This window comes from Calonectris borealis, chromosome W (genome assembly GCF_964195595.1).
Source record: "Calonectris borealis chromosome W, bCalBor7.hap1.2, whole genome shotgun sequence".
NCBI lineage: Eukaryota > Metazoa > Chordata > Aves > Procellariiformes > Procellariidae > Calonectris > Calonectris borealis.
The window spans coordinates 6466810-6755167 of record NC_134351.1 but is presented as its reverse complement, the minus strand read 5'-3'; the positions used below and the strand labels follow the sequence as shown (position 1 = coordinate 6755167).

The 288358-nt window shown below is 37.6% G+C and overlaps 1 protein-coding gene across 1 annotated transcript; it reads right to left on the bottom strand.

The window, feature by feature from the left end:
• Positions 1-59583: 59583 nt before the first annotated feature.
• Positions 59584-234185, bottom strand: LOC142074680 (GTP-binding protein Rit2). Its single transcript, XM_075135462.1, has 5 exons — positions 233861-234185; positions 181834-181890; positions 161109-161182; positions 141391-141582; positions 59584-59811 (listed from the first exon to the last, which is right to left on the bottom strand). The coding sequence occupies exons 1-5, from the start codon at positions 233961-233963 to the stop codon at positions 59584-59586; spliced, it is 654 nt and encodes a 217-aa protein (XP_074991563.1). The 5' UTR covers positions 233964-234185.
• Positions 234186-288358: the final 54173 nt, after the last annotated feature.

The following is a 288358-nucleotide window of genomic DNA, read 5'->3' as shown; positions in this document are numbered from 1 at the left end:
AGCTGCAGTATGAAAATCTGGTTAGTAGATGATTCTCTGTGTGATGAGCAGAAGTGCAATCACTTCTCTTGAGCAACGTTATTGCTAGTGTAATGTGAAAGTGGCATATGCAGCATTTATCCCTCTGAGGTCCAATAACTGACTCGTTCTGTATCCGACCAATTTGCAGTTTGGGTAACTACAGACTGGCCCAAAGAAGTATTTCTAAACCTTCCACCACAAACTGTAAGTAGCTGTCTCTTAAACGTAGCTACACAAAGGATTAGGAGGACAGGAGATACGGTGTGTAAAAAAAAAAGGTGAAAATGAGGATTTAAAAAAAGCTGTGGTTTAAAAAAAAGCTCTTTATATTTACCAGGTGAGATCTCTTTGTATTGTTTCCTGCAGCGATTGTAGATTGGATGCTCATCTTTCCATCAACCATGGGAGGGAGGATCTCCAGGGAGGAAGAAGCTTTCTGGCAGTGCGAAGCCTTGTTCTCTCACAGCACCTCTTCTATCACCTGAACACCCCTAACGTGGTTCTGTAGACACAAGAGCTTAGAGAGAGATCGATATATCTGCAAATATCCAGGGACAGAACTGATTTTACTGAAAATGTAGCTTCTAAGGGCATATTCAGTTATCTATGAATATAATTTTTTTTAAATTACAAATTGGGGGTTTCATATGCTGATATTTGGGGCCCACAGGGCAATTTAATAGCTGACAGAGATCCCCAGTCAAAAGATACGGCAAAAACTAGTGACAGGGATAACATTAACATTCCCAGCTTCTCCCATCCTCACAGACACAGAGATATATTGATGTGGGGCCAGGAAAAGAAATATGTTGCAGCCTATGGAAACAATCAACGACTATATATTTTGCACATGTTTTATAACATATGCCACACAGCATTTGTCACAGGTCCCTTGTACTGTAGACAGAGCACAAAGTAAAGGAAAAGGAAAATATATTAACTTTCAAGTCGTTATTTTCATGTAAATGTCTGGTCTCAGCCCAAGTCCCAATCAGATAAAACCCACCAAATTCTCCATTGATCAAAGTCTCTCCAAGAGGCAGTGTTATATTCAACATTGATCTTCCATTGATTTAGTGTTATTTAAACAAGGCTAAATTTAAGCTAGCATTTTCAGACAGATAATCAAGAACAGAACCAAGTTTATTGGGCCTTTTAATAAATTACGGTGAATTGAGGAACTCTCTTAACCAAAGTCAGCTATATTCTTGTTAAAAATAAGCTCAGAAACGATGTCAAACTAGACACCTGTTAAGGTGTTCCAAACACACTTTGAACAATGTAGCTCTTTTTCAATGTTGAAATCTTTGTTTATATTTTTATGAAGGCATTTGTTTTTGCCTTCAAGAAACCATGAGAGAAAAAAATGGATGTAGTACCATATACATGGAAAAATTGTGGAGTTAGACATCTCTTCTCCTTTACCTCCTCCATAAATATAAAGCATCAGATAATAGAAACCAATTCATGTGATGTATTGTAAGTCAGGTGCTATTAGAGTCAAAGGTGTTATCTGCCTTAGTAAATAGTTGCAATAATCTATAGCCTAATACACTCTAAACCATGGTAATAGATAAGAATAAAGCCAAGAATACCTCTTACAAATAGTCTCTACTGTTTATTTGAGTTTTCAGGGAGCAGCATGGAAAGATTTTCCTACCCCATCACAACCCAAGGAGTGATTTACATTTGATGCTATAATAAATAACTACTTAAAAAAAGATAAAGAAGTAACAGTCTGGAGAAGTCAGAGTCTCTCAGAACTGTTTCCCTAATAACTCATCCTTTATGATACTAATAAACCAAAAATAAGGGGGAAGGGAATGACAAAGTTTGTTTCCTTTTCCACCCATTAAATTTGAGGGAAGAGGAACAATACATATAGACTCAGTTTCTAAATCAGATATCCAGAGAGACCAATACCAATAGTTAGCGAATATTGGAATTGGGACTTCGTGTTTCAGTAGCCCTGTGGAAGCTTCTTCCGATGTTGTATTGGCACCCCAAGTATTTACCCTACATATCCAACATACTGACAAGTAAGCAAAGCACCAACAATGATCCACCTTGCAGAAGAGTACAGCTGCTAGTGCAGCACACTCCAACTAATTCTGATTTTTACAGCCAAAGCCTTCCCCTGTCTGTAACCTGAACTGTTTCCATTTATTGATAGATGGCGATCTAGTTTACTAAGCATTTATAATAGATACTGCTTTGCACAAAACCCAAAACTGTGTCAGATATATAAAACAAGTCTTTAAACACCTAATGATGTGTCTGGTTGTATCAGAGACAGCCTAGTAATACTAAAACATTTAGGAATCTCTGATCCAAAAAAGCAGTCTTCAGAAACAAATTGCATAGGACCAAACTCAAAGGTTTCTTGTACATTTTATTTATACTTTGTTTTATTTATGCTTTTTTCCCCCTAGCTTCATTTCTTATGTCTTCTCTAGTCCATTCAGTAAATTTCTGTATTTATATTTCAGTTCTTCAGTGTGTAGATCTTGTAGTATGTGCTTTCCTGAAATTTAGGCAATTTTCATCAGTGGTTTCTCAGTTGTAACAACTTGAAAATTAACATGTTGAGCAGTTCTAGTACGTTGCTCAGCTGTGATCTGCTTTTTATTAGTGCACTTCGATTGTCTTTAATATATTTCTAGATGTTTTGTACTCTCTTCTCTTACTGGTAATTCTTATATCTTTCATATAGCTGAAGTTAGGCTCACAAGCTAGCTATGTCCTGCATGCTCCATTATTCTCTTTGAAGTGTGCCTCATAAGTGCTTAATGTAACATTACTGAGGATACCTATGAGCAAAATAGCAAGAGGTTAATATATTAAAGTATGGTGGGACTTATTTGGGGGGTCACAGACATGGCTACAGAAAGGAAAGGCTACATTTGGATTGAATTCAGTGAAAAGAAGATGTCCCTGTCCACGGCAGAGGGGGTGGACTAGGTGACCTTTAAAGATCCCTTCCAACCCAAACTATTCTATGATTCTACGAAAAGAGAGGATAAAATTGCAGCAGATGATTTTTTTTTCTTTTATTTGTAAGTCCAAGTGACAGAAAAGAGCATTCTCACTACAGTTCTGTTCCATGATACTTCACAGAATTATTAAGGCTCAGGGATGCAGAACACCTCTGAGCATAGTATCTTTCATCCTACCTTTATGCAAGATAGAAAGCAGATTCTGCTGAGGTTTTGACATATTCACATCACTTCGTATAATGATTGTAAAAACATCACTTTTAATTATCGATTTAAATATGCCTTTTTTTTTTCCTCAAGTAGGGACAAGTGGCTATGACAAGAAAAGCCAAAATACTATGGAAAATGCCAGTCAAGGCACTTTGTGATAGGAATAGGAAAAACTCCGTCATTATTTCTACTTAGCTTTCCAACTCAAGTTTCCAAATCCAAAAAAATCAGGCAATTCAGCTGAAAATCCACATTGCTACAGAGATATGTGAGGGGATCTGGAAGATTCTTCCTTGCTAATTGGCCAGTGATGCTGTTGACCACTCATATATGTTTGTTGATAGTGGCCTTACTCTCTTTTGATGTACAGTCTCATGAAACCACATTTGGACTAACTTTGGTGAGTATTGCGTTTGGACTTCTCAACAAGCGTGACTGTGTTTAGTATCTATAAGACTTTCTTCTGAAGCTGAGCCAGTAAGTGAATACTTGCAGTGTCATGATGTGATTTATATATCATTTTTTCTAAGGTTTTAAAGTGATAGCTGTTTGTTTTCAGTTACATTTGATTCTGATAATGGTTGTTTAAACTTTATTGCTGTTAAGTAACAACAAAAGTGATGTCTTAGTGCTACAAAAGCACCCCAAACCTGTGTGAAGTGCTATGAAGCACGGTTTGAGCAGCATGCTCTGGAGAGACCCAGCTCTGAGCAGAGCCACACTTCACTAATCAGCCTGGAGCCATTTAAAACATCCATTATGGGATGCAATACCAGTAACTCAAGATATTTAACCAAAAATGACAAAAAAATATTGTTTAATCTTCACAAAAGAGAGAGGGAATTAGTTGCTATACAATTTTTCTATGATCAGGTACTTCCCAAAAAGTTGAAACACTGCCACCTTCTTTCCCTTTCCAGTTTTCGCTATTTTTCCTCTCTCCCTTTTGGAATGGGGGGTGTTTCTTTCTTTCTTTCTTTTTGTTTTGTTTTGCTTTTAACCTCGAAGCCCTCCAACCCACTCCCAGTCAACAGACAGCACAGACTTTTGGATGCCCACAGGTAAACTGCAGAATGAATCAAGCCTGAATTTTCAGGTCATGTTGTACATGACTGCCTATCCTTCTGCCAGCCCTTGTAAATGCTTAACAAAGAGCCTTATAAGGACTAAATAGGCAGTTGAAATATTCATACACTTCATGGCTATTATTCTCTTACAGTCAAACTACACAGGAATTGCCTATTTCCTGTGTTTCTGGTTCAAAGTCAAAAAAAAAAGGAGAGGAAATAAATGGCCAAACTGCTCATACCCATCATACCAAACCCATCACTGAATTCGTCCCAGCAGCAGAAGCTGCAAGGGTAACGTAGAAATGAAAGCCACCATCATCTTTCCACTTATTTTTCCTTCCTTACATTTTCAGAAAGCCTTATCAGTTCATTTTGATTTATATTTGGCAATGGTTACTAAACCTTTACAGAAAAATCAGTTTATATAGGAAGCAATCACACAGTTTACCAGCATTTCATCTAGCAGGGCAAGCTGAGACATTGAGACGGCCAGCACTTACTGAATGCGGTGGAGATGCAGTGGTGGGCCAAGAAACCAAAAAGACCAGTGAATACAGCGAGCAGAAGGAATGCTGAATCTACCACACAGGTCACGCGAGGCAACTAATCTTGTCAAAAACCTTCTTTGCAATTATTAAGATGAGCTCTGGTTTTGACTGCTGATTTCTCTAATGACATTCACCCTGCATTACCAAAATAGGGAGGCCAACATAAACACTAAACCCAAATCCGTATGTAATCCCCTAAATAATCACAATTTGCATTTCAGTCTTTTTAAGAGGTTTCAATTCACTGGTTTGAGTGGATTAAGTCTTTGTTGCGTTGCAGAGTGTGGGCTGCTGTAGTCTGCTCTTTCTGGCTACTTCCACAGCATTGCACAAGTGAAATGTCACAAGGATTCTTGATGCTTGCTTTTCCTGGCTGTTTGCAAATGTTTAATGGAGTCGGATTCACTTATGATTTCTGACTGCAGTTTATTAGCTTTGCCAGGGAGATGAAAATGCAAGGCAAATTCATTTGAGCAGATGTGAATGTTTTTTAAAACAAAATGTCAGTTGTCTTTTTTTGCCCCCCCTTACTGGTCCAAAACCATAGATTTCCAGGAAATCTTTAGGGAACCCCAGGGAAATTAGAGTAAAATATTTATAACAGAGTTAGAATAATTGGTTGATTTGGAAATAACTGGAAAGGTATGCCTGCTATTTTTACCCTATGACCTGGAATATCCTTACTGTGACAACCATTTCATATTCAGCAAAGATGCAGTCTTAGCAGATGATGAAATATGCAGTCAGTGGCCATATCTAAGTATTTTATGTTAATGTGCCACTGGGCTGATTTTCTCTTTTTTTGCTAAAGACTTCTACCCTGATTTTTCATATAAATTATGTACATAAAAAAGAATGAAATTGCTTGAGTAGCTTTTCTGAAAAACTTTTTAAAATAAATTGTTTTTGTTGTTAGTGACCTTCTCTGTTTTCCTATTTCTGATTTTGGTATTGGAGGTGAAATGTTGCATTTTTAAATGTTTTATTCTTGTCTTCATTAGCATCTGCTGTGCAGTGATAGTGTGTCAGCTGCTTTAGAGAAAGGCTTGACGCATGTGGCCTTGCTTGAAAAACTTGTAAAGTTGATAGCCAAAATGAACAGCTGTTATGTGAACACAAGAAATAACATCGGAGTTAAGGAGTCACAGATTGGTAGCTTCTCTCTGTCTTTACTTTAAGGAGAAAAAAAATAGGTCTACTCATAGTTTCTAGACGTTCTTTTAAGGATTGGATTGAGGAAGAAAGGACATCATTGAAATTATTCATAATCAATGATTAAATCAAAATCTAGTTAAAATGGCCTGAGTCGTCACAGGAAAAATTTTAAAGTTTATTGTTCCAGCTTAGGTCGTATCACATTCATACAACTGATACAGGTGATCCCAGCAGACTATTTACCTTACCACCCTGAATAATCCTCTTTCTTTGCAGTAGTATTGTTGTTCCTGTATCTTGGAAAAAGCCTCAAAATTAAAAAAGAAGTAAAAGCTCTCTTGGATTTGACATAGAATAATTACTTTTAATAACCAATGTAAATCATCACAGATTCTTGATTCAATATAGTGACTTCTGATTTACTTTGTGTGACTGATGGGAGAAACAGGCCAATTGCACTTGCACTTTAAAAGGCCAGTGGTTTCATTTTCATAAGTAAAATAGAGGGATTCCTAGGAAGCAGCTGTATTTCTTTATTTGTGGGTGTTACTGGGGAGGCACAAGAAACTATACAAATGTTGCAGGGTAAACCAGCCTGATGGATTGCTAGTGTAGAGTGCCCTTAATGTGAGATGTTCAGCTTTGCATCTCCCCTGCTCATATGTTACCACTAACTTGGTTTTATGCTTCATTATTAATCTGTAAACTGTCTGCAAAACAACAGGAGACGAATGTCCAGGCTGAAATGGGCGGGGGTAGTCATTGATCAAACTGCTCAAGACAGTTCCCATCGATTTCTTGAAGATATGCATCCCTACATGTCTGCAATAATACGGGAATGGGTTTTGCAATACAAAAAAATAAAAATGAAATCCCATGTGTTTGGATTTTGCTTAGAAGGTAGAAGATTTTATAACATTATATGTGTATGTTGTGGTTTGTTTTATTGGTTACACTGACATCGGTAAGTTCTGGGGACCAGATTGCTGAGAGCTTTTTAATTGTGGGTAAAAAAAGCCTGAACAGAATAGTGACCATAGTTTTTGTAGGTGAAGAATTCAGATGATTGTTTTTATGTCTCTGAAAAGAAGCTTCCAAAGACAAGCATTTTATTGTAATGATGCAAATAGACTGACTCAATGATTTGGATAAATAGGCTATATAACCTATCAACCTCTATGTCTATGAAGATTTGTACATTATATTGCTAGACCATGACACAAATAGGTGTGGTTTTCTCCTGACAACATGTTCTCTTCATCAGGGAAGAAAAATCTCCAAAATGTAAGAATTTCGCTGGGAAATTCTCCAACTGTTATCTTTACTAAAAAAAAAAAAAAGAAACAATACAAAAGAAAAAAAAAAATGACCCTGCACAATTTAGCTGGAAACTTCTGAAGGGAAATTACTTCTTTCTGGTCCTTCTGCATTCCGCCTTCAGGAATTAGACTGAACTTTCTAACAGGATATTGGCTGAAATCTGGAAATATAAATTAACAAATAGAAGGAATTGAAAAGCACTATGCAATGACCTAAAAAGATATTGAATTCGGCTTAAAAGATGTCCAGGTTGGTTTCAGTAGAGAGAGATGTATATTTATATATATACATAGACACACACACACATAGTCATAATATGATGAATTATTGAGAATTAGCACTAGAGATTAATTTTGGTGAAAAAAACATTGAATCAGATGAATTAATTTTGTGATACTGGTCATTTCTGTCTCTTGGTAATATCTAATTGGGGATTTTATACAAAGCTGCAACAGGAAAAGTTAAATATTTCTCATCAAACTTTTATGACTTGCCTTGTTATATGCTGCACCTTCAAATTCTGAGGAATGAGGAATATTAATAGCTGGCAGAGATGGTAACTTGTGCTTTTGCAATGTTCCTTCAGTCCACTCCAGATCAAACATGAACACATTATATTTTTTTATGAGGAATTCACAATTATGCTTTTTCACTCTGTCTACCATCTGAACCAAAGTTAATTTAGGTAGAAGAATATGGAAAGCTATGTAGTAATTTCCTAGCATGGATGAAAATTTGCATCTTTTCTATACAAGGACCAATTGTCATTAATCATATAAACATAGTGAGGAAAATTGGTTGTGTTGATGTTATGATGCCACTTCCATCTTCCATTTCTTCCTCTTCAGCAGCTCTGTTAATTCAAAATTTACTGGAAATAAAGATTTCAGCTTTGCCTTGCAGCATTGATCTGAAGCACAGTTGAACCGCTTATTAAAACATACAGTCTTCTGAGCCAAAGAAATAATCAAAATTCCAATTAATGCTGCTGCAGCATTACACTATTGTCATAGTAACAGTGGCATGAAAGTTTACATCAAAATCCTTGTTAGGAAGTGCCAGTCTAAAAGCAATCAAATCCCTGGGAAAGCATTCAGAAGTTCAAAAGAAACTAATGAAAGAGGCCTTTAGGATGTAATTTCATTGACAGTTATTCTTAGTTAATAGAGGCAACCCAACTAGGGTCTTCTGTTACAAGGAAGCTCAGTGGTTAAAACAAATGTATTAGAGCAACAGTGCTAAGATTAACAGAAACAAAGAGGCACTGGGCAGAAACACCAAAGCACAGATTTGTGCTTGTAAAAGGTAAATCCATGAAATAGTAACAGCATCAGGAAGATTCTGGAAAAGATGCTATACGGACTGAAAAAATGGGTAGGTAACTTGGGTTCAAAGGGCATAGAAGAGAGGACTTCCAGGCTCTTAGAGATTGACCAAGTGTTTTAAATGCTTAGGTGAATGCTCCTTAGCTTGTGACCTGTGTATAATATGCTGCCTGAAAGACCATCTGATCCGCCTTGAGAGCACAGAGGGAGGAAAAATACCAACACAAAATAAAACAAACTAGGTGAGCATATTCTGATGTCGGTCAGCATGCTAGCTTTTATGTGATTTCCATCGTAAAGTTAAGGAATGTGTACTATATGCTTTTTCCTATTGTATGTTTTGTGGGGGGTTTTGGTGGGGAAGTGGATTGTTGTTGATTACAGTTTGAAAGCAGCTGAAATCCCACAAGAAAAGCCGTTCTTCCACAGCGTTCCAGGAAAAGATAGAGGCATTGTCATAAAGATGGATATTCTCATGAGAGGAGTTCTGCTTGTGCGAAGGGAAGAAAAAAATCCACACAGGATCAGAAAGTCATTCCAATATCTCCTAAGCTCACTAGGCTGCCAGATTCAAACTGAGATACAAGTCTTGACTTGCAATCTAACAGAAAACTTAGCCCTCATTTTGAATCAAATTCAGACTCAGTGGTCAAATTTGGATAATTAAAATCATCATTGGTCACATCCCCAATATGTGCAATGCAGTTCTGTCAAACCAAAAGCAGACAAAAAAGAATAACAGATGTGAAATAGCATCTAAAAGCAGAAAAGAGAAGAGACGTGAGTCTTGGGAGGAAAGGGGGGTATAAGAGATCCGTGCATATTCAGGTAACGTTCTTTTGATCTTCTCTCACTCCTGTATTTCATGTTCATCATTAATGCCTGCACAAAGGGGAGGAAGGATGGAAAATCAGGTAATTAGTTACACATGTACTTTGATCAGTATTGCATTTTCCTTTTTCAAGTTGTTTGCCAAAGTGCTAACAGATGAGAGGGAGGGTTTCATTTATGGCAATTGTTCAGTCAAGCACATTCTCGGGAATGTTTCCATAATTTCTAAATTTAATCCTGTACTTCTCTAACGATAACTTAAAGGTCATTTGGATTTGATTTTATTTCCACATCATCAAAGCTTTCTTCCTGGTAGAATTTCTGTATTTCCATGTCGATCTCAAAACACTGTACACAGGTATTTAACTAGCACAATTTTGCAGATGATAAGCACAAAGCCTGGAGAGATAAATAAATGGTGAGTAACTTGAAAAGTCAGAATTAGATTTAGAAATCTCCTGTTTAGTGCTCAGATGTTGACCTTCCACAGAGGGGAAAAACTTCCCCTGCTCCTTCCTGGTAGTAGCCGGTGCCATACATGGTCCCTTGTGAAGTGGCATAATGCCTGTCATGCAGATAGGGTCCCCATCACCATCTTCAGCTTATCACATCCTCCCTTTACTACTAAACATAAGAGAGAGGGAAAAGAAAAGAATTGGAAAATACTTCTGTAAAAGAGGCAGGGTCTTCTATCTCATGTATTCTGCTGGAGCAAGCCATTTTTAGGCTAGTGTTGACATTGAAATAGGGATATAATCTAAAGAGGGGCATGGCTGTACCCATTCAGTTCCCATCTGGAAGAGGAAGGGGAGCGATACACCATCAAATCCCACGAGCGTGCATAGCTCTGTTTTTGTCCTTCCCCAGTGCTGCAGACAGGAGCTGATCGGCTTGTGAGATGTGATACGGGTCCTTTCGCTCGCGTCCTGGCTGGAGGCAGCATTTGAAAACAGGGTTGTGTGTTAACTATGACAATTCTCTATAGGAACTTTTACTGGAACTTTAAAAACGTGCCCTGTAATAGCCTTAGACAGCAGTCAGCACGGGTCTGGCTTTATGATCCTTTTCTTCTCCATCATAGAGTCCCAGGACACCTGTCCATAGAGCTCCCCACATCCACTATAACTAATGAGGTTGTGGAGCACAACCGAACAGCATAGGTCACTCACTACCAACAGTATGACAAGTGTTGGTCCTGTATAAATTACCTTGTAGACATGTTTTGTAGAATATTTCATTATTTTGCGTGGCAGCTTCAATAGCAGCAGAATGGGACACAACTCCCATTAGTAGTGTACAATATATTTTCTTGTCAGTTAATCTTGAAAGCTGGCTACCGTTCCTCAAAAAGGCTGGATCTTTCATTTCCTTCTAATAAATACTTCACACTAAACGCATTATTGCTAGAGAGATGTCAGTAATCGAATGCTTATCATCATATTCTCCTTGTGGCCTATGACAAAAATATTTTCTGTAGTGGATGCAAAAGGAAAGTAAGAGAGGTGATGGGAGTAAAATAAAGAAAGGAGATCAAACGAAGTGTTAGACGAAGAGTCGCCTGAACAGCCAGATCTCCCGTAGACAACACAAAGACTGGAAGGCTCCGAGAACTGAAAGAAAACAGAGAGTATGTTTCAGTGGCAAAAAAAAAAAAGGTCTGAAAAGCAGAAGTATGTAAAGTATTAATATCTGCTTGAATATTTTGTGAATCTTCTTTGGTGCTTACTCTGTTCTATGTACTTTATAACCTATCTGAGTGTGTGTAAAGTGTGAGTATTTAATCCTGGCCTACTTATGCACTTTAAAAGACAGTTATTGGAAACCTGGCTCTGCTAAAATTGTTGCTATGAATTTTTTGGTAGCATAAATGTATAGGCCAGAGCAATAACCCACTATTTCTTTTGCATCATTATCTTTTGCAGCTCCTTACAAAGAATTAGCCATTTTAGACATGTTGCATATGTTTCAGTTTCATATTGCATGCAGAAAAAAAGAACAGCAGCAGCTTGCATCATATTTATTCCAAGCAATTATGATGCAGCTGCCGTATGAGTACTGAGAACACAGACTCATCAAAAATTGAAGCAAATGAAGGAAAATACAAAGGACTCCCACAAAAATGATTGTAAGGAGGTGGTGAGTGGAGGAGTGAGAAGGGACAGGCTTAGGATGTTTGTTTGCTTTTTGCTTAAAACATTTTGAAGATCAGAGATTCAGGTAGGTTTCTAAAGAAATGTGTCTGCAGATCATTTACTCTACAAAGCAAGATTTCAGCTAATAACTTCTTATTGATTGAATCCTGTTTTTCCACTTATCCTCCAGGACGGAGCAGGTTTATAACCTTCTTAGCTGCAAACTCTCAAAGGCTCCAGAGAGCTAACTCTCCCTCAGTTATGGCGAAGTTACAAAAGTAATCAACTTAATCCTTTCACAAGCCAAACCCTGTGCCTTCCAGATCTCTAGCGTGTCCATCCATCCCAGCACATATCCCCATCCCTTCCAGTTAATGTGTGGAATAAACCCCGGTGGTTCAGAGGGAGGATGTTGCCGTGTTTGAGTCTCAACTCTTCTACAGGCTGAGAAAATCACTTAGCCTTTCTATGCCTCTTTGCCCCTGATGATGGAGATAAAATCTATCATTACTTCTACTCTTTTTCTTGCCCATATCATGTTTATATAAGTTCTCAGGCTGAGCTTCTTATCAGTGATAAAATGGTATTTTGTAAATGGGGCCAATTCCAGTGTCAGAGGTCCTGGATGAACTGTTGTATTAATGAGGGAGTGAGGTGAACAGGGATATTTGGCACATACCAGGCCTCAGAAATTCAGAAGCTGCTTAACTGGAGAGTTTTTAAGTATTTTTTGAGCCCTTAAAGCTCATTGATACATTTAAGGAAAATAAAAGTGAAAATTCAATCTGCTGTAACGTATCTGCCTGTCTATCTGTGTGCTGGTTTTACATTACCCTCCTATCACAGTATCCGAACAGTTTTCACGAAAAAAAATCAGTAACAGTGGTGTCATCTCCCCCTGCCCGCCCTGGCTTTTCTCCTTTTCACTCCTTCTCTTAGGCTGGGTCCCAGTTTGTCACCTCCGTGCTGTGAACGCCAGCGCTGCCCGTCAGCTGGCTCGGCTGAGGAAGGGAAGCCATTTCACTTGAAATCAAGAGGCTCAGCAAGTGCCATTTATCCTTTTTATCGCAACCACCGTGTACCTTGCTGAGATGCAAAAGTCTGACTTCCCCGCGCACGTGGCGGTTTTGGTGGATGGGAAATGTATCCCCGCTGGCGCAGGAGGTCTGCGTCCTACCAGGGGGACGTGTCCTCGCCTCCTCGGGGAGAGGACCAACAACTAACATCTACATCCGTGGCTTTGCACCGCTCCAGGGAGGGGTTTGTCTGCTCGGTTTGACTTCAGTCACCTGTTGAGCCTAAGCAGTCTGAAGTTCTTGTTGTTTTTTTTTTTCTTTATTTTTTTCTTTTTTCCTTTCTCTCTCTTTTTTTTTTTTTTTGCCAAGCTCTCCTGACTTTTGCATTCTCTCTGTGTGTGATGAGGGCGGTTGTGTGAGTTGCTCAGAGAATAATTATCCTTGCTGAGACCTGAGGAGGCAATTCATCATGTCAGACTAACAATGGCTGCAGATAGCACAAGGAAGCCTACATAACTAAGCCTTGAAAACTAAGCACAGAGTGCACTGAATTTCCCTGGTGAGTATAGAATTTGGGGTCATTATCTCACATTTTTGCTGAATATCAGTGGATGTATTTTGAGGCTAACAGATGCATCACTTTGGCTTTATTTCCATCTGCCAGGCAAACAGAGGATTTATGGCTATTTCACAGAGCCCACCAAGCAATGCTATGAATAGTATCAAATAGGTTTTTTGCTAAATTCTGCTTGCCTTGGGGGTATGTGTAATTATCTCTTCTGATATATTGCATATTGAGTTGTATTTATTTTTATTGTGATGTGCAATGGTATGTTCCTGTTCCATTTATTGGCATCTTGCAGGTTGATGGCAATTTTGTATAATTTTGTTATTTGTTCCAGAGGAAGGCTACAGTCTTCTCTGAGTGTTCGGACCTGGGCAAAAAAACTTCATTTACAGTTCTTGTAGTGATGGGCTCTTTTCTCCTTTCAAACTTGGTGTACAGCAGGAATGCCCACACCAGCAGCACGCTTATTCTTCTTTATTTCAAGGCCCCAATTTCAAAGTCTGCTGAACTCAGGGGGGGTATTTTCTATAAGCTGAAAGAGCTTTGTTTAGGGCTGCATGGAATATAGGTTTGAATTAGTTCAGTATGTCTGATAGCACTGGAAGGAAGGTAAGCCAAGCCCTGCTAGGGATCTCCTTTTTTAAAGCCATCTAGGATATACATACATACATATACGTACGTATCCAGTGATGTTTGTGAGTGTATGTGTGTTTTTTAATTCTTTTTTTATCAAAGCTTTGATAATTTTGTGGAGAAAAGCAGATTTTGAAGAAGTTTTCAGCCAGATTTTCTGGGAGTAAATTCTCCTTTGTCAATAACGAGCAAGGATGGGTAAATCAACTTGGAAATGTTAAAAGATAAACTGTTGTGAGATAAATCAGACTTTTTTTTTCAATTTGACTTCACTTTGATATGAAAAGGAGTTTTGAAATTAAAAAAATATGATGAAAGATATTTGTCATTTTCTGATTATTAATTTGAGATTGGACCTTTAAAATAAAGCTGTTAACTCACAAGAATCTTGTCTCAGATGTCCTCATAAGCTACTGGTAGAAGTCAGGCCTTTTCTGTATGTTTCTGTATGAATATTTTCACTTCTTCCACAGGAGGGAGACAGAAAAGGCAAAGAAAATTTTCAAAACTTTAGTGTGAAAAAATTTAAAAGCCAGATTTTGAACAAAGTTGTTTTTTTTTTTTTTGTTCTCAAATGAAAACTATATAAACACAGCTGGAAATAAAGCCATTCTCAAAACGTGTGTTACAATGGCCCAAGTAAGTTCAATAGGGGAAAGCTAAAACACAAAGTCGATTTAAGATTGAAAAAAGAATACCTGTGCACTCAGGGTGGTCTGCATGTGAATGAGAACTGTGCCAGAGCAGTATCCTCAGACAAGTGTAATGACAGAAGAGGGAATTTCTCTAACCAGCCTCTGTGTGCATCGGTATCCACCTGGTGAGTCATTCTCTAAGGGCTGGATTGCAGCAAAGATTATCTGCCCCTGAAAGAGAGAGAAGACATGTCACAGCTCTCTCACAAGAAGACATGTCATAGCTCTCTCACAAGAAGACATGTCATAGCTCTCTCACACTCCTCTACAGGGTATGAAGAAGAAAGGTGAGGACTTGCCTCCTTGCTGCCTCGCGCAGGGTGCTGACCATAAATCACTGAACCACAGAGAAAAAAGAAAGAGTGTTACCTTAGAGAGGGACCTCCGAAGCAGAGCTTTGTATTTGCACCTTGTTTTAAGACTGCACCTAACGCCGCCGCCAAGTTTCTCACTATTATCACCTACAGAGCTTGTCGGGTCAAGACATCACGATGTCAGGGAGCAGACCGTGTGACAGCCTTCGTTTTGGCTTGGTTAAAGTGTGAGCCTTCAAAAGTCTGTAATTTTCCAAAGCTTGATATGTAGATTCACACAGTTTTGCAGCTCCTTTACTTCTTGCTGAACTGGGAGGCTTTACGTCGGCTGGTCAGAAATCATTTATCTGGAATTCACACTGGTTTTCATCTTTTGCAAGGCTTTTTTATTGTTGCTTGGTGAGTTTGAGATTGGACTATGAGTCTTCATAAAATAAAATCAGACCTAGTCAGATACTAGAACCCTTGTTCTTTGGAAATTTAGAAAGCACGCAAAAAGTTGTATTAGATTTCCTTACAATAGGCTTATTAGAACACAACAGGTGACGGATTCCTCATGAAATTCCACAAGTTGTTTAGAAAATGAAAGCTGTGGTAATATCCCCTGTCAAGATGTTAAAACCTGTCTGAGGCTGTACTAATTACAGGACTAATGAAGGATTAGGCTTTCTGGAGCGCTGCAAGCTTCAAAGCCCGGTGTACTTTTCTGAGTGGCTCCCGATTTCCAAGCCACCCTGCAGAGTTACCTATGGGCCAAGCAGGGCCAACCAAAAGCCATCTGACTCCAGATACTCTTGCATGGCGAGCAACAAATTCCCCCAGACCTTTCTAATTTTTGCCAAAATTATTTCTGATGGAGTAAACAATGCTCATTTTTATGCAAAAGAGTTGGGTTCAAAAGTGGAAAACCAGTGGATAGCCTCAGTCATAGGTTAGGATATAGGGAGACGTATGTACCATATACTATCGGTGCCTGCTGTGAACGGACAGTCTTTGCTCAGTGAAGCAGCGGGTCTGAAATGTGTTGAACACATGATTTGGGATTTTGTTTACAGTGAGAGAGAGGGGAAGGAAGTGGCAGAATATATACAACTTGATACTAACCTGGAATGAAATTCTAAGAAAATTACATTTTTCAAATAAAATAAACTACATGGCTGCAATACTTCAAAACCCTTCTCCATTCTGTGACTTCTGAAATTGCCAGCATGGTGTGAAAACCATGGTGATTTCTGTGATGTTTCTACCTAGCTGTGATGCAGAAAATGCATCTTCAATCTTTCTTTGCTGTTTTCAGATCCCCAGTTTCGAGAAGTTAATGGTCTGTTGTAATTCTGTTATGAACTCAGCTGAATCACCACACTTTGAAAATTCACAAGGCTGGATTACATTTTTCAGTTTCCCCCAACAGATGGTAATTTTGGAAAGTCAGGATGATGCCGCACTAGTATATTAAAAACAGAGTTGAAGCACTTGTTTCTCAAGTCATACTCTGAAGTCCTGGTTATAGTCTAGTCCCTATCAATGTCCCATACAGAAGAAAAGGCTGTTTCTTTTGATGCATAAGATATTTTATTGTAGTTGAGAATTTCTTAACTTCAGAGAGAACCGCCCCTCCTTCCTTTCCCAGTCCAGGGAATTACAAGAATCCCTCCCACAATCATTTGCAGGCATAATGAATTTTATGACTCTGTGTATTGAGGATTTGCTGCTAGACTGCTAGAATAATACCACATAGCAAGATGCTTTGGAGGATTTTACGATTCTGGGAATATTTTATTAACATTTTCACTTCAGTGAAGTGAAACCCAATTTTAGGATAACGAAACAAAACTCCCTCAAAGAACAGGTTTTTTATCCTATACTATCTTCTACATCTATGTCACAACTCAACCAGCTTTCAGCCTCCAAATGTTGACTTGAAACACATAAATGTTATAAGAGGTTTTGCACTCTACTAAAATGAGAGTTCATTGCTGAAGATCTGGCTGTTCAAGTGTGTCGGCCCAACAGTCGTGATCAGAGACCTAACACTTCACCTAGCACCTAGGAATAAAAATCATCCCAGGCTGTACTCCTGAGTGCAGCTGTTTCCTGTTCATGTTTTATTCACTTGGAAGTCCCTCCAGCAACAAATTGCTCTATTTTTTACAATCCAGGAGTGATAGTCCTTAGGAACAGTGCTCGTCCCTATCCTGTCTCCACCACCTCTCCTACGTGCCATCGCTACCCACCTGTAAATACTGAAAATGAATGCAGTAGGTGATATTCACTCAAAAACAACTTACGATGTAACCAAGTGAGGCGTGGTTATTGCTGTTTAACAGCTGGAGAAGTTGGGACAGTGAGAGGTTCGGTGGTGTCGGAGTGACCCATGGGTCGGAGTGGGAGTGCGTACCCAGAGTAATGACGAATCCCAATATGGGCATGGTCATTCTCCTTTTAGTCAAACAAATATTAATTTTAACTATCTTCTTTTATCATATAACATTACAGTCTACAGAAATTATTTACACTACAACACAAAGATCAATTCAAAACAGCATACAAACTTAGCACTTCTAATACAGAGCTTAACTTAGCACTTCTAATACAAATCTTAACTTACTAAACCTATTTTCTTAACACTTCCAATACAGAGCTTAACTTAACACTTTTAATACAGAGATACAAACTTAACACTTCTAATACAGAGACCTTTCCTGTTCTTCATTACAGAGTCCATTTTCCTTCAAAACCTTGTTACCTTCAAAATACGTTGAAACATTTCAAGTTGGAGCTTCTGTGACTGAGATGCCAACTGCCCCATAACTAATGTATAAAGTTCATATAACTTCCCTGTGGCTGCTCACCTGAATTGTCCTCCGTCCAGCTCAACAGGGGTACACCACTGGATATTTCTAATTCCTTTCTTCAAGACCTTCTTTCTTCAGGCTTTCCTCTTTCAGTCCCTGTTCGGGCGCCATTTGTGGTGTAAGATAGCACAGACCCTCACATATCTATGCGCAGCAATACTGGAGCCTCTATCATAACAGGGCAGTCCCACAGTCTGTCTCTGTCTCTGTCTCTGTCTCTGTCTCTGTCTCTGTCTCTGTCTCTGTCTCTGTCTCTGTCTCTGTCTCTGTCTCTGTCTCTGTCTCTGTCTCTGTTGCTTCACCCCTCTGACTCTCCCCGTTGCCTCTCTCAAATCTTCCTTCCGGCAACGACCACATGTCTGCTCACAACTCCCTTCACCTGTTTTGGCTCTTGAATCAGCTGGTGCTCATTAGGCCACACCTCAGGGTAACCACAAGCAGCATTCCTAACTGAGAGCTTTTTCATTTTGATGTTTACAGTTTCCTTACAGAAGGGACAACTAAGCCAGGTGTTCAGGTCTTTTCTCAAGCATATGTCCGCATCTGCTGGTTCTCAGCGCACAGGCCAAAGTCCTATCTGATCTTAGCTGAAGCTCCCGATTCCGCAATTCTTCTCCACACGGTGGTTTATCTAAAGCTGCAGAGGTAGTGGCAGAGAAGAGAAATGTCAGACTCACAAACCCAAGTCTTACATACAGGCAGTCCTTCCTCAAGATTGTAAGAGTCACACTTAATTGATGAGCTGATTTAGGATGGAGCAGAGTTTGCCATCAATTACAGAGCAACATTATTGTGTCTAACTTTGCTAAGCCCCTGAATGAACCAAAGGTCTGGCAGGGCCAAAGGGGTCCCAGTCAATTCTGCTAACTGTGTAATTCTTAAACAGAGCTGAATTCTCCTAAACTGTATTTATGCTAAATTTCATGGCACCTGATGACCTCAATTAAAACCTTTCAGAGGAAATCAGAAGTGCCAGCAAGGTCCTGCAAGATGAATGTCTATGGCTTTCTCCTGCTAACTGCTGATATAAACTTGGCGATTTTAAAGAAGATTTTATAGTGATGCTGCTGCTGTTTTTATCGAAGGTGTCAGAATGCCGGTAGTGATAATGTCTCACTGAATGAGCAGCTTGCTTCCTCTGGTCCCTTTCCTAAAGCACATAATAGACATCATTAGCATCCAGATAAATCTCCCTTTATGGTACATTTGGTCGCAGAAGAGAATAAAGTTGTGTTTTCCTAAAGCTCCCAAGATTATTTCTATTATGATCACGGACAAAAGCACAAACTTTTGTAACTTTACTGGTCTTTATTGGACAAGCCAGTAATTACCCAGAAGAAAAGAATTTCTCAAGAATGCACCTAACTTGACAAACAAGATGAAAGCCTGCATACCACTGGCTTTAAAATATATAACGTAACCTGTAGGGTACAGAAAACTGTACAGGGCAAATTCAAGGTACAAGCATGAGCACCAAACCCCACACATAATTCTCATACAACTGAATAAATGTACCTACAAGGGTTGGAAAATAAAAGGCCGGATGCTTAGTGTTCCTGACTATCACCTTCTTGAAAAGATAAATGCATGCATCTGCTGTTCTTCTGGTGACTTAGAGATTTCAGCTTAAACTTTTTTAATGAATAAATAATCAAGCCCTGCCAAGGAGTTTGGAAATTTCCTTTTTTAAAAATTTGAATAGGAAGTCACACTGAAATGACCGTAGAAGTGGTTATTTCATTTGCTTCAAATTCAAGTCAGGACTTCTTGAAGGTTCAAAAATGTTTTCATTATTTTAATTGCAAAAAACGATATTTGAACATTTCTTAATGCTTGTGATAAGCAGAATCTTGGTAAAATATCCACCGTGGCAGGAACATTTTCAGCAATGATGGAATTAAAAAATGCAATTCTGAGGAGAATGTATTTTTAATGGCATGTTTGTTGCAATGTTTAGGACTTGAAAATTAATTGTCTAATTAGGATGAAGTTTAGGCATATTTTTAACTGCACTGACCCATAACATGAATATATTTTGATTGAACATAGGATTTGCTTGAACAATTTTAAATCCCCACAATCACAAGTATGCAGCAACCGCAGTCTCAAATTGTTCACTTAATGTTAATCACAGCCGTTGTAACGTGGAGCCAACTGGCTCTAAGGGACATGACCTTATCACAGTGGACAGATGGCAAAAAATTTTCAAGCCGTGTTAAACCTTTTTCTTCAACACTTTTTTGTTCTTAACATATTTATTGCCGCACCATATATCAGTGTTACAGCTTCTGTTCAGGTGAATACGATCAGTTGGCAGTAATAGGTTCAGCTCTGGGAACCTTTCAGCCATTGCTTTTTGAGCTGTTTCTGTAAACTCACCGTCTGGAAGAAACAAGGAAAAGAAACAAGAAAGGGAGGGAGAGAGGCTTTTGGAAACCCTTCAGCTTGGCTTAATTCCCATGCAGAGAGGAGAATAAATTAATGTAGACACCATGTTTTCCTGGCTCGGATGTCATATTTTCTCGTGATTGGAAAGATCAGTGGCAGCACAGGATGCATGGAAGAGAGAGGGGGAAGCAGAAAATGCGAGAGGAAAAATAGATTTGAAAATGTTAAACTCGGCTCTAGCAGTATCTGTTAAACGTCTCCTGCATTTGTAAGAGAGCTGTGTTTCCCCGCATTAGCGCTGAGCCTCTGCTGCTCCACTGATGTCTGTCATCCTAGTGAAAGAACCGAATATGGTTTGAAGACACAGTAGGAAATACGCCTTAATAAATGCATTTGTAATTGTATTGCATGACTTTATGAATGCTCTATGTAACTGTGCAAGCTATGAACGTATTTCATGTGTGTCAGATTTTCTATTCCCTTGCTTTTTCCACGTTTGTCTTCTGTTCTTGAAGAAGAGATTAATATGGATACCTTTCTTATTATATTTTTAGGGTGAAGAATTATCCCTTCCTAGCTCCAATTCAGCAAGGCCAGGAAAGCCTTTCTAGGTTCAATAGCACTCTTCTCTTCCACAAGCAAATATCCTCATGATACGACAAAAGATTTTTTAAAGGGACTTCATGTTTTCTCTGTGCCAAAACCAAGCTCAGCTACAACTACTCTTATTTCCTATTTGGTAAATATCTGAGGTGACCTGGTATACATTAGACATATGTTCCGCATGAGAAATGTGAATATCAGTAGGAAAAATAAGAGCATCCCACCCAGAGAGTCATCACTCAGAGGCCCTAAGAGCAGATTTATTGGGACGAGGATGGAAGGAAGGTGCGAGAATTGCCTCTCTCAGCAGCGAGGAGCACTCATCCCTGGTAAGTAGCATCCCTGCAAAGTCGTGCCGTCGCAGATGCATCAAACTGCGAGTGCACAGCACGTGTTCCGGGCTGAGAGGCTCCCAGTGATTAAGTTGTATGTTCAATTAAACCTAATGCCCCAATAACTTTGAAAAATGCAAAGGGCCCATGGATGCAGGAAGGAACAAAATCCTCAGGCTCCTTTTACCGGCCAATAAACCTACTATAAATGCTTGTGAATGGAGGCCCAGATCTTTATATATGGCTGCAGAGTAACATTTCCATTAGCTTTAGTGGTGACAAGCTGGATTCTGTTGGTTTCAGATTAGATCATGAAAACTTTAGATAGTGCTCCTGTGGCACTTGGGGAAGGAGGCGGGGGGAGCAGTTGTTCTTGGTTATGTTTCGGGAGTCAGGGACCAACTTTTAATCTTGGTTTAACCATTTTTTAGTTTCTTAAGGCCTTTCAAAAATAGACAGGGAAAAAGTTAAAAAAAAAGTCAAAATTAATGCCAGTATGGTCTACTACTTAGAAAGCATTACTCCAGCTCTCTCACTGAGGGTTCCTGACGAACTCACCAGGCTGACTCTGTAAAACAGGTGAGATTTTCTCACCTAACTTTAGCCCTCTAAAAATTAAGAAAACTGACAGTGTGGCTGACTACAGAGGGAACCCAAGCACCTGTTTCAAACTGAAAAATAATTAGGCAGATCCACCTACGGAGTATATTAGCTGTAAAGAGAAGCTCACATAAAGAACTTAGATCAGTTTAAGATGTTTATGTTTAGCAGACTTGAACCTCACCCAAAGAGACGTGCAAGGTCTTCTTATCTTTCCGGCAAGTAACTCCCTCTGCCCCTTCCCTGCCCCAAATCCTCTGCTTACGCAGCTCATCACAAAGCGACCCGTCAACCCACGATAGCTCTGGTAACGTAGGGGTGCCAATACAGGTATTTTCATTGTTTGTTGTTTTCTCATGCTCTACCCTGTCTCTTTTTTTTTTCTCTCTGTTTCTCCTGTGTTAGGTTTAGAAGGCAAATTGTAGGGAACAGGCCCTGTCCTTTCATTGTATTAGCAAAGACTTTCCGGGAAATCTGAGCCTACATTTGAATAAAGGCTCGACTACCCTGCTGTATTTATTACTGCTGCTGGTTGTTTGTTTGTTTGTTTTCCTCAGATGAGTCATCTTTGGGTACGGAAAGTAGGAATCATTCATCATCCCTGATAAAACACAGCAAGTGAATGAAAATAACATTCAGACAGACAGCAGACCAAACCCGGAGCTTTTGCAGAGAGGTTTCCTTTTCGATGAGAAATCAGTGACCTGGGATGTGGAGGCAAGGGGAGGAGGAGACTGATTTCTCACGGCAGGCTTTGGGATGTGGTGTGACAGTTATTAGCCAGAAAACACAGCTGAATGCAAAGTGGCAAGGCAGACTGGGGAACTGCGCTGCTGCCGCACCAAAACTGAAGGAAAAGGTGCTGGTGAGTGAACTGGAAAGATGAAATGTGTACTTGCCTGGAATCGATAATAAAGCACACTGCATTCGGTTTGGCAGCAGACACCAAGAGCTTATCAAAAACAACATATTCTCATGTAGCGGAAGGCAGTACAGTAACTACGTGATTGTTGAGCAGACCATGTAAAAATGTATAAAAACTTTCTTATTGAACTTAAGTCAGCAGGAGACAGAGATCCTCGCTGGCCTTGTGGGAAGAGGGGAGACTGATAGAGTCATCTTGGCTTATACAGAGTAGAGCACGCGGCAAAAGGGAATTTCACAGAGAAGCATTTTCTCTTTTTTTTTTTAAAAAAGAGATTTTGACAGCTAAGTGCAAAGTGGCACTTATTCTGAAAAGTGTCAACTGTCCAAATAGTTTTTATAAAAAATAAAGCCAATAGGAGTCTCCAGAAATTATAGAATGGAACTTTTACCGTAACTTTTAAACCAAGAAATAATTTCAAACATGTATATCATGTCAGGATTTCATGCTTAAAACTGTAAGTGGATGAAAATCTTCCTAGCCCATTTGAAGGTCCTAAATGACATCACAAAGTCATCCACAACTTCTATATCTTGTCTTAAACTATGGCTAAGGTTAAAAAGCAGTTATTCTTCCTACGACTTTTTGTGATTTCGTAGAAGGGAGTGAAATAGAAAACAAAAATGGAAAAATTAATTTCTCCTTGCTGAAACCAGATGTACAAAGCAGCTAAATTCCTTTGGCCTTGCTAAACAGAAACAAGTGGCTGCTATTGAAAAAGAGCAAAAAATTCAAGAATTCAATCCTAAGAGCAGCGTGGTTGTTGGAGGCCCATTTGCTACAAATTAATTTGACTTTGACCCTAGCCAGAGAGAGATGTAAACCAAGCTAAATATTAGCATATACATGTATACGCCTTATAAATAAATATGCCCAATTTACTCACTCAACCCACAGCGCCACGAACTCCTTACCAAATGCACTGACCTGCCAATACAGAACAGCACTAATTACAAAGTGGTGATTGTCTGTGATTTCATGACATGATTAATGAGCTTGGTTTTCCACTGTGTGATTATTGATTGAAACTCTGTCCGGTAATTTTTTACGGATTTAGTACTCCAGCTGCTTAAACTTAGACAAAGATACATACAAGATATGGAAAAACTTTTTGCACATTAAAGTCAAAGTCTTGCTGTTTAGCTCACGGACAAGTAATTACATGGCTGATATTGAGCACAGTGAGGTGTTTGTTGCAACAGAGTGGCCTGCAAGAGCCATTTGCTGCTGAACGCTTCCAAAAGATAAGAAAGATCCTTCAAATCCTTCAAACCGGCTATGCAGTTACTGAAGATTTACAGGATATGGTTTTCATCTTTTGCAAAACAAGGGTTTGCAATAGAGATGAAATTGGATTGGACCAGCAGTTGCCTCGGTCAGGCATACAAGCTGAACTAAAAAAGAGAAAAAGAAAGATTCTTCCCCGATAAGCTAAGCCAGATGGTTGGCAATCCAGACTCATGTCAGAGTGGAAATATATGGCTGATTTGTCTGTGCATTTTTTGATTTATTAAGTAAAATTGCCAGTGGAATAAAGACAAGTGAGAAATGGCAATATGAAAACACGAATTCTATAAATATAAAAAAAGGTGCATATCAGAGAAGATAGTTCAGTTGTACTGGCACCACACACAGCCCAGAGGAAGAGATGCTGTAAATTGTCACGAAAAAATATGTTAAAAAATGGATATGCAGCTGACTTTAAAAAAAAAAAAAATCACATTGATGCCTCAAAAAGACAAAGAAGCCTTGCCAGTGAGATTTCTACAGGAAGCGCGAAGCTGAAAAAGAGGTGGCAAAGAGATAAAGGATGCTGCAGATGTTGTAAACAGTGAACTGGGTAGAAAGAGACAAGAGAAGGGCATCAGAGAATTGAACAGAATAAAAAATGTAGGTGTAGAGGAAAGAAACATTAGGAAAGCATTGTGTTCAGTGTGTCGTTAAGAGTTTGATCAGCTCTCAGGAAACGAGTTCACTTTGATGCAGCCCACACCACTACTTGTATAATGGGTAAAAGAATTAAGAAAAAAAATGATAGATGTTCAATCAACAAGAGTTATATAAAGGGTACCTGTCGTGGTTTAACCTGGCAGGCAGCCAAATACCACGCAGCCGCTCACTCACTCCCCCCACCCCCAGCAGGACGGGGAGAGAATCGGAAGGGTAAGAGTGAGAAAAACTCGTGGGTTGAGATAAAGACAGTTTAATAGAACGGAAAAAAAAAGGGAAAATAATAATGATAATGATAATGATAAAATATACAAAACGAGTGATGCACAATGCAATTGCTCACCACCCGCGCTGACCGATAACCAAGTAGCGATCGCCACTTCCTGGATCACGCCTACCCTTCATATACTGAGCATGACGTCACATGGTATGGAATACCCCATTAGCCAGCTGGGCTGGCTGTCCTGATTATGTTCCCTCCCATCTTGTGTACCTAGCTCAGTCAGTAGGCACGGGAGCTGTCCTTGGACTAGGAGGGCACTTAGCAACAACTGAAAACATCAGTGTGTTATCAACATTCTCCTCCTACTAAATCCAAAACACAGCACTAGGAAGAAATTTAACCCTATCCCAGCCGAAACCAGGACAGTACCGCATTTGAGTTGATGGTAAATGGAGAGAGAAGATGTATGAGCTGTAAAAAGGAGGATGTTTAAAGAAAGAATCAGCAGTCGCGTTTTGCTAGTCAACAAAGACCGGTTCAAGGCCTAAGGGAGACATTTTGGACTGGACACTGATAGAAACCATCTTATTTCCTATCAAGAGAAAAACACTGAATAGTAGAAAAGGTGAGTAATGCACATTGCAGAGTCTCTTGGAGGGATGTGATAGAATAAATAGCAGGAACAACCGAGTACGGGATACCAGAACATGACAGTGATGTTGATCATATCCTTGAAAAAAACATGTCTGTATAGAACTGCACTTCCATAATGACCCAGAGCCAGCACGAAAGGGAGAGGAAAATGGTCTTTTTATGACAGTCTCTATCTTTCGCATGGGGGGTCCTAACAAGCAAAAAGCTGGTGTGACTGGTTTCTATGCTACCTCCCAATAGGTGAAAAAAGTGCTTTGGGAAAAAAAGAAAAAGATACATAAAAGAAGTTGCCGTAGCCAAATGCTCCTCAGCTCTCTCCAGCTGATATGTAGCATTTTGATCTGGGCTCTAGCGGAGGACCCAGCGGCATTAATCTACTTCTGATAGCTTCTCCCTTTAAGTGTGGAAGCAAATTATACATACTGGTAAGTAGTGGTAGTATTTTTCCCTATTATATATAGTTTCATGGCCATCTTGATAAAACTATCCCCTGCATTTAACACTGCACTAACACAATCTCCCTACCAAAAGGTCACCATGTTTAATTGTCTTATTTGCAATTATAACTGTAAAAATCCAATACAAAATATGTATTTGCAAATAAAATGCTTCAGCTTAACAGTTACACTTAGCACAAGGACCAATTCTTTACTCATGAAATAATGCAGATGGATCATAGTCAAAGGTACGGTGGTAAACTCTCTTGTTCAGTGGCCTTTTCCCACTAAAACAAAATCATTATTCTTTAGCATACTCTCATTTATACCAGATGTTTACATCTACAGTGAGTGTTAATTTCTCTCATTTTTTCAACTTGTTAATTTTTCTCTTTTGTTTTCAGCATCTCTACATTTTCCCTTTACTCCCTCTGCCATCAAATTAAATTACATACTTATGCCATAGTTTGTCTGATTTGCAAGAAAGAATGAACTTGGGAAGAAGATGCAGAAATGCTTATTATTAAACAAGTCTGCAGGAGGTAGAAGTTGGTCTGTGAATAATGGACCTGATGAAACTAATGGGTTTGTGTCCTTTGTCTCCTTTGTCACTTTTCTGGTAATAACCCTGAGTCCTTCCGCTGTTTCCAGTGATTCCGAGTTTCCCATTTCCATCCGTACTCCTAAACCTCTTCATAAGTGAGTACCATCCAGTTCCTCTCGTGTCCCCAAAATCTTCTCATCAATTATGCACAACTCTTCCCCAGCCCCCTCTTTGGCTCTGTGTAACACCCTTTGTACATAACTCTCTATAATTTCTCTTCACAATGCCTAAGCTCTTCCCCTTTCCTCTGTCTATGTATTGTTTGGTTTATGCCTGCGGAAGAGTTAGAATATAGTGCAGGCAAATATATATCTGTTGATTGCCCATCTGCTATTAGCATCCAAATTTAAATGGGTAAGAGCTGAGTTCTTTCTACCTTTTCTTCAGTAGTAGCATTCGAAATTTTCCTTCCTTCACCTAGGTGTATAGGAACTTGGTATCTTTCAAAATTCAGCCTTTCTCTCAAATGTCATTGAGTCAGACAAGAAGATTAAAGGTTATTAGAGGAAGTTAAATTTACTGACAGCTGGACAGGCAGAATGAGACCATGACTGCGGGAATTCTTTTCCTTTAGGAAACCAGGCTAAAAAGCTGTCACCTCAAGAATACAAGGCCTGACTCTTCTGGGCTGCTAAAGGATTCTTCCACAGATGAAGCACATTGTCATGATGGTGCAGTGCTGATACAAAACTGGGAGGAGTGGTTGATACTCCAGATGGTTGCGTTTCCTTTCAGAGAGGCCTTGACAGGCTGGAGAAATGGACCCACGGGGATCTTGTGAAGTTGTCGTGGTTTAAGCTGGCAGGCAGCCAAATACCACGCAGCCGCTTGCTCACTCCCTGCCCCCGCCCAGTGGGACGGGGAGAGAATTGGAAGGGTAAGAGTGAGAAAAAACTCGTGGATTGAGATAAAGACAGTTTAATAGAACAGAAAAGGGGGGGGGGGGGAATAATAGAATATACAAAATGAGTGATGCACAATGCAATTGCTCACCACCCGCGCTGACCGATAACCAAGTAGCGATCGCTACTTCCTGGATCACGCCTACCGTTCATATACTGAGCATGATGTCACATGGTATGGAATACCCCGTTGGCCAGCTGGGCCAGCTGTCCTGGCTATGCTCCCTCCTCCCAGCCTCTGCTTGGTAGCATGGAAGCTGTCCTTGACAGGGCACTTAGCCACAACTGAAAACATCAGTGTGTTATCAATATTCTTCTATATTAAATCCAAAACACAGCACTAGGAAGAAATTTACCTCTATCCCAGCTGAAACCAGGACAGAAGTTTAACAAAGGGAATTGCCAAGACCTGCACCTGGAGATGACTCTCCTTTGCAGAAAAGGACTTGAGGGTCCTGGTGGGCAGCAAGTTGAACAGGAGCCATCAATGTTTCCTTGTAGCAAACAATCTCCAACAGCCTCCTGGGCTATATTAGGACCATAAGAAAAAAAAAAATATTGCTGTAGATTCTATGGAGCTGCCAAGAAAACTGGAAAATATCGAGGGACTTACATTCCCAAGATCTCTAAACATCAAAAGCGAACTTGGGAATAAGGGTCCTTCCCAGTGAGAAAATTAGTTCAAGAGAGCTAGAATATATACTTTATGTTCACAGTTTTTCTGATACACCTAGCGTATTTCTGAAGAAGTCTGCTCCTAGAGAGAAAAATAATAAAGAAATCATTTCGGCTTTTAATGAAATTTTCCCTTCAGTGGTACATTTGTGCTCTCAAATATTTTAAATAAGCAATTTTGTTTTTTTTCTCATGCTGCCTTGCACACTTAGGAAAAGCTCAATGTAATGAATATTTGCTGAGACACTTCATTAACCTTCTTGAAACTGTCTTAAAACTCATCCTGATGTAGAAAACTGAGAAGATTTCAACAGCTGCATGCTGAGTTGACTGCTATAACTGTCTCGAACAGCCGACAGTAACGCCTACCAGTGGTGTCCTTTTGCTCAGTGGCTGGCATTTAAGCTTTTGGGGCACATTACTCTCTTTTTCCACACTTTAGGCAACAGTAATTATAATGATCATCATCATCATAAGCATAATAATAGATTTTCTGCAACTCTGCATTGTATAATTTTAAGTATACTATTTGAAGGCACTCCCATTAACTTCCAAGAAGGTTACAGTCAAAAAATGCTAATATTGGTAAGAATGGACCCCTCTAATTGCTCTCCACGCTCCACTGTGCTTCCCCAGACCTACTTTTCTTTTCACATTAGAGTTACCAGGGTCTTTCATCTTCCTGCCATGTGGGCAGTGGCATATTTGTTACGTGATTTCTTTCTGGCATTTTTTTCTCCCTTGTTAGCTCCTGGGGTGTTCCTGCAATTGTCAGAGACACAAGTTATGAAGCTTTTCTGATGTCAGGTTAAAGCAATGTCCTTAAGGTTAAAAGCATTATTGGATTGTAGCATGAGGGGTAAAAACTCCTGTTTCCCCTGATCTGTTTCATTTAATTAGAGATTCTTGGGAAACCTCTCAATGTGTCATTCGACATTTAAAGGCTAGAAAGGAAAGGGTGCATTGGTCTTGTAAAAAAGTCACTGACTCTTGGTCTCCACATGGAATACACCAGTGGAAAGGTTGGTAGTGATTACTGGTTGCTCCACAGGATATTAAGACTGATGATTGAAGTCTGAGAGTATGACAACCCTAACATTTACCTTTTGATGTATAGAGATGAGGCCACAGTGAGGCTGTAACTAACTGCATGACCTGAGGGTGGAACAGGGAAACATGGAAGTCTTGTAAAAGACCCTAAAGTCCCCATGCCTCCAAAGCTAAGAAAGCAGAAGAGCCTGCTGTTTTCATGCAAGGCATTTGTGCACTACCTGTAGGCAGAAGAGTTTTTGTACACCTTTATATTAGACAGGATATGTATATTATCCTTTTTTTTTAAATTATTTTCTCTTCCTTACTTTTAGTCAGGCCGTGTGGTTTTAAATCACTGCTGGAAAGGCATAGATTTAGAGTAGGAGGGTCACAAGCAATGACCACAACTTAGGCTTTTTCTGCTTCTCTGTGGTATCCTTCAGTCTGAGGAAGGTGCAATAAAAAGATTGCAGCATTCCCTGCTCTGGTGAGCTTTTAGTTTTTTTTTCCATAAATGAAGAGCTTTGATATAGACTTTTGCATTGCTGAGAAAAGTTGTGGCTCCTCTGTCACTTCAGGGAGCAGAACTAGGAGACTGAACCCCTGAGAAAGAGGCAGGGAGGGAAGGAACTTTCCCTGAGGGGAAGTGAGTGAAATCAGAAGTCCAGACATCATAAATTTCAGTGCCTGCTGTTTTATAGCTATTAGTGATTTTTTTTTGTTTGTTTCTATCACAAGCTCCATTATAAGCAAATTCTCCTTGCTGCTCCTTTTAAGAGATAAGTACCACGTTTCAGCTTCATGGTGAGAAGACATTAAGTCATTCCAGTGAGACCTGGATGGTCTCACAGCTGGCTAATAAAACAGAGTTACTGCTCAATCATTTTATCATTCAGGCTTTTGGCTGGCTTGATGCAAATTGGATGCTTCAGTAGGCCACATGGCCACATGGCATACCCATATGCAGGTAAATGATAGATGGGGACTTTTATCATTAAAGTGTCTCATGCGTATGCTTAGATGGCAAAGGTCTGACATCCGAAGTTTGTCCCCCACAAATAATGTTTGGATGTTTTTTGTCAGGAAATGCTTCATCCAAATTTGCTTCTAAATTTAGGAAGTGGAAGAAAAGGAGGTGAAGGAAAAAAGAAGACAGTAAGTAATGTTACACTGCTCTCCATCCAACAGGTCGGTGAGCCTTCTCCTTACAGAGCATGGGTCCCGCGGATGGATTTTGACCTTTGTGATTTTGTCGCACTGAGAATAATGTCTAGAAATTGTGTTACCATAATATTTTAAATCTAAAGACCATGAAGTTTATCAGCAAGCTCTTAGAAACAAAAACAAAACAAAAAAAATACCCAAAGAAAAAAAAAAACCACAAACAAGAAAAACCCAACCAGCTTTGAATATCCAGGTTTTGGATGTCTAACTTGAAACATCATTACTAGGCATCATTTTTTAACATTGGATGTCCCTGCCTGCATTCTGATACAGGCAAAAACTTAATGGCTACAGGAAAAACTACAATGCCAGGTTAACAAGTTATAGATACAGAAACTTACAACCATCTGGTTTAACCCCCCTGTATTAATAAGGACTATAGACTTTCCCTGAATTGTCTCCTGGGTGAATTAGAATTTAATTTTTAGGGAGAAAAATGAACCAATAGAAAACAAACCCACATCCAATCTCCATTAAAATTGTTGGTGATGGGATCTGAGGAACTAAATCAGTGTGCAAGTGAGGCTAGCAGTAGAAAAGGTCAATCTTTTGCATATATTCCTCAGAATAAATAAGAAAGAAAAATGCAACGCCTTACTAATATAGAGATGGTATAGTATACCTTGCACAGAACAGAGAGTACCGTATCTGAGAAAAAGGAAGAAGTTCCATTTTTTACAACAGGCCATAGACCTGGTAGCTTGCCCTCAGAGATTTAAGAAATAAGGGTACAGAAAGAAGCCTTGTTATAATATTTAATATCAGATTTGAACCAAGTTGAACTAGCTGGGTATCTTTTGCTGAGAAGATAATTGATTTCCTCCAGGGAATATGTTAGATCTCATTTGTTTGGACTTCAGTAAAACATTTGATACGGTGCACATAGGAAATGCCAGTGATATTTGAGAAGAAAGGGATGAATATTATAATTGCATGATGGATAAGGAGCTGGCCACCTAGGCACCCCTTAGCGTTTTGAAAGCTGAATTGTGTTACTGGAGAGTTATTAATGGTGTTTCTCCAAGACTAGTCAGGACAGGGATTGCTGTTTTTTTTTTATTTTTATAAATGACTTTTGTATAAAATCAATCAAATTAACAATACCTGACTACGTTTAGTAAAACAGAGGTACACTGTACAATTACTTTCTAGTAACATATAACTGTAACCTCTGGATATTATATCTTTTTTTAAGAGTAAAACTAGTTTTTTAATAAGCACTAATTAACTCATTAATAACAATTAATTCTCTAAGGAAATAATTTAATGAAATTCCTACTGATCTTAAATATAGCCTTTACCGCCTGTGGGTCCTGGGTCACGAAAAATGTACCCTACAGCATACCAGGAAGGGAAAAGAGAGGTTTATGCAAAAGGACAATGATAAGCTGAAAACAAATAATAATAAATAAATATGTTCAGGCTGAAAATTAGAATGTTTCTAGCAATAAAACCAGTGAGATTCAGGAAACAGTTGTCCATTTAGGATAACAAGAACAGAACATATCCCATTTAAGAGGGGGGTTGGATTGTGAAAGGGATTATATGAGATGGCTGCTGGAAATTATTTTTAATGCCTCTGTGCCTTGCAATGGCTAAATTCTAAAATGTGTCTAAAGAGGCTTATTTCTAGAGGACTTTTACTCACTGATTTACATCATGAGAAGTTCCCCACAGTAATTAACCTGCCCCAGCCACTGCTGGAAATGAATTTCCACAGAGCCATCCTATGCCTGATGGGATCTCTGTTCTTCTGCTATGTGCTGGTCAGCCTTTGGCAAGCCATCAACTTTGAGTACTTTCAGTGGAGGCAAGACAAAGGCACATGTTTTTATTTTCTTTTGAGTTTAGAAAGGTTTAGAGATTGTAGGTGAGTTTCACTCTCAAGTCAAGGTAGCTTTACTGCCTCTGAAACATGGTTTAATTATTCAAATGTTTGGCTTAAACAAAACCCAACTTTAGGCTTGGTGCTAATATATGTATCAACATAAATTATTACCTGCTTATTTCCTTACCGCTTGTTTGCAACAGTAATTCAAATTACTATAGTCAAAATTATTTCAATAAATATAACAAATTATGGATGTAATTATTACAGCGTGTATTTCAGAACGCAGCTTTATTTACAAAGGACACAGAATTGATTAAAACAGCTTGAATTATGCTAACTACAACACTGAACTCTCTTTACAAAACCATCTGAGAAGCACAGTAATTTGAGTTCAAGGGAGAGGCAGTATTACAAGAAGGCTAATGATAATCGTGTTTAAGGTCATTGGCAACTAAAGTACTTACTGTACAGGAGCCTTCTGTCAGAGACAATTATAGCGAAGGGCCTTTGAATGGGGTCGAAACACTCGGAGTGTGTTTCTGTGACGGCTTTGTTCTTACAATATTTATTCTGTTTCTAGTTTATCTGTAGCACGGTATTAAATTTAGAGTGTCACGAGCCAAGTGGTTCATGCAAAACTAAATTGACAGAATGCAATGATGTTGTAGTTACACCGCAGCCTTTCTAATAATGGCAATGCCTTGTTAGATCAAAAGCATCCCCCAGGATCTAGGAGGCAGCGCCAGCAGTCCTATTCACACGGATTATGAAAGTACTGCTGGCTGCACAAGGCTGTTGGAAATAAAGAAAAATCTTCTAGGATCACATTCTTTTGTAGCTGGTCTTCAGTCCACAATTTTATTTGTTGCACATCTATTTTATTGCATTTTACTTTTGTTTGTCTGGAAAAGGAGGAAGTAGATGAGCAATTAACTTCACATACTCTGCTGTATCTAAACTTCTCCCAGTTTGTAATTTGTTCAGCCTCACCACAAAACTTGACGGTATTGTGAATATCGCAGAAGGAAAACTGAGTCATGCAACACATCAAGTAACTTGAGTGTTGTCTCCTAAATGGTTGCAGAGTGTCGACTCTCCAGCATCGTGGCTTGGGGACCTAACCTATCCCAAATAATACTGGTCTCAGTGGCCTCAGCACTCCGAAGAGGCAAAGGAATTGAAGTAACTCCAGTGTATGTGGCAAAAGCTTGTTTCACACAATCATAGAATCATAGAATCATAGAATCTATGATTCTATGATTCTATGAACTCCAGTGTATGTGGCAAAAGCTTGTTTCACACAAACAGGAGGTGTAACCAGTCACTTGGGTCGGCACCATCAGATTTTGAGTGACACACATTACACATGTGCCCGGTGATGGGGGCAGGTTCAGCATTGCCTTCCTCCCTATTTGTTCCCATGGGTTGGTGATGGACAATCAAACTATATCTTAAAGCTCATGGGAAATCTTTCACAAGTACTAAACTTTGGAGATTATTTTTTATAATATTAGTTGTCTATCAATATATTATAACATTATTATTTGTCTGTTAAAATCAAAAGCAGAGCCAGAAAAGTGTTTTCATGGGCACCTCATTAGATGGCGGCTTGTCTTTTTCTGTTTTTACAGCAGCCTTTTTGCAAACTTCAGTCTTTGCTATTTTCTTGAGAAAAATTAACTCCCCTGGGTCCTGTCCTCTATGAGAATTAGTTAGAATTGAAAGGAAAGATTAAAAAAACAATCTATCATTTTGACAACAGTTTTTTAATTAACGTCTGGATTTATGGATTAAAAACCCCTTAATATTTTAATGAAAAAATAAGGAAACTCAAAATAATGTTGATTCATCTTCAAATAGGTTTAGGATTAAATTTTAAACAAACAATGGAGTTGGTCAGATATTTGAAAATGCTGTTATCTTAATTTTTTCAAGTGTTCTGTGCAACCTAATGTAGTTTGAATTCCTTATGCTTATATCACATTTATGGGCCAGGCTGTCTTATCAAATAATAATTTTCATTATTTTACCCTTTTAGAGAAGTGAGGAAAGTAACAGTAGGTTAGGCATTATGTTTCCTTGAGCATGCACTTCCCCACAGACTGTACCCCCAGAGACGTGGGAAGACAGGAACCAACAAAGACACCATTTCCAGAATGCAATGCAAAATATTATTAGATTTGCCACCTTCAGTCTTCAGTCAGATTATTGGGTGTTTATTTGAAATAAGGCAAGCTGAGTTAGCAAAATGATATTTTTTCATCATGGATATTTTCAGTGGAACAAACAGCTTCATGAAAAAAATAATTTTCCATCAAAAAAACAGAGTGACAGGCATTTTGTTACAGAACTTAATGCGAACACTTACTACTTTACAGCAAACATTGATCCTTTTAAGCATATGGATATGGTGGATTATTCTGCTTATTTCATTTTAAGTGACAGACAAGAAAAGCAAAATCTAAAGCACATACATTACAGTGTGCATTAAGCACAGACATATCAAAAATCAGCCACTCCTACTTTAGCAAATTCATACAGAATGCCAGGCAAAAAAATGGGGTTTTTTTCTAATGTACATAGGAGAAAAAAATCAGCTAGATTTGCTGTTCCCTGGTGAATGAACATGATTTCCCTGTGTTTAAGTCTGAATACTTTTTATACTTCTTAGGCATTAACATGGGCCCATTTACACAGTTTTGAACAGATGTCAGACTTAAAAATAATACACACGGCCACGGGTCGATTCTTCCATTGAGTGATCCATTTCCTTCTCCGATGGGGGAAAAGTGAGGGGGAAAAAGAGGAAAAGAGAAGGCAAGGAAAACCTGATCCTTTAGTGCTTGGTCATAAAAGGCTGAGCTGCGAGGGCAGAGCCATTCGAGGAGGTTTCGCTGCAAGTTTTTGGGCAGCTCTGGGATGCACACGCAACTACTGGCATTTGGTTTCACCCTTAATGGTACCATCTCCTCAGCACTGACTGAGGGACATTAAATATTCATGAGTTTCTTAAAGGCTTTTGGAAAGAAAGTGCTAGAAAGGAGCATTAACATGCTGATCTTTTTACTAGCCTGTGTCAGCGAGGGGGTATTAAATAATTAAGTCAATTTAAGCCGTTTTTTGCACAGAAGGAGGTTAAGATTAGCAGCCCCCGCGTGCTGGGAGGTGCCGCCTTTTCCACTGCTGGTGCTTTTTAGGTCTAGGAAAACAAAAACAGAATAAAAGGGCCAGGTGGATTCCCAATAAAAAATGCACTAAAGCACTATTTGTTCCATGTTGTAGCCCCTGTGTTAGATTAGGAGCGCCTTTTTACGGCTCCAGATGGAAATGTGACCTCATAAAAACCTCTTCGTACACAATATGTTCTCTAACCTCTGCCTATGAAAAGACTCATGCAAAAATTAAACAATCGTGTAGAAATGACTCAGTTTGCTTGTGAAAATACAGATTCTCGAAGGGCTATCCTCCCAATTCCTGCCTCCTGGCACTCTGTTATATTTTCCTTTCTGTGCTGAGCCTCAGAGAGTTGAGGCAGATGTCTCTCATCGGCTGAACATCACTGAAGGTGAATCTCCATGAGGGTACGTTACCTTGGGGGATTTGAATCAACAGAACAAGGGTAATATTAACTGAGTCAAAATGGGCAAAACATGCATATCTAAGTCGTGAGAACACGATTTAGAGGGAGGTTTACTCATACACACACAGACACACACACAAAAAGGTCAGAACTACAGGCTGTAAACCACCAGGCACCTTTGGGGAATATATTTTCCAGTTTGAAATTTTGACTCCAGAATGGAATTGAGCTAAAAAATGCCAAAGATTGGAAGAATTTTCAAACCTTATCTCATATGGAGATCTGAGTTTAATTTCCATCTCTAATTAGCATTTAACTGTTTGTACAAACTGGGAACGTTTCAGCTGGGAGAGTTAGAAACCTCTTTCTTCTGCAGCGCGTATCTAGGAGTTGATACCGCACATAAGAAGGTTCAAGGCTTTGATCTGTAAAAGGCAGAAAAGAAATGTAAAATAGCTCTCTGACATAGCAGGTGACGGTTGGGCTATTAGCTGTTACGGGTAGATTCAGGTCTCTCACCCTCATTTTTCATAGCAAATTTGACAGCTCTTGAAACAGTCCTGAGACAGACTGGGGGGGGGGAGGGAATTATTGGATGGGAAATGCATTTCCACACAACTCTTCCAAATGGTGTTCGGTACTTCCTATCTCAGAACAGAAAGCCTTTCAAATCAATTAACACATTTTTTCTCAAATACATTTTTAATACTTGCTTTTTTTATACCCATCTCATTAATTTCCACCATATTAAACTCAGAACACAACACAAAACTTTACTTACAGGGACTGACTCTAACTTGATTTACACCAGAGCGGAGGGAGAAAACAAAACCAAAAAAAAAGTCACTATAATAAATGCAATGTTAGCTATAAAAAATGAAACAAAATGCATGTTTTAAGCAAGATCAAAGACGATCAAAGCCAAGTTTGTGATGTGGCTACAGAATCAGTCTTTTTGTAACCAGGCTGCTTGCTGGAGAGATTGTGTCTATGGGTGCTATTTTAATGTTTTCTAAATGTGGGATTATGTCTATACCAGCCACAGGAGCACAGGTACATATTAATAGAGAGTCCTTTTTACACAGCTTATGATTTTTATGCAGCATCGTTTCCTTCCGCTTTCTTTTTCATTAATATTTAAGGAGAAAGTCACTTCACTATGATATTCAGATTCCAGTGAGATCATTCCTAAAATATTTAAAGTGAATAATGTAAGTTTCCAGAAATAGTGATACATATAACCTCAGTCTCCTGACCCCATAGTACCTGCCGGTGGAGAAATATACTGGAGGCATTTTAAAGATCCGCATACCAGACTGACCCCATTTTTTATATCAAGAAAGAGAGACAAACAAGGACAAAGCCATCAGAAGGTTGTCTGATGTATTCTTCTGGCCACAGTGAAGGTCTTTACAATCTTTTTCTGAGAGAGCATCTGCTAAGAAAGAAATCCTCGCCGTGACATTGGGCTAGAAATATAATCTCTCTGTCCTTTGGTTTTGCATCAGAAGTTGGTGATAATAACTAGATCATGTTGGGAAATGTGGATTTATTTATTTTGCTTAGAACAAGAAGAAAATAATAAACTTTTTTTGAGATTACTTGTTCTGGATGATCTACAAAGAAATTTTGAAATACAGCTTTTCTTTATCAGAAAACCTCCTTTCCCTGCTTCTTCCCCTGAAGAGAGAGAAAAGAAAATAAAGAGAATATTTTATGTGCCAGTGGTGCTTTTTGGTGCTCTCTTACTTTTCTTTCTTACATGGGCTTTCACCACAAGTTTCCCCACATACTTTTTACCTGATCATGGTGAAAACCCAGATATTAGAGCAAGAAACGAAAGTTTCAGAGATGAGTCACCATCCATCCGAGATGGTCTAAAGTCATGGAGCAGAGCTCGTTCCCTCTGGAGTATGCAAACTCTCAAACAGCTTCCTGAAATCTGAGCCTCACAAACTCTCCTAATGGGGAATATAGACCACTGCCTCGCGTCCTTTCTGGTCTGTGTGAAAGAAAGACATGATATCTGACTGCAGAAACTGTATAGAGGATAAACAAATAACCTGCTTTAAAACTACCTTTACAAGTGAAAAAGGAAATAATACATTTTGGGATTTTTTTCTTCGCCTGGGGCTAACCAGAGAGTTGTTGACTAAAACCTGTTTAGTGCTATAGTGTGTTCAGAGAATCAAGTGGTTGAAGACAAGAAATTAATTTCCTCTATCCCTCTCCTTATCACTCTTTCCCCCCTTTCGGATCCTGGATTCTTCTGGTCGCTGGGCTCTGGCTCAGTTTTACCAGCTGCAGGTGTGAGACAGTATGAAACCTTTAACGAACATATCCTTGTCTGGTGACGATACGGAGTATTTTGCACTCAGCAACATCTCATTTGGCTGAATAAATAAAAACCTCTAAACAAACATCCTTTCCAAAGGCAAAGTGCTACTTGTATTTTGGACTCAGCACTTACTGCACTTGTAAATATGCATCAGCATGGCTTGTGGTATATATGATTAGATGTTACACGGGGAGTTTCATTGTTTTATAGTTACTGCAGCAACAGCAGTGGAGCACAAAGTACATGAAATTTAGATAATTGTGGATGGAAACCAAGTAATTTTAGTTACAGCTATTCCCTTATCCATACGTGAATCTATGTTATTTTCTTACTTTGTTTGCAACACTAACTTTAAGGAGAGCATAGCTGGGAGTCTGCGCTACTTTCCCCTTCCACTCTTGTTTGAACATGCAAGTATATTCCATTGATTCAAAAATATGGGTCACTCTTCTCATGCAATATGAAGCTGACAAACGACCAGATACATACATAAATCCTTTAAATGACTAAGGAAAGCTCATTTAAAACTCTCAACTGACATCCTCATTACTGCTGTTCAACAACACAAGGCTATTCATGCAATCTGGCTCACATACCATTGTTTGAAAACCATCAAAACCACAGACAGCCGCACGCTGAGATACAATAAATGTCAAGTCTATAGTGCATATTTGCTAGAATTGTTTAATGCTGGCACAGTGTGCGTGCCAAAGAACGCATAATCAAACAGGCAGCGCTCTTCATTGTGGCCATCCCATTGGGGTTTGAAAATTGCTCAAATTCAACCCAGTAGCAGAAAATGACAAAGTGGAGACACGTTAGGACTTTGGATAGAAGCTACGTAGCAGAAAGCAAATAAACATACTATTATGTCAGAAGGTTTTTGATCCATCGTTACAAAAACTCACCATTGTATGTCCATGACATCAACTTCTAATAAGCAGGGCTGAAGCAAAGTCTTTCAAATTTCAAGTTTAAAAGAACAGGTGGAGGTCAGGCAAAAATATAAATTATTGTCACAAGTCCCCCAAGGTGCCTTGGTCAGGATTTTGTGGATCATTTCAATGATTAAGACCCACTGGCAGTTGGTACTGGATAGTACAAGCAGATCTACTTGGGTTTTGCACACAGTTTGGCATCTCTGGTTCGTTTGTCCAGGACGTATTAATGATTAGTCCCAGAACATCTCAGCCCATCCACATCTGGGATAAGAAGAGAGTGACATTCATTACACTCCTCTTCTTTCTAAGACTGTCCTTTTTGTAATATAGTCAATTAAAAATTGAAAAATCAGGCATTTGTTTATCCAGTTGGTGCAAAATCTGAGACAGAGGAGAAAGGAGCACAGGAGCATGCTTTCCTAAACAGCAGTGTTGGCCGGTGGGCTCTAGAAGTTTTTAGGATCCCTGGAAGAGGAGGAACAGGTAGGGAGCAAGCATGGGAATTTTTCAGCAGCACGTCCTTACGCCTGGGCTATTTTTTTCTCTACCTGAAAATCCTGACTGGATGTAAATGGAGATTCTGCTATTTGGCTAGATTTTTCCCTGGGAGGAAAAATTTCTTCGGTAAGGCTGGCAGATATGCAGGAATCTGGGACATATGCACAGCATGTGTGAAATTCTCTGCACATTCACAGTTAGCCTGACACATCTGGGAAATGTCAGACTTGCAGACCAAATGATCTGCGCATCACGGATGTCTTGGGTTGACTGAACACAAAGAGAAGATGTAGGTAGTAAGTGTCCCGCAACTGCAAACCACTGGACTCGCTGGGCATCCCATGAATGAGCACACGTTTCTTCCTGGGATTAAAAATGGCACTTGTGAGCCAAGAGAAATTTGGAGACACCGTGCGCAGTCCCCAGCAGGGCCATACCTGACCAAGACCCTGATTCAGCACAAATTCGACTTCATCCAGTCCTTCCCAGTTCTCCCTCTCATTCAGCCTATTTCTTCTTGTGTGATGTCAGAAACATGAACTGGAAATTTCCATTGGCATTCAGAGTCTCCAAAAAGTTGTTATTTTGAAGACCGTTTTTCTATTACAGTAGCAAAGTGACCTCAAAGGATTTGGCCCAAGCTCCCTCTGACAGCAATATTACATAGGCATGGGACTGCAATTGGAGAAGCTACTATTAGTATAAACCAGCAAAGCAATTAACAAAAAGTAGATTTCTTTCAGTGGGTAATTTTTTTTTTTATTTAATGAAGAAAATAACTAGCTATCCCCTTAAAACTGATAGGAAAATGGAAGTAATAGGAAGTAAATTTACTTTTTCTGGGTTGTTCACCTAGACAGAAGTAGGTCAGAAGCTAGAATCACAGTGTCTTGAGCAGTGTTTCTCAGCCTTTTAAAGCTAAGAGTCTTCTAGCTCCCCAAAAAATTAAGAAGCCCACTAACCATCCCAGGAACACTGCCAAACTTTATTTTCCATTATTTGCAGCTGAATAAGAGCTATGTTAACCTTTGACTTGTAATTTTATTGTTTGCTTTCATTTTCCTCTATATGGTTTATTTCCTTCCTACCTTAAAAAAAAAGGCTATTACAATTATTTCACAGACCAATTTCTATCTTACATAATTAGCCCACAGAGAGGGACAGACAGACACCATCCTAGTTAAACTCCATCAGAGATGTATAACTGTGAATGACAGAACAAATAGGACTTGGACATACAACTGCAAAATACAGTAAACCAATTACTAAACTGCAGAAATAATAGGAAGGGATTTTCTCTCTCATGTGGAGCAGCGGCTCTCCAGGAATAATCAACACACACATCTTGTTGCAAACGTGGATATTCATTCTTTGCATAAAGAACTACTGGGGGGTAAACAGAAAAACAAAAAAAAAAGAGAGAGAGAGAGCACACATGTAATAGTTTGAAGCCTTTCAGATAATTCAGAATATACTGGAACACAAGTATAAATTGCTATGGAGGGGAGAAATTAAAGTAAAGTGCCTGTTCACCCATGTGTAAACCTAAGGTTAATAATTCATACTTGCTCCACAGAGTTGTTGCAGCGAGATGTGATTAATTAATGTTTATAAAATACTTCACAATCCTTGGGTTTCCAGAGCTACACTATATACAAATCCAAGTGACGATGGACATGACATTTAGTAATTTACTACTGCTGCTCTTTGTGTATGATCTCAAGAAACTTTTGAAATTTTAATCTCAAAATGAAATGTTAGTACATTATCCGATTTTGGCATCTTTACATATGATTTCATCACAGTTAGGAGGGCACCAGAAAAATTGATGTAATTCCAAAAAACTGAAATGACTCATGTTAACACTGCGGTCCTAAAGCATGACAAATCTCTATACAGGCCTGTGATAGGATATTAACAGTATGACAGCATAATGAAGTTCTTTGTTCACTACCCTGTATTCTACATCATTACACTTCATAACTGATGAGACCCAGGACTAGAAGTCAAACATGTTTGTGAGCTTCAGCTACGGACCTCCAAAGGAAAATATATGACAGGGTGAGGTATTTTCATTGATTTGTTCTTTTTTTTCTGTTTTTTTTTTTAATTTTTACTTTATGTATCATAGGCTAAAATAGGAGCTCATAATGCACCAGCAACATGCTAAATTTTTTTGAAATAGTTTATGACATCTGTAGTGTTATCATCTTGGAAGAAAAGACTTTGAATAAACTAGATACTAAAAATAGTAAGAGGAGTTCTCATTGACTGGATTTCCTAAGAAAAACAAGGCTGGTGTGGCACAGCATGAGTGCACACGTGTTCATGTGTTTGTTGGTTTACTTGCTGCTCTTATAACTTATAAATCAATTTGACAAATTTTAACCACATTTGACAAAAGATTGGGCACGATTAGATACATGAACTTTTAACAAGATTCATCAGAATACATGGGCAGGGAGAAGAGATAAAACCTGCCAGTATTCCAGCTGAGGTTCAGGACACAGTGTGAGCTTTGCTTTTCATCGACACCAGAAACTGCACACAAGGAACAACCCTAAAAAATTATCTGTATGCAAGAAAATTTTTAATTCATGCATTCATTTTTGGAATGTAAGAAATTAAGAAATTAATTGCCAATATCAAATAATGCCAGAAAGTAAAACTACAAGAGAGCAAGACTCCTTAGTTCTGATCATTCCTCATAGATAGCTGGTTTGTTTTGCTTCTTAAATTGATGTGGTTTTGTTTCCTTAGAGGATCAAGGCATTAGTTTTCTATGTGACAAAATGTAGGTACTTGCAGACAAAGAACAGAAGTCAAGAAGGATCCAGAACAAAGGAATTTGAGGTGAATTCTATACCAATAAATTGAGTGTGGATGAGAATGTTCCAGGACATGGAGGTCAACAGGAACCAAATACCCCATGTCTATGCCAGGAAATGGATCAAACTTTACAGGGAGGCTGCATGTTTGTGGTTCCCAGGGAAAGGCCCTTCAACTATTCTAATTACAAAATGATGTCCAAGAATTATTTAGGCAAAGCGCTGGTTGGAACAAGCTGGTAAGTGCTCTGTCAGATTAGCAGCATAAAAGATCATGTTCCAGTGCCTATGAATATTTCCCAGCTCATCTCAATTTCTGCTACAGACAAAGACATAGCATATTAAAATATTTTAAACTTAATCTGACATTGATCTATCTCGATGGCCATTTGCTTGCTTTTGATTGTTTTTGTTAGCTTTAATGAAAAAGAGCGAAATGGAAGGATGGAAAAACCCCCGCAGGTGTTAGGAAATCACAAAAGGTTTTGACATTCCTGCCACCACCATGACAATCCTTCATGGGACGTGTGATTGCATTTCCTTCCCCTCCTTTGAAGCCTGGGTTTGCCAGTGGGAAAAAAATAACTATCATGGATTATGAGCAGACACACTCGGAATATAAACTCGATGTGAAGGGAGCTGGACTGCCCTCCTGAAAATAAAATGTAAATCAAAGACTTTTGCACATTCTCCAAAATCTTAGGAATCCAGTGTTTGCAATATGCTAGCAGAGTGGTCTTAGCAATGCTGTTGAAAACACTGGGTAGTAATAGTTTAAAGTATTCCCAAAGGTGGTGTAAAGTGCGCCAGGATTGTGCAGAACTAATATTTGACTCAGCTTTATTATGTGATGTCTCAGACACAGATCCCTTGCTGGCATTTAATCAAGGTTATTGAACATTTTGGACCAAACAAAATGAAGCTGAAATTTGGAAGTCCTAAGAGATCTGATTCCATATAATTATTTGTATCAACATTGAAGAGAATAAAATATGTATTAGGGTGTTTTTGGATTATAACATCATAGTCTGCTTGGATAAGGTGATGAGAAAGCTGAATTTGCTCTGCATTTTTCGATTTATTGTTAATTACTACGATGTTTTGCTCTAATAAATCGTATTCACACTCAGAATTTTCAAATGGATGCCAATTTTCTACAATAATTTATCAGAAAATGTGCAGAACTGCTGCATGGAGCAAAATGATAAAACTATTTAGAAAAGATTTATTGCACGGCTCGTGGTGTAGCATCTATGACTTAAGATCATTAGTATTTTGCCTTCCTGCTCCCAGATCTGACAATACGCGAGGGCAGATTTAGCAGTGGATATTAAACAACTAAGGATTATAGACCACATAGATCATTTGTGAAAGGCTGTTTTCCATGAAAAAACACTGCTGAAACCCAGCTCTTTTCCTCCCAAAACTCTCTTGCATATTCTCACATTTAAGCGCTTACTGTAACCGAGGTGCACAGACAGACAGACACACACATACGGGTGCACAACTGAACCCTATCATGCAAAAACCCGTGCTGAAATTGTTCCTTAACCACCTGATGTGGCTTGAGGCAGGATTTCTAAGTGATGTTTTATTACCACCCTCAGCCCCCCCAAAAGACAGATAAAGAAATAATTACAACCACATGAAGAAGTTAAAGAAATAATGATAATGACGACATTGATAATGGTGAAGTCCTGATGCTCTCGCTCAGGATTCACTCATGTTTTAGTCAGAAGAGGAAAAATAACAAGAAAACTAGAGGACAGAACTGGTAAATTTAGAAAGAAAGGGTGAATTGCGGTAAGATTTTAGGCTGAAATACAGAAGAAATTGCTGGTTTTCTGTGCAGGAGACTGCACAGCTTTCTGACCTTTACAAGCAAAAAGCTCAGATGAGACACACCTGCCCCACATTGCAGCAGGATGTGAAAACATGCCAAGATCCCAGTGAATCTTCCTCAATATATTTCCTGTGCTTAATTTCCTTAATATATTCCCTATTTTCTGTGCTCCCAGAAATGAAACCTGTGATTCTTTAAACAATTTTTTTATTCCTTTAAAGCTGTCAGCCCTGTCCAGTGTCTGCTTGCGGCCAATCTCTGCCGCTTCAAAGACAGGTGATAAATAGATAACTTCAAAATACACCCAGTCAACTGAGTGCTTTATAAAGTGCAGTCGCATAAAGCAGTTGCCTTGATTCCTTTCATACTGATGTCAATAGCAAATCACCTATTTACTTTAGTGAAAACAGAATTAAACCACTTATCAAACCCTTATTATAGGAGCACAAAATATTTAGCCAACATCATCTACTACCAAGTGCTTGGTGTAGCATGTTGGCTGAGCCGCAGGAAATATACTAATGAAATTATTGTCATTTGGGAAACGGCCCACTCTCTGGAAGCTTGCCTGGATGATTTGATCCGAATCCAACATAACTTGGAAATTTTTTTTTTTTAAACTGAAACATAGAGTAATGCAATGTGTTAACTAACACTATCTTCATAAAAACCTGCTGCTGTGCTAAGATGTTCCAGGCTGTGCAAGAATTTTCATTTTAAAGAGTGTAGAAAAAGCAATCATTTTTGGCCCTTTTACCTGAAATTATCATAGTAATGAAAGTCCCAGTTTCTCAGTTGAGAGTTGAAGTGTAGCCTTTGTGCCCAGCAAGATTTAAGCCTTTGTATTACAGTGGGTTTGTCTCACCATATGTTTAGAATATCACAAAAACCAGAATCACCTTGGCAACATTATTTCTACTGCTCCAATGAGATAATAGTTTTATGTAACTGTTAGTACTGGTCAGTCCTTTAATTGCAGCAGAGACCTGATAAAAATGAAGCACGGTTTTACAGCAGGCAGCAGCGTACTTACAAAGAACTCCTAATCTTCATCTGCAGATCTAATTGTTTATGGTGTTCTTTTTAGGAGGATGCTCATCCAGATAATGCATTTTGAAACTTTGACAGAAACTGTGCAATAGAAATAAAACGGTCCAAATCAAGACACGTGAATTGGACGGGAACAATATTCTGCTTCTAACATGAAATGTAGAAATCTAAATTCATGCACCAAAATCCCTGCCCGACTCCTTAGTCGCGTGCTACATTTTAATAACTTTCATAGTTGTCTCAACATGGTGTATGCCCAGACTTCTAAGACAACGAACATCTGGAGCCACCTCAGGTGCATAAACGTGGGCCTATGGATGGATGAACTCTACCTCACAGCCCCTGAATCCTGAATTCAGAGTGATCTTCGCTTACTATCCTAGTCTGCTTTTCTCAGTACATTTCAAGAAAGAATGAATATTTTAGGTGCTTAAATACAGAAGACGACACAAGCCTAAGACAGGTGTTTAACTCAGAGTTTTAAGTAGACCACTAAATCGCAAAATAAGCAGGATCTCATACACTCCCCTTGAACGCTGCTTTCTGCTGACTAACTCAATTATTTATCAGGGCTGGCCTTTAAAACCCATTGTTCATCTCCCAGCACTGCTTACGCTTTGATTAAAGAATTTAGAAACCCACTTTGGGCACCTGATTTAGCAGACTGGGAATAAAACCTTCTGACACGTGAGGTCCGGTTTGATCTTCAGCCTTCCATCATATGTGCTGAGGACAGATCTGACATGAGGTGTTCATGGATGTAGGCGTGCATGTGTGCTTTTTTCTAAGTTATTCATTTCCATCACCTGGCAGGACTTGTAGAAATTGTGTGCCCACATAGCTCTTTTTTTTTTTTTCTTTTTTTTCCTTTTTTTTTTTTTTAAACTAGGGTGGATGAGATATTATGGAAAATAATCAGAAAAAAAAAAGAATTTAAGCAGATTTTTCTATAATAAATTTCTTTTTTTGTGATAAAACAAAAATATTTCATAAAATCATATCAAATGTGGTCTTAAAATTTAAATCCAAACCTCATGTTGTAATTTAGGTTCTCATATTTTTTAACAATACTACAAATGCCATCAAGTAATGTAGAAATATATTAATGTCATTTTGGAAAAAAAAACACAATACTGTAAATAGCAGGCTCCTACAGATATTTTCAAGTGGGATTAAACAAAGTTTCTATAGATATCCTCCTTCTCTTAGTGCTTAACAAAATATTTTGTGCTGTCAGAGACAACATCATGGGATGGGGGGGCCTTGTCTGATATGGTGCAGAAGTGCACCTCTTTGGAAATAATAGGAGTTCCCGCGAATTTTATGTTATCTTTCTCATTGTAGCTGACTCCATCCATCCTGTTGAACGTTCCTCCAAATATCTAAAAGAAAGATTTTATTACAGCTTGAGTCATTTGAATGCCCCCATACATGTTTTGAACAAAAGCTATGTAAAGATTTTGGACATTTTGGACAACTTCAGCTTTATAATTTCTTTTTTGCCTTCAATGTATGAAGCTGAAAATGCACCTATGGCACTGGAAGATTCATTATAAACGCAATTATACTCCAGATTTGATAGTTGAAAGGTGGTGTGTAGAATAGCGATGGTACATAACAAAAGTGATGCTGTCTTCTTGGACAATGGCATAAAAATCTTGGAAGGATCAAGGATGGAAAGAGTTTCATAATAAGCTTCCACCATTCTCTTGCATTTCAAATTGTCATTTTACCATATTTTAAGCCAAATTTCTAACAAGCCTAATTAGAAGAGATAATTATTTGCAAAAAAAACCTTCATAATTTCTTCATTGTCTTTAAAGTTTAAACACATTTGCCAAGCACAGAATTAGTTAGGGTCCAAGGCTGCATTTCTAAGACAGTTGGAGGCAATCAAGTTAAAACTGCTGCAGCCCTGCCCTCCTCCTTGCGCTGCCAGATTTTGAGTGCTAAGCTGGCAGAAAATTCATCATTTTGCTGCTCTTGTTTTGCTGAGTGACATTTCTGCTCCACAGGTTTAACTGATGTGGTCCGGTTCACAAAGGGGGTCACTGAATATTAGTTCTGCACAAAGCAAGAGGCAATACCATTGCTTTAAGCCCTACCTGGTCATGTAGGAACATGGGGAATGTCACTGCCATAAAGAAAGGCTGTCTGGACAAAGTCCTTGTAAATATGAAGACAGATTCTGCTGATTCCCTGACAACCACCAACCAGCTCAGATTTTAAAAAAGGAAAAAAAAAAGAGAAAGGAAAAAAAAAAAAAGGAACAAAGGAAAAGAAAAAAGTTTCTTTCAAAGCCCTTAATTCTGATATGGTAGGGTTTTTTTTAAAGTTTTCCATCAAAGCTACCTTCAAGGAAACAAGAAAACAATTCTTCAGTGTTTAATATGTAAAACTTGAACTGGAAACAAGGCAAACATACAAAGCATGACATTTAATAATCAAAATTAATATTTTCTGTCAAGAAGTTACAGATTTCTAGTTACTGTATTAATTTTATATATAAATAACCTGACATGTTTGTAATTTTTATATATGATCTGCAAAACTTATTTATGTTCTTACATTCATATATGTCAAATAGCAGAAATAATGTGCTCTAGGGCTATGTTTAAACAGAGGAAAAGCCTCACTGAACACGGGATAACCACGGGAAGCCTTCAGGAAACCTATTTACTGCTCTTAAAAATAATTTTAAAATCCTTTCTTTTTTCACAAAGGGTTTTCTAATTGAAATGGTTCTTAAGTCATCAAGAGTTGATTAAACCCGAATATTCCAAAATAATTCTTATTTTGCCAAAAAAAAATCTTCTTGCTGTGTTATGATACTGTTATGCATTTGTATTGTGTACGTGTTTATGAGATTTTTGGGGGTGTGGGGGCAACAGCAGAGAGCATCCTTATTGAAATGACTTGGGAAGTCATTAGTTATTAGACTATTTGCTTGTCCTCCAAGAAAAGTGATTTGTTCAATGAATTTCCTGATAATTTTATAAGACTGTGAAAAAGCCCTAGAAAATACGGTTTAGAGAAGATTTCAGAAATATCCCTGAAGTTTAGATTATACAACCCACACAGGTAATTCTTCATTTTTAATTTCTATGCTCAAATGAGGAAACTAGGACTAAGGTAAAATAAACGTACCTGGAGAAAAGCATGTAGAGTGCCCAGAGCCGATGTGGAACAGGACATCCTGCTTAAAAGTTCATGATCCATTCAAGTAAATGAATAACTGTTTTAAACATTTTTCTCCACTGGAGATGGTCTTTTTTCAAAAAAATGAGCTTGCTCAATGCATTGCTTCTTCTAGACACCGTAGCACTCGTTTTCACTGCAAACTCAAAGGTTACTCATATTTCTTCCTGATGGCCCATAGAAGCTGAACTTCTATCACATCTCAGAGCAGCTGCCACAATTCTCTCAAACTTGTTTTCATATTTACAAGGCAACAAAACACATACAGACATCTCTGACATAGCCTAGTGACTTGAAAATATGCCAGTAATAATTTTGTTGGCTACACTGGTCCCATCCTACTTTGCTCTTTCACATACACAGCTCAAAATTGGTTCAAGCAGCTGCTGAGAGAAATAGCTTGCTCCTCTTGCAGAGGAGAATTACAGGTTCTTCATTAGTGATTACTTTAAAGGGCAATCTTGTCCTTTCTATGGGAGAAGAGTATGTGGCCCAGAGTCACAGTGAGGTGAATATATATGGACCTATCTGTAAAATGTATGTATCATGCACATCTCAGACTACTCAGAGTACCTGGCTCTGTATTCCTTCAGGGCAAACCCAACTCCCCAGAAACAATGCCCTGGCACCATCTGGACATTAGCATGTGTCAGGAATCATCCCATACAAGTAACTCGCAATGAGACACCTTCTTATGGTGTTTGTTTGTGTTTGTGTTTGGTTGTGTTTGTCTCCCATATTCGCATGAACAGCTACCTGCCCAAGGAGTCCTCGTGCCGTTGGGATGTCCCAGGGTGCCCTGCAGGGCTTCCAACCACTGCTGCAGAAAAACTGGGGTGTCTTCTTCGTGCCATGTCTGTCAGGTCTGTGTGGGTGCTGCAAATGTCTTTGGGTTTCTCAAGAAGCAAGAAAAGCCCACATTTAGCTCATGAAATCAAGCCCTAGCAGTTTAAATGCTGTTTTCTACCGATAAGGTCCAGAGAAAGTCTGTGAACTTTTATGACACATTTAAAATATCCTTTCTAGCACAGAAAAGGCAAATCATTCGTGTTTCTCCAGGTTTCTCAGGAAGGTCTTGTGCAACTTAGCCTGGAGTCACCCTCTTACCTCAAAGAGTTAAACAGAGTCTTCTCAAATGGTGGGGGGTGTGAGAGACCGAACTGTAGAACGCTCCTCTCGAAGACTGCTTCTCTGAGCGAAGAATCCTCTGAACACGATAGGAACGGCCACGGCCGCGGAGACCTCCGGAGCGCCGGGGCTGTGCTGTGTCGCGATAGACCCAGCGCTGGCTGGAGTCGCGAGGAGCGCGCGCGCCGCCTGCTAGCCGCGTGACGAGCGAGGCCGGAGCCGCGTGACGCGCATGCGCAGGAATGTAGCGACGTGCAGGTACGTGCCGTTGCCATGGAAACTGCAGCCCTTGAGCGGCGGTAAAAGGGGCTGCCGCGACAAGGCCCGGTGCGATCGCCCACCGCCGAAACTGGAACCTCGGGAGATTGGGATCCCGGAGCGGTTGCCCACCCCCGGAACGCCGCGGATCCGTGGTGTGGCTGTTCCTGCAACTCTGTCCCGGCTGCTTGCTTCATTTCCATCTTTCTTCTGGTCTATCCTATTTCTATTAAATTTTACTTCTGATAATAAAAGTTGTTTAGGACATGTAAATGGTAGCGTTTGACCTCGTTTGTGTCTTAATCTCGCTCTTGGGATCGTATTGAAACCTCCCCTGACGTTGGATCAGGATGGGGTAATTCTTGAAGAATTCACAAAACCTCTACTTTTAAATTTTGGAGTCCTAGCCTTTGGATGTTGTGGATGCAGAAGTTTACAGGCCCAAAAAGGGTTTCTAGAACAAGTTCATGAAAAGAGAAATTGACTGAGGATCACTGACTTTACACAAATAATTTCTGACTCAGGAAGTTTCTGATGAATGATGTTTGAGAGAGCATATGTAACTTATCTTAATATGTTTTAATCCTTTTCCTGGGGTTCTGCTTTGGCCTCAGTAGGAGATGGGTATTTGGTTTGCTGCAGTATAGAACATACATTCTTCTGTATTACAAATCTCTAATTAAAATAAAGCAATATGAAGTATACCAAAACGAGAATCTACTGAGAATGTTTCCTCCTATAAGAAGAGGGAAACCCGTGATAGGTGTTAGTCCTGTTACCTAAGTCATTGCAAGTGCTTAAACGCAGAAACCTGATCAAATAATATCCCACAAAAAATACTACGAATTGATCAGAATGAATTAGATCCCTATCCCTTTCAACTTTTTATTTTCTAACGATAAATGCATTTTATTTCTAGGTAAGTAATACTCATACTTCTTTCAAATCCAGTCATTGTTTTGTAGTCAGCAGCACAGCAGCCCCCTGTAGAAGTATGAAAGCTGGAGAGAGAAATGATCTATTAAGCTGGAACAGTTCTTAGTAGGCAAGACACAGTGCTTTATCTTGTCTAAATATAGGTGATCTAAATGTAAAGGCCTTTACCAGTTCCCTTGGAAGCCTTGCCTACTGCCAAATGTGTCTCACCAGCTGGAAGTTAGCCAAGTATTGAACTTCTATTTACTGCTTTCTATTACTACTGATTAATATACACACCCAAAGTTGTCCCAGCAGACTCCTCTCTCTCTCTGGCCCACTTTTATTACACAGATTAGAAATCTCTAAGATAAGTCATATGCAAGTACTCCACCAAGTGCCAATAGTCCGCTCATCCTCGCTGTGAATTATTACAAGTCCAAGCCGATGCACTTGTTTAGTACTTCTTTTAGGTAAATATAGCCACATAAAAGTTACACATTTAATTTAAACTTATTTTCCTGGCTTTCTCCACAGTGAAAGTAAGAGTATTCCGATCTGTATGTTTAGTAAAACAGCAACTGAAAGATACCAAGTGAGGCACACAGATGCTGTGGGTATTAGCAGTAATGCTATCAGGAATTTTCCTCCAGCGGCACAAAAATGTGGAGAAAAAAATACTTTTTTTTTTCCCCCCACCCTAGTTTTTACTTCAGATACAGGCTGCAAGATAGATGGGGGCAGATGAAATTCTGGAGTTTGAACACAGTGTGTGTTTGTATGATTATACATGTATATCGCTGAGATTATTTAGGATGTAAAGAGTATATATTTTCCAGTGAGAAAGGAGTCATATAGTGCTTGCCCTGCTTTACAAGATGAAAAGAATACATATAGCTCCAAAATGGTAAAAAGCATTTTATTTAACTCTAGCATTTTGACTTTTTTTGCAGGAAAAAATGTGTCAAGAAGAGCTGTCGTTCCCCTGCTGTTTGATCAGCACAGCTGAGGGAGGCTTGGGGAAGCTCATCTGCCTTGAGATGCCTTCCCAGTGGTGGTGGTGCTCCTGCTCCTGGCCGCCCCAGGGAGAAAGGACCAGCTGCAGCCCAAAGGGTTGTGATGGGTGAAACGAAGAATTCCTCCTCCAGGGTCCAGCCTCTGCCCCCTAAGTGAGACCCGCAGGTGACTGTGGGCCCAGCATCAGGTTTGTAAGGCAGAGCCTGAGGTGTAGCACTCAGCGTCAACGCAACTCTACTGATGAACCATATGTCAACGAATGAATATCTGGGGATGCAGTTTCTATATGGTATCTGGAAGGTGTTGTCCAAGGAGGACAGTCTGCTTCAGTATGGGGCTGAAGATCAGCACAGACACTTGTGTATCAGTGAAATTATTGACACTGATTTATGTCTGCAGTATACTGACGGCTTTTAACAGTGGTCTTCAAAACTGTTCTTAATTTACAAAATCTGACACAAGGTGGGCAGTCTGCAAACCAGTCAGACCTCCTTATCCATTAAAAGTGAAGGTCCTTTTGTGTCGCAGTATGTCTTTTCCTCTGCTGTCTATTTGAATCATTGTGATTCCCTATAAGGATTTTTATCACTCAGCGGCAAGTGGATCGAAAAGTCTCTGTCAGGTGAAAGAACTGATATGGTACTGACTGTTCTCAAATTTCTCGGCAGTCCCTGGAGGTCTCTCTTGGCTCAGAAGTTTTATCACAGCAATATTTTACAGCTTCTATAACTTAAGTCTTTCTGAAGTTTATTGTTGACAGGTATAGCATATTCTCCTAGGTTTTGTGGTTTCATCTATTTTTCTTCTCATCTTTCATCCACATCATGGTAATCAACTCCGCACAGGTTGAAGAACTCTTCAAAGTACTCCTTTGAACATCTGCCTCCTTAAAGACATCCCTGCTGTATTCTCCGATAACTTGGATCTCATCCAGTTTTGCTAGATAAAGACTTAGGAGTATTTGGTGAACACCTTATTAACTAAACAGGAGAGCAGAAACGGGTTCCTACATTTTTCATTAACATCTGGTCTGAGAACAGTGGGAGGGAAAAAGCCAGCAGCGAATGATCTGCACGCACTGGTTGCAAACTGGTAGCTGCTCTCCCAGATGAAACCACGTGTTTGAAGTACCATTTAAAATCTTCAGCAGGGAGCTATCATACCATCTTTTATGTTAGTTATGAAGCATGTAAATGAGGGTTTTGCTACTATCCTTCCAAAATACAGAGCTGAGCATCCTACTTTTTCCCCAACTGTTCAGTTGAAACCAGCTGCTTTCAGTTTCTGAAAGTATGGGGAGTTTTCAGTTTTCAGTACGGGGAGCCGACAGACACCACAGAGAGAGAAGTATTCTCATCAGTATCCAAAGAAGCTTCAGTGAAGGGGTAACGTATTCCATAGTCACATGTCGTCAGATTCTCATTAGAAACCTGATGCATACTGCAGGGAAGGAAATCCAAACTTCCCATTGACTTCACTGAGTTTAGATATTGTTTCTTCCCGTTTAATTTTCCATTCTGTGCTGTGTTCTTGTTTTTTTTTTTTCATTAAAATGTGTTCCCAAACTATCTTGCATATTTACAGCAGTAGTAATTTCTCTGACCTCTTCCCTTCGTTTTCTATTCAACCAAATTACATCATCCACAGGATGAAGCAAATCATCATCGATTTGTATTGCTCTTAGTATCACCCGTCTCATCTTAATATCCTCCATCAAACTCCTATGGTGTATGCACTTGAATCAAATCTCTGGAGCTTGTCTTTTACCTTTTGTCATTATATCTGCTCTTACTCCCTTTCTAGAAGGCATTAAGACACATCCAGATTGCAGAATGGTGTAAGGCATTCCAAGTTCACTTGATTTTCATACATTTACTCATACTGTATTCTCCTCTACCGCCTCTGCCTATCCTTCCCGTTACTAATAGTCTGTTTATTCTGTCTTCCTTAAATTGTCTTTTGCTTTGGGTTATGACTTTTGTAAGTTTTCAGGGACAGAAACCTCATCTTCGTCTGTGTGATTGAAGTATATTCATCATCATGAGATAAAGTGTAATTCTTTTCAGGATACGGATGTGAATCAACTCTAAGATTTTCCACTGCCTTCAGGAGAGCTGCCCACTTACACTGACTGAATACCTTAAGTGTTCAAACTTATTCATTCAATGTCCTAGATAAAGAGGCATCTGTGATTAGTCAGCAGTGTCTAGCAGTGGAGGCAAAGTCAATTTGCAGGAACTGTCAGCTTCTTATTCAGAAAGCTGAGTGAATTTGCAAAACTTTATCATTAAAAATATTACTCATTCTCCTCAGTATGAACATTAAATTAATGGTAAATTTATGAAGAAGGCAGAAGATGCAATGTCTTTAGTTTGTTAAAAGCACCCAAGACCGTCTTTTACATTGCTGAGACTGATGCAATAGAACAAGTGAAATAAAAATGAAAAAGAGTGAGTTTGTCTGGATGGAGCTCAGGATGGAGAGGTTAGCCTTGATGTTTTGGGGTTGCAGAGAAACTAACGGAAGGAACTGCCTAGGAATCTTTGTCAGGCTACAATGTTGGAAGGGGCTGAATGAAGTTACAACCATCATTTACGAAACAAATCTTGAATCTACAACCTCTCTATCCTGATTCATTCTTTCCAGGACCAGGAATTCCAAACTGTCTTGCTTGCAGAATGCAGCAAGAGCAGGCAAATATAAAACTTTTGTCCACTGAATTTCATAGATGTGAAATAGACTGCCTTCCCCTTCTGTTAATTATACTGAAACTATAAGGGTAAAATGATATTGTTTTCTTTTATACAAATAAAGGTAATGTAATATTAATATAAAATACTTGCTTTACTTTACCCTCCAAACATTGTTCTTTAACTGGAATTCTGTTTCAACTGCAGCCATGAAAAATAATGGCTTTTGAGCTTGGTCGTGTAGTTGTTGAAACAGTTGTGAGTCTAAAAGCACTGAAAAAAAATGGTGCATGACAAAGTGCAAGAATGGGAAAATCTCATTGTCACATTAATTATCTATTGACAGAAGATATACAGTAGGTGATGCAATGGCTTTGGATGTTCTTGTCTTTATTACCTCTTGGGGGAAAAGTTCAGATCATGAAATGAGTTTGGTGCTCTTGAGCGGACATTTGTCCTCATCACAAAACAACCTCATAATTCAGCTCGATGTAACAAAATTGGAGAGCTCAAATTGAGAAGGCTTAGAACCAGGAGCATCAGGGAGTGATAAATCAGGCTAGAGGTGCAGGGCAATGCCGCTTGGGGTGACTTTCACAGCATCTGTGAGACAATGCCATCCCCATTACAAATCATTTTGCCAGGCAGACATCCTAAGGAGCTCCACATACTTGAAGGGACAGATCAAGATAGAAGCAGTGCTAAAAAGGAGGCTGATCAGACCTGGTCTAAGACACTATTCTGTTCAGCTGCCATTCAATTTTATGAGAACAGAGATTTTAATACTGTATTAAAGTCACATTCTGTAATTTTGCCTTTCCTCTGCTACTTTTCAGGGGCTTTTTCCGATACATAAACAATGAGCAGTGTGCATAATGCACACTTGTATAAATAAGAGTCCCTGAGGGGGATGTCTAAATATGGCTAACTACTGTAAGTATACTTAATTGAATTATATTAGCATAATTGTCTACAATTGTTAGACATCCATCTTTCAATTGCTAGTACAAATTCAGGCAAACGCTGTTTGCATTCCTATAGCTAACTATAAACTTCATGTGATTTATATGAAATGAATTGATGGTCTTCAGTTTAATTTTTAACAGTCAACATCATTATCTCAGTATCACTTTCTGAGGTGGCTGCAGCAAGTAGCTTTGCTTACTATCTCTGCAAGAAGGCCCACTGGCAGCTATTTTGCTATTACAAATATCACAGTCTGGCCCACAGAGAGTAACATTCAACTTGGGAGAAGATGTTGACACAGTTGTAGAGTGTAAATCATCACTATGAGACACTAAACTCTGCTGAGGTCCATCTTTTGCTTGTTGCATATGTTTTTTTCTATCTGTCATGATACAGGGAGGGCTCAAATATCTAAGAAAGGCTAAGAATGAGAGACATATAGAAACTGTATATATTATTGTTTATATAGATTTTTTATATATATAGTGTGTATATATATTATATAATATATATACTGGACAAAATGAGGAGAATTCCTTCTTTTCATTCCAGCAACTCCGTCTCAAAATATACATTTTTTTTGTGTGTAAATAAATTACTTTCAATCATTTGTAAAGACATCAGACCATTAACGTAGTTCATGAACTGACAATTTGATGGAACACAGAAGGTTTCTGTGCTTAAGTCCTAAGGCCTGTATGCAAAACCCATGAAAAAGGAAAACTTAAGTACTGCAATATTCCACCTTGACTTACAGCCTTTCCCAGATTATTTCTCAACTAGGTACCACATGTGATCTGCCATAACTGGGAAGAAGGGTAATTAACTGCCATATATTATATATTTGCAAGAGACACCATGGATACATTTGCAAAGTGTTATTATTTTATTTTATTTATTAGCTGACTTTAATTATAATCCTGAAGGAAGCTGAATTACAGTCCAACTGCAACACAGTCTGACAGTAGAGTAAGTTATAGCTGCCACCTTCATGGGACTGTAGGCAACACAGCAAAATAAAATGATCAGTTTCCTTCTTCAAATCTTCCAGACATGATTAGATGAGAGACTAGTCAGAGATGGAAAAGTCTTTAGATACAGAGCTGCTGTTTTTTTAATTCTGTCAGCTAGGCTTGACAGCTAAATACAATCTTCTGTGATGGAATCGTAATTATTAATTAGGTAAAGCAGCTGCACCCAGCCTCTTGTGCAGTTATGACTTATGTTATCTTCACTGACTCTAACCTCCATCAGCTCTGCTCAATTAACTGAGGTTAAGCAGTATAGATTATTGAGGAATTGGGTGATGGTAAATCAGAATGACTTTCCCATTTTAAAAATAAGGGATGGTCAGGTGTTTCAAAGACAAGATTCAATGCCAAGCATTTACAGCACCATTCTCTGCCATAGATATTGGATGGACAAATCATTAAAGATGGGGTTTATCAGACCTAAATTTAGCCATCAAAAAGTTAGGCTTGGAGACCAAGCTGCTCTTTATGGAGCAACATATAGTGACCGGAAAGAGGCAACCATTTCAGGGGTTGAGTCATTTTATGCTAACCATCCAAGCTGGACAGGACAAATTACCAATCAGAAGAACCTCTCTTTCCTTATTAACCAAAGAGGGACTCTTAAAGACTAGATGTCATGCTGAAGTTTTATTATATGATCCAAGTGGAGAAGATAAATACATATTCAGATGCCTGAAGTTGTTCATGGAGGATGTAGCAGAAGATCCTCAGAGGGTATGATGTCTCATTCTTCTTGAAGAGACTAACCTTGTACCAAATACCTTTCAAAATGTTGCATGTATGGGCTGGTTGTGGAGACACTCAGAACCTGGATTTTTCATGGGCTTGGTACACCTGAAAATATGACTATGTAAGCTGTGCTTGTGCTAGTAATTTGAACATACGCAGGCAGGCACCCGAGCACATCTATATACGGTTTAATTGTTAAAATGATCCTTAGCTTGGTTTCAGACCATGTCAGGCTAGCACTTTTGTAACCAGTTGCTGAGCATGGTGCAGAGTCTAGCATAGTGCAGGGACCACTTCCAACAGCAGCTTGTGTGTGGTAACCCTGCTGTGAAGGCTAAGAGAGTTTAATAGTATGGAAAGATGTTGCTCCATGCCAGATGACCTTGATGTCAGAGAATGGGCATGTTTAATTTACGAATCCATTTAAGGCTTAATCTTAGATTGTATCTATGCCGCCTTCTACAACCTTTTCTGTATTGCAAACTGACCAGAAACAAGGTACCCCTAAAACTATGAAGCCAAGCCAGTGTTGATATAATATGTCCCTCAGCAGGGTGGGTGAAATGACATAATAACCAATACTAAATCATTTTCAATTGACTCGAAGCTTAGGCATCTGCCTGAAAAAGTCCAATGAGCATCCCTCAAGGTTTCTCAGAATGCTAATTTCTATGGTCTCTTACACGTGGAACGACTGTTTCATCCTCCTCTATGCAGTGTGCGCTATTGGAACAGTCACAGATGTTTCCCCTTGTTATTTATTGTCTCATAGCTGCCATCTGTTCAGTGCAGCCTCCTGTTGTCTCTCCATCAATACTTAGCTCATAAACTCTTTGGACAAGCACATCTCTTTGTCTCTGGAATGCTTGACCTAAAATCTCTGTGGCAATACAGGTAAAATAATAATAGTAATTACAATAGTATAAATGCAGACTTCAGCATTTGGAGGCAGGAAACAGAAAATTCACCTTGAATGCATGTATGTGTTTAAATTCCTCTGAAATAATCTTTCTGAAATAGAAATTTAGCCACATATTATCTAACTATATACAGTAAAGTAGTAGTTTTGATGGGGAATTTTTGACAAGTCAAAAACTATCACTGGATTTTCTTGAAAGGAAGAGGAAGTGGAGAACAAACCACCAAATTTTAATGAACTGGAATTCTTCATGAAACCATAACCTTTTCAAATTTAACAGAGCAAAACAAATCAACTGCCCCCCAGATCATCCAAAATATAATTAGTTCAAACCCTGCAAAATAGTCAGAAAAGTGAAAAAATGAACATGTACTAACGAACATACATATTTTTCTAATGATATCAGTTATCACTCCAAGACAGACACAAATGACACCGACTATTAGTATGGTTTCATGGAAATCACAATCTTTATTTTTTGACAAAATGTATACATGTTTTAATTGTAAAATTTATAAATAAAAGTCAATAGTAAAAGAAGTCTGGGGAAGAAAAAAAGTTGATGAGACTGTACTTTACTTCACACCAGCTTTAAAAAGGAATATTTAAAAGACCTGTCCAACTGATCGATCAGCTGATTCACTTGGATGGTCAAGGACTGTGAAAGATGGTGACTGACCTGATGCAATTCTCTAGCAAGTCGAGGGCTGAATTCTACATCGCAGATGTTATTACACAGTGGGACAGAGCTGCACTGCTCTAGGGAGGGCTCTGGGAAGCGTCAGACGGACTGTGCCTTTGTGCGCTCCTTGGTGGGACGCAGGAGCGTGGTCAATGAATTGTATGTCTGTAGGACACCGCACCTCTGGTAGCGTGTCCTGGTGAGTAATGAGCAGCAAGAGAGAGCAGAAGCCCTGCAGCCTCCGGATGGCTGGTGCATGACTTGTGCTATGCTTGCCGACCCTTCCTGCTAAATGGAAAGGACACAATGAGGATGGGGTTCTATAGGGTCAAAATCTGGAGCCTCCAAGCATTCCCTTTGGGCCTGGTTCACACACACACATTCACACAGACACGCGCACGTGGGCTGAGCACAGTCTAACCCTAAACCTACATGTGAATGCCAAGCTGAAGGTCAAATCCTAAAGTCCTTAAACAGGCAAAATGTCCATTGAAATCAATGTTATTCATTCCTGGGATGGTGAAATGATCCATGCATGTAGAGAGGAGGCAATAAGTGCACCCTTGCCCTAGAGCTGGTGGAAGCTGGTTCTGCCTTGGATGCTGGCTTAACTCCTAGCATTTGAAGACCAGCCAGGGACCATAGGGAAAAAAACACAGTATTTTCTCCACTCAGATTTGCAGAGAAGGGATGAGAGGGTATGATAAGTGACTTTATCTATAATACAGAGGAGCCATAGGGCAACCATGAATTGGGCCTTCAAGGAGCTACTTCTGCATGAGGGCTGAAAGGAAGGAACTCCAGGACCTGGTCTGGAAGATGCTGTGTCAATGCTGCCTTTTTGAACTGTTACAGGTTACTGTGGTCAGCTCCTGATGGGTGGCTCATGGGGAATCACCATCAGGTTGTACTTTCCTTTTTTTTCTTCAGGGATCCTTTCAGCTTTCGCCACAGACTATCCTTCCTCTTCATCTTCTTCTCTACCATGGGCAGTGAGGACTCTTTTCTTCGGATTTCCCTCACTAGTCCATGAAAGACATCATCGATGTAGAAGCGGAGAGCAGCTGAAGTCTCAAAAAAGGAGCAGGAGTATTCTCTGGCTAAGCTCATTCCTTCTTCAGTCGAGACCTAGAAGGAAAAGAAAAGTCCATAAATATTGCCTAATGCACAGAGCACGAATCAACACAAGAACATTACAGTATATGTAATCTGACTTTTTGGATACTGCAAATCACCGACCTTTAATTTTACAGGAAAGTATTCTAACAGTACCCCACAGAGAAGATTCAAAGTGAAAGGGTCAGACTGAATCCATGAGATGTTTGAACCGAGCGATATTCCTGTGCTCAGGTATATTATTTCCCTAATTCTGATGCATCAATTTTTCCATGCATTTCCTCTCTTTAGTGCAGTAATCCCGTACAGTTTGATAGTGCTGGTACCTTTATCCCACAGACTGGAACAGATGGCCAAAAAGACTTACATAGAATTAAGGTCCTAGAAAATCCCTGTTCAGCATTAACCTAATCCTGGAGGCAACTTGACTCTTTAAGCACACCAGCTTTCATACCTTAAGATTTTTCAGTCACATTAATTTCTGAGCACGCCTTTAAGTGTTTTGGTCTTGGCAGGCCTGTAATCCTATCACTTAGCTCATGCCTGAGCTGTACAAAGATCCAAAATCTATTTGTTTTTCAGCTCATCTTCCCTAAGTGGCCTCATGTACTTACTGTTCTCAGAGAGCATGGACGAAATGTGTCTTTGTATTTTGAGGAACTGTAAGGGGAGGAATCACCATGAATCTAGAGGGAATCAAGGGAGCTCTTTTTTAATTTGCCTGAATTTTGAAACAGGGATCTTATCCCTAAACTTTCCATATTGGCTACCTCTTGGCATTTGACCTGCCAGCCTGCTAAATGGAAGGGTGCTCAGCATGCTGATTAACGTGTGGTTTAAATAGAATTTAAATGCTTATCAGAAGAAGTACCACTGCCTACCATTTAAGGTATTTTTTGCACTTTGGGAGCTCATCTAGTAACGTAGTAAGTCTGCAGCAAAACAAGGAGCAAACCCTCTGAGCTTCTAAATGTTAAGCTAGCTTTCCAGCTGGTAGACTAGCCTTTCTTTTCAGTATTTGAACACAAAACTGAATGAATGAACTGTATGAATGAAATGTATGGTGTATATTCAAATTCTAGGTCAGAAATACCAGCCTTTGTTTTTATTTGTATTTGGATATCATGATTTATTCAAGTAACTTTCCAACCATCTGGATAAAAAGGCAAAAAAAGTACTGAGAGAGCCTTGTGAAAGGCTACATAATAGGCTATGAAAAATCTCAATTGCTACTGTCTACCACAACACTAGTCTTGGGGTTTTTTTTCTTATTTCTACCTTCATGCACCCAAAGGTGCCATTTATATTTATTAGGGAAATAAACCCTGATGTTTCAAGATACAAACAAACTCTTTCATACCTACCGTGAGGAAAATGTCCTTTATGATAAAATTATGACATCACCATGCATTTTTTGCACCTATCTGTAAAGCTGGACACAGTGAGAAACAGGATTTTGGATGAAACAGAAAATCAGTTCCTTCCAGCCTGGAGGTAAATCTGCACTGAACCTGTACCCACAAAACACAGACCACAGAATTCCTCTCCGTCACCTTTGCATTGAGTCACAAACTTTGTAACATTAGTAGGATCACTCCTCTATGTCACAGGTATAATCTTAATTTAATTAAGAATATTCTAAGGGTAAGCAGGGAGGTTGTATGCCAACCTGAATAATACTCACTGACACAATGAAAGATTGTTACCGCTTTCCAACTGTTATAATTGCCAACCTTTAGCAAAAGGAGATGGGTAGCAATATGGTCCTTGTTTTTCTCTGGGCAGCTGTGTAAGCAAAATGCGTGATTCAATATGTCTATTGGGCACCATTGAGAAATTGATTGTCTGGATAGAAGACTATTTTGGTCTATTTTGGACTTTATAATCATTTTTTTCCTTGCTATGCCTTGCTTGAGCTGTAGGAGGTTTTTTTTGTTTTATTTTGTTAAAGACTGCAGTTCTGAGCAAACGATTACACAGAGCTGCAGTTTCAGTGAAGATTTTATACATTCATTACCTAAAAGGAAAAAAAAGGCACATAAATTGAAACATCCTTATGTTAGAGAATGGTAAGGCTGTAAATATAATTAGGATGCAAGCACAGCAATACTCAAATATAAAAAATTGCCCTTCCCCTTGCTTTCTGGTTTTCTAGTCTTTGCCCATCTAATACTTCCTTCATTCCACTCTTTTTTTTTTCTTTTTTTTTGTCTTTTCTAGGATCAAAACTATGCTTTCTCCCACCTGCAAGGAATAACAACTGCGGGGAAGACATGCTATGCTCCGTAATGAAACAAGACTGCTAAGAGCTGTGAGAACTGGAGAATACTCAGGAGAAATAAATTGTGCAGAAAAACTTCCTCCCAGTCTCTGTGTGGCTGGAGGCTTGTAACTTAGCCAAATTTGGCTGGATTTCTATAAAAAGCAACAAAAGTTTGGTTTTGGACTCCAGTTTCCTACCAAATTACAGAGACATCATGAAAGTTATTAATGGCAATGGTTCATTTCAAAGCATGGCATTTTTCTTAAATTTTGCCCTCAGGAACTGATTAACTGCTTTGGTGCAATTTTATGAACTAATTCAGCATGAGGAGGACACCTGGCACAAACAATTTCAGGAAGTTTAGTTGAAGTTTTTCAGCTTCAAGGCTGAAAACAGATTTCTCTGAAATGCAATGCTGTCATAATTACCACTACTGCTTCGAGCACCAATGAAAATACAGCTATAGTAATTTAATTAATCTGTTTGCTGAAGACACTGTAAATATAGAGAGATGTCTAGAGGAAAAATAGACATTTTTCTTTCGGTTCATAATTCGGTCAAGAGGCTAGACACCTATGGAATGAGAAACAAGGGATAAAGCCTTTGATGAGGTCACTGACGCCCACATAATTCCAGGGATTTACCTTGTTCCCATCTTATTGCCAGGAGAGAAACTATATCATAGAAATCCATCCCAGATCTGCACAGCTCAGGGACTTGTTGACAAATTGCAGCTTCCGCGGGTCTGTATCAGCGGAAGATATGATCTGTCAGCGTGACACGGACAGACGGGTCAGGGAGCGAGGTCATTCTATCGAATATATATCTGGGAAGCAGAGCTTTATATCTCATCTTTAGAGTAACCCTCTGTGATTGAATCTGGCATTGTTTCCCAGAATATAATTCTGGTTATATTGATTCCAATTTAGCTTGTTTCTTTGCTGGTAAACCTTAAGAAGGGAATGAAGGAGGAAGACTGGTGTAGTGAAAATAATGAAAAATGAAGTTTAGGAGCTGGCAGAAGCTTCCTGAGTTTGATCCAAACTTTAAAAACTGAGATTGTCTGGGCCAGATTTGGATCAGGACTTACAGAAGCAGAGCATGAAGCTTGCAGTATAACCAAAGAGCAAGATCCCCCATAAAATGGGCGACGAAGCCTCATGAACGTGATGCGTGAGCCCCAGGAAAACGGTCTGTTCACGTCTTCCTTGCAAAGCGCACGGTTCTGAGTGCCCATTTGGGCACATGCGAGTTGAGGGGGAAGATATACCAGTTACAACAGCACGTGGACTGCGGACAGCACATGGGACTGTAGGCTGAATTTGGGAGTTTTTCACCTCTGGATAGTTCAGGGCAGCTGGACCGCAGCACAGCTTCCTACAGAAGTATTCACTGGCTACAAACCGCATTTTATAACATTAAGATTCTGTTTGTGGCTTTTGCAAACATCCCTTGGAAAATTACAAGTGAGATTAAATGCAACGCTGACAGCCTGTGAAAGCCGTGATGGATGAGCTGCCATCTTTAAGACAGCCACTTCCCCACTAAGGTCAGCTCCTGCACAACCAAAAGGAGAGCACAAAGCCACCCGGGCTGGATGGTGGGTGGGGAGGCAATGGCAATCATTGGCCCCGATAGGCAGAACATAAAAATATCTGGATCTGAGAAGGAAAATGCAAAGGAACTAAACAGATCAATAATCTACCTCTGCCCTTGGACTGTCATTAGCTGGCAAATCCCCATCGGGATCAGACTGTTTTATGTTCAGCTTTGTCTCTCCCTTAGTCAAGGCAGCAACAGAAGCATCCCAAAGTAGATTTCATTGACCGAGATCGTATTAGCAGAGTCAACATCACCTTGGGTGAGCCAGTGGTGGCCTTCATGCAGGAAAGCAATGCATTTCCACTTGTGCATCTCATCTCTGCAACAGCATGGTCTACTTGAAATGGCTTTTGCAGCTTTCCCTTCTGTGATTTAGACCTCCAGGTTGCCATGGAGAGGTCTGGAGGCTGCAGATGGAGTGCTAAGGGTTGCAAGATTCTCCTAAATTTTTGTTACAGACTTCCACTCTGGCAATCCTCATTAACTTTGCAATGGGAAACAGCATGATAATTATAGATCCAAAAGCTTCGTTCTGTGAATTTTTTTTGCTGAAGACATGAGGTCTTGATCGCTAATCAGAGGCAGAAGGGGACACATGTTGCTCAAAAGAGTGCTCATCTAAATCCCACTGAAGCTAATAGGAGGAATTCCAGTGGTTTTTGATCAAGCTCTGTATTTTTGACAGGCAATAATTTATGTGAGCTGTAAACAAAAGATACCTGTTTAAGAACATAGGGGGAGGGCTGCAGCATCTTGAGCAGCCTTGTTTGTACCACAGCAAATAATAAGAGGAAAAGCCATGAGTGCTCTGAATGATGTCTAGGAAAGATCCACATCTCTTCCCTTCTTCTCTGGTGGATTTTTTTCTGTTTCCCGACAGGCCCCATTGCAGAAAACAAGCACCCAGATGCCAGGTTGTGTATTAGCACCTGAATATTAGTTTAGAGACAGGCAGGCAATCCAGAAGATTCCACACAAACGTTCACATCCCTTCCCATCACAGTCCATTCTCTCAGCATATCAGAACAAACATCATAAGCTTTTGGTACAGGTGCAAACCTATAATATGCCACAGGAAAAAGCTGGAGAGATCAAAGGCATTGACCATTTCCTAGGTCTCCAATAAGCAAATTTGCCAAGAGAAAAAGAGAAAAATCATCTCATGGGTCTAGAAAGTGAATGCCATCCTGGACAACAAAAAGCAAAAAAGGGGTATTGCCTATCTGACATGAATGATAATTTTATTAATCCCAGCACTGACCGCTGAGTTTATGCCAAAGCACTCCTGCACACCACCTGCGAGATTTCTCATGAATGATGAACAACAACCAGGACTGACCAATTTTCACTAGTCTCAGTTCATCACTCTGTGTCTAAGGTACCAGGAAGAAATTGGGTGGTCCCTGGCCACCCAGCACTGACAAGTGTCAGGGACCTACCCGGGAATCTGGAGAGGGACAAGCTCTGTATTTTTATAGATGGGTCTGGGTCCAGCGAAGGCTGAGCTGAGCGTTCCTACATTGCCACCTGCCTTTCCTAGAGCCAAAAGCTTTCACTGTAAGCATTTGATTCCTGTTTTGAGAAACATGAAACCCAATCCACTAACCCAAAAACAGATCTATTATACCTATGTCATTTTTGACAGTTATTCATTTTTTCCTTGGACAAGTGTTGTATCAACAGGCATGGTGGCAGAGACTTTCTACAGGCTGGTATAAGGATCTTTCCAAGTGTGAAATGCTATTGTTCAGGTCAAAGCTCAAATACTTGGGTATTACAGCAGTGGCTGCGGTTGAAAACCTGAGCAGAACCAGATAAAACAGAAAAATCAATCTTTGTGTCTTTTTAAGACAAGCAGCACTGTTGTTATTTGTTCACATAATATTTGTCATATAATATTTCTTAAAAAGGAGAAAAAAAAATGTTCCCAGCCCTTTTACCCTTCTCTTTCTTCAGATATTTACATTTATAAACTGCCTATCTTATTCTTGCCACCGTGCAATGACATCCCTGAAAGGAGGGGAAAAAAACAAGATCAAGTGGAAATCAATTCAGGCTGAAAGAAATGTTGAAGACTAGGCTTTACGAGTAACCAGTGTTTCCTCTCTATGGCCAGACATTCAATATGACTATGTTTCAAGTCTAAACAAATGCACAGTAAAATGCAAAAGTAAAACGAAAATCCTTGGTGTTAAAATCTCCAGTTTCCATCTCCCTCAACACAAACATTCTGTTTTGTTTCAGAATTTTAAATGAATTTTAAAGTGAATTACTTTTTTAAATTATAGTGTTGAAACTTTTCCTTCTGCAAACATAAACATTTTAACCTTTATGTATGATCACATTTGCAAATGTATACACTGCAGTTACCAATTTGATTTGGCCAAGATTCCACTAGAATTCACAACTAGCTTCTGCAGACACAAACCAGCATTTTCCATTCAACCAAACGTGCGCCTTATTTTTTTCCTCAATCCATAGGGAAGCAGACACCTCTTTTCAGTAACCTGAGCAGTAAATGAGTAACATGCTGCAGAAACGCGAGAGGAGAATTTTGTGTCAACACCATTACTCTTAAATTCATTTGGAAGTCTTCAGAAGTAATTAGTTGAAGAAACCTCACTCCAACTTCATGGCAGGCAATTCTGCAGGCTCAGCTTTGCGGGCTTTCTAGATTACAAGGCTAGATGAGATAAAAACTACCATACAATTAATCATTATTGTGAGGGTATTGCAATTAGTTCTGTTCCTCTTTCTCCCTCCCCAGAGTTACATGAGAGCTGGTGTCTTATAAGAGTTTTCCATGTTTTCCTTCCTGCCTTGCCACTCTGTAATACTTTTTACTGGTTTCACACTTAAGAATTATTGGTGACCAGAATGGGGTCATGGGATCAGACAGCGTTAGCAGACTGGGACAAGGAGAAGATGTGGTCTTGCTGTGTGAACTTATGCCCTGACAGACTGGATGTCATGGAAATAGCACATGGCACAGTACTACACATCTCACGTCCTCGGTTGTTCCAACCTCTGAAGACACTTGCATTACAGAGGCTCAGATATTCTTTCCCTTCCCCTCGTAACCTGGCCTTTGCATTTAGACAGGAAGGAAAATGCGGTTTTAGCAATGCAGAAAATAATAGGATTGTGTGGGGCTTCTGTGGTGAGCTTTGTGTCTTATTTCTAGGGGATGGAGGATGGAGAATGTGGGATGGTAAAACTAATTTGCTCATTTTTTAAAGGAAAACTATATAATAGTCGTGAGAAAAATTACATTTCTAGACAAAACCAGAGAGATTCATCTGTCCCAAATTATGCACTTTTCACCTGGTTAGTTATTAAGGCGGGACATAAAACACAGCTTAAACTCTCCGTTCTGAGCCAGGAAGAATCATCCTCTCATTTGATCACAGAGAACTGCAAACTGTTGGGGCCTGGGAAAGTAATCTGATGAAGCATCACCAAACACTTGTTCTTATGCTCTTCACTATTGACCACTGTTAGATTAACTGACGTTTTCTGTGACCTGCTATGGTCATTGCTACACTCTTATGTGAAAACTCTAAGCTATTACTAACTATTTCATTAAATACGTCTCATGCTTTTTCATAAGAAAAAATTCTAGATCCAATGCTAATTCATTCTTGAATAATTTCTGGAGCTTTTTAACACCTTTCATGATGGAGATCACTGCTTAGCACTGATTTCTGCCTAGTCTTTCTCTCCCTTTTGGATTTCCTCTTTCCACACTTTGGATCCACAGTACCCTTGTAATACAGGAGCTATGCCTCCAGGTAATTTCATTCCTACTTTGGGCAAATGTTTTGAGTAAAGAGAAACATTCTCCATGCAGTTGCCTAGTTGCACAGCAAGCAAAACACATGAGGCTCCTAGGTCTATTGTTTCCAACTTGTGATAATGTTACTTCATTATTTCACAGATGTAATGCTAAATAATTAAATCAACTTCTCATTTCATGTAAAAATCACATGGAATCAGGATGCTGTCTGCAGGTTAGACTCTGAAGTTGTTCTTCTCTACTACAGACTGTAGTCTTTTGGCTTTATCTTGTCAAAAGCAAGACTGATGAATGGGTTAAAACATCAGAAAGATGGCCTCAGGATCTGACTGAATTGGATACTCAAAGCCACATGATCTTGCATCAGTCAGCAGTAGCTCTGGGTCTAATTTGAAGAGAATGTGGAAGTGTTAAATCTTTAGCATCAGTCTTCAAGATGAACAAGTACGGGTCAATTGCTCAAAGCATTTTTCAAAGATCTGACAATTTTCTAAATTGTCCATCATCTTTAAAGGTACTTTGATTGCAATGCTCAGCTGAAGACATAGATGGCCATAAGACGATTGCAAAAAGCAGACGTTTCTACATCAGTTCAGCTTGGAACATCCACAGGAGGAGACCAGGTTTTTGTAGGGAAAAAATCTAGGAATTGCAGTTTTAAGTTCACAAGAACGGAAAATATTTTCAATTTTTTGTAAGCAACAACAAAAAAAATCAATTATCATCTGCTAGCAACAGATGGTTATTAAAAAATTTACATGTAAAAGAAGCTGCAAATGTACCTCTTAGACTTTTTTTTAAGCAAATAGAAAGTTAGTAGTGTTGAACTCTTACTTTAACGCTGCAAGTGATTTCTATTGCTTTGTGAGCACAAGTTAACTATCAGTCCAGTACAGCCAGCCCCCATATCTTTTATCTATCTATAGACTGTTGTAGGCTATTTTCATTTATGTGTTAAACATTCAAATTCCACTAGTCAGTTGAATTCTGTTCTTCAGTAGGACTCAGGCACTAAGCAGACTGGCTACTGAGTAAATCCACTTAATACCTGGTAACCTATGCAAATCTCTCTGTCATTATGTTACTTTGAAGATGGGAGTAACACGGCCTCTAACAGCAATATTCTGTCCTGAAAACACTCCACTGACATGAGAAGAAAACAGAGCAGGAGTCAAGGAGGAGGGCAGAGCAGGACACTGCTTTCAGTGGGCTATTTTCCACAGTTATCTGCTGAAAATTGGGAAATGTGATTCAAGAAATTTGAAGGAAATCACAAAGAAATCTGGAGAGCTAAATAGAAAACAAGGAAGAGGCAGAAAAAACTGTATATTTGTTTGTGTGTGTTTGTACATATAGTCACAAAGGAGAACTGTAAATGAAGTAAAACAACCCCACACAACCAAACAAAAATACTGGTGATTCACAGAACTGAAATAATCTTTTGAGCCAAGGTACCCAAAGCTTGTGTTCAGTTAAATGTGTCATTTTTAGACATATGAACAGGCTACTGGAATTAAGCTCTGAAAGTTCCCTTTATGCTTAAGCTGAATATGAGTTTCCAACACTGGAATAAAAAGGTCACAAAAAATACCTGTTCCAAATGCAGTAAATAGTGTTGTGTGTCCTGACACCACATACTGCTTCCCACTACGTGGAATGGAATACACATCTATTCTGGTGTACAGTTTTCACATCTAAACATACTCCCAGACACAGCTTGCAGGCAGACAGAGAACACCGTGCTAAGTTCCTGGCAGTGAAAAGAAAATTGCAACAAATCTCTTCCTTCTCCCTTCATCTCCATGCAATTGTCATCTGCTGGGATTCAGGGATTCTGTCCAGGCTGCTGAAGTGGGTATTCGACAGAAGGGAGGCAGAAGAAGAATTTATAATGGATTTCTAGAGATTTGGACTGCAGTGGAATAATTTAATATTTTCAGAAGTCACTTGTTGAATTAAACAAGTGTTGAAATATATGAGGTATCTAAGTGCATTATGCACAATTTACAGAACAATGTTTCACCTTTCCACCTATTATTTGGGTTTCTTTTCAAAGGAAAAGTTACTCAATGCAATGAGAGGGGGATGATATATCAGAAAATGGAAGTGGTGAGCTGTTGGTTTTTTTTCCTGGAACATGTTTTGAGGGTTTAGTAATTTTGAAGTTTGTTGGGAAGGTTTGTCAATCAATCTCATTACGGGAAATACTTCCACCGTATCTTTATTAAACTAATGACATTGATCTTCCCCATGTCAATATTAGTTCAGGCAAAATATTATACTTTTGCAGAATATGAATTGACTGAAAAAATTCATGGGAGCTTCACTGGAGTCTTCCTTTTCAGCTCCTTTCTAATATGCTGAAAGGAGAGCTCATGGATGAACAAAGAGTCTTTTCTTGGTCACAGGAACACTGAAAGAGAGAGGCCCATGATGTCGGACTCTTAAAACGGGAATGACAGCTGCATAAGGAGCATTCGCTTAGCTCCATCATGTGATGTGATCTGCCAGCGTGGACAATGCGTAATAAAATATTGAGTCTGAAGAACTGCATATGAAGGGGATAACAATGAGAAATGAATGTGCTGAGGGAGAAAAACTAAAAATCTTAAATGGCCAGTGGGTAGGAAGAGCTCTAAGAATGCATTTAGCTAATTAGACATAACAAGCTCTCTTATTGCCTGCTAACCTCGCTTAAATTACCTCATTTTTGCTGCAGGCTAAGAACATGTACTCGGATAGTTTCCGTGGTAACTTGTTCGTACATCTGTGGTTAGCTTGTCCTGTTGGCAAGCTCCCCGTTCGGCAGGCAGTTTCTTTGGATAACCCTTCTGTATTTGCTGCCTGTGGGCCTCGATTTTTACTCAAAAGTAAGCAAAGTAACAGCTAACAGCTGGCAGAATCTTAACTTTGTTGAATATAGTCCCAAACTTTCTCACATACGTCCCCAAGACATCTTGGATGCTTTAGTAACAGAAACTTAAGCAATGATGATGCTCGAGGATTAATCAGTAGGATTTTTTCCTAGAATCTTAATTTTTGACTGAAGCCAAACAGGTTGGCTGGGATGCTAGTTCTTGTTTATTGCCATAAAGGAAAGGATATAACGAAGAGAGAAGAAGAGAGAAGCAGAAGAGTGAAGGTGGAAGGATGGTGGAGGGGAGGAAGACAGATTATATCTTTATTATGCTACTCACGGGTAGAATGAGAAAACAGAATGGCAGAAACTCCTTCCTAGAAGCATCTGTTTAACCTCCTCTATCCATGATGTATCCATCCAATTATGCAGATATTCTTTTGATGTGTAAAAGATGCTGTATTAATACACCCTGGGAGCCCAAATCGTGATTACAGCCGATAAACTTATATTCTTATCCAGAGTAATAGACTTTTCAGTCCACCACTGATAAAGCCGTAGCTCAGTTTACCTAACGGCACGTGGGAATGCGCCTCTACACACATAAACACACAGGCACAACAAATGCTGCTGGGATCAGATCCAATATACCTGGCAGAAACAGTTGGTCTTACAGCAAAACTTGGATGTGGATGCTGAAAAAACACTGCTCTAAAGTGTCCCTTCGGTACTGGGAGACATTCAGCATCAGCTCCTCTGTAGATTAGAGCTGGTTTCTGACATTTATTTATTTCCCGTGTTTCAGTCAGCTAGCTAGTTCAAACCTGCAGTCTGGCCGGATTCTGGAAACGGCACTGAAAAGGTGAAAAGACAGTGTGTGTAGCACGGCTGTCGCAAGCCAGGCTGCCCTCCTGCTTCTTCTCAAGGTTTTCCAGAAATTCTTAGAGGAAAAATCGGTGGGTAGTAACCTGGAGTACAAGCAGCCGGGTGACCCGCTGCTTCTGCATCCTCCCAGACAGAAAAGATTGAAAAGGAAGGACAGGAAATATAACACATAAGTTACGGTAAATACATAAATAATACTATGTGGGAAATAAATAATACCTTAAAACATAAAGAGTATTAAGGGTGGAGGGGGGGAAGAAGGATACAGCTTTTCAGGAGTAACCTAATCTGGCCGATGAAATATTAACAGTATTTTATCACTGATAATCGCGGTGGCTGGTAGGTAAATCTGGGACTGGTGCAGATCGCCACGCGTGCCTGGATGAGCAACACCACGGTTCAGACCGCAGAGTGGAAATGTAACACCTTTACCCAGCCATGCAGGTATAACAGTGACAAAGACAGACAATAACTCATTTGATTTCTCTCAGGAAGTTTGCTCACAATTTCCTAATGGCTGGGTTGTTGGGTTTTTTTTTTCCCCTTAAATACATAAATAAGCCTAGGTTTGGGAGAATAAAATTGCTGATACTAAAAGCAACAGCTGGTGAAAAACAGTAAGTGCTTGAAGCCTTAACAGTTACTGTCACTAGCAATTCAGGACATGTTATCACCCCATTATTTTTTTACACTTAGAAATAAAATGAGTGTTATTAAATGGTTTAGAAAACGACAACTGCCTGTGGTAAAGTTTTGTTGTACTCAATGGAAGGAATATTAATAAGAGGATAGGTATGATATCTTTGAGAAAAAGATGTGGAAAAAGAAATGCAGATCTCATTTCAGAGAGAAGAGGCAGTTACTATGGCTGACACGAATGATTCAAGCTGGAATTAATATATTCTACTAAAAGATGTACAGAAATCAGAGAATAATAGCATGGTTTAGGATGGAAGAGATCTCTGTAATTCATCTAGTCCAAACTACTGCTCGTAATCAGTCCACCCAGAGCACATTACTCATGTCATATTCAGTCAAGTTTTGTACACCTTTGAAGGACATCTCACAGCCTCTCTGGACACTTGTTCCACTGTTTAACCACTCTCATGGTGAAAAAAAACTTCATAATTAATCAGATTTTCTTGTGCTGAAAAACTTTTTTAAGTTCTTCTCATTCTTTCACTGTGCACCTCCAAGAAAAATCTGGCTTTGACTTCATTTTACTGATTATTAGGTGGCTGAAGACAGCAAGATGGTTCCCCTTTGGTTCGTCAGGCTGAACAAATCCACAAGCTCAGATTTCCCAGCCTCTCCTGTTACTTTTTGTGCTCTATCCACAAGACCATCTTGGAGATTTCTGCTGAACTCACTCCAGTATGTCAAGATATTTCTTGTACTGGGGAGCCCAAAACAGACACAATACTCCAGATACATTCCCAGAAGTCCTGAATAAAGGTCCAAGAATCACTTCCTTGGACCTGCTGGCTACACTTTTACTAATACAACCCAGGATGGACCTGGCCACCTTCACTGTAAGGGCACATTGTTGGTTCATGGTCAACTCATCCACCAGGACTTCCATGTCCTCTTCTACAAAGCTATTTTCTCTCCAGTAGTGCCCAACTGGTACTGCTGCATGACGTTGTCCATCCCAGGTGCTTTTGCTGAGTTTCCTGCAGTTCCTGTCAGACCATTTCTCCAGACTGGCAATGTCTCCTCTGTATGTATACCCTACCTGCCACTGTATCAACCACACCACTCAATTAGGTACCACTCATGAAGGTGCCTTCTGTTCCAGCATTCAGTTGTTATTAAAGATACTCAAAATACTGCCTTGCAATTGACCTCTGAGGAATGCTACTAGTAATTCGCTGTTAGCTGGACTTTGTACTGCTCATCACAACCCTTTGAGCTTGGTGCTCCAGCTAATTCCCATCCACCTTGTAGTCTATCCATCCAAACCATATCTCACTTATTTGGCTACAAGGACACCATGAGAGACTGAGTTGAAAGTCTTGTTAAAGTCAAGGTAAACATAATCTGCTTTTCTCATCCACCGAATGAGTCCTCTGAAGGCAATCACAGAAGTCAGTCAGCTTGTCATTGTATGTCAGCATGATTTGCCCTTGGTAAATCCATGCTAGCTGTTCCCAGGCACTTTTTTATCCTTCATGTGCCTGGACGTGGCTTTTTGGACGATTTGTTTCATAAACGAATCCTCCATTTTTTTTCCAGGCAACTAGATTGAAAAGATTTATGGACATAATTGATTTAGCTTTAAACTACTTAGCTCAGGTATTGATATTTAAAAATAGAGACATCAGCACAGGTTGTACAGTCCTATCTAGGAACCTGAATGTACACCCACCAGCTGAGCCCCCTATCACTTCAGCCTCGCTGAAGCTTCTTCCAAGGCTGCTCAAAGAATGTACATGCAGATATAACTGCTGAGTTGAGATAAACATAACAAGAGATAACCCTGTCCCATGTAAGTAAAGACAGGTGGAGTTTTTTGATAATTAAAGATTTTGGGTCACAGCTTGAACTTTGCTGGATTTCTGCCTTGCATCTTTTAGTTTTTGCTTTTGTTTTTCTAACCACTTTTCGTATTTTAAAAGCTTGATTAGATACTTCCTTCCCTTTTTCATTTTCTTACTAGTATTTTATTGGAAAAAAGTGCAAAACCAAAGTAGACCACATATCAAGGAGGGCAGAATACAGCCTCACAGCCTGAGACAATGTAAAAGAGAGTAGAAGTACTCAATTCTCATGCCATGTGGGCAAGAAGGTTCATCAAAAAAAGCAAAATTACTCAATTAAATGGAAAAATTCCTGTTACAACTCGGTTCAGGTTCTAAAGAAAACAGTCTGGTAACAAGCAGTCATCCGTCTCTGAACAGGTGGCATACCTGAGTATACAAAATAAAAAGTGGGGGGAGGAGGGGGGCAGTGAAGGAAGGGAACAGCTTAGACCACAGATGGCTTAAAATGATCCAAGAGAATATTTGTTTTTAATCCAGAATGACTGCACCTTTTCGTATACAGCTCTGGACGTTGAGACCTACCCATGAAAAAGGTGGTTTGCTGTTGCTTTGTTATGTAGATTTGACATTTATGGCAATGGTTACTTTTCTCTGATGTCTCTAGTGAAAGATGAACTGTTTTGATCTATATCCACTATTCAATACTGCTTTCATTCTGGAACATACGCTGAACTTTGCACTCCATAATCTGATGGTGGGGCACACTGCAGACTGCAGAACAGATGTAGCTATGGGAAGAGTAAATAGCTTAAATGAAAATTACACTACAGCTCATCCGCAATAGGATTTAACAGTTTTCAATTTCTTTGGTCTTCTAGGGATTAAGTGTCTGATGTTGACTCACTTTCTTTTGTTACTAGTGTTCTGTGAATTTGTAAGTCATGTAGTCCTGTGAAATCAATAGGGTTACTCATAGAAAATACAAATGTTTAACTCTGCCCATCAGTTGTAATAGTTCTCCTGTCTTGGGTAAGGATCTCTGTCCTTTTAACATTCTTGGGTAGAACCAAAATGGAATTTTGCTGAGCTGAGTGTCAGCAGGTTGAGTGCATCTGGAGAGTGCTAACAGGAGACCATGAGATGTATCTCAGTGGCGTTCCACCTGTGTAAGTGTACCAAGCTCTTGTGCGAGCAAATGGATGGGCAGGAAAGGTTACAGCTGGAGTGGCACATAGCCACAATTAAAACATTAACACTCCAGAATTTATAGCTATTTTTGATGCCCAATTCAAGGATTCAAGTAAAATATGCCAAATATGGCACCTCTTCCCACCTTTTTCTTCCTCTTTGTTAATTAATTTGTAGCTTAATAGATCTAGAGCAACATTTTCACATGTTATAAAAGTTTTTCTGAAAGTGCCCCAGAAATCAGAAGACAACATAAAGAATGAGATGAGTAAAGGATAAATAGAATAATCACTGAAGGGAAGCCTTTTGAAGATAATCCCATTGTTTATAGAACTTAATTCTTTTTTTCTTTTTTTTTTTATTTTTTTGACCTACTAGGACTGGTAGTCGTGGGTATATTTAGTACTCTATTTTAACATTCATTGATACAGTCAAGAAAGGAATGGAGATGCAGTGTTTTATCTGTCAAATCAATTGATACAACTGGAAAAAAGAAAACATAGACAAACTTCAGCTATACAATCTGTTTTTCAGGTCTGAATCAGAAGCTACAAACTTCAAGTTAAAGTTGATTAGAGGCAATTGCTCTGATTTTAACTTAATGAAATCAGTTATTCACACACTGTAGAGAAATAGGTACCCTAGCACCTGTGGAGGATGGTCGGAAGAATAACGTAGGTCTTTAAGAGCTCCTTGTCATTATTTCAGTTCTTCAATGTTTCTGGCAATGACACGATACACCCCAATCAAAAACAGAAGAGAAGAGAAGCTTGTGCCCCATTTCATTCCCACTGAATGTCTGTTCTGAAGACTCTGTACTGTCATGAGATGATCAGTAACCATCACCTAACTTCTAGGCAGAATGTGTTCCTTGCCACTTAATACCCATTAAATGTTATCCCATCATTGTTCTTGATTTTAAATGGCTCTTCCTCACAATTCTTTATGTCCCTTCACTTCTTATCAACGTGTGCACAGTACTTTTATCACCTCTCTACTTTCATTTACCTAGGCTAAAGAAATTAAGCTGTCTTTAATTTCCGCTGATAGGACCGGCCTGATGTGCACTGTCTGCATCTGTTCCAATTTGAATTTGCCATCATCATCCATAAGCAACTACAGCTAATCTTAGCTGAGATTTCACTTGTATCTTCTATAATACCTGCGATGCTTCCATGCCACTGATAAACATAGCACCCCGAATACCTCTTGAAGTGACATTTATTTTATGCACAATTGCATGAGGTTTGTGGTTTATAACCACGCTGTAAGTGGCTGATATATCCAAGACTTTCTCTCCTGCCTCCCAGCCGATGTGTTATAGCAAACAGTCTGTCTATTAGTCCTTAAGGGCATGGCCTTGCACTTTTTACAATTACATTTAATTCCATTTCTATCACTCCTCTGGGTCACACAGCTTTTCCTCTACAATAATCCTGTCTCTTCTAGATAGAAAATGCTCCCACTTTGTGTTATCAGCAAATTGTGTCAGTACACTCCTGCATTTTTATGCCTAGGTCATTAATGAAAATGTTAAAGATCAGCAAATTGAAGGGTAATACCTAATATTCTTAGGGGGTAGATGCAGTTCCAATTGGTGGGGTCAGAACCAAACCCTCCCTTTCTAAAACGTTACTTAAATTAAAGAGTGTGTGTAGTTGTATATGTGTGCAACCCAGCTGTCATAATTTTTTTGCCAGTAAATCACCCATCTCTGTTGGCCCATCTCAACTAACCCATCTGTTACGGTTGTACAGAAAATAGTGGAGAAAAGGTTGATTTATGAAATGCTGGACGATTGTCCCTATTTTTATTAATGTGTGATTATGACTTCCCAGCTACATTGGGTGAAAACAGTCTAATAGCATCGCTTTCCATGTGAAAATACTGAGTTGACAGACACTAAACGCTCCATGGCAAGAAGCCATGAAGCTGTGCTGCTCCAGACACCCCACTCTGCGAATAGCCCTTAGTGCGGCTCCTATCACAACGGGGGGCCCTGGTTTGCGACCCGCGCTGGTCGGCGGTGCAATTTTAATTCCAATAATCCAACGCCTTGAGGCTTCTGTATGAATTAACTGCACAAGCTTGCTTCTAAGTGCCATTTTTTGGAGATGGGGATAGAGCAGATGGGGATTTGTACAGACCAAACTGTTGGAAGCCAGCGATAAGGAGGAAAGAAAAAAAAAAACAGAAAAAAAAAAAAAAAAAAAGAAAAGCCGTGAAAGACAACCCTTTCGTTTGTGTGCTTTGCATTGCCACCTGCCAACCTCAGGCCTTTTGATCTCCTCTCAGTGAACCGTAGAGGCAGCAGTTGGAAAGATCAGATATACGCTCAGGGCAATCTGTCAGAAACTACTTTGTCACATTCCCCAACACTAAAACCCGCAGAAATAAAATCTATGTGTTTAAAACTGTAGCTGCCCCATATATGGGAGAACTACTCTTTTAAAGAAAAAAGCACTGAACACAGCTCCTGCCCTAACATCTTTTTTTTTTTTTTAACATCACTAAAATATTAGCCTTTTTTTTTATCTCCCTTAAGCATCTGTACCTTGTTTGTTTGCCTCTGGCAATAGAGTTGTAATGTCATTCTCAAGAGAGTACACCGAATTCCATTATACAACAAATGAAATAAAAAATAGCAGAATAAACCAACAGATAAATCCAACAATTATTATTTAAATCATTTAAAGATATTATTTGTCTATGTTTTGCCACAGTATCAGCCCTATTTGGGCCACTACTTTGCTATACTTTGTTTTTTCTAAGAGATGAGACAGATAAATGGTGTGTGGGTTTTTTTAAACTAAAAGTGCTGAAGTTTAAAAAAAAAAGGTGTATTTAAGTATGCATAGACTGTCCTCAAATAGACGAAAATTTGTGACTAAATTTCTAACTTTTTTATTCTATAATACTTCTATCTACCGCACAGATTTTGCTGTATAGCATATCTCCTTTCAAGCTCAAAGCACTCTGCAGATATCTAATTAAGTTTTATATCAACCTGTTATATGGTATAATCTTATAATACCTGTCAAATCCAGTGATAAGTATCCAAACTATATTTGGATAAAGGAGTGATAGAAGGAAATAAAATGTTTTTCTACCTATACTGTCATCCTTAACATAATTAATAAGTTATATTAAATTGAATATTCAAGCTTCAATTATAACGACCACACAAAAGCATAGTAAAATGTCATACTTGTTTACCTGTAGAGTTCAGAACAGATTCCCCATTTCTTTATTTAGCCTATGAGGTGGATATCCTATCTACCCTACCATGTACTAAGGGGGCTGTTGGAGTTTTTTCTTTTCATTCAAACCTCATTTCACATGGGTCACACACAGGAATAAGCTTGGCATCTCGTCTGAGTCTGTACAATGAAGCCACCATGTACTGGCAGAATTTGGCAGACTTGGGCAGTTTTTGCTGGAAGGAAGCTAGGCATTATAACGAGGTCAGGACTGAATTGTACTGGCAAGGTTCTATGTTGGGATGTTTTCACAGCATTTCTCCAAACTACTCTTGAGTACAGAAGTTTTGGTGAGTTTCAGTACTTCCATGAGGCCTAAATGTACTCACATCTTTTGAAAGACAAGTTTAAGAACGATTAAGTAATTACCCAGGCAATATAGTCTCTTTGGCAGTCCTCACTATACCATGCTCTCCCACGGTGCTGAGAGATTCATAAACGTACTGACTGAGCAGTCTGCCTAATATAGTCTCAGTAATACAATTTCTTTCATTTTGTGCTAGAAAGTAGTGGGTTGTTAAAATAATTATCAAGTCTAGCCATCCTTCAGGATACCATGGCCTCTGAATAATATAGTTTCAATCAAATTTATGCAAGGTGAATTCAGCTCTGTGAGCATATCACTGAAATTCCTGCTCATTACTGAAGTAAAATTTAACATACATTTTGAGCGTGTTATCTTCCTTTTCCTTTCATCTCCATGTCTTGCCGATACTTTCAGAATTGACTATCTATTTTGGGTATCTCCATTGTTTGGCTTATGATTGGAGAACCACTGACTGGTCCTAATTTTCAAAGGTTAGGTTCTACAGTCTTTTCTAAATAAGAGTTGCTTTCTAAATGTTCCCTGAAAAAATATCCCAAAATCTACCGTACATGGATTTTTTTCTTTCATTTACTCATCAGTGACTTAACTTTACTCTCACTACAATTGTATTACTGACCTATAATAGTTAGAGCGAGACCAATAAGAAGTGCTTTTGAAAATCAAGCCACATATCACAAATACATCATCATCAGAGTCACTTTAAAATCAATGACAGTCATCAGTCACCCAAAGAAAACCTAATCAACCAAACAAAGGTCAAAAAGACACTCACTTCTATCTGGCCAGTTCCATGTGGTGTCATGCATATTGTTAAAAAAAAAAAAGATTAAAATGATAGAGGCAATTAGGTAGCATTATTAAGTCTTTTATCAGAAAAGATTTAATCTTTACCACATTTTCTTTTTATTTTGTGCAGTCTTTGTGATGCATTCTGCAGAAGAGTGTTTTCACTTGCCTATTTCTCCTCCACCCCCCCATCTTTTCAGATATTTAAAGGCATGAGCACAAGAAAAGAAAGAAAAGTAGACTATTTTAGAGGTAATATAGATCATCTCTGGATCTGGTGAGCTCTCTTAACATAGAAACATGTCACCCTCCATTTCCCATTGTAAGTAATTGTGGTTATCAGATAAAGCAGTCATCAAAAAGTGTTTTATGAACCATTGTGCTTATATAAAGTAAGCTGTTGCTTTGTCACTGAAAGAATTTCACAATCATCCATTTTATATAACTAGTCAGAATAAGTTTCTTCACAGTCTGTAGATTTGCTTTCTAAGACTTGCAGATATCTCCTTGAAAGCAAAAGTTTCTGTCCCACAAAGGCAAATGTGGTGAATTTTGACCTCTAGGACTGTGCTTGCAGCAATGGCAATAACGATACCAATAAGTAGCTCTTTCCACTGCCACACCTTGCACAGTTTTGGACTCATTAAGCCTCAGATTGCACCTATTTATTTGTTATGGGTGCCTCTATTCAAAGATTAAGAAATAAAAGTGCCAACAGACATATAATCTGCTTCAGTAATTTTCTCACTACCACAGTCTCTCAAATGCACATAATATGTTGACATAATAATACATAATATAGAGAGACTTTAAGGTACAATTAACTGATCAGACCTCCTCCAGAGTAACACAGACTATAGAGTTTCATTTGTCTCGGTACCTTGTGTTAAAAATCATTTGCAAAGGAAAGTATCCAACCTTGGCAGGAAGGAGACAAGTGAAGGAGAAGCTTCTGCGGTGGCATGCTGCAGTGGTCAAGCACTGCTGAAAATGCTGAGCCTCCTTTCAAACATGAATGGGCTTTAACTGTAATTGAATTTAGCTCCCAGCCATCGCTGCTTCAGTGCTGGCTACAGTAAACATTAGGGTGGATTTTGCCCCCATCTCTATTCCCACTGGGGTATTTAAACTCTGCAATGAAGCCACCTCTCAACCTTCTATTTAATAAGACAAACAGACTGAACTCTTTAAGTCTCTCATAGTAATGTGCATCCTGCAGGCCTCATCCCCGGGATGATATATATTTTATGAAATGAAAAAAGAATTTTTTTTTTTTTTTTGACACATTCTGGTTCAATAGCAGTGTGATAACTGTTCTAGCAAACAAAAAACAGGGACATAGTAGTACTGGACAATTAGACTGAAGACAACTTGATTCTAAAGCAAAGCACAATGTGAAAATGGGTAGATCTTTTATTACAGCAGTATCTAGAGACTGTAGCCAGTGTTGGGCTAGATTTCATACTCCATAATCAGACACAGCTTAGAAATAGGTGGACTTAGTTTACAGAAGCCAAAGAAAAGAAAGGTGAGCTAGAAAAAGACATAAAGAGATAAAAGGTCTTGCTTAACTCACAGAAAAGGTCTAAAAGAGGACTGAGAATAAAAAGTAGCTCTCCTGACTCCTTGTGGATTGCCCCTCCTGCTTCCCTTTTGCTTTAAATTAATTTATGAATGTGTTCTAGAAACACTGATGCCTCAGATCAAGATCTTGTGCTCAGTCACTGTGCTGGTGTATAGACCTTTGGATTTTTCTGGTGGGTATGTCTGATTTTGCTTTGAGAGCTGCAGCATTTGACTGGTCTTGGACATATTTCTTATATGTCTCTGAAGCACAAATGAGGACAGCACAGAAGGAGCAGTGGTGATTGACTCTCCTTTCTCACCAAGGCCAGCATCTTCTCTGCAGCAGTAGCCAGCTGCTATCAGAAGAGGACCTTGAAACCCCACATTAAACAGGCTGGATGCATTAAATCACACATTGTTGGGTGGGGGTTTTTTGTTCTTTTTTTCTATATAATACGTAATATATAGATTGCTCCTGATGCCCATACTGGGACTTTACAGCCTTTAGTCTCCTGCCCAGATTGTGCCCTACTATGAGTGTGGAAAAAAAGCTGGAAGGTAAAAGAGAAATTCACTTTTTCCCAGCAAACGTACTTAGAGTAATACTTGTTTTGTAAACTACCTGTCAACACACTCTCTCTAAGGCTGATTAGAGAGCGGGTGGAGAGGACCTCATGAAATAGCTTGTACTGGAGAGTATCCCCATTACCAAAAACTTTCAAATGACAAGAATGGCAAACTTTTTATTGTTAATGCATGACCACTAAGCTACATCTAGAGACTAACAATGTCAGGCACCCCCTGAGGCAGGGAACAAACTGTATCGACCATTTATTGACTTATGTAGACTGTCTTTTAGGTAAGTGTTTTTTGTATTAGAAATTACTTACCCAGTCTAAATCTATCCCAATAAATAAAATGGACTGGAGACCATTCTCTAATCCTAAATTTATATAGCTAAACTTTCTCTGTACCCCAAAGAAAGGTCCCCTTGCCTAGCAGAAATAGCCTGTAGCCTTACCTCCATCCAAATCACCTGTGGACATCATACTGGGAGCTGCTACTTCCCATGCATCAATACCCCTGAGCGAGCATGCTAACTATTAAACAGCACAAATAACTACAGAGCAGTGCTTGAGCCCACTCCTTGGCCCTAACCATAACTGTCAGAAGAGATCTTGGTCCAATCTCTGTGTCATTATGCTTATCTGAGATAAGCTGTGTCTAACAAAGTGAGGTCACACAAACTTGGCTCCAGAGATACCTGTGGTATGGACCCGCTCACTCTAGGATCTTGCTGTAATTAGCAGACACAGTGTTAAACCACCCTCTGGAGATGCCTCCTCCGATTGTGAAGAGGCTGAAAGACAGGCTGCCTCCCAGCCTCAATTATCTCATTACAAATAGAATGAATTGCTGCCCAGGTGTGATGTGTGCCGTGGAATACCTTAGATTGTTGTGGCAGATATTTGGGCGGATTTTCTTTAGTTTGTTACTATACTTGTTGCTCAGGACTGCTGTCAGGGGAGAGAGGACAAAGGAGAGCTGCAGACACTGGCATGGTACGTTGTGATGTGCAAACTCGCTCGTTAGTCCAGGCAGAGGTCTCTGAGCAGTTCCCAAAGGTGTCTTCCACTCAGGAGACATAGTATTCGTATGATTGTTGCTATTATTATTATTATCACTGTTATTGTTATTACTCGTTTATTCTAGTTAAAAGCAGAGAGGCCGTCACTTTTGTGGACTTAATGTAGACACTACCGTGGACTTTGTTTCTGCCAAGGAAGTTTTTGTTCCTGGTATTTGCAATCATAAAGCACATCCTTGCTTTAAGTCTACAGCATTTTTCCTCACTCCTCTGGGACGCTGTATCAGCTGTTTGCCCTGCTTGATGTAGCCTTCTTACAATGTATTTCTGTCTTATCCTTACCTTCTTACATAAAAACAGGTACTGAAGGCTTAGGGATGTGTATTTTACAGCTATACTAGATTTGATGGGTGCTCTAAGAGATCCATTTAACATACGAGTATGAGCAACTCTAGTACCAACCAATATCCAATAAAACTGATAGAATTATTATTTGTTGCACTTTTACTACGGGAAAATGTTTCACAATGTGCGATATACCCTGATTCATATCCTGTCATTTATCAAGAGACATCTTCCTATTAGACCTTGTTAACCAGAAAATAAACCTTTTTTTTTCCACTTTATGAGGAGTAAAACATGATAAATAATAATGGGAGAAATAACTGTCAAGCAATTCACAAATGATATGTTGTGAAAATCTGGCACCTTAATGGTTTCTCCTAGGAAGACATATGCTACAGCAATACCATGATTCAGAAGGTGCTTTGCTTATTAGGGATAAAATGAACGTGGATGGACAAATATCAGCTTAAAACTCAAGTTCAACTTGAATGAGTCTAATGTCAAACATGGCATTAAAATCTTGTGCTAAGTAGCCAAGAAAAGTTATGCAGAGATGAGTCAGGAGATGGCTGCTGGCAGCATTTAGCTGGATAAAGCAGGCACCTTTGTAGCCTAAAGATTTCTGAATGCTTCAATATGCAGAAGCCTCCCCAGACTCCTCTGTGTGCTACGAAACTGCCTCCCATCTGAGTGCATTCTCACTGGGTAAGTGATGCTTACCCAGTTCCTTAGGGTTTGCACAGTGATTGGGAAGCGATATTAAAAACTTTCCTCAACATCAAAAAAAAAGGATTTGTTTCACCCAAGTTTATAGGAATTTTAACATGTCCATCCCTACTTTTATCTCTAAGAGATATAGTGAGCCAGAGTGGGAACCTTATTCTGGACAACTAATCAAATAATACAAGATTTTTTATTACCTAAATAATGAGAAATAGTGAAGAAAATCATTGTGACATTCTCTAAGAATTCTTCAAACGTTTTCAGTACAAAAATGCAATCTGCTGGCATTTTTCAGACATGCTTACATATACATACTTTCATAAGCATTTACCTTTTGTTTTGGAGAGGAGGAGAGAGGGAGGGAGAGAAAAAAACTGGAAAGCAAGGCAATGAAAAAGTAAATTTGTGAAAAAGTAACGAAACAAAAGCAATTTCGAGCTTGCTGAAATGTTGGAGGTTGTGGTTTGTATCTGTTGATTGGTTCCATAGTATCCAAGTGGAATATAAAAAATAGCTTTTCTTCTATCTTGTTTAGTGGTGATTTTCAAACCACACTGAATATAACTTGAGTTCCCCAAAGCACAAGATGATCCTGACAATTTACTCTTACAAGAAAGCTCTATGACCTGAAAGCGCAACAACAAAATTAGAATCTTATTATAGACTTGGGACCAGTTTGGGGTGTAATGCTATTATACCAATTCTCTTCTCTGCAGGAGAACAGTGAGCTAAGAAAATATTATCTATTGTCTTCAAGACTGCAGTACAGCAGAAAGGAGAAAAAAATCAGCAAAAATATAGCTACAGCTTTGCTAGAAAGTAAGAGTTCATGTAGCTTTCATTACCTGTAGTTTAATATATCGAGTAAAAAATACTTAGATGGTAAAGAAAAAAACCAATTCCAATTTCTGAAACCTCAACATGGTATTAAAATGTTATAATTTTAATTAGGGCAATTACTTTGTTTTCCTCTGCCATTCTGAAGATCTCATTTTCATTTTACATTTGAACTTCCCTATTTATCTTGCATATGAGAGGTTTTTTGTGTGCTTTAGAGTTGGCCACAGATTGAATCTCAGAGATCTTCTGATACAGAATATTTAGATTAAATCTCAGCTAGGGACCTAAAATTGAGAATAACCTTGATTCAGAATACATACTGTATACAAAGGTCTGTTTTCATCCCATGAACTTTAAGCACTTAACTAACTTAATGGCATCATCACCTCTTGCTGCCTGTACAGTTAGCAACAGGTAACAGAAGGTTCACCTAACATCTGAATTGCTCTTTGAATGACCTAAGCTTCCCCTTTAATTCTTCATAAAATTGCTGGAAACTTTGTGAGAAGGTATTTGCATTTTTTTACAAGTAATGTATTCAGCAGTGAGAAGTAGAAAGCTTGAGTCATGAGCCAAAATCAAATGTCTTCATCTAGATCATAAATAGGTGGCTATAAATTTCTCAGGTCATTATCTGAAAAGAGGAATTCCGCTCTGGTTTCTGGAACATATCTAGCTGGACTAATTGGAAGGGAAGGGAAGGGAAGGGAAGGGAAAAACAGAAAACAGAAAAGCTTTTTTAAAGTATAGTGTTGGGGATTCTATACTCTGTAAATATTTTTAATGTCTTTATGTCTACTCAGTATAGAAATTCATATTGCAACACAAGTATATGACTTTTTTTGCCTTTACGGTTCCAATCCTTCTTTTTCCTTTATTACTATCACTCAATATGCTTCATCTAACATCTAGCCTCTAAGAAAACGGGAATAGATCTTGTCATATTTGTGTAAAAAATCTAATATGCTTCTGGGGCTATTTAAATAATGGAAGAAGTTAAAATAATATATGCAACAATCTTGACCTGGATCAGAATATACTAGACTAGAAGTTTACTACATATGTACTTCGCAGTTTTACTGGAGGTTCTTTTTCTAAATGAAACAGGTTTTAAATTTAATTCTAACTTCCAAAAAGTTAGAATCTGTTCTGCTGATCTTGTGGGATGAACATTTATGGTGATGCTGTTCTACATCCATAAATAAGAAAAATATGTCTTTCTTTCCCCTTTGAAGTTAGATTCCTATTGATCTGCTCATATTTATGCTTGTGCCACACACATTCATAGAATAGAATTATACAATAATTTGGATTGGAAAGGACCTTTAAAGGTCATTGTCCTGGTTTCGGCTGGGAGCGAGCGAGTGAGCGGCTGCATGGCATTTGGCTGCCTGACAGGTTAAACCACGACAGTCAACTAGTCCAACTCCCCTGCCATGGGCAGGGAGTTGCTCAGAACCCTGTCCAGCCTGACCTTGAATGTTCCCAGGGATGGGGCATCTACCACCTCTCTGGGCAACCTGTGCCAGTGCTTCACCACCCTCATTGTAAAAAATTTCTTCCTTATATCTAGTCTGAAGCTCCCCTCTTTTAGTTTAAAACCATTCCCCCTTGTCTTGTCGCAACAGGCCCTGCTAAAAAGTTTGTCCCCATCTTTCTTTTAAGCCCGCTTTAAGTACTGAAAGGCTGCAATAAGGTCTCCCCGAAGCCTTCTCTTCTCCAGGCTGAGTAAACCTAACACTGGAACAAGTTGCCCAGAGAAGTTGTGGAGTCTCCATCCTTGGAGGCATTCAAAACTGGACACAACCCTGAGCAACGTGCTCTAGTCGACTCTGCTTTGAACGGGGATGTTGGACTTGATGATCTCCAGAAGTCCCTCCAAGACTCAAGTAGGCTGTGTCTGTGATTCTACAATTCTATGAATAAAATAAAATTCCTTTTTATTAAATTAGTCACCTGTTCAGAAAGGAACACATTTTATAGTAACTCATTGTACTGCTGTGTTTAGAACAATAAATTCCACATACCTAAAATAGTAAGTCATTGCAAGGATAATTCTGCATAATATTATCTTTACTCCGGCTGAGAACAACTTGCTTCAGTTGTATTTGGACACAGAGTAGTCAAATGTTTTTTCCACAGTGGCAACAAGACTCAAGCCTTCTGGACTATAATGGTTCCCATGTTCCGAGGTTTATCTGTGTGGAGATTTTTCGCACCATGTAAATCTGCTTTGAATCTGAAGACAAAAGATAAGTATATGCAGAACCAGAGACCGGTACATATTTGGATGAAGATAGCTGTTCAGGTCTCAAGGTAGACTTGAAAACAAAATCCCAGAGGGCATGCCACTAAAGTGCTGCATCAGAAATTTACAGTCTGATATTATTCATAATCTTTGAAGAATGTAAAATTAGGAATGGGCCACTTGCAAAGAGTAAAGTTAATTTAGTGTGAACAAAGAAATGGATTTTTTGGGTTCACAAGGTAAGAAGAAATCTCCCATTAATCTTGTTAATTTACTGCAATAGTAAGTGTCATGCATCTCGGTTCATTTCTACAGAGATTATGGGGATGTATGGCTTTGACATACCCAGTTTAATTTGCTTGTATAAAACAAAACAGTGGTTCAGATATAAACAGTGAGTTAAACACGGCAGTCGCACAAATACACAAATTACAGAAGGTCACAAGAGCTGAAGAGCTATATCCTGGTTTTCAGCAACATATGTGCAACATCTCAGAGAAAATCCTGGTGACCTCAATTCAAATAACAGGACAAGAATATCTCAAAAAATGTTGTCTCTGAAATTAAAAGGTTTCTGTTCCAAAGCTTTCGCAGGGCTATGATTATTGACGATGTATAACATAACAGTTAATAGCGATGTCCAGCTGCACAATTTGCCTGAGTTTTTTACCCTGTGTGGGCCACTGTACACACAAAGTAAACGAATGGCCCCTGCCCCTGAGAATTTACACAAAATGGTACCTCAAGCAACGAAACAGAAAGTGAAGAAATGAGATTAAGAAAATGTTGTACTAAGTGTACACAAGACACTGACATTTTCAAAGGTCTACTGCATAAGCTTTCCCGTTCCTTTTATTGTCATCGAGTGGAAAAATACTGAGATGAACACAGAAAGTTTATTCAATAAGAATATCTTTGTTATTGCTTTTCTCTTAGATAATCCATTTCCCTGTGTGCATTGTGTGAGTAATGCCACAATTTATCCTGCTCAGGTCAATTCTGAAACCTGTTTTCTCTTATGTATGACTTTTGAGTTCACTCACTAAATCTCTCTTCACCCTTTATTTTACATAAATGAGGGATTTACATTAGCTCAGCACTCTGCAGCACTGTTCGCTAGCAACACCACTTTTCTTGTCATTTGTTTTCCATGAAGCAAAGCAAAACTGTCAGGATATTACAAGAACTGTTTCAAGTCTCATTTTCTAAAATTACCATTGTTTAATGTTTTTAAGTACTTACAAAGTACCTCGTGCTATATGAGCTGGATTTAGAGAAAAAAGATAACTAAAAGTCTGTCAACTATTTTTAGAACTCTCTGAAAAGTATATTTAGTTGTCAAATAGAATAAACCAAAAGAAAAGAACATGTTCCCCTTTTATAAAAAAAAGGTCAAAGTATATTTTGGTCAATAAAGCATGCATCCAAGATGTAGATATTTAGCTGCTAAAACTATATTTTTTTCTTATGATTTCCCTCCCTGTATATTTTCTGTTCACCTAAGAGTTTTAAATGGCTGGTCAGTCTGGCACTATGGTGGCATCTGAGGTTGTATACTCATGGGTGGAGGTGCTTGGTGATGGAGGGTACTAACATAAACGATCTGGTTCGAAGAGTGGATTTCAAGTCCAAACATGCACTTGCACTTCCTTTTGTTGCAAGATTTAATTTGCTGGCACCACATCTCTGCTAATAAGCCCCATTTACTGAACTAAGACACTATTTCAGTGAGCACCGCTTTCATGCCATGAAGATTCAGCCCAAGTAACTTCTCATTAAAATTAATAGTTGTTACCATCCTTCCATCACCTATGTTGTAACTTTCCTGCTGTTCCCTTCTGCAAACGCTTCAAACTTTTATCTCTGCACATACACTCCCAAGCCTTACAGCCCTCCTTTTTCTTATATTGTGCCATTTTTTTCACTCTGTGAAACCACTGGCTCCTTTTTCTAATGTTTTCTACTTACTATTGACTACAACCAGTCGCATTATTCAATGCAATTTAAGTGTTTGATGCACGTAGCCCGTCCTTTATTTCTCTGCTTGCAAACATGTCCCGAGCAGAGTCATCATTTGTCATTGTACACCAGCAATCTGCAGCCATCAATTTGCAAGGTAAGGTTTGTTCCTGAATTGTTTATCTCAGCAGTTACATATTTTGAATTCAAGGAGTGCAATTTCTAACTTGCAGGAAAGAAACTGAGTTCCAGGAGGAAAAGTTTTGGGGCCCTTGGGCTAGCAACCTGGTTCCCAGGTCTCTTTCTGGGATAAAAGGACGTTTTTGCTGTTGCTATTCATATTTCTCCTTAGTCAAAGCAGCTTGACTGAATTAATATTTTTTACACTGAATCTTGTTTGAGACAGAGTATAGGTGATTTTTATTTGAACAGCATCAGGATAATTAACAGTACCTGTTTTTTTAAGTTTCTACTGACTACCTGTACGAAAACAAAACTAAAAATTTCTGAGTTTTAAACATTTTTTTTTTCTTTTTGGCATTAAAAGCATAGCCACCATTAACAATCAACACCTTAAAAGCTTTTAAAGCCTAAACCTGGAATTTAAATACCTAAGCCAGGAATGCATCCACCTGAAGTTCACATCATCATTTAATATGAGCAGCTCATTTGACTGAAATGATTTTAAATTCTGACCACATTGCTATCAAGTAATTTGCTGTAAAGAAAATCTGTTTGGAAAACATGTAGATATGATAAAGAAAAAACTATTTCCAATTGATAGTATCAACTCTCTCAATTCGGTTTTGTCCCCCTTTTTATAGGACACATTGTGAGAGGAAAAGATATAGCAAAACAAACAAACAAATTCAGTACATTAATAAATCATCTGGCAAAAAATAAAGCCTTGTCAAAATGATTGAAATTGCTTTTAAATTTTATTCCAGTAAAACAATTCACAGTATTATTTTGTTGCATGACTAAAGGTCATGAGCAGTTGAAGTCATGAGGTTGCTGCATACCCAAAGCATACATTAATTGCCCTATAAAAGAAACTTTTGTCTCACAGCTTAAATTAAGACTTGTTACCATGAAAATTTTTGAGTCACGTCATTCATGAACTATCGTTTCATGGGATCGTGATGGGATTCTTCTGATCAAATGTTAATCTATTTAATGGGGACCTCAACATCAAAGTCTTACAAGACTCCCTGTCTATTAAGAGGGAGAAATAAGCCCTTCTAGGACTGGTTTCATTCCATCATAAGATAAATGTCTAAAACAATTAAAGAAAAGGATGTATAGTACTGTCCTTTCTTGCCAGTAAACTACCTTAAAAATTCACTCTAGCCTTTTATCCCTCGAAGTTATATGGTACATGATTTGCAACACTTGGTTGTACAGAAATTTTGATATGTAGTCCAATGAGTCAGGATTATTGCTCATACCTATTGCAAGCAGAGGTAAATCATCACCCCACTTTTCTTTTCTTCGTTGTATAGTGCCAGTCCTTTATGGCACTGCATTGAAGTAAAGTTCATAGCCTTGTTTAGGTCCTCTAATTTTTTTTTTTTTCCAGAAATAATAAACTGGAATTTCAGAAATACTAAAAAACTCCCTCCTGTACACAGGGGAGATACACTTCAACACGAAACTTGTGGTGAAAACAAATATATTGATGCACAGATTTGGATCAGACTGTATGCAGAAACAATTTTTTTTTTTCTATATCATACTATAATAAAAATAATGGTAAATAAAAATAACATATATTTCATGTTCACACACATACGCACACCTCTATAAATATATATATTTATTTTTCATCTCTCAATTACTCATGTAGAAAGTACTTAGTAGAACAATCAGATGTGTCTTGACAGGAAGAAAAGCAGATTTTAGTTTTACAATGCTATCAGGCTCCTCTGATGAACTTCTAAAGTAATCTAGGAAAGACATGATCATTAGAGTCTCATTACTTGGCTGGGTAATTGCTGTTCGTATCAGAAACACAAATCACAAGAAAGGCTTATTAAAACAACCTATTAAAAATCTCAGACAGACAGACTGCTCTGCAATATCTGTCACTAAGTCATGTAAACAGTACCAAGGAAATTACAAAATTGGAAAGCCTTGTTAAGGTTATTTTGTTGTCTTTCTGCTTGTAAGAACAGGATTTTTTTTCCTACTATTGTCTGTTTATGAATACCTTATCCCATCTAGTGTGCAGTGAGTCAAAAAATAGAATATCTATCATTTCCTACAGCAGATAATTTCATATACTAATAGACTTCAGTGCTAGGAACTTTATTCTTGCTGTTGAGTCTTTCTTTTTCTCGGTTTCATCCTCTCACTTATTAACTCTTTTTATTCTTATCTATCTGCCTGCTTTATACCGATCATCCATCGCCACAGCTGATCACTGCCCATCACTTGTCCTCTGCTGACCTAACCAGTTCTCCTTCCTTATCCTCCTAATAGGTGCATAGGTAACAACTATAGTTCTGATTCAGCAAAGCAGATAAACACTGCTTAATATTAAGGAGATACACCTTATATTCCTTAATATTAAGGAGATGTTAAGTATTGTGATATTTGACTTAATAGTAAGGAGATACTTTTGTCTGCCCCTCATCATTAAAGTACTAAAGGACTAAAGTCAGTAACCATACAGTGCAACCGACCCTCCCATCCAGTATTGCCCAGAACCACCCCGATACTTTAGTGCGTGAAAAGGAGACCTTGCACTTGTGAAATCAAATTTTTCATTCAACAACCCCGAATAACTGTCCAGAAAATATCAGAGGGATCGTCTCTCCTTTTTTTCCTGCATAGGAATGGTTTAGTGCACCATAGCGACCTTTATAGGCAATGTAATGATTTTGCAGTCAAACTTATAAATATACCATTGTTGACAGCTTTTTAATGTTTCATCAGTTACATACTAAGATGATGTGGAAGGACACATTTGGTAAATATTTGATGAATGTCATCAAGACAAGGGCAGAGTTACATTTCTAAGAACTTTAAAATTAATAAAAGAAAGTTGTTGGGTTTTTTTTTTTTCTGAGCACCAATCTTCTGTTTCCTAAAAGGTCCTAAGGGGTACCCGAGGGAATGTTTACAAAGACAATCACACAGAACTAAACTCATGCTGTTACTTCAGGAAGGGAAACACTGTTAGTTTAATCTCACTGGACACTTTAATGCAATTTAAAATGACTGAGATAATATATTCTCCTAATAATTTCAGGATAAAAGGTTTGCATGGCATTATGTTTATCATAAGCCTAGAGGCAGAATTTTACTAATACACTGTTACTGTCCTGATGAAAAATAGTAAAAGCCAAAAATTTAGAATTTTCTTTGTCATTTAAAATGAACCTTTTTCCTCTACAGCAAAGTATGGCTCTGATATTTAAATAACTGACCTTTTCACTTGCTAGCAGCAGTCATTATTTGTAAATAAAAATAATTTAAAAAATAACTATAACAGATTATAAACCCATCAGTAAAAATAAAAATAAAAAATAAGACTGGATGCGGTTAGTGCAGAATAAGGTTAAGGATCTCAACATGAGATCAACAAAACAAATTAAAAGATACAAATTTTTATCCTTAAGTTATAGCTCATAGTCATGTATCCCATTAGGCTTACGGTCCCCTTTCCCACAGTGTCTGACCATCAATTATGTTTGATTTTATGTATATAATGCAAGTAATTTTACAAAGAACACCTTTGTGTAAAAAATTACCACTAATAAAATTATTATTTCTCATATGTTCACTTTTGCATATAATTATATATATCATATTTTCCATGCCATCTTAATTCTGCCCATCTATCTGTGCAATACTTTGTAAAGTAATTATTTTGAAAGTAATGCTTTCTTAGCTAGACCTGCTAAATTTTTATTAGGCATACTTGAATTAATTTTAATAATGCCTCCACTGGGATACAATCAGTCTTCTTCTAGCGTTACATCCCTACCACTTGTGGGGATGCACAGAATGGGGTTCTCCAGATAACAGTCCAGAAAGATAGTCATCCCTACGTGTCTGATCCTCTCTCCCATCATCCATAAAAAGCAGAGAGATTGGCTACTGACAAGGATCCTAATTTTGTATGAAGAAAGCAAACCTGCCCAGGAAAATGTCACTCCATTCATTTTGACTCCTCTGCTTGCCCTCCTTCAACAGCGAGCAAGCTAAGAACGGGAATGTCACCAACACCATTGACAGAGGTATGCTTTAGGCTTTTGAGGACAGGCAGATTGGTCTCAAGGATTGAGGAAAACAGCGCCAAGGCTGTGGGAAGTTAAAATGTTGGAGGGAGACATATACCTCCTGGAGAATCATCTCTAATAATGAGGAGATACGACGCCAGCTCCAAACTTTTCTTCCTCGGTCCCAGGCTCAGATGAGGATTTAAGGATCTTTGCATTGCCAGTTGGGCCCATGACTAATATGGAAAGACACTTGAAAGGTATCACAGCAAAATAGACCCAAAATGTTAGGAAGGGTGAATGCTGTGTGACACTGTGTGGATCTGCCTTGGGTAGCTTATGAAGAAAGTTCTTTTGAATTGTCTCTGTATCTGGCTGCAGAGAAAAAAATGTTATCTGCAAATTGTTGTTCAGTAGGTAGACATTAAATTTCACCACAAATGGTATTTTGCAATAATTATTTGACTAACTTGAGCAGTTACTGTATATAGTGCCCATGGTTGAAATTAAAAAGAGACAAATTGAAATGAAAAGCTGACTCTTAGCCAAAGCTGAAGGGATGCTGCTGATACCATCTGCTAGTACAGCCCACAGGAACCAGGAAACCACAGAATTAGCTTTATGTGAGGAATTATGTTTCATCTGCTTTTTAGGGAAGATTAACAGGAGCCTGTTGTCCAATTGCAATATTAGTACCCATTTAATATTGCTTCTGATTTTGCTAGGAGTGATTTTAAATCTCTGTTGAGAAGTGTAAATGCTTTATCCAAATGACACAACTTCTGCTGCATTGAAAAACGAGGTGAAATCGTAGTCATAACTGGTTTTCTTCTGCATTTTCCAGATGTGCTACTAATGATCCTGCCCTAGGATACCAAGAATGATTTTTTTTAATTTTTTTTTTTCAGTTCTAAATGCTGCTCTTTCTCTAGTAAGCAGCATCCTTATGTGGGGAGAAGTCTTGAGTATTTTGAAGACCGTTAAATGTGAGAATGAGAGAGTAAAAGTTTTGAGGGTTTTTTTTGTCCTAGTCCAAATTATGTTTTTAGATATGAGGCTCATTATTACATTAAAATATTCAAAACATGAATTTAAATATTTTTTGATAGACTGTGATGAAGTAAACTAAAACCCAAAAGACTTCCAGTATATAAGAAAATCATAGAATCATAGAATTCTTTAGGTTGGAAAAGACCTTGAAGATCATCGAGTCCAACCGTTAACCTAACACTGCCAAGTCCACCACTACACCATGTCCCTAAGCACCACATCTAAACGCCTTTTAAATACCTCCAGGGATGGTGACTCAACCACTTCCCTGGGCAGCCTGTTCCAATACTTGACAACCCTTTCGGTGAAGAAATTTTTCCTAATATCCAATCTAAACCTCCCTTGGTAAAACTTGAGGCCATTTCCTCTCACCCTATTGCTTGTTACTTGGGAGAAGAGACCAACACCCACCTCGCTACAACCTCCTTTCAGGTAGTTGAGAGCAATAAGGTCTCCCCTCAGCCTCCTCTTCTCCAGGCTAAACAGTCCCAGTTCCCTCAGCCGCTCCTCATCAGACTTGTGCTCCAGGCCCTTCACCAGCTTCGTTGCCCTTCTCTGGACACGCTCCAGCACCTCCATGTCCTTCTTGTAGTGAGGGGCCCAAAACTGAACACAGGATTCGAGGTGCGGCCTCACCAGTGCCGAGTACAGGGGCACGATCACCTCCCTGCTCCTGCTGGCCACACTATTTCTGATACAGGCCAGGATGCTGTTGGCCTTCTTGGCCACCTGGGCACACTGCCGGCTCATGTTCAGCCGGCTGTCAACCAGCACCCCCAGATCCTTTTCCTCCGGGCAGCTTTCCAGCCACTCTTCCCCAAGCCTGTAACGTTGCCTGGGGTTGTTGTGGCCGAAGTGCAGGACCCGGCACTTGGCCTTGTTGAACCTCATACAGTTGGCCTCAGCCCATCGATCCAGCCTGTCCAGGTCCCTCTGCAGAGCCTTCCTACCCTCCAGCAGATCAACACTCCCGCCCAGCTTGGTGTCGCCTGGACACTTACTGAGGGAGCACTCGATCCCCTCGTCCAGATCGTTGATAAAGATATTGAACAGGACCGGCCCCAGTACTGAGCCCTGGGGAACACCACTCGTGACCGGCCGCCAACTGCATTTAACTCTGTTGACCACCACTCTCTGGGCCCGGCCGTCCAGCCAGTTTTTTATGGCACAACTCTGAGACTTGGGGGTTCAGATGAGGCCTGTGCCTGCTGCAGACGGAGTAAAGGTATTCTGGGAGGGAATAGAAAACAACCTCCGGTGATCTTGGAGCCCAGCAGAACATGAATATAAAAAGGATGTGATATAAATAGAACAAAAACAGTTCTAACCATACCTGTGAAATGAGAGAAGTGATCGGAAGAGAGTTTTTCACTAGTGTTATTATTGAAGATGTAAAATGAACTGTGCATGGGCAGAACCTTTCCAACTAAATACCTGACGTTGAGCCTGAACCCCATACTGGTGGATTCTCTCTCTGATGGCTCAGTGATCTAAAATGGAGCCTGAATTAGGAGCAAAGTTAGCTATTGTCCTTGGCCTTAACAGCTACAGAAAAGCTTCTACGTAGTTTGACTCTAGAGAAGTGCAGGGAGTGAGGAAGGTTTATAACATTCAACGCTGAGGTTTATGTTTTCCTAACTGTGCTAATATCATGCGGTTACCAAAAAAAGCGACTGACACAAGGTAAAGTGAGAGCTAGGCTTTTTATATCAGTCATTGCCAGGTGCTGGCTTCTCAGCTAAATGTGAGTTCCCGCTAGCTCCACAGCTGATTTTGCTAACTGCAATAGCAGTATGTATGCTCTTTTCTTCCGGAGAGAGGCCCTAAGGCTCATTTTGTTATTCCCTGTGTTGTGCTTTTTTTCTTTTGCTTTTTCTTCAAGATGAAAATCCTTACTTAAAGGTAACTTTACTTCTTTGTGTGTATGTGGGGTGGGAAGGGTTTTAAAAATCACATTTTGGGGCGTTGTCCACCAGGGAATGCTCTGAGTCTTTATGGACTATGGGATAAAGAAGCCACATACCCTCTGTGTTACTGATCTTGAACTGGATGTAGAAACTCCAGTGGTGTTGGTATGGGAGAAAATAGTTTTCAGCAAAGAACACAGTCATGGTTTGTAGAATTACTTTCTGCTTATCTAATAAATTTGCACATAGAAACCCCATCAGGAATTAATGCATTTTCTACACAAGGGCTATATTCCCAGTGCACTATATTTTAGAGCAAAGCAGGACAGGTACTGAATGAGAATATTTTCACTAAAGGAAATGAAGTCTAAAAGAAAGAGTTATGTCAAGAATAGGACAAATTCAGGGCTCCAATAAAGTCAGTTGCCAATTTTTGTAAGTTATGAATTAACCAGCACAGCAGAGTTTTTTCTGCTCATTTTCAGTGTCGAATCTCTAGCAATAAGAGGCAGGCTCCTGATTTTCATGCTGTATGAAGAGGATTACATCTCCGGTAATTACTAACCCCATGATCCATCACTAACAAAAAAATGCACTGCCAGTGATTTTGTATTCACTGCCTGGCATCAGGTCTAGATTTTGCTGTTATCCAGGAAGCATTTTTACTTAACGTACAAACTTTAGGATTAGTATCTTTGTCTTCTTTTATGGACAATAAGTTGTTTTCAGTTTATTTATTAATAGAATTTACACCACAATGACTCACTCCTGCTGAAACAAAGTCTTTGTATTGTAAATTATTTCCAATGTATCCAGTTCCTGGGTTTCCATTAAACAAGAAATGACTCTTGTAAATGAAACTATTTACCATGCCAATTACTAACACTATGATATCTTATTTCAGATTATGTTAATCAGAGAAAATGTAACCTTGAGTTACATCTCTGGTCTGGAAATCTAATTGAAATGGTGGCCAAAAAATTCTTATTTCTCTTCCTTTTGATCCTATTCTAGAAGCTGCATAAAATTATATAACAATCTAAGCATTAAGCAGGGAGATAATAACTGACATTTCAGATCTACTAATACATAGTTATAAATCAGATATTTTTATATCTCAGCAGATTTATTAATCTGAAAAAATTCATTTGGAGCAGTGGGATTTTAATAATGATATTCATATTAAATTACTTTCTGAGGCTAACGTCTTGCGAACGCTACTCTAAATCTTTTTTATTTTTTTTAATAAGTGAGACAGCTACACAGGAACAAAATTTTTTAAAAAATCCTTAAGAACATCGCATAACTACAGTGTTGCCGTTTTTATGAATAAGGTACACCCTTGTTTTGCTAAGGCTGTCTGTACTATTTTAAGCCCATGATACTTCCCATCACACTGTGCAAATGCCAGGTGTGACATATAGATTCAATTTAAGCCAGTGGGACTCTTTTCACTGACTTCAGTGGGGTTAGGATTTCTCCCCATGAATTCAGCTTTCAGTATCTTGTTGTTTTGACTTCATATACAGCCAAAAGCAAGGGTTGATGTACGAGTAACACTTAGCCAGTAGTAGCCCTAGGAAGTACCATAACACTTCTAAATCATAATGTCTTTCCTACTTCTTCTTTGCTTTCAAGGGTTGTAATTTGCTGCTCATCTACAACAATATTAAATTGCTTTACCCTTCCTACATATGCACTTAGCAACTCAAGTTCTTTACATTGAATAGTGGAATCATAGACTAGTTGGAAACGTATTTCCAGCCTATTCCTCATATGAGTCTTTTTGCTATCTGAGAAAGGAATAAATGAGCTGTACTTGCTTTATGTTATACAGACATAAAATAAATTCCTACTATTTTTTAGTGAATGTCATGATAGGAGATGTAGCCTGATCAGTCTCCTCAACAAGGCTAGAAGTGTGAAGTATCCTTTACCATCAAACAAGTATTATACATGACTTAAAAGTGAAAATATTTTATCTTTTATTTTTTGCCAAAACTTCTCAGTGTTTCACCCAGGCTCTTTTCCCCGCCTTTTTCTTTTCTCCAGATATGTTTTACAGGAATAGGGAAAGGATAGGAGAGAATAGTATTTCTAATCAAACTTTGGGCTTAAGGGATCATACTAAATTTCTTAGTTTGTATCTTCTTTAAATGTTATTGCTAAAAGCAGCCAGATTGACATCCCTAGAGCTGAAACTATAGGACCAATAAAATACTCTGACTGGTTTTCAAGCTTTGCTGTATTTTCTCTCTCGTATGTTTCTTGGTCAAATATTCAGTCTATAGGTACTGATTTTAAATACCTATCTGCCTAAGTAATAGTCTTGTGGAATTTTGTAAAAAATACACAGAACAAATGCAAAGTCTTCAAAGCCAAATGAAGAACTGGGCCAAAATATTCAAGGAGCATTCTCCCTTTCTCCTACTGTGCAACAGTTTCCAGAATTTAAGAAAACAAGTTTAACTACCTTGATGCCATTTCCTAAAGGAAAGCAAACAAGACTAATCTTTCATTGGATTTAGAAAAATTGACCAAGAGTGAAAGAAAAGTACATGGAAATTTTTTAAATACTCCTATTTTTGTGGATCTGGTAGTGACTCTTGCTTCTACGGCAAATTAATGAAAAAGCTTAATATGATATGGAAACTGCTTCAAAGGGAGTTGGAATTCTCCCCAAAAGGATTTCTTTTTCCCTGATACACTGTCTAAGATGAAAAATTACCAGTTTCAGGATATCAGGTCTCTAATTTAGTATCTGAATCTAAGGTAGGTAATTAGGATCAATAATACCTGTCATGGCTCACAAACACATTATAATGTCTGTCTCATTTTAATCCTTTTGCATCTGAAACCTTTCCAACCTCGAGGAGTCATGACAGCGTGTAATACATAATCTACATTCATATGTTCTGTTCAATATTGTAACAGCCAAAGCCACGGTGAAGAGAAATATTTTATTCAATTTTGAAGAGAGGAAGCTTATTTTAAAGTTATATTTATTGAATACAATGACCTAAAGAGAAAAGTAGCAAAGGCATAATTTGAAGCCAGTACTGAAGTTACCCAATTTGTGTTCAATAGAGAAGTAGCTGGAAGAGGAGATGATTTTGGAGAATGATGTGGTACTTCAAACATCAGGGAAGTCTCAGAGGCACTGCACTACAAACTGACCTAGTATTCCTCAGGCTGTTTTCAATGGCGTGGTTTTATTACCTGGTTTGGTACCTAGGACAATAAAGTCCTTCAGTGTTTTATGAAGGCGTCGGAATAGCTAAAAAGGAATAAACTTCTTCCTCTTCGTCCCCTGTGTCTGTTCTCTGGGTGTTATAGAAATGATCCTTCCATTGTGGATGAGGGGAAGATAGGCATCTCAGTGTGAATTAAACACCTAACATGATCAGATATTTTAAAAAATATCTTTAGGCTTGCATATGCATTTCTAGATACTTTTAAGTACCTACTATCTTTTGAAAAAACTCTCCGCTGGGAGCCTGAATCTTGCTGTATGACAATTTTTTACAAATGGTGCTGAAGCATTTAGGTCACTTCAGCGTTCTTGCAAATATTAACCATGGCTAAAAAACCAGCCATGGTCCAAGTAAAATAATTCACACCTGAGTCATAACACCTTATTGGGATACAATACTGGAATTCATGACAATGATCACAACATTATAAATGCTATACGACAGTTATCTTATAAATTGGAACATGTTCTTTTCAGGATACATTACAAATTCTCGCTAGGTTTTGTCTTCTCCCTACCTGAATGGGGCAAAAATTATAAGTTATATGACATTGTACCATAAAATAAAACTGCAATAAGGGATGCTGGAAGACAGGAAATTACAGCAAGTTCTCAAGAAAATCCGCTTTGTACATTGGGGTGCTGCACTTTGTTTCTAGTGGATTTTCTTAGTAGCAATGCCTCAGGCCTGATTGATAGATATGTTTAATACTTTGCTCACTTAGGTATGCAGCTGTGTATTGAACGGCAGCTAGCTGATGCCATACTGGATGCAGTACATCTGAAAAAACACTCTTGACATGTTTGACATAAATTAGTCATATAAAAGGCATCATTGCTAAACTGTCTGAACATAAAACAAAGTTCACTTAATATTGCTGAATGAGCTGGTCAGGTAAGAGTCCTCTAGCTGTCCTTATTCCATCAGTAAACACAACTAGAAGAATTATAGGGAGAGACCAGGCAAAATGCAATATGCCTTTCAGCTGAGCAGAACTTAGTGGACCCAATATAGGATCCGATGCTTCATTTTTGAAAGTGCTTGAAATCAATGGCAGTTTTGGCTAAATAGGAGTTATCAGACTCTTTAGCACTTAACTATATGAAACTCACAGTTAAGGCTGAATAGATGTATTTACTAAGCAAAATCTAGATTTTTGGAAGTGTGATCATGACAGTCTGATAGAAAATCCTAAAAGGAACAAGGCTCCATTTCACACCTGCAATAAGAGACAATGTGAAAGGGTGGCTGAATCAGTTCAGCTGGGAAAAAAAGGGGTGGAAGGGGGTGAATATTTTAAAAATACATCACAAATTGAATAATGTCTCTTAAGTTTAGCCACCTGGAAGTTAGGAACCAATTCTCGACTCATTCACTAGCTTCCTTGTATACTCAAGAGAAGAGGTAGATACCCCTTGGCCATAAGCACCACCTGCCTTGAACTTTTACTTTAGGAATGGTTGGATTGCTCTCTGAATATGTTTATCTCTATTGATTACAGAAAGGGTCTGCAAACAACAAATTTGTTTAGCAACTTATTTTTAACCTTTTTAAGTGTAGTGGGATTCATCCCACCTCAAGCATTTTAAAATTGCTTTCTTCATAAGACAGGTGTCTAAGATAATTTAACTAATGAAAGACAATGCAGTGAAACTGCATTTTGCAAATATCCAAAGGGTTGGCCACCACCGTAAGCTGATTTTTTCAAAACCACTTAGAGAGCTGAGACACATTCCACTTTGTAGCTCAGTCCTAATCCTAAGAGAAGTTACTAACTGCTGACCTCAGCCACATTGGCTGATTCTCAGCTCCTTTCAAAAATTGTTACAGCCAGGATGTCAGCTGACATCATATATAAGCACAATAACTGGAAGACATTTTCAGTGTAATAAAATCGGTTTTATTTTATGGAAGACATTTTCTTTTCTTGAGTAGCTCTGTTAGCATGCACTTACTCATCTATGCCCTCTTTCTACCTTTTTTTACCTAAGTTTCTAAAGTTTCTGCTTTTCTTTTTTCTTTAAAGGACTAATATTATCACTTTCATTAGAGCTCATCAAGTCCTGAAACTAAACTTAAGTAGCAGCATTTGACTACTGGGCAAAATGGAAAAGTCTGATTCTACCACGCCACAGTGAACAATGTGTACCTCGGGCCCATGTATTTAACACCAGAAATCATTTTATTTTCTGCAAAATATCCCATCGGCCTGTTTGGTTTGTTTTCACAGAAGACTTATGTAACAGCAGACAAGGCATATTCAGATAGCTAATGAAAAGAGTCATACACCAATTCTGTTTTTTCTTTGACATAGCAAGGCTAACATCAGTTCTCGTCTGGAAAACGTGTAGCTGTGGGCAAAATTTCAAGTTAATGTGCTCTTCGGAGAGGAGTTTTGTTGTTCTTTACCAGCTAAAATTGTCTGTCTGTGTCTGGTTCTGTAGCTACCCTCCCAGGGGATCAGGAAAGTGGCTCCTCATGCCTAGCTGTTTCATGGTAAAGCTATCTGAAGACACATTCACAGGGCAAATCAAATGGTACAGTTCAATCTTAAGGCTAGAATAACTGAGCTATATGAATCTCTAATGAGTCATGGTTTGTTTTCCTTTGTTTTGTACATAGTAGCAGCAGTAAATACCTGAAGTGATTTTCACAGCTTTTATAAGACAAGACGACATTTTGGCCTTCCTCAAGAAACACATTCTCATATGATTTGTCATGTCCAAAAGATTCACAAAAGGCATGACATGGCCTTAAAGGACAAATTAGAAGGAACTCAGTTTGACTGACAAGAGGAAAGCAACTTTTGTCTGCCTGACCCATGTCAAGTATGGACAATGAGCCAATGTAAAGGTCAGTGTGAACGACAGCCATGGGGAATTTCAGACTTCCAAAGATGAAGCAATAAGGCCACAGTTGTGAAGTCTGTAAAGCCTGAAATGAATGAAACACTTTCTGAAACTCATTTTACACTTAGCAGAGACTCAAGTGTCTAACATGTTTCAACACATTTTCTGCAAACTTTTTGACTTTGCATCACTAATGGCATTTTAGGTCAAATTATTTGCTTCATTTTCCTCTATGCAGCAGGCAGATATCTTTTACAATGGATAATTTTAGAAGTGTGCCTCCTAATTTACTGAGATGGATTCAATGTTCCCACAAACATGTCCTAACTGCTTAGTCACTCATTAAACCACCAATATTATTGCTATGAACAGCCTGGAGAAGGAGATAATTAGAATTCCATTTGCTTCAGAAGTTATGTGAACATATTCATAGCATAGAGTTAGATAAAAGGCAATCCAGAGAAGAAAAAAGTATATATTTTATGTAAGAAAAAAAGCAGTCTGAGGGGATTCAAGCAGTTTTGTGTAATGTTTCAGATATGCATGTGCCATGAAATGCAAATGTCCTTCGTATGTGTGGGCATGAAAATTGACTTAAACACAGAAGTCTATAAAGAAGCAAAATACTAACTGACTAGCTTTGCTGACTCCAAAATTGTCTGCTTGAATGTAACCCACGTTTGTTGCAATTTGATGACTGAATAAACTCTATTACTGCTTATCATAACTTCCGTGGCTGTGTCATCTCAAAGACAAACTCAGTGAGGATCAGACCACTGATGTGCTAGGTTCTGTGAAAGTGAATTGGAAGATACGACCTCTCCCTGGAACAGCTCAAGATTCAATTTTAGACATAGCAGACAAGTGTAACAAACAATAGCCCCATCTCACAGTTTCATCTCTAATTATGTGCTTGCAGAGTGCAATAATTCATTGTGGGCCCACACTTCAGTGGTAAATTAATACTCCCACTCCCTGTGCTGGCTCAGCTATTGTGACTATAAGACCAGAATTAAAGTTCTGACCCAGGTTTTCAAACATACTTCCACCCTACTCACACTCCAGTGGCTTCTACAAGAAGGTAAATTCATTATGCATTCTGAAGAGGAGATGCAATCTGAGTTACAGTCTACCAGTGTCCCAAAGGGAAACAAATAAAAACAATCTTTCTGAATGTGTTGCATTTTTACACTAATTATTTCCACTTTAGGTTTTACCCAGAAAAATGTATATCATATTCTTGAAGACTAACATATAGTAACAGTGGAAATAAATATTCCTTAGACAACTGATAAAGTTGAAGGTTCTTAGCAGTTTGTAAACAACTTAAATATTGCATGGCATGTAAAAAGGCACAAAAAAGGAAATTGATTCCAAAACTGAAAATGAGAAAAACAAAATCCCAATAAACTAAATTAACAAAAATCAAGAAGGGCAAGTTTGCACCGGTGACCTTAGCTGACCTCCATTAGAGGGTAATTACTACCCAATCAATAGTCCTTATGCATAACTACGGACACAAATGGTCAATGGAAAGTGATAAAAGAATGGTGATCAATAAACATTACAGTCTGGCATACAATTGTCCAAGAAGTGGGGGAAAATATTTTACTTTTTGACTTTGGAAAGCCAATATACAAACCCAGATTCATCAAAGTTTGGGATTTGGGCAGTTTATACGATATAATACATTACCATTCTTTTTTAAATCCTTCCCATACAACTGAGTTAAATGATCTGGTTACAACATGGCTGCTTAATGATCAGCTTCAGTCCAATTCCATTTGGTTGATATATGGATTGCCAACATTCCTGAAGAACCCCTACAAACCTTGCATGGTGCTTGTGAAAATAAACATGCTCCACTTAGCTCTTTGAGATCAGAATCAAATCAAAATATTGTTTCTTTGCCAGGACAACAGAAAAGAGAGAAGCAAGGCCATAAGTCTGAGAGCTTTTGTTGAGATGTTGAACCTCCCGTTAATGGCGGATATACAATTTCAGGGGCCTAAACCAAAGCGCAATGAAATATGTAATGAAGGGGAGGAAGAAACTCTTCTATTGAATCCAAGCAATCTTGAATCTGGCCCTTGATGAAGACCCAACTGCAAAAAATAATTTAGTATTATTCCCTGATCACTGCTAGAAAATCAGTCATGAGCAGTCCTTCACAGTTGTACTTTATAAGTGTTCCTGATCTGTAATTTTTTAAGTCTAATTTACATTCACTGAGAGACAGCAGTCAGTCAGCTATATAATATAAAACACATTTACCGCAGCTTCACACATACACACTCCTCCTCCTGCAGTCAAAGAACGTTGATGAAAATTATCCCTGGGACTTGGTTTCTACAGATAGCACATGAATTTTTATACAGGCAATGTTTAACTATTCCTTGTGATCCTGGCCAGAATCCACTCCTAAGTGTGTGGTCGGTCAGAATCAAAATTAGAGTAAAAAAGGATTCATGTAAAAGCTCTATGATTTTGGTAATTTAAAAATGGATTAGGAAGTCCTGCCCCACAAAGAGAAAGACAACAGACTTACTGTTGTAGAAATATGGCAATTTGTCTGTTGTATATATCTATCTTAATACATATATATCTTAAATACCTGTCTGATAGATCTTCCTAAAACCAGTTCACGTACACTGTCTTGAAAGGTGCTTGGATGATTTCAAAGTAGAAACACAGCTTTAAATCAAGAGAATGCACACTTCTTGATTCCCTCAAAAATTCATTTTTAGAAGAATTTTACCTATTCTAATATTAACCACAAATAGTACTATAAATCAAATTACAATTCTATTCCTAACACTGCTTTTGGATCTCATCCCTCTGGATGCCCAGAGCATATCACGCTGATTTTTAGTGATACCTATGATTAGCATATTCCTTGTTCAAGTTGGTGAGTGCTGACCCACCAGTGTGGTTCCAAGAACTTTATCAAGATTAGTTGCCTGAATAAGTTCTATGGGATAAGAGTTACAATGTTACAACATCAAACAAAGCAAAATAAAGGTGCCTTCTTCCTCCCATTTTTTTTTTCTACACGTTTTTCACTAAGCAGTAGGATTGTTTAAGATTGTTTGGTCAGAATGGATGAATTTGGATTTCAGAATATGACAACACCTTTGATTGCCGTCCCCCCATACTTTTGCTCTCCTGTGATTAATTTGCTATTATGAATAGTCAGTTTACATCTGGACATGAAGCTCAGAGTGACACCAGTCTCTGAATCATTTTACCCTGGGGTAGTGATATCGTCTGTACCACCATTACCCACATTATCTAAATTGCTTGAACATGTTTATGCACTGCTAATGGATTGTATTGTAAGGAATAATAAATCTGGTTTTAGACCTCATTCCATGATAAATCTGTTAATAGGCTTTATGCATGATTTGTTTGTACCTCTACACAGTGCACAATTGGCATGCAGTATTGTCGGTGACTGATAGTATCTTTATAACATTAGATTTAGATGATTGCGGCCTTTGATTAAAACACATTAAACTTTCTGCCTGTGCTATTCCCTTGTTTGGGTTTGATTAAAGAGATTATGATGTGCTTTCTTGGGTAGGGCTGCATGACTAATTACTGGTGGTTCTCCGAACAACCATATTCATGAAACTGATTGACCACAGTCTATGGACCTCAGTTATGCGACTTTTAGTCAGTAAAATGGAACTTAGTCCTGCAAAGCCAATGAGACTGCTCCCATGAGCAGCTTCAGATAGCTTATCCATTCAATTTACTCTCTCCAGTTAAAAACTGACAAAGGTTTGTGTGAGAGCAACATACGCATTTGATGTCCTTTAAGCAGCTCATCAAAGGATCTGCAACTCTTCAATGAAATATTCCTCTTTGTTTTCTACTCATCCCAAAGGTAAACAGTCTTTCTAGCGCCTGCAAGATTTCTCCAGTGCATGAGCTCAGTTCTGCTGATGGAGAGGACCTGTCCATTCTTCAGATAAAGCCCTTCTTGATTAAGAGGAACAGATTTGCATGAACCATGGCAGTTGGCCTCAGAGCCAGAGAACAGACTATGGGGCCTGTTCTTTCCTGATATGGCTGCGTTCTTTATCCCTCACTGTGGAAGTTCACACTTCCAGCACTGAAGTGCCCTGTTCATTCCCTGGTATTAGATTAGAGCATAGCCTCCACTATATTTATTAATTAAAATTGCATTATATGTGCATATATATATGTATGTATATATATTCTATATACATTCGTCTGTATATTTACTTTTTGTGTGTGTGTTATGTTCGAGTAACAGCTGAGACCCCTTGCAGTTCCTCAGAGAGACAAGGAGGTTATGTCTTTTATGTGGACTTGCAAAGCCGGGTTAAGATGATGTTACCTTCCATCCTCCAAACATTGGTAAATTCTACATAAATAGTAGAGTTCCAGATGTGGGTTTACTAAGAAGCCAATATGGCGTTGATCTTCTCCTCTGTTAGCACTGGCCGGTGTAGTGTGTTTCCATTACACTTCTGTGACTCTGCAACTCCCTAGTATCTTCATTTATACTGGGACTGCAGTTCTCCCTTCTGTCCTGTAACCTGCCTATTAGCAACATGTAATAGATATTTATGACTTATTTGCATATTAAGTTGAGAAACTTAATGTAATGGTCATTATTATCATTACTAGTAGTATCATAGAGAAGGGATTATCTGTAATATGGCAATATCTGTAATGTGTGACATAAGGAAATGTGTGCTCCTTGAACATCTATAAAGTAAAATCAGTCCTTCCTTCTGCACTCCCCACATATTAAATATAATAAGCCTAGCTGCAGATGAATGATAGGGGAAGCTGTCTGCTTTAGCACCTTTCTGCTGTCCCTCCTTCCTAGTTATTGTAATTGGATAATGTTCTGGAAACTATCTTGGTAATAGCAGAAAAGTAGAAGGTGATGGTCCTCTTGACATATGACCTTACCAGAAAATCATCAAATGACAATGTTTCTCCCCAGGAATAATACCACCTGTACTTGTTAACATTTGCAACACGGAGGACCAAATGCATCGCAGAGAAACAACATCCTGGAGGTCAGAACTCAGGCAAGCTAAAGCAATTGCTTTTACAAGCCAAATGTTTTAACTATGCTAAGCACTTCTGCAACCACAGCTTGCAGCGTTACTTGTTCTTTCCTTTAATTTTGCAAGATTGCTGCACAGGGATAACATTGCCTGATCACGACGTGCACTTAAACGGGATCCAACTTTGTTCCTTGCTCTGTTGAAAAGAGTCATCTCTGACTTTGTATGCAAAGAAATATATTGCATTGAATTCCCGTGTACCACCTTCCATGCCCAGGAACAGTCAGTCAATCAAGCCACACAATATTGAAAGAGGTTAAATGTCCTCTGCACACTGTCATAATTCACCAAATATATCAGGTAATAAAATCCTGTGATAACTCACTTTTCATGACAAACCTTGTAATGGGAAGTGAAAATGGGACAAATTCATCTATTCACTTGACATAGATTGTAACTAGAAGGAGAAAAACTAGCCCAGAATTAACCCATTCTTGTAACAATCACACAGCTGAAAACAGATGTTTCTCCTTGGCTGTAGACTTGAGTGTGGTGATTCTTGTTTTATTTACCTTCTTTTCTCTCAAGTACCTCTCTAGCAGCATGACTAGAGAGCAGTAACTACAAATGAATGAAAAGAAACTTTGGAAAGTGTCTAGCTATCTCATGCCTATTTCCATGGAACAGAAGAGCAATCTAGGCTTCCACTGAATTTAGATGCATAATTGAACCACTGCCTAAAAGCTTTTCCCCCTTTAAAGAAACCTGACTTCTTCTTTTAGAATTTTTAACTTACTAAATTCATATATGCTCAGCTGTTACAAATAGATAACTTCTCCCTGTTTTATGGAAACAATATAGGTAGAGAACACATGATACATTTAATGATGAACTGCAAGGTAACAAGAAAATGAAGGGAATTAATTAGTCCCATCTTCAAAAAGATGGTGCCACGGTCCAAATGCCTATAGCCAGATCCTAAGATTAATGCAGTTTTACTTCTTGGGTAGATGATGGGACTCAAAAAGCTGGAAATCAACAGATGAGAGTAATGCAAATTCTCCATATATTTGCAAGAAGCCATGCAAGATACTGTTAAAACAAGGCCAATTCTGAAAGCTCTTCTGTATCCAGTATTTAAAGACTCTCATGAGGGGTCTCAAATGACTAAAGGGGCTTTTGCACCTTGATCTTTATAAATGAGAAGCCTAAATACCTTAGACATCTCAGGAGAATAGAGCGAAATGGTACACAGCATATCACAAAAATATGGGGGTGGAGAGGTGGCTCAACTACATAAAATTCTATGAAAGCAGAATATTAAGACTATGGCGTTGCTGACACATTCTGGAAAACTACATCATGTAATATCAAAGTGACCTCTGCCCATCTTGTCACACCACATCAGCTTGTCTTTTGTTACTATGTCTGTTGACAGCACGTTATGTGATGAAGCATGACATAATATAGAGGACAATATGAAATGAGAAGGTAACCTTTTGTGACACGCATTGTATTAAAACACCAATAATACAAGTAACTGATAACATTTCAATCTCCTCGGAGGATTAGAATGAATGCCTCCCATTGTTATACGGGAACAAGTGTTTACAGATTTGAGTTAAAATGAGTTTTCAAGTAAATAGACCAGTATCCTGTTATTTTGAATGAAAGTGAGATCCTCTTACATTGAGGCTCGTTTTCTCTCACAATATATGTCATTCTGTTCTCTTGTATGGTGTCAGTAGCAAGACCTATTCCCCGGCTAGCCCCTTTTCAGGAACGAATGGAAGTGATTTGGTATTTACTGTGATATATGTATAAGAAACTTCTGAAGGAAAACCAAAGTAAAAAGACTTCCACTCTCCAGAGAGTTGGAGTTCTCAGAGGAGCAGAGCAACCCCCTCCCTTTCGCCATCGAGTTTAACAGGAGTGTCCTTAGCTGGGAAGGAGTATGGATATAAGAGAAAAAAAAAAAAAAGAAGAAAAGAAGATAGTAGAGGGAGCAATACAGAGGAAATGGCAGAAAAAGACTGATGGCAAAACAGCAATAAGGAGAAAGAAAACAATTGAAGATTTACTAATAAGAATGATAAAGAATAACAAAGGAACATTTAATGCAGGTTGAAAACGATGGGGAAATGTGCTTGGAAGCAGACGGTTCAAACAAAGGTACTGATGTGGAAAAAAAAGCTGTAAAAAGAAGAGGAATTGGAAAGTCTGGAATATTCAGAAGAGAAAAAGGACATGCAGCCCAGAGGGAGGCCCTCTGTTAGTATTTCAACCTTTGCTTACTCTTCATTACGTCTCTGTAACAGCAAATACATTATTTTTAATTCCTGTGTTTCTTGACTATGAAACGGAGCGCTGGGATGGAGTATTCTGTCATGAAATATTATATTTATTACTAGATATTTTTCTGGGTCTTCCTGACACAGTCCACCAGAAACTGCTTTTTTTTTTTCTTTTTTTCCTTTATATAACATCTCTTCCAGATATGGCTAACTACCTTTTATTTCTAACCTTACAGTACATACAGTATTATTTAGCGTACTACCTATATTATATTTTTGTTACATTGTCTATTTCTGAGAAGCTCGGAGCCTACATTTTTTCATACTTCTTAACTGGTCCTAAAAAGACATTTCTCAAGATCCTGATCCTTTGCTAAGGCATTGATACAGCTTCTAGGATCCAAACTATCTTTGCATTTGTTGTTTGCACAATTAAGCTTATTTAATGCCAGTGCTGTTAGTGCTTTGAAACTGTTAGTGACAGATATTTATAAAAATATAAGTGGTAGGAACAAGGTGAATGGAGAATGATTTTTCACTTTCAAAAGGCAAACAGAAAAGAACAAAATAAACCAAGATATTTATTATGTAGCAGAACTGAACCTCAAATGTTAAAAAGTTTACATTACCCTAAAAAGAGATTGATGAAATTCCTAGCAGAAAAATTCACTGAGGACTAGTAAACACAAAAATTTCACCTCTGGCTCAAGAAGCTTTTAGGCCAGAAGCTGTTTGAGGCTTAGAGCGTGTCCTGAAAAAAAGGTCATTATCTGTTTTCCTGACCTCCCTGGGCTCTGCTGGTGGGCACTGTCAGAGACCGAAGGCTGGAGGAGCGTGGTCTGCCTCGCAAGGCCACATCATCTGGGCTCTGTCATGGGGAGGAGTGGCTGATGCTGCTTAAAATGAAGACACGTACCTTGCAATGCAGAAACACCCATCATAGATCCTAGGAGTTAGCTCCAGAATTTGAAACAGTATGGCTGCATCAACACAGTTCTGAGCAGAGTCTAATTAAACAAGACTAATTAGTGCTCTGAACAGTGTCTTACAGAATAGACTAAACTGTTTCTGGCCTACAAATTATCTCTGTGTTTCTCATCTGCACAATTTTGTTTATTTTATGTTAGGTCTGGGATCTCTATATTATGCCATGTAGGGATACACACAGTATCCTTGTTATGACATTTGTTTTTCTTATTTTTCTACCAGTGCTTAAAATAAATTAAGAAGGAATTCATTTAAAATTGCATATCTATATATTTTACATTATATGCACACAGAACATTATCTTATATATATTCCTCTTCAGGAAACTTTCCAAGCTGCATTAACTAAAACTGTCATCTTACATATAAAACATTTTTCAGATGTTCTTTCATATTTGCAGCATCAGTCAAATTATTTATGAAAGCAAGAATGGATCCCTTTCATGTCAGAAAAATTGGCATTCATTTCTTTTTAACAGACTGGCTGAGCAACCAAAGTAATCATTTTTAGGAAACGGATTTTTTATAAATTGTTTTCTACTAAGGTTCAGTTTCAGGTGATAGATTTATTCATGTGATATTTTTTCTTTTCCTTTGTTGAAAGATTTCTTTTTATTAATTAATTCATATTTATTTAATAATTAATATGACCTAGTCAGGCATGAGCTAAAAATCATCCCTCCTCCAATTAAGGAATCAGTTATGATTTGGAAATATATTCACCTTTACTTTCTGGATTCTTTAATTCTTCATAAAGGAAATAACATGTTGTTAAACTATAATAAACTCGGCAAAGTCTTTTGACAAGCTATAACTGTAGTTCTATAAGTTTATTTTTTGTTTTGTGAATCAATCTTCTCTAGATGAACAAGAAGTGAAGGTGACAAAAGTATAAATATCAGTTACTGAAAAAAAAGTGCTATTGAGAAGTAGAGCACACTTTTGCTGTGACTTTTCCTTAGAGCAAGGCTCCTTTACTTTATATTTCAAAGCAAGAGGATATGGACTATTATAACCTCTCACTTTGAAGAAAAAAGAAATAGTTCTGAACAGGAGAAGAGGAGAAAAGAACATATTTATTCTGCGTGAATTCTACTCCTCTACTGCCATCATTTTTAAAAAGGTATCCTGAGCTCTGAGGTAGACCTCCACTCCTCCTTGCCCTTAGACTTTTCTTGCAGCTGTGGTTTTCCAACTAAAGAATTGATAGCTCTTAGTGTGCACAAATCCACTCCGATGACTGAGAATTACATTTTTACAAAATACACTGAGTTAAAAGCATCCAGAAGGAAATAAACCCATGCTGAATGAAAGAACTGGAGAACAGCCAATTTATCCAACTTTTAATAATGAAATCGCTGCAATAACATCTGCTGGCCCCAACCCAAGCACAGAGTTTTTATTACCCTCAGACCTTAACACACATGTAATATGCTAAGCTATGTATGTTATTTCAATCCTTATTAAGTTGTTTAACATGCAGTGAAATAAAGAATTATTACATGTATTTTTGAAGTTGTGAGAGAAGGATGGGAAAAAATAAATTACCTACGACTGCTGAGCAGGTGAGATGGTAGAAATTAGAGTATAACATCCCTAAACGTTTAATCAAAATGTCACAAGTTCTCTGAACAGGTTTTTGGCATTAATATTTTTCTGTACTGCTCTTCTTCACCAAAGTCCCTCTACAGTCTCTTCCTCTAAATACAGCAGGAATTGTTCCCTCTGTTTTTCTCTCCCTTCTTTCCTCTATATTACAATAACGAAGCAACACTATTGCTGGCCTCAAGCTGCAAAAGCCAGCTTTTGCTGGGACTGACAGGGTAGGGATATACAGGCCCTGCGATCACAGTGATTTTTGAAAACACAATTTAGTTCCGAGGCTCTAGTTTTGCATCATTAAGAACTGGTGCTTGGGTGGCATTATCTAATCAATGTCCCACTCCAAATTGTAATTAGTGTTATAACTGAAAGATGCAAACTCAAGTCATCGTAAAACTCAATCATCCAAGCTCTCATTTTTGTAAAGATACAAAATAGGTGGTTGTTTTTCTGCTATATGAAGGCTTTGGATGAAACTTTGGTAAAAGACTTTAGGCAGATTCAGTAGCTCATTTTATTCTTTTTAAAAGAGCCATTTGTTTTTGTACTTTTTAAAAATTAAGTGATGATGAAAGCTGTCAGGTAGACAAGCCTGGAATCTGATTTTCCTCTTTCTGTAACTATCCCCCATCAGCAGTCATCCCGCTGAAGTCAGTGGAAGCGCTCCCAAGACTTTCTGAGGGAAGAATCAAGCTCTTCATTTTTTGTGCCAGTATAACATCCAGTGAAATTTCCTCCTGCTGCCTTAGGTCTACCGTGTTTCAGGGCTATAAGGTAGTGAATGGCTGCTATAACTTTGCTGTTTACCCCTCTCTTTGTTTACAAGTCTCTGGCCTTTTAGATTCTCTGAGGACAAGTGTACTTGCAAGGATAATTTCTATACGGCAAAGGACTCTCCCTTAAAACTTTAATGGTATTATCATCCCCTTTCATATTGGTTAATGAAGCATTGTCAAATTCTTTTCTGTGGGATCATAGATTTCAGTGATCTCTAAGTGTCCTATTCTAATTTTTTTTTATTCTTTTTTGATTAACTGGTATGTAATTTCATTTTTTTTAAACCCTCTTTCCTTTGCTATAGTTCCATACAGACACAGGTATTATACCTGTTATGTTATATACAGCTATCAACACACCAAAATGCGTGAGATCTCATCTGATATCACCGTGCGCAGAGGAAATGTTCCCGGTTACTGCAGCAAAAATGTGTTGATTAGAAAAACCTACGTATATTAAAGCCCTTTGAAAGGACATTATAGACTTCAATCTAAACCTGGGATGGTGGAAAAAGCGGATAATCAAAACAGGTTTCAGAGATCAGCCAGACACAGAAACAGCAAACACGAACATGGTATAATTAACTGATTGTTGTAACATATCCGAGCTTGACTGTGAAGCTGTTTACTACCAGACACAGGGTATAATGAAAGTCAGTGGAATTCCTTTCATTTACTTTGATGAGCTTACTGTCAAGTTCATAATATTTACAGTGCTTGAAATTACATGATTCAGTCATAACTATAGCTGGTCAGAATATATGACTTTGTTTCCAAATAAATTTCAAAAGCAATGTTTTTTGGTAAAAGGCTGTTCAGAGAAATCCAATTTATCAAAGTACTATAAATGGAATTCGTTTTACTTTTTGATGTACAATTTTGTAAGTATCAATACTGTGAAAGGAAATGAACAGTTTAAAAAAAGTTAGTTGCAACCTCAATTAATGTAAAAAAAAATCCGGCTCAAGTAGAAATATTCCAAACATACCTGCTTATTGTAATAGGCAGCAAACTATCAAATAAACATATTGGCAGGACGTGGTCCCAGATGAACTATTAACAGCCAAGGGAACATTTGTTATAGGGCTAGATAGCTTTTAAAATGATCTCTGAGCTTTTCACTAATTCCCTGGCGTATATACCACATGAATAGACAATGCTTCTTCCCAACCCAACTGTGTTTTTCTGGCAGTCATTCTCTACAGATGTCCTTTGTCTTAAAACATCTGCAGTTGCAAAGGGATCCAGCCATATGCCTGTGTAGGTGCACGGCTAGCAGGAGCAGTTAATGGGATTTTCAATTTGCTTTTCAATTTTCACTTTTTCCACCTTAGGAATCTAAATAATTGAAAAATTTCGAAACCCCTGTACACAATAATCATTTAATTATTCAAGTCTTTCTACTGTTATCGTTGATACAGTAATTGGAATTTCTTTTGCACTGTATATGCTGATCATATCCCTAAGAGAAGGAAAATCTCTTTATTTCACTTTTTTTCTGTTCTCTTCCATTATTCTTTTTTCAAATGGAAAAATAGTTGGAATCTTCCTGAAGTTTTAGAACAGCTAACCCATACCATTATCCAGAAGGCTAAATCTCCAGCCTATTCTTCCGAAGAAGAGTTATTCAGAAATGTGCGGTAGAAATGCTGTTACTGCCTGCTTTCTGAGGATTAGGGAATGCAGCATCACGGGGTGGGGGTTTTTGCACTAATATGTCTTCTTCAGATGCCAAAGGTTGTCCACATATGGTAAAGAGTGAGAATGAGCAAGATGGTATCCTCTGGGTCAGAGGACAGATTGTCAGTAAACGTTGGTACTTCTTAGGAGGGTGTGTTTCACATCTTTCCAAAGACGCATTTCCCCTTACACTTGACTCCACAGGAGGTCTGGAATATGTAAACAACTCCAGACAAAAAGGTACTCAAAAAGCACATTTGCAATGTGCAATAAGTTATTTTGTAAAACACTGGATGCATACCACAATATTGAGCACCCTGAATTGGCATCTTAATTAGCTATTTGTATTTACGCATAGTCATCTTCCATTAACACGGGAGTCCTGTAACACAGTGATCAATGAAGCAAAAGTTGATTGTAAAATGAGCAAGACATGGAAAAAGGTATCGACCAGAGAGAGAGAGAGAATGTGTTAATTTGATTAACACAGTAATACTAGCAACACTGACTATTAATGGAATGGCATGGAAACATCTGCCCCATGCGATGGACTCCAGGATGTATTTACCATTTTAGCACAAAACCAAGAAACAACGGAGTTGCGCGCCCATGGTCTCTGCCTGATTTAGTCATCTCATTCACTGCTAACCAACCAACACGCCTTGCAAAACCCAGGTGACTACCTCAGCCCAGTGTTGCACCGAGTGCCCGGTTGTGCCAGCTTGAATTCACGCACGCTTAGAGGGCTCTGCCTGGCATTTCAGTGTACAGTGCACATCGCCAGTGTGTTCAGGAAGGATCATTCTATAATTAGAACAAACAGTATTCACAGTGGCCAAGCGAAACAGATAATCTTATTAAAACTAGCTAACTGAACATGAGGAGGTTTTTTTAAAATTAGTTCTTTTGCGAGAAATATTAACTTCATGAGCTGATCAAAGGGATAAAAAAAGCTTTAAAATGAAATCCTATCTATAGGTTTGATTGATAAGAAATGAAATTATACTTGACATTTAAAAATGGAAACAGTATCCAACTGAGGGCTGAATATATTAAAAACACTTAAACCATCATGAGATTCTATTCATTTGTCAAAATTAAAACCTTAATGAAAGACTAAGGAAATCACTTTGCCAGAACTATATGACATGGTCCTGATCTCCCAGTGGAAGGGAAGGCACTTCCTATGCAGATTATGAGTACACAAACAAAACCCTCTAGAGATTTATACCATTAAATGTGGCATGGAAGTAATAAGAATCATGAGATAATATGGCCTGGACACTGGCACAGACCCCTTCCCAGTTGAAGATTTAATCATGACTCTACACAGCTTCTCTTTCTGCAGGTTTTTTGAATGTACAAGTTTTGTATTTTTGACCACAGTTGATTCAGGTTTATCAGACTCTCCTCAGCTCTCCTAAAACTTGGGAACTGTTGATAAAAACTCATGAGACTAAGGTGAACCTTAAATAGAGGTTTTCTGTTTCCCACATCTGGGTCTGCCCAACAATGCTTTATACAGAAAATGAATATCAACCTGTTATAAAAATTCAAGTAAAAAAACCCCAAACAACAACAACAACAAAATAACTATAAAATAATTGTTCATGGTGGAATGAAAGCAGTTACAGAAGTTTGCAAAATTAAGATCCTGAAACAATCGGAAGGAGGAAAAAAACCCTCTTTTCATTTCTCAGGTGATTTGAGCAGAAAACTCAGCTGTGCTTGGAGCAGGGTCAGTTTTGGAGATGAGTTATTATTTTCAAGTATGAAGAACACAACATGAAAGAAAGAACATAAAATAAGGCCAGATACTGTACTGCAACATTCACTGTTTGAGAAAAATTGATGGTAACAAATTATGAATCAACATAACCCACTCTCATCTCTGAATTATTGCTCTGAATTGAGCATGAAACTAAAACCTTTGAGAGGCTTAAACAATCTATCACTTGCTAAGCTTTTGTTAGAAAATTAGCTCATGATATGTAATGATCTTTCCGATACATTTTAATTCCTTTTAACTGTTTAAATAGAATTTGAGTAATAACTTCTTAATGTTCACCACAGAAGGTAACTAAATCTTTAATGGACTCCTGGTGCAACCAGTTTAATATTGTAATTTAATTGAGGTTTATGCAAAAAAGGAAAAAAGGAAAACAGAAAAGACACCTTCCTTCTTTAATATGTAAAATAGCTACAATATTTTGTTTTACAAAACAGAAAAAAATTTTGAAGCCAAATATGTTTTCTCAATCCTCAAATAGTGTAGCTTTAGTCAATTCATTTTGAGAATTTCTTTTTAAAAATATTTTGTTTTCTTATATATACTAATTGAAGTCAGACTATTATTCTTCAAGTGTACAGAACTTTCTCCTTTGTCTCTTTTCCTTAAGCACAGGAAATTTATTTTATTATTATTTATATTTATTATCCTTTGGCCTTCCAGTAAACATTCATTTTAAGATATTTACTAAAACCCCCTTTGAACCAGACCTGCAATTCCATCTTCCATTTAATTCTGAATTCTAGGATGTACGTTGCCCAATTCTTCTGATTTAAGGATATTTTAAGATTTAATTCTAACCCTGACTATGGCAAATTTCACTTCCACTCCATCATCTCCTGCACACATCTTGCAATTGCTCATTTTCAACACATTCTCCTTTAAAACATAAGCAAGGTATTAATTTAACTTTAGGGCCACAATTCAACAGTGTATTGTGTCAACCACAGCCTCTCTGAATGAGTGATCCCACTTCGTCCTTTCACATTCTCTTGTCATTTATCTTGGATCAGTATTTTTTTATTGTCTACTTTGATTTCTTTTTTTTTAAGATCTAACAAAATATGGCTTTTGGCAGTTCTCCCTCTGTCTATTTGTTTCTTGGCCCCTTCTCACTGATTTCAGAAGAGATTCTCATTTCTGAATTAGTTTTTAAATAGAAACATCTCGCCTTCCTTCCCAGCCTCATGCCTCTCACTCATTTTTGAACCTGAAAGAATCCCAAGCTTTCCCCGTGTCTTTTAGCCAGCTAGGTTTATTGTTTAGCTCTCTTGGTATTAAGATAGTTCTGAGAAACCTGGTAAATCCATATGTCAGATAGCAAAGCCTCGCAGAGACTGTATAGATGCAGAAGCATTATGCTTATTTAGCTCTCACTGATGAAGACATGCACCTCATTTCTTAACACTCACCTAACTAGATTTTCAAGAATAAGTCTGGCTACAGCTAAATCCTAACAATTTTGTCTATTCAAGACTTAAGTGATGACCCACTGAGTGTACAATCATCTGTAACAGCTGCCTTTCAAAGGCTTCATGGCCCATCTCATATACTAAATTTAAAAGATCAGACTACCTGTTAAACAAACCTGTGTGATTTCTGATGGGCCATGCACAGTGTTCATTGGGGAAATCAGGGACGGGTTTTTGTAGCTGAAAGTCATGTTCCCACTTCATGCTTATGATGCAGTAAACTTTGGCATGAAGTCATCAAACATCATGCTCTGATAGGTATGCGGCTTTCTTGTACAAGGATTACCTTAGACCTGGTTCCTAGCACACGACATCACCTTGTCAGAGATATTCACAATCTCTGATATTATACTCAAGGTCTTTAATGACCCACATTTATAATAACTGAAACATTATCTGAAGTGCCTGAATAAGGACTATGGTTGATAATTTCACTTCTCAGATGCAATAGGCATTTTTAAGCCACCATTAAGCATCTCTCCAGCAACAACAAAGCTTTATCCAAAGCTTTCTTAAAACCGACTCTAGGAATAGCTTCTTTTAAGGATCTAAGACTGAAATCTCATGTTTCATTCCAAGACCAAGATGGTTTTTCTTTAAACTACTTTTTCTAAGATAAATATACAGTGGAATGAATTTCAAAAATCAAATAAACCAAAACAATGTCAAAACAAAACACTTAGCTGATCATATATCACTCCTCCTATGCTGAGAATGAGCCACATGTGACAGATGGTGAATACTTTGCTTATTGTACTACAGGAAACCACTCAGACAATATATCAGTGAGAGTCATATAAATATGTACTTGGAAAGAAGTGAAATTAAATAGCTTAAGAAATTAAATAAATAAATTGTTATGGAATAACCTATTTCCTATGATTATTGAAGAATGTGTTTAGCTTCAGATTCCTAAAATAGTTATTCTGAGGCTCATCCCAAGGCTCAGAATATATCCTGGTAATAGATCAAACCTTGTGACTGTTTTGCCCCGGTGAAAACTGTGAGATTTTGAGGTCGTCTTCTGAATTAAGCAAAAAAAGAACCTGAATACAGATCAGCCATATTTTATATAGTGATTCTGCGAGGACTATCAGCAGCAAAGGGGATGAGCAGGAGGTTGATACAACACTGACATCTCCATAGCTTTAACTTTTTTGGAAGTGCTGTAAAACACAGTTTTCACTGTGTTTTGATCAGAACGTCTCATTTGATATACACTTTTGGTTGGATATAAACATTAAAAAATGCATTAATTTGAGGTCATTCTAAATAATTTATTCACCTTCAATTTGGACACTGAGTAAAGACACTTAATTGTTATTTGCACAACTACATCACAAACAGTTCAGAGAAGAGCAAATTCTGTTCCTTGGAAGGGAGGTTTTCACTGGCTAAAATCTAATTAGAAGTCCGTGCAAACCTCAGACAGTTCAAGGGTCACTTTAAATATTAACAGATAAACCTAGTGTTTTTTTCTGCTTGACCCACAAGACTTCCTAGTTCTATTATACAACTTCCTTACTGTAGTTTTGAAAGTTTTTCACTGTATTTATGAAGTGCTTGTGATTCCCAAATGTTAAATTCGATATAAGTATGCACTGCTATTATTACCATTATCCACATCTGCGGAACTTTTCCTAAAAACTAGTTATGTCTCCAGATGGTGATTGACTCTGCAAGAAAGTTCTGTAGGAAACAATTAGCGAATAGCATATTCATCACTGTCCTTCTTAAACCAGAGGTGCATCTGGTAGGAAATTAGCCACAAAGGATTACCACTTTATCATGTTATTATTTCTGATTCTATTTAACAGATTGTTTCTGTATACCATTCAGACTCTCCCTAATTTATCTCTGTCCATTACAGATGCTCTTGATTAAACACCTATTGTGCTGTGTTCTTACAATTGCATTGTTCAAACACGCCACACACACAATCCAAAAATACAAACACAAAACCCCACGAGGAATAATATAGCAGTTTCTACCTGTAGACTCTGACAGATGGGCTGCTGTGAATTTCATTTTCACTGGGATTTTATATGGACATATCCTAGCTTTTAAGAATAGTTAAGATAGATGAGATTTTCAACTGTTATAAACCATAATAGTCTTACACGTGAGCTAGTCATCTTGATTGCATTTCCTCTTTATCAGTGAAAAGAACTCAACATTCTCACATATGGTTCATTCAGAGATCCTCTTTAGGATGCCGTTCATCTTGCCGTAGAGCTCTACGATTTAGATTCCCAAAGCTAGGAGAAGTTAGTCCCAACCCTAATGATGTTAAGGGATGTGAATTTAAGATCTGACTCTGTGAGGACAATATAGGGGATATGTCTACTTGGGCAGACCTCAGCTTCCTTCTGTATGCTGCCAGATGCATGTAGTCAGGGAAGAATAAAGATTCACCTGGAATCTAAATACAGATGTTAACAGAGCAGGACATGGTGTCATATAGATGAAACTATACAATTCCCAGGCAAGAGCTTTTGTCTGGCTATCTTGCAACTAGGCAAAGTCAGCTATGTTTCTTTGAAAGCACAGTTAGGCATGTTCTGTTAATTTGCTATCATCCAAAAGAAGGGAGGGGAAATCCTTGCTAATAATAATTTAGTAAATGGTAGAAACACCATTGCTTAATGCACTACATACTCTAGCTGATTACAGCCTTACAGATTATCACTTCTATAGAACATATATGAAACAGAGGTTGGAAGGAGAGAGAAGAAAACCATATAGCAGACCCAGACCCAGACCTCTCTTGTTGAAAAACTGAAGGTCTTCTGTGTCTGTAATAAACCCAAATGTCTTTTTGTCACCAATTTCCTGATGGAAGCTCTGTAATATTAATTTCACTGACCTGAATTGAATTTTATGTGACAAACTACTGGGTTTACTGGGGTGAAAAGCCCTTGATCTGCAATATAGACTGCAGAATTTTCTTTATACTTTTCTTCCTTTGTTTTCTTTCTTAAATGATATGAGAAGTGACTCTCCTGGAGAAAAGCCTGTATTCCTCTGAGCCTATGTTAAACAGGATGTACCTACAAGTCTAATGGAGTCTTTCTTTTAAGGGAATTGCACAGCAATGGAATTGCGTAGCCAGTGTTATTAGTTATTAATCCAGATCTGTTTCTAAATTCCATTTGTGCTGTCTTAAAAAAAAACAGAATCTACATATTATTGAGCAAGAGACACATAGATCTCAATAACTGTCTTTAAAATGTAAACATCCATGCTGTCTGTATTGTGTTAATCAACAAGACAGAGCTGTGAAGGAAACTTGGAAAGAAAAAGAGGAAAAAATCCCTTCTGAATTTTTTTTTCATAGTTCCAGCGAAGTTACACTATCACTCTCACAGTATATGATACAGAATGAAAATAAAATCATCGCTATATACAACAGAAGTTTGCAAAGATTTTGATTCAGACATAGGTCTTAATTGCCATTAAAAATGTAAACAATCAAAACCACTACAAATGTGCAAAGTATAACCATAAAAAGAAGTCTGTTTTCCACAGCCCTATTTAGTATTCCACCCAGTGCCTCAACACACACAATCTAGATGACTGCTTATTATAGTTTTAATGTAACCACTTGGATCATTTGCATTCTAGTGTATTAAATAAGTTTGAAAACAGAGGAGAGAAAAATGATCTGACTTCAGATGTCTAAGATCCTTTTCCCAGCTTCACTAACCTTTATGAAACCCAACTGCAATCTTGCTGTTACAAAGTGCTCTGAGAAGTTTCCTCACCCATACCACCTGCACATTAAAAATCTTCATGAGTTGAATGCAGATATACTAAACCGCTAAGAAGATCTACTACTAATTTTAGACTCTTCAAAGTGCTGGAGAACTTAAAAAACTCATCAGAACATTAGGATTGGTGTATTGCTCTTTGGAATCTGGTTTTACCTGTAACTTACCCATAAGTGAATTGTTACAAGGTTTATTGTTAGATGATTTCACATATGAAATAGCCTCATCTCTATGGACTTGCCTGATGATCTCCGGATTGTGGTTGATGCTGGTTGCTGTCACCAGACCTGATCCTGACCCTGACTTTGTGGTTCCTGTTCCTGGCTTCTTTTCCTTGGATTTGCCTCTTCATCACAGACTTATCTGAGGATCTGGACCCTCAGCCAGCCCTGGTTCCCATCTCTGGATATGCTCTGCTCACCTGACTCGGGTGCTGTGGGACTACCCCGTGTTGGCAAAGCCACTGTCTTGTTACGATGGCTCCTGGCTCCTGGCTCCCCTGCCCTTACAGGGCAGCCAGCCCATCCTGCTCTCCGGCAGTTACACCAGTAACTAGCCCAGTGCTGGTTTTTACACTGAAGTCACTGACGTACGTAATGATCTTTCATTTACTTCAATAACAAGAATTTGTTCATGGGTGAATACTTTCCTTGCTTGTAGAAAACTTATTACCTGGATCCTCATCAGCTTAGAAAATGAGGGGAATTGGCTGGTAATCTCCACTGTGAGGCTTCTCAAAATGAGACATGAGCCTAGCAGGACAGTATCTCCCTAAGTCCCAGCAGTGGGGACATGCATGCCTGCTTCTGCTTCGGCTGCTGCTTAAAAGTCTCTTAATAAGGAAATAAACAAGGAGCAGAACCAGAAACTTGTGAGTGATGCAATCCATTAAGCAGCATGAATTGCAAATTATGATGAGCCAGTATTCTTTGTAATCGTCTCGGAGAAAAATTGATGAACAATTTCTAAAATAAACTGCATTCTTACCTTTATGGAGATTTTGAATAATAAAGAGATTCATGCAAGGAAAAGCTTGTTCACTGATAAATTACAATGAGAAAGAGGGATAAATTTGCTGAAAATTCCACTGTTGATAAAAACTGTTTGAGAATGTTATTTGTTGTGAAAGTTATATATGAAATAAATTTACATACTCAGTCAATTAAACTACAAAGACAGGCTCTGTTAGTTGCTCCTGGGGATGGGGCAGGGACCTCTTGGTCCCTTTCGGAACCATTTCCTTTGGGCAAAATTTCCACCCAGCCAAACTGCTTTGTTTACTAAACCTATATGATTTGCAGAACATATAATGCTTTCAAATATCAGACCCCCTCTACATCTAATATCCCCCAGGATATACTTGTGATCCATATATATTTTTAGTTTTATTTTATTTAATTTCCTCTGCATTGCCTATGTCCTTTCTATTCTCAAAATTATAAGCCAGAAAGAGAACCAAAGTCCAGTATACTTTGCAGACCTGGTTCTCTATATCTGGCTGCCAAGGGTAGGGCAGTTACAGCTTGGTGTAATCCAGATGTTCTCATCTAAAGAGCTGTGTGAAGGAGGCTTCCTACTAATTCCTTTGAATCTTCCAACCCACGATGTTGGCATATGCCAGTGATGAACCAAGTGGCTGACCTTTATGCCTCCTATTAAACATGTGATGTTCCTATAAGATGTATGTAAAGTGTCTAAAAGCCTCTAAGACTAAACCAGTCATACATGTTTTATAATCACCAGAAAGAAAAAGTCAGCATCAGCTAGGTGGTTACCACATCCTAAGAAAAGTTTCTGAAATAGGGCGGATGATTATCTGATTGCACAGAACATCTGTTTCTCCTCTTGAACACCAAGAGAATGGGTGACCAGGTCAGCTTTAGACAACTAATTGTAGCTACCTCAGGTTAGTCAGATGAGGTGAATCCTACCCAGCGAGGGTATACTTCTGACCGTGCCTTTTACGTTGGTGAAGACGTGCTAATGTAACAAACCCCAACCCTTCCCCCACCATTTTTCAGTACGCCTGGAAATTTTCCTAAAGTTCCCAGCTGAGAATAAACTTGCATTCAAACAGCTTGTGCGTGAAGTAAGTTCGCACTCAAGAGTGGTGTCCAATTTGTGCTCAGAATATAACTATATCCATCCACTGCTTCTCTCTGGTAATTACTAATTTCATGGGGATCATTCTTTCAGTCATGTTCTTGCATTACGAGATACATGGAATACAAATTTGTTTAACATTACTTACACCATAAAACCTAGAAAAAATGCAGGGACTTTGTGTCATCGCTTCTCACAATCTAGCAACATTTTTCATTTCCATTTAGAAGCAAAACCTAACTGCTTCTTTGAGGGGTATGTGTTTTTTACTGAAAAACAAATTACCATATTGTTTCATGGAAGCACAATAACAATGTAACAGCTATTATTCATTTATACTAAAACCACTCCAGCCCAAATAATTTCGGTTTCAGCCAATCGTCTCTGTACTATTAGCCATAGGATAATTAGAATACAACCAATCTTAGTATTATAATTACTTGCAGCTTAATTCTCACATTGACCTGATATTGCACACCACTATGGCTCATTACACTTGTTTTATTAACGCAGTGTACCAAAAATTGCGTTAACATTCTTCCTAGCTACAACATAATCTTCTGGTTCACCCCCACACAAAATAGGCTCCATTAAAGGTGAAATAATAATAATAAAAATATCACAGTAAAACTTAAATACTTAGTTAGACTCTGCTTTCCAAGAATCATAACAATTTACATAATTGTTCAGACATTTTTCACTGCATATTCCTAACTGTTCTATTTTGTGTAGAAAATTATATTTATATATGCTTCTGCAACATTCAAAGATACTGTATTGCATGACAGCAGGAATTGAAATAAAATGAGTTCATAAAATCAGTGATGCCAGTGTATTAGCAGTGTGCCCTCAATATTTTGCTGTAATGGTTAGCAAAACTGCATTAATCTTTCTTACTGAAAACTATTTATATATCCCTAATTATCATTAAAATGTTATTTTGTCTTCAGCACAACAAATTAATCTTCTTTTCTATTAAAAAGAAATCATCTGATTTTTTTCCAGGCTTTGCCTGTTAATGATGCTTCTGTGAAGCAAACATAAGAGAAAGCTCAAAGAAAAAGAATTAAAAGAAAAAATGAAAGGAAGAACTAGAAACTCGTTAACTGAAATTGCAGACAAGGTTTATCAGTTTCCACGTTAATGGTCTATTGTTGCTGAAGACTTTTTTAAGTATATCTTTTTCAGTGAAACACCCACAGTTATTTACTGATTCTTAATAAAATTGATTAGAATGCAGGCCACAAAAACAAAATCTGTGGATCAGTCATGGAAAAAGCCACACTACCCACATGTCTGAGTAAAATAGGACTCAGGCAACAGCTGGGTAACAGACCCCCACACAGCCAATCTAAAAGAACATGTTTTAGTTTTTACTGACATCTTCTGATAGTTTCCAGTTCACCATTTAGGCAAGAATTAAGAGACTGAAATAAAGATAACCCTCCAGAAAAGCCTTGCCTACCCTGCAGTGACACCTAATACTTGGGGAAACCTTTTCTTAGGAAAGAAGGCTTCCTTGAGTTGTATGAATGGCATGTCTAGTGATTTTTGTTGAACCAACTTGTATAGATTCCTGAGTTCTTCCAGAATGTATGGGATTCAGAAAACGGGATTACTAGATGCAATTCTCACACGGGATCCAAAATATTAGTGCATTCAAAGGAAGCCAGTTCACTCCTTGAGATGTTTGGAGGAGGAGGGAACATTACAAACAGTGATATTATTGCTGCCAGTTCATGAGTACCTTATTTATATTGACCAGAAGAGCATTCTGCTATAGATACCACAGAAACACTTCATGAAAGACAGACTCTGATCTCAGACTATGCAGTCTCAGAAACAGTATTAAATTCACAGGTCAATAAAATTCAAGGGTACTAAATTAGACTTATTTTTTGGGCCCAAGTCATCAATCTTGATCCAGATTTCCAGCCTTTATTTCAAGAGGCTAAAGGAAAAAACCAGTGAGATATAGTACGTTATAGTACATGACAGTACATCTTGTGAACACCTACAATTATGTATGACTAGCAACTTCAGAAATTCATATTGGATTTCAATAGCCAAATAGATGCTGTAATATATATCTGGAGTTTATCTGATAAAAAGTTTACAGGATGGAAAATATTAGGAAAAGAAACTGCATAAAGAAATAGGTAGTCAGTGTAGAACAAGCATCTCAACTTTGCCTGAATTATTAACATTTATTCAGCAGAAGTAGTCTGCTTTTAAAAATACAGCATTTCACACCAGGATAATGACTCAGATCATACAGACTCTTTCTGAACAATTGAATGCAGTGGTGGTGGTTGCAGATTTGGGAAATGAGAACGAAGTGGCAAGTGCCAGCCATCTCTCATATGTCTCTGTAGTCAAAGGTGCAGCTCAAAGACAATAAAACATTTGCATCTTTTAATTTGGTAACTATGTACAGCCCACTACGCATTATGATACTGAAGATTCAATTCTGCTGACTTTATTCATTATTCCTCCTGACTGAAGGAGCAATAGTGCTGTAGCAAACAACTCGAATCACTTCTGACTTGCTGAAGCTCCATCTTTAAGTAAACTGAAGCTAAAGGAAAGCCCTACATGAATTTTGTCGTCTTTGGAGAAGGACCTCTAGAAAGTAACCATATTAAAAATATAGACTATACAGTTTATTAAGAAGAAAGACAAAGCATAGCAGGACATTGTTCTTCACTTATTTCTAGCTGTGCATGATGCAAGTACTTCAAATTATGGGGAGTGTTGCAAGGTTTTCAATTCAATAATGTTGGCTCTGAAAGTTCAGATCACCTCTTGATATGTAACAGAAACCAAGGATTTTTCCTCAAAGTAAACACAAGCCTAATCTTTTAAGAATGCCCCATCACTAAATATCCAGCTTCAAAAGCAATCTTATCCAGGCTCCTCTTCTTGGGAGAAAGGTGAATGTAAATTTGAAAGCACAGGAAGTATGCTTGATTTTTCCTTCCTGGCACGTCAGGTAATTGGGATAATAGCTCTGTCTATGCACCTAGTGTTTTCCCCACATTGCTATAAACATCTCAGCTCGGTGCTACAGAAAACAAACACTTTTTATGGTTCCCCATATTAGCCCTTAGGTTCCAATTCATCCCTCAGTATCTTAGACAAATGGGGTCACGTAGATCCTTTGCCTTCTATTTGACTAGTCTTAATTATTTATTTTCTGTCATTCAGGTTTATGACTATGCAATAAAAGACAGGTTTAATGGGCCAGTAGTCCAGAATGGGAAATCATCCAGCTAGTGAAGCATTGAGGACATCAAATTAGTGGCACTGCTGATCAGTTTTTTCCCCAGCTTGACATCTGTTTGCAAACACTCACAGCCAAAATTGTTTTGAAAGGCAATGTCAGCCTTAGGCTTTGGAGTTTGCCTCCTCAGATGCATCAGTGAATCTCTCCACCCCTTACTACTTGTTATTTTCTGTTGTGAAATGACACAAAGCATATAATCATGCACAAGGGAGACCACATTATCTGGTGTTTTGATCTGATGAGTAGAAGTCAGGATTCCTGGGCTCTATCTCTGACACCATTCCTGATTCTCTTGTGACTCCTGTCTTATGTGCATATTTAATATGTACATTAAATTAGGGAACAGAACCACACATGTAAGAAAAGTTTCTGGAAACCTTTAGTTTGAATTGAATTAGCTGTCAGCATGTGATGATCCTTTGATTTTCCTTTCCAGAAACTATTCTACTAAATGTGACTACTATGAAGACTCTCCTTGCACTTAAAGAGAAAATAAAAGAATATTAAAAGATGCATATACTTTTGAAAAGCAAGGACTCTTGGGACCACTGTTCTGGACTGCTTTATAGTGCAGATTGAACATCTTTATCCAGTGATTTCTGCTTCAAGGTAACATTTGCTTGGAAAATAAAGTACCTTAGAAAACGAAACAAAGAAGAAAAAATAAAGAGTCCCAGTGGAAACCAAGTACCAACCAGCAGTAATTATAATATAATATCAATGATTATATAATAATCATGTGAACATGATTACTCATGTAAGTACAGTGGTTACTCTATATTAACACTATGTTAATGCTTCTGTACACATTAATGTGTAATATATGAGTGTATGTAAATGTAAATACTTATGTAAATGAATGTTTTCATGAGACCTCTGTGTGTTTGCCCTATCAAGATTAGTTGTTATGGTTCATTTTTTATACATGTTACAGCAGAAGAGCAGTGACGCTAAATAAATCAGCCCGCAGCTCTGTCTTGTCCCCCACGCTATCATCAAAGCAGCCACTTGCTTAGGAACAGGACATGAAAATAGACCAAGCTTCTTCTTCTATATCCTTGCAGCTTCTGGGAATCTAAGGCTCAGGCACATCCTGAGCTAGAAATGTTATGTTTTTCTTTAATATTCCTTGGACGTCTGGTTGAATTACTTTTTTAATCCATCAGAAAAACTTTTACATTTATAATTCCTGCAGCAATGAGTTCCATAGTTTAGTTATGCACTGTGTAGGAAAGCATTTTCATTTGCTTACCATAAACCTGATTAATCAGATTATAATTTAATTCTTCCCCATTCTTGTATTGCGAGGAACAATTAGTAGTCTTTACTTATTCACGTTTTCCATGACGTTTTCTCCCCATGTCAAAATTCTCCCAGTTTCCTCACTGAAATACCAAATTTACTTGATGTAGGCACATATGGAAGCTGTTTAGTACCCCTGATTATCTTTGCCTACCTACTTTTATATTTTTAAATTCTACTATATCACTTTTGAGCAGAATGGAGAAGAGGACACTACCACTTCTCACAGTATTTAAGCAATGCTTAATGACATGTAGCATTTGCTTTGTTCTGCTCTCTTCTTTATTCCCTTGCTAATATTTCAGTTTGCTTTTTGGCTCCTACAGAGCATTGAGCTGACAGAAATCAGTCAACAGTAATTCTAAGGTGACTTTTTTCAGTGGCGATAGCTTGTTTACAGACCTTTGCCATGTATCTATTGTCATGGCTGTTCCTTTACTACTTTCCAGTCTTCAGCACTGAACTTCATCTTATCAACCAGGCTTTAAATGTATTAAGAATTACTCCTAAACCTCATCATGGTTAACTGTCATTTTTACTATTCGGTACAGTTAAATATAATTGAAAATTTCATCTTGTTGACCAGTTACTAATGTATATATTTAAAACTGGAATATCTATATCTACACAGAATTACAATGATAATCTCTGTTCATTGTTGACCATTTATTCCTGCCTTTTGACACTTATTAACATGTGACACGTCTTCCTTTAATTTTATTTTTGTTATTCACATAAACCACTTTGGAAATTTAAGGAAAATATAACAACTGGAACCCTGTTCCTTGTATATTTGTTGACTTAATCAAAGAACTCTAAAATATTTGTTAGGCATGAGTAACCTCTGTGAAAACCATGATGACTTCCGCCTGTAAAAACATATTTATTCATGTACTTGTTATTTCTGTTCTTTCTTATAGTAGCTATCAATTTGCTCAGCAAAACTCAGATTTACTGGTCTGTAGCTCCCTGGATTGCTCTGAATTTGCCATCTTCCATTTCCCTGGTGCTGATTCCATTTTAAGCACAGTTAATAGTTCAGCAATTTTATATTCAAATTCTTTTAGAACTCTTGGGTGAATACCATCTGTTCCTCATGATTTGGTACCATTCATATCATCAGTTAGTTCCAAAACCAGCATTTTTATAAGCTGCCCGAGTACTGAATTTAGGCAGTTTACTAGAGAATCCCTCAAAACTGAAGTCCTAATTCTAAATCTTGGGAAGCTTATGTTCAGACTGCAGACCTTCTGTAACTGCCACTCTTATTCTGATATAAATAATGAACTAAACTTAATGTCATAACCCCATTTTTCAGTTTTAGGTACCCACATTTCTATCATTCAAAGTCACCTCGGCATTCTCCGTCTTTCCTGTGGTTGTTCAGAATACAAATATCACAAAATCCTTTCATTTAGGTACATTATTCATCAAAATAAAACCACAGATACGGAGGCAGGTAAAGGCAGAACATCATTACTGACTTTGTTCAGATCTTAGATAGAATTTCAGTGAGAATCACAGACGGGGGGAAAAAAGGTATGATGTAGGCACTGTTGATACTCTCATCAATATTGAAAAATGGAGATGTTCTAAATTATCCGTCTGTTTTCAATCACTATCTAGACAAATAAAACCATGCATTGAAGAAGTAGAAGGCTTAATACATTTTAACAGATAATGGCTTCACGGAGTTTCTTAGTAATAGCTTACTACTTAATTTCAGGTATCATGGGGGATTTTTTTATTACTGGGTTGTGTTAATTTTCTCTCTAAATATCAGTGGGCGTTTACACAACTGTTTTCTGCCAGAGATTACAATACTATGAAGCTTTCTGCTGCTTCTTTCTGTTTGTACTTTTTGAAGGAAAATTGCCATTCCAACCCCGTTTTGCTTTAATGAAACACACTTCCAAAGAACAACAGACTTTCTAGTCACAAGGTTAAGGAACTTGCTAATTAAAAAAATAAAGAAGATTTCTATACTACTGTGTAAGTTTGGCATAACAGTAAGCTTTTAACTTAAGTGCACAAGAGGAATAAAAACATTCCTATCAGAACTATTCTATAGCTTTTTATGAATTTTTTTATTAATTATCTTCTCTTTCCCGTATGGCCTTTTTACTTGTGCTCCATAAAAAGCAATTTCTCTTTTACAGACGTTCCATATTGAAAATGTCAAGCAATCAGGACAAATATAAAATTATTTTTATGTGCTATGGTTCCAAAATTAGTAAGAGCAGTATTCTTTATTTTTTATGTTAAATTTAAGTGACGTAAATGGTGCTAGGTTGACAGCCCTGGAGAATGAAGCACTCTTCCTGTCCACAGAACAGTGGTACAAAGAGTGGGAGTTTCTCCAGCAACTTCTGAAAGACTAATTACACCTCAAATAGAGAAAGCATTGGCATGGACAAAAATTCAGTTCTTACTACCTTTATATTTTTCACCCCTGTTACTAAGAATGCCAGGAAAGTTTTTCAGAAGAGAGTACAAGGGCACTTTCATCATTGTCCCATCTAGCCATGGCTTCATACTCCAGATTCCACAGAGTTTGAAGGAAAAAATATACTAACTTCCCTGGATTTTTGATAAGTTATATGGACACTATTCATTTAGGAATTATCCTTACACACAAAAGGACTGAAGTATATGCTTTCAGCAAGGAAAAGCAGTAATTAATGAACTGAGACCTATGAGCCCTCCCCATCTTCCGCTTCTTCCTCCTCATAGGCTCAAGTGTTTATCAAATGAGATACAAAACTCTAGCAAGAGCAAAGACATCAGATGTAGCAGTGAAATACTCTTTGTCTCAAAATTCAGAAGTATGACAACATTAAATACTTTTAAAGTCTTACACAGCAATTATTCAGGAGCTCAAGAAAGATTTTCTTTGCAGCCACCCCCATGTCTGAAGTCCTGCCTGATGTTCCCCAAAGGACTTTCAGGCTTCAGTCTCACTGATCACAAAGCATTGCTGACCCATTTATGATCTCTCTAACTCTCCCATTCCTCTTTTTTTTTCTGACATATCTCAGGGGTTCTGACAACTGCAGATACTCAAAATGAAATCAAACTGTTCTCAAGCTCTACCCCCTTCCTGGTTTTGGGAGCGTTATAATCCTGAAAAGGTTAATTGGCATCACCAGTCATCTTGTAGTTCACAGGCAATCATCCGTGAAAACATCTCATTCACTTCAAATGGGAAAGAAAATGGGATGAAAAAGGAATACAACTTTTCCATAAGTAACATTTCTTCAGTGGGGTGCACTGGGAATGTAGCTACACAGGACTGTAGCCCAAATCAAGTCAGATGTCACTAGATCTGATGAATGCTCAATGCATATTTCACTCCAATGAATGCATAGATCATTGCTACTCCCTCTTCCAATCTCCTGCTCTTCCACCTTCTCTTCTGACTCCACCAAACACACAACCACCTGCAATCCCTTCCTAACCTATAACAAATGACCTATTAAAAAACCTATTAAAAAACCTAATCTCTATTTTTAATTAAATAGAGAAAATCCACACAATTTTCTTCATATAATATGTTAAGAAAGACAGCAAAAGAGATCGGGAATGCCACCTGAAGCCCACATTCCTGCACCAGTTCGGAATTCATTAAGAGAAAATGACTTGATAATTCTGAGAATCTGGCCATACCTCCCAGCCTGATCTTGCAGTCAGTGTATGTCTTGTGTTTGACTTCAGTGGAAAATAGACCAGGACTTTGTGGCAATAGCTTGTGTGTGGTTTGAAGAAGTCGTAGGAAGGTTTGACACAATGATAGGAAGGTAACTAGGTTTAGTCTCTAGTTTCAGTGGGCTAGGACTAAGCACATCTGGGGTAATATCACTCAGATTTCAGAGGGGGGAAAAAACCCCAACAAAACATATCTATCATCTCATGCGTTCCTCAGGTTTAAAAATCCAAGAAATCATGAGCTGTAGAAATGAGTAGAGTCTCAGAAACAAAGGCAAATTTTACTTTTTAATAATAACGAAAAAAAAAGATTGTATGAGTCACAGCCAGGAAAAGAATGGAAGAATTGTCCCATGGTTTTGGTAATGACAAACATCATTAAATGTAAAGACACTGTCTTCCCCACCACCTCAGAGGAGATATAAAGCAAATTCAAAATTTCAATGACTATCTATGTCAGGAATACCCAAAGGGTGGCCTGTGGTGCTGATGAATATCCTATACTGAGCACATGGTTGGTGTTAGATTACAATGTTAAAACAGGCAGACGCACATAAGCACCTACAAAACCCCGCACATTTGCATCAGTGCTTGTACCAGACAATTTAAAAAAATTGACAAGACATATTATTTTTCTCCTTAATAACCTTTTTGGATTGTAGTAGGTGGTAAAAATGACATAGGTGGAAACAGAGGGAAAGAACATTCCCTGAGCAACAGAGGAAATAAATGCAGCAATGACAGAAGGCATGTCCATCCTTTTATCTTTTTGAAATAACACCCATCAGGACAAGGTGGATGAAGGTATTAAACTGTATCAACTCCAATACCAATTAATTTCAAATAAACAACATATCATACCCTGAGTCCTAGACTGGGTCTGGGGTTCTGAGCAGTAAAACTGTGTGATTAATATCATTAATAACTGTAACACCAAAACCAGAGTTTTGACATTTTATAGACATTTAGCATCTTCAGTTTCAACTGTAGTAATGTGCTTTAATGTCATTTTATCACAGGTAATTTCCTGGACCTTCTTGAATTAACTATGCTATATCAAACAATTTACTCAGAGATTTAGAAGCTGCCATTATACATAGACTTTATAGTGTAAAATTTGGACACTATGGATGAGAGACTGGAAGTTTCCAGAATGGATATAACACAGAGATTTTTTCCCTTTCATTTTGTTTTTCAGATTCGTTTGTTTGCGTAAGGGTTTTTGGGGTTTGGTGTGGTTTTTTTTTTTGGCTTGTCATGACTGCACAGCTTAAACAACCTCACAGTGTGTGAAGCTAATATGCTGCTATTCTTAGCCAAGTTGTTAGATCTGGATAAAAACAAATCTCTCTAAGTTTCTAATTCATCTGGGAAAAAAAAAAAAAGTGAGTCATTAAGACAAGAATACAAGCAAATCTTCAAAAATCTTCAAAAAACCAAAGATGATTAAACCGATTAATCTTCTTTTCTTTAAATGCTAGGTCATGCTCTTATTTGTGATACCATGATGAGCTGTAATTAAATTCTGGCAAAATTTCTTCTTTCAAGTAATTTGAGCTACTACTGCCAAAAACATACAGGAAACTATCCTTGCTACCAGGAATTCACATTTTTATAGAAACAATGCACTCAGTAAATGTTGCTTCCTATATTAATCTGCTACTTTGCCAAGGGACTTTCATTTTCACAAAGTTGCTCATTACTGTCTCACTTTCAGGACAGCATCTTCGCTCAAGTGCAGATTAACATGAAGAACATGCATTAGTTCCACTCTAATTAAGCATATGCTTAAATAGTTTCCTGAACTGGAATGGTAGTAAATAATACATAAGAGTTAGGCTGAAACGTTGATTTTGCTGATGTAAAAATAGCAGCATGTATATAAAAAGATACCTTCCCATTGCATGCCATTCCCTTTCACGTATATCTGCCCCTGTGGAGAAAATGAGAGGATAAATCTTGAGAGATGGGAGGTCATATTGCTTCAGGCATGGATGGTGGAGAGGCAAAACTGTGCCCCAATTAGTACTGCCTGATGTGGTATGTTCATGTTTCTCCCCTTTCTGCATTAAGAACAGGTTGATGCCTGGCTTGTGCAGAGCGTGTGAGAGGAAGATTCACAGACAGGACAATAAAGATTCCAGCAATTAAACTGAAAATGAATAAAACCAAATTTTGCAACCAGACTTTTAGAGCACTCTCCCTTGAGCAGGGGAGGAACTGGCCTGAGAGTCACACACAGCTCCTTCCTTACGCCTTTCTCTGCTGGTGAAAAATGAACTATGGAAGTCCTTCAGGGATAATTAGCTTCCTCACAAATTTTGCTTTCCAGCACAGGAAGCTGTAGAGGCTACTAACTAAGCCCCAGTCACCCAACAGATGATACCACTGTGGTTTTCTTTGCAGGCTGTACTTCTTTGTGTGGTCACTGTGTAACCAATGGGTTTCCCGCTGAGAAGCTCTGAGGAATGCAACAGCATCCTGAACTTATTCACAAACAAGCCCTACACAAGGCTGTTTTGCAGAAGGCTTGTGTGGGTAGTTTTCCAACAGAACTTGCTTGCTTTAGTTAAGAAGAAAGATCCTGCTGGCATGGCTGCCAAATGAAAAGTGCCTTATTATCACAACAGATAATCTCCCAATTTACAGACCAAACAGACAAATCTTATAGACCAAGTTCACCTTGAGGAGCAATCTACATCAAGAAGAAAAGAGGTGAGAGAGTATCTCTGTAGCTTCACACCTCTCCTCCGAGGCGTTCTCCCACTGGAGTCAAACATGGCCACACCAAGTCAGGATTTGGTACATGAGGAGGATGAAATCTCTGAGGTGGAGGGTGAAGGTAAAGCAGGTAGAGGTAACAAATACTGTGAGCCTTTTAAAATAATATAAAGTGTGTTGCTGTTTAATATCCCTAGCTGTGAAGTGACCTTGCAGCACCATCCCTAGTGTATACCCCTTGCTACGTGTCCTGTGTTGTCCTGCTTTGGCTACAAGCAATTAGTTGCCTCTGTTTTTATCTCTGAATATCCAAGGTTTTCTGTTATAAATGATTTTTATCTGCAGTTCAGCTATTGTTTCTCTGTTGTTTCTTCTCTTATAGAGCAGTTTGTTATCTGCATCTTAGTCCCCTTCAAATGTCTTCTGCTCTGTGTTGAAGGGATTACAGGGCTTACAGGATGGTTCACTAGAGGTTAACACAATTATGAATCGAGAAATGAGCCAACAGTTTCATTACAATTGTCTGTATGTCTGAGTGCATTTACTGCAGCCTGGGTAATATAAAGCTGTTGTTTGGGGGTTTTTGTGGAAATATAAAAGCATTGTAATGACAAAGAGGTAAACTATGTATAAATGAACATTTGCTAGAGACAGTTAAGTTAATAATAATAAAATTTCCTTCCAAGAGACTACAACTGCTAAACTGACTTCTACATATGTGTTGGCATAGAAAAGCACACATTTTTTTTTGGGGGGGGAGGGAGGGCAAACACTAAAAGATTTTATTTAAACAATATAAGGAAGACTTCTTAGGACAGTGAACGGTGTGAAAGAAATGCTGAAAAATCAAAATCAAATAAAAATAAATAGAAATTAGAGGTGTAGAGGAACATGCCAGAATCCAGATATATATTTTGGTAATGTAAGAAAGTGATTATCAAAGGTTTGACAGTTTTCTAAGATAATAAAACATCGTGACAACTTCAGTGGTTTTAGTTCCAAACATTCAGACAACTGTCATAGCTCCATCAAAAGAGCAAAAATGTCTTATATTATTCAGAATTTGAAGAACAAACAAAGAATATGATGTGATGTCATGTGGGAAAGGTAATATGTAGGCAAGCGAATGTAAGTGAAGATGGCAACTCCTTACAAATGTAATTCATTTTCAGCAGGCATTCATGCTACCAAAATGGATCTGTGTGGATGTCCGTGGAAAATGAACAGCCAAGATGACGTCAAGATGGGTAAATGAATTAATCTAAAAATTCATTGCAACTTTCAAATAAATAATTTTGAAGAATTTGCTCTTCTGTGCTATATTCTCCTCTGGCTTTTTTCCATTAAGGATACCACTATGTTTTTTGTAGTCTTTATTTAGGGTAAGCCTGCCTGGATACATCTGAGATATTTTAAGATCACAGCTCTTACTGATCTTTAGAAGGGAGCTCCACCTAAGAATATTTATTAGATTTTATTCATTCAAAAACCAAATGCAAGCTAAGCATGCTTCAAAAGTCTAGTCTATAGTTAGCAGCAACAATAACAAGAGAATAATCAGTAAGTTTAGATTCTCAACTGAAAGGATGTCATAAACAAATTATTTAGTCTTCATCTCACCCACGTATTGCTGTGTAAAGACTAGGAATCTAGTTGTCCATACCTCCCTCTACAGTCAACAGAAATCTGCATGGATTTTATAGAGAATCTGGCCAACTCATTTAGCCTAATCACTTTACCGTGTCTATACTTAACTCAAATGTATAATATTCTCTGTCAGTAAATGCATTTTCCTTGACTTGCAGTTAGAAAGTTCAGAAGAAACAATGAAACCTTTCACTCTTTGTGTAGGACACTGGCCTGATAAACGGGAAACAAGAGTCTTCAGTAGACAGACTCTGCACCCAAATGTCTTTAAGAGAAAATGGAACTACTGATGGTAAAGGACATTTACAAATTTGAGAGCAGTTTTAATCCCAAAAACGAAAGAATTCAGCCTGATGCTAAGGTAAGACATTCAGAATACTGCAATTTCATGACTAATATGAGTAAGAGAGCATCTAGTAAATAATGCTTCATAGCCATGCACTCAAAAATGAAAATAAAATAAAATATAATGTCGTGTTCTGTAAGTATTTTCAGTGTTTCAGCCAGGCACCAGAAGCTATAGACTGACAATGTTTGAAATATACTGAACAGTTATTCATACAAAAGAAACCAAACCAAAACAAAAAGAACATTAGTTGTCTCAGACTCAATAGATATTTCAAGGTTTTAGAAGCCAGCATGAAAAGAGAACTGTCAAAACGAGAAATCTAAAAGTTGGTGCTCACAGTTTCTGATAACCAGTCAACTCATCTTGAGCAAATTCCAGAGTAAAACCTCATCGAAGTGGGAATGTTCTGCGGGCAGCTGGTTCAGATGATGAGAATGTACTAAGCCACTGTAATCCTCGTTTGAGAATTATCTTATGGTATAATAAAATCTTAGAAAGAAAATATTATGAAGCCCTTGTAATTAATTTGCACTCCAAATAAGATATTGTTCCGTGTTAAAGACAGATTTCATATTGGTTTCATATTTCCTACTGAAGGAGGGAGGTTGTAGGGGGAGAGAAAAGGAAGAAAATGCTTTCAAAACCACTGCTCCTACTCATATTTGTGCTTGAAGCCAATAAGACAACTCATGTGTGGAAGGGTAAACAACTGCATAATTCTTTTCAGGACCAAGACTGTACTGGCAAAACTAACAACTTTGATGACAGGCTTCCCAGAGAGGCCGAGCGCTGAATGAAGCGTGAGCTGCCCTCATAACCTTGGACTCAATGGACGTCAACATGTTATCCATGGACTCGACTTGAGCCCACAGCTTATTCCTCTGGGGTCAAACAAAAGTGTACAGGAAAATCTGCTCCATGAAGGCTATGTGATTTCTACAGAGGTAAAATTTCCAGAGAGGTTCTCGCATCTACATTAAAAGTTTTAAAAAACTTCTTTTTAAAAAAAGTTTTAAAATATAGAAAGTGTCTATTCTTTCCAGCTCAGAGCTACAGCTACAGCTACACTGTTCAAAGGAGTTTATGTAGCTAGTTCCCCTCCGCTGAATGTAATATATTGCAATGGTCAGTAGGCAAAGTCTTATGGATAATTTTTTCAAACAACCTTTCAGCAGTGCCACACATCTTTATCATAAAATATTTTAATTAAAAGCTGCAATTTAGCTTTCACATGGCATGAGCTCAAAGAGGATCCGTTGTTTATTGTATTTTTTAAAGATGAATATGTTTTAATTAGGTATTTATGCATTATATATATTTTAAACTTCAGTAAGAACCAGATGTTGATCTGGAGTAAAGTGACAAAGCTTACTTGAAGTAAAAGTATTTATTGCACTACATATCAGCTGGTCCTAAATGTTTCTGAAGCTCTAATGACATTAGAAGACATATACAGCCTATCTTTATTAATCTAATTACTTTAATGCTAGAAAGCACTGAAATTTAAATGGTATCTAATCAAACACTTAGTGTGCTATTTTTTACATCGAACAGCTATGGGATAAAATACATATAATACTTAAATATTTCTTAGAGCAATGGCTAAAAATCAAGGAATGAACACAGATGAATGCTTTAACCATTCACGTTCATTCATTTTCCCAGTGAATCTCAGAACACAAAACAGAAAAATGTCACAAAGGACCAGACGCAGCTGCAGTACAAATGGGTGGAAGGGAATGGAGGTTGGAGGGAGCCTTGCCACCAAATTGAATATGCACATCGAGATAATGAGTTATTATATTTTTTTCCCCACAGTTGTTTCACAGTTGTTCCCCCACATTGTTTCAGAGAAAATGGAAAGCTTTTATTCTTTAGGCTGATGGATGTAATTAAAACTTGTTTTAAGAAGGAGTACAGACAAACCCATTTCTTAAGACATTAAAAATGACAGGCATACTTCAAGACAACAATAATTTCACTGAAGCCATCAGAAAATTAAAACATTATTTAAAAATAATAAGCTTGTTGGTTTTGTTTTTCACTAGTGTTTCTCTTAACACAAAATTTTAATTGCAGATTAGTTTTATTCTTCTAGTCTTGTTGATAGATTTGAGGCGAGTGACATACATCATTCATTGCATTGTGTAGGGGATGACATTTAAAACAAGAGCTTTGCCTGACCGAGCTACTACAGCCTGTCTGATTGTTGCGGAATTGTCATTAAATGGAAATGATGCCCGGGAATGTTGAACTTAATGTTATGTTTCCAAATACCATGAATTACAGTAGCTTTAATACCATCATTACAGTAGCTTTAATGCATTTCATAGGAGAAAAATGTTGTTAAACAAACCAACAACATTAGCCCTGGTGCCCTGGCCAAATTCCAATCTGGTTAATTGCATTCTGACCCCTACTATTTCTCAGTTGTTTGAATTTGGTATGTTTGTGTACCTCACCAGTTGTTCATTGATACGTTAATACCATACATTGTCGGACCATTGCTGTCTGTCACCCAGAGTTAGCTGTCTACCCCTCTTGACCGTCCAAGAGCTTTTAATGAAGCTGTAACTACAGTACATGACCTTGAAAAGATTCCTTTCAATCTACCTTCCTACAGTTCATCAAGTTACTTAAATATTGCTTAACCTAACAGGTAAGCACAGATATAACTTATTTCAGTGTTTGTTAAGCATACAGCACATCATCACTTCCCAGTTCTGAAATAATGAGCTGCCAAAGTCCATTAACATGCGCTTAAAGCTGGGCACAAAGATGACCTCCCACACCTTAGAGCTTTAGTTGAGGTCAGAGAGGCACTCTGAGCAGTATCTCCTAATCACCTCCACTTAACCGTGCTTTGCTTTGAATTGTGGACTGGTCTCTGTGAATGTTACCTGAACTATGGATGAAATTTAAGCGAAGATATGCTCCAGAAGCACAACTCGCCCACCTCAGCACCAGCTAATCATGGAGACAATGGCCCTGGAGTAGAGCTAGTCCAAAGTTAAAAATAAATTCCCAAAATGTGGACTTCAGAATAAACTGTTTTGTTCTACAGTTCTACACCTGTTGGCTCATGCTACTTGCTCATGTAGACGTAGTCATATTCAAGTGCTTTATTCAAAGGAGCAGATCTGCATTGTATTATCTTAGTAGTCTTTGATGTAAGGGTGTCCCATGGCTCAATGTCTGGATTGCAGAATATTTGAGAAAACCCTTCTGACATTGTCATGTTTGCTGACAGTTGTAGAGGGGTTATGGAGGAAAAGATTCTGAAGACCTAAATCCTGTTCATTGAAAGCTTTTAATAAAAATAGGACCACAATTTGGAACTGCCTTGATACACATTCAGGCAGGATCTTCAGTGACAGCCTTGTATAACAGTTTTTTGTGTGTCTGTCACATCTCAAATAATTTCTAATATTATTCCCAAGAACCTCCCCATGCCCTTTAATCTTGAGTGTTGTTTGTGACATCCAATTCAGACATTCACGCACACTAATTTTCCTTTTTGGGAGACCAGACAAGATCATCAAGGAGCATGTAAAACATTTAAATCAGGCATATATTTATATATGCATTGACAGTGATTAAAATATAAATGCCCAATAAAACATAAGATCAGAAAGAGGTACTGCCAAATATAACTCTCCTCCAAGAGTCTTCATATCACTTAGAGAATAGAACATTCCTGAAAACCTCATCTATAGGTAACTGTAGGTTATCAATCATATCCCATTTCTGTTGGGATGCGGTGCAATGTCCTATTCCAACAGAACAACTGAATCCACATCCCTCCCCCATCTGGTATATAAGTACCCCAGAAGCTGCACAGATTGTACTCCATGTTGCACATGGCACCGTTGTTTGAAGTCTCAAGCTGGGTGTTAAACTGCAACTGGATTGTCACCATTAAGGTTTTGTCACAGTATGATTTAAAGAGAAAGCCAATGATCTGGAAACAGATGTGAAGTTTTAAATGTACATCATTAGATCTTCAGGACTAATTTCAAGCTTAACACTGCCTTGGATTTTCTTCAGGTAGAAGAAAGAAGACAAAGAAATGGGGAGAAGAGTGACAAGATAAGTGGAAAAGAGTAGACAGGATCATGTGAGCACAGATGCTAATGAACTGAAAAACACCATTTTATTTAACTGTTACATATGTCTGCACAGAAGTCAGCCATTTCAAAGCAATTGTAGTATGTATAAAGAGCCTTTTAAGATTTCCATATAGGAAAATCTTTTTTTTCCCCTTTTCGAAGTTTCTGCTTAAGATTAAGGATATTTTCCATTCAGTACCAGGTCACAACCAAGCCATTTCTAAGACGGTCTCTCTCTAACTCACTCCCTTGCTCACATACACATCAACACAAACGGCAAGGAGGAAGCAGAGAGGAAGCAAAAGGAAAAGGGTGAGCAAAGATTACTAAAGACTTGGAGAGAGCTGTAGTCAATGCCCTCATAGTCAAAGAAATCTACTGCTCTATGGGTGGTGGTGGCTCAAATCTTGTATACAAATCGAAGTGAATTCAAGTCTTGCATGTTCCCAACTTACCTGAGCACTCTAAAAACACAGCCACTGGCTTTTCAGGCAAAGATAATCGTGTATGCATTTATCTATTTTAACTAGAATTTTTTTCAGTCTGAGTTTGAGAAACCTTTAATTAAATCTAGTACATTTATGAAAAATTCTGTATTTAATGGTTGGAAACTTCCAAAGAAAACAGGTTTTTTGCCATAAAGATCCTGACTGAATCTATTTCCATGCTGGATATATATGTAACTTCCAATGAAAATAGTGGGATTCCTTTCAAAGTAAAAATGAAGAACATATGGATGTGATTGGCAAAGACTACTTTAAGATCCATAATGTATGGATTAAAACTACTGCTAAGTCCTTAATTTATTACCAATCCTAGTGTGTTACTCTTTGATTAAACCTCATCTTGTGCTAATAATTCTCAGTAGTTCTGTACAACATATGCTACAGAAATCCCTGAGGTAGCCAAGGAAAACCAAGCCAAAAACAGCAGAGAAGTTGCTTACCTGTCTGAACTCTTCAAGATCTATTTTGTTTCCCACCAGCACTAAGGGGATGTCATAGGTGTGCCGGACACGATAAATGAGTTCCTTAAACTCAGCAGCTTCTTGAAAGGATTGGCGGTCTGTGATGGAATAGCAGATAATGAAGCCTTCTCCGCCTCGCATGTATTGGTCCCTCATGGCTGTGAATTCTGCCTGTGGAATAGGAAGAACATGCTCAGTAATTTGCAAACAAAATTATCCATCTGTAAATAACGAACTTGCTGAAAACTTCCCCCATTCCCTACATAATTCCACATTGCTTGTTTTCTGTTTTAAATACTACTTGCTGAAACTTGTGCATCCTTCTGGGGTCATCATCCTGGATAATACCCCACTAGGATTTCTTTAGGACCTTTTTTTTTCCTTTTCCCATCAAGGGAACTCTGTCCTCTTAGAATATGAATTTATTACGCCAGTGCCTGCATACAGAAAATAGTGTCTCGTGTTTCTAGAACTTTCTGCAGCACTTTCGGTAAATATAGGTGGCTTACAATTGAATGAATACTAACAGGTGTAAAAGAGCTATATGACTATCTAGGGATGGGAGACAAACTCCTTATTATGCACTCACTTCAAAAGATCAGTGATATCAAAAAGACATTCATTGACTCCCACCAGTTTTGGAATAGTGCCTAGTAAAAGAGGAATATAATCTGCAAAAAGTTCTACTCTTTCAAATGCTCTCAGAGAAGCTGGGGGGTTTAGTTCAGTGCGGGATAATACCATTAAATGAAAATTAACAATATCAAATAGCGTGAGAATTCTCCTCCTGCATTTTCCTCTATTTCTGTATGTATTTATTGTCATACCAACACTTCTGGTTATTGGTATGGTTTTTTAGAAGGATTTAACAACTGCCACAGTGTACAAAAATCAAGATTTAGTTTTCAAAAACTAGTCTCAGGCACTGTGGCTTGAGAATATATTTTAAAGCCAGTTTCTTTTTCGAGTTTGTTTGCTCTTCTTGATCACAGCCCAGAATAACCCAATACCATGGCAACAGTCGGTCAGGATCAGAATCCTCCCGACAGAATCAGTTCTCCCGAGATATTAAGATGCAGGAAGGTCTGATAAAGCAAGGAATACACATATCAACACATATCAACATTGGACCATTTCTATGAGCAGCAGGATGCAATATCAAGTCCTGTATTTTTTACTCTGTTTAGAATTTAGGCTAGGATTTTTAAAACAGTTTAGTTTATATATATATCCTCAGTTCTTGCTGAAAATTGAAGGGAAATGAATTGCTTATGCTCTTTTAAAAGTCTCAGCCTTAAATCTTTCTTAATAGTCACTCATATTGATTGATAATACTTCCTGTGAATAGACTTTCATGTTGACCATTATCATTTATTCATGATGTATCTTTTACCCAAGGGCTTTCTTGTATATCATTCAAAATATTTCACCTGCTACAAGAAAAAGTTCATAGACTAAGCTCCAAAATAGCAGACTAATAGGTAATTTAAGGGTAGGATTCTGCTTTGAGACTTACTCGGAATTTCAAAATGTCTAAACTATCACCACTGGCATCCCGGGAGAGTTTATTAACTACCAAGCTACAGCATAGAGTGGATCGGGCCATATTCTATCCCATCCTCTTGAAACTGGATGTGTAAGAAGTAGGGCACCAGTGGGGAGAAACACAGATGTCAGACAAAAAGGATTCTACATTCTGCTGGTTCTGGCAAGACAATGAATGGAAATATGTCTCTGTTCCCAAGTCTTTGCCTGCCATCTACATTAGATAATCACTCTATTAATAAACAATGCAATACTATACCCAAGGTCTCCAAATTATGGGTAGGGAGTGTTAATGACTAAACACAGAGACCCCCTCTCCCTTACTCACCCACAGATCCCAGGCTTTGCTGCCAGAACAAGGGTCTCTCCGCACACCTCCGTGCCCCTGATTTTCTTCTCTTTGCATCAATCACCTAGAACTGTTCTGCACCATGATTTGTAGGTTAGTCTCCCTTGTAGGAGGAGCTGAACAAGGCCAGGATCCCTTCAGGCTGAGCAGACAATGGAAACCTTATGTGGAGTTAAACTTGTGGATTAAGGCTCCTGAATTTAGCTATGTGTAACTGCAGGCCATTACCTAAACTCCTGTTGTAGATAATGGTACACTAGACCATGCAATCAATGGACTACAGATTGCTTCTGCTGATGAAAAATAATTATCTCTTTAGTTATCTAATTCTCTATTTCTTGTTTATCTATTTTTGTTTTCAGAGTGAGCTGAACATTTATACAACTGAATGGAGCCGCTAGCTCCCATGTAGACACCTAAAAGTAAATATTTTGGTATGGAACCTAAGTCCCAGCCCAGATGACCTGTCTTCCTGGGTTAAAGATTTCGTAAATACACTGTATGATTATTCTGCACAGCCTTTTACAAAGAATGAGCTCTGCTTAGTGAGTTGATCCACCTCTAGGAAGTGCTCAGGACTTTTTACAGTCATTTACAGCCATTTGTGGCAAACCAAGAAGGAATTAGGTCACATATCCCTGTTTAAGTTACTCCAATAAGTGACTTTCTGTAGCATGAGGACTCCCAGGATCACTCCCCAGGCATGCTTAATGACTTTCCTTGACTGCCAGGACACTCTGGGTTCCTAATTTTACACACTGTGAATCATTCCAAAGGGACAAAGTGCTCAGCTTTTAGGCACTGCCATTCTTGAGTTGGAGTCATTTACCTACGCGTTCTGGTTCATGTCTGGGCATAATTATGAGTTTAAGGATATGAATTAATTTACTTCTGCAATTTTTTATGATGACATGTTATTGCTGCTGATATATTAGACTAAACAGCCAAAATACTGTAGTGTCATGTTTGCAGTGATCCATTTTCAGAGGCATTAATTATTCTATGCAAACTAGATTGGGAATATCCACTTGGTTTTCTGTTATTAACTCAGTCATTTCCTTTCTTATTTTTTGATGTTGACTTTCACTTCTCAGCTTTTTCCCCTTGGCATGATTCCTCATTACAGAGTCAAGAAGTCCAAGGTCAAACATAAATAAGCCTTTTCTTGGATTTCAAAAAAGTGATTTTTTTTTTATTCTGTTCACCAAGAACCCCAACATAATAATATATACTAAGAAAAAGAATAAATACAATTTCCAATAAACATACTATAACTCTTGCAATGATGTATGCATATTATATATACAAGACAAAGGACTAAGATGTAATTAAATCTCTTTGTTCATTTTTTAATTCAAGTCCTACTCCAGATTTCACAGTTTACATGTATCTCTACAGTAAGCAGAATCAAAATCCAAGTTCACCTGGGTTTTGTGGATGTTCAGAGGTAGATGGAGATAGACCCAAAGGTTTTACAGTTTTTTCAGTGGTTTTATTTTTATATCTTGCCTGGTTCTCTTATAAAATAAGCAATAATGTACCTGTGCAGCTGGCACACTAATATCTTCTTTAATTGTTTTCTGCTGTAAAAGTAGCTTTTTAAAAAATTATTCAGGAATAGTGCTAGATGTCATTTGTTACTCAATAGGGGGAAAATATGAAACATTCCCAAGTCAGTAAATGCCAAAGGGAAGAGACAGAAGGAAATGACACTTCCTCAAAAGGAAATAAATCTGAGAATTAAAGTGAAGGTTTGTCATGCTTATAGCACTTTGCAGCTTGACATCAGTCTCTAATACTCTCTTGTGTATTATGACTAAGACTTAACTGAAAAGTATGATAAGAAATCTTTTGAAACAAAATCACCATTCTTCTTGGGAGAGATGTTATACTTGAGAACAAGCATCAAGTCTGGATAGAAACAAAATTAAAATTTTCTAAAAGTTGAAAGAAGGCAGCATAACTTTTTCCTTTTCTTTTTCCATTATAATTGAATGCAGAAAAAAAATGATACTAATTCTCATAAGATTATATATGTCCACCTGTTGTTGAAGAAAGTTAGAAATTATTAGATTGCTCCTAAATGGATGTGACATTTGCCTTTTACCAGTTATTGGGCATCTCATATGGTTTTTCAAAGATGACAGAATGGCCTCACAATGACATAGAGCAGCTCCCTCAACATGCTCAGATACATCCCATCCTGTTGTATCAAACTGCATACACCCAGCTTAACTAACTTTTCCCTCATTGATCCCCCTCTACTAAGGGTGGTATATCTCTTCCTCAAACTTTCCTGCAAGGCATAAAGACCTGGGAGGCATAAGAGCACACTTTGCCTGTAAAGGTTGGGATAGAGAAAGTCCTAAGTGTGTTAGTCCTTTCTGTGGTCCTCAACATTAGGCCACTCACTCCTTTCAGTAGCAGTCCCACATTTTTCTTGGTCTTCGTTTAGTTGCCGGTGTACCTGTAGAAACCTATCTCATTGCCTTTTACATCTCTCAAAAGTTCCAACTCCAGCAACACTTTGGCTTTTGTAATCCAATCCATTCATGCCCAAGAAATACTTCCATATTGATCTTGGGAGACTGTCCCTGTTTCCACATTTCATCCTTCTCTATATGCTTGCTTTTTCTATTAGCTTTTAGGAGAACAACTTAGCAAAGAAGAAAATACTTATCCTCTGTTTTCTCTCTGTCATCTTGATTTATCCTCTTTTATCCAATTTTCATAACAAGCAAAAGAAAGCTTTTCATGAAAAGCAATATTTTTAATTAGTTTTAAAATTCATATTGTTTTCATATAAATATGAATAGGGCTTGTATGTTTTCTTTTTTTTCGTTAGAGATTAGAATCCTTTCCAAATAAGATCAATATCTTAATGTCTCCAGAAAATGAAACAAAGCAGCAAAGTCAGATAGACTACACTTAGATACATAGATCCTTATGAAGGATTAGTTTATAGGTTGCTATCAAACATAACAGTCTGGATCTAACGTTCAGCTCAGGACAATCTTATCTTGCTGACTGAAAGAATCTAGGAAGGTATCACCAAGTTCAATGAAGCCAAGCCTGGTTCTTTACGGTTTCCTAAGTATTTTCTCCTGAACAATGCTGGAGAAAGAGTGCTGGGCTAGAAATGCTTTTATCCAACTCAGAATAGAAACTGTTAAGAAGCAACCTCTTCCACATCACCATTTTACACCAGCAGAACTCAAAACTGAAGCCAATTCTCCTAGATCCCCGTGTTACGCATTGCTAATAGATAGCCTTGTCAGCCCCAAAAGGATAAGAGAAAAAGGGAGGGGAAGAGAAGAACTAACAAAAAAAAAAGGACACAGGCAATGAGCAGGGGATCACCATACGTGTCCCTTGTTTTTCAGTGTGTGGTGATGTGTTTGAGGAGGAAACACGGCGCAATGCTTAGAAGTGCAGTCCTTCTCCACACTCCTCAGAAGTGTAGTGCTTAGAAATTTAAAGATGCAGCACCTCAGAAACAAGGGTGTCATGTTTTTCAAACTACACACACACTCCACGCATTTTGATGTCTGTTCTTTTTTTATGATCTTGGCTTGTATCTCTGGAAGAGGTCAGAATCTCCCCAGGGAGGCCAGCCTCACAGTTTGAGAAATGCCACTTTCTATATCTTCTCATCTGATGTTGTGCTTGACTTTAGAACCAGGAATCTGCTAACAGATGTTCTTAATCAAAGCTGTCTCCCCGATTACCACAGGGGTCATTCTTATTATGAAGGGTTTTTTTTTTTTATATTTCGAGTGAACGCTGAGGGAGGAGGGGGTATGTTCTTGGAAACAGGCAGGATATTGTTCATCTATGACAATGAACAAACAAGGGTAAAATGAACAAAAAGGACACAGGAAACTCAGTGGGGAAAAAAAAAAATCTTTCAAATAGTGAGTGAGAGAATCAAAAGTAAAGAGCATACAACAAAAAAGAAATATGTGAAAACGTATTGTTCACTTAAAAAAAAAAATCAGTATTTTTGTTTACAAAAAGGTTGAGAATTTCTTTTATCTCAGGAAAGATTTTGTGAATATGCTCAAAGATTATTTTTTTAGCAGCAAATGTTTTTTTAAAGCTAAAGTGCAACCCTCCCATATCTCTCTGTTAATAAATTCTCTTACACAGAAACACATCACAGTTGACTTCCTTGGGATTACATATCATTCACCTGGCACTGCCTGTCATAAAGTGTACTTTGCTTTTCTTTTACCTCCTGAAATAGATTTACCTAAGGAAAGTACACTGGTGAGAAGTGCTGTGATAATTATTTGGTTTTCACTAATTTTTTAGTCTTTTTTTTTTTCTTGGGGGGGGGGGGAGGGTGGAGGAGAGGGTAAAAGCAAGTAGCTTTTAAAAGGTTATTTGTAAAAGCAAGCAACAAGAAACCTGCAGCAGTTACATTTCAAATGAGAAAGCATCCAGATAGGAAGTTGGGTAGATATTATATCTTATAACCACCATAATACCGCTACTAATCTAGACGCAAAGGATGAGACATGTTTCAGCTGCTTTCTGCCACTGAAGAGGTAGTCACCTATTGTACATTAGTCTGCAATCTCTCCTACAGTCAAGAGAGAGAGATGATCAACTCCAGAGAGTAATTCAACCCGTCCTCACAGAAGTGTTTAAGATACCAGGGATGACTTTCCTTTGTACCTCTCTCACTGCCTCAACAGAGACTAAATACCAATCCCAGCCTCTGAGGTCCACAGTATCAGCCACAGCCCCTGCCCAGTCATCTATCCTTCATGTATTTGGATGATGAGGCTTGTCCTCCTCTTCATTTTAAACTTTTCATTTCGTTTCTACAAGGCTGTTTTATTTCCAATGAAGTTTGAAAGGTCAAAACAAAGTAACATCTAGTGCCTAAAGCCAATGGAGGATTTTTGCCTTCAGAGCACCCAGCAGTGGGAAACGCTCTCCGTCAGCATGGGTTAAGTTAAATTAGGAGATAATAAACAGATACACTTTTTGAATCACAGAAGTCAAAGTTTCAAACCTGCTGCCTTTGCTCACGGGATTCCAGCATACACCAGCTATAGGTTCCCAGCAACGACAGAACAGAAAACAAGTAAGCACTGAACAATATCAGCATCACTTCACACTCTCTTCTTGCTTCCCTCCTATTTCCAGTCATCCTTTGCAAAGAGCAACAACAAAAGGAGTTACACAGCAAAAGACACAGAAAAGTTTGCAGCAGGTGGTACTCAGCCACCTGCGCCAGCCTAAACCATCTGCCACATCACCGGGAGGAAGGAAGGGAGCTGAATAACGGCTCAGATACAGACCAAATGAAATGCAGGGGCTCTGGCTTAAATACTGGAGGACAGGGATTGATTCTTCTCTGCATCAAGTCTTTACACTGTTCTGGTTGTACATCAACCCCTCTCTCATGACTCTTTTTGCCTGCTCTAGTAATGATCCAGGAGCAGTTCAAAATGGGATTAGTATAAATGAGAATTAGCCCATAAGCCTGCAGTGGAAGTGGATTATTATTATAATCAGTCCCTTGATTAATGATCAGTCAGTGTCTCATGCCTTATAATTACAGGAAGGAATCCTTGCTTCTGTTATAAAACAGCTATATCCCTTTCCTTCTGTGAATTTGTACCGGGGACAAAATGTGCATCACCGATGATGGGAACAGTATAAAGATAACATAAAAGATGCAGTCCGCGTTCCTAGCAGACTAATGTCTTTCTGAACTTAATCTGACAGCCTTCCAAGGCAATATTATGAACTCCACATTGTACAAAATCAGTAGCCTTTTCTTAACTCTGGGAATGTATAAGTAAAAAGCTGAGACAGATACCAAAATTAATCCGTAATCTAGAAGACAAACAGCAGCGACAATATCAACCCTGTTGAAATCAGTGCCTATTTACCTGGCTACTCCTCCCCCTGTTTAAGCTAATTTATTTACCTGGAAAGAGAAACAGGCAGGAAGAAGGAGCATATTCATAACAGGTGATCTTTGCTGGAAGAGACCGGTATGATTTTCAGTTTTGTGACAAATAGCAACATTACTTCTTAGCTGCTAATTTCCAGGGTTTTCTGGTGGTCAGTGTACACACTGGAAATGGAGGAGATAAGCTCACCCAGGTAGACTAAATGAGAGGGAGCGCCTCAAAACCTTGCCTATGGGCAAGAAAATGGTCCAAGCTGAGTGATGGATGGTTGGCAATTTAAGAAACAAATTAGACTCGCACTGAATACGAAATGCAAGCACAGTCTTACATTCCTAATTTTCGAAAATTTTGGCTGAAAACTTTCTAAATTAGTTTCCGTCTCCAGCCCTTCCCCCACACTTATGTTCTTCAGCATCAACCTTTTCCCTCTAGAAACAGGTCTTCAGTCCCAGACAGGAGCTGGTATTACACTAGACCCCCGTTCAGGATTCTTTCTGAAGACTAATGTATTTGCTTGGAAAGAGATGGATTCCTTCACGTGGGTTAATACACCTTTAATCTCTGACTACCGGAGAGACTTTATGAACCTCTACAGTCCTGAATATAAAGAATGAATTAATTAAAAATAAAGACTTTCATTTCTTAATCTGTGTTACTATATCAGGTTAATTCATGAGGACATTAGTCTCATCTTCATTTAGATGAGTCTGAGACTTTGAATTGGTATGTCTAAATTTTCACCCTTTCTGAAAATCACTGGTTTGTGAGGTTAGTTGGATTACTGACTTCTTTAAATCATTGTGGGACAAAATCTGTTTTCATCTCTTGTGAATTCATGTCGTTTCCCACGTGTGAGCTTAAAGATTCAGGTCCCCTTCTCTGTTCAGCTATGATACTTCTTCCCATCATATCTGATATTGCTCACAGTCACAGACCATGCAGGATTAAGTCTCATGAAAGGCAGGTGTAGATGTCCCTTCACACCTGGAACGCTGATGGATGACTGGTGCACTGCCCCATTCGCTAACAGCACAACATTTTGTATGCACTTGCTATTCTGTATTCACATACTGTTCGGCATTATGGCTTGCTTATAAAGATTGAACCACATCAGCCTGGTAGAAAAAAATAAGTAAAGAAAAATAACTAAGGAAAAAAAGACAAATGAGAACAACTTCCAATAAAATAACTCAGGACTTCAAAAAATAGCCGCACACACTGACCCTTCTTTCTCACTAAGGAACTACTAAATAACCTGCACTGGCACTCAGACCCTCCCTCCAGAAGCAGCTTCTCTGCATTGATGTTCCCACTCTAATTGCCCTCCTGCCTTCAGGTGATAATATATTTGCCAGTTTGCTGCAACTGTGCTTTTGTTAACTTTATTAATCCTGCTTTTCCAAAGATGGTTTGTCATATGCAGTAATGAAAATATGCAGTCCATCACCTGCGAGATGTTATCTACTTTTCATTCACCCCAAAATATGGATGAAATCACCATATCAGTTCTCCACAATGCCAGTAAAAATGCCTCGGTGCTACACTTCTTAACTCAGAGAACTGTCTTTTTCTTTCATATTAATGCTAATGGTTTCTCTCTTAGGGATAAACACCTTAGTAATTTTCTTCTAAATGCAGGCACTGAAGCAATCTTCATTCTTAACTACCTCTAAAACCCCCAACTGCATTTGGTTTAGCATGCACCATATAATACTTTTCGCCCCTCCTCATTGGTATGCAAGAAAGAATAAAGCTAATTTTCACCTTTTATCACAAATGCATCATAAATGGTAAAGGGAAACAATTAATAGCTTGGTAATTACATTTTAGTAAACAGCAGAGGAAAAAAAAAATAGGCAACAACCCACTAGTGAAGAGGTAATGACTGCAGCTGCAAGCAAGGGCTCGCCAGGGATTCAAACAAGCTCTTGTCAGCTTACATGGGGATTGCAGACTTGCCATCTTCCCCAGCGAGGCTTGTGCAGCCTTGCAGAAGTGGAACAGGAGGCTATGGAGTCAGACACCTCATTGCTCTGATAAATGACTGCAAATTATATCCTGGCTTGCATATAGATTCTTTCATGATGACTTCCATAACAAGTGTGCTTACCTTAAAAATTCCACAACATAGGTATTTCTCTCCCCTCCCTTGTGCCCTACTCATCACCAGAGATACAATTTTAACTAAGAATCTGAAAAGGGAGAAAAAAAAGAAGCAAACAACCTGCAGAGTGTCTTTTTTAGACTTTTGTAGCATTTAATCCATTGTGCACTCATTTCTGCCACTGAAATTTAGCTCAGTGTTTATCTGAGGGATGTACTCCCTGGGGACTACATAAATCGTCACCAATATGAATGCAAAATAGCTGTGTTATAGCTGCACTGATTTTGTATTGCTTACAATATTAAAATCTAGTATGACTCTGTGACACAAAAGGACTGAGTTGTCATGTCCCTGTGGCTTCCAGCATGAAGGACATCCCACCGTTCTTTTTTCTTTGCATTTGCACTAATGTTTCTGGTGCAGCTGAGATGACTAGATAGCATTACGTGCACAGAGATAGTCACTGGATTGACATCTATATAGCCCTGCAACACCGATCTCAGTGACCTTCTGGGGACTTGTGGGAACAAAGACTTAGCTGAAAAAGCAGGAACGTGTGTCACCTCAACAGTAAGCAGTTCACAAAATGTCTCTAATGTACCTTCACCTGCAATGCAGCTATCCCGCACTAAGAGATGTTCAGAGGGACCAATTCTCCTCTAACAATTCGAACAAATGTCCAACTTTTTATGGAGTTGTCGTGGTTTAACCTGGCAGGCAACCAAATACCATGCAGCCGCTCGCTCACTCCTCCCCACCCCGGTGGGATGGGGAGAGAATCGGAATTGTAAGAGTGAGAAAAACTCATGGGTTCAGATAAAGACAGATTAATAGAACAGAAGAGGGATAATAATAATAATAATAATAATAATAATAATAGAATATACAAAATGAGTGCTCCACAATGCAATTGCTCACCACCCGCGCTGACCGATAACCAAGTAGCGATCGCTACTTCCTAGAACATGCCTACTATTCATATACTGAGCATGACGTCACATGGTATGGAATACCCCATTGGCCAGCTGGGCCAGCTGTCCTGGCTATGCTCCCTCCCGATGCTTGTTTTGTTTTGTTTTGTTTTGTTTTTTTAAGCTGAATGTCCTTGACTAGCAGGGTACTTAGCAACAACTGAAAACATCAGTGTGTTATCAACATTCTTCTCATACTAAATCCGAAACACAGCACTAGGAAGAAATTTAACTCTATCCCAGCCAAAACCGGGACAGGAGTTGATCATCACTTCATACATTCAACATACACTGAAGATTTCATCCAGACCCATTACTAGGATACCTAGGCTTTAAAGTAAATGAGGAATAGTTTAACTGAAACTAATTCAGTTCTGTTGGAGTAAATGACACCCACTGGGGTAAATGCTACCAAGTTCCATTTTCAGATCCATAGCATCTGTGTCTGCCTATCAAATGGGGGTATAGTTTTCATTTCTTTAGAAAAAGGCTGTGAGGACAAAGAGAGACCTCCAAAACTGTAGTCATGAGGTATCTATGTTAGTTCAATAGATCCTGAAAGATGCTGAATAGCTTCTGAGATATGCCAAGACTGTCCAACACAAGGACACAACTCATCTGCAATTCTGAAAGTTAGTGGAGTCTGACTTCTTCAGCTTGCTTCAAGATGTTACTCAGGTACTCCACTGTAAGTAAGAGAAGATCAGGTACAGCTGATGCAGCTACTGCTAAGCTTTTGAGTTTTGACTTTTTAAAAGAAAAAATTGCTCCCTGGCATGATTCACATCATCCTGCTGATCTGATAATGATATGGAACTCCCATGGCAACAATTTATTCTCCTCAGCCATTAGGCACAAAATAAAAGCAGGCATAAAAATCTATGCAAGATATGCAAGCTTGCTCCTATGGAAGCAAGAAAAATACATAGCTGAAATACATCCAGTTTAAAAAAGAAAACAGAAAATGTTCCATATTTTCACTAATTATTGTCTTGAATTTCTACTTTGCTCTTCATTTCCTCTTTTAAAAATTTGGATAGATACAATAACATTCCTCATATTATAAAGGAAAGGTGACAAGCAATGAGCAATGGAGTTCAAAATTTACTGACATTTACTTTTTTCTTTTTCTTTTTTTTTTTAATTGGTGGGGGGCAGATGCCACTTCCAGGTTCTGGGGCAAAACTATTGGAACTTCAGCTGTGAAAGATGGCTTTTGTTTTTAGGCTTTTCCAGCCCCCTCCTGTTAGTGTAAAAAGAAAAGAACATCGTTAGAAAGCCTCTTCCAGCCAAATATCTCATGCAGCTTTGCAGTTCAAAGGTTTGGATTCAGACAGGTAAGACTATGTAACTTTTTGCTCTCTTTTGTTTTTGTCTGGAGACATCACCATTGAATGTATTGGTAGAGTATCCAGCAGCTACAGAATAGCATAAAAGACAAATAAGTTTTGTTAAATTATTGTTCTTTGGGACAACCCACTTTTCCTGAGAAGCATTAACACCCTGCTCTGCAAAAAACCCTTCTCTTGGTCATTTGTTACTGTCAGGTCAAATGGCACCAGGCAGTGCTGTTACACATGCCAGTTATCTCAGCATGCAAGCCAAGTTTTTAGTCCTAGAAATACCTTTTTGATGTGAATTTTGTGAAAATTGGTACAAGTAGAAAACAGTTTTCTGTCCACTGGAGTCCCTGGTCTGTGTAGAGCTGCTTGGTACCAAGATTGACAAACCTCTGTAAAATGGAATTCCTAGTGAGATTATCTAGGACAGTCACATATATAGAGAGAAGTAGGACACACTTAGAGCATGTCCAACATCTGCTGGAAGTAACTTCAAAGGACTTCAGTGCCATTCAACAGTGGGAACAAAAAGTATACAATACAGTTTGTAATGTTAGAAGAAAAGGCAAATTTACATAATCATAGTCTTGTGGAGGACCTGAATGAAGTTTACTCATATGGGATGTGCTTATATAGGTGTTTTTCATACAATGTATACCAGACCACAACAACAACAACAACAACAAAAACAAACAAGAAATACTACAAGGAAAGATCTAGAAAGGAGAAAAAAGGATTTTGCTACTTTTATCAGAATTTGTAACAAAGTATTTTCTTCTTTTAAATGTTCATTAAAAAGTCAAAGAGTAAACATTCAGCAGTATCATTGGATATTTATCTATTTTTGGAAGTTATTAGTTAAAGAAAAAGAACAGCGAGAGAGAACGCATTTCAAGAGAAAAAAAAAGAATTTATTGGAAAAGAACAGACAACACTAGAAAGTATTCCTCCACCTGTAATATGGAACCACTAGCATTGACTTTACTGAAGTGAAATGGTAGTGAGGGGTGGGAAATCAGTATCACTACACTCAATAAATCCTGATGTTCACCCCCAATGCCTGCTCCCTGCAACATGTTATTGCACCTGTTTGTCAGAAAGATAAATGCAGAAATACAAACTAATTCATCCTTTATTGCACCATGATTCATTCATTGACAGGTATGGGAAAGGAAGTTGGGAATCTTAGTTGCTAGTTGCCTGTTCTTGCTAAATTAATATACTCTTTTTGACAGTATATGCCTAGATCTTTTCCCACTGAAGCCAAAGAATATTTTGCCCATAATTTGAAGGAAATTGGAGTCAGGTCTGCAATTTCATATATGATTTACTGGAACCTTTTTTTTCACTCAATATCTGTGCCAAATAAATGTTTCTTCAAAATCTGTCCATTCCCAAATAAAATGGCTTGGTCATTTTAGTGAGAGATTTTAGTTCTCCCTAGAAAGTACAGAACAGCTTGTCTTGAGAATCCACCAAATTTTCAGTGCTATGGTTTGATTTTTTCTAAGTATGTCATCATCAGCCTGTGAAACAACATATAAAGAAAATAAAATTAATGTTCTTCACCTAATACACTGTGTTAATGGTTGCTACTTAGTTCACTACCACTGTGCTTTAAAAATAAAATGGATTTCATTTACTCACTACAGTACCTAGCAGAAAGTGCACTAAAATTATTTTCCCCTTAAAAGAACATGCTGTAAAGGCCCATTAAAATATAATTACTGCCAAAAAGGCATTTCACATTTCCTTGAGATAAGCAGCAGTAGTGTAGTTTGAAATTTGACTTCCATTGATTCAGGATTAGAGCAGCATGTTTAGATAATAAGCAGAAGGATCTCAGATAACAGCCTGAGTGAGTCATCTGGCTGTAGTGTTTAGTCTGAGAAAGTGTGTTTATCTGAAGGGCTCTTGGGACTAATATGGTTCCTCTTCAAAGCTTGAAGCAGGGGGCAAAAATCATAGTCCTGGAGGTTGGCAGGATAAACATGTCCTGTGATTTGCTAGCAATTTGAGAGATGGATTTCACTACAGAGCGCACTGTTGTTGTCAGGTTGAAAAGTGTCTGCCTGGAAATGAATTCATGTGCACACAGCTCCAGACAAAGGAAAATCTCCCTGAAATGGCATGCCATTACATTTTAAGGCCAATTTTTCAAGTCTCTGACTCACACCTGGGAAATATACTGGTGTACTAAGTTTATCATAAAAAGCTCACGTTTTAACAAGCAAAAATTGGTGCAATAATCTTGCAACGTACTGTCTCACTGACAGGTACAGAAATCCATTTTTCTGCATATTTGCCTGCTTCATGTCTGAAAACGAGTTTGCCTTTTCTACCTAGGGTCATCTCAGATTGTTTTTTCGGTGAAGGGAATGCTGTCTGATGCTCTTTTAAAGTTCAGCGTGAGGTTTAAACAGGGAGGTTGGGTAATGTGTCATCGGGAGGAGAGCTGTGGCAAGAATAAAAGCTCCTGTGTCAGTCAACAGTTTATAAACACGGAAGGAGAGATAACTGTTGTGTATGCTCCATGAGGAGGAATTCAAACTGGGCTCCAGAACTTACAACATATTTTTAAGTTAGAAGAGAGAGTGAAAAAGCGTAAATGAGTGAACAGAAGGTTTCTATAACCCTGTGTGGAGGATTTTTGTGCACGGTTGGAGCAGTTGGGGGTTGTCAGTCTCTGAGAATAATTGTGAAGGGAACCGAACACAGAATAAAGGACTTGAGGTCTGAATGTCCTTTCATTTGCAGCCACAAGTTTCCTGGCAGTCAAACAGTTTACACCAGTTTAAATCAAATATATGTAAAAGCAGGTGAGGTTTATGACACATTGGACAAGAAAAGGGAAACCTCAGAACTACCTCCTCCCCAACACCTCTCCCAACCTTAAGGGATAGAGAGAGGCACATGGGTGAATTTCAAGGGGAAGTTACTCAAAAAAATGTCCTATGAACATGATTGAACAAGGAAGCTCAAGCTATCTTTCCCAATAATAGTTTGCATTTGCAGATTTCCATTAAGGTTTTATTTACTCCACATGCCAAATTTTAGCTATCCTAGAGGGTTAAAAGCTAACTAAATAAAATCCCTCCTAAAGCTCAATCTCACATTTACTCTGTCTTTTCATTTGCTTTTTGGTTTTGTTTTAATTGAAATGCAGCCGCAAAACCAAAACTTTTGGTTTAAGAGGAGAACTTCTAGTTAAAGGAGAGCCAAAGGCATCATTGATAGCTTCTTCTGGCAGCAAACGTGAGGCTAAGGCTACATGTCTTCTAGATTCAGCTGTGCCATTGAAAAAGAGAACCAACATCAATTTTTTGTTCCTTTTCTTCTCGCTGCACTCCACGTTTTCAAGCCTTATGGTAGGAACTGCTTAAGTAAGTGCTGTTTAAGACAATTTGGCTATAAGCAGTGACTTCAGCAACAGCTGCCCTTGAAACTCTCTGAGTTAGACGTAACCTTATTCTGTCTGAAGTTGATTGCGTTGAGCAAAGACAGGCAGATGTAGCGGGTGGTGAAAAGCAGGGGTAGTGAGTTCAGTGAAGCATAACTACTTACACTAGCCCTACATACATTAAGAATGTGCCTCTTACTGTACCTTCAGTGGAAAAATGATATTGGAAGAGCATTAGAGGACAATTGATGATGTAGAAAATATGTATCCAGAGTTCAAGGAACATCAGTCTGCTACCTGATAGGAGCAATCTGTCATGTTTAATGGTGTCTATGTATACGCATGAGAAGAAGATGACCAATAACTAGATAAGCAATACTAATAGTTTATTTATGTTTCTGGTTTTCACCTTGTTTGAATGTTTTGTAACTTCGGAAAGTTGAGAACCAGAAATGTATTTCTGAAGCACCATCTATGTTTTTGGTGCTCCAAACTGTATCTATCAGTTAAAATATCAAAGCTTTTTATCCAGTTTCAGGTATGAAGTCAGATGTGGATTTTTAACTCTGGACTTGACAATAAAGAACTATATTAATTATTAATAAATATCAATATTTGGTCAGTGTCCAAGTGTTCAATTACTGCATAGGTACAGCAGGGAAAGGAGAAGCATATTTGGTGAAACATATTCTCTAGAACAACAGCAAAATACTTTAAATTCAGTTGGTTTTTCTGTTGGCTGCCTGTGTTTCCCAAATAGGGAAAAATTACAATTTTAGCTCCTTGATCTTCTGAAGTGATTAAAGTCATGATTCAAAGTTGATGATGAAGTATTTATGACTGCGAGGACACCCAGAGAAATGAGATTTCCACTACATGATTTAGAAGCTATAAGACCATCTCTGCTTTAACATGAAACCCAGCGAGGTACCATCAGAGCACACCATCATCAGCATAACTGGGTGCTTTGGATTTTTACCCTGAGTCACCAAAGTCACAGCAGGATTTCAGTTTGAACTTCAGTGAGAGGAACATTAAGCCCTCTTTGAGGAAAGAGGCTATTTTAGCTGTTGACTTCAATGGGAGTTGGATTAGGTCTTGATTTATTCTGGAGCTGTGTAGTGCAGATAGAGAGGCAACAAATTCAAAGACAACTGCAAAGACAAGCAGCTAAATCCAGGATACTTAGAATGGACAGTTTCTGAAAAATAGGAGCCTAGGAAAGTGGGAAGAGCTTCCTAGCATAGATACACTGAGACATGTTTCAGCGACAGTCTCCGCTGTAAGAACAGGGAAATTTAAAGCAGAGATTTTCTTGTATCAGCTCAACTTGGATCATGAATAGGTATGTCCAGGCTGTACGATGTCCTGGGTTGATGTACCTGCAGAGCGTGGTGCTACCGCCACAGCTCTCTGCTTGCTCCAAAATCTCTGCACCACATTTCATTACGTGGTCATTACTTGCCATGGACCTCTAATATTATGGATATTTAGGTCCCTTCTTGAAATGAAATTTAAAACTCTCCAGCCTTTCTCTACTATTTTTCTCACCAACTTTCACTGTTTGCATTATTCTGATTTCTTTTCTTACCTTACAACTCTCAGTTCTGCTAAAATTCATAATATTGGCAATGAATCCCCCACCAATTAAAAATAAGGTTTTGTTCTAGCTATTTTTTATGATCAAAAATAAAAAATCATGTAAAAGTTGTACAGTTTTGTGGGGAATTTTTCCTAAAAAGTGAACATGACTGACAAAAGATAAGCTTTGTTTAAACTGGAAAACATGATATTTTCAGCTACTTAAAAGGCCAGTGCATAGGGATAGTTTTTCCTTTTTCCTGAATCTAAAAAATATTTTCAAAGGGATTGAAGATTGGGCTCAATTTTTTTTTTTTTTCATTTTAAAATAAGTTGACAGAAAATTAAATACTATTTAAAAAATACTTGTTCTAATTAAAAAAAAAAAAGGAAAAATAGAGACTTTGATTTTGGTGGGGGCTTAGGAAGAGAAGGAAACTCTCAATATCTGATTCTATCTTTTTTTCTCAATACTACAAACCTTTATGTTTCTAGTAACAAAAACAAATGGAAAAACTTATAGTAGAAGAAATTATTCCTCTTGGTTTTTACAACATATTACTCCCCAGCTCAAAATAAAAGCACACTATCCAATTTTGTTTTGTTCATCATCCATTCTTTGCTTTGATTTTAAGCTGCTTTATTTCCTTTGTATAATATTTGCAGGTATTAGGATCGGGTAACTCATCTTCTCTGCACAGATCTGTAAGCAGGAGCACAACGCAAGGAGCTCTGTACCTACTGTACCCTCTTGGTTTGCAGAGTTTAACTCCTGCACTCTCTCAGAGTCTCCACAGCAAATTAGGAACACATCTATGAAAATGAATAAATCCTGTATAGCACTTTGGTCCTCTTTCCATTAGCAAAAAGTTGGACACATAAACTCTGATTCATCATTTCTCTTCAGCTCTGGCTAAGAAAGTATTTTATTTTTTAGCATTTTGACTCTACAAAATGGGACTAAAGGGAATTTAGGAGTAGAATGAAGTAGATGTAAACAGTGAACTATATTAGAGGATAACACAGGAGGTCCCTAACACATCAACCCTTACAAGACTAAAAAGCTGAAGGTATAATTTCCCTAACGACTGTGTTCTAACGACGATACAAGGCTGAAGTTACCAGTCTCAGACTTCCTGAGTGAGCAAAGAAGATGTTGCTTCCTCTTCTCCAACAGAAGTACAGATATTTTCAGACATATTGAGTAGCAACTATGATGTTCCTTCTTTCCCCCAGTCAAATCATTGCTGAAGCTATGCTAGGACTATTATGCATAAGAAACTTCTTGGGCCTGTTATAATAATAGGTCAATTAAATTCACAGCTTTGGAGACATGCCTTGAAATTTAGCTTACATTTTCTGGATAATCAAACACTTTCACAGGAGACTCAGCAGCAAGTTACTGGTTAACTGCTGAGACTGTATAATTTTGGGTCAAGGAAGAATAATTCAGGGCATCTTTTGATTCCTGAAACTGGGTTGAGTTCACTTTGAAATTGGCCTATATTTCATTCCCATGTAAAACTCATGCCACAGTCCCCCTGAACTACATTCAACTTTAATAACTTGATGCTATTCTAATTCCTGGCAGCAGACTGCATTTCACACCGTTTGCAGTGCCCAGCTAAGGTGCATTCAGGCATTTGGGAAGCTGAGATCAAGGTTTCTAGGCTTATACTTCCTAAATCTTCTTTTGCTTGTTTGTTTTAAGGATCTACTGTCCTTGTTGACAGACTCATTCCTGTACAAGGTGCACATGCACTATGGAAACTCATGAAACTATCAAGCCTTCAAACAAAACCTGACACATACTTCAGGAAAAGATCAACCAGCTGCAACATTTTGATTAAACAAATAAAAATATTTTGAGGTGGAACAGGGGTGAACTAGGTCAGGTAGAAGGAATTGTTGCATTTAACTCCTTCTTTTGCCTTACTGGATGTGAAAATTAATTCCCTGACTGATGCTCACACATGCATATACACATTATACGTACACTGTGTGTTACTTTTGGCATTAAGATCTTTTCTTTATAGGTGAGCATTTGATGTTTAAATATAATGTGGGGAGGAGAAGAATGGTAACAAAATACTTGATCTATAAGTAGACCAGAAGATTCCTGTAATATACAGAAAAGCAGGAATGATAAACACATAAGACAAACCAACAACAGCATTTATTCATTCCATGATTGTGATAGATGTTTCTGTATACAAGAGAAAAAGAAACAAACAGCTTTTTATCTTCTACTCAATTAAATTTGTCTGTCTCTTCTGGTCAGATTTTGAAGTTCTGCTACACCACTGAAGCACTCCTTTAATCTTCTCCTTTGTTAATTCCTCAATGTTTTTCTGCCACTGCTCCCTTTATGTTTGAATAGGGAAGCTTGTTTCTAGCTCTGTGACCCATATATCTGAGGTTAAAATCTTTGGTTTTATCTCTGATTGAATGTTTCACATTGGGAAACTACTTACCTGTCCAGCAGTGTCTAGAATGTCCAAATAGGCTGGTTCGTCATCAATTCGGACTTGAGTTTTATAGGCATCCTCTGAAAAACACAGTGCAGTACGACTAAGCATAGGAGTGGCTCAGAGAATGGAAAATGAAATAGCTTTGCTAGTTTGGAGTAGGTTTTTCAAAAGCTCTCCAGTCTGACCTAACTTTGCTTTCTTTCAAGTCAAAAAGACACTTTCTGAAATCCTACCATCACTGCAAAGTATTAGCAAAAAGGCGTGATCTAGTCTTTTCTATTACACCACCTCAAAATATTAAAGAAGTAAATTTGCCTCTCTTTAAAAGGATAGCACCGACCATAGGTGTTGTTTAAGTCACAAAGTTTCGTAGGTGTTGTGTTGGTGCTATACAGCAGAGTCGTTTTTACTTACCACAATCACATTTCCACAGAGCTTTTCCAGCAAATAGTTTCAAGCTAAAGATTGTCTAAATTACTGGGATACTCTCCCTGTGGCTGAAGAGGGCTTCTGGCTCAGATATGTCAGAGCAACTAATTAGGACTCTGTATATCTCTGGAGAGAATGCAAATGGATTTTTTAAAATAAATTCTGTAATCAGTGTCCTCACATTCCTCATGGCTGGGGTGGAGGAGGGAAAACCTGTGCTTGGTGGACATGATTTTATCAAGCTAAATTTGGAAGGAGAAAACCAAAAAAAGTGAACTACTATTTCCATAAGCTGTTTTCCTCACATTTAAATTTCACTCTCATCTCAACATTCGTACTTCCGTCCTAAAGTTAAATACAGCTTAGATATCAGGCTATGTTTATAGTGGAAATAGTCTTGGAAATTATCTGTGTTGTTTAATTAAACAATAATGCATAGCAGCCTGAGTGGTTTTGGCGACTGATGTTATGCTTTGGCTGTGCATTGAGGTGTGAAGACAAGACAAGTGCATTTAATGCATCTGAGAAGTGTCATTAATCATCATGAGTGTATGGCTGGCCCTGTGCAAAGACTTAATCCTGCAAGCCCTGGCTGCCAGAGACCCTCAGGACTAGGCTCTCAATGATTACTGGGATAATATTGGGATTATACTATGGGATTATATTGCAGGTAGCTGGAATTCTCAGGACAGTCCAATTTGTACCCTTTATATCTTGCATCATATGATGCTTTATAAAAGCATGTAAAAACCTGGTTTCCACCTACACAAAGGAAACATTAAAGCATTCAGATATGAAGGATTCTATATGGCCCTAATTCAGCCCGCTCCTGCGCAGTCAGTGGCAGGCTATCTTTAATGACATCATCACATACGGTAATTTCTATGACTGTCCTGCTTCTTTTAGGCCTCAGTTCAGCAAATAACTTAGGCGCATGCCTTGCTTTAAACAAATACCTAATCCCATTGATATCAGGAGGACCCAGAGGCTTAAGTACGTGTATAATACATTGCCTTGCTGAGAAAGCCAGAGCACTCCAACCAGCATATGTTTCAGTCAATAGATCTCTTTCTAGGAATTGCTGAATAAGAAACTCCATGCCGAAGGGGGACCGTATAGACTCAAATAGGCTATTTACAGTTTGAGTAATCTATTATGGCACAACAATGATGGGTACAGTAGAATTTTTACCTTTTAACTAAAAATTAAAAAAAAAAAAAGAAAATACATAAAATCAAACGTGGTATTTCCTTCATGTAGATTCTATTAACACTATAATGTATTATTAGTATATTGCCATGCAGGTGAGTGCCGATTTGCATTACATTAATGCATACATAATTAACATATGACTTGCATATATTTAGCTTGCACTCTTGGCTTCGCAGCTGGATACTCTAAAGCCAATATGCCGTGGTCCTATTTCTCTCTTCACTTAGACCAATCTGAGTTTTAATACAGTAGCTTTAAAACAGTTAATGCAGAGAGACATTTGCATAGTTAAATTCAGCTTGGATAAAAATGAAACTAGGAATCTAGATAAATCCTGTCTTATTTGCTAAGGAAATGAATTAGGAGTTCAGAGTTACTAACTAAAAGACCCACTGGCCTCTGAATATAAGTTATAGCTTTCAGTAAGTAAACGTAAGATCTCTACGTCTAATTCCCTGCTGAGCTACACCAGGTGTACCCCGATATCATGCCACTGTAATCAGTGAAGTTTCAACTGCTAAAAGCTGGAGCGAGGTTATGTTTATAACCCTTTTACTTTGCAAAGGTAATACTGAATATACAAACCCATTGTGTTATTTTCATTTATTTCGTTTCCTCAAACTACTGACCTTAAAACACTTCACAAAGGTGTGCCAGAATCACTGTCCCATTTTCATTCTTACTATATGCTAACATCTTCTGTTGGTGGTAGTGAAACATATTCTATTCAGCATTTTCCAAGCACATGAATCTAAATGGTTTTCTAGGCGATTGTATTTGGAACATGCTTTTTACTTGTAGGATTTGCCTTTGCCCCAAGAAATGTAGAGATGAAACAGGAAGGAGATACGAATTTCCTTTGTAATATTCTCTCTCTGCATATATGCAAAAAGCAGGGTAGTACAGATAATTTAGAAAAGCTTAAAAATATCCTCAATTGGGGTGTGATAAGCAGGGGTATTCTCAACCTGTATTTGAATGGAAAATAGATGGGAGATTTATTGCTTAGTTTTCTTATGGCACTCACTTAAGAGGAAGTCCTAAAGCCTACACTTACCGCGGGAATTGCTATCTTGAGCCGACACCCTCATACCAGAGATCAGATCATAGCACCCACTTACGACCTATCAGCTTCTTAATGCTTGAGCACAACCAGTCTTTTGAGAAGCACTATCTTTTCATTTACTCTGTGTATTCACTGATCTCCGGGCTACTAGGACAATAAATTTTTCCAGTGCAGGAGGTAGAAGGAAGATGCATACATTAAAAACCTTGTTTCCCATCTCACGTCCTATAGACCAAGAAGACAAACTAAGAGTGGAAGAGCTGTACCATTTAGTTCTGGTCTACAATTAATACTTTTAAACTGGAATTTCATCTCAGGAAGTAATGAAAATAGAGCTGAGTGAGGGATTACATAGACAAACATCTTTATTTTACTCTGTTGGACTGTGGAGCGGAGGCGTTAACCTGGAAAGAAACAATCTCCGAGAGATCAAGAGTTGGATATGTCTGTATGTTGGACCCAGTTAACATATTTTTGTTTTATTAGTAGCTATAATGCTAAGCAGAAACCCCGGTGTCCTTCCTAAAGGATTTCAGAAGAGACGACTATGTGGCTAGTTTTTTTAGTCCAGGCAACATGGTAGACATTATGGTCATATTAAGGAAACAGAAACCCTGAGATCTGAGAGGAACATGCTGTTAACATGTGGGTAGAGAAGAACAGAAGTGAAGATGTTCCACTGAAATAGCATCTGAGTGTATATAAAACAAAGCAGGAAAGTATTCATCAGCAAACTCACTGTCTAATCTCCTCTCTTTAAAAATTATTCACATTATTACAAATGCTGTCTGGTATATTTACACTATTTACAGTGTTTGAGTACATTACATTTTCCTTCACCTAATTAATTTATAATACTAATATAACGCTCCCTTTAAAGTTAATTGGGAGCTGCTAAGCCACGTGTATCTGGATTTTACATCCTACAGCTCTAAGGACTGATATTTATTAAAAGGCCAAAATCCGGCTGCCATTTCAGTGAAGCATTAAGATAAGGTACAAAAAAGAGACGAGAATAATAATCAGACATCAGACAATAAATCAGACAATAACTATATTTCTTATATTAAGTTCAGCATTAGTCTTTTTCTGTGAGGCTAACAGTAAGGTCCCAGCTTTTGGTTTAGGTAAAATGCAGCAGAAAGATAGGGTATTATAAGAAAAAACTGTGAATGGAGTTCATTGATATTGCTGTGAGATATATCCATGATTCAAACACAGACTGCAAGAATGAGCATTTCGCACCAAAGCGAAAAATTAGATAAAAACTCCTGCATCCTTACAATCTGCATATGTGAATATATGAATATAGGAACTGGGTAGTTAAAATAAATAGCTGGTAAAACTTAATTATTAAAGAAAATTATTCTTTTTTTTTTTTCCATCTAGACTATGGGCTTCTTTAGGAATTTTATTTCCTTCAAACAATAAAAAAAAAATAAAAATAGGTAAAAATTTCAGCTTAAAACATTATACTACTTTGCTTTAATTATACTGACCATTTACTGTTTTCCAGGGTAGGAAACAAAAAAAAACAAAAAAAGCTCCAACTGTTTTCTGAATGGCACCTATTCTTTTTTATTGTTAATTCTTTCTTCCTTTACTGAATATCTTATTTAAACCAAGAAAAACTGTTTTTTTTAAAAACGCACTTTTAAACTTTTTTCTCTTAATTGTTTGATTGTCCTCTGCAGTATTATGAAAGAAAAGGACAAATTCTTCCTTAAGCCTTTTGTTATCTGTCTTTTTGTGTGTAAAATGAATACATCCTCTTTTTTCGGCTTTCCTCTTTTATAGGACATCATTCTGGAGACAGAAGTACAATAATTAATGCAAGGTTGTGTTGTGATCTGTTATCTTAGCACTGGAGAAGCTAGATTCATAAAAAATATATCAAAGCCCTTTTTCAGCTACGAGCAGGTAACTGCTTCATGACAAATAGATTTGGATGGTGTACAATTTAAAGGGGAGTTGGAATGGGTTTTTCATTCGGCATTACAGACATGTTCCAGTTCCTGAAATATAGGTCAGCTGCTTCTTTCCTTCATTTGTTAATTCTGCTTATATTCTTTCTAAATAAATATTCTCTCTTCTTCTCTGTCTTATAGTCTATCAATTGCAGTTAAAACCAATCTGATTCTCACATATATAGACGAGCCAAAATATATTTTATTTGGCTAAGGGGGTGCCAAACCAGCAGAAGGAAGTCCAAGCTTAGTCAGCCACACCTGGAGTTCTGCCTCTCGTTCTCCCTGTGTGCCAAAAAGACATCAGGAGACCCAGCTCTTGGTATGCTTAGATTATCTGCTACATACACATTTTAATCCAGAGATGCTCCTGAATGTAGGATGATCATGAGTTTCTGGCTGGATGAGTGCTGTTTCTATTTACAACAAGGAATTTTTAAATAAAAAGAGAGTGGATGAACAGGGACTTAAACCACTGTTACCAACCACTACACATAAACTCCTATTTGAGATAAAAATATGCATGTCATAGGAATTGCCCATCAAAATACATTGGTCTTACAATTTCCCCTAGCATATAATTATTTTCCTGGAGTATGAGTGTTTTATAATTTGGGTGAACATTGCTATCAGCATTTTGCAGACAAGGACACCAAGTCACAGAGGTTGCGTTCCTATGAGCTATGCACACATGATAAGCAATGAATGGCTTAGAATAGTAGAATTGACAGATTTGATTGCCTTTTATTCTGTAAATACTCATGTAGATAGAAGTACCCTTTAAAATAAGACAAGTAGGAAAACTAGTACTAAACTGGTACCTAGGATACTTAAATATCCCATTTCCAGTTCTGCCTAGTGTTACATAATTCTAGATTATACCAGCAATTAAGAATACTTCAGATTATTCTTTCCAGTGCTGCTGCTTTTTATTTCTCAGCATTGAACTGCGTTTGCCATTATGCTGTCATTTGTTTAGCTTTGTCAGGTCTTTCTTCCAGGTTTTGCTCAGTTTTGTGTTAACAGCACAAGTTGCCTGCTCCCGCCTATAGAAGTGATGGTAACAGACAACATCGTTCTAGGCAGAAGAATCTTGCTAATTTTTTGCTGAACAGAGAAAAAATGACCTTTCCAAACTGGCTTTCCAAACCCACAGATAGAAACTCTTTCTTCAGTCACCACATGCTTCGAACATCTCTGCTGTTTCTATGAAAGAGAAGCAGGTAAGTAATGCAGCATTTAATACAGATAGTACCTCTCTGCTAGCCTTATTCTTGTAAAAAGACTATAGTGTAGGCCTTGAGAAAATTAAAATAATCTGAGAAAAAACAAAGCATTAGTCATGTTAAGTGCTTATTGTAAAAGGAATTCATACATTTATTCATTATACATTCAGTTGCATGATGAGAAACACAGCACTTTCTATCTTTCAGTTTTCATTTTAGCATTCAAATTACCATAAACATATTTTCAGATAAGATATTAAACCAAGGTCTTGGCCACGTACATCTTCAGAAAAGATTCTGTAATGTTGTTTTCAAATGGCCTTGCTAAATTCAAATGCATATTACTGTTGTACATTCCACCTCTCCTTATTAATTTCTATTGAAGATGCAATTCTTCGTTTCCCTTATTTAGCCTTTGTTCAGCATTATGACATGCTCTTAACTAACTACTGTGTTCTGTTTTAGAGGTTCTTATATCTTCAGAGGCACATAAAAACAAATCCTTGAGTGTTCATAAGATAATTCATGATTTCAAGGAGTAAAGATGCAAATAGAAATACAAGGTACTCCTACTTTCTAAGTCTGAAAACAAAAGAGCAGAACAACTCATAACTTCTAGTTGATTTTGTTCTCCTGAAACAAGCAGTGCTAATATCTTCAGTAGAAAGCAGAAGCATAACTAGACTATGCCCAGTTCCTCAAACAAACCTCTGCACTTAATCCTGTTACCATCAACGAAAAGTGGTGCCTAAATACCTGAGGGGGACAGGGCCTAAGTTACCTGTTGAGCATCCAGAATCGTTGCAGCGTAATAAATATTTAAGTTTAGGCCCAGTAAGTCCCATGCAGTCTGACTATTTGTTATTAGTAGTTTTTAACTGAGCCATCTTCATTGCCATACACCCGTCTCACTCCTTTAACTTAGGCTCTGGATGCCATTGACCGTACTCTGTCTGCATCTGGTTACAATAATAAAACTAAAAGCTTCCTCAACCTAATGGGTATTCTGTTTGGTTCTCACCTCACTGCAGTGCTCCTCTTTTAATGCCATTATGTATCTGTCTTAAAACAGCTGCTCTCAAATTAAGTTTCTCCCTCTTGTTGGGCTGCCTAATGTTTCAGATCTGTGCTCTGCAGGGCAAGACTGATAACACACAGCTGCTGGAGGAGCCTGATTGATTTTCAGCTTTGGGTACTTAGATGGCAGTTTTCTCGGTGACCTGAAATGCTCTCAGTGCCTTCTAAATTGGGAAATGGGTTATCTTTCTGTCTTCTTTTTTTTTTTTTTTTTTCCCCCCAGTTGTACGTATAGATATGTACAAGCACCTCTTCTTCAATGTCAGCTCGCAGTTTCATTACTGTGGTACCTTTTCATTCTCTGCTGAAAAGCAGGGCAAGCAAAAGCAACTTAATCTCACTTAGTCTGTGGTAGGCACAAAAAAGAAACGTTATCTGTGCTCTAAAAGGTTTTGTGTGAACAGAAATCTGAGAGAATTGAACTTTGAGTCAGTTAAATCTGGTTTGTCTTCTCCCTTTGGGTCCTCATTATCATGATGTTTGCTAACAAAACAGTTGGAAAAGGAGATAATGGCCTGGGTGGCTTTCAAGAAGAACCAAAATTAAGAGTGATATTGTTGCACAAAGTGTTGCATGGGAGAAGTTTTCATCTACATTTACTCATCAAGAAGGAGACAAAGCACAATGTACAACAGAAAATTCAAGGCAAGATATCCATTTTCAGGTGAAGAAGGTTAAAAATGTAAGACCTAAGTGGCCAGCAAGGCAAACACATCGCTACATTCTCTGGTCGTACAGCACCTTGCACACAGTCAGATCTCTGTCATCAGGGCTCAAAGTTTTTATATGGTGCAAATAAATTATAACGGTATATGTGAACATAACACCTTCAGTCTGCATTCATGGTAGCAAATGCTCCACAGAAATCAATCAAAGCCATCCACCATTTATAACAATAACTGACTACAAGAAACACCTTCTCCACTACTACTTGCCTTCCATACACTGAAGGCTTTCACACTGTTGACTTGGGTGCATCATAGTCCTTTTACTTCACTTCCGACTCAATATTCTGACACAACAAGTCAACAGATCCTTCTGCATCAAGTACTGATATTTATCCATTCCCATGAGGTGCTTCATTATAAGGAGATTAGACATATACACATACGTATGTGGTTTTATGTGTTTGTGCATTAGTATCTATGTACCTACGTATACAGAGAGAGACATGTAAGACAGAGTATCTGAATGTGTAAGAAGAGAGTATCATAAATTAATCCCTATGTGGAGCACCTGCAATGTGTAAAGCTACTTATCTAGTCCTGAAAAAATTCAGGACCAGGAGCAGATTGAAAATTAAACACACAAAAATCTAATACAAATGGCTTCTGCTGTAGAAACATAGGCTATTTTTATACTACTACACTATATATTAATTTTTTACTATTTGCAACATTTTATTTTCTAGTTGCAGATATGTATTTTCCCCCGAAAATGTAATTATTAATAAAAGTAAAATGCATGCTCAGAAGAGCCCATGAAAAACAGAATCGTTAAGAGTTCTGATCAAGTTCTAACTACAATTCATATAACCAAGATGAAGCCTAGAAAACAATGTGCCCCTCTTCCTTCTTTCCCATAAACATATGGATGGAGAAGCTGATTACATTTTTATATTACAACATATTGTGAAATGTAGGATTCCCCTGGATGTAGAATAGTCACCTCCTATAAATGTCATCACCTCAGCTTCTGCAAAGAGGCTGAGATACAGCAGAGATTTGGATAAAAGACTGACAAAGTCTATCTGAATAATTTGGCCTAAGAACTAGGCAGTGACTATCATTCATGATGCAAATGCTGTTAACAAAGCCACCATTTATGATTTTATTCTGCAAGCATGCACAGATGTGACTAAATTTATATAAACAATTATAAAGGATATGACTTCCTGCCCAGAAAACTTACTCAGCTCTTCTTCAAACCTTGTACTACAGTCCTTCAAACAGGTTAAATTTTGCTTATAAAGTGTCCCACCCATATGAATAAGACTATTCAAGTGACAAATATTTTTCTCAGAACCAGCTCTCAAAAAGAAAATATGATTTCTTATAAATGTTAACATTTTTGCAAATCAGGGCTAAAGATAACTCAGGCAAACCTTTGCCATAGCACTTTCTTTTCTGTTAGAAACCACTTGCAATATAGATAATGCTACTAATATTTAATAAAGGCATATCATTACTTTTTCTGCTTCCAGAAAAATGTCATTTACTTCAAAGATGTACATGAACAAAGTGAACAAAGTACTCCTGTTTAATCAAAACATGATAATTAACAGGAGTCCAAGTACCCTTATATTGGGGAACAAGAATAGCAGGTAGCAATTTCACTACTCTTTCAAGTCCAGGATTGTGCTGCTGAGTGGGAGGATCTGACAGCTACGAATTCACTTCTTGTCATTTCAGGGGGAGTAATTAACAAGTTGACTACACCTGCGTGGCTATTAGCCTGGATGGTGCCTTGGATTTAGTAAGGTGTAGATGGCTGCCGGCTTCCATGAAAGAAAGGTTAATGGAGACATTTGTCCTGTGATGAAGAATTTTGAATTGAGCATGATAAATCATCCACCTCTAGGAAACTATAACATGAGTGTCTCTTCCAATTTCAAAAATCATTTAAGGAACATTTGTACAAATCACTTTACACAGGGAATAAGTAAGCAAGTTTTCCACTGGTGACCCTATTTACGGGCTGCAAGTCTCACTTCAGCTCCTTCTTAGTTCATTATCCTAATCATAATTATCATCACTGTATGTGGGTTGTGATACCTATAACAGAACCACTGGGCTAAAGCCACAGGTGTTCACTCCAACTTCAGTCAATAATTCCCAGGACCTTTGAAACTCCTCAGTTGCCACATAACGTGACATTCCACCCTGCTTTAGCCCTAAGAACCTAGGCTTTCTTTACAGTATTTCACATTTGAGAGCATTATTCATGACTAACTTGAGATGCAGATGTTAGGGTGAGATGAATCATGCTCTAGAACTTCAGTACATTTATGTTATGAATTAGAAACCGCAACCTGCATGTGACTTCACTGTGGTTTATAGTTCTGGATAAACATACAAACTCTCCTGCCTCAATGTCACCAGCCAGATGGACACTTTGCTCGCCCTTAAATCCAGTCAGGATCTATAGACTAAGAGCTGAATTCCCCAGATTATTAGAGTGGCTCAATCCAATGAAAGCGTGTATATGAAACGCTACTAAAAACTCTACAGTTGTTAAGAACCTAAGAAGGAGCTGTTGTCCCAATTTTCTGAGAGGTCAGTGTTGGGAGTATCACTGTAGGCCTGAAGGGAAGCCTGAAGAGCTCAGCTCTGAGAATAAGCTCTTGTGTGATAAGAAGAAGCACTCTTCAACTCCTTTTGCCACTTCAGTTTATTAGGTGGATCAGTTAAAGACTTGGTGAATCAAAGCAGTGGGTGAGGATTGTTGGATTGAGTCAAATCAAAACCACTGGTTGCTGAGATAGAGGTCTTCTGCCTGTATGAAGCTGATATGAAAAAAAAAAAAATAGCCTATGTTGTGTAGAACAGACAAAAATATTTTAACAATGGTTTCTATTCTTGGCTTACTCTTTCCTGATTCTGAATGTGATAGATAACATTATGAAAGAATTCTAATACAATGGTTTCATTATTATCATTATTACTAATATTACTGTTATTAAACAATATACCACAGAAATGTTTTGATATTGTCACAGTTATGAGAAAAGGCTTTTTTTCCTTCCTCAATTTTGATCTGGCTAATCAGTGCTTAAGAATAGCAACCACAAGGTCACACTTCTATACAGTTTTTAGTTATTTTTCTTCTCTCTATGTTTAGCAGATATGCAATTAAACTCAGAGGTTTCTAGGTGGAGTAGAAGGGTTATATACTGTGCTTTGATCCTCCATTGACACTTTATTCAGTGGAGAAGAAAGGATGGCCAAGGCAGGAATATATCTTACTTCTAACACAAAGAGAGTTAATGGAGGATAGAAAATAATAAGTATGAACCATTAACAGTTAAGCGGTATTAGAGCTTTTTTGCACGCGAACACGCAACATAGGTCTCTCATGGCAACACACAAGAGAAACACTTTTCTCTCCTGTTCCAGCCATGGTAGGCAGATGTTGGGCAGAGATGTCTGAGGAATAGAGTTGTTCATCTGTTTGCTTGCTTTCAGAAACAAAGGAGAAAGGGAAGTCAGATCACTGGCCAGACTATCAATTAAGGTCATTCAGATTAGGTAAATGCTCCAAATGAGAATATAAAAAGTAGAGCCACAGAAGATCAACAGTCCATCTAATCCATTTTCCTCTTTTGGAGGGTGACCAATAGCCCAGGAAATCCTACAAAGATTTTTGGCATATTCTCTCAGCTTCCAGTTATTTGCACTTCAAGAGCCCTTCTAAACGGGAAGCAGCATCTTTGTTTTTAACAGCCCTTGATGGATTTTTTCCCTCCAATAGTTTACCTAAGTATTTTTTGAATCCATCTACATTTTTGGCACAGATAATTATCCCCATTGTCTTTAAGAACAGAGGTCAACTTAGGAAGGAATTTTGGCTCACAGGCTGATGTCTGAGAGTAATTCTGCATGAGATGGTTGACTCAGTTTTCACATCTTACCTGTCCCAGAAATAAAAGGATCTCTTTTCTCCTCTTTCGTCCCCACTTATACTCCCATTTCCCCATAGGTGGTTCTACACTATCCCTTTTGCCACTTTTTGAGCTTGCTGAATTGTTTTTACTAAAATGATTAAACTCACTAACCTGGTAGACAACTATTCTGTGTCGGGGTGGCTTAGTTTTCTTCTGGACTACTGTTGAATCAGCCTGCAAAATTGTCTAATGAATGCCAGAGAGCCAATAAGGCTGGGAGAAGGGCAGAGATGAAGAGTGGGACTTCCTTCTTTTCCACACGAATGAGTTGTTAGATTTCGGCTCATCCCATCTCGCAAAACTACAACCTATTGCAGAGCCTCCAAAGTCTATTCCTAGTAGGTGATAGTTCATGCATCATTCCTTGTTCGTGATTTAGGGTAAAGAAATTAGACAGCTCTACACTAGGTCTCCTCTGTACACTATTTCCTTCCCTGAGACCTCACCGTGTGCTGCCGAGACTCATAACGGTAGCTGCTGCCTGGTACCACTGTGGCTGAAGTGAATCTGCTAGCATAGCTTCTGCGTTATGTTTTCTAAGGGCATGAGTGATGGACACAGACAGACAACTGCATTTCCAAGACTGATGAGCCTAAATGCTCATCAAGGTGTTCTGATTAACCTCCAACCTTCGAGCAGCTGTTCGGTGAAATGAGAGGGAGCAAATGACAAGTGTAGGAACAGCTCTCAGGGCCACCTACTCCCTAGAAAGACGTAAGACTGCATTTGGGTGTCTGCTATTGTTTCTATCAGAGATATTAGCAAAGGAAAATTACTAGATTAAGCACTGTTTCCCAAGTTTCTGAAAATGCTAAGTGACAGTGAGCTGTCACCTGGTGTAAACAGCCCTGAAATAATTGCATGATGAGTTGCATTTAGAAGAAAACATGAATGTGACAAAGCAGTAGCAGACACTGAGTGTACGTCCAGGATTTTAGATGTGATTCATCTTGACTATGGACAGGGAAATGTAATTGGTTGCTTTGGCTATTTCTTACATGAAGTCTGCAAACTGTTTAGGACTGAATAATTGGCTTATTAAAGCAAAGTCCCAAGAAAAAAAACGTTTAACAGCAGAGCTAGAGACCACGTATCTGAGTAACACAACATATTTAGAATGGGGCCAGACTGTTTCATTAATGAGGAAAATACTGAAGTTCTCAACAGAGGAAGGGGTAAAAAATCAAAGATCATCTTGAGCTGAAAATGCATCTAAGTTAGAGGATATAGCTCAGACTGAAGTGTTGAGAGATGATCCAACTATCATTAATCTGCTCTTTAGAGGGAAACTACCAACTTTACAAATAATCCTTCCCAAGAGAAATGGGATTTTTTTTTTAATCAATTTGTTTTCATCATAGAGAGAAAGATCTGCTATGGTTTTCCAGTCTCCATTCTCCATGGCTTCAAATAATTTCTATTTCCCTCCATGGCAGGATATAATAACAACACTAAGCAGAAGGTATTTTGTTGCCTCACTAACTGAGCAGCTTAGGCACTTTTTGCATTCTTAATTTCTTAGTACTACTCCCTCCTCTTCTATTCATGGGGTTTTTTTAATCTTACAGTGGGAGCACCTACGTTGCTAGACACATGCCAATGTTCTCCTTTCTTTTGCCACCTTAACAAGGATTCTGCATGGCAAGTCTCAATCTGCATTTTCCTCCCTTCACTGCAGGACATCTATCCAGACACTCAAGAGATATCATCATGATCTGTGAAGGCTCTTGTTCTGACAAGCTGTCAGGCAAGGCACTGCAATTCAGATTCAGGCACCTATGTTTAGACAGTTACAAAATATGTGTCTAAATGCAAGGTAGGGATCTACAATCCCCTTACACCTACTGGAAGTATAGACTCTATTCAGTTGCCCACACATGACTCTTGCTATTTGATACGCTCTCAGGAATCTTGTCTGGCTTTCCTTTACCGGACTAGAAGGGCTCTGGTGCCCCATAGGTCCTGTGTCACATCCACAGGGGGCCAGATGATGATGACACAAGTCCTGTGGGAGATCACAGCATTCTGGATCAGGAACCCAAACACAAGCAGGATACTGTAGGACATCTCAAATGGCTCTCGAAGCCTGTGATAAGGGAAATGAACAAAGACCTAAATCTCCACTCCACTCCTATATCTCCCTGAATCCCACAAAACCAGAAGCTAGATACACAGCTCATGTGCAGGCATTTTAATTTATGTGTCTGAATGTAAGACTTAGTCCTAACATAGTAGGCATAATCTCTGTTTGCTCTTCTTCATGCACATAAGTCAAAATGCTTTATACCGAAATATTAACCTCTTAATGTGACGTATGATGCAGATAATACCAACAGATAGAAAAATGAATACTAATAACAAAACACGGGTTTAGGATTATGGTTCAAATGCATACACGTGTAATCTTATATATTCTCCATTTCTCGTTTTAAATTATGATGAATACAGAACACAAACAGGCAATTTAGCTATGTCTACGCAATCAGTCTGACTACCCTTGGAGACAGTCTTTGAAGACAAATTGTACTGGTTCCAGTCTCAGATAAGGCTACTAAATGGGTATGGAGAATGATGAATGAAAGACAGTGGTGACTATTTATTTATCAATCATATTATTTTGTCAAAAACAAAAATTTTGGAGCTCAAATCCAGTTCTGGCTTGTTCAGTCCAATCCAAATGTTTTACCTTCTACGGACAAATGAGAATGAGAATGAAATTAGGGATGGAGTATACACGTCTTAGATAATAGTAGAAATGATCTAGAAACCTTTTGTACCCTAACATTGAATTTGAATAGTACTTTTATGGCAAGATGTCCCTCTCCTGATCTAGCAGATGTGTCCCATCTTTGTCTTCTTTCACTCTGTCATTACTAATGAGTTCGTATTTCCCTTGTTTTGTCCTTTTTCATTTTTGTGCCTTGAAAACAGATATAATATTCTTTACCACACAGATATTTTTTGGTACGCATTATACAACCTTAGAATATTTTCAGTCACATTTTATCTCTTTTCTCAAATTCACCCACGCATTTCCACCATCTTATTAAAGATGAGTTTAAATGTGTTTTATTTGATGCATTGGTGAATGCATTACTTCGTCAGGAAACCTCATGGAAATTCATGTGCTTAATGTTAAAATGCCTCCCATCCCACACCCATTTCAATTAAAGTGTGACATTGACACAGCCTTAATATCCTCAACTGCTCATTTGACACAATCTCATGCAGTGATATCTCACCAAAACAGGAAGCTGCTTTCGCATCTCGTTTGCATTATGTATTCATTTTAAGATTAGTCACATGGCTAATGAACATCTTGGAGGCTGTCCAGTTTGCTACACTATGTCATGCTTCCTTTTCTGCCGCTCTACTTGCATTAACTCTCTTTGATATTGCCAAAGACTGTAGAGTGTAAATTGCTCTTATCCATTTGTTCCAGAAAATGATCACATCCACTGCCACTTGGAAATTGTTCCCATTGTTGATTACAATTAAATATTAAATGTGCGCTGAAATAATTTCATTTTCATGAAGTGCTAACCTCTGAAATTTTGCCCACATACAGCCTAATACTAGAAGAATTTCCTCCTTCCCCTCCCCATTTCCTTACAAAAATAATATGCTTCTGTCTCAAAATTCTGAACCACAACGTTTGTAGCAAGCCTAAAATACAGTCATTATTCCCACTTTATTTTGAAGTGGCAATAAACTCAAAGTGACAGCATTAAAATTAGCACTTCAGATAGCATTTAACTTTTTAATCAATGTTTACTGTATATTTTAAACAAATACTGACACATCTATTTGTGTATTTATGTATACGCACATTTGTTTATGTCTGTATATAATGTCTGCAGTCTGAGTTTCTCAAGATTTTATCGGCTTCTCCAAGCTAAGACAACTAGCTAAAATAAAAGACAGTTTCATACATCAGAAGGGACCATTTATTGTAGTCATTTATTTTGACATTGTATGTCTGATCCACAGTGTACAGATGACTTCTCTGAATAAAATCCTATTGGAACAAAAATGCACCACTTATTTAAAAAAAAAAACAAACCCAAACAGAACAAAAAGTAGCCTCTTCCCCCAAATAAATCCATACTAGTCTTTAAAAAAGTCTTCAACTCAAAAAAGTGTTGGACTATCTATCACCACATCCAGGAAATTCTTCAAAAGTATAGATACACCTTCTATAAATGATAAAAACAGAAGGGAAAACATGTAAATAAGTCTAAATCTATTTGCATAGCTCTTTTAGGATCAAAATTAACACATTTGAAATGTATGTATTTGACATACAAATCTATGAGCACATATATAATGTAGCAACTGAAATATCCTCTCAACAAAAATTCTGCATAATCTCACAGTAGCAGCAGCTTTCTGTGATCAAAAAGATCCCCCGTAATCTTTCAAAAATGTCAGTGGATAACAGAAAAAAAGTTCTAAGTACAAAGCACCATTATATTGGAATTGTATATTTCTACTATATTGCTAGAGTCAGTGTAGAAAGGGAAAACTCTAATGCATTAGTAACATTATCTTGAACCACAATGAAAAGGAATGACAGGGAAAAACTATGTTCCTAGGGACTGTCACGATAAAGGGAAAAATAATGCCTCTGGATTTTTAAAGCTACATGATTATTACTGCACGATGTTTAGGATAAATTCCTAAATGTGTTTTTGGAGGGAAGCAGAAGTGGGAAGGAGAACATTGGCAGCATATTAAAGTGAAAGGACTGCTCTGTATTCTCTGGTCAGTAATAGTAAGCAGTTTTCACCATAGCCTCATGTTGGACGAGACAAAAGAGAAATATATTCTCATCTTTAGATTCCCTTGAAAGCTCACTGTCTTATCAGTTTACAGATGAAGTATAACATAAAAATAAAATAAGGAGAAAAAAAAATCTTCCAAAAATCTTCAAAAGTCAATTTCCCATGGCTATGCTTCTATGGAGCAAGGAATAGGTCAGGACATGAAATGTGATCTTTATACCAAAAGAATCAAACTTCAGAACATTTCGTAGAATTGAAAAGATTTGGGCTTTTATGAAATAAAATATGAAAACCTGTTGGCAGCCATTTATTTTCAAGTCAAAGCAAACACTATTGTAGATTCCTTGTTTCAGCTTTTTTATGTGTTCCTAACTGATCATACAGGAAGGTTTTGTGGATCCTTTGTACGGACTGAATGGTTTGGTTCTGCTTTTCAACTAGAATATCAACCAGATTATACCAGTCCTATGCTCATGTGCTTTGGGAATGGTTTATTGTCCCCTGTCTTCTTTACCTAGATGCAAATGTATTTCACAAGAATCTACAGAGATGAAAAACAGCTGAAATTATTATTCCACTCCCATGTCAATGCTTAAGGTGGACAATGAAATGTTAAAATGGACAAAGTTGTTATAAACATTTAGTAGCCCCAGGGGTCGCTGAAGTCTCTCCTGTAAAACAGAAAGTGATAGACTTCAGGGATTTAAAAGACTATGATGTTATTTAAAAAGGCCCCTCCATTTTACACTCCCTCACCTCCCCATTTCTATTAGGACAGCTCTTAGAAAAAGCCCCATGAAACGCAAGGAAGTACAGCATCAATTCTGTCAGCACTACCTACTGAAATCGTGGCTAAATTCACACAGTGAAGTATCGTGATCACTACTGCCACAATTTCACACCATAGAAAACATAGAGAATGGAGTTGCTAGTGCAAGAAAATTAGGAAAAATATGTAGGTATTTATTAAATTCTTATGTCCATGTAAAGCAAAAGAAACAATAAACCTTATCTTAAAGCTCAGCTGGAGCTTTATAGTAGACTCAACAGGTTGGCTAATACGGAAAATCCATGGACTATCATCCAAACACTTCATAGAACTTTTTTTGTTACTTCCAGAGAATATCACCCTCTCAGTGACACCTACGGAAACTGTTGTTCCTTTAAATGCCCAAAGACAAATAAAACCACAGGTAGGCAGAATATGTTATTTCCAAAGAAGTACACTGAAATCTGAGGTCAGTACGCCCAGAGAAGTTCAGGACAGCTGAACAGTTCCATAAACAGGATACAAATTGCTGCGGAATGAAAGTAGCCAAAAATGTATAACACAAAAGAAAGGCAATATATTGATATCCAGAGAGATCAGTGATCTCACACACAGCTGAAAAGCTATGTTCAATTTTCTGCTTTGCCACTCCGCCGGAGTGAAGGTACATTTTATATGCGGCCTGTTTTTTTCTTTCCTCATCACCTGCTGCTGGATTACTGTGAGAAACAAAACTCTGACTGGACAGATCCCTGTTCTGCCCCAACATGATAACTTCCCCACGACACAAAGCATCTGTTCGTGGCTAGCTTCTTGCGACCTTCGAGGAATAACATCTCCTCTAAGCAGCTCCTGGCATCAGCATAGTCTTGGCCCTGGATATGCTTATTCTGGATCAGCTAATATTTTTTTAGTTAAAAAAATAGTTAAAATATGCCTATCAGTGGATGTACAAAAAAACATGGGATGAATTCTGTGATTTGAGACCAGCGGCTCAAAAGTAGTAAAAGCAATCTCAGCAGTATAAACATTTTCAGTGTACTGAGATTCTTAAATGATTTGTTTGTTATTACAGGTCAGATAAAAAGTTATTCCTTCTATTTAATTTTTGGTTTTGTGTCCAATATTGAGGGGTCATACCACATATTTACTCAAGAGGAAACGTACGTACTTAGCCCAAGATTATACTCTGCTGTTTAGTACATGTTTTAAAGCATGAATAGAAATAAACCTTTCTCAGGATGTCCTCAACATGTTCTGAGAGACAGAAGTGCTGAACAGATAAAAGTGTCGTAATTCCAATTCTGCCTCTAACCAGCTGTGTGAGTTTGAATTCAATATTTCATTTCTCTGTTCCCTATCTCCCTCTCTCTTCTCCTGTTTAGAGTGTTGGTTTTACCGAGTAGAAGCTGTCTCTTAGTCAAGGAGACCTTCATCCTGATTAGGTACTCTAAGTATTCCTGCAGTATGTACTTATAATGCATGACAAGCTTTCCTTCTCTTTATGATTATCTATTATTCATATTGTGGTAGTGTCTAGAGACCAATAAGTTAAGATTATGGCAAGATACAATATATGGATAAATACAGATGGCAGGTGGATAGTTAATAATAAAGATGGGTGTATGTACATAACTTAATTGTGTTAGTAACTACTAATGCTCCTCTTTTCCAATTAGATCTAATGATTATTTTTTTCCTGAGTGCAACAAATGAATTTGTAACAATTCCATAATAGTTTTGCCTTCTTTAGAGTTGACACATCTCATTTTTATTCTGTAATGTTTTTAATAGTTATAAAATTACTAATGGCATGAAGAGTTTATACATCTTTTTTTTTTCCATCATTAAAATACCACAATTTACCAGGAGTTAATATCCAGTAAATGCGGAATACTATAGAAATAATAAATTAAAAGAAATACTACCATTAGCTGCTCTACTTAGCAATGTAGTAATTCTACACAAGTTAAACTTGAGTTTGAAATATTTGAAAATTTCAAAGATAACAAAAAATTGTTTTGGCTGAGGGAGTCGGAAAACCCTTTTTTTTTTTTTTTCCAAAGCAATCTTTGTAAATGTTAATATTTTTAATGCCTCCCACTTATTAGGCCCAGATTCTGCCATCTTCTCCTAGGTATAACTAAATATTACACATGGATAATCCCTATAAATGCAAGGGCTTTTTAGTATAAGTAAAACTAACTAATAAACCACCCTTAAATGAATAAACATTCAGTTCTGCTGATTTCTACTTCGATGTGACATATATTTTTACTACATTCATTGATATTAATGATTATAGTAGTGCCTAAAAGATGCTCAACAACAAGAAAAAACCTAGCTTTTTTACAACCATTCTTGACAGAGTCACAGAATGGTTGAGGTTGTCAGGAACCTTTGGAGGTCATCTGGCCCATACCCCTGTTCAAGCAGGGCTACTTAGAGCAGGTTGCCCAGGACTATCTATACAGTTTTGAGTATCTCCAAGGATGGAAACTCCACAATCTTTCTGGGCAACTTATGCTAATGCTCTCCTGTACTCAGGAGCCCAGAACTGGACATGGTACTCCAGGTGTGGCCTCAACAGTACTGAGTAGAGGGGAAGGATCACCTCCCTCAACCTGCTGTCAACACTCCTCCTAATGCAGTCCAGGATACCATGAGCCCTATTGCTGGCTCATACACAACTTGGTGTCCACCCGGTGTCCAACAGGATGTGAACAGTTGATACCTAATACAACAGGAATCTGGGGCTCTTCAGGTCATTAAATTACCTACTTTTATACTCTGTAAATATCTTCCAAATCTGTACCCAACTTAGAAGGGGGGAAACATTTGAAATGTTTTAATGAGACACAATTTTTGCCACAGCCGTTTTGTATTAAGTGATTTAGAAACAGAAATTCAGTTCAGTCAACCAGAATTCATTCTAGATCTCTCTTCCAGCTCAGACTGTCCCATTGTACTCCAGCCATATAGTCATGCAATGGTCAGCATCTAGAGATGATGACTTTCAGTGTAATGCAGAGGTTACAATGCAGGTAAACCCAATGGTGTTAGTAGAGTATGTGATCCCAGAGCACAACTCCAGTATATTAAATTCAGTAGGCACTTGATCTTTCTAGAGAAGGTCAACTAAGAGTTTAAAAGTGGAAAACAGTACTAAAATAACAAAACTTTAAAAGGCACACTCCAGACTGGAGTCTTTACATTATTTTAGTATTTTGAAAGATTGCTTTCTATCTTGTAAGATTTTCAGTTTCTGTGATTATAATTACACAGCCATTAATAGTTATAGAATATGAAGCCACAAATCTGTTGTTGAAAGAGAGAAAGAGATTTTGTACAAAGCATATCAGGAAGAACTAACTGTGGTATAACCATAACACAATTTAATTTTCAGCACAAAATTAAGGTTTAATCTAAAGTTTACAAACTTGCTTCTATCTAAGTGCTATTTAGGAGCAGCTTCTCATTGTATGGCAATCTTGAATAGGCAGAGAGGTTGAAGAAGAGAATACTCTCTACTCACCTATAGTTGGATCATGATAGTCAGGGAACCGATGACTTATGAACTGCATTGTCATTGCTGGAAAGGAGAAAGACAGAGGGAAGAAGAAAGAATTATATTACTGTCTTTAAATGACAATAGGGAAAAGAACAAGCAGAGAATTCACTCATCCGAGTATCAGCTCAGAAAGTGAGTCAAAAGTCAGTCTTATGTCTAAAGCTGCAAGAATGCATTGGCATCACAGTGATAACTAAGTACTGATAAATGGAAAAAAAAAATTAATTCAACTTCTTTATTTGTCTTAATTTCTTCCTTTGTAAACTGCATTTTGTCAATTGCTGTATTAAAATGTTACATCTTTTTAACACTTGGTAACTACGGTTAACCTGATATTGTCTACAGATGAAAATTGTCATGAAGAAAACATAAAATGTAATTTATAAGGCTGATTCGTAAAAGTTTTTATGATGTTACAAAATGCCACTAACTGCAGTACCTGATCTGATTTCTGGTGCATTTTAGGAATACCTAACTCATTAAACTTGACACAGCAGACAAATGCTTCTGTTAACCACCTAGAGCTTGGTTTCTTCTGAACATTGTTTTATGGTTAATACTACCTGCTTTCAGAAATTTTAGGAAAGTTACACAAGTCTTCAGAAAAATTGCTTTGCATCATTTGGAACAGGTGGCGCTCTGGAAATTAAATTCCAATTTATGTAGAAAGCCAGAAGCATTTATATCCTGTCCAACCATGAGTTTCCAACATGTCGTCTAAAGTTCATGGACTTTGAATAATCGCAAAAGTAGGCTTGCATATTCAATGGTCACAGTCATACCATCAGTTATCAGAACAATATGGGAAGTTATGTTATCTTTGATGTCTTTCTTCAGGAGTTTGAATCTCAGCTCATTTAAAAAGTAAAGGAATCTACCTAACACTGAGAGCTGTGAAAAAAAGACCTTCAAAAGTGAAGTAGGTGAATTCCAATTGAACAGAAGGGTAAAAAAATAGGACCCAACAGATTTTTTTAAAATTCTGCTTGATTTTTAAGTCAATTTCATTATTTTAAATTTTCATGGCTTTTTTAATGCCTGCATTAAAATTCCACTATAGTTCCTATGTGGCCATTTGTTTAAAAAGAAGTACCCTACCTGAATGATAACTATCAGTCACAACAAGTTAAACCAAACATGAGATTCTGCCTTATGTCTTGAACATCTCAGGTACCTTCAATAGCAGAGGTTATGAACGAGAAATGTGACATTTTAAAAATTCTGCGTATAAATACATCAATTTTTAAAAGAGCATTGTTTTAGTTTAATGTTTGTCCTCCTTATATTTTCAAGAATCAGGGGGTTAAGGAGATAGTTTTACAAAATGATACAGACAAAGAGTATTAAACATTTATTACCATGTTAATAAATTATTGCATCTTTAGTGTAGACAAATATAAATGTTAAGAAGCAGCATTATAAATTCATAGTAACTCAGAGAGGGTAACTGTGTAAAAAAAGCTCATTCAGTCTATACATATTATAGAGGAATAAATCTACTTGCAGTGATACTCATGTCTTCTATATTATCTGTTGTCAGATGCATTACTTTTAAGTACTGTGTATGTTTGGACACTTTCATTTCCAGGACACCTGTTTTTTTAATCACAACAGATTTTTAGGCACCTCCATCTGATAACTGTTAGTGGTTTATGAAGAATAAATTGATGCCTAATGTGATCTGCCTAGTTTGCTCTGAGAAGCACAGGCAGCTAGCAGAGATGCTGTTCATATGGTTTATGCCTACACATTTTGAGCTTTCTGAGGGCCCATACCACAAATGAATTCAATTTGTTTCACTACCTGCTGGTTTTTCTTGCCAAGCTTTTTTTTAAAAGCGAACTACTCTGTATCTTATCTAATTCTGTTTCCTTTTGGAGCTATGCCTGCGTCACAAAATCTGTTGTTACAACTGAAACAGAAATTCTCAGAGGATACCCAGAACTAACGGTAAACATTTTTCCTCTCTCCTGAGACAGCCCCAAATCAATACATACCCTCATTACATTCACAGGATCTAAGAGGACTGAAATAATTTGGAAGCATCATAGTGACTTTCAACAGTAACGTGCAAAATGTTAGCCACTGGGACATGTAAAATTTATATCTCCGAGACCACTCTGTGTGTGTGAATATGCATCGTCAAAATTTTCACAGGAACCTAGGCTGCACACAGTGCTTTAGAGGCAGATCTGAAGAGGAACTTACGTCTTGTAATGTCAAGTGCAACAATACTGACCTGTATACACCTGACCCTAGTCTCAGTCCAGAGCTCTACATGAGCTGACTTGGCTATATCTAAAATGAATCCGGAGAGGTACAGAATTTGAGAAAGGTGTTCACTGAAGCACTCTGTATGAAGAAATGAAAACATCATACAGCGAGCTGGCTAGGAAAATGGTGAATAAAAGTCTCTTTTTATATGCTTTTTGTCCCACAACAGCTTCCATGACAGCTCTTCGTCAAGGGCTCCTCCTAACCGCCAGGGTAAGGAACCTCTTTGGCCTCTTTAGTGCTTGTCACCTCTTGCATGGGGGATTAGCACCCTCTCCCAGAAATAGGTTACATGGTTTGGTTTTCTCAGACAGAAGGCATTGAGGTACAGTGTCTGATCTTTTTAATCACTGTATTACAATGTAAAATAAGGAAACTGGGGTATAAAAGGTGGGAATTGCAACCCATCTTCCTCTGTGTGTTCTTTAAAATAAAAATTAGCTTCTTCTGTTAAACCCTACTGAATATTAGTGCAGCAAGCATTTTCAGAGCAGTCATAACAGGCCACTTTTCCTAAGGGAAAGGAACAACTAGCTTTTGGCTTTAAACAACAAACCCCTTACTCCACGAGGATGGAGGACAAGGAATTCTCAAAACATCAGGTCTGATGTACAAAACCAGTTGTGTCCAGATTTACCAGACAATCCAGGTTTGGCTGCTGGACATGCAGAAATGAGTTCTGAATGATGGTCAGAAGTTGGTGGAATGCTTCCCAGACCAAAAAAAGGCTCAATCACTGCTGATATGTAACCATACAACTCAACTGGAGCCTTGGGAATTGGATCTGCTTTTATATATATATATATTATACCCAGCTCTAACATCAAATCCAAAGTAATTTTCCAGAGCAAATTAATTTTGAAAACTAATACCAAAATGGTCTGGGTACTCCATGCTGCTTTATGAAAATATTTTCCTTGATTCCTCCCTTTTTTCCTTATCCATTATCCGTATTTCCATATAAATTAACACTCACACCTAACAAATCCAAACCATCATCAGATATTGTTGTGGCCATTTTCCTTTGGAAATCCAAATAATACTGCTCCAAATTTTTACAGATCTATAAATTAAGCACCTTTAACTCTAATTTATACTACACATAAAGCACTGTATCAAAATGTGCTTTTAAAGCAGGATATTAAAACAGAATAAATAGATAAGACTGATATTTGAATAAATACATATACATGTCAAAGCAGAGTCAGTTAAAAATGGTAAAAAAAAATCAAACAAAACACCTTTTAATCCATAGCAGATATTGTGAAACATTTTGAATTGCAAGTTGCCTGAAAATTTTTAATGAATATTTTATAACACTGTGAAGATCATTCCATTTAAATGGGACATGTACATCACATGGTAACTACTATAAGTAAAAGGATCATTGTTTGAGATGAATAGTATCGTCCTTCTATCCATCTGTGGCTAAGCAAGTGCAGATTACCTCAGTTGAATAAATGTAAGCTTGATATGCATGAGTAACTATGTAACCTTAAAGTTCTCTTGTGTTTTCAAAGTAAAAAAGGGGTTCAGATCCTGCATTTCATTTTTGGTTGTTTCCAATTATGCTTATCCAATGCTCATTAACTATCTAGAATGGTATACATGATATCTATGCTGGCACTGAAATATATATGTTTCTTATGAATAAGAAACTTAGTCCTGTCCGCTGTTTTCAATATAATTCCTACTCTCTTCCTAATAATAATTTATTTACCTCCCAGTAGGAAATGTTATGCTTAGAAAAAGGCTGAGGTTATATTACTTACTCTAAAGCATCCTTTTGATCAGTGTAGCAATACTAAATTTCATGTAAAAGAAGGTATCAACTTCTAAAAATATATGTGTTTGCATGGGCCCACAGGCTAATAGAAAAAATGCTTCAATACCCATGCAGTTGTGCAAGCAGGTAGAGTAGAATCCTGCTGTCCTTCTAATTTGTTCTAACTTTGATTTGTAGCGACAACTTTGAAAGTAGTCCTACACCTATTTTTCAAAGCTGGGTAGTATGTTGCTATTTTACACAATATTCTTTATGGTAATAATATCCCTGATATGAATATTTCATCCTGAGCTCCCTATCCCTCTTTATTCACGCAAGAACTTCCACATATTTATACTCTCCTGGGTGCTGTGTATGACTGTATATTAATCCGTTTCCAAAAGCATCTTTACCCTTATCACAAAATTCTACACTTTAAATAGTCTAACAAACGACCACAGTAGTTGTAACTCAGAGATCTGTGATTCCATATGGTTGATTCACTTTAGTTTAGATCTACTATTCAAGTGGACCTTTAACTTGTATATTTATAAACATTGAGATTTCAAAGATACCAGCATAGAAGACAGGCCTAAAAATAATCTAATATGATAAAGTCAGTGGACTTATAGATTAGTTCATGAAGCTCATGAAAAAAGAAGAAAGCATATAGGTATTATTAGCATAGAGAAGGTAGCAAAGAAGCTAAAGTCTAAAAACAGAACAGTAGATCATATTAACAAAGTATGCACCATAGGAAGCGACTTTGTAACAGAACAGAAAAAGTGATAAATATGCTAACAGTTCAAGAGACATCCTTGCCTGTATCAATCTGTAAAATTAAATAACTTTCTAAAAACATGGCCAGGGCATGTTGAACATACCTGATTTTATTCCTTTGATAAGGTGTTTGTATATAACTAAATATGTAAAAATGTTACAGTGTCAAAGTTAGACTATTTCAGCAACTAAACAAGCTATTATTTTATCTCTGAAATACTGGATAGTTTGAACAGTTCTGGTCTTTCTGATGGTTTCAAACCCACAAGACCCTAGGTATCACCTTCTAAAATGTATGATCTTTTCAAATGTTCATGTCTGAAAACTGGAAAGTTTACTTCTGTTTCATTGGCTTGGAAAAATGACAAACATCCTTATAACTAACTCTTTTGGAGATCATTCCTGAATTTTTAGATTGATTTGTCAAGTATAAAGTCACTTGCAATCATTCTTCTGCCCATTGAGTCTTATCAAATAGATTTTGTAATAACAATGTGCAAACATGTACATGATGAACAGCAAGAAGTGAAGACAGTAGTTTTTCCAAAATCTTATCTGCTCTCTGAATTACATTAACACTCAGAGCAACTTTGAATGGCTGGAGACACCAATAATGTTAGAATATATTATGAAAAAAAAAAAAAAAGAAAAAGTTAGAAAAACTCTAAATATAGTCTGAGGAAGATTTCATGTATGTTCAGTTTCTGCAAGTTTAATAAATCAAGGTTAAAGGCAACCAAGAAAAAGAAAAGCTATTAAAGCTATTAAAGGGAAATTTTACTGTGAAACAAACGGGAGACGCTAGCTATGAACAAATTGAGGCTACAAATTAGAAAATATTTCTAGCCACCAGATGAGGGATTTTCTGAAACAGAATTCAAACATGGATGGAAAAGACAAGAAACTTCTTTGATTTTAAGTTGCTTCTTAAGTGAAAGGATTGCATTGAATCAGTGACACAGAAGGTTTTTTTGGAGAATTTTCCCTTGTATTCTCAATTTCAGGTGGGGAAAACATTAATTTATTGTATGATATTTTAATATAGATAGCATCTATAATCGGGTCTTCAACTAACACCAGTGATGGAAATGAATGTTTGCTTTCCTAAACTACTATGTGCTTTTGATCTCAAACGTTTTATGAAGAGCCTCTTGCTTTCCAGGGCTAAGTTTCCATATGGAAAACATTGCTTTGTAATAACCAGGGATAATTTAAATGACCCTATGTTTATGATATACTTGTGTTGGGGAAAAAAAAAAAAAGAATCTGAGAGAGCTTCATATACAATGTATGCAGTCAAAGCCAGCCCATCTACAGCCTTTGCTGTTTTGAACAAAATGTGTTGGACTTCTAAGTTACTGCACTGTTATCTTTTTTCCTATCCCTTACTAAGTAATCTTAGGAGATAGCAGACATCTTTACCAGATGACAGCTTTCCAGGTCACAAAGGACTATGTGATTTGAGTACATAATTTGTATTTATTTTATCTATGCACAGTATGTTTTAAAATAAATAATTGACAGCAGTAGTCACCTGAACCAAAACAAAAGGAGTCAGAATGATGAAATAATGTTGTTTCATTCAAGTGCTTCGCTTCAGTGTGAACCAAAATTGCCAAACAACAGCTACAATGTCAAAGGTGAAAGAGGTTGGTTGATGTCAGTGGAGAAAAAATCATCCAAACCACCAGTCTTCCATGATGACATGTAGCTAACTTGATTAGATGGAGATCAAACCCTTTATCTAGAGGAGTATGTGAATGACCTGCCTCACACTGAAATCAACAGGATTACCCATTGTACCATTGTTGAGGTAGTGTTGTGTTAGACCTGAGCACTGAACATCCATAATGGCTGAAGGTTATTTCTACCAGAAGGTATATGACAAGAGTCTTGAGGAGTATCTGTTTCAGTCAAAAAGACGAATGAGAAGAAGAGTGATGTCTAATGCAGGGTATTACAGAGATTTAAGAAATTTTAAGAGTACGGGGAAGGTAAATAGAGAATGATTATTTATTCTCTCACCATATGAGGCAATATTATGTAGCAATAAAATATTTTTGCACATTGAGTATAGTTAACTGCATGATTGTCCCATGACATGGTAAATGGCAGACCGTATTGCTGGATTAAAAAATTTGATTTTTTTAAAACTGGTTCTAATAAATTTAAAGATCTCACCCCATGATAAGACACTCTTATCTTCATACTGCTGGAGGATGTGAAGTTTTTCCAGGAGAAATTTTAATATCTTTTGTTTTGTTCATATATTCTTCCCCAAACAACCACTACAGGCTAGATTCACTAGGATACCAGCCCAAAGGCACCTTTGTTCTGATCCAGTACATTTTTACATTGTTATACCCTGTAAGAAATAGGATAAGAGCTTTACTACATCATTTCAGGGAGGAATGCTGCAAAGTCTGTGAGCTGCAATTATTAATTTTTTAGGTGTTACAATGTATTATTTATTGAGCGTTGGCTGTGAAATGAAGGCAAGTTAAATTTTATTTCTCTGGGTTAAATTCATTCTGGTATATTAGAAAAATACAGAAGCTTGCTGTACAACAATCTACTGCATATGCTAGGCTGCTGATACAGCATTGCTTTTTATGCTGTTTTTTGCTAAAGTGATAGGTGTTTTGTTCACCTACCGAAACTAAAGTCCACAGCAGAGTAGTAAGCATCAGAAGGGCAGAGTCTTAAAAGCCAAAAGTCTTTTAAATTAAATCAGTCTTATTAGAATGAAAATCAAACACACAAAACCCCAGAACACGTAAATTTTAAACAGAGAAAACTCAAGTTATTAGGACAGCCAGAACAGAACCAGGGAACTCTTCCGTGTCCTTTGAATTGTAGCAGATGGATCCTTCTGTTATCTTGTGTTGACTTGGTCTTGGTTAAAGACTGAGCTGCTGAAAGCACTGCACAGACTTCTGTGGTCCCCTGAAAAATTATTTCCATCATCTTCAAGGCCTGTACATCTTTTATTTGCTCCTATCAGTTCTGCATCCCATTTCCTCTCTGGGAATCCACACTTTCTTGCGGTCATGGTCTCTCTATCCCTCCAGAGGGCCCCAGCTAGATCCCTCATTTCCTTGTTAAAAAAGTGTAACACACAAAACTACTAGGGAAACATGGTAAAATAAGTCTCAAGAGAAAAACGGAACAAAACAAACCCAAAAATGAACATATATAGTGATTGAAATAGGAGAGCTGGTTTTGTTGTTCAGACTGCAGAACAAGAGAAAGGCTTGTTCATACAGTTTTGTACCCTCTACCATCGTAAAGTAAGAGCAGACTAAAATCAAAATACATTGAAGTGGAGTTGGTGGTGACAGAGCATGGCAGAAAGCAGCTTTCTCTGGATAATAGTCACAGTTTTATAATTTCACCTCTTGCATCAGAAGGAAACAAAGGACTTGATGCAGAAATCTATATATTGTGGCAATATGTGCCCCCAGAGTAAAAGCAAAGAATTAGGAAGCAGAGGAGGAGAATCATTCCCTCAGAAAGAAAAGGTAGAAAAAAACCTTTATTTTATTTTGGGTCTCATCTTGAATGAATAAATAAAAATCACTAATCTCAGAGTATCTCTCAAGCTGCATTTTCTCACAAGTATTAGACATAAAGACATGAGTTCTCACTATTTCTCTTCAAAGTGTGATCAAAGTGCAACAAAGACATGTTTGGTTACAGCTTTCCAGCAGGGACTGAAGGACAAAAAGAGAAATTGTGCAAAAATTCATCCTGCACTTGAGAAACTTTCAGGAAACCTTCAGCAAAAGTGCTCTCACTGCAGAAAAGTTCCATGTCTTCTGAATCAGCACATTCTGGTGAAAAATGGTTGTACTAAAAACTTCTGACTGACATTAATATCTACATCCAGACTCAGTTCCTGGTGCAATATAGGAAGGCAGAATGCACTGCATTATAAAATTAATGTTAAAAATTCTGTGCAGTGTTTAAGGAAACAGGGAAGCAGATGAGAGTTGTATTTATTCCCCATATAAGAGACATCATCATAATGTGATACAAATTAACGATAATGACAAGGTAGATTGCTACCACTTATGCACCGTTTCTTCTGTAATATGTCCTGACCCCTACCAGAAAGGTCTGCCACAAAAATTCTGAATATTCCCTACCCTGCTTAGCTTATGCGACTTGACAAGATGCATTAATAAACAGAAATTACTTCTGGTAAATGCTGCTATTAGCGCATTTTCCCACGGTGTTTCTTCCATCAAGTTAAAATCGGTGAGAAAACTTAATGTGTCTTCTACTGTACTTCAGCTAGAAAATCCAATGGTAACTTAAACCTTCCATTAGTGAGCAATCCAAAATGTAATGACATAAAAAGGTTTTAAACCAGACTCCAGTATAATGTGATTTTTAAAACAGAATACATTGAATAAAGCTAGAAAGACTCAATTTTCACATATTATTTCAGAGAACAATAGAGCTGATCTTGAATCATTACAAGTAGACACATTCCAATTAAAGTCAATGGATAAATCTCCCAATTTTACGAAGGAAGTACAGCAAACGAGAAAAATATAGGGTGGTTCTTTATCCAAGTGGGCCCTGGCTTGCAGCTACCAGTCTCAAGTATGATTAGCTCACTGTGAAAAAGACTTTCAAAAAAAGATAAAGTCATTCCATTCCATGAAAAGAAACCTTTCAGCAACCACATTTATTTCTCTCCCTTTTTTTAACTGCTGACATGTTTCCATGTAATGATAACTTGAGATGCTCTGACTTGGTTTACTGCTGTTTCAGGTAGTGGTAAATTAACACTGTTTGCAGGTTTCCTAACATAAACTAGTGGTTAGCCCCTGTGATATCTTCCATGTGAAATTATACCCCACACATCAAACAGTGATGAATTGGCAGTGACAGCAGCTGTATTTTCTTGCGAGTGGGAGAATAGTTGCTGTTCTATAATGTGGTACCAACTTTTCTGTACTTCAAACCTATGGTCTGGAAAATTGATGACACATCAAAGAGGAAGATACAACTCTTCCATTTAACCCCTCACACAAGTCTTATTCGGGGCTAAAACGCAGCCTAGCTTTTATTTTTTTCTTCCTTACCAATGTTAGAGTTTCTCAACATATCAGTTAAAGTCCTGTAGAGGATAATATCCAGATTTGCAAATATTGTTGGTACCCAATTCCCTCTAACTTAACAGGGTTTAGGTGTTTATCTGTCCTTGCTGATCTGAATAATATCCTGTGTCTCTCAAAAATTCAGATCTGTTTTTTAAAGGTGTGGATGATTAGGATGATGAACTTGTTTCCTGCTGCTGAATGAACTTTCATTGAAATGAAATACTTCGTGGAGAGAAAATTGACTTGGATGAAATTCAGGAAAAGAAACTAAACCAAATAATGGTAAATTTACTGCTTTGGATTGATGATATCAAAATTATTCAAAGTACAGAACTGATTTATTAATTTTACTGTTAAATATTTTATAGCATATTACCTATATTTACACTTCTACTATAAATTATATGATTTATAGATAATTTTTCATCATTTTCATGATCTGTTGCAAAATTTCAATTTACTAAGGTAGCTTAATATGCTGGCTTTCTTCTTCAATGCAAAATGTAAACAAAATTTTAAATACTGTATTTTGCTCAGAAATTCTCTGATCCGTTCTTTTAACATCTGACACAATTTTTCCAGTGATAACAATGGTATTCAAATCATATTTAAAGGAAATAAACTAAGAAAGAAGGAAGCATATCTGAAGATATATTTAAAGCCAGAAAACTGACACCAGGATATTACTAAAATCTCCCCAAAAATCTGAATTCATGATTAATCCCAGAATGTTGTTCTCAACAATTTATTTCCTACTTATATACTTAAATTTATATTTATCTCAGTGGAGTTATTTATCTCAGTGGAGATAAATATCACATAATTTGCATTATATGAGTTTAAAAGTGTTCTTCACTACAGACGTGACTTTGAACTGACCATATTTTCCTTGTCAGATCTCAGAGATGTTTCTCTCTCAGCTAATTAGGCAACACTTCACAATGAAGTCAAATCTGACACATTATCACGTATACGAACGTGAGTTCTTAATGTCTTTTCTACTGTATTAGAAGAATTTCCATAAGATTAGAGAAGGGTGAGGCTTTTCAGTCGGTGAGGCTCTTCAGTTGTTTACTCCCCTCTGCATACATACATGCACACACAGAAATCAAAAAGCCTGATAATTATGAACTGTTACCCAAAAAGCAAATCAAACAATTGAGAAAGCCTGGAATTGAGGATAACAAGGTCTTCTGGATGGGGAAGAAGTAGTTCTGTTTTGCTACCAGCACCACTTAGAACATGGTTATGCAGGGGAAGTGAAAATCACAAAGGTAACAATATTGAAAAGGAATTGTTGAAATAAGACTCAAGTTCTGGGGCAATCCTCTTCCATTGTAAATCAACTCCTAGATTTATCACTATTATTCAATACTCTTGCAGTATTAAAATACGCATTTCAGCTGCAATATCATAAATGCACGCAAGAGAAAAGCTATCGGTTTGCACTGGCAGGCTCTAAAGGGCTGCAGGTTTTGTGTGCTGACTTTAGGTGGCTCCCAGCCACGAGTGCTGCCTTTCTAATTCCTCTGTGAGACACCAGACTCTTCCTGGTGACAGCTGATGTGTGTGTGTCACAGAGGATTCTCGATATTGCTCAGAGGCCAGACACCTGAGAGGCCCTAAACGTTCAGCTGTTAGGGTCTGACCTCTGCAAATTTTAGACACCCTGGAACAGACGGAAAGGAATATAGTAACTAAACACCTAGACGTTTCAAAGGCTGAGTTGACTGGGAAGAAGAGAGCTTCTAGATCTAGAAAACAACGTGTACTTTGCAAACAAAACAATAGGAAATAATGAGCTATCTCAGAGGACAGTACTGGCCCTAGGATTTCTGTTACTTTTACTTTACAAAGACTTAATAACCACGGTAAGACTACTGGAGAAGGCTTATGTGATCATGTGAATCTGGGGAGAGGTGTTTCTAGCGTTTGGCTCTGCTATCAGCTCTTTATCCTTTGATCACCACCACCATCTTTTTTGCCTCAATTTCCACACCAGCAAAAAAACCCAAGGCAACAGCAATATGGAGAGAGAGCTTTGAGATTTACAGGATCGCTGCATAAGATCTGGCTGTGAATACATTCCTTAACTATTCATCTAAAATCAAATTAGTAAAACCATGACATTTTTAAGAACAGACTTAGCCAATCCCTTCAACATGAAGTTACCTGGATAAAAGGAGGCAGGAAGCATGAGATCAAACACCTTACACAATAAATATGAGTTACTCGTACAGTGGAGATGAAAAGACTACAAAGTACAAGGACGATAAAGTAAAATAGCTACATATCCTCTCATTCTTTCCCCCCTTTCACAGTACAAACCCAGCTGGAAGTTTACATCTGCCAAAAGCGCATTCGTATTGCTTGACACATGTACACGCTACATTATGATGATATATTGACAGCGGGCACAGTTGCAAGACATGTTTGGGGGTGAAAGGTAGCACTTCAGGCACTAAAAGAGGTGATTTATTATAGCATTAGCGTGACGCTGAAAAGGTCAGAAAGCTACAAACCACATACAAAAGTTCTAGAGGGCTGATTGTATTTTCACAGAGAAAATCTACATTAGCCTATTCAGGTTTGTAGCCTCAGTGTGAATAAGAAACATTAAAGCTATCAAGACTAACAACATGGAAAAAGTTTACAATGTCTTTTTCCTATGGCTGGAAAGGGATGGCTCATGACCCAGGAATAAGCTTCAGAATACTTAGGCCCCTAGAATAGGTTGAGTCTCAGTCTTTCATCCTTCTGGGGGAAATTTACTTTCATGTATTTCATAATGCGTTTTCTACCCTTGATGCACTTGTCATTTATTCTGGTGTGAACCTAGCTGTCTCAGGGGTTTATGGTGCTATGTATCACCTGAGCTTGATGGGTGACAGAAGCCATATCTGGTGACCTTAGACCTTTCCATGCAAAACCAGCAGCAGGTAAACCAAACCAAACCAAACCAAACCAAACCAAACCAAACCCAACCCCCAAAACTCCCCCACACCCCCCAAACAAGCAAACAAACACCACAGAGTGGACTTACAGGAGTCTTAAAAACTTCCCTCATATTAGAGGCAAAATTCTTCTCAGGATTTCTGAAGCTTAATTGGGAACACAATATATTGGGATGGGACTCATAAGTAAAAACTGTTCTTTGAACTGTGAAAAAAATCCTTAAAACCAAAATGATCTTCTTATTCATAAAAGGCCATAAAAGACATGGATATGTTTAGCCATTGCTGATTTTCCTAATTACTCTAGAAAGTTGATCCATAATCAGATCTTAACAAAAATAATTTTGTCCACAGTTAGGAGCTGTACTTCATCTGCTCCATCATAGGACTGGGATTTATGTTTTCCCAATCCCTGCAGTAATTACAACACTGAAATTTTGTCTTGGTGGTGCAGTGGCATCATAACTCAATTCCCTGAAGATAAGGATTTGGGAGCTGACTGGGAAACAGTAGGGGAACTTTTTCAAGACCTTGATAAGCTTATGATTACCTAAAACACAAAGCAAGACACAGCTTTAGGTTATAACAACTGGAAATGTTTCCTCATGTATGTTAAAAAGGATTTGGGAGGACTTTTAGGGGCTCAGTGACGAAGATGGTATTGAAGTACTCCATATCCCAATAGTGCGATGACACTGTGCTATGCTGATTCAGAAATGAGTCAGCTCAGTTACCAGAAAAGAGGAGAATCAGGGTTTTTTTGAAGGTACTTGCAGTGATATAGATGTGACAGAATGACTCATCTGTCACCAGTGTTTTAGTCAGCAAAGTCTTTGGCTCAATGGCAAGTATTTATAACTGGAAAATAAAAGGAGGCAATCAAAATGAAGTAAGCAAAAAAGATCTGAATGTTAAGCCTGTTCTATAACATCCGTTATATAAGCTCATTACATCCGTAACCCTAAACACCATTTTAATGCTAGTATCTATCCAAGTCCAACCCACTGTACAATGGCTTTATACATTTCTGTCTGTTCCTGATTTAGAGGATATAAGTTTGCTGCAGCGCTCACCTAAGCACAGAGTGATAAATCTCTGCCCATTTTCTTGTGAAAATATTTTTTTCATCTGTAGTATTTCCTTCAGTATAGGTTTTACTTCAGTTTTAGATGTCATGCATGATAGGGCTTGGGATCTTTTCCTTTGAGAGATTCTTCCAAAAAGGTTTTGAAGGACAAGAACCAAGACCCACAGAAATCAGTGGGAGCTTTTCCATTGATATTAGTAGGTGTTTCATTAAATTTTTACTTCCACAATGCTCTTTCCACAATGTTCTTAAGTAGGAGTAATTAAATATCTTTCCAAAGTAATTATAATGGATGAAATTGTGACTCCTCTGAAATGAGTGACAAACCTTCCTTTGACATTATTGGGTTTGGAATTTCTCTGATATCAATGTATGACTGTGGTTATTTGCCTTTACATTGTATAAGTGAATACATTCACTACCTATAATCTTGCTTTGGTGCAAATATATTTTCACACCTCAAAATTTTGATGATTTTCTAAATGGAAAAAAAAAAAAAAAGAAAAAATACCTACAAAGTACAACTTGTTTTTTGTAGTTTTTAGTAAAAAAAAAAGAATCAACTAACGATCTTCATTATTATTTTTAACTGAGAAATGTCTTTTTTTTGCAAAGAAAGAAGATTTTATGAACACTCAGGTCTAGAACACAGCTATCTCTAGGAAGCTGTGTTATTGAAAGGATCCAAAATTTGGATTAACTGTGGAAAGACAGTGCAAAGTCTAAATATAATGACATCTTTGTTATAGGTTTTAAAACCCTTTTTGAACATTGCCATCCACCTACATTTCAAATATGTTCATAAAAGCTTCTCTGTGGGTTCAGTCCAAAGGTCTGTCTAGTGCAGCACCTTATCTCCAGCAGTAGGTAGGCAGGAAAGTACAAAAAACTCAGCAGGTATAAAGTGATCTTTCCCAGTACATACTTTTCTACTGCTAGCATTCAGTGGTTTAGGCACTTCCTTACCTAGCCATCACATCTGGCCCAAAGTGTAGCACTCAAATTTCACATCTGAGCTATAAAGTTACATCTGGAAGTTTCTTTGGCCCAACTGTCTATGCTCCTTGAGGATACTTCTAAATTAGGCTATGATGGATACATTCAGCTAAGACAAAAAAGAGTTACAATTGTACAGGATCTTCAGATCTGTGCATAGGTGAAACCCAAGCAAATATAAAGTACGTACGTCATGTTAAAATTATTTGCTGGCAACTGCAAATTGACTGATTTCACTTAATGACCAAACCTTCAGGAGGCCTTGGTTCTCAGCCAGGTTTTCTTACTGAATAGATCACACTTTTTCTCAGGAGTTTTCTAGTAAAGGAATAATTTTTTTATATAAAGGCAAATATTTGGGGGGGGGGGGGGGGAGAAGTAAAAGACACCTACAAAATGACATCACCTTCCAGTTTCTCATCAGAGTGATCTAATCTGTTAGATGCTTCATCAGGTAAGAGCTGAGGAGACTACTGGTCTTATGAGTGACTCTAGGTTTATCACTTTTACTCTGTAGGCTGTATTTTTTTCAAGTGTAAAATGGACACAGTGATACTGTTCTTTGCAACCTGAGTTTTGTGCTGTACTATGGAAAGAGCTGTATGAAAACTAAATTTTACAAAAAGCCATATTTTATTTTTTTATTTCATACATCTGGTCTGCATTTGTGTTTATGGAAATTATGATGGATGAAATCCTGACTGCACTAAGGCCAGTGGATGTGCATGTGAATTTATCTTATTTTCTATGCAATAGCCTTCCCTTTTCAGAAGAATTTGGTAACAGATTTCTCCTTACTCTGATACAACATTTGAACAATAAATTCATTTAAGATCTTAAAACTTATAAAGTTGACAAAGATGTCTGGAAAACAGCCAGAAAAATTCAAGAAAGCAGAAATAATGCAAAAATAGGACATAGTAGAAGTGAATTAAACAAAATTCTAGTTATCATCTGTATATGTATATCAAAATGTATATATTTTATAATGCATGTTCATTGCTACCTCTAATCATATATGCTTTTGAAGTCAAAACTGGAGTACTTGCTTTACTTTAAGGGCAATGAAGTTATTTGTATGTTTAAAGTCAAAATTATGCTCATGTGAATTATCAAAATTGGGTGTAATCTGCTAATTTGCAAAATTCAGCAATCCCCAGTGAGTTCTGTTATTATAATTTTGAATTAACAAAAATGTACACTGTTGAAAATCAAATTAAACCAAACCAAACCAGAAACTATTCTTGATAGAGTAAGATATTTAGACAAACTCTTATAAAAACTGTATATTTAGAAACTAAAGAGTAAAATCTATTTAATATACTTCTGCATTTTTAAATATTTATATATTCAATATATTTCTATTTAGAGAAACTAAACTTTTAAAGAAACTAAATATTGAAATATACTACCAGCCTTGTATATCATCTTGATAAATGGTTAATATAGTGGCACAACTAAAACTGCCACGTTTTTTACTTATTATATTGTAGCTGGAACAAACTGGATAAAATATATCATGAAACAAAACAGAATTTTGTAAAATCCCCAGTCAAGATGAGAATTTACATCTCGGGAAGACTGCTATATTATGGTCCCTGAATTGGTGCATGGAGGCCAGTGGTCTTTCAGGGCATTAGTTGAAGAGCTAAATCCAGTACGGTATAAGGAAAAGACAAATGTACCTCCCCAAATATAGGGTTCCTTTTCACCTATGTCAAAAACAAACGCTTGCACAGCTGCATGGAGGATAGTTTTGCCTTCTTGGCAGTTCGAGCACTCTGAACAAAAGAACTTTTTTTTTGTCACCGTAACAGAGGTCAGACAAACAGGAGGTCTGACTAACCAAAGAGAGATAAATAATCCAGGGAATGGGATGAGGAGGAAAGCTTTATTATTAGTTTAAAGACTTCTGGAGCAGAGTTTATAGGGAAGCCAAGTAACAAGTCGCAAACAACATGAAATGTTTATGCATGTCTATGGAACCCAGTTATTCTTCTCTGTCTTTCTGTCTTCCCCTAATTTACTGTTCTAATCAACAGACCTATTTTCTGCCCTCTTGGATACTACCATCCCCCTTATGGGTTGACGTAAATAACAAACAGCTCTAGCCCTTGGCTTCACCAATATGAAACACTATATACAAAATGAGTTACTGCAAATAAGGCAAGGGCTAGTGTCGTAAAGCTGTCACCTTTACCTCCAGGATTTTCCTTCCTAATAGACCTACACACTTTCTTGTTATCATCCACAGTAATTTTTTCTAAAAGGCTGAAGCTGCTATTAGTGAGAGACAAAATCATTTAGGGGCAGCAAGCAAAGGCATGTTTCCTTAATAAATAGCAGGATAGACAATAACTGATGGGAATTTTGGAGTTATTTCTGCCAAAAAGAGAGTCTGATTCTGCACTCCTTGGTGTTAATGATAGAATTCCTTAATTCTGAGGAGCTGGGGAGGATCTGACTAAACTCTTTACTAAATATTCTTAGGTCATTGGGACGTTGAAGCAATTGTATTCCAAGCTACAGCTGGGGATTTATCTAGATGAATATATCTCTGCTGCCACTCTACCTGTTTTTTTAAATCACTGCTTAAGTCAAATTTACCAGCTATAAATAACAGCAAAATTAACCAAACCGTGTATGCAATACAGTCTAATATGTACAGCATAGCAGTTTGAAGCTGACATTTGATTTAGTAAGGGGGAAATCTCAGATGATTTTTGAGGTCTGGTTGCATAAAACTATCAAAAGTTCAAAGACATTATGATGAAGTGTGGCATTAAGAATCTATTACATACAAATGCAAACATTCAGGCCTTATTTCAGTGGATGAGTTGGTTCAGCTCTATGAGGGCTTTTTTTGATATTTATGGTCACTCTGAAACTCATGTTTATACTAGGGAGAGACTCTGCAATTCTAACCGTTGCCTTTATATAGACATCTGTGTTCAGTCCTAGAGCTGAATGACTTTCAACTTTGGTTTCTATCTTCTGGTCTCTATCTGCTGTTCACTGGAGTCAACAGATCAATTTAAAGTGATAATTGGGTTATACCCACAGCCTTAAAGTGAACATTCATTTCAGCAGCTTGGGTGCACATGCTTGAGAAGGCACACGGTTGTTCCTAAGTTAAGCAGAATGAGTATCCTAAATGTCGCATTTACCTGCAAATGCCAGGTTTTTATTGAAGAATCTGCAACAGATAACCTCACCTTTAAAGTAGATGCAGTGGCTTACACCAAATATTTAAAATTTAGTTGCATGAGCCCTCTGAGCACAACAAACATTACAACAACCCCCTGCAGCTCATAACACTGCCAATAACTTAGAATCACCATCTGGCTCAGCACCAGTGGCTGGACCATTTCTTCGAAGAGGCAATTTACAGACCGAGCTCAACTAATAAACTTCATGTCTCTCCTAATGAAAGACCTATGCTGAAAGTGCACTGACCCCGGGGGTTATAAAATCAATGAAGAAATGCTAACCTTTTGTGTCTCCTACACTAATCCTCACTTTAACCCAAACTAATTGCTCAAAATTCTGTTTAAGCTTCTTCTATGGACCAAATTAATTCGAAATTTTGTAACTCATTTTATTCAACGATCTCGGCACAATTCCCTTTCTGTTCAACAACATTCCCTTGTGCTTAAGACTTCCCATTACTTAAGTCTTCTTTAATGCCTTGAAGAAGTCACAAAAGAACTGTGTCCTGGACACCTGCAAGGAGCTGAACTTCAACCACTTACCTAGGAATAAAGACTATCTCACAATTCTTCAGAAGAGTTATTTTTATTCCAATTTTACCAATGTAATGCTCAAGCAACATGAAATAAATGTCTAGACACATGAGGAAGACTATTAGCGGGAGACAACTATGATTTCTTACCCCTTACCACAATTCCACACTTCCTAGAAGTTGTCACAGAACTTTATGGTGATGAGAGTCTGAGTTTCTCCTGGTATCAAATGAAGAAATGTCACTTATTTCAACTATTGTTAAAATAACTATGTGAATGGAACACTACATATTAGTAACTCATAGAGAATAAGTGCTGTTTATCTTGGGTTTATCCTTTTTCTATATTTGAGAAATGTAGACAAAGCTAAGCATTCCATTTGTTATCTGAAGTTCTTTAACATTAATCATATGGTTGAATTTGCACTGGATGCTGCAAAAATCTAAAATAATGAATACTGAATAGGTAGCTAGTGGCATCATCCAACAATAAATCATACTTATACCTGCCCAATTTTGCATTGCATACAGAGATGTTAACCACAGAGTGAAAAACGGTGCTTATCATAAACGACAATTTAATTCTATGCTCTGGTCACTTTGTAAAAGTAGCTGTGAAAAGAGCGTATAGTCCAAATGGTAATTGGATGCACAAACATACATATATATATGTATGTATGTATGTACGTATATAGTTCTACTTGCACATACAAATATATGTACTTTTTGCTCTGATACATTTGTTTTTGCTCTGATACATTTTTTTTTGCTCTGGAGTTGATAACACTTTATGATATGTCAACCTTGGCATATGAACTACATGGTGGATTTAACATTTAGCATGGTCTGGTGCTGTCTTTTAATTCTTTAGATTGTCAACCTTTCATATGTTTGCATTGTATACATATTCATGCACACACTTGTACATACAGACACGCATGTACATACGCACACACGCACACGTGCATGTATACATTTATATTCCGGAGCTACAGTTTATTTCTGCACTGCCATAATGCCCCACCTGAACCCCTAGCTATTGAAAAGCTAGCATAACCTGTGGTATTCAGGTTAGCTCAAGGGGACAGAATGAGAGTCCATTAGTGTACAACTAAAAAAAGCAAAACTTGTCTTTCTTCAAGTCCAGTACTACCACAGAGATCCATATTGTGTGCCTAAAGGGAATATTAAAGTATGCTTTATGAGGCACCATAGCTAAACAAACACGTCTTCCTTTAGGATTCTGTAGAACATACACAAATTGTACACTAAAAGCAACCACAGCAAGTCTATTGTATTTTGCATTACACAAACTTTTTCTCTTAAAAAGGCAGCATGCATCTCACATGCGATCAGTTTAATCTACTTATTACATTTGCTGATAAAGACAGACATGATTTTAGGAAAAATATTAGGAAAAAATGAAAAATCAGGAAGTTGCATTTTATGATAAATGAAATTGAAACCTGTTACTTTATCTGATCAACTGGGAAAGTGTAAAATTTACATTTTAACTTTGGCAGTGTTTATATGGGAAATATGTTGATTACTGTAAAGTAGAATATATAACTTGCAGGATAATGAAAATACGGTGAACTAGATCAACATCAAGCTGCTTGTCCTGGGAATATTTACACACTTCCCAGTGAACTGTGTAATTTTGGGTAGAATATATAGATTAAAACCAAAATTCCATGCAATACACGAGAAAGCAAATCTGGAGTTTAAATATCATCTACTGACACAAAATACCCTCCACATAGTCCACAGGGTGCCATTTGTTCATTTAAGAGATGCTTTGAAGTCATACTTCATGAGTTCATACTTCATGAGTCCTTCATGAAACAAATTAAAAAACCCCTCAAGATAACTACATTTTGTATTTCAATTAGACACATTTTTAGCACTTTACTAGCCTTGAAACAGTGGTGTACCACTTATATTTCAGCCCCAGCCACAGTGCAGGTAGGTTGTCTCTAATTCTGTCTTCTTTTAATGGTCATTACAGTCATATCAACAGTCATACAGCCATATACATCAGCAACTAAAGAATAAGGTACATTTTTGCATTCTGAAATTACAGAACTTGCCAGAGTAGTTTGTTACTAGTTAATAATACAGGTCTTCTAAGTCAACATGATTTATTTTCTTGGAGTGCTGTGTCAAGGTGGTAACTGCTATAAACAGTGATGGATGTGCAGTGATTTCATAGTTTGTGTACCATTAAGTTTCATAGAATCATAGCATCATAGAATGGTTTGGGTTGGAAGGGACCTTTACAGACCATTTAGTCCAATCCCCCTGCCAAGAAGAGGGACAGTTTTCTCTAGATCAGGTTGCTCAAAGACCCATCGAACCTGACCCTGAACTCTTCCAGTGATGGGACATCCGTGACTTCTCTGGGCAACCTGTTCCAGTGTCTCACCACCCCTATCATAAAAAAATTTCTTCCTTAGATCTAATCTAAATCTACCCTTTCAGTTTAAAACTGTTACTCCTTGTCCTATCACTACAGGCTCTGGTAAAAATTCTCTCTCCATCTTTCTTCTAAGCCCCCTTTAATTATTGAAAGGCCGCAGTAAGGTCTCCCTGGAGCCTTCTCTTCTCCAGGCTGAAGAACTCCAACTCTCTCAGCCTTTCTTCATAGGAGAGGTGTTCCAGCCCTCTGATTATTTTCATGGTTTATTCATCAACAACTTTTTTTTTTTTTTTTAGGAAGCATTCTGGTAATCTCTGGTGAGTTTATAATAAAAGACTGATGGGCAGAAGAGATTTTCTCAAACTTGGAAGAGACAAAGAAAACTTTCTGGTTTGCCATATACAGCAGCTTATCAAAACATTACCTGGAAGAGGCTATACTAGCTGTAAACTTTTGTTGTATGCTTTTTAGAATATAATATCCAGTTTGGTTCCTGTTCATTTTCTCATATTGCTCACTTAGCAAATAAACATTAATGCTGAAGATGATAGCTACAAACTGCTTGTTACTAAATATACTTATTTTCTGCTTTTAATGAATCCACAGTGAGTGTGAATGTCTATGAAATACTGCTGCAGTAACATATAAAGGAAAAATAATTAACGATAATCTTTGTGTATGTCACAAAACAGAAGACGCCCTAGTTAGATTCCCGTGTAAAAGCAAGGCTGAAGTCATACTTTAACAGTAGGATGCTGTCAATCTGCAACAAAACAGCACAAACAGCACAAAAGTGCCACCTTTCCTTTTAAAGGAGGATTAGGTTATAGACGTGGACAGTTTTCTCCTCTTAAGGAAAAACGTAAAGGAAACTTATTACTAAAGAATATTTGTATGGGAACTTACCGCACAGGAGCTGTGATTGTGCTTTTATATTTTCAATATCTGTTGGATATTTTTCTATAGTTGGGTTCTCTTAGCAAAGCCGGCAAAGATTTAGTGCATTTCCCTTACCTCCATGTTTGTTTCCTGAGTGTGACTTTTTTGAGTCACTTTTGTTTGAATTCAGTACCAACTCCTCAGGCTGAGTCTTGAGCACACTTAAGTCATGTGTGCTTCTTGAGGCAATGTATCCAAGAGTAGAAATCTTGCTGCATAAGGAGATGCTGCATTTCTGACCCCTGCTTTCTGGGCTTCTCCCAGACGTGATAAAAGTGGGAGGGGATTTATTTGACTAATCCTGGACAGCACCCAAGACTTGCCACATGGACTCCACATATAATCAAGTGAAACAAGCAATTCTTGTATATGATACCACTCGGTTTCACTGAACAGGTGATAAAATAGGTCTGCTGGATCATATCCTGGAATTCCTACTTTCTCCATTGGGTGTAAAGGTTATTAGATTAGACGAGTTGTGAACAGCTCCATTTTACATGTTTTAAGTAAGTGAATTCCACATGGGTAAAATCCTGTGCAAAGAGCCACATATCTTGTTCCTTTCTATTCTTAACATTTTAAATATTCCCATAACATCAGCCTAAGAAATTACATGAAAGCAACAGCTAAACAGCTGCTGGAGTATCACCACTGCTTATTATTATTCTTAGCCTTAGAATCTCCTTGTTGACTTTTTTCCTCCTTCATCTGCTTGTTATACCTTGTCTATTATTTAGGTAATATTTATTTGATTTTTTTTTTTTGCAGACAGAGTTCCTTGCACAACACAGTCCTAATCCTTCCTAGGAATTCCTTCAATGCAAAATAATCAGCAACAGCTATGATAAAAACAGTGATAATAAGTAGAGGAAAGAACAGATAAATTCCCTGGGACTAAAGGTTCAGATGAACCTGCAAGAACTAGAATGACTGATTTCCACACTGTAGGCTGATTACAGAAGGCCTGTCCTGGCTACAATTTCTTATAAACATAATGTAGATATTTAGCTTTAAAGAGGCTTTTTCTTGTCAGAGGGAATTGGAAAAGGAGAAACAAAATCTATATATATGCAACCACCGATATGAATTTAGAATTATCAGGTTCCTATACTATGACAGAGGCTATAGTATTAACAGGAGTTTAATGAGGCGACAAATAGTTCCTTTTTTTTCTATCACATTATTTGCTCCAAAATAGAGATACAAGTATTGCCAGTACTGATGGAGTTGTTTAAGCTGGAAAGGACAAAAAGTTAAAACTGAAAAGAACATTGGTGGAGCAAATGAGTTAAAAGCTGCCAACACAAAACTGAAAATTTAAAAAAAAAATATCCATTTTAGGTGATCTTCTGCCACATTCTCACTGAAAAAATTAAATGATTTGTCCTCCAGACATCAGACCTAAGCAACATTGGCATAAACCTGTGGTACAAATTTAAAATTGGCTGAACTATGGACCAATTTTAGATCTTGGCAAGGCCTAATCCTGCAAAGAGTCTTTGCTATAGAGATTATTCAGCAAAACTGCTAAAGAATTTAATTATGCAAGTATTCAAGCATGTATTTAAGAAATTGTTTTCAGTAGGATTTAGACATACACTTATAGTTGAGTGGGTGTTTAAGTGTTTCAGAGAGTTTGCTCTGAAGCATGGAGAATTCATCCCATAAGAAAGTTTATAAGACAGTTTTGAATCACTGAAAACAGAATCATAATAGACTTCATTTAAAGGTCATAATTTTCAAGCATTAAATACTAGACTGGACAAAATTTGAAGATGTATATACCAAAAATTAGAATCCAGCCTTTTCAGGGTGAATTTGGTATTCAAAAAGGTCTTTCTGGTAAACACCATTCTTTTTTCCATTACTGCAGCATTTCCAGCTAACGTGCACTTATTTTGTAGATAACAAATTTTTTCTTAGCTTCCATTACTAAATTATGCCATTTTACTCAATGTAACATATGAATTAAATAACAAGATGTAATTTCAGAAAGAATACTTAGCATCATCAGATCTGATAGTACTGTGCCTCTTGAAGCATTTATAGAAGATAGGTACATGATCCTCGGAGTGATTGCTTTTCCTACTTCAGTTTATTTATGCTCACTTCAATGCTGAAACACATTTCAAAATAAAGAACTCACTGAATTAAGAAAATTTTATTTCTGCATGCTATTTTGTTTTTATTTCTAACATAATCATATCATAAATGTTTATAAGACTAATATTTCCTATGTATATAACAATTTTCATACTAAAACATTTTCAGAAATATTAGAAACCGTGATGTATAAACTCACAGGCAAAGAAAAATCCAGGCATGTTTTTGGTTTGTTGGCCACTTAATCAGACAGTAAACTTGGTGGGGTTAGCCTAATATTGTTAGGAAATACTTTCCAGAGTACACAGATCTCTGCAAATCTGATGATTTAACTACACAATACCATCCAGCAGCTTAGCATTTTAATGGAATGGGTGGACTGGTGTTTGCTGACAATTCAAGAATCATATGGGGATCTTCTAATGCTGTGCTGTAGATGAATCCGGTCATATACAGAATAGACATATATATGATTGTGTTCATACAGATACCAGTGATAGCTTTCCAGTGGGCTCCGTGAACAGTGTAGTGAGATAAGTATTTTTCTCTGCCTGTTACTTTCATGACTGTGTATATGTGAATATGTGTGTGTTCTTTATATAATCTTTCTTTATGAATAACATTTTCTGTCCAGGAAAGAAGGAAGAGGACTCCTAATCTGTAAGATAACTACTTTTGACTAGAGCTCCAAAAACAAAGAACAAAAATCCTGCTTTCTTCTTCAAGGACCTTACTACCCAAGAATAGGATAACACGGAGTGCATAGTAAGAAAGAAGTTGGATTTCAGGTGGAAACAATGAGGAAATAACAGGTTTTTAATGCCAATGAAATTATACATCAGGAACCGGGTATGTCTCTGTTTTATATATCAGAGTTCATGCAAGATCTTGTGGCCATAAACCTTATTGTGAAAATTATGTTCCAATCTCAACTTTGTCTTTAAGAACATCAGTGACAAATAAATGTATGACAACAAGTCTTTTCATGACTATCCTCAATATTCAAAATAGCGATACAAGATGACATATGCCAATGCTGATTCATTTTACCCTCCATCATTGCTCTGTCACGATGTAGCACATCAGTCAATAGAAAAAAGATATATAGGACCATTTTACAGGTGATCAGATTGATCCAATTGATTGGCATATATAGAATCGTTGACCATGTTATGTCTGATGGGTCAGCATTTGTCTGACTGTCAGTTTTATTGTGTATGCTATCAATGTAATCGAATCCTGGGGCTATCTGAATTATAGTGAACATGGTGTGATATACTTTGAGGAGAAGACAAAACTGAAAAACAAAGTAATGAAAAGACAAAATAAGAAAAGATTTTCCCTGTGTATTAGCAGCTCAGCATATGCAAAGATAGATGGCATGTGTCTTGGATAACTGCCCAAGCTGAAAATATGCCACTCTGGAGTTCTCGCGTATAAGCAGTGAAGTGCAAGAAGTAAATTAAGAAATAAGAGTTACGCAGTCCAAATGCACACCAGCATATACAACGGTTACTGTTTCCTAATGACCAGCTATCTGTTTGGGAAAGGTTACAAGAGAGAAAGTTGTTGGCTGTTAGATTGGGCAGGCAGCATCTGCACTGTGCTTAGGAATAGCTGAGCTGATGTGTGCGCTGCACGAATAGCTGGGATTTCTTCCTTCCCTTCACCCCCAAGAAGGGATGAATTTCCCCTTTCTGAGTGAACAAAACAAACACATTTTATCTGTGCTCGGAGAAGAACTCTATTCTCTGTAAGCTGATCTACTTTACATTTTCTGCTCAGCTATGCCTCACTGTGTAATTATAGTTTGTCTCTGTCTTAGCACATTATTAGTCTGGGTTAGTGATGCTCCTTCAGAATATCTCAGAAAGAAGAAAACGGTGTGAAAAATTCATGAGCCTATAGAACAACAACAATTTTACAAAATTATTCCTGTCTGACCCTTCTAGGTTTTGATCTTGTTATTAAAAACTACATGACCATTTTCATTACAAGGCAAGATACGCAACATCAAAGACATAAAATCTTCAGGCTCACTGAGCTACACAAGCTGAGGATAATTGCAGAGTTGTAGATGGCCAAGACTTGAAAATGTGAGACAGATACCTCCATTTTAGGATACACGTCATAAGATAGCTAAAAACCTCATAAGATATCTAAGAAAGGCCAGTTTCTGGAATATAAAGAAAATGCTGATTATGAGAGTGACAGGTTAAATGATTGAAAACAGAGACATCTTGACTCATCTGCAATATCAGGAAATTTTAACCATGTACATATCTTCCAAAAATGAGTCAGCTAAGACAATTTATATAAGCTACATTTTATTTAAAAAAAAAATAGATATTTAATGTTTAGTGCACAGGTGAGTTTTAAAAGATCATTTAACGACCATTGTAAGACATTTCCCAATTCCTTCCTAAAAGTCTACTATGAAGATACATAGCACATTTCTCTTGAGAGCTGTAAAATCCACAGACAAGTTTTCACAATTCATTTTACTTTCTCTCCCACAAGGTAACTGAGTAGCATTTTTTTTTAATGTATGTGAAGAATCTTCACTGTAAGAGGTATATCCAAAAAGAAGACATAGATGATCATCTAGCCACAAAACATACTGGCTAGGACAAACTAGATTCCTGATGTTTCATTATCAGTCTTTGGACATGGCATATTAGGTATGTGGCCCTGTTTTCCCTACTCAGGGTATATTTAGAATTATTAAATCATATAATCATTATCTTTGGAAGATGTCTCAGGAAGAAGTCTGGTTCAATATCCTGCTCAAAACAGTAGCAATGTATAATCATACTCATTTTATAGACAACTGATTACAAATCATGCAGTCTAGTTCCCAAGCGTTGACCCTGAGTCTTATAAATGTGTCCCTTTAGCAATTATTGTGATAATTCCTGTTATAACTAATTTGTAGCTATACAGAGTTTAGTTGAAAACAAAGTTAGAGAAATAATGACTCTGGAAAAGTAAAAACAACACTTAAGTATTGCCAGTTAAAGATAGTCACTGCTGTATACCTTCACCCCAATATACAAAGTTAAGACATTTCAAAAGAAAAGTGTAATTAAAAAGACATAAATAATTTAGGCGCCTGAAGACAACAGAAGCTGCTCAGGCACTGTTTCAATAGATCTGTACACCGAAAGCACATCACTGAAGTCTTCAGCACCAAACAACACAGTCTGTAAAGCTGCTTTCAAACACCAGGAGCTTACAGCTGTCCAGAGTTATGCTCTGGGCCAAAAGGTCCCAGATACTAGTCGCAAGGTTAATGAGCTCTGTGCCGGTTGTCCGTGCCAGAAGCTAATACATTCCCGTCAGCAAGCTAAATTATCAATGAGAAGGTAAAATAACAAGTGGAAAGCGCAATATCACCTTCTTGCCTCCTGAAAAACTAAGAAAAAATGTTTTCACTTCCATAATGAAAAATCTAAGTTTTAAAGTGGGTCTGATCAAGAGATGGTCTACAGCTTCTGCCACGCTATTAAAATGTTTGTCAAAAAGACAAATGCTTTGTGGCAAAGCAATTAGCAAATCCTTGATTTTTACAGGAGTCATTTTCATCCCTGATAAACCTGAATCAAAGGAAAAGGATGTGACCATGACATATCTGACTAGGAAGAAATGCATGAGTAAGTCATAAGAAAGGAAATTATTGTTTTTCCCTGGTTTCAAGGGTTGGTCACTGTCAATTAATGTAGTTTCAGTTTAGCTGCAGGTTTGCTTGTTAATCAAAGCCTTCTCTTCTGCTAACTCTCTGTGGAGTGTTAAAGAGGTTTTCTCTCCAACAGAGGCTTGAAATCAGCTGAAAATAACGATTGCTTCTGGCTCACACAGAGCAGTTTTATTTTTAAGAAGGATGAGCCGGTCCTCAGAGCACAGTAATAACTATCACTGGCCATTTTATTTATAGAAACATGGTTCCATTTTTTTAATGATTACTTATTAAATATATCAGTGATTAGCTAATGTGTCCCTTATCTTGCAACATAAAGACAAAGCATTCATGTCAAAATCAGCTGTCAAATACTCCTTCATACAATACCCTGAAAAACAGAGATAATCAACTAGGAAAGCAAAAGTTTATCTTGCTTGATTTTATTTCCATTTATTGTGTTGAGTACAGTAGGTACCTTTTTGCTTTCTGTCGTATGTACCTGGACAACTATCACTGTCTTTAAACGCAGAGTTGCATTTTTTCTCAGTTTAGATGCTGAGCTGATTTAACAGAGAAAGTTTTAACCTTCCCATTCTTTTAACTGATGGGTTCCCTGTCCAAAACCCTTCCCTAATTTAGGATCCGCTCCATATTCATTAAAGTCTATAGAATCACCTCTATTTACTCCATTGAGTAGCAGATCAAAAGTGCTATAAATCATTTCTTATTTTAGGTGTTGGATTTTCTGAGTTCTTGGTCTGATGATTAGTTCTCAGTAGATGTACAAGCTGTGTATGAACATGTATTCATACGTAGAGCATACAGCATATGTTTAAAAGAGCATGAAGGCTCATACGTTTATTTCCATAAAGCACTCACTGAGTATAAACTTAAGTAGAAGTCATCACCTTGATTTACAGAGAATTTAGGCCTGAATGCCACTTTAAATGGTTGTGCCCAAAATTTCAACTTTCCAAACCCTATCTCAGTTGCCTGGAGAAACATCCATTCCCAATATCTGAAGTTTTTTCATTCAGTTTCCTTTTTAACATATCTGTTCAAACATATCTGTTTCTGGACCTTCTCAGAAGTAACCGGATCTGAAATTTGTTCTCATTTAAGTCCTTTGGTGATTCAGAAACTCAGGACTTCATCAGCAAAGGACATGCTTAGGAAGGATTTTAGAAGTCACACTTTACCGACTCTGAACACTCATAAGAAGTTACAAAGCCCCTTTAAATCAAAAGAATTTTTCAGCTGATTTCAGATTACTTGAATCAGACCTCTTAAGTGGAAGAATCAACAGTAGGTACTGTTTCTGCCTGAGAAAAATGTCTCTTGAGATTCTTCATTTGGGTGTATCTCCATTAGTTCAAAATGGGACAGAGGGACAATTTACACTTGGTGTACACTGAAGACCCATTCAAGGAACATTCAGGAAATGAAATGCATAAAATCTGGTGAGCTTAATTCTTTTCAGCTAGGACAGTCTTGATATTCCCTGATAACTCTGATACACCACAGAGCAAATTCTTCAAGTATTCGCATTGTAACATCATACATTTTACGTGTCAGAACCTAGTCATTTGAAACTGCCTCCTGAATAATTGTCCCATGCAGAGAGGAGTAGACTTGGACTTAGGAGATTTATGTTACTTTACTTCTTTTCAGTAAAAACCTTAGGCAAGTGATTAGTCCCTTTCTTCCTCACTCCTTACTGGGTTTACCTACATATGAAGACGACAGGGATCAATTATTAAATATTGCAAATAAATAAGTGTAATTGTACCTTAAATAGAAAAGGGAGTGAATCCTCTATGAGCTACTCCTTACCGCTGCCATTGTTGTTCAGTCTTTCCTCTCTCTGCCCCTCTTTTTAATGCAAGTGATTAGAAGAGTGTCTTCATGTAAAAGAAGAATAGAGCTTTCAGGAAAATGGTCTGTTTTGTTTCTTTTAAGTAATCTATGCATTTTATTCAGCTTTCTCTTTTTAATATTCACTCTGATTTAAATTTTTATTATATGATAGTTAGCAGAATGCCCAAATCAGAATTAACGTGGATGATATCATATATGATCTGCTATATTTACATGCTGTTAAGGTGAAACATTTTCCCAACACTTTGGTAAATATCTCTGTTCTCCATTAAACAAATCTGTGTATAAAGACAAAGGAGAAAAAATATTTAATATTAAATAACCTTTTCAGGGCAATATAGCTAAATGTAGCTCATCAAACTATTCTGTAGCTAAACTGTTTAAATGCTGTTATGAAGGCATGAGGCTAGCTAGTCTTTAGAAAGATTAAAAAAGAGCAAATATTAGAATTTAATTCCATTTGTCCGTTGAACTCTTCTTTAAATCCCTATTTAATTTTTTTTTTCCTCCATGTAATTGCTGGCTTTTCTTTGTTATGTTAAGAATAGACATGGCTCTCCAGGGCTTTATTCAGATACAAGGATAACCGTTGATTTAAGTATTGGACATGGGTCATCTCTTCCTCCCCAAGACAGTACCTGCACAGAAGTTTCTTAAGTGCTTAATTCAAGTGGACTGTATATTGTTGTACCTAAAACCAAAAGCAGGATCTTCTGTTTCTAATGGACACATGGCAGGAATTGCTCCCTCCTCCTTACCCCCTAGTATTACAAGTGAGAGATTTGTTTGTTGTGTGAATACTAAGAAATACTAGCTCTTGTATTTTTAATCTATTATTACATTCAACTTTCTATCAGTCCCACCCTGATATCTCCATTTTCCACTCCCCTTTCTCCTACCATTATGTACCTCGGAAAAGGAAAGGAAAAGCGATTCAGCTTCTCACAAAGTCTAAGACCACAGTTTGACCATCTCTTCTAAACTGCAGAGAACTGACAGTGGACGCTTTGGTATAGAAACTACACATTAAAGTGGTGGCAGCTGATTTAAAACATTTGTATTTCATGACCGAAAGCTGTTTTCTTATATGATATCCATTCTAATAGAAGATGAAGTCTCACAGTAACACTTTACCCAAAGCCTACTGGAATCTACAGGGATTTCTCCACTGATTCACTAGATTTTGAATAAAGACACAGCAGCCCAGTTCAAGAAATACCAAAACCCCATCTCTAGCCAGCATAAAATATGCCTAAATAGAGATCAGTCCTTTTCTAAATAGGGAAAGACTTCTGAATCTGAACCTAAATCATATTAAGTATTGAAAGTATTAAGTGGACTTCATCATGTTACCCTTCAAAATGAATCCTCAGTGACTGAATTGTCATTTTGCTGTGGTGGTGTATTCTCAAACTCCTTTTACTTCCAAGTACTTATACCAAGCTGAGATTCTTCAACATTTTTGTACAACTCATAAAGAAAGAAAAGAGAAATGAGTCTTTTAAGATCACTGAGTTTCACATAAACCTGAAACTCGTTTCCTAGCTGGTATCAGTGTACAAAGGACAGTAGCAAAATCCTGTAATATTTCTGATGTATATTTATCACTGCATGGGAAAAACTCTTGAGAACTGAGGAAAGATTAAGAGTAATTATACGTACAAAGAGATTAGTAAAACTTCTGGTGCAGTTAAATACAGAGAAGGTGAGCATTATATCTTTGTTCACAGTCCAGGGAAGTCGACATAAATCTTGTCACTATCTTCAGCTTGCTTTGGAAGACCAACATGTTAACCACAAGTTTATGTAACAGAAAGGAAAATAAACCATATAGCTTTTCAGACATTCAGTCAGACGGATCCGGCCACTCACAGAATATTCAGAAGAGCACAGTCACCTTTTCAATCTATTTTTTAACATGGAGTGGCATATTATCGATTCTTTAGATTATTGCTTTAAAAGAATTACTCTCAGAGTTTGTTTCTTTTTGCCTTCCTTTGAAAGTGATATTCTCAAGTGGATAATGATAAGACAGGTGCACAGTGTATTTTTATGCATTTTGCAATTACTGAATTGATTTTTGCAAAGAGCTGTTTTTGGAGCAACTGTGCATCAGTTTTGAAATGTACAATATTTATCAGAAATTGGGCTTTAGTTTATTTTTATACATTTCAAGAGACTTGACAGTAGTAATCTCTAGCTCATAAAGGGACCTTCTTGATCTTAATGTTCTCCACATGTTTTGTAGCTGTATCAATGTGCTATTAAACGGGATTTGGAGCAGGCTTCATCTGCTTTGAGTCTGGAGGCTCGCAAAGGCTAGGTGGTTTACATTTCTCTTCTCTGGAGCCTTCTGGAAACCCATGTAGTCACTCTGTTTAACAGCACGCACACCTGATCTCATTCAGGCTATCTTTTTGCTAAGTAGTTTTACCTGGTGACAAGGGTCAAGAAGAAATGTTGATACCTTTCTCAATGCTAGTCCCATTTTAGAAGGCCTCAGCTTTTCCATGTTTCTTCCTGAGCTCTGGCTATGTCAGGATCTGATATGGTTGGCCAGGAATAGATATGGAAAACAAGTCAGGGAAATCCCTATGATGGGTCCAATAGCTGTTATAGAGCAAGGAATTTATCAAATTGCTACTTAAATCCATTTAATTGTTATTATTATTTATTTTTAAGATGAGGTCTAGTGGAGGAATAGAGACTGAATTCTTGACACTATAAGAAGATTCCTCTTGGTTGACTCTCTCAAGGGATGAGAGGCCTTGCAGAGGGATCTAGATAGACTGGAGCAATCATCAGTGACGTGAAATTTAACAAGAACAAATGCCAGATTCTGCACCTGGGACAGAGTAATGCTGGACACAAGTATAAATTGGGAGAGGAGCAGCCCTGCAGAAAGGGATCCGGGGGTGCTGGTTGACAGCAGCTCAATATGGGTCAGCAGTGTGCCCTGGCAGCCGAGAGGGCAAACCGCATCCTCGGGTGCATGAAACACGGTCAAGAAATTCATTGACAGTACTGATCTATCTTTGAGAATTCAAATAGAGATAACATATCTTCAGATACAGGCAGACCTTCAAATATAGGTCATCATATAGAAACCTAAATCTATATGACCCATTTTACTGGTATAGCTAAGGATACTCCTTTTTGGAGGCTAGCATGTGTAAGAAGATGACATCATATCATTCTACTTTTGAAAATCTAGCCACCTGGTGAAGTATCCATTAACATCTGACGAAATACGGCTTCCTGCACACGTCTGTCAAAGTCTGTGAAATTTTAGTGGGATACTGCTCATGCTAATCACAGCATTCGTCAGCTGGAATTCATATGTAGTGTCACTAATGGAACTGCATAAATTCATGTCAGCTCCAGAGCTGCCACATTAAGAACATTGCTTCCTCCTCCCTGAACACACACAAAGCACATGTAAAGATCAATTATTTTCCAATAAATGACTCTCACAAGACTTATAGAAACTTTGGTGTTTGTGAATAAAGAACATGAGCAGTTCTGCACAAACACATACATGAAGAAAACGATGTTAATTCTTAGAAAGCATTAAAGATGTAGTATGAGGCAAAAAGTATGAGACAAAAGAACATGACAAGAGCTGTCCTATATTGCAGTGACACAAGCCTTGCAATATGACACAGCTTTTGAAATGTAAAGACAAAATGCCTCTTCTTTGCACAATAGAAAATATCTGACAAGATTTATCTGTTTAACCTGAATATAGTGAGACAGGGAGAAGCATGGACAAAGAGTTGAAGTAATGAGAGTCTGGGAACAAGCAGATGCGTGATTTGGGCTCTCTTACCTCAGTTATGCACCACATGTTCAGCTCTGACACATGTGCACCAGTTATTTACTCATATTGCACCAGATGATTCTACCACTTGTTTTCAGGAAAGTAATTTGTTCAACTCAATTACTGTAGTCAGCCACTAGATAGTTTAAATTACATATCATCTGTCTCTTATGCAAAGTTCTCACTTCATTTGTCTCTTTGATTGTTTCAGATGCCACTTTGTCTTACAGGAGATAACATAAAAGGCATCAGACAGCATTTATCAAATATCACAATTTCTAGGTCTGATGATGTGCAAATTGGACTCCCATTCTGAGAAAGGAAAGGTGATCTTGAGGATAAGACTCTGTCCTGCAACTTGGGAGCTCTATATTCATTTCTTTGACCTAATAGTGGCTGATTGTAGAGTTTTCATTTGAGACTCTCCAAAGTACCTACAGTCATAACACCACTCCAGTTCTTTTAGCTGAAAACTGGTGAAAAACCTGGGTCTTAACTGCAAGTTTAGAGAGAAGTACACATTACAGAGCCATTCTGCTTGTGGAAGATCAAATTTTAATGTAGGTAAGTAGATATCACAATAAATAAAGGTACAGCAACATGAAGATAGGCTGGAAATTATTTATCTAAGTGAGAAGTAGTTTAAAACAGGATTTTTCCTTAAAAAGAAAATTGTTGTTGATATAGGTCTATATGTCTTTCTGGAAATTTAGTATTAAATGGTACTTAGCATCAGGGCAGAAATAAATTCCTTTGCACAATCCACTCCTTTAGATGAGTTACTTTTTGTCATTATTTAGATAATTCAGCTCTGTAACACATTATCTTTATTCCTGCGTGAAAGAATGGAGACACACAGCTGCACTTGCTCTCTCCACAGAAATGCCAGAATTGCTCTTCTCCATAAGTTTTCCGCTCTCTGGAGGAATTAATTGGCTTGAATCCAAAGGGAAAGAAATATCATAAACTACAAAGTATTTGTTGTCTTGGCATGAATTTTTCATGCCCTTAGATCACTGACCATGATGAATCAAGTGGCACAGAACAAGAGATCAATCAAGAACAGGTGCCAGCGAAAATGAGAAGCACAGCAGACAAAGTGATGTCAATGTCAGAAGATATGTCTGCTCCATGAAGCGCTGACTCATCTTTCACCAAACTCTCTAAATACAGTGATACCATTTTGAAACTGTTGACTTAACTTGCTTCAATGAAACTATGAATATCAAGTTCCGATCTGGTAAGAATTCGCTGCCTGAATGGAAGCAGAGCAAAGCCTTGCACCCTGTCAGCTTCCTTCAATCCTACATTTCTGGAACACTTAGCTACCATGTGATTAAAAATATTTCTTACAGAGATGTAGTCTGTAATGATGCTTCTCTCTTATGAGATCCTTAAAGGAATTTGCAGTAACATACATTTTGTAAAATATTCTACACAAATCTACGGTACTTAATGCAGGCAAAATTAAAACTCGCTAAATAATAACTGATTCACAGTTTTGTCATGTGTAGAAACTAAATTGTTTCAGTTGGAAAATGGATGAAAAGAAGATTGCAGGAGGACAGCAATTGCTTACTGTTTGCTTCACTGAAAATAAAAAAGTCACACATCTAACTTGCTTTAATAAAAACGAAATGTAACTGGAAGCTTCATCTCTGGGCATGTTGAAGGCTGCTGTATTGGCCAGCGTTGATATTAGAACAGGGAACTCCAAAGTTAAATTCATCAGTCTACATGAGATAAGAGAAACAAGCTCTTTAGACTGGGACTGAAAAAGTCTCACAAACCCAGTGGATTAATGTCTGAGGAAGTCACACACAACACTGACCACCAGACTATACATTTTCAACTTAAAGGGGAACATTATAATTAGTGAAATTATAGATGGTTTTAACAAAGGAAAAAGATCTTAAAAAAAAAAAAAATTAAGGAAGCCATCATATATATCTTACATAAAAAAGAGGAAACATTGATAAATTCTGCAATAATAGGAACTGGTACTGAATACAACAATTTATTATGTTCAAGAACTCTCCACATCAATTATAGCCATACCTACCAACATTTGAATTCTGGTTATTACCACCTATCCTTTGACAACTAGTCATCCTAGTTGCCTAGTCATCCGGGCTTCTCAAACAATCTAGACTCAGATAATGTTTTCAGAAGCTGAAATTATGCAAGACGAATTTTAGCACTGTTGCCTAAATTTCTTCCCACAGAGTCTCCTGGATGCTTCTTTCTGGGAAATCCCAAAGCTGCCTGAATCTTGAATATCTAATTAGGTCTTTCACATTTAAGTCTATCAAGGTTTCAAATAAACTATTATTTGTCTTTTGGAGTTTCAGTTTGGGAGGAATTCTCAGAGAAAAAGAATAATATTGGGCCCTGCCCAAAACACGGCCAAGAAGCTGGCTGTGCCTCCCCATCTGCTTAGTAATTCAAGAGTTGTAGCAAGTAGGCATTCACAGTCCCTCTTCTGTTTGAGGAGATACACACTAATTTCACTGATTGCTCAGTTTACCAAAATGTATTATAGGCTCTCTTTCCTTGAATCATTATGTCTAGTCATGACATCTTTACAGAAGTTATCTTAGTGTTTATCACATTTATCCTAATTTGCTTATTGAGATGACATGGACTCTGAAGAAATTGCTGGATAAAGTTTAAAGAACTTGTCACCCGGTACCAGTCACAGAACTATGCTGCACATGATGACCCCTTGTGGCTTAAGTATCTACGAAGATGTATCATTTAATAGCTTTAAAAAAGTATTGTGCATTTGAAGGTCAGAAAGCTTATACATACAAAGGAAGGCAAATATCTCTGGCCTCATTTTACAGATGGGAAACAGAAGCAGAGAGGTTGGATGTACACTAGACCACAAAACACAGCATAAAATATGGGATATTTTAGCCCCAGATAAAGGGCTAAGATTCTGTGTTCCGATGCAAGTTTTTTGCCATTAGATAATCAGTAGCAACGTAGCCCCGTGTTCCAGTGTCAGGAGATTAGGAAACTTAGACCAGAAAGGTATTTACATTTACTCATGTGTTATGCTTGCAATATCTTTCTGACTTCCACCAGCATATGCATCAGCTGCCATAATAACAATACCAGTGATTTGTTTCTACACACCATGCAGCTTAAATTTCTTTTTATTTATAAGTAAATGATGAGATCATTAATCACACAGATTTATGTATTTAAAAACTGAAAATTAAAATCCAGCCGCAGATTTATGGCTGTCTGGGGACTCCTAGTTCACTCAAACTTTCTGTGTCTTTTCAATGCCCAAAAACTAACAAATAGATATGCAGTTTTTAAAAATATGTATGAACCAAGATGGCAACAGGGGAAAAAACACAGCCTCAACGTATAGTCATAAGCACTACATTAGATCAGATGAAATAGTGAAGAAAATAATTTTATTTTTTATTTTTATTTTTTTTATTGCATTTATGTCTATCAAATTAACTTAACCAAAAGAAAGAGGGAAAAAAACTCATCGGCCTTTAATAACTGGCACTTCCGTCAGTCTTGTTCCCTGCATACTTCAATACTGACTACTGGGATTGGTAAGAACGTGCTAACAATCTTTGGAGATCACCATGCAGAACTGGCCATTCCCTGCCACAGAGCAGATACAAAGATTCGCCAAGAATCCCGACGAGGCCAAGAAACAACCACGCTTTGAAAAATACCACCTGGACATTGAGAATTGCAAGCCAATATCACAGAGATGACGAGAGCTGCAGTGTGAAGGCAGCACTGCTGTCTTGTTCTAGTGTCTATTCTGCATGGCATCAAAATTGCCTGGAAGTCTGCTGCTGACCCATTCCACTGTCTCAGCTGTGCCGTAGCGTGTCTGATTTCTGCGTGTGGTTGATATTGGCTTGGAGTTACTGAGCTATAATAGAACCGCTGAATTGAATAGTCTTAGACTTCAAAAGCAATTTGGCTTCCCAGACTGACTTCCAAATACAGTGTCGTAGGGAGAATCCTGAGACTGAGAATAAAGACCTCGTGTGGAAGATGACTGCAATACTGACTAGTACTGACCTGCAGTATGGGCTGCAACAGACTCCTTCCAGGAAAGACAGTTCAAAGTGATTTAAGTCTCCTTGGAACTATAGGTACTTTAGCAGTGACACCAAATGCTAGGGATACTGACCCACCTTTTGCCAATGATGATTTAATGATGCTATCAATATGGCATTCCTCATTTCAACTGCAAAAAAAAGTAGCACGCCATAAACTGCCTCTTGTGTGAAAAAACTACAAGAACACTGTAAGTACCTTAGCTCCTGACTGTAAGACTCAGCTGGGTTCAATGCTCGTGCTCCCCAGGAACGTGTGAGACAGCTGGACTGCAAATATTTCTAAACCACCATGTGTGCACTGAGGAGATGGCCTACAAGTAAACCATACATGTGCAAGGTGTACAGCAGAAATATCTCCATGCCACCGAGATGTCCATCTGTAGTTAGAGTTTAACTAAGATGTTTCTAAGAAAAGTGAGGAAACAAAGAAAAAACAGATAGTTTTTCAATAACCAAATTATAAACAAGGAGAAAAGAGAAGGAGAATAATGATGGCCCTCATTGGCTTTGTGTTCTCCAACAGCAACTCAACAAAACACAAGAGCATGGTGGTACCAACGTATGGTTGATATGATATAAACCTGATGTCACAGACACAAATTACAAAGAACAATTAAATCTCTTTCACTCCTTTTCAGACTATAAAATGCTGTACTGGCTCTGGCTGGGATGGAGTTAATTTTCTTCATAGCAGCCCGTATGGTGCTATGTTTTGGATCTTTGACTAAATCAGTGTTGATAACACACAAATGTTTTGACTATTGCTGAACAGTGCATGCACAGTACCAAGGCTTTTTCTTTTTCTTCTAGCAAGTAGACTGGGGGTAGGCAAGAAACTGGGAGGAGACACAGCTGAGACAGCTCACTTAAATTGACCAAAGAGATATTCCATATCATCTGACATCATGCTTAGAAATAAAAGCTCAAGGAAAGTAGGAGGAAGCAGGGACATTCATGGTTATGGCACTTTTTTTCCCAAGTAACCACTATGTGCCGAGACGCTCTTTTCCAGCTAAAAATCTGCCTGCCAATGGGAACCAGTGAATAAATTCCTTATTTTTCTTTGCTTGTGTGTACAGCTTTTGCTTCAGTTGTTAAACTGTTATCTCAAACCACAAGTGTTCTCGCTTCCCACTTTCTCGCTTTCCTGTGGGAAAGGAGAGCGAGCAAGCGGCTGGGTGGGTATTTGGCTGTTGGCTGGGATCAATCCACCATAATTGCTTGCCCAAAGACTTATCTCTTAAACGTCAGAAACTTTTTTGTAACCTGGTAACATTTATCCTGTTAGCTATTCTCTTCCATAATGTATAAACTCCAAACATGCTTGAGATTCTTTGTCCTTAAAATTCGGTTATAAATTCTGTTATAATACCTGCTGGATACAAGACTGTTTGATACTTCTCCCCAGATCTACAGAAATTACTGGAGTAATTCCTACATCTTCCCCTCTCTCTGCTCCATCCCATTTAACCATGCACGACTTTAACCCTTTTAATACAGATATTTGAGTGGGTAGGGCAGAAAACAGAGGTCAAGGCATTCTGTGGTAATTTCAAAGAGACAGTCAAGAACAGGTACAGATTTCTTTCTTCAATTGCATAATTTTTCCCTGTTTCCCTCCCCTCCCCACCTACTCCTGTGCAAATGGCTCCCCGTTAAGATGCATTCATTTGGATGGAACTCTCAGTATAAAAAAAAAAAAGAGCTGTATTCTTTCTGCTCTACTGCTAAGGCCAAGCAAAGAGTCTGCCTTAAGCTGCCAGTTTTCTTCGTGATACGTGAGACAGCATGGAACACAAATTGCATTTCCACTCTCTCTTCAGCTCTTTTAAACGCCACAATACTGACAGTAATCACTGAGCTGAACAGATATGACACGGAAGACACTGACGGAACAAATAAGACCTATCCTATCTTGGTTTTCCAGTGCTAAAGTAAAGAAATATGTATTTGGTTATCAGTTTAGCTAGAGATGGTTCTGAAGATAGGTAAATTTTTAACACTGTGCCATTGTGGGAAACTTATCATATGTTAAACACCCTGAAATTAATATAAATATAGAAGTAAATTAGAAATATAAAAAATTTAAAATGGGAACAGAAAAACTATTTCACAATAGATTATCAAACTAAGCCATTCAACACTGCCATGTTCCTGGTAAAATATTTTATTAGCAGGAAACACATTTAAAGTAATTTTATGAGAAAGATTAAAAGAATTTTGAAAGATAGCATGGGCTCCACACACTGTACTAACATAAACAGGTGGTATTTTACATTTACCACATCCCTCATAAATTATACCATATGTTTGAAGGGAGAGCCTGCAAGAAAAAAGAGAGAAAAGTGGGAGGAAGGAATTAGAACTCAGAAGCAAGTAACTCTATCACCAACATCTTAATGATTTTTTAGCAACCTGTTATGCACTAAACCTGAAAAGAATTATTCATGGTATTTTTCTATTGCATTGAACTTGAACTGTGAGCCAGGGAAACCTTTGATTCCATCAGGAACTTTCTTCACAGTCTATTCTGTTTACTTAGGTCATTTCCTGAGCAATCATGTCTACTACAGCCTATCTAATCTGTTCCCAATCCACATCCTGCTATTTGTTGTGACTAAATGTACATCAGTTCTGCCAAAGATATTCCCATGAGTTCCAACCTTGTAGGCAGTAAAGTATTCACTGCCTACAATTTTTATCAACTTCATTTGAGATACTCAGAGTCAGGAAGGGAACAGTTAAAAATTTCTTGGAACAAAAATTTTAATTTCTGCATTTTTCCTGCTTATAGGCAAGGAGAAATACACTTAATTCACAACCTTATTGATGACTTTGAATTACACCATCCTAAAGTATCCTAACATACAAAACTGGTTTAACTAATACTTGAAACTTAATATAGTAATACTCATCCAGCAGGTACAATGATGCTTTAGAAACATACAATGCAGTTTCGTAAACTTTGATCCATAGTTCTTTTTACTTAAATGACATTAAGGAATAAAGGCTTTCAGTCACCAAATAATTCTATTCTTCAAATATACTATCACTGTCAATCAGTAGAAGTGGTAATCTCACTGGGTTTTGCAGAGCTTTCTATAATTCTTTGAATAACACGTTGGCACTAACAACTATTTTCCTTAAAGAGTGAAAATGTGTCTTATATTTACACTTAAATAAATCTTACATGAGCATGTTTCAACGATGTGTGTATTTAAATCTGTTTATAATCACTGGCATTTTGTTTTGATTTTTCCTCCTACTGCCATTTGTCCACATTTGATTATAGGGAGGTAGCTGTTTGTTTATAGGCAAGTGTGATGAGCAGTAAAAGCTAGGGAAAGAGAGCAAAGGTAACAGCTGGGTCACAAAGAATAAGAGAAAACATACAGAAATACATATATTTTTGCTTTGCATCTTGACACTTTTCCCACATTGGGGAAAAACAGAACTTAATTTTATTTCCTGCTGCTGTGTGAAATATATCTCTAGTACTACGGTGATTCATTATTTTATTTGAGATTTTTGTGTGTGGATGGATCTAATTCTTCAAAGAACAGAGAAGAGTCTGACAAGTGCTGGGCCTCCCACTGGTTTCACTAGCTGCTAGGTATTGCTAAGGCTGGGGCCCGCAAACTCCTCTCAGTTCTGGATGATCATAAAAACGTTATGCTTTGCCTAGCACCCCATAAATTTATATCAACGTTAGATTTACACAGCAGTGTCCATGGCTGAGGCAAGCTTCTACAGCACCTGAAGAGTTGGGAAAAAAAGGGCCGTACCAAGATGATTTGTGCTGCTGCCGCTGCAGATTCCTATTCTAGAAAGCCAGTGGGTGAGGAACATGGGATAAGAAGTCACAGAGGCAGGAGAAAGATGTGCTAACATGACCTCTCTATACTTTTTGGCCACCAGTACCTGCAGAAGATGTTGGGGTATAATCATGGGCCAGCAGCATCTAGTAGGATAAGCACAATGAAAAGGCAACATCTGAAACCAATGCTCTTTGAAGTGTGAGCTACCGCCCTTTCCTTCTATCCATTTATGCCCTTACCGTTGCTTTTACTCATCTTTGTCTAGTCTTCTGTTTTCTCAATCTTTTTGCTATGCCTCTGTTTTTTTCTAATTTCACATTCTCTTAGTTGTTCACCTCTGTTACATTTCCCCCTCCCACTCCACGGTTTATTTTTTTTGTATCTCCTGTTTTGCTTTTTTTCCTAACCACTTCTCCACCCTCAGATATCACAGACAATTGTCATTTTGAGCACGTTGTCCGAAAAAATGTGGAAGCTTATGTGATTTACTACTTGTTGTTGTGTCAGACATTTAATAACTTTTAAGTATCTTGGTCAATTTTCATGGAGGAACCATTTAAAAAATGGGTCTTTTGACTTCCACTTTTATAACAACAGATCAGTAAACGGAGTACCCACAGAGAGAGAGACTATGACGCAAGTTCACAACTATTATTAGACACTAGAAAATCCACTGAAACTGCTGTAAGTGAAAGAAAGGCATAAGAAACCAGGTTTCTGGAGCACAAGGGGGGCTCCTTGATTACTGTGATAGATTGCTCTTTCTTCTCCTCTCTTCCCAGCAGAGAAATAAAGTGTCTCTAGAGCATATCTACAAACATAAGGAGACCTCATGAGGCCCAGGAATACATTTGTTGCTGTATGCAGTGGCAGATACTGTAGAAGCAGACCTCTGGTATGCTGTGTGTGATGAGTGAACAGATGACCCTGTCACCAGGCAACCCAAGTAAGATTATCCACTGTGTAGAGAATGTCTAATGATTATTTTTTATTCAAATTGGGAAAGGAACATCATTTCTATTTAAGAAAGTTCCAGACAAAATTTTAGAGAAAGGGAAACTTTACAGCCTGCCTGGCATTCTGCACGATTTAAGAAGCTGGAGTTCCGCTGTTTTGAAACAATCAAAATTTTGACAATACTTGGTTTTGGTTTTGAACATTCTGAGTAAAAATCTGAAACAATAGTACTTATTTTGCAAGCTGCTAAAGAGACATTTCTGTAAAGACACTACAGATCCTGTTCAGCAGGCAGCAGTTCAGTGTAACAAAACAAGCTGTCATGCAGGTAGCAGGCTAGTAAAGTTACTAAAGGAATCACAGGATCTGACATAGAATATGAATTTCAGCTAGAGTTCCTTTATTTTGTGCATGTGAAAATGGACAAGAACTACAGAATTACAAAACTGCATGGCACTTCAATGAGACTGCAAGGAAAGAAATTAAACAGCAGCTCTTCTCGTAACTGGTCAGTGTAAGCTAAAGAAGAACTGCGTGCATCAATATCTCAGCTGATTACAGCTTTTACTTTGCAAAAGCTTATGAAATGAATTTTGAAAAATTATAACCATTTGTGGGTCCCTGAAATAACTAGTTTAGTTCTTGGTTTTTATCTGAATGAAAAGATGAAACACTGCTTTACAACAGGTAACTGAGTTGAAAACATACCTCTTTTGGAGGCCAGAATCACAATAGCTCAACTTGGCAAGTCCTGAGGTAGTCTTTTATACACACACACACTCTCTTCTTTTCGATATTCTCCACACAACTTGAAACAAAGTTGTTTTAGCCAGTGTCTCCACCAGGATCTGGTTAGTGGGCAGGTAATTCATTAGGAAATCACTATAGCTTGCAGCAAAGTGTCTGCCCATGACAGCAAGACCTCTGAAACCGGAACCCTGCACAATGCTTTGGTAACATTCAATACCTGTCTGTGGAGCTGTGTGAACATGATGAGTCTTCTAGTTTCTAGGAAAAAAAATTAGAAAGGCTTGCAGGCATGAAGGGAGACTAATTAAAGTCAATGAACAAATTAAAAGTGGAAAAGGATTACCACAGGAATGGAAGGAAATATAATTGAAAGTATGGAAGGAAAAGAGATGAAAGCAGCAACAGAAGGGGAAAAAAAAATCTTTCCTAATTGTGCTTTCAAGACTGTCCCTAATGGATTTAATCTCATCCAAATTCTAGCAGATAACATGTGCCGAAAATGCTGCAGATGGCTCAGCTCAGCAGCAGGGATGGCTTGGAAGGGGAACAGTTCCTGTGGCTGCCTCAACAGATTGTTTACAGCAAAGATACCGACAGTGCCCAGTCATTGTCATGAAACAGTGCTTGTTCCCTTATTTGAGACTTCAATCTGGGCATTTCAAATGGCAGATTTGTGTGTGGTTGAAACCAAGAGGGTCCTTGATAGTTCAATTCCTGTTGTTGAGGAACAGCCCAGAAGGTTTCCTATCTCTTAATAGCAAGCAGTATGAACGGGAAAAGCTGAACAGTATACATCTCACTGAAATCCTCACTGTGTAAGTGAAGCCCTCTTTCCATAAATCACACCATGAAAAGCAGATTCATTAATATAACTTGCCATGAGTTCTAATCAATTCACATCATTGTTCACGTAGAATAGGTTCAGATGAAGGTCCTGAATCGGTAAATCCCATTTCCATCAGCAGAACAGAGAATAGTTCTTTTGCAAGTGGTGAGCTAACAGATCTACTTACCTTCCACCTGCACCACTACCCAACATACGCGTTAGGTGGCCATCACTGTTAGGGTGGCACCTCAGCCTGTTTCCAGTTACACAGGAGCCCTTATACTCTAAAGGATGCACTTTAGCTCTGTGTGAGGCAACATAAATGACTTTTTTTGTACACAACAAACAAGTTCAGTCTTGAGGCCAGCCTTAGGATCTCTCTTAAGCAGTCTGAACATAAAGAAAGATGTTGGTTATACATATTAGTAATGCCACATCAGCCACAAAGTCCTGAGGACTTTTAACATGTTTCATAATCTTGAGGATGACAGTATTCCTTCTGCTCTATAAGAGAGTTTGAAGTCTGTAAATGCTTTTTCTGTTCAAGTATATTTGCTCATTAATGCTCAATCTCTATAATGTATTCTTCTATCTTAAATTAGTGTAAACCAATTAGACTAATACAACTTTCACCACCCTGTTCCTTTCAAATACTATGCCACAATCTGCTCCATCTTGCTTTTAAGCAAATGGTTAAGGATATATACTGCTCTTATTGACCAAAGGAAGTCAGGCCTGAAGATCTCATACATCTCTAATTATACATGTTCTAATTCTAATTTTACCACTTAACTGATTACTCTCCATTAAGCAATTCTGGTCCCTTTCCTCCTCAAATTTTGGAAAACATGTCTTCTTGTCTTGATATTTATTACCTTCAGATATTGTAAATTCTCCGTCCCCTGTGCCAAAGTGGCACAGACAATGACCAGCCCACTTGCTAGCCTTATCCAAGTGGGTATTCATCATCTGGATGTTATGATGGGAGAAGCTGGATAGATCAACCCATTCACATTACAGCTGCATCCAGTCCCATTTACATTAAATCACCGTATACATATGCAAGTTGCACAATAAAGAATCATGGACTACTGGTTGACAGAGCTATTTGAATATAGTCATAGTCATTTGTCATCACAAATCATATTGCATCAACCCTTTTATCATCTCTATTGGTCTTCTCTGAACTCTCTCCTATTTATCAGACGGCTTCTGGTATTGAAGAAACCAGAACTGCAGACAGCTTTCTCAGTAGCCAATTGGTATCTCACACGCAGAAACCATCCTATTAAATGCAGGAGCCATAATTGAATCCTCCACCCCTCCAGCCATTGAATTATGTGAACTGGCAAAATAGTGAAAACATCTTTAACTCATTTCCCAAAGGCAAATAATTCTGGCCACCAGGTCTGCCCATAGTCAAGAAAATTAATGAATAAGCAATGTGTTTAATCCTTTCAAGTGGATAACAAACATACTAAAGATAAATGAAGAATATCTGAAACCGGTCCAGAATTATTTGAATCATCAGCTTCAATGGTCACAACTCAGCAAAATACTTCCAAAATAGGATAACACATATGGAAATGCAGAATTCAGGTCATCACTAAGGTGTGATAGCACAGGTGACTGCGTTGGGGGAAAGAGCAAGTAACTTAAGGGTTACTGCGGATATTTCTCTGTATGTGATCTCTATGAACTATACGTGAACAAAAGAATTCATTATTTCAGAGGAACAAAAAAGGACTATCAAGAGGAAACCAGTAAGCAGCCTTGCTTCTAGTAAGACCACTAGTAGAATAGCATGTGAATTTTTGGAATGCATATTCAGAAAATGATGTGGAAATACTAGAGCACTCAAATTAAGGATACAAAATGCTCTGAGCAGGAAAATAAGCTTCTACAAGCGAGATTTCAGATGCTTGATGTATGGAAGAGAAAGAAGATCAAGGTGTGAACTGATCACTGTCTATAGGTATAAGCAGATAGGAAAATAAGAGAATAGGGAGTTTTTCAAAGTTGTTAACACAGAAGTGATAAAATAAAATGGCTAGAAGTTGGAATTACACAAAATCGAGCTTGAAATGAATTCAATAACCTATCTGTGAAGGTAACTGAAACATAAGAACAGTTTTGTTATCAAAGATCACAAATATATCAGAACTCTGCATTTATAAAGTCTCCGGTGCTTACTCTGGTTTATGGGAAAAACTGGAAGTTGCCTATACCCAGGGCTGTGGTTGTCTGGCAGTGGTGGGCTTTCTCTACAATGTTTTTTTTTTTCATGGAGAAAATACAACTTACACCACCATCAATCTGCATATAACATTGTACTTCTTCACTAGACCTATGACTGTAGTTCAGTTTACAGCATCCCAGACGTGACAAACTTAGCTGGTGGCTTACAGTGTTCAGTTAGGATATCTTCTCCCTGGATACATAATTGCCAAGATGTATTACTATGTCTTTTGGGTTGTACCACTGTTAGTATTCTGCTGTCTCCTCTCTTCCTTTCCCAGCCTTGCACTGACACTTCCACATCAGGTCACAGCTGATCACAGGTTACAGTCAGTACTATGAAGTGACCAAGGGAATTTATATGTCATTTTGACTGATCGATACCCTTATGCTTTCAGAAGTATTACTAAGCAAGGAAGTTTTTCTCTGGGTGACAAACAGATATACTTTTTTCCTTCCCATTTTTTAAATTCTTTTTTTGTTTTCATTTGTATGAGTACAATTAATTATTTCCCTGAAATTCCCAGGGTCTTATATTTGGCCTTAAAAATCCAAATTACCTTTTTTCAGGCAGAAGATGATCCATTTACCAGGCATTTAGGGAATCATAGCTGTACCTGAGAGTATATTGGAAAAACAAAAAAAAAACCCCAAAACCAATACCCCCCCCCCCAAACCCCTTCTGAGAAAGTGTTTGATCAATGTATGAAGGGTGTTCTACAATACTGAGCTTTGTGATGGTGTAAGAACAGCATCAGCAGACCCAAATGGTACTTTTAAACCTCAGCTCTTTTGATGCCAGTGGAATCTCTACCTTCGCTCTTCATCTTCTTCCAGTGTAGCCTGGATCATATTCTAATTTATCTCCAAACAGCTGGAGTGGGCCAGTTCTCCAGTACACACCCCTCTATTTACTGGGGACTCTTGCTATGAGGACGTGCTTGAAATGAATAGGCATGGAATTTGCTTTATCTAGGCAGAATAAGAGGTAAAACTAGTCAAAACAAAGGGAATTGATCACATAAATAAAAGTGGGGGTTTAATCTAATTCCTAGTACAGAAGTTCCCACAACACAAAAACTATTGTTGTTTTCACACATTTTGGAGCTTATTTCGTACACACGATCCTGAAATTAATTGGATGAGTCACCTGTATCTGTAGAAATAGGGCATTTGTGCAACACTGGCAAAAAAAATGATGGAAATCAATGGGGTAAGCATGCATTCCCTAATCAGCTCAGGCTGAGAAATACATATCTTCATACTCTTCCTCTAACAACCCTAAGAGAATCTTTTAATTCCTTCTCTTCCCCTGTTTTTTTATTTTTTTTAAGATTGAAACCTGGAAATATATATCTAAAGGTTTTCCAAACCTGTATATTAAAACTAAAAATATATTAGTTTTACAAAAATTTCAATTTTTTTGAGGTGGCAACAAGTAAACTGGCAATCAGTCTGAGAAATAAATCTTGAAAAATGCACATTTTCTCTAAGATAGAAAAAACAGTTTACAAGCTACAAATATTTATTAATTTTTGAATATTTTAAAAATTCCTCTTCTCATCTGAAATGCAACTTTCACAGGACAGGTAGCATGAAATTCACCTTGCATCTATGATACATCCATTCTATGGATAAACATGTAATTTCAATTACCAGGAATAACCTTAGATCGTCTTCACCCTTAAATAAATCAACTTTGCTAGCATAAGGGGGAAAAAAAAAAAAATCAAACTAAAATAACATTTTCATTTAGCCCAGAAGATACACGTAAAGTTAGATTGTGGTGCAATCTGATCAACATTTGAAGGATGCCTAGGTAATAACAATTTTTCATTAGACAGAGGTTTTCTATTTCATTCAGTTGCACAGCTACATCAATTTGTTTGCTCTTTTTGGTAGTCACTGTTCAACCCCTCAGTTAATTATTGCTAATGTTTTGCAGAATGTGCTGCAGTTAATTATTGTTATTAGTGTAATTAGTTTGCTAAATATAAGCCAGCAATGCATGGTCTCAGGATTTAGAGGCTCTTCTGTGTATATTTTTTGTAACACTGAAAAATAAAGCTAAACCCACAGGTCTGAGCTGCATCAGATTGGGGACCATGAGAGTACTAGCTTCACTGTCCAGATGCAGATTTCTGAAAGTATTTGTAAGCAAAACCTGTTTCAAAACCACTAAGATTCTTAGGATTTAAACCCTACGTCAAGCAACTTCAGGTAGGTTTCAACAGTACTGAGCTGATCTGAGATTTGTCATCAAGCCAGAGAAGAACAAGTGTCAAAATCTTTTTTTAAATTGAAATTTAATTATAATTAGAAACATGTAATTTCAGTATGGACTATAATCAAATAAGAGTCAGTAGAAAATTTACTCTTATTTTATTTTATTTCATTTCAGTCTAATTCCCGATTCTAGCCTAATTTTGGTCTGAATTTACAGCAGAGTGTATAGCTGTGCTTGATGTCAGACACAACCTACATATAGTAATAAATTAGCATATTGCTCTCAAAACAAAAATAGTTCTATTTTCAGAAGTCTTAGAAGGGATAAATCATTCTAGGGAATCTATAATCTATAATTACGATACAGAAATCAGTTCCCAGGAAAATTTACATATGGAATCATAAAATCATTTAGGTTGGAAAAGACCCTTAAGATCATCGAGTCCAACCATAAACCTAACACTGCCAAGTTATAGATTTGTACATTTTAATTAAAAACCACTATAACCTGTTTGTTCTGAATTCTGGGGATTGGGGTGTTTTATTTTCCTCCTATAAAGTACTGGTAGAGATTTTTATTTTTTTTTATGGTACTGATTTTGAAATATGAGGACCCTTAAGTGACTTCTTAAACTATTTGCAGTTTACACATCATTACTCTGAATGTGGTGGGTATCAGATTTGGATGTGCTGAGTTTATCTTCTATTACTAATTCTTGTAAAATGTCCACTACACTGAATAGTCCAAATAACAGGAGGCTGGCTACCCTTCTGGATTTTCTGCCATCTTGGAACACAGAACTGAAGAGATAAGCCTGACACCCAAAGCAAATACTCTGTAAACACCAACTTCAAAAGAACATCCATGGTTGGTGTCCTCTTCCTCATTCCTCCCTCTCCACACGTACAATCACCACCCTCGGCTCCTTGTAATGAGCGTGCAATTTTCAGTGCAAAGACCTCCTTACATACAGTATGAAATGGCACAATAAGAGAGCAGAAGAGGGTGGGAAACAGAAGACCAAAATGTCCAGGGGATCCCTAGAAGTCAACTATGTTCCAGGGCAGAAAGAAATCTTCTAACATTTCTGCGGCTTGGTTTTTAAGGAAAATTCTTTCCAAATCTGAATTATTTAATACTGAACAAAATGAGGAACTGAAAGGCTTTCATCCAAAAGAGGTTTCCCACTCAGCAACTTAACCCCAGCTGTTACTGCTTTATCATGACTTAAAAAGAGAATGAGGAGGGAAAAGAAGGGGAAAGAAACCAGGATATTATTAATACATCATCCCATATATCACTTATGTGTCAAACTCTAAGTTGGAAATTGAACTTTTTTTTTAATCTCTCATCCCTATTCTACCCTGACCCTTTTTTATGGTTAAATCCGTAATTTCCTGGACAGAGTGAATCTAGGTCATTAGGGGAAAGCAGAGCTCATCTTGAAGAATGAAAGTAGTCATTCAGGCCTTTTTCTGCTTTTAATCCATTGTAAATTAATCCTGCCTATACAACAGTCAGAATGAATTTATGATTTATGGAAGGACATCAATTTTTCCTTATCTCTATCCGAATCATCTCAGGATTCTACTGAAATATTTCACACCCATTCCACATTGGAAGTTCATAGCCGGTAAATGATGAACTGCCAACCTCCTTCTAGACTCTTAATTCTCAGTTGCTGTTTTCTTCCCCCAGAAGTTTCACTTTTGTGAAAACAACAGAAGGTTTTCATTAATCCCATTGAACATAACTATCCATTCCATCTTATTTTTTTTTCTCTAGACCAGACAGACACCCAATTCTTCTTGAATAATTATGTGGTCCTCAGCTTTGGAGATGTATCATTACTTTGTGTAAATCCACAGATTTGAAGGCTTTATTCTCATGAAATCAACAGCTATTTTTTTCTGAACAAGGAGATTTGAATAAACTTCATTTGTGCTTTAAAACTCTTATCTAATAGTAAATGGGAACTCTAAAATTTCCTGAATGTGTGTATAAAATTTGGCTGTTGTGATAGAGTTATACTATGAATAGTTTGAAATATCTTTTGTTTTGGTGAATGAGTCTTTAAAATGACATTGTTCTTACAATAATAGGTTTGGGAAAAATTGCTGCCATCTTTTGGATGCACGCAGAAAAAAAAAAAGAAAAAAAAAGAAAAAAAAGAAGAAAAAAAAAGAAAAAAAAAGGAAAAAAGGAAAAAAAAAGAAGAAGAAAAAAAAAAAAGAAGTGACATTTTACTGAAAGTTCCAGCTGACACATCTTGGATACCTGCTTTACCATGGAAAAGATAATTTCAAATTGCAGAAAGTTACTTTGAGATAACCAATATTTTCTTCTTTCCCATTTTATATAGCGATCATAGCCTAACATTTGTGCAAGAATTGTTTGCTTGGTTAAGCAATACTGATGGGAAATAGCTTTCACGGAAAGATGTGCCACTGAAGTTGAAGCCAAACATAACAAGAAAACAGAGATTATGCATACAGGGAGGAAATTATATCCACTCCCAATATTTAATTTTTTGCATCTATACCTTGTCTTGTTGTTTGAATAGGAAATAAAACTTATTTGATCTACACAATTATTACAGTTTAGTGTCACAGCTTACTTATCCTGAAATTTGTCTGGAATCTAGCCTGGATATATCTTATTATCCTTTTTTTTCTTGTTTGTTTTCTTTTTCTCTTTTTCTTTTGAATTTCCAGAGGATGTAATCAAATGCTTGTTGTGTGGCCAGCTCAATACACTGGCTTCCGAGACAAACACTGCACGTTCAGCAAAGTCTTTTTAAGAACAGAGAATGCTAGCGTCAGTGAGAATAAATCAAAGGTGATAATATCTGTGAAAAAGAAAACATTGTCCAGAGAAAATAATGACTCCACTGAAGAGATACCATTGTCAGACACTGGCATATCTTGCCAGCACTGGACAGGGATATTAAAATACACTGCAAATCTACCATATCACCTGGAGTGAGACTCAGATGCATTCTGTAACTGTCCGGACAGGAGAGGAGACTAACACCAGCTAAGCCATAATGAAACTCAGCAAAAAAGTCAAAAGAAGATGTGGGGAAGAAAAGAGAGTCACTGTAGGCATCCTGCACGCTTTGCACTGTACAGCTGACTTGCAGTTAGTTTCATTTCTGCCTGGGCACAAGGACCGGCAGGCCAACAAGTTACATCCAGCAAACCATCACCCCTCACCAAGTGTTAGAGTGTCCTGACCGCTTGCTGTTAACACCGACAGCCGCAGGCTAACCACTCTCTCCTCATATACAATGGAGCCAAGGTTAGTTTGACAAAAACATGCAATTAAAAAGGCTTATAACATTTCAATCTGTAACAAATTAAGCTGACTCATTGCCCCAATCACAAATTATAGTCTTTTATCCAAGCCATGTGCAAGAGAAAGAGGAACGAAACCCCTCATTAAGCAACGTTCTTGTTCTGTAAACTTTACACTCCCAATTCACCCCTTCTCCCCAAAAATGCTGTTGCTCAAACTTACCGCTTTTGCCAACTCCCCCTGCTCCTAACATCACCACCTTGTACTCTCTGGAGCCTGCTGAAGAATTGCTGGAGGAGCTGATCATTTCATTTTCTAGCTCCATCTTGCACGAGGCAAAAGAAGGGAGCAAAAGGGAAGAAAAAGCAACTGGCAGGTGCTTTCTCTGATCTTAAACAACTATAAAAGCTGTGTTAGGAAAAAAAAAAAGGCAGAAAGGAAAGGTATAATACAAGAGGTACGATATATCAGCCTCACACTCGCTGCTGTGCCTGTGTTAGCTGGAGAAGGTCTCATAGCAACCACTTTAACAGCTTCCAATAAAAATCTCTCTCTGCCCCCTCCCAGCTCTGTATCATTCTCTGTGTTTCTTTTCCTGGACAGAAGCAGTTTTGTGAGGCTCAGGAGCCCTGGTACCTCTGGGTGTTGCTGTGTCATTGGAATCAAATTGAGCAGAGCCTCCAGAAAAAGAAAACGGATCAAATTTCTTAATTATGATGCTTGTTATTCCATGTAGCACTTGCTTGAATCTTAAACAGTAATAACACGGACCAGACAACCTCCTTGCCACCTTGGAGTTCAATATTCATCCTATGTTCATCAAGTTTGCTAGATTTACATTTAATAGTATTAGAAGTGAAATAAGCGACAACTTTTAAGAGTCTTTGTTCTTCATGACGCTTACTGCAAAGCAGAGAAGTTTTCTAAGGTTATATTTGCCACCAGATGAATTCTCTTTTAGTTCAGTTTGCATCAATTATTTTGAAAAATAAACCAGGTACTTTGAAAAATTTTTTGTTGTTGTTGTTGTTTTTCCCCCACACAGAATTTCGGAAGGGGATTGGGACTGAAGGGAGGGGGAAAGATCTGTTCATCCAGAAAATATCCATGTAAGCAAAGAAGAAAAACAAATTGTTATAAGTATTTCATACTAATATCAGGTGATTTATCTAACCAACATGGTCGGTCCAAATAAATAAGAAAAGAATAAAGCAAGAAGTTTGTGCATGACAACCAGTGTGAAAATCTTCCATTAGAATTATTCAGTGAAAACTTAAAACAAAAGACTGCAGCTCTTCATTGCTTTCTGAAGATGTCCTTAACAGATCTCGTATATTTAAAGAATGTGATAAGTAATAAGATACTTGCCCAGCCTTAAGTGTTATGCAATATTTTTGAGGACCAAAAAGCATCTACTGCAAATGGGGTGGAAAGCAGAACTTGCTCTCCTTTGAAAAGCGCTGGACTTTCACAACACGTGCAACTATTAAGGAGACAGGGAAATGGAAGCAGGAGAGGCGACTAGTAAAGTAATCAGTCTTGGAAGTCAGACATCTTCATCTGTCCGCTCCTCCAATTATTTCACAGAAAGTAAACATATGACATTACACAGGAATACAGAATTAAAAGTTGAAAGGGAAAGGAAAAAAAAAAAAAATGCACCACAAAAAATCATAGCCTGATTAAGGACATGATTTAAAGAAAATTAGGAAGGAGACGAAAAGGTATAGAAGAGCACATGTATGAAAGATCGCTTAATGGACTAGGAAAATACATGATTAAAAAGAAGAGATACGTAGGGATGATAATAGAATTATAATTGGAATGGAGAAGGTGAACAGAACACGAAAACTCATTTTCCTTCCTAATAAAAAAATTAGGAAACATCAGATGAAACAGACACTAGCTGGGTTCAAAACCAAAGTTTTTATAAGAGTCATGGCTGACTTAAGGAACTTCTTGCCACTTGATGTTTGGGCAGTAGAAACGAACTTGTAATGCAAAAGAACTTAAATAGAGAGTAATACAAAATCCACTGTGGACTATTAAAGTCACCACCTCTTGCTTAAGAAGTAGTCACACCAACAGATCCTGGGAAAACACTGAAGAATGAAAGTATGATGGTCTGCTTACAGCTACAGAGTGAAAGAGAACAGAAGGAGAGCCACTGTGTTCTGAGAACTCATCCAGAATCAGGATCTGCTACTGTTGTCCTACAGGATTTCTGTAATAACCATGCTACGAGCAGCTTTGTACTGTCAGGGCTGGGTGGCTGTGTTGATGCCTGGATGCAAACCTCAGAATTCAGAAGGATTTAGTCTTCAGAGCATAAAACAGGACTTAACCAGGAAATTCTGAATGTAATAATGTGATGTCTGAATATTGAACTTCAACAGAAAGAGACAGGCGGGTCAGTAAATCCCTGTTATGATTAGAATTCCATTTTCACTAAAATCATCCTCAGGTGTTCAGTATTGACATATTAGATAAAACTGATAATGATACCAAAACCACTGTTTAGAACAGCTGGGTTTTTCTGGTAATCTCCCATCAACACAACAATCTCCTCCTGAGGAGCTTTTAACCCCATAGCTGGCAGTAACATTTGGCTGACATTAAAATGCCAGGGAAGTGAGTGTTGTGGGCACAACAAGCAAAATATTCCAAAAAATATTAATGAAAATTATATATACGTAATAGATAAGTCAGATTTTTTTCCTGCTGTTGGTGTTTGCCAGAAAGAAGTAGTAAGTCATTTTTTTTCTTTTGTTTGGAGCTGGAAAGTAGGGAAGGAATATAAGAAATGGAAGAGACTTCAAAAGGGAGTTATGTTATTGCAGGAAGCAGAATAAGTCAGAACTAAATGGAAAGCCAGTTCCTCACCTTTTAAAAAAACCTAGAAAAATGAAGACAGCATTTTTATGTCTGAAAGAATAGAATAAATATTTTTATCTATTGATTGAGGACTAACCATTAAAGCTTGCTTTAAAGACAAAGATTCAAGTTTATTAAACTTCAACAGTTTAGTAAGTATCACTACATTATATAAACACTTGGACAAACATATCCTCCTAACTTTCACAGAGACTCGTCCAGAGCCTAAAAAGGTGATAATGCATTCCTATTTATAATGCAGGATTTGTTCTAATTGTTTTTCCTCATAACTTCCTACTGACAAACACTTTACTCCGCCCTAATTTCATCCAATTCAGTAGTGGAGGACAAGTATTTAACTTAACTCCCATTTATGATAACATCTATTAGTCTTCCTTCTCCCACCTGAGCAGAAAAGTACGAGGTTTTGCTTTCAGTCTCCTGCCAACAAAATTAATACTGGAATGATTTGAAATGACTCAGCTTGAAACACTTAATAATATAGGGAAAAAACATCAGTGTAAATGCTTTATGGAGAACAGGAAGAAACAGTACCAAATACAATAACTGAACCTGCGGTACTAGAGTTTTTACAATGAGTGACTTATTCCACAAGGAATTCCAACCCTCTATTTTCTCTCTTTGTTTCCCTGCTTTAAGGACACATTTATCATGATGTAAATTCATAGAAAACTGCCCTCAGTAAAACAAGAGCAACAGCAAAGATGGGAAAAAAGCTTGGGGTACTAGCCTATAATGAATCATTTATTTAACAAATTCAGACTTTATTGCTATTTACATATTGCTTATGACCATACAAACAAATCTGCTGATTTTTGTTTCTATTTTTTTAAATTTGCTATTCAAACTCACTCTAAAATACAGCAATCAACTGAAAGCATTCAGTATTCAAAATCTAGCAACTGCTTTGTTTGAATTCACATTTTGATGGTTAATATTGAAATAGCTGTATGCTTAGATCTTTAAGGATGTTTAGGTCTTAAGCAAAAGACAACATAGAGATAGGTATGTTAGGAGAGAAGTAAATGAGCTTTTTCTAGAGAAAATGCCATTAGAAAACACATTCCATTCATCCTACATCCCCACTTGCTCTGGGGGTGTTGAATAAAATAATGAGATGTTAATACAACATGTAAATGTTCTGAAATTGTTTCCTAGAGCACTTTATGTTGAGCAGATTTTATCAATTAACCTGGATAAATATTCTTGTCATTAGGCAAAGAGCTCATGAGTTTAAAAACTTGAATAGCAAGCAAAATGCAAATCTTGACGGATTTGTGCTCGAGTAAGTGATGGGTTTAAAGGCATGTGAACCGTTTAATAATAAGTGAATATGCATAAGCCCACTGCGGGCCATGCTATTATGGAAACACTGACCACTCTTTTGTCCCTCATGTTTACGTATTAGGCACAGCAGAGAGAGGAAATGTAAAAAGCATCATTCATAAAAAGGCATATAAACCCACCTTGCTGAATTGCTGAAGTGCTGCTGTGACAAGGAAGAGTGCTAATGCAGAAATCACTGCACAGCACTGGAGAACTGATCCAATCTGCTCCCGCGAAAAAGTACGTTTGGCACACTAGCTTAACTTGATCAATTCTGAGTAACGCTAGCATAATAAAGTAATTGCTAGGGGACTTCAAAAATTTTAAACTTAAATTTTACATTAACGGCTTTAACATATTAACTCTTAAATATGCTGAGCACCTCTGAATCATATTGCTAAGGGACCTCCAATAAATTACAGAAGCAGCTCTGCATTTTTGGAATTCAGATTCCTACAACACACACCCAGTGGTTCAACCACCCATCTGCCACAGGCACCCTGACTTCCTTAGGTAATCCCCATCCTTTTTCTATTCTCCAATTACCCATCTGTAGGATGACTCGGTGTATCACACATAGTATAGTTGATGGGACACTTGACAACCTCCCACCTTGAAACTCGCTCTTCAGCTCAAGCTGTTAAGACATATGCCTTTTGTTCTGAAGTTCTTATTTCTGTCCCTAGTGTCAGACAACATACTGTCCCCTGCCTCTGCTGCAATGCAGTTTAATCCAAGACTTATTAGTCAGTCAAGTGGCAAAAGCAAATGAAAGGAGAAAAGATGTGAGACTATTAACAGAAAATGTGAAACAACTTCAGAGTCCATAGAGTAAAAGAGCATTGTGGTTTTGGTCTTGTCAAAGAAGGGAGGTTTGCCGTGAGCAACATCTTCCCTTTGCTTATCAAACAGGTCAAACAATGCAACTAATATTGTACTTGCTGTGCAAAGGTTTGAGAAATAGGGGCAGGTTATCACATTCTTGAGAACATCCAAGTAGCGTTAACTTTAAAAGTTCTTACAAGTGATTACTAACTTCTTATAGAACAGAAACATTGAAGGTCGTGTCCTAGAGTACATCAAAGGGAAAAGCTATTTTCTCTGGGTTTCCAATAAGGTTTCACAAATGATTTATGATCTTACTGTCAAGAAGTACTAATGATTGCAGGTCATCTATGGATTTCTGTTGAATTTTAATTACATTTATAGATAAGACTTTTATACTTTCAAATGCAACACTGATATTCAGAATGTGCAGATCTTAAAGACTTAACTCCACATAAACATGTTCTCTGTGAGCATGAATATATGTTTATTCTAAATTCATTCACCTTTCAGTGCTTTTGCTAGGAAGGAGAATTATAAGCATGGATATGATACGAAATACTATAAAAATAGGGTCAGAAGAGCTCTGAAGAGGCCATCTTTTTCATCCCTGCCCCACTTCACAAATCTGTTTAAGTAATTTGAACAATATTTGCTTAACCTTACTTTAAAGTTTTCCAGAGAGATAAATTACTCAGTTTCTCAAATGCTGAAATAAATTGCCTCACTATCCTATTAGAACTGTCTTTGAAACCTGAATGTCCTTTATTACACAGTAAGACTATAACTTCTGATCCTACCTGCTACAGCTGTTATGAAAAGGCATAGTGAACATAGTAAACACATATTTAAATAGTGAGCTAGTGAATCAAATTAACAAGATAAATATAGAGAATGTTGTTCTCCTCAGCCTTTCTGTCTCTTCTTATTCTTACATGCCTCTATCAATCCTCCTTCGTAAGTCATTTATTAACCTCTTATGCTTCTTGTGTTCCCAAAGACTCTCCACTGCCTGTTTCGAAGTGTGCTTCCCAATCTGGCCGCATTATTGTTTCAAGACTTCATATAAAATGGATTTACACCTACTACCAGTGCATTTCAAGCTTAGCGTAGTTACAGTAAACACAAGCGATCAACAGTAACAGATGTAAAATTTTTGGTATTTTCTAATCTGTCTTTGAATGCTCTCAGTGACAAATCACAGTCTACTGGGACTGTGTCAGTTTCCGACTTTTAGCTTTTTGTTACTCTCTTCTTTTTCAAGTCATCCTTGTCATATTGGTTTCTGGAAAGATTCTTCCAATTTTGATTGTTACAAAAAATAAGATTCTCTCATTTTGACTGTTACCTTGAAGGTGTTTATGATAATGCTTGCATCCCAAAAGTTGTTGTGCTTGAAAACGGTTTCCTGGATTTCATGTCAAGCATGTGAATTTTAACACTGAATCAAGTCAAATGGTGTATCAGGGGAAGAAAAAAAAAAAAAAAAAAAAAAAAAACCAGTAGACAGACTCTTGAATTGATCTGCTATCAGTCATTCAGATGTTTTCCACTTCGCTGTCCATAATGAGTAAACCTACAGAGACTAGCTTCAGCTTCATCAGGGAAACACCAAACAGGATAAATCTGAATTTTTCTGACCTAGACTTTCCTAGCATCATGGATTATTTTCCATGTTGAGATAGTTTTATTCTAGAAATCAAATTGTTTATTGGTATTCTGTTGCTTGAACAGAAGTGAGTACTTTTGCAGTTCTTAAATCTGTTGCAATTAATAATAATCTTCTAAATGTATAATTAAGGTGAACAACTGTACCAACAGTAAGAAAAACAGAGTCAGTTCCTTTAAAATCATCAGTGAAAGGTTTCTTCAAGAAAATTCAGACTTTTGGTTAGCTAAATCTCCCACTGGACATATTTTTTCCAATGTTGAATAGAGGAACATTTAGCAAGTTTAGAGCAATGGAGGGTTGGACTCAGCTACCTAATGGGCTAATAATGGATTACAAGAAATGGCACAAAAATTAAGATATATACTCTTGTTTTCAGAAGTAATAGTGCAGTACCTTCTTGACTAAAAATTTCTGTTGCCATTCTGTTCATACCTGTGCTTGAATTCTGATGATCCTACTTATTTTGATAGCTTCCAATCTGTTTAAAAGGATCATTTTCATATGTAAAAATAACACTGAAAACACCAGGAATCCTTCATGAAAGATATCACTATGTTTTACAAATCTGAGATAAACTCTTGCATTTAAGCGCTAGCAAGTGGATTATGAACTAACAAGTACATAAATTCATTTATTTGGAAAGTTCTTACAGAGTTGTGTTGTAAAAGATTACAAATATTCCACTTGTGACTTCCACTGTGTTTCAAGATCTGTTTCTGCCAAGGACAACAGACACTGCAGTCTGTCACTAGTTAGTCTGTTAATCAGTTTAAAGATGCTATTCTTACAAATATTGTAAGATCAATAGGCTTATGTGTTAGGAAAAGAGCTAATCTAACCTCTGTATGGCACGAAAAGCAAAGAAGTGCAGTAATTTTATAATGTTGTTAATTAACCTTGAGTGAAAAAAAGGTAACAATAGGCTTCATTGTATCACTAACTGTTTAACTTTAAAAAGCTCAGCTTTAGCAAAAAAAAAAAAAAAATCATTCAGAAAACTGCTGCAAAATCTGAACCCCAATTCTTTGCTTTGGAAATACTTAATATCCCTTACTGGAGCTAAATTTGTTAAAGAATTGTCCAAAACAATATTGTGTATTAGATGACCTATTAATCTTCTATTTCCAAGCTTTAATGTCAGTTTTCATATCAGGTGTGTTTTTCATTGCTCTATAATGAAAAGAAGACTCTGCAATCTGGAGGAAGAAGGATAAAGACATGAGATGGTCTGAAAATTAAAATACTGAACAGATTGAGGGGCTAAATTCACCAGGTGATGACTTTCTTGCAGCTGTCAACACCATAATGAGATCACCAAAAGTAGACTTTTCAGATACCCGCAAACAGAGATCCTTCTGTCTACTCAGCAAAGACAATATTTCAATTAAGTATTTACTGACATTCCTATAAAACTAGTAAAAATACAGCCTGAAAGGAGGCAAAAAAAAAAAGCCCAAATTAGCCCTGCTTCAGTGACATGTCATCATCACCAAAGCTCTGGGAAATGACAAAGAAAAGCCTAAATCTGTTATTTGTGACTACGTTATTAAAAAAAAGAGATAAAACAGTAAAGAGGGGTTAGCTAGATAAAATCTTTCATATTTCCATGAAGTGCTTTCAACAAAGACTGCGTAATCAAATATTTTCTTCTCTTAGGAGGACAGATTTCTCTTGACAAGGAAAACATATTTTTCAAATTCTATATTGAGGATCGTCTCAAAAGGCCACAGTTAATAAAGCCTGTAGATGGTACTTAGGGGGTTTAAGGAAAGCTGAATCCCCTTGTGTTTGTCTTACTTCAACTTAGAAAGCTCATAAATGGGCCAAGTCCTGTGAAGTTTAAGTTAGCTTAATTGGTTAATGAAACCATATAAGTCTCCATGTAGGAATGCTGCTGACACAAGCTAATTTTACATTCAAATTAAGTCCCAATATTTCTCTGTGTTTACCAAAGTTAGTTTACTTTTCTTTTCCAGAAGTACACAGTCTGACTCTCAAAAGCCTGGAACTTCACAGAAGCTGTTAGTATTTTCAGCTATAGCTATCTGGAAATACAATCATTTTGTGAAAGAAAGAAAATCTTGGTGGTAGTGCTTTCCTTGATTCATCTTTACTCAGTGATGGAGTAATTTCTTTAAGCAACTGAGCTCAGAGTTTTGAGATGAAGAACCATATGTCTCTGTCCAAAATAAATATATCTTATGGATTAATCTTGATGACAAGTGAAATTCAAAGGCTAACAAATACATCCACCTGCCAAATTCCACCTTATTATGTCCACAAATCTCTACTAAGACATTTTCCTTCTGATGTTTTTTAAATTTGGAGTCAAATGTATATATATACATATATATACAAACTCATACATAATAACACATTTATGGACAATATAACTTAAACAGAGTATTTTACAGCAAGACTTAAAAACCTACACTACAACATTATTTCCAAACATGCATTCAACCAATGTAAAGTTTTACCATTTTCTTCTGGCAATGTTGTTCCAGGGCTCCAAGAGGTGAGAATGGTATTATTGAGAAGCCATTTAATTTGCTGCCTGTGACAACAAAGTAGTAAAAACAAATGTCCTGCCTAATTTTCTCATGAAAAAAACTTGAATGGGAGCCACATCTGGTCAGGTCTCAAGTCCCAGATACTTTTTCCTTCCATAAGATCAGGTTCAGAGTTCTGACTGAGGATCAGAACACCTGTGTTAGACTGAAGTTTGGAGAGAAACAGAGAATTTTGTATGCGCCCATGAGAGAGTTTTTGGTACTTTTTGCTGTCTGTGGGTACTAATGTGCCTAGAAGACATACCCACAGTTATTCATGAAGAGGGTTAGACTGAAAAATTTATCCTCCTTAGTTTTGCTGTAGCTGTTTGCTGTAGAGGGACCTTGACAATATAACAAAAGGAAAAGGCTGAGACAATAATGGATCTTTAATAGGAAGGAGTACACAAATACCATGTTAGACAGAGGCCAACAAAGAGATCAGAGGAATTTATGTTCTTCCTATTAACTATAGACCATAAAGGATTCTTGAATGCTGGCAATCAGCCAAGCCCCTGATACACATCAGATGAAAAATGCACCTCTTCCAGGACCTTGACTGGATTTCAGGAATCTTTTAGGAGCTGATCACCATCTCAGGACAGTCCTTATAATATCATCATTTTACAAATATTGAGTTGGCTAGTCTGTGTTGCATTTCCATTTTGTATGCATATCCTTCAATCTTTGGGACAAGAAGTTTACAAAATTTAATTTGAAAACCAAACCCTAATTCTTACTTAGGCTATTTTTCAAGAGGTCCCTTTACTTCCATTTGGTTTTAATTAGAATTTAAAGTCTATTTCAAATCAATCCAAACATCTTTTTTTCCTATGGAAATATCTTTCAACTCCTCAATTTTGTATTTTCATTCACACTTAAATGACTTTAAACATTTGTACATTCTAATGGTACTAGAATGTATTGCCTCCTCTCTCCTACCACACCCAGAAAGGTCATTCTCTTTCTGTGTTGTAACATGCCTTCCATTTTTCTGTAAGTTCCTCAAAAGCATACTGATACTTTCTTTTTCCTTAAGCAACAACTATTTTTATAATCACATCGTTCAAGGTTTTAGTATAGCATATACATCTCAATAACAGTACAGTAACTCGTGCTCTCATCTGAAGGCCCACTCTTAGATCAGTATTGCCAGAAAATCTCTCTCAGCAGCTTAACCACCAGATGAGAAGCAGACTATGACTTTGATATAACTGTTGCCTGTCAGCCGTCAATATTTTCTACAGCATTTAAGACCCTCCTGCTCCAGAAAGATTATGAGATACATTGGCTTTAATAGGAGAAACTGTAAAATTATGTAAATTTAAAATGGAAGGTTTACTTCTCTTTTCTTTTTTTTTTCTTTTTTTTTCTTTTCTTTTTTTTTTTTTTTTTTAACAGAGAAGTGGAAAAGGCAACCTCTTTCATGACATACCACTCCTTTTGATTACCCCAAAACCAGATTATCCTCTACCCTGCAGAGAACATTCTCACATTCTTTATTAAATCAGCTTCACTTTTAAGATAAAGACCATAGCTATGTCTTACTTTTTTTACATAAAGGAATAGATGTTCTGCTCTTTTAGAAGGCAGTTTAGTTACAAGTTTGCCTGAAGTAAATGGTGTCTAGATTTATCATGCACCTTATTAAATACAGTTCAATTCTTCCATGAATTAAGTGATATTTCTTTGTGAAATACTGACTCGGAAAAATGTTACGAGTTAGCAAAAAAGAAATAGGAAGGGAAAGCAAAATACCATGATAAGAATTCATTGACTGTAAAGATGGATTTGAGATACTGTAAATACATTTATAGGCAAGTAAGAAAAATATTATTCCTTTGCAGTTATGGTACTTGCTACATAACTAGTGACATAGTTTAGTAATTCCTTAATTGTCTTTGACATCTATTTAATTTGGCTATTAGTAACATATATTTATTTGATCATGCAGAAAGTGTCACTGACAATAGCTGTATTACATAAACACACGAATGAGTTAAAATAAGTTTGATTACTATTTTTATATTGTATTCATCTCCACTCACAGTAATGCAGAAGCATCACTAAAATTTTCTCAACACAATCTTTGTCTTTTTATTTTGCGAAACAGAATCACCACAATTTTGGTCTTATTTTTTAACAATCTTTCCTCTCCCAGCTTTTTCATGTTTCTCAATGATTTCTTAAAAAAAAGGAGAGGTCTCTGACCCATTTCTCTAGAATCTGTAGCTACCTCCAGTGGATCGTTGTCTAACACTACTACTGCAGCATGTCACTTACACCTGCTGAATGCTGAACGTTCACCTTTCCAGCTATTTTTTTCTATTTGTGCTCAATGTCAGCATTCATTTCTATGAAAAAAATGACAGGATTATCCCATTTAAATCTTCCTATAAATCCTATTCATACAACCAGGCGCTACACAATTTTATTCTAAATAAAGGAAGTTTTAATGGCCAAGCTCGCGTACAGACAGAGTCAAGAAACCCCTCCGGAGAAAGTTCTTTCCCTGAGCCCTCAGAATCCTGAAGAAAACATTCCCAAAGCAAATTGGGAATACTGAATTTGCCAGCCTGCATTTCTTTTTCTTCTCATGTATATGTAATAGTGATTCATCTGGCAGGTATGGGCCATGAACCATGCTAAAGAATCTTCCAATTGCAGCAGAAATGCACTATAATGAGTCCCATAAAAATCACTAAGTCTGACATTGGAAGGACATTGGGAATATTAAAATTGAGATTCAGGTGTCTGGAGAGCATGGGTGCACATTACCATACATTTCCTTAAGCCTGTAAACTATTCTTGTCTTGCTGCAATTTGCACAGTATAGCAATTAATTTTGGATTATCTTTATAGGATAACGGTGAATGTAATCAGTCAAATTTAATTGACAGCCCACTGGAACTTAAGGAGATTTGATTTTCTAGAGTTCTGAATCTTTGGAAACCTCAAATTAAAGACAGGTAATTAAGAGTGATACTGTCAAAGACTGTCCAATTAATCACAATTTGTTTACCAATGCACTTTACAAGACGGTGATTACCTCACATCCTGTTGTACCTAAGAGAATGATATCAAATATGTGTTTTCTTACTGTGTTTTATTTTTTAGATGGGCTTTCATTTTCTTTCCTAAACCACTGGCAATATGAGTACTTCCTTATGACTTGCTGTTCTTTTTCATTCATGTGCAAAGCTTCAGCTATTAATATTTTCTTTTTTTAATATACTTTTATTTTATGTGGATATCATATATAATCATTATAAAATGTCTTTCACAAATCTTTCTAATGTTCTATCCACAAAATCTTATCCAGTTCATGATGGAAATTATATCATTATTTCATCTAGTGCCTGTTATTTTTTTGCACTGAATTCACTGAAGCATGTAGTAGAAGGATATCTAATTTGCCTGTTGCTTGTTACTTCCCCCAATCTTTGGGCAGGATTAATCAGTCACCTAGATTTCAGTAATAAAAATCAAGATTTTCTTTCTTTTTCCTGGACTTTGGATTTGGTTTATGTGAAATAAAAATAATCGTAAACTGGGAAACCTGGAAGTGGAGTCCGAGTTGTGCAGTTCTTCAAACTGCCTGGGCTTCTCCTGTCTACCTACTTTTCCTCAAATTGATGAATAGTAACGGAGATCTGTCTGATGAATTAATATCCTCCAGAACAACCACTGGCATCACATTGCTTCCTCAAAATCATTCACAATCAAAGGAGATTTTTGCACTGATGTTGTCTCAATGTAGTCTTCAACAGAATTATGATGCGAGATGTGTGTGTGTGTTTGCGCATGTGCACGCACGTACATATCCCTAGTGCAGAAAAAAATGATTGTGCGTTCTCAAGGTATTTACTGAAGCTAGATGGAGGTTTTCTGAGAAGGCATCATACATCTGACAATGATAATTTCTCAGAATGTTTATTTTTATACAACCTAAAGTAGGTCTGTACCTACAATGGTCAGGTTTGAATGAGACCTTATTATGAGAATCACACTGCTCCGGATTCCTGTTATTTTTCCCTTTGGCACTCTTACTGGAATGAAGAGAATGGTAAAGGGGCTCAAAGGCTCAACCCAAAAAACTCACCTCAAACTATGAAAGTAATTTATAAATCCAGGAATTTTTCCACATGACCCCCCACTCTACTTTCCCATTTTGCTGTCAAATGGGGCACAAACTTTGTTCACTTTGAAGTTTCACATCATCCTGAGTTCTTGCAGGTGCAGTGTATCACTACTAGACTTTCAGAATCCCAGATTTCAGAGCAGTCTGAAAGATTATGTGCTTCAGATCGACATTCAGGGCTTCATTAACCCAAGGCAAAAGCATTTCCTGACTCATGTTCCAGCAAAAAGCTTAGAGAGGACTTTGCAGGAGAACAAGGAAGAACTATTTTACTTGTTAAGTCGAAATGTTTGGGGAAATGAAGTGCCAGGCCTCCAGTTGGTATGAATCTGCATACCTTTATTAGCATGATTCATTTATTAAGGGTGAGATATAATGCTAATTGTTGGTGTAGGTGTTTCTAGGATGAGGGCCTTACAAAATTTTTATTAAAAAAGTATTAATTTCATAAGTCATCCTAAGTGACTGAAGTCAGAGAGGTAGGCTGATCCTCTGTAAGCTAAGTAAGGTCACAGATCTGTGCAATTTATTGTACAAAACCAACAACAGCCGAGACCTGCACGAGAGACCTGTTTTGATGAGAGCCAATCCCTAGCCCAAATACAGATATTATGCTTCCATAAACATTATGCCATCCAGTTTTCACAACAAAATGCCATGATGTTGACAGTTTTTCCATTGGCAGATGGTCAAAAAATGGACATGATATCCATCTGGATTTACCACAGATCACTTACATGATTTTTCTATTTTGGCTTCCTTTTTTTAGCATTGTTTGTCTTTGCTTTTATGCTTCCCTTGTATTTTATGACAACTTTGTCTTCTGCTCTTGTTGCCCTTGTCACCCAATTTAGTTGTTTCTACGTTATTCACCATACTAGAACAGGTGAGATGGATTAGGAAGAAGAAACATTTCGGATTTTTATAGTCTGGTCTTACCTTGCTTATCACGAATTTCATGATGAAAATGGTACTGCATTGATTCTGATCCCATCTGAAATGGATTAGTGCTTTGCTTTGTTTTTTATCATAGACTTAATGGGGTCCAAAATGAAAGTCTTTAAAGGTGAATCCAGACTGGCATGTTAGTTTGGACTAGGAGTGTGCTTTTGAAGAACATTAGTTGACTGCCCTCAGTAATGTGTTTAGTGAGGATGTTTGGTCCATAGCAGCAGGTGATTCACTCTACAGATCCACTCTTTTGGGCTACATACTCGCTGCTGTCTAGTGTCACTTCTAAGAGCTAAGAAACAAAGAGAGCGGGGAAGGACAGGGAAGTGCAATGAGTTTTCTGGAGGCAATAGTAATAGGTTGGGGTTTTTTTCCCCTCTCACCACAACCTTTGGATTATCCAATGTCATAAATTTCAAAGAACAAGCAGATGCAAATATTCAACAAAGCTGGAAAAGGTGGTAAGATAAAACTGGATCTATGTGTAGGGATGGGAGTTTTGGGTACAACAGCTTCACTAGCGCTTTATGATAAGGGTATAACTCCAGAAAAAGAAGTTTTTAATATTCTTCAGAAAAAGGAAAAATGCAGTAATTGCAAAAATTCTTTATGTAATATTGGCTTAAAACATGTAGTTTTAAGAAAAAATTCGTCCTGAAAGAAGAGGGGCAGAGAGCTGCAAGGTGTCTGATGCTATCAAATGCAAATAAAAAGCATTTGTGTTTATATCTTGCATCCAGTTAAAGATTTAGCACCAGGTTTCCCGTACTCCTTGTTGAGTCCAAAAGGAGAGGCTCTTTCTACTTCACAAAAATATCGCATAGCCTATTTCAATAACAGCATTTGTGATGTGCTTTAAGACTAAACCTGTTACGCAGCTCTTAGATCTGTTTAGCTCATCCAAAGCTGCCCAAACCCGAGTAAATCAACCCAGTGGAAAATCTTTTATCAATGGGAAAAAATTGGTAGCAAGTCCTGTAGTAATACCTATGGTATTTTGGTCTCTAGGAGAGGAAAAATCACATAGGTTTTTCTTAACTCTCTCCTTCATTCATGGCTGCCTGACATTGTGTCAGGAGTCTTTGAGAAGTATTGTATTTTACTAAAACCCTCAGACTGGAGAAATCTACTTCAGGAAGCCGGTCAGAAAAGCTCTGAGAAATCTGGATGGTTTTTGAGCTAGCGTGAAACCACTTTTACCCTCATTTTCTTTTAATCTTGTTCTGGGATAAGACCAGCCAAACCAATACAAGCCACTGATTATTACAAGAGGAAAGTATTAACACTTCACAATCATGTCCTTCTTAAGAAAATAGACACACTGTCAGTGTCTACAAACAGTTAGTTCCAAATTTACAACATGTTTACTTCAAGTACTTAAAGACTCCTAATAAAGACAAGAGTCAGACACATTCATAAATCATAAGCTTATACAGTACTTTCAAAGTCTGGAACTCTTTTTAAGGTTTTCTAGCAAACAGGTGTCTTTCGAATTACCTGAAGTGCTCAGGGACCCAAAAACATAAGAACATGACAGGTATAGATTTCAAACTGGAGTTTCATTTTACATCTGACACTGGAGGCTATGCACCAGTGCTGAACAGTATCCACAGAGCAGTCAGAGCATATGGCCTAACATAATGTATGACAAGCCCCGATTTTAAATAACATCCCTCGAGGGCTGAAAAGAGTGTCCTATAGCAACGCTCCTATAATGTTTCACTGCCACTCTGGTTGGGCATACAAGTCTATGTTTATGTCTCTTAATTAACACAACAATAGTAGCAATAATAACTAGAATTTGCAAAGGAATTTGGGAACTACTTGCAGAAGAAACACTATGGAAAAGTAATATTAGAGTTAGAACTCTGTTTCTTAGCTTGTTGCAGTGTGAATAGCAACAATCACTCCAAATAATATTTCAAAATACCACAATTCCAACTTTAGCTAAAAGAATAGACAGTTTGGCTTATTAAGGAAAAGACATAGATGGAGACAGAAGAAAGTAAGAGAGAGAGAGAAAGGGAGCAAAGGAGAAAGGAAGAAAAAGACAAAGAAGGACAGGAAAACAGAAAACTAGAAAAAGACAGGGAAAAGGAGGGAGAGAAGGCTGATTTAGATCCTTCATAGTGAAAAATCCAGATTGTTTAAATGCCATAGTTGCATATATGCTAGAAAATCAGTACCCAACACTACCTACTCCCTTACTAAAAAGTAATTGCTTCCCTGGGCTGTGTAGAAGTTTCCCATGGCGCTCATCATTCCCTGAAACACTGTGGTCTGGACAACAAGGCAATCTGAAAACTCTACATTTTTGTTTCACTCCAGGTATTTCTCTTCAGTTTTTCCATCCAATCAGTATACTTAAAGTGGGCCTATGACACACCAGAAAAAGTGATTTATTTTTAAAATGTCATTATAGCTACAACTTATTTTGTTCAAAGAACCTTTTTTCCATTACAGTTCGGAACCTCTTTGAAATCACATTTCCTATACCATAGAAGAAGGCCTTTATTTTCAGGCCATAAGCAATTCACGGAAGAGAGAGATATAGGGCACTTCCACTTATGCTGCCAGCACTCTACATCATCAAAAATGCAAGAGAAAAAGAACCAGAAGTGTCATTCAAACTCCACAGCTCTCTTCAAAGAATTTAGGAACTTAATCAGGTAACTCGCATCTTGCAGGGGAACATATCAAACCACTGAATATTGGCTGTTAGGATGGATTCCATTTGCCCTACTGCAACTTTGCCACTATGCAAACAAATAGGATTGATAGGACGGTCTTGTAAGAACACAGCTCCGACCTAGTTGTTGGGTCAGTCAGCTAAGGATGAGCCCTGGATTCCAGCTGATGGTTTCTGAAGAATTCCTGTCTTGTTAGTAATATTAGAAGTAGCAGCATCTTACGGTGAACTGGCAGAGACAGAAAGAGAATGTGTCTGCTTTCAGAATGGGATAATACTTCAGCCAGCTGCCACCTAACCTTGGCAGCATGTAAATTCATCCTCATTTCAGCAAACCTCCAAAACTTCACCCAGCAATTATACTCCATTTACACAGGATATTTCCTTAACTTCTGTAGAAATAATCACCACTCCTGACACAATATTCTACATAGCTTTAGCTACAGGCTCATGCTTTTCCACCTGCACTGCATCAAAAAGCACATTTATACTCACTATAACCATTTCAGATAATCATAAGGATACTGCACTTCTTAAATGCTCTGTGTACTAAGTTCCTGCTCCTCATTCCCCATTTTCCTGAGATAGCATAGAGTTGTTGGGAAGTCTAGATTTCCATTATCACTGATGACATAGATATGAATGATACTGATGCCGTAAGCTGGACATCTCGTTCAGCATCATTTCCTCGTGTAGAGAACTTGCATTAAATAACATGATGATAGAAGGTGCAAAATGCAATGTACACTTGTAGCAAAAATCCTACGGTGATTGGCATTCAAGCAAAATAAATGGATAGCACTTAACTGGCTGAAAGCAAGCGTTCTCTCCCACCACAAAGGAAACAGACATCAAACGACTCTTAAATCTCTGTAGTCATATAAGAAAATGAGTTCCCAGAAAGTTGCATTCCTTCCTTCCTTTCATTAAGCATAATGACAAATATAAAGTTAATATTCAGTGGCTAACTATTTCTCATCTAACAGTTTGTGGTTTTGGTACAGAAAGCTTTTCTGAAACTCAACTCTCAGCTCAGGTGAAAAGCATCAAAAATCACGACATCCCAAAGTATTAGTAGCCACTGAAGTCTGGGTTGGTGTTCACCCTCGTGCCTTCCAGTTCTCCCTATGTATCATTTTTAGTAGTATGAAGCAACAGCAACAAGACAACGTGCAGTTCAGCAGATACTTAGGGAGTAAATTCTTACTACAGCTCTGAGCAAATAACAGAATCAGTAGCGTGATGTGTTCTTCTCCCATCTCCTACTCAGATCCAAATCCACTCTGCTAGTGAATTAGTATTTCAGTATATCAGATTCTTGTCTGGGTGTCCACACAACACAATCATCACAATCTAAACTAGAACATGCAGAAAGGCTTACAGGAGGGGTAGCTCCCATCTTTGTCTTCCCAGTTCCACTTGCATGCTCTTACCATGCCCTTTTATGCTTATTCCATGCATGTTCATTCCATTGTGTCATAAACTACGATGTAAATAGCCTATAAAACTTGCAGGTATATATACTCCCCCCCATCCTTCAAAATGCAAATTTCATTTTAGCTGTATCATTATGCTTAAAGAATTGCAAATGGTAATGAATGCACATAGGGAAATGATCACTACAAAATACTCAGTTCAGTGCCACACAAGGTATTCTAGTATCTTCAGATTATCCACCCAAAAATCTAAATAATAGAAATGGAAAACAAAACGCTCCAAAGGTTCTATAAGAGGGTACTCACTATTATTGTTACTTCTAGTACACACTTGACTAATTTTCTTGGAGAAGTACATCTACAGGAAATATGGAATGTAAAGAGAATACAATCGCTTAAAAGATAAGAACAAAATACTGTTCCTTGTGTAGGTGGAAAACTGAGAGTTTACTATGGGAACTGTAGAGAGAATTAGATTCAGAATGTACAAATGAAGAAAAATGTTACATAAAGAAGCAGAACAACATGTACATAAAGCAACTAATGGCTGTTATTGCCCAAGAGAGGCGACTGGTACTAAATGTTAGTGGGAATGGATCTTTACTTTCTCCTGTAAATCTGTACGCCTGATTAATACAAACTAGAAGCCTAGCAGAATCTTGAGTTTGCACTTGTAAACCATCATGGCAACATCTTTCAGTCCCTGACAAACAAGCTTATTTTCTTTATGGCAGCTTCTATTATTAACAATAACTGCACAGATTTAGAGGCCTAATTTCATTTGGAGGTGAGACAGTTTCATGGCCTTTCCTTCCAGAAGAGACAAAGCAGATGAAGCAAGGGTGAGAAGTAACAGAGGACACTGCATCTACTTACATTTTTGTACTTTACAACAGAATCTAGAAATCCTGTAGGAACTAGGAAGCCTCATTTTGAATCTGATCCCCTATAGACTGGTACAGAAGAGTTGGGAAGAAGGGGCCCCCTCTGCCATATACACGTGCAATTCTGCCATATACATGACGGCTGGAGAGAGAAAGACACATCAACAGAAAGAGGGCTGTGCTCTCTTTCAGTCCCAAAGCTGGTTTTAAGCTGTTATCCAGTGTTTTCTGTTGTTGCATGGTTAATTGCCACATGGATGGTAGTGTTCTGAAATGCAATTTTAGAAACAGGAACATAAAGCAGGATTCCTCTTACCTAATTTCAGATTATAAAAGGAGATAAAGAGAGAAATTCATGTGTAGATATTTACAGTTAATAAAAGAAAACACGTCCCTATGCCTTATTTTAAGATTCTTAGTCATTTTTGTTTTCACAGTGACTGTGAATGCAACTTTTCCTAATACATCTGTAGTAGTTAATTCTTAATCCCATCTGAGAATTTGTTCAATGTTAACCGCAGGCACTCACTGGGAATGTCCCTAACTTTCAACTTGTTTTTTGTTATTTTAGTTGAGTCTGTAGCTGTTTTAGTCAGAAGGAATAAATCTGCCAGGGTTACAAATGCTGGGGGAGAAAACTGTAAACTACATAGTGATGATGTTACACTCAATTTGTCAAACAAACCTGGTGTCATTTAGCAGGGCAATAATTGATCAATGAAAAATATATCAGCCAGATGTGCTATGTTACATGTTTAGGTGTTTAGTGATGGGGCAGCTGATTTTTTTTGAACACTGACTTACAAATTACAAAGCTACAGAATTGGGATTGGATGCAATCATGATATACACAGGACAAGCACAGAAAGATGGCAAGTCTTTTGCTATGTGCGCTTCTCTGAACAATGTCTACAGAGACATCCTTCCCACTACCTTCCTATTAACTCTCCCAAGGAATCCTCCCATGAACTGTAAAAGAACTGGCATACTATGATAAGAATCAAAACCCTTTAAACATCTGCAAGAACAAAGTATTTCCACATAAGTAAGTTTGGTGTTTTTTAAACTCAAGTTAAAAAAAAAAAGAAAAAATTTAGTTTGTTGTTGTTTTTTTTTTCCCTAGAATAACAGCAATAATAATAAAAAAACACTGGCAGGATATAAATTGTCAGAACAGAATTTCTCTTTTTTCATAAAGGAATTCTGCATCCTCATAAATGGGTATCATTAGTTCCCTTTCTTGTTGTCTAGTGGAAAACAGAAAAGTTTCTTATAACCTAGTAATTAATCTGTATGATTTCGTTGCTGTATGTACCGTACTTGTTACTCTTAAATACTCATTACGACTTTTGCATTGGCCTAGGAAACACCCTTTCATTAACAAAACCCTTCCTTGTATGTCACAGAAAAGCACCTGTCACTTTTGCGTTTAAAGTCTCTCATCTTTCTTTCCCTACTAAAATATTTGTGTGGCTGTCCAACAATGGATTTTTTAGGGATGCTGCCTGGAAAAGATATGCTCTTCATAAGTGGCCTATTCACTGCACAGTGAAATCAAGAGGAATTTTTTTTTTCTCCCCATCAGCTTCAGACAGCTCTGGATAAGAAGTGCATTTTGAAAGCATGGTTTGGGGATATATGGAAATCCTATTGACTGTTAGGATTCATATGACTAAGACCCATATACACTGATTCGAACACTTCGGGCTCAGTCATTGATTTTTTTTGCAGGTTTGGTTTATAAACTGCTGTAGGGTTTCAGCACCCCATGTCAAGCCTTATGCCTTAGTATTAGCATATTTTTTCTGTCCTTTGTTAAATCAAATAGATTTTTCAGGCTACCCAGCTGCTTCAAATTAAAGCTATGATTCCCTCATGGACTTCAGCTTGCTATAGATTTTCTTAAAAATGTCGACAACCTCCTTTGCTCTGAAGAGATGAGCTTAGGCAAGATAACCTTTGCACAGACAAAGCACCTGTATTTGCTGAACCTCAGTCCAGAATCATCTGTAAACTGCACTTAGGAAACCCCAAGTGTTTTTAGTTTGTTCTGGACAGCAGACAGAAAACATTCTATTTCCTCTCAACTGTGTAAGAATTATTATAGTTTGATATGAACAATAGTTTTATTTTTATTTTTTTTTTTATCTGTTTCTCTAGATAACCTATGGTATGACAAAAAAAAAAAAAACCCACACAATTTCACCTATGTTCAGTTCATTAAAAACTCTGAAATCTGTGAGATTTTGAATGAAGAACGATTACCATATTTGAGTCCGATATTCTGGGGAAGGATCCTTATTGCACAGGTATGTTCTTCACAGAGATGTTAATAATGATGTAAACTGACAGGAGAGTAATCCCATACATGAATAACAAAGAAGCAACTTAGTTTAACAGCAGTAAATGCTGCAAAAGAAACACAGTTCATCTGTCCCAAACGTTACAACACTGAAAACTGTGCCACCAAGGGAAATTTCTGTTCAATCACAAACAAACTTATATTAAATACAAAGCTACTGGTAACTGAAAAACAAATTTGGAAAAGACTATATAGGATTCCAGTGCTTCGTTAGATTAACATATCTACATCTCAGCAATGACAAAAAATAGTTCTGCATGAATAATTAATTTTTTAGTTTGGTGGCCAAATCTACAAATCACATGAAAGGTACCACTTTAAAAAAAGGTACTTATGTAAGAGTTGAATTTTGTTTAAAACTGTAAATATCTTCAGACTGGCTGAAACTAATTTTTTCTATGGTAAATGACACAGCCATGAACATTATTAGCCAACCAGAAGCAAAATATGTCCCAAAGCCATGCATTCAGCCTTAGTTAACACGTTTATGATAACCTTATATGACTTCATCCCATAATCAGTGCAGCTGGTATTATGGATTTGATTTTATTTTTTTAGCTTTATGTTACTGAGGTCGCCATTTAGCTTTGTTTTAAAATACACGTTTGGCAAAGCTGAAATATGGATTGCTTTTAGTATCTGCTGGAGATGGAAACAAAGTTCTTACAAAATGCTGAAGTATAACACTGATAACATTGACAAACACGATCTATGTATAAAGACATTCTAAGCATAACAGGGTGGACAAATCAAAGGTCATGGAGTGTTTTCAGTTTCTTTAAAAAGTATACAAAAATAATAAAAAAAAAGAAGATTATGAAAAGAATAAGTGCCAAAAGCAGTGATTTTAGCCTTCTATTATTTTCCTTGTATTCATTCATTTTTCATCAAGCCACTATAAATAATGTAAACTTTAACAAGTATATGTTTATTTCAAACTGCTGTGGGTTTTTTCCAAGTTTCACTTTGATTTGCAAAAAAAGGACTTAAAACATCCATTCAAAGTTAATTGGGTATCAAAATCTGAGTGATACTACTGGTACAAATTGGGGAAAAGGGTCCTATTTTACTTTAGGGGATCACGGATGAAAAATGTAACTGTATGAACTTTTATAACGTTGATGCAAGCACCTAGCATTTTTGTATTATACTTCACAATTAGAAAATACGTTATATTGATAGAACACAGATAACCAAACTCCTCTCCCTTTCAAAAAAAAAAAAAAAGATTCTGCTTCAGAAGCCAGCTAGTATTTGCAATCTATTCTTAAGACTTATATAAAAAGATATTATTTTGGCAAGTGGAACATTTACAGAACATAATTTCTTAATATCGTATATGAAAGTAGTACTTTAAGAATTTTTTAATAACCACAATATTTAAAATGAGAGAGAGAGCAATCTCTGCACCTAAATCTTGTAAATAAGGGCCTTAGCCATAAAATAATTTTGTCCTAGACTCAAAATCCACTCGTACTGAGATGCTCAAAAGCCACTAGCCCTACTTGAACCCAAAATACAATTGTCATTATTTGGCTAAAAATAAATAAATATCTTCAATGCTGAATTAATTTACAATATTTTACACTGCAGTTGGAAAACTGTGTGATGGGTTCTGGCATAGCATCACTGGAAATATATCAAAAGATAAAACAATTTTGGTGAGAACAAGTCTAACTGTGTAGCTGTAGAGCAGAAAGCTGGAGTTCTACACCTTATGAAAACGGCTGCCTTCCAGTCTTCAAAGCCCTTGATCTTTCATGGATTATGTAAAGTTGACCCCCAGAAACAGAGAAAGACAATCATAAACTTTGACCAACATTGCTATCAAGGCATTTCATTCAGATGATCTTATAATGTTTCTACCTGGGAAAATAGGTGAGATTAATGAAAAATCTTTTACTGACTTCAGTGATTCATGATCATACAGCTGTCAAAACCAGATTTAGCTACAACATATAATGTAGCTGGCCAATGACAAAAATACAGACCATATTGTTACAACAGGTTGACTACAATAACAAGAAGAAGCAAGGCTTGATTTTTCTTGGGTATTTTTTGTGTTCATTTTTCTATTTAACTTTTGTAACCATTTAGCAATTTTTTCTCTGATAAGCATTTTTTTTTTTTTTACATTTGTATTTGCCAGCTGGATGAGTCCACTGTTACCAAATTAGCAAATTAAGGTTATCTTTGGAAGAACCCCCTGCTCCCAGTCTATTTCTATGATTTAGAAGTATCCCCAGTAGGTACTGATAGCTATTAATTTGTAATTTTAGGGTAGAATGACCATTACTTCAAGTAACAGAAGCAGAATTGGCAAATTATTATCTATCATAAATACAGTAACCTTGGAAAGTTGTAGAGCCATAAAACGCACATCACAAAGACAACTCTCTGGATGAAAAAGGACCTAGTATTAACGAGCAGCAGAGCACCATCAGTCTTCCTGATAGATGGACATAGATTAATCTGCTGTTCAGTGGTTCATAACAAATCATGGAATGTCTGCCTTTCTCTACACTGAAAATGCTACTCCCTTTACTTGGCAGGTTTTTCTCTTAAACACAGATTAATCTCTTCCTTCCTGTGCTGGTAAACTCAGTGTATCTTTGTTGAACTCTAGTAACTACATCCTAATTTTATTCTACTGTATTTTGCTCTAAAAATTTTCACCAAATATTGGTGGATTGTTCTGCCATTTATTTTAAATAGATTAATTTCAGAAAGCAGGGGTCTTACTGTATTTTGATAAGAAGCAATGACAATTGCATTTTAAAAATAATTCTCATACGACCTTTTTTAAAAATTATCTTCTGTTTATTTAATTATTCAACTTACATATTCTATGTATCATGTCAATCAGATCCTGAACACAAGTTTTAAAAGTAACCACAAAAAAGCTTATACCTTACGTTTAAGTCCTGGAATACAACTGAAGCTTTCAAACTGCTCTTTATCAGTTTTATCTTGAGTTCTGTACAATACTGCCAATTTGGAGTTGAATCTGAATTTGAATTTCTCCAGAGGATTCATTGATTTTCCACTGGCAATTAAGCCCTGAGATACTTCCACATCATTTCATTGTCATATAACTTTTCTAAAAATTAAATTTCAATTAACCAAATTTAATTTGGCTTATTTTATTCTTATGTTTATTTCTACCTACTTAACCCTCCACTTTTACTGGCCATTCTAAATTATATACATGCACACAACTATTTTGAATAGTTTTTTCATAAAACTGTGTAAATTTTAATGAACTACCTTTGCTAAGATGTGAGACGAAATTAAACTTGTATTTTATTGCAGCAGTTGTTGTTTACTGACACACAGCTATTTTTTTTGCATGTTTCCTTCCTTACTGCAAACTTAATTCCGAGAATGTTTCTTATATATTAAGCAAGTTTCATGTATCTAGTTAATGCAACATTTGATCTGTCTGATCTTAAAAATGATTTCTGCCTAAGCAATACAATTGTTTGGGAATATGTATATTTTCATACCTAAAAAAGGAGTAACACCTTAGCAAACACTGACATTTATTGCAATTTACAGCCTGCGTATGAAAACACATGGTCCAAATTGAGGATTAACCTTCCTTCAAAACCTGTAGAGTTTTTGCTTTGTTTTTTTGGGGTTTTTTGTTTGTTTGTTTGTTTTTTAATAAAAATTGGCTTTTAAACAAGTGATTTTTTTTTTTAAAGGGGAAAGATATCTCTCTCCCAAATAGACTTTAATATTTAAAGAAAATAGTTCAAAAACTGAACAGTCCTAAGTCTGAGGTGATAAATCCATCCAAAAAAGAAGAAAAGGAAGGTGGAGGGGGGAATTATTAAAATATTTTCTGTACTGGCTTCCCAGTTTGTTAGTCAAAATACTGAAGGATTTTCCTATTTTTCCTATTTTCCCTTTACTTTCAAAGGTAAAGTAGAGTTTCTGTGACAATATGGATGTTGAGTAATCATCTTGTGTCATTTTTTTTCTGACTTGGCCTGATTTAGGCATTTCTGAGAAAGACCATCTTCTCTGTATAAAGTTCTACCATGCCTGATAATTGTGTCTTTTTTATTATTTTAACTCTTCCATTTTATATCATCCCTTAAGGACAATTATGATAACAATATTACTGTATAATTTAAGTATAAAACACAATCAAATTACATTAAAAGGAAATAAAGTGGTTTTTACGTTAACAGTCCTTGTGAGTATTTAAAATCAGAAATGTCCAACTAAAGTTGAGAGACCTGTGAACTTTCAATATCAGCACAATTGAACAGTACTTGTGGTACTTACTTAAGAATGTTTAAAGTACTGATCTGACACTCAGAATCTGTAGTTCTGTCACAGACTTCCTGTATAGCAGCTTAATATCACTACTTCTTCTCTCCAACAGTAAATGTAGCACTATTAGATGTCACATTCACAAAAAAAAAAAAAAAAAAAAAAAATTATGGCCTTTTTCAACTGTTTATTTGACTTTAATAAAGCCCAGATCATTTGGTGTCTGTTATATGACTACCTGAGGTGTTAAGTCTCAGTATCACGCTTGTATATTGACATGATAGTGCAACTATGTTCATTTAAGTCATTTAATGCTGTTGAATTGTCAAAATGAGGACCTTAAAAGCATTTATATAGAATTCTGTTCTTACAGTAGAGGTAATTTGGACAAAAGAGCCAGAAGTGCACTAGAGGTTTTTTGAAGACTATTTGGGAAAAGCAAGGAAAAAGGTGGAATAATAGAAAAAAAAAGTGATAATGATTACCTATTCTATCTAATGATAATGGTTACCTATTCTATTAATTGTACAATGAATAATTTCTATGATTTGAAAGCACATGGTAGAAAACTACAGAGTTTAAAGAATCGTAAACATTAATGCTTTCTGCTTTGCTTTATGCATACCAAGCCAAAAGAAGTCAGTTGGTTTGTTTGGTTTTTTTTTCCCTGGCAAATATTAAAACATAAGAAAATGCCACAAAAGAAGGGGGGAATCTGTTAATTTTCAATTGTTAAATAAAAATAAGATTAAAAACTTATTTAATTAAAAAAGGAAAATTTGTCAAAAACATTCTGCATGAAAATAATCTCCCATGTCCAATTATAATATTAAGGTGCATTTAGTTATGCAGTATGCTATGGGTTCCATACAGTTCCCATAAGACCCTTACAGCCTTATAATGCATTACGTATTACAGTCCTATGCATAAAATTCTGATAAGTATTTCTTTGCAAAGTAGCTCTACAGCAAGCCAAAGTGAAAAACTGTTTAAAGCTATATTACCACCTCTCAGAAAAGCTCTACCAAACTTTTATTGTTTCCTATTCTTGTGATTCAAACCACTATAGAATCACAGAATGGTTTGGGTCGGAAGGCACCTTAAAGGGCATCTTGTTCCAACCCCCCTGCCATGGGCAGGGACACCTTCCACTAGACCAGGTTGCTCAAAGCCCCATCCAACCTGGCCTTGGACAATTCCAGGGATGGGGCATCCACAACTTCTCTGGGCAACTTGTTCTAGTGCCTCACCACCCTCATAGTGAAGAATTTCTTCCTTATATATAATCTAAATCTACCCTCTTTCAGTTTAAAGCCATTACTCCTTGTCCTATCACTTGTAAAAAGTCCCTCTCCAACTTTTTCATAGGCTCCCTTCAGGTACTGGAAGGCTACTTAATGTCTCCCCACAGCCTTCTCTTCTCCAGCCTGAACAACCCCAATTCTTTCAGCCTTTCCTCAAAGAAGAGGCATTCCACCTCTCTGATCATTTTTGTGGCTCTCCTCTGGACTCACTCCAACGCGTCCATGTCCTTCTTATGTTGGGGACTCCAGAGCTGAACGCAGTACTCCGGGTGAGGTCTCATGAGAGCAGAGTAGAGGGGCAGAATCACCTCCCTTGATCTGCTGGTCACACTTCTTTTGATGCAGCCCAGGATACAGTTGGCTTTCTGGACTGCAGGCGCACATTGCCTGATCACGTTGAGCTTCTCATCAACCAAGACCCACAAGTCCTTCTCCTCAGGGCTGCTCTGAATCCATTCTCTGCCCAGCCTGTATTTGTGCCCCGACCCAGGTGCAGGACCTTGCACTTGGCCTTGTTAAACTTCATGAGGTTCACACGGGCCCATTTCTCAGACCTGTCCAGGTCCTTCTGGATGGGCATCCCTTCCCTCCAGCGCGTCGACCGCACCACACAGCTTGGTGTTGTCTGCAAACTTGCTGAGGATGCACTCAATCCCACGGTCCATGTGGCTGACAAAAGTGTTAAACAGTGCCGGTCCCAATACCAACCCCTGAGGAATGCCACTCGTCACGTGTCTCCACCTGGACATCGAGCTGTTGACCACAACACTTTGAGTGCGACCATCCAGCCAATTCCTTACCCGTGCAGTGGTCCATCCATCAAATCCTTATCTCTCCAATTTAGAAACAAGGATGTAATGTGGCACAGTGTCAAACGCTTTGCACAAGTCCAGGTAGATGATGTCAGTTGCTCTTCCCTTATCCACCAACGTTGTAACCCCGTCGTAGAAGGCCACCAAATTTGCCAGGCATGATTTGGCCTCATTGAAGCCATGTTGGCTGTCACCAATCACCTCCTTATTTTCCATGTGCCTCAGCATAGTTTCCAGGAGGATCTGCTCCATGAAATTGCCGGGCACAGAGGTGAGACTGACTGGCCTGTAGTTCCCTGGGTCTTCCTTTTTTCTCTTTTTAAAAATGGGGGTTATGTTTCCCCTTTTCCAGTCAGTGGGAACTTCACCGGACTGCCATGGCTTTTCAAACATGACGGATAGTGACTTAACAACTTCATCCGCCAGGTCCCTCAGGACCAGCAGGTGGATCTCATTAGGTGCCATGAACTTGTGCACCTTCAGGTTCCTTAGATGGTCTCGAACCTTGTCTTCTCCTACAGTGGGTGGCTCTTCATTCTCCCAGTCCCTACCTTTGCCTTCTGCGGCTTTGGCGGTGTGGTTTGAGCACTTGCCGGTGAAGACTGAGGCAAAAATGTCGATGAGTACCTCAGCCTTCTCCCGTATCCCTGGTAACCAGGCTTCCTGTTTCCTTCTGGAGAGGGCCCACATTTTCCCTAGTCTTCCTTTTATCACCGCATACCTATAGAAGCTTTTCTTTTTGCCCTTGATGTCCCTGGCCAGATTTAATTCTGTCAGGGCTTTAGCTTTCCTAACCTGATCCCTGGCTGCTTGGACAATATCTCTGTCCTTGCTTCCACCCTCTGTACGCTTGTTTTTTGAGTCTGTCCAGGAGCTCCTTGTTCATCCATGCAGGCTTCCTGGCGTTTTTGCCTGACTTCCTCTTTGTTGGGATGCATCACTCCTGAGATTAGAGGAGGTGACCCTTGAATATTAATCAGCTTTCCTGGTCCCCTCTTCCCTCCAGGGCTTTATCCCATGGTATTCTACCAAGCAGATTCCTGAAGAGGCCGAGATCTGCTCTCCTGTATGTATGTATGAATGTATGTATTACATTCAGTTTGATGGACTCCTGCACGTTCATTTTAAGCATTTCAATGAGTAATTTCTCCAAACACCACAATAGAAATACCTGTTAAAATATTTATATAACTTAACTGCCTTAGTGATAGAGGCAAGATTCTTACTGTAACTGTTAATACAACAGCAGATTTAACAAACCAGGGTTTTACTTCCATGGAGTCTTGTAATGCTTTCTTACAATGGGTTAGAACGGCTTTCTGTTTTATTTATAATCTGAAGTAAAATATGCTTCATGCTGATAGCACAATTAGAGTTCTAACAGCCAAAGATTCTTGCCAGTAATTTAAACCTTAGAAACAATCCTTTCCTAGGCTTTATTGCCAAAGCTCATGAATGGACTATTCTTTGCTCGCATGGGTAACAATCCTGCTAAAGATCACAAAATTCTGACTGTAGTACTAAAGCACTCCTGACCTCAACCACTGGAGCAGCAAATAACCTCAAATTTGCTGTACCCTCTAGACCTGCAAACTTTTTCAGGAATCGCTTTGTCACCTATATGCTTGTGGATGACAAATAATAATTTGGAAATGCATTGTATTTTTGCTTAGAATAGCAGTAGCTGAGAGTCAAGGATTTCAGAAGTCCCTGCCACCCAATACTCTGCAGCCTTATAAACATCAGTGAACGTACGAGAAATCAGCCTTTTTCTTCAAAAAAAAGTAGTCTCAAATACTGATCCTCTGCTTTGCTTTTTTTTTCTTTTTTAAATAGTACAGAAAAATTAGCTGTCTCTTCTTCCCTCCTGCACACCTCTCTTAACAAGAACCTCTTGTCAAAACCTGCATCAAGATACGAGGAGATATGAGGGTACTGTCTAACCAGTCAGTCCCTAGCATGTCTTAAGGCATGGGGCTATTTCTGTCCCCAGCACAGGACTTCACATTTGACTGTTGAAATTCCCAAATTTGCTATCAGCCCCCTCCTCCAGTCTGTTGAACTCCCTCTGACCAGCAGCCCTGAGGAACGTTACTCACATCTGACAGCCAGTTGGACTTTCAGTCAGTGACACCTGCCCTTTAAGCCCGACAGTCCTGCCAGTTTTTCACCCACCTCCTAATAAGTACTGAAAGGCCGCAATAAGGTCTCCCTGAAGCCTTCTCTTCTCCAGGCTGAACAATCCCAACTCTCTCAGCTTTTCCTCATAGGAGAGGTGTTCCATCCCTCTGATCATTTTTGTGGCCCTCCACTGGACCCACTCCAACCCGTCCATGTCTTTCTTGCACTGGGGACTCCAGAGCTGAACGCAGTACTTCAGGTGGGGTCTCACAAGAGCAGAGTAGAGGGGCAGAATCACCTCCCTCGACCTGCTGGCCACGCTCTTTTTATGCAGCCCAGGATACAGTTGGCTTTCTGGGCTGCGAGCGCACATTGCCAATTCATGCCTCATTTTTCATCTACTAATATCCCCAAGTCCTTCTCGGCAGGGCTGCTCTCAATCCCTTCATCCCCCAGCCTGTGTGGATACCAGGGGTTGCCCCAGCCCAGGTGCAGGACCTTGCATGTAGCCTTGTTGAACCTCATGAGGTTCACACGGGCCCACTTCTTGAGCTTGTCCAGGTCCCTCTGGATGGCATCCCATCCCTCAGGCATGTCGACCGCACCACTCAGCTTGGTATCATCTGCAAACTTGCTGAGGTTGCACTCGATCCCACTGTCTATGATATTGATGATTATGTTAAACAGTACTGGTCCCAATATGGACTCCTGAGGGACACCACTCGTCACTGACCTCCATCTGGACATTGAGCCATTGACCACTATCCTCTGGATGCAACCATCCAACCAATTCCTCATCTACTGAGCAGTCCACCCATCAAATCCGTATCTCTCCAATTTAGAGAGAAGGTTGTTGCGGGGGACCATGTCAAAGGCCTTACAGAAGTCCAGATAGATGACATCCATAGCTTTTCCTTTGTCCACTGATGTGGTCACTCCATCATAGAAGGCCACTAGATTGGTCAGGCAGAACTTGCCCTTGGTGAAGCCACACTGGCTGTCTTGAATCACTTCCCTTATTCTGCTTTGTTAGGTCAATGGAAAAGTGCTGACATTTTATCCCTCCTACCTCAAGATTGAATGAATCAGATAGATGAGATATTCACCTGTCCTCACTGATCATAGGGTGGGCAAGATGATCACTATTTAGACAGCTAAATTTAGGCAAGCTGAATTCCAGCTGTTACACTGGAACCTCAGCCTCTGAGACAGACTTTCTACTAGTCATCTCGAAGCTTTTCCTAATGCTTGGCATATATCTTATAAACAGGCTAGAATTTGACTTTCAGTGGACTTCCATACTTCTGGAAAAAGATGAGAGTTTGGGCAAACGTGATTGTACCCTGACTAAAATTGCTTGTATACCTGTATCCAGCATCTTCATCAGTCCTCAGTCTTTTCTCTGTGTCTACAGATTGATCCTATCACTGTCATCACATAATTCCTATACTTTTTTCCCCACAGTCTATTGAGACTTCTTTTCTAATCTCACACAAACCCATCCAAGATGTAATCCAGATGGTTTTGGCCTACAGTTTAAAATGTCTACAAATCTTCTTGGGCATACTCTGTTTTATAGAAGTTTATAAGGTAGTCACTTTTAACATAACAGTTCCCATTCGTATACTGTCACGATTAACATCTTGGCTAACACCACTCTGGTTCTTTTCTGCTGGCAGTCTCAAAGAAACGGCTTCAAAATTCACAAGCTCCTTCAAGCTTTTTTTCTTCATTCATCATTTTTGCTCTGTGCTGTGATTCTATTCAGGTACAGAAGTTTCCATAATGATTATTTTTTACCTGTTTCATTATCATGCTCTTTGCTATCATTTAAACTGCACCAGTGATCTATCAGCACAGAAACTCAATGAGTTTAAATCCTTTTAGGTTGGTTTCTTCTGTTATGTTTAAATTCTGCGTCCAAAGAAGCATTTTTGAAATTCTAACCTTTTTGGCAAGATAAACAAAAGCTCCATTTCTTCGCTATTGACACTCTGAATGTTTTACTTTATACAGCTAACTCTAGTCTTTCCTACCCTGAAGTTGTTACTCATTCGAAGAAGACACAGATATGAATCCTGTCAGTAGCATTGCTGCACTACAAGCCAGGTGTCAAAACAGAAAACTATGCCATGTTTTCTTGACAGGAGGAGCTTTTTAGCCTGTGATAATATACAAATAATTCCTTGGAATTTACTCATAATAACTAATGCAAAACATAAAAATTTCTGAAAAGGCAGGTTGTACTCTAAATTGTTGCAAGGCAAGGGATGGGTTAAAGATTTTGGGGATATATTTTGGAAATGTTTCTTTTGACACATCATATTATGATAGTACGCATCTTTTGGCATTAGTCACATCATCACTTCTCACATGGAGAAGCATCTTCGACGCAACACAATGTGACATGTCCAAAGTAATATATCATCTGTAAAATAAGACTTGTAGGTTCTTTCTGATCTCAGAAGCACAGCTTCTTCCTTTTGATTTAAAAAGATCTATTTTTCTGGATGTTTTCCTCTCTGACATTCCCTTCTTAAGTGAAATGCTGTTCCCCATATGTCTCCCCGATTACTCATAATTGAGCAAGGTAGGATGAAAGTATTCATTGCATCAATGGCAATAGGGAAGACAATTTTGTGAGAGCGACAGAAAGGGGGGTTTGTTTTCTTGCTTATTTTATATGGCAGCAGTACTTTTTAGCTTATGGATAATCTCAATATGAACGGTTCTTCCACCTTCTGACTTTAAGGAACTTTAAATACAGCTGAAGGCTGGGAACTTTTGGTAGCTTTATTTGTTTTCTCCACTGAATAGAAGGGCCTGAAAATGATATTTTCAACCCTCTGATCTTGCATGGTTAAAGTTAGAACTTATCTTGGTGATTAAGACATGATGCTTCTTGCAATGACAGAGGCAGAAAGAAAACAAATTTTAGTACATCTGCTAAGCAATGGCTGATCTGCTAATGAAAGTCTTTTTTTCTTTTTTAAAAGGGCAACTCACCTCCACAGTCCAATCAGCATAGATAGTTAAAGTCCTGTCCAAAAATCTTGGTACTAAGACTCATCAAAAATCCAGAATGGGAAGCATCTAGACAATAATTAATTGCTGAAGAATGCTTGTTTTTCAGACTGATATGAAAACAACGTACAATGTGACAACTTACCTCAGCCCAAGAGACACCAGATTCTGACCTGTACATATATAACACATAGCACATATAAAACATAATACATAACACATATAAAAGTTATCAAAAACAACAAACAGTTCCTGTTGTGATTCCATTTATGTAAAGATGCAAGAGCAAACATACCCTTTGATATTAACACAGGGTGGACACAATTTCCATCTGTAAATTCGTATCTTCATCATACTAGGTAAAATTTAATTTATCTAGGAAAGATAAATCTTTAGTTTCAGAATACAACTAAGAAAGCTCCATCCTAGTGCAGTATCTGAGAACATGACTGTTATCATTATTTTCAGAGGTATTTTAAATGGGTATTATGACAGAAAATGCAGAAACAGCATTTGCTGTCACAGCCTCATGGAGTATAATGCAGCAAACTAGTATTTCCTTACGTGTCTAAACTTCAAGAGAAAACGATGCTGAAATCAAGAAGGCAGAAAAGAGAGAAAAATGTCAGGAAGAAAGAAAGGTGTACAGTTTTGGGGAAAAAGCATAGAATTCTAAAAAGGGATGAGAACTTGTTCTCATTTTGCACCAGCTTTATTCTGGATTTACTCCAGTTTTACCATAATATGCATGAGAATCATAACCGAGAGCTTGATTTTGAAGTGGAATACTTAAAACAGCCTCATCCACACCCCTTTCTGTCCTGAGGCTTGTAGGTGGTTGTGTGGGTATAAGTGGACCTAAGAGGCACAGAGATTTCAGAAAACATGTTTCTGTATTGCAAGGGGCAATTAATTCTTATTGAGTAGAGACTACTTCAGTTAACCTGATAATATTGTGTTCCTTGGTTGCTAGGAAGAGGGAGGAAAAAAGCTATCATAAACAAGCAAGCACCCAGCTTGGTAACTCAAGATATCGTCTCACTTTATGAAATTACACTGACATCCTCTTCTGCAATAAAGAAAAAACAATGCTTTTTCCAATCCATGTAATAATATTGATTTTTCCCTTTTTTACGGGGAGCTGGCTCTTAAAAAATGTAGCAACATAGAATATCACTCATCTCAACCAGCTACAGAGCTTAATTGTTTGGAATAGGCCCAAATCATATGAAACAAATCCAGTTTATTCACCTAAACCAACAAGCAGTTCTGGAATATTTTGAGGAAAAAAAAAAAAGGATACATAGTCACATCAAATAAATCCTTGAACAATTATCTGTGTTATACAATCTGTATAGCTTCTAACCTATCCTCCAAACTGTGCCACTGGGAGTCTTACATTTTTTTTTTCCCTCTTTACTTCTGTCTTTAGGAGAGCTACTCAAAAGCTTCATGTCCCAGCTCACACCCAGGCACTTCTAACTTCCCTGATACTCACAGTCACCTTTTTCTTCCTGTGAAACAAGTTTCCTATACACAGAGATGTGACTTCAAAAAGCTCTATAGGATACTTTTTTTTTCCCCTGAGAAGCATTCACATAATGTTTATACACAGACCTAATAACAAAAAGTTCAGTTCCTGGAAAGTGTTTGCCAAATCTAGAGTGACCCTGCAAGGCTTTGCCTCAGGCAAAATTGATTGCATCAGAAAGATTTGCAACATTTTTCTCAGCTGCAGAATAAGGCAAGACCATCAAAAGATATTCTTGATTTTTTTGAAGTACAAGCCAGGATCACAGTTTTCTTTCTAAGGTCATCATATTCTGTTGGTCCCTGACATGCTAGCCGGTCTTCTAAGCAACCCACTGAGATCACTCTGATGATTCAATGCCCTCTATGTGGAGGATGATTTTAACAGGCCAGTTCAACAATGCAGTCTAACGTATCTGCCCTGCCAGAGTGGGAAGCTCTCAGCTGTACCCCTGCTCCTTCATCTCAGTCAAACATTTAGCAGCCAAGGGTCACAACTATCAGGATTAGTAGTTGCATGGTCATTTAGCAAGGAATAGGACCATACAACACTGACTAACAGGAGAGCCTGACTTTTTGACTCTCCACTTGACCAGCAAACTATATAGAGTGATTCCTAGGAATTATTTAAGAGTGGAAAGTGCAAAGGAAAAAGCTTGGTTACTGGAGTCAGAAGAGGAAATATGTCTTGGGGAGGAAAGAATACTGTATAATCAAAGAGAAGGGGTGATTTGGAGATCTGCCAGACAGTGTGGAGAGTACTGAATAGGAAGAAGGCAGAGAAATATTGATGTCAAGAAAACTTTAAGAGAGACGAGGGTATTAAACAGGATTCTTTTGACTAATTCTCACAATTCTTCCACTGCAATTGTAATACAAGAGCCCTACAACAGGTGGGTGAGGTATTGATGCACGTCAGATAAACAAGTCACTTCTGATCAGCTGCTTTGCTGTTGCTGTATTGGTTACAGTAGGTTGACTTATCCCTGAGGGATATCTCTGTCTTATGCAACTGATAGGCATTTCAAAACTCAGTGACAGGCAGGAGCTGGTACCCTGCAAAAATGCAATGAGCTGTGATTTTTATATAAGCTAGTGGCCTCTTCAACAGTACACTGTGGAGTGCTTCCCTATTCCAAGGACTGGCTGGGCACCTCTGTATCCCTGTGAACTGACTATCCCAATCCTTTTTTCCCCCACTTCTATCATTTTTCTTGTTCACAAACCACAGTGTGTCATGTCCTTAACAGGAGATTGCTGGGACAATTAGGGAACCAGAATCTTACCCAGGTGCCCTGCACTTTGCATCAAAAGGCTAAAAGAAATGCTGATCAAGTCTGTAATAGAAGCTACTCCACGTGGAAGGAAAATACTTCCACATGGAAAAAAGATACAAAGTAATATTCTGAATTAGTGCTTCAGTAGTCCCAGCTCTTGCTGACTGAGAAAAGAAAGAACGCCAAAATCATCAGTGATCACCCCTTTATGTGATACCCTCACCCCTGATAGATACAACATACAGCAGTCACTTAACCCTCCCAATAAGGTTTATGCGCAATAATGGCTGACTACAAGGGAATAGGCTTCCAATTCTGCAAGGGTTTTTTCCTCAAGACTTGTTTCCCCCAAACAATCACAAAACCAGCAATCGACAAGAAACTGACCAATAATTTCTAAGTTGCTCAGTAGAAAAGGGAAAAAAAAAAGGAAAAAAAAAAAAAAACATAAAACTGATCTTTCAGGTTCTCTATAACTCATTTTATTTCCCAGGATATTCCTATCGGTTGGGCAGTGAGATCTGTTAACCATCTGTAAGTTGTCTTGTGACTTTCTAGTCTCACTCTGTGAGGGATGGCTGTTTCAAACCAAGAAATCCCACAAGATGGGTTTGCAGCATGCAGCAGTTTCCAATATAATTGCTGCTGCTGAACAGATCACATATTTTTTGCTCACCAACAGATGTTCGTTTTATTTATTCAGTTTCATGGAGAAGCTAAAAAAGGTTATCTGTACTCCTTCAAAGAAAACTACGTAAATCTTCTCACTGTCATAATACACACAATATACAAAGCACAACAGGACACTCAAAAATCAAACCTTCCTCATATTCCAGAAGGCACCCACCAACCCATTCTGGTCTTTAAGATATTTATCCAGTATTGACAAATGAAGGATGTAGAAGCTGTGATTCCAGCCTACTTAAAATCTTGAGATAATTTTAAATTGTATATTTTTTTTTTCTCCTCTTGGGTGTTAATCAGGAGAGAGTGCATTTACAATGTCTTTCAAGTTCTTCTCTAGAAGCTGAGAGGTTACAAATTTTCCTTGAAATAATAATACAAAAAAGAATGCTGCTGTGATCCACAAGAAAACCTTTATACTCAAGCTGTGGAACTTCAGGAAGAAAATACCAAGTAGCACAAGATTTTTTTATTTTAATAATTTCCTATGATTCACGCATTAGAGATGTTGATGCACATGTTAAAACAGAAGACAGATATACCTATTTCTCATAATTTTTTGACCCTTTCTTGGCTGAACTGATGCATAATAAGCAGAGAAATGCAAAGAAAATAACAAACTTCAATTGAAATCCTTCACAGCTAATGTATTTCTCCACTCTGATTTTGGTAGGCTTTGAGTTCGGCCTCAGAAGACAACTATAATCTAACAAAGCATTACAAAGAATATGTATCAAAATAATATTATTAGCTCTTACTCTGGACACACAAGTAAATCTGTAATCTAGTCTTTTTTTTTTTCCCCTCTTTCTTTTTTGCGAGAGGGTAAAGAAATTTTTGCAGGATTTCATCTTCTTTAGCATATCAGATTTGACATTTCCCATTAATATGTTTTGAATTTGCATGTTATGAAATAAAACTAATTTTAAGTTTGAGTAGCACTTTGTGTTCCAACATTTATATCAAAATCTTTCACTTAGGTGAACAGAATTGTATTATCATTGCATAAGGGTGTTATAATTTTGCATCTTAAGGATTCCTTTGAAATTTCAGTGCCAATACTTTAATGGGGATTTGCGTAGTACAGCTGCCAGGCAAAGGAGATACAGGTAATACAGAAGTGAAGTACAAACTCTAACTGATATGCCATATATTTTAACAAGTCATAAAAAATTGTGACAAATACACAAAAAGGCAAAATGTATCATTCAACAACTGTTGTCATTTACACTTTTATCCAACACTCAGGTTTAGAAAATAAAAGTTCCATGTTTAAATCCTGTCAAGCAAAGGAGGGGATTTTGTATTTTTTTACTATTTTAAAAATAACTTTTAAAATTCATAATTTACTCTCTGAAGCTAGTGAAAAAAGTAGCTGAAATCTTTTGCAAGAATGACCAGCCTCTGTCTTTTTCTCCAGTTTCCTGAAATAAGTTGCAAATGTAATGGGTCAGTTTCCTACATTTTGAGGAGAGTTCCACTGAGAATATACAACATTACAATTCAAAACAATCCACCTTTCCGAGAAGGTAGATTTATGGCACGCTCCTATCCCCGTTGGTTCCTTAGTAAATAGCTAAAACAGCTTACATTCAGCATCCATTATTGTGTGTTCCACTCTGATTCACAGAACTTTCCCCATGTAGTGCCTCAAGAGTTTAAATATGACTTCAGATCTGTAATTCAACTTAAAAAATATTAATCTAGTTGTACATGAAAACATTTCTGCGGCTTAAGTAGAAACGGAAAACAGAACTTTCTGATCTTTCTGGGGCCAAGAAAACCATGTTCTTCTTTTCTTCCAGCAAGACTTCAGCCCCTTCCTTTGCTCCGGTGCTTCATGCTTGCTCTTCCCAAGAGTGATGAAATTCACAAACAATAATTCATTAGAAGCACATATGTGATTCTGAGTATTCAAATTTACCAGCAGTATCAGAACTAAGGGTCCAGTGGATCTTTATCATTTTCTGGTATTCTGACAAATCTCTCTGAGCAATATGAACAGATGTGGAGCAGTTCTGGCATGAGAGTGCCAGGTACCTGAACAACTAAAAATCTGCGTATGGAAATGAGTTGAAATATGGATATCACCTCAAAATGGGAAAAGCTCTTATCATTGTCTCAGCCCTTTGAGAATCTATTACAATAAATCCCACTGACTTCAGAGATGCCTACCTGATTAAAGAAGAGCTGATGAGTTGAAGGTTTCCCAGCTGCTAAGCTTAGCCACAAAGTCACTGATGACTTCAACAGATGGTCCTGCTTTTAGGCCATTGAGAACTTTATGAGCCATTTATCCTCCTTCAGGCAACTCATCATCTGAAATAAGGAACGGAATGATGTACTAATGTGTTTTGTAACCAAATGCTCTGGGACATGTCTTTCCTGAGTGGCATCCAAATACCCTCAACTTGAACAAAATTGTTATAGACGAAAAAATCAGCAGTTAAATTGAATAAAAAAAAAAAAAAAAAAAACAGTGAAATAGTTTGAACAGCATTGGTGATACAGTAACAGTAATTGTGTTCTCATGTGAAATAAAGCTGGGTTTGGATAGTTTTTATGAAAGGGACTTCATAGAGGTTGTGAGGGAGCCAGCTCTCTTTTTCCACTCTCTTTTTGTTTAATTTCATAGCCACAACAGGGCTATGCAGTAAACATTATCTTACTTCAAAAGCAGTCCCTGGGTTTGAGCATAACTACAGTTGTTCTTGTCTAGAGTCAAGTGATGAGACAGCATTGTGACAAAATCTTCCCATGCAGTTTTTCATAGCACAGTATTTTTGTTGACATAAGACAAAGTTAATGAGACAAAGAACAAACTCTTAAATAGTGTGTACTGTAATAAATGCTTCTTTGTGAAGGATTTGCTTTCTTTCTAAAAAAAAAAAAAAAAAAATCTATTAAAGGCACTGTATCTTTAGTCCAATAATATTTGAATATATATTAATACGTGTGTCATATGAATAATACATGTTCTAGAAAAACCTGTTGGATCACATTTAGTCTCAGTTCTACCAAAAAGTTCAGTGAGGTTCCCCAGACAGGACATTTCAACCAATGACTTGTTTTTCTAAAACGTATCTTAGTGTTTATGAGTGGTAAGTGTCTTCAGTGCACAGAAGGGAGGCCTCCATGTGTTCTGGGACCACAATAATTAGGGATCTGTCTCTAAATTAACACTTCTAAAGGGTTACTGAAAGAGAAATAAAAGAAGGTGGGAAAAATCGTATTTTTAATTAATTGATTCATTATTTGGCACTGCTGTTAAGCCAATGACAGTATGAAATAGTAATAAGGAATGCAATCAGTTTATCCCCACACACTCACTCTTGCCATGCTACCTACTTGGGCAAATGGACAATAAAACGTACTCTGCATCCCATACAAGATAGTAATTTCATTATCTCTTTTAGACCAGTTCTTAATTCATCCTTTCTAGTTGTAAAAAGGTTATTCATCTAAGAAGATGTTGCAAGCTCACAGAGCAGAATCTAACTTCTTGTCTGTGTTTTTTCAGGCACTTCAAATGCATTATTATTATGATTTTAGTTTAGGATCATTATCCTGTAATCCTATTGCAAAAGCATGTGTTGTAAATGTCCAGTTCTATATCATCACTTTGTGCTTATTATTATGGCCTCTGCTGAACCTGTCACAGTAGCTAAGGGTTGATATGGAGGCATCAACAACTCTCAGTAGCAAAACTCTGTGACTTTCAGTGAAATCACAGGAGCTTGTTAGTTGAGGGTGGTAAAATTGCTGATTTTTAATGTTATATTGAAGTTGCAGGTCAGCATTTCAAGTCTGTACTTTCATAAATAATTCATTTCCTATTATTGAGCATTTATGAAAAAAGAAAGAAAAATGAAATCAACGGGGACGGCAACATGCTCCAGTCTTGGATGAAAAAATCCCAAATATTATTCTCCGTCTCTAGAGTATGTTTGTAATAGTGTACCCTAATCAAACTTGCTATGGGGTTTCTGACAAGCTATTTATTGCTTAATTCTTTTTCCTTTCTGCACCAATAAAATTTTTATTCTAAACATTTACTGTTGAATAATAGAAGCCTGCTGTGAGATCATTCCCACTGATTGAAGGCTGATTATTTTCATATAGCAGCTGTCACTAGGTATTCCACATTCTTAAGCTCTATCATTAGAGAGGAATCACAGATCCATTTCTGACTATAGATCATGGAATTTTGGTGACTGTGAGCCTGCTGAGCTAATTTTCTACAGAAGGGAAATGGGAGCTCAGCTTAACAAATAAAAAATTTGTTCAAGTTCTAACAGTATTTAAGTGAGTAGATGAAGGTTATACTTCCTATCATTGTAGGGATGTTGCAATCCAGACTTCCTTGTGGGATCAGACCCTTGGAAAGAGAGGGATAGAGCTATCAAGTCATTATTTGGATGAAAGTCCAGTGTCATTCCATTTAGTTCATTTGATTGGACAACATTTAGAAGGTCTTGCTTTCCGTACTTACACTTTCTTGGCTTGGATTATCCTTCCTATACTTGATTAGCCTTGTAAACATTCTGGTATTAAAATGATCACTAATAATGACCTACTAATAAAATTTAGAAGTTATTTGTAACCACTGTACATGAATACACTAATATATAACTTAACAGGCTACAAGGTGTGTCAGTAGATTACAGGTTGTTATAGCTCCTACAGTAAAGAATTTCTGGTTCAGTATAAGTACACACCTTATAAATCCTCATGTAGGTGGGAAAAAAAAAGTGCTTCTGTGAAATTATTCTTTTTCAGTTCTGTAGGAAAGTTTCAATATATCTCTTTGAAGTCGTAATGACCTCACATAGCCCATTTTAAGAATGATAAATAGGCATATATATAATATGGAAAAAATCTGAGAAGTTACAAAGTGTATACTAAGTTGTTTCTCAGCTAAAAGTTTGGTAGGCCATAGATTTACATTAATTTAATCTTTTCAGTTGCAATTATATGTTTAAAACTTATGACACTAAAATCCTTTGAGAGAGAAAGTTATCTCCAAACCTCAAAGGAGGAAGCAAAAAAATACATCTTTTTGTAAAGAGATTAGTTCAATTTATTTTTTCAGGGCCAGTGAAGTTTAAATAATATTGCCAGTGCCTCAAATCCTGCCCAGAAATCTTGACCCTGTGTGGCTGGTAGCAATAGAGACAAAGTCACCCACAAGAAACCTCCATATTTTCTGTTTTAATCAATACCCTCAACACAATACCCGCTACATCCTCTTCTCTACCTCCCTTTCCAATTTCACCTCATCCCCGAGCAAACTGGAAAAAAACAAGAATGCGAATAGTACAAGGAGGTGTCCACCCTAGACAGCTCCTGATAGCACAGTGTATCCCCTGATCTGAATCTGTAGTTTCAGATTCATAAACTCAGATTTGGAAATGAACCATCAAGAGAGCTGCAATGGAAGAGTATTAGATGTTCCTGAGAAAATGTTCTACCCGTTGGGTGACTTTTGTCCCCAATCCACTCTGACAAGTTCTGTAACAGTCCTGTGTATTAGTATTCCCATGTTATGAATGATGGTACTAAAACATAGAGGAGCACCAAGTTCTCCCAGAAAGACATCAGAGAGAAGAAATAATTTAATTCCGTTGGCAAAATCCACTGTTTGTAGAACAAAAGAATCTGGTCCTGTTGCATGCAGCTATGTGGCTGTATCTGACATGTGATATGTACATACAGGCGCAAGTATGGTTACCTGTTATCGGAGGACAAAGTATGATGCAGATCCTTTATGTGATCCATTAACATAACTCTCCTTCTAGTCATGAATGTGTTCACAATACGCTGGGACTCTCTTAAAATCAAAGTATGGAAAGCGGGAAAAGACTTTGTTTGCTATATTTAGCTTTAGAAAAAAACCATCAGGGTCATGTCAAGACTATAAAATTGTAGCCTGAAAGTTTCAGAAAGTTATAAACAACTGAGCAGACAAAGGTGTAACAGAAATGTCTGCAGACTATAAGTGTAGCTCTTGCTACCTCTCCAGCTGCAATGTTTATGTGGAACAATATGATTTGTATTTCTTCCTTTTTAAAAGTTATCACAGATATTAAGAAGACATAGGAAAGCAACAGATTTAAAAATACACACAGAAAACTAAAGCAAGTTCAGAACCACAACATGAAAATAAGAATAGACTTGACTTATAGCTAAAGCTATGTAATTATCAATAGTATACTTGCAATTTATACTTTTATGTAAAAATGTTAATAGCAAATTAATTTTATGTCAAGATATTATTGAATTACTGTTTATCCAGAAAAAGCTGGAAGGTTGGGTGTAGGATTTCCTCCTCCCCACATCATAAAGCCTATCCTGAAAACCTCTCTGGGAAACCAAGGTCAAAGTCATGGAGTTCAGTAAGATTCTCTTCCCACATATCTAGCTATCTTTCTTTCTCTGAGAAAAAAAAAATAGTGTTATGGTTGGGATTTATCTCACTTGAACTTCACTGCTCAGTGTATGATAGTGGGTCTTACTTCCTTTAGAGTCAAAAGTAAGACAGATGTCAAAGGGGTCTTATGCTATCTTAAAGTACATTTCTAAGATAAACTTGCCACATTTCTGTATTGCTTAAGAAGGAAGACTGGCTGATTAATTTCAACTGGACAGATGAGTCAAATCTTTCTAAGTGTTAGGTGTGTTGACGGATGCAATCACAGTAAGTGTGAAGATCAATACAATGGCATCAAGCAAACCCAAGGTAAATGAAATTGAGAATTGTACCTGAAATATAAGAACTAACAATGTAACTTAGCTTAGTCCCAGACTGTCCAGTACTATCAGCTCCGGAGTCTTCCAGAGCAATTTCAGCTCATTCTGAAGCCCTCTAGCTTCACAGACTCAACCAACCACCCTCAGTAGATTTCATGGGAGCTTAGTCCCTTGGAATACATGAAGACCTCTAAATAGACTCTGAGGAGGATCCCATACTCTGTATTGAAAAATCAGCACTGGAATAATCTATCACACTAGATCTAACCAGCTTACAATTCTATTGAAAGACCTTAAAATGAAAGGCTACAGTCAAAATATTCGCTCTTTTTTGAATCGCAGAGTGCAACAACTTTCCAGGGGAGGTGCAAATGCTGTATAAAAAATCTGAGATTCCAGGAAACAGACTTGCCACTTACCTGTCCTTCATATTTAATATTGTCCTTTTCTCTCAAACACCTATGTTACATGTTGAAAACCACTGAACTGCTAAATTTGGCACAGTTTTTTTCCCTGTTTAAACCTATAGCCTGCAACCAGTGGCTTTCAGTCATTTCTTTGTGCATTTCTTTCCTTTGACTTCTAAATAAGAAGCTTGTCAAGACAGTCTTTACTTCTTCTACTTTTTATACAGTCTAGACAATGGAATCCTTTGAGGCTATATGATGCTTCAATATTATTTCCCCATCACCACCACTGTCTCTTAATTGGATTCAAAACTAAAAACAGATAGGACAGATCTGGACTTGATATATTTAAATGCTTTTTCAACACAATGTATTTCAGAATGCACTGAAAAGCTGCACCAAATGAAACAATTAGGTTTGCAGCACAATAACTGTTCTGTAGGGAATTTCATAAATGAATTAATCAGATGATTTCCAAACCATTAAAGACTTATTCATTTATGCCATATGTAACATTGCTTTTGCTGTCTAGGGTCCTCTTCCTGAGCACTAAAAAAAAAAAACAGCAAACAAAAAACCCACCAACAAACTGTGCACACAAGAAAACAAAAAGTCCAGAAAGCATTCAGTGAGAAAGGTTGTTTCTGTATAAATTCTTGTCCATTAAGAAGAGACTTAAGTTTGGTGAACAGGGTATTTTAGCAAGAGAAGGAATAACATGGAAAGCAAGAGAGTTTAAAACAGCGAAGGATGATTCTTGGGCACAGGAAGGAAATGGAGATGTTTTCTTTGCATGAGTGTCTCTACTACAGCTGATGTGAGACAAAGGAAAAGGGAAGACTATGACCTACTTCCTTGTACAGAAGATAGAAGAATTCCATAGCCATTTTTTGAACACCAATTTTTTTTGTAGTAAACAAAAATTATTACTGCAGTGAGGTAGGCAAGGCTGCAGTGAGAGTCCCCTTAGGAGAGCTACACGGTGAATACTCAACCTTCTTTTACTGACTCAAAATAAAAACGGGGGAAAAAAAAAAGTATCAGACTACACTTAGAGGAGTGATGAATTAAAGGGAATAGAGGGCCACAAAGAAATAATCAGATGTACTTTCTTTCTAGTGAAAGATTTTTTGAGTATGCCTTAATTGAATGAACTTGGACTATTGATCACTTCTGTAGGGAAGACAAGGGTTTGACTAGGAAACTGCTGGAATCTCTGATTCACTGCTTCCTCCAAAGATATATTTATACTGTGAAATTCAACTTACAATTAGACACAACATCAAACACTTTAATGAAGCTGCACTAAAGAGGAAAATAATACTTTCTTACTTAGCAATATCTGAGCCAGTGCATTGAGAACCTCTATACGACTTTCCTGAGGTCTTTGTTGCGTCAGCAAGAAGTCTAGCTGAGAAGAGCAACAAAGAACGAACGTCTCAGCCACAACACTGGGTTTGTGGCTGTTTACTTGTTCAGAAAGTTACAGTGGAATTGTTGAGAACTCATATGGTAACAGAACAGTGTCTGTCTAGCTACAAGGGACACATTTGTTTGTCCTTTTTCCCCAATCAGTTATGTAGGACCATAGCTCTTTATGAGAACCAGGGTTCTTTATTTACAAACATTAAAACCATTCAAAAACATCCTCTGCTGAAACTCTTTTTGTGTTTGTTCATCTATCCAAGTAGAGAGGATGGCATTAGGCCAAACACATTATCCATAATGTGTTAGTTTAATGCCAGGAACAATTTAAGCCATTTTACAGTTTAGTTCCATTTGAATTTAACACAAACATAGCTGCTCTTCACTGTTCCAATGATTTGCGTGGCTGTTATGGAGAGGAACATTATAGCTCTGTGAGCGTTAAAACCAAAAATGTTTATATAGTTAATTAAGAGAGAAAATATTTCTCTTTACACCCTTTTCAACTTTGAGATTCACTTCAGCCCTTAAGATGCAAAATTATTATGTTTGTTTCAGGTAGAAAACCAGAACAGACTTTTTGTTATTGGTGGGGCCTTTTAACCTTGGAATATAAAGCAATGGGACACTATTAAAATCACTAAAAAATTAAGACCAATGCATATATTTATGGAAGTGTTTTCTCTCTGCAAGTTACCATGGATTTTTGAACAATGCAGACTTTTCCAGTTCTGTATTTTCCTTTTGTGCACTGCTACTTTTTTATTTTTACAAATAATTCTCAATATTGGCATGGATGAATAAATCAGATCGTTACATGAACACCTGCCTGAGCATATAAATATGAGTCTCTGATCTTGCAGTAAAGTCTCACAATCAGATTATACAGCCTTCCTGATTTCCCTCTAAAGGTCATCCTACTACCAATTTTGTTTCTCTCTAGAGACCACTGAGCTTTTTTTCAGATTACCTGCATGTCTTTTATTGCAGTCTGATAATTACAAGTAAAGGGATGATTTTTTGCAGGGGGAGGTGGTGGTAAGTTAGGCCCATATGTAAAGTCAAGACTTAGAATCCTGATTTAGTTACAGAAATCCATCTTGGTTATCACCTTCTGTAATAAGTTTCTTGCATATCAAATTGCTGCTACAATCAAGCCACTATGAACCTATCATTTTAAATGAACGTATATAAGCTCAGCAAATTCAAATTTCATTATTTTATTACTGATGTGTCTTTTTAGTGGCAATACATTGGTAAAATTAACAGAAATTTCAAGCACTAATAACTTTCCTGTGTCATTTTTGAGAATAATTTCTCCAGCCAAAATATACTTTAATTACATCTCCTTTGATCTTCTCTGGAACTAAGGGCTGGAAGGCCCTTCTTGGGTCACTGAATGTCACTTCCCATCAAAGGCATCCCATACTGGATATGGCTTTTCCTGCTTCTTCAGCCTGTTATCTTTTATTTTGTTTATCACAACTAAATACAGAGTGCAAATTGGAAGCTCAATAACTGTTCGTAGCAGAAAATAATATAATTTTATAAGATCACATTTACACAATTTACTTTTTCTGTCTGAATCCTAATTGCCTGTCAAACACTGGGAGAACACTTTAGAAAACTTTTGTTCTTGTTATGTAGTTTCTAAATACCCCTTCTTATAAGCTTGAAAACCTTCAACTTCTGCTGAATTCTTCACTTATTTCATGTAGCTTATGCAACGTGGGAGGGGAACACACAAGGCTACAGGTAGAGACTTGTCCTGTCCAGTGGAAAACATGACAGACACTTATGTTAGAGAAAGGTTTGAACTACATCTTGTCCTTTATGATCCCAATTATAGTCATTGAAAGAGGATCTACTCATCCTTAGGACAGTGCAGACTGTTCTATGCCAACTTGCTTTTTAGTTAATAAAAGGCAGACAGCTTCATATCTCTCAATTGTCCTTGCTGCAGTATCCTGTTTCCTTGTGGGTAGAACTAGGGTGCAAAATGAGGTGCTTTTTAACATTGCTTCTTCCCGCTCATCCAAGCAATGGCATAAATGACGGATACATCTGACCTGAAAAAGCAGCATCTTGTCTACTCCACAAGAATTCATAAAAACAGGGAGATACGTGCCTCTCTCGTTAAAAGATTAGTTAGTATCATTCCAATAAAAGCTTTCTTTATTAGATTATCCTTGATATTTTTGTATTCTAGTATTAGACATCTGTTTCTTCCGCAATCCCACTGAAAGAAAAAGCCCAAGGAAATCGAAGGCTCCATTTCAGTCATGACTGTAATGTCACTTCCCCCCTATGAGGAAGCTGGTTAAACACGACCTTGTAAATCTACATGACTCTTCTATAAAAAGAGAATCAAGGATAAAGGGGATCCAGATCACACACTCATTAAAGGGAGTGGAAAAACCTCTAAATAAGTCCTTAACATTATTCTGCAACAGCTTTGATCAAAGTATATTTCCATCTGAATACAGCTGTTGCAATGAAATATTTAACACTTTTAATATCATTAATCCAGTATATTCATTTTAAGATGCAAATTCTCACTCTTTATTATTTTATAATCTTTCTATAATATTCCTGTATTGTACTTATTATATATTTTCCAAAAATAACTGTTATGGTTCCTGTCTTTCTACTGAGTTAACAATTATGTGGTTTGGTCGTCTTTATGAAGGATTCATGCAGCCACGATGACAATAATTTCAAATGTCATTTTTATCTTTTCTTCAGTCAGAACCCCACTCTAAACGGAGCTAATTTTCTAGGTTATTAATTTGGGGGGTGAAAAAAATGCAACTGTTCTTAAAAACAATGATAACTTGCAATATCATGCTTTTATTGTTTTTCTAAGTGTCTTTTTTAAAGCTGTCCCTAATTCCCTTCCAAGTACATCATTCTGGAAAATAAATGTAGTATTTTTGTTAAATATTATCATCAGTTATTTTGTAAAGCCAGGAAAATGTGATTAAAATATCAAGTGTTATTTCTCATATTGAATGGCACCCAGTGTATCTGTTATCTGTCTAGTAAATGAGAAAGAAGATTCATCCAAGATGCAAAAGCAAAAAGATTTTGTCGTACTTTTCTGATGCATTATGTAGACAACTAACCTAACTATTCTGTCTGATGTTAGTGACTGGGTTATAGCCGAATTCCTTCTCTGAGCAGGGGGTAAAGTATGAACGAGATTGCAAAGAGAACTTCATTTCCAAATTGGCATTTGGTTAGTCCCCTGTGATTACTGGGAACACTTCAAATGTACAGAGACTCCTATAAATTCAGGCAGAAAGCCAGCAGAGGAAGTTGAGAAGTTTGTAAGTTAATTTCAATATTGTACTTGTGTTTAAGTGATAATGAGATACAGAAAGTGAGTAAGTGTGTTAGGATCATAGAATCATAGAATCATTTAGGTTGGAAAAGATCTCTAAGATCACCAAGTCCAACCGTAAACCTAGCACTGCCAAGTCCACCACTAAACCATGTCCCTAAGCACCACGTCTACACATCTTTTAAATACCTCCAGGGATGGTGACTCAAACTATTCCAATGCTTGACAACCCTTTCGGTGAAGACATTTTTCCTAATATCCAATCTAAACCTTCCCTGGCAAAACTTGAGGCCATTTCCTCTTGTTCTACTATCACTTGTTACTTGGAAGAAGAGAGCAACCCCCACCTGGCTACAACCTCCTTTCAGGTAGTTGTAGAGAGTGATAAGGTCTCCCCTGAGCCTCTGTTTTTCCAGGCTAAACAAGCCCAGTTCCCTCAGCTGCTCCTCATAAGACTTGTTCTCTAGACCCTTCACCAGCTTCGTTGCCCTTCTCTGGACACGCTCCAGCACCTCAATGTCCTTCTTGTAGTGAGGGGCCCAAAACTGAACACAGGATTCGAGGTGCGGCCTCACCAGTGCCAAGTACAGGGGCACGATCACCTCCCTACTCCTGCTGGCCACACTATTTCTGATACAAGCCAGGATGCCATTGGCCTTCTTGGCCACCTGGGCACACTGCCAGCTCATATTCAGCCGTCTGTTGACCAGCACCCCCAGGTCCTTTTCCTCTGGGCAGCTTTCCAGCCACTCTTCCCCAAGCTTGTAGTGTTGCCTGGGGCTGTTGTGATCCAAGTGCAGGACCCAGCACTTGGCCTTGTTGAACCTCATACAGTTGGCCTCGGCCCATCGATCCAGCCTGTCCAGGTCCCTCTGCAGAGCCTTCCTACCCTCCAGCAGATCAACACTCCCGCCCAACTTGGTGTCATCTGCAAGCTTACTGAGGGTGCACTCTTTGTCCAGATCATTGATAAAAATATTAAACAGAACTGGTCCCAACACTGAGCCCTGGGGAACACCACTTGTGACCAGCTACCAACTGGATTTAGTTCCATTCACCTTGGTCTGGGAAACCCCGCTCTGCACTGCGCTGGAGCGCTCCACTGCGATTGTGCCGGCACCAGAGCAGTTCGCCTCGGCGACTTAGTGAATCATGAATGCTTTCCCCTTTAAAGTTCATAAAAATAGGTGGTTTCCTACAGTCTTTTTCTCTAATGTCCAATAACTTTCAGGCTTACAGTTGCCTAATGCATTATTCTTTCTAAGGATCTGTTCTGATGATATTAAGGGAGAGCAGTGTCCATACATTTGTGGTAAACTTCAATGATGCTGCCTTTTAATAAATGAGGGCTAATAAAGTTTTAAATTGCCAGACTGAAAGACCAAGAGAAACCATTGTTTATGTTGCTTATTTTGCTCTGCAGTGTGCTTCCTTTCTTCTATTCATCTCATGTTATCAAATCCATAACTGTGGCAACCAAGAATGTCTGCATTTTCCTCCTTGCATAAAGTTTTGTACATTGTATCAAAATCAAAAACATTGATGCAGCAATTTGGGAGTCCAGTGTTTTATCAGAAGTACCAGTATAACCCCGTGTAAGTAATGTTTCTTTCCAGCGATGTGTTGCTAGCATACGCTATATTTTTAAAGTGCAACGCCTGAGAAAATAAACAGTAGTCCTTCATTTTGAACTCTAAAATGTAGAACACTCCTGACAATCCAAATGCACCACCTGAAAAGTTTGCAGTTATGTTTTCAGATATCCATCTGGTATAGCTCTGCTGGCTTCTATTCATCTACTTCATGATATAGTGCTAGAAATGTATGTATATTACTGTTCTATTAGATAGAGGACAGTTACACAACAATTTAATGTTAATTCCTATCTTGCATCCCCTGAGGCTCCGAGTCCTATTTTATCACTGTGCTGCAGGGTTGAACACAGGGACAGCATAACATCTCTTTGTTAAGCCACTGGGCTTCAAATAGTCAAGAGCCTGTGTTCAGGAATCCCTGAAAATTTTGCAGAACACTTTATGTCTCAGTCCCCTTTGCCCTTAAGGGGAAGATAAAGAGAACAGTTTGGTTTCTTAACCACAACAGCAAAACAAGCTTGACTTCAAAGACACAAATAAAGAGCGATGTTCCAGCCCTGAACTCTGCAAGAGATGTTTGTGTTGCCCCTAGGAAACACACCCATCAGAAGAGTGGTCTATAAAGAATAGGGCTTTAATCACCTTAAAAACTTGAGCTTACCCAAAAATTCTCTATTTCTGTTTTTACTACATACAGGACAACAGATAAGGCGGCTTTTAATTTGGATGTTGTTCTCTTCCCTTCTAGACCATAGTGCACTAATATGGAAAAATGCTCTTGGAAAAGCCCTGGAAAATAAGTAGTTCCTTGAGGCTCATTCAAATCTATAGGCTGGGGTTAATCTGTCTTGCTTTAAGCACGTTAAAGTTGCAGAATTGAATTCCTAGCAGCAAAGATGTTCAGAAAATGTAACTTCTGTTTTACAAGAAAAAACAGTATTCCAAAACAGTTATCATTTGAAACTAGAAAACAATCCACATTTTCAAATCTTTGCATCTGCACCATTGTTAAGACATATAAATAGAAAAGTCATTTTATTCAGAGACATTGAAATAATTTATTTATATAGTGTCAAAATGACAAAGTATATTTCCTACTTACTGTGGTTTAGAAATACGATATTGAAAATGTTGTAAAACCTTACTAAATGAATCAAAACAATGAAGCTGGAGTCAAACACTTCCTCAAACAAATACTTCCTCAAACAGATGATTCTCATCTCGGCAAATAAAATAGTTTCAACATTATTTTAAAAAGAAAAAAAAAATCCACTTCTGAAAATGTCAGTAGAATTAATTATGTCTCCCAAAAACTGTTTCTTTTTTTTTTTTCTTTTCCTGACAGAATTTTATCACTGTTTGTTTTGACTAGCTGCGTATGTGGATTCTGGTGTAATTCAGCTTTTCAAGCAAAACCCTTTTGGGAGGGTCCGGCTTCCCACTCTCTCACACAGCACAATGATACGTAGAGATCTCTTCCCTTCTCTGGCCTTACTCAGAGCTGTTCAGGAAATCTCTGAATACAGATCACCTCCAAAGCACTGCAGAAGGTGTGGACTATGCATCGCAGGACCTCTTTGTGGCATGTGTGCTGGATACGTTCCCTGTTACTTGTATTCCTGCACTGTCCCATTTATCAGAGAAGATACTTAATCTTCATCATCATAATGACACCCTGATTTGTGCCTTCTAGTTCTTACTGGTGAAGTCATGTAGTTGTTAGATACCTAGGTAAGTGAGAACCATGTGTTACAAATTTTCTTAAAGAAAATTTCCCAGTAACAGGAAGCACATCCACTTCATTAATAACACCTGTGTCTTTATACCATTGAAAGTGTTTGCTCTCAAAACCCCTATCTCTTTTTTTCCTAAACACCCAGTTCCTTAGAATCATAGAATCATTTAAGTTGGAAAAGACCTCTAAGATCATAGAGTCCAACTGTTAACCTAACACTGTCAAGTGTGTCCCTAAGCGCCACATCTACACATCTTTTAAATACCTTCAGGGATGGTGACTCCACCACTTCCCTGGGCAGCCTGTTCCAAGGCCTGATCACTCTTTCAGTAAAGAAATTTCTCCTAATGTCCAATCTAAACCTCCCTTGGTGCAACCTGAGGCCATTTCCTCTCGTCCTATCGCTTGTTACTTGGGAGAAGAGGCCAACACCCACCTCGCTACAACCTCCTTTCAGGTAGTTGTAGAAAGCCATAAGGTCTGCCCTCAGCCTTCTTTTCTCCAGGCTAAAAAGTCCCAGTTCCCTCAGCTGCTCCTCAAAAGACTTGTGCTCCAGGCCCTTCACCTTCTGCCATTTATTAAACTAGATGACTCTGTGTTCTGATGGAGCATGACTCTTCCTATGTATGTTCAGGAAACGAACTCAGGTAGCAGCACATCTGCCCAGCCAGGCAAGATACCAGATGAGACACTGTAGGGGGCTGGTTGGAATGGGCAGCCATAACTGCCCCATTCACAGTCTGACATCTGCATAACTGCTTTAGAGGGAATTACTTTTCACCAAGTTTTCTTGGGTTTAGAGCAATTCCTGTACCCTGATGTAATCAGGAATTAGGAATTCAGGCCGATCAATGTGGTTCCAAGAAAGACTGTGCAAGACACCATTTTTAGATGCTTTTAATCACAAGGGAGGAAAAAATGACAAATACGAAGCACAACTGGGGTAATATAGCACGGAGATTATAGGAGAACATGTTTGTTTTCAGCTCAGATAGCAGATACCAGTTCAGATAATGTGTATTTCTTTTAAATTTATTGCACAGAATAAAAGTGACATGAACACTATATACGATACCATATTTCTCTCATTCATTCACTACTAGAGGCCGGTTTTGGCATTTAGCACAAAAGTACAAAGAAAAAAATAATAGGAAATTGGTATTATAGGCCTAAATTACTTACTGTAAATATTTTAGTTACATTGACTTTGTTCCTGTTTTGTATCAATTTTATGGACCATATTTCAGAGAGGATTCATATCAAGCATCGTTTGCTTTATATGAGTACTATATATTGTAGATTTAGGCAAAGGGCAAATTCAGTTAAGTGTATGTGGATGAATGATATTTTGCCATGTATATATAACAAAGATATCAACAAGGGGATTCTAGGACAGGCATTATTTTTGCATCAGGTTTTAATAGCAATAATTGATGCTGGCTGACAGTATAATCTTTTTGCAGATATTTCTTAGCTCCGGGTATCATAACTCTCTTACATTTCTATGTTGCAAATTACCATTAAGAGGGCAAAAAATGCCAAGCAAGCACAAGTTCCAATCTGATCATTTTCATAGAATCATAGAATTTCATAGCAATTCTTAGCAATGCTCCTCTACATGTGGTTTGCAAGTGTTTTTTCGTTGAGCTTTACAACCACTCTGAGAAGTATATAGCATTGACACCTTCTTCCCACTGAGAGCAGATTGACCCATCATCCTTTATGACGACAGTCAGTTATTGTTAGAAAGAAACAGAGATGGTCAGATGCATGCATACTGTGCATGTATGAATGCTGGGGTTAAGTCCCCACCATTTCTTTGTGCTCTTTGCCCTGAGGATTCTGCACACACCCAGATGTGACCAAGAATAAAATACTACGATACTTGTTCTTGAGCCTGGAGACATATCATCTGTTAATTTACACTTAACATTTATAACAACCCCTTTATGCCACCTCTAACTTTAGAAGATCAGGTATTCAATTTTATAAAGTAGAAACTCCAAGACCATATTGTTGCTTTTGTTATTCTGGTTTCTAAAGACTACAGTGACAAACTTTAATATAATCTGATTTTACTCTCCGTTCTGAACTAAATACTCTAAGAAAGGTCTGGGGTTTGGGGGTTTTTTGGTTGTTTTTTGGTTTTGGGGGTTTTTTTTTGTACTTGTGTGAATGAACTATTTTCTTAGCCCACAACATCTTCAGACTGTATTACTTTTCTGTATCAAGACATTTGTCTTCTAATTCTTATTAAATACTATTAGATTAAAAGAAGGGGGTAAGAAAATCTTGTGTCTTGTACTTAGGCACTTTTCTGAGCTCTGGATGGTGTCAGTCCAGCTGCCTGCTCCCTGGGAAATTTCTAGGAAAGTTTTGAGTAGCTCCAGAGCAGAGTATCATACAATGCACGAGTACGAAAGTGATGCCTCTCTAGGTACCCCGTGGTGTCAGAGACAGGGTATTTCCCTGAAACTGAGGCAGATGGATTAACAACTTGAATCGGCATGCATCAACTCAAAAGCCTTAACCATTCAATTAATGTAACAGACATTAAAAGAACTAATTTCCCTGCTTCAATTTAGGTCTAAATAATTCTCCATCTGAAAGGTCTTTGAAAACTGCTTCCTTTCCACAAACTATACCAGTCTTTTAAACAGGAAAATAAAAAATCACAGTAAAATTTCAATCCCTAG

Coding starts and splice junctions, on each gene's coding strand:
- LOC142074680 (XM_075135462.1), bottom strand. CDS start 233,963: ATGGAGCTAGAAAATGAAATGATCAGCTCCTCCAGCAATTCTTCAGCA. Junction 181,891..233,860: donor AGGGGGAGTTGGCAAAAGCG/GTAAGTTTGAGC, acceptor TCTCCTTTCCAG/CAATGACAATGCAGTTCATA. Junction 59,812..141,390: donor ATCTTGAAGAGTTCAGACAG/GTAAGCAACTTC, acceptor TTTTCCTTCTAG/GTCTCGACTGAAGAAGGAAT.